The following is a 288,358-nucleotide window of genomic DNA, read 5'->3' on the forward strand; positions in this document are numbered from 1 at the left end:
GAGAGATTTTACCTTGTAAAGGAATCTAGCTCAAGCTGGATCTCAGCTGCTAATGTCCTTGTCCCCTTCTATTGGGATTCATGGCTTAAAAAGCAAAATAGCCAGAATGAAATGTTTTTTCTTGCCTGGAATGCCAAGGGCCATTGGGGTCTCTTGACCCCATGACTTGCTACCTCATACTACCTCCTTCCCCTTTCCTCCTCTTTTCATGGGTCTCTTAGTTTGGAAACCTACTGTGCTCTGCACTCATGGAACATCCACCAGAGTGGCAAGTTTGCTACCCTGATATCTCAGTTAAAGATGCTTTATTACGCAATGAATGGCTTTGATATATTTCAGGAATTGACATCTCCTTCTACAGTACATTCCATACGTATCATCTCTCTACCTACCTTGTATTACCTCTCACCTGATTTATTTTAGTAACTTTTTCATTGATCTCACTGCTTCAGATGTCTCTCTTCTCCAATCCATTCTGCCAAATTCTGCCAAACTGACATTGCTAAAGCACAGGATTCCACTCTTCCTGGATACTCCTCCTGGGATAAACCCAAACACTCCTCTCTGGCCTTTAAACCTCTTTACAATGTGTCTCTATCCTAGTCTTCCACATTACTCTCCTTTACAAACTCAACATTCTGGTCACACTGGCTTGCTTTCTAGCTCCTCTTTCTATGCCTCTGTACAGATTGGCCCCATGCTTGGAAGTGTACTCCTTCCCTCCCTCCCTCCCTCCCTCTAGCGTCCTTCAAATTTCAATTCAAACACCACTTCCTATACAAGACACCTTCCCTACTCCCCAGTTGCAAATGCCCCTCTGGAAATTATTTTGTATATATTTTCATATTTAATTTTCTATATATGTGTTGGTTTTTCTCAATAGAATATAAGTCCCTTGAGCATGGAGGCTGCCATTTTTGCTTTTGTATTGTCAATGCCTACTGCCTTTGCCTGGCATATAGTAGGTGCTTTAAAAAGCTTATTGCTGGGTGTGTAGGGGGAGAGAGGGTATTGTTAGGGGACCAGAATGAACTATGTGCCAGCCACTGGCACATATGGGATACAAATAGGAAAAGGAAAGATAATCCCTGTCCTTAAGGAGCTCACACTCTAATCGTGGAGGACACCTCACAAAAGGAAGCAAAAAAGTGGGAGTGGGAGGGTGTAGGAAAGGTAATGGGCCCAGGGAGCATAATGGAGATGTCCAAAGAGTGCACCCAAGTGGGAAATGAAGAATGGGGAAGAACACATGAGCACAGAATAAATGGTAATGGGGCCAAGCTCATGTATTCAGGTACATATGGGCCAGCTGGCTTTCCTCAGTTCAACAGTCACACACTGGAGCCCTAATCCCAGACATCTTCCAAATGTTTACCATTATATTGATCTTTTGCATGATCCAAGAGATTGTGGCTAGTTCAGAACAAACCCATCATCATTCATCTATACCCAATAAAAAACTGAATGTAGATGGGTTCATAGGGATTAGAACAAGAAGGGACCTTTGAGAGTATCTAATGCAATAATCTAATTATTCAATAATCTAACCATTTAGTTAATACTGTGCCCTTTTTTGTTGTTCAGTCATTTTTCAGTCTGTCTGACTCTTCATGACCCCATTTGGGGTTTTCTTGGCAAAGATACTGGAGTGGTTTGCTATTTCCTTCTCCAGCTCATTTTGCAGATGAAGAAACTGAGGCAAACAGGGTTAAATGACTTGCCCAGGGTCACACAGCTAATGTCCAAAGCAAATTTGAACTCAGGAAGACAAGTCTTCCTGACTCCAGGCTCAGCACTCTATCCGCTGTGCCACACAGTTGCCTAACACACTTTATAGAGCTAGAACTAATATGGTGACATGGAACTCCTCTGGAATCTGCCTTCCCCATAACCTGAATAAGGATAAAGTCTACCCCTTCTGGGGGATGGAGCGTACCTTTCTAATATGACTTCACCTGAAGTGGAACTATTCTCTGCACTATAGTGAATGCTTCCAAGCCCTACACCCCCTCTCCCATACATACATACATACATACATACATACTCTCTACTGCTCAATAGAATTTAGATCAGTTATAGCTATGGGTAATTATGTTTCTGCCTTTCATTAGATAATGTAGATCTGTGCTTGAGCCAGTTTATGCCAGCTCACCTTGAGAGAGCCTATTATTAAATTTTTGGTATTAACATTTACACCTTGGAAGTTGGCTAATGCTACGAATTGGGACTTGATTTCTTCTTTTGTTGATTATCTAGACTTAAAGTGATAAAGAAAATGTTAAAAATATAGATTGAACTTAAAAGTTCCTGTGTACATTCCTACTCCCCCACCAGAGAACTGGTTGTTAAACATTTACCACAGCATTGCTGTCCAACTCATAAATGAGATAATATAAATGTCTGCTATTGTCATCATTATTTTTCCAGTTGGGGAAACTGAGACTCAGGGAGAGTGAGTGACCTGCCCAAAATCATACAAAAGATAAGTAGCAAAGCCAGGATTTCAACCCCATTTGGAGAAATGGATTGGACAGGTGACAAAGAATCTAGTTCTCCCATGCTGTGATCCATTTGTTTCCTATATGGAATCGAGTTTAGAGAATTCAAGTTTATTATTTTTCTATGCTAGGGCAGCACCAACACCCAGCATAATGCCTTGGGCATAGTAAGCACTTTCTATTGAATTGAATTGAATTCTGCTGCCAAACCCTATCTTCTCCTTCAGTGGTATGACAGCCCCATGGAAGCCTTCCACTACACCACTTGCTTGCACGTGCTTTACTGATCTTAGTGGGCAACTAGTGTCACCTTTCTTTAAGGAGAGTTCAGCTTTGTTAGGGATCCATAAAGCGTGAAAGTGCATTAGATACACTTTGTTCTCTAAGCCCTTTATTATCTGAGGACGTCTTACTCAGTAGTTACACAGATAATGCTACTCTTGACAACCACATAAAATCTGAATGACAGACATAGTCATTGCAGAAAACTCAGCTTTTTGTCAGGCACAGAAAAATCATCTCTGCTTACACATTGTACCCTATGCTTTCTGCTGATGGCCTTGCAGAGCCAGTATGTCAGAGACATTATTAACCTTGTCTGCTAGCATTCTTCTGATTAAACAGCACAGGACAGTCAGTATACAAAATTACCACATTATACTTCATTATTTCACACACACCTCCTTTTTTTCTTTTTTTTTTTTTTTTTTGATAAGCAGTGTTGCCTGATCCACTAAGCCCCATTGTCTTTTGACAGACTGAGTGGACAGGCCACAAAGAACCCAAATTAATTCTTCCATGTAATTGTTTCCTATAACAGAAGAGAGTGAAGACAGTAAAGTTTATTATTTCTTTTGCCCTTGGTGGAAAGAAACAATTGCTATAAAATTAAACTGCAGTGCTCATGTAAAAGACACATTTCACAAGACTCCAAATAAAGTCTTTACTTTCATTTTAAGGTAGTTGTATCCCACTAGGGGAAAAATCAGTGAATATTTAAAATACTTCATTGACTCTTTGGCCGAAATAGACCATAGTTCCCTTACCTATAGTGTCATCTCTCTTTTCATTTTCCTTTAAGTTGAACTCAAATATTATCTCCTCCTCCATGAAAGCTTCCTTGATTTTCAGCCTTCTTGTCCCAAGCAGTATTCACCTTCTCTTTCACATTACTTATAGCACTTTACTTAGTACCCTAATGTACTTATAATTTTTAAAAATTACTTATAAAACAGTTAATATTGAACAATAGAACTAACTATACTTGCCAAGTAACTATTCATATTTAAATCAATTAATTTCAATGTGCAAAATAACCTAAGAACTCTTCTGTGGGTCTACTCTATGTCTCTACCAGGAGACATTATTTATCTATTATTCCCTATTTATTTTCCTTTTTTTTCCATTGTTTGTAGTTAGGGTGTGTATTCTTCTGGTTTTGCCTCTTTTTTTTCAGCTTGCATTATTTCATATGCTCTTAGTTGTCGATCTTAATTACCCATTAGTATTGTGTTGCATTTTTAATGCACTTCTCACGTAATGTTTTATACATTAGTTATCTGTATGTATTTTTACACCAGACTCTGAGCACCCTGAGGGCACAGATTATTTCTTATTTGGACCAATGTTTTATACAAGGTAGCCATTTACATGTTGTTGAATAAATGAATGAAATACATTAATATATAAAATTATTGGTTCCTTTTATCTTTTATTTGAATTTTTAAATGTCATTCTGATATTTAAAAGAAAGATGAGAAATATTTAATTCTTGCATATTTTTTCTTAGGTTGAGGAGCAAGAAAAGGTTGTCTCAATTGAAAGGTAAAAGTGTAAAAAGGGATTTCTGGCTCTCAAGATCGAAACCTGTGCCTATGCCATGCCATGCCATGCCATCTTATCCTTTTTTTTCCTGGCTGCTTACAATATTTTTAATTTGACCTGGGAACTTTGGGTTTTGTCATGAAGTTCTTGGGAGTTTTCATTTTAGGTTTCTTCCAGGAGGTTCCTGGGGGATTCTTTCTAATCTTTACTTTGCCCCCTGATTCTAGTAGATCTGGACAATTTTCCCTCATAGTTTCTTGAAATATGATAGCCAGGCTCTTTTTGGGATGGTAGAGGGTAGCTCATGGCTTTCAGGTAGACCAGTGATTCTAAAATTATCTTTCCTTAATCCATTTTCTAAGTCGTTTGTTGGTGTTGGGTTTTTGTTTTTGCTTTTTTGTTATTGATGTAAACCCACGCACCATAGCACTCCAGGCCCTTCTATCCTCCACTATCTCTTGAAGTCTGTCCAAGCTCATGTTCATTGTTCCCATGACATTATCCATCTCACCCTCTGCCACCCCCTTCTCCTTTTGCCTTCAATCTTTCCCAATATCAGGGTCTTTCCCAGTGAGTCACATCTTCTCATTATGTGGCCAAAGTATTTCAGCTTCAGTTTCAGTTATTTGACTTTCCATAGAATAGTCTGAATTAATTTGATTATCGATAGATATGATCTTATTGTCCAAGGAACTCTCAAAAGTCTTCTCTAGCACCACAATTTGAGAGTGAAAATTCTGTGGTGCTCAGTTTTCCTTATAGTCAACTCTCACAGCTATATGTTGCTACTGGTAAACCATAGCTTTGACTAAAAAGACCTTTGTTGGCAAAGTGATCATGCCATCTTATCTTTAAATTTTTACTGACCTCTAGGCCAAAGGTGATAACAGATCCTGAGGGAGAGTGGAGAATCTAGACACACTCTGAGATAGAACTGTACATACACTGGAATACAGAGCTGGGATCCTTTTCCTTCTATTACCCTGCTTGCCGTACGGAGAATTGAGACTGGATAGCTGTTGGAGACCAGCCTGCACAGGCATTAAGATTCTGGAACAGAGGAAGGGGCCAGAGTAGAGGTCAGGAAGCCAGTTTGTATTTAAACTGCTTAGTACTTCTTCTTGAAGTCCTGCCTCAAGGCAGTGCAGGGGAATAGCCTAGAGGTTGCCGACTGAGCACCCTCTGGTGACAAAAGAGAATAACGAAGCTTTTGGTGGAAGAAGTCTCAATCATGTGCTAGACAGGACTAATTTCAGAATCCGTGCGTTCGAATTGTGGTGCTGAAAGTCCTTTGGACAGCAAAGAGGTCAAATCAATCAACACTTAAAGAAATTAATTTAGACTATCCATTGGAAGGACAAATACTGAGGCTGAATCTTAAATACATTGGCCACATAATGAGAAGACAGGGCTCATTGGAAAAGACCCTGACTTTGGGGAAAATTGAAGGGAAAAAGAAAAGGGGATGGCAGAGGGTGAGATGGATAGATAGTGTTATGGAAGCAATGTCCCAGTCATGGAGCTTGGACAGACTTTGAGAAATAGTTGAGGACAGAAAGGCCTGGCTTGCTATGATCCACAGGGTCATGAAAAGTTGGACAGACTGAAAAATCTCTCAAAGAGTACACCTCCTTGTGGATAATTCAGATATTACACTGTTTTGCTGGATAATTAATGAAGGCAACAGCAAGCTGATTTGGACCTTGCCACCAGCACCAGTCTTAGGTGTCATGTGGAAAACACACAGGAGTCACAGGATGTTTGGAAACATGGCTTCTTTTATAATAAGCACTTAATTCACTTTAGTACCCTTTCTCTTATGTAAATATTGTATCTTTCCCACTCAAATTTACTCCTCTCAGTTATTCTTTTCATATTAAAGAGGGCATATTGATTTCTTTAGTTATAAAACATCAATATGTTTGTATTTTTTGTTAATGAGAGGCCGTTTACTATATTTACAGCAGAGCACAACCTTAAAAAGAGGTTTGGAAAATCAATTACCTTTCCCCCAAATATTCTCCAAACTTCAGAATTTTCAAAAGCTTCCCCCAGTACTCCCTGATTCCAAAGTGAGAATGCAGTTGTACACAGTAACAGCCACGTTGTTCCATGACTAACTTTGATAGACTTAGCTCTTCTCAGCAATGCAAAGATACAAAAACATCTCTAAAAGTCTCATGACGGAAAATGTTATCCACATCCAGAGAAAGAACTATGGAGTTTGTGAGGTTTTTATGCCCTAGTACATGGTCAATTTTTGTGTATATGCCATGTACTGCCGAGAAAAAAAAGTATATTCCTTTCTATCCCCATTCAGTTTTCTCCAGAGGTCTATCATACCTAACTTTTCTAATGTTCTATTCACCTCCTTAACTTCTTTCTTGTTTATTTTGTGGTTAGACTTATCTAGTGCTGAGAGGGGGAGGTTCAGGTCCCCCACTAGTATAGTTTTGCTGTCTATTTCTTCCTGTAACTCCCTGAACTTCTCCTGTAAGAATTTGGATGCTATACCATTTGGTGCATATATGTTTAGTAATGATATTACTTCATTGTCTATGGTGCCTTTTAGCAGGATGTAGTTTCCTTCCTTACCTCTTTTGATTAGATCTATTTTTGCTTTTGCTTTGTCTGAGATCAGGATTGCTACCCCTGCTTTTTTCACTTCAGCTGACACATAATGTATTCTGCTCCAGCCTTTTACCTTTACCCTGTATGTGTCACTCTTTTTCAAATGTGTTTCCTGTAAACAACATATTGTAGGATTATGGTTTTTAATCCATTCTGCAATCCGTTTCTGTTTTATGGGAGAGTTCAAGAACTATGGAGTTAGAATGCAGATGGAAGCCTACTATTTGCTCTTTTTTTTCTTGTTTTGTTTTTTCTTTCTTGTGGTTCCTCCTTTTGGTTCTAATTCTTCTTTACAACATGACTAATGTGAAAATAAGTTCAATAGGAACATATATGTAGAGCCTATATCAGATTGCATGCCTTCTTGGGGAGGGAGGTGGAGAAAATTTAAAACTCAAAAAGCTTATAGAAGAGATTGTTGAAAAACAAAAATGTATTTATTCAGAAAAAAAAAGAAAAAAAGATGGGACGAAATAAATCTTTTCAGGAAGACATTAAGAAAGAAAGATACTCGATAAAGAAAACTCCCTTCTCATCCTTTTCTGCCTGAGATTCTAGGGTCCCACTCACTTCTTAGCACTCCCTAGGCATCTCTGGCAAGTAAAAAATGTTACGCACAGCAACTGCAATTCTACAGAAATACAAAATCTCCTTAGAAAGCCCCTGAAACTGTCCACATAAACAAGATGAGGAACCCCAAGGTAGCTTTTCTAAGACAGTAGGGGAGTGAGTATCCACAACAGAAGTTTCCTAAGCTAAAGAAATCACAGGTCTGACCCGTCTTCTCTCCTCCACCCCCCCTACCCCACTCCTCCCCCAAAGATGAAGAGAGGAAGGAAAATAAGAAATAAGAAGCAATCATTTTTCTGCATTCATCACTGGACTTCGCTAAAGTCACTATTTTCCCTTTCCATTCTTCCAAAGAAAAGTCACTGAGGCTCCCAAACCAAGCCGCTTAGCAGGGGGCACGCATGGCACGCAAGATGCTTGAAGTCATCCTGGTATAGGGCAAGAATGTGGTTGAAAGAACTTGAGCTTGAAGGCTGCCTCTGGCGGCTTCATTTTCCCCCTCGGTAAAAATGAGAGGGATAGACTGAATAATCTTGAAATCGTCTTCTAGTTTTAAACCGCGTGCGCGCGCGCTGTGTGTGTGTCCTTTTGAGACACTAGCGTCCACCAAGAGAAAGATGTGTAAAGAACAGAGAAGTTAGAGAGGGATGGGCTGGGGAGGGGAGGGCTGGAGAACAAACAGAGGGTGGGCTGGAGGGAGGAGGAGGGGAGGGGAGGGGAAGAAGGGAAAGGGGGAGGGGTAGAGAGACTTGTTAATTGTGGAATGGAGTGGTCAGCCTATAAAAAGAGCGCTCAGAGCAAAGAGAAGGCAGGGACAGGTAGCCAGAGAAAGCGGGCTGACCGACGGACTCAGCGCAGCCCTGCCAGAAGGTCAGGCGACCCAGAGGAAGGGAGGACTGACGGCCAGAGGTGGTTCTAGCCGAGAGGACCAGGAGGCAGGATACGGCTGGGAGCTTGCCACCGGACAGCGCGGAGATGCTACTGAGTCTGATCTTTTCCCACCTGTTGGGAGCTTGGCTGCTGCTGAGTTTCTACCCCGGGGAGCTCAGAGCCCAGTATATCGACGACGTCCCGAGGAAGCTATGCGGCCGCCAGTTTGTCCGGGAGGTGATCAAAGTCTGCGGAACCACTGGGTGGAGAAGTGCCATCATAGCGAGACATATACGGCAGGAGCCGGGACAGATGTTTGTCTCCCTTGAAAATGGTGAGTGCCCAGTCTTGGGTTCCGGGGATTTAGAGCTGGAAGGGAACTTAGGGAGAGTGATCCCTATCCTGCTCTCTTAATCACCCTTCATTTTAGGGAGATCATAGATCTAGACTGGAATTGACTGCAACGGCCATTTAGTCTATCTCCCTCATTTTACAGATGAGGAAACTGAGACCCAGAAAATCTAAGTGACAGGTAGAAAGTGTTCAGAGGTGGGATTTGAAGGCAAATCCCCTGAGTTCAAATTCAGTGTTTCATCCTCTGTACCATATTGGGAAGAGAATCATCCAAGTTCACAATGTATGTAGCAGAGCTGGGATTCCAACCACTGGGGTTTTTTTTGTTTGTTTTTTTGTTTGTTTGTTTGTTTGTTTTGACTTAGGGGACTTCTTAAGGGAAAGCTGAAATAACTTCTCCCCGAGCCTGCCTCCTTATTTTCTCTTCACATAGGTTAGTAGGACAAATACTATGTTAGCGGGACTATGGAGTATAGTTACCATTAATACCTGGTCTCCAGCTAAATCTCTTCTCTAATTTACAGAGCGGGAAGCAGTTACCTTCCCTAAATTCACTGTACCCAAACTGCCTATGTGGCCATGCAAAGTTATTAAACAGAGAGACCCCACTGGAGAGTAAGAAATAGCATGGTAGAGGCTGTTCCTGGTTCTCTCAATTTGACATTTCTCTTCAATTCCTTCAAAGCTGTCTAACACCTGTGCTTGAGTTTAGACTCAAACTGGAAAACAACTGTAGAGGCCATCTAGTGCAGGGCTTCTTAAACTTTTTCCACTCTGTGACCCCTATCAGTGCTTCTTAAACTGTGGGTCTCTGATTCTTAACCTTTTTTTGAGTCTTGGGCAGCTTTGTCTGTCTGGTGAAACCAATGGGCCACTTCTCAGACTAATGGTTTTAAACATAGGATTACAAAGGAAACCATTACATGTGTATAGATAATCATATGTATATGTAATAATATGAGTATACACACACACTAGTAAAATAGTACAATATAACTGCACTAGACAGATGCAAAACAAAAAAAAACTTTGGGGGTGGGGAGAAGGCTTGGAAAAGTGCATTTTAGTTTTTCTACAACTTTTCTCTTAAAATTGGCATCATGGGGGAAATAATACTTTCAGTTTACAATTAATTTGGTTGGAACTCATCCTTTCTGACTATCAAGGGATAGGGATAGGGACAGGACTGGACTTATGATGTCATTGGTATGAAGGGATAGCTGTACAGTCTCTCTATCTCTATTTCTTTCTGGTGCTCTGTCTCTGTCTCTCTGTGTCTCCCTCTGTCTCTGTCTCTGCCTCTGTCTCTCTTTGTCTCTTTATCTCTCCCTACCCTCACTCTTAGTGTGTCAGCAGTCTATAAACTGGAAGGAGAGACCTGAAAAGATGCACTACAGTAGGACCCTTATAGCTGTGCTTAGCCCCTTCTAACTTCAGGAAGAGCCCCTTAATAAGGGCAGGAGTTTGAGGAATGACTAGGTCTTTGTATGGGGAGAGCCTTGTGGTGAGGGGATGAGACTTTCTAACTCAGACAAACTTGTAGAAAGTTTTTCTTCCTCAATTTACCAGTATTACCATGACAGCTTTCCCACAGTGTAGAAGAGAGGATGCAACTTTAAAAAAGCTTACATTTTGAGATGAATGAAAAGTCTGAGAGATAGTTTCTGGGTTATTAATAATCAATTTATTAATTAGGCCAGCTGATAATCAATAAATGGATAGTCAGTGGTTTGTCTCAGTAACCAAAGACATCCAATGGAGATAATGAATGCCTTAGTCTACTTTTGGAAAAGGGGGTGCCCATGACAGGTGAAAATCAACCCTGATTGGTGAACAGTTAATGAGGGGGTAGATTTTCAAATGAGGAGGTGAGCTGAAAGTTCTCAGCCCCTCCTACTGAGAATGTGGTTTGATCTTGAGACTCAGTCACCTCTAGAAATCTGGATAAAGAAATCTATCTCTACCCAGACACTCCTGCTGGTTTTCTCTTTCATGAGTGGGGTCACCCTAAACTCCAGTGGGGATGAGGGGAGGCTGGTGCACAAGGGCATAGATTTACTGTCTTAGGGCAGGAATGTGCCTACATTAGATTGTTTAGCCTCTAAAGTGTTCTCAGAGGATTTGGGCAATCTCATCTATCAACAATGTCCTTCAGAGGTTGATGGACTTACAAGGCCTGTTCCATAAGTGAGGAAATAGAAGGAAAAAGCCTTAATCCTAATTTAATAATTGGTTATTAATATAATAGGAAATAATAACTTCTCTCACTTTCATCATTTTGAAATTATCTCACTTGATCTTCACAATCATCCTGCGATGTAGGTGGTATTCCCCATTTTACAGACGAGAAAACTGAGAGAGTGACCTTTTAGAGTCAGTGTTTGAGGCAAGATTTGAACTCAGATTTTCCTGACTCCAGGTCCAGCACTCTATCCATTGTGCCACCTAGCTGCTCCTGTAATTCCTGTCCTAAGATACTTAAAAGAATCCATCAGCTTTTAAAGATAATTGTAATTCCTGAAATTTTGAAGAAGCCTGTGTAATTATATAAAAACAGGAAAAGGAGGGAACGTGGAAACAAACTCCTGTTAGCTTTACTTCCATATGCAATTGATGTTAATCATAAAAGTAAATTTTCTAATGCTTAGAAGACACTGTAATTGGAAGGAAGCAATACACACAGCACAAAACTTTGGAAGAACATCTTTACAGATTAATATTAATATATGCAAATTAATATAATATGAACAGAATATTTAAGTACCAAGTAGATAAACACAATTCATTTTTGGAAGATTTTCTAAGGAGATAAATTTTGAGCCAGGTTTTGAAAAAATGAGATTTTGAATCAATGGATCAGCAAAAGAACAAGGGGAGGGGAACAAGCATTTAAATGCCTACTATGTACCAGATCCTGTTAAGCACTGGGCAGTGAAAAAAAAAGTGAAGCAGTCCTTGCATATGTGAATATATGCTTAAAATAATCGGAGGTAATTTTGGAAGTGCATGTGCTAGCAACTGTGGGGAGGGGCAGGGGAGGGGAAGTAGCTGGAAAAAAGCCAGGCTGATAAAGCCAGAAAAGTTTTTACCTATACATATGTATACAATAAACTCAAGCTAAATCTTGAAGGAAAATAGGGAGCCCAAGAAGCAGAAGTGAGATAGAAGTGCATTTCAGGAATGAGGGACAGAATGAGGCATGGAGATTGGACGTGAAACATTATATCTGAAGAACAGCAAATAAGCCAGTAGGGCTGAATCTCAGAGTGTGTGGAGGGAAGTAGTACGTTAAAAAGATTGCAATAGTAGTAGGTTGTAGTTGTAGGTCAGGTTGTGAAGAGATTTAAATGCTAAACAGGAGTTTCTATTTGATCCCATAAGTACATAGAGAGCCAAAGGAGTTTATTGAGTGAGGGGGGTGGTGATAAAGTCAGACCTGTACTGTCAGAAATTCATTTTGGTGGCTTTGTGGAAGATATTTTGGATTGGGGACAGGCCTGAGTTAGGGAGACCAAATAGGAACCTATGGCTATAGTCTGGGTGAGAGGGAATGGGCACCTGAACCAAAGTGGTGACCGTGTGGATGGTGAGGAGGGAAGGTATGTGAGACGTTAATGGAGGTAGAATTGACAAGATTTGGCAACTGATCGGAAATGTTGGGTGAATAATGAGGAAGAATTGGAGATGATGGGCCATTTTGAAAAGAGGTAAGATGCATGAATTAACTGAAAGGGTAGGAGAGAGCTTTTTCAAGTAGAGGGGATGGTAGAAGCAAAAGCATCGAGGTGGGAGTAAGCAAATTTGCAAAAGAGATTTGCTCAGCTGGAGGATGAGATAGGTAGATATAAGTTATTGAAGACCCTTAAATGTTGGACTGCAGAGTTATGGTTTGAAATGATAGGTGATAAGTGGTAAGTTCTGGAGAAGGGGAATGCCACAATGAAAATGGAGTAGGAGAAAGATGAAATATAGAAAATGTGTAGGATAGATTAGCAGGGAATATATTGCAGGCAGGGACATGAGCTAGGAAGGCATTGGGGGCAAACTAGGCAGTGGCATCACCAATCCAATGCCCGTCGACGTATACCTAGCCCAGAGATCAGTGGTGTGAGGCGCTGCTCTGCCTCTCAGGGCCCCCGATGTTTGAACATGATCAAGTAAGGAACTAAAGGATTTTTTTTAACCAGAGGAGTAATGTGCAGACTTTTGCATAAATAATATTTGGCATGTAGGTCTAGGAAAGATAGTTTGAAAGGGAGAGAGAATGGTGGCAGGAAGATCTTTTATGAGCCTCGGGCAATATCCAGGCAAATTGTAATGGGGGCCTGTACTAGGTTGGACACTTTGAAAAGAGATGTGGGAAAGATGCAAGAGATGTAGAAACAGAGTCATTAGGACTTGGTTAACTGATGGGCCTTAATTTCTGGGATCATTGAAGAAACTTTGTAATTTCCCCCAAAGGCAATCCAGCCTGCTACCTTCCACTTCTTTAATTCTGTGTCCCAACTTTTGTATTTGCAACATTTCACTGCTGCGGCCTAGGGGTGCTGGGAACCCCAAAATTCAAGGGCAGAAGATGCAGGTCCTGCCTTGAAAGAATTTGACTCCAGCCTTCTTTCAGTCAGAGAGAGGGTTTATTAAAACACTGATTGAGGTGGGCAAGATTTTAAGAAACTGCCCTTTGGTAGATGAGACCAACTCTTTTTACAGGAAAAAAAGATTTGTGGGAAGATCTGGATGTGATTCAAGGAGTGGCCGATAACTTGAAGTGACTGGGAGGTTACAGAGAAGGGGACTAGAAGGAATTAAGGGTGGGAAGTGGTCTGGAGCAGTCCAGGCAACGAAGAGCTGGGCTAGTTTCAGGATATCTTCAGAGAATTTTACCTCTGTCTCCTGCAATCCCACAATTTGAACTTACTACTTCCCAACTTCTAACACTACCAATTTTGTCTTCCTAGTAAGCAAATCAAATACCTTTCCACTATAAATTTCAAAAAAAGGTTGCATATACTTGAAGTTCTAACTTCTTATAGTTTGGTTTCTTTAGCATTAAAAAGACATCTCAAGCTGCTAGCGCATATATCCCTTTAGATTAGAACAATCCTGGTCCTTTCCTGAAAAGTCATCACCCATATTGTGAGTTTTTCCACTGCGTGTTTGACCATAAGCAAAAAGTGTGGCCATTCTGCCTTTCAAATATGGTTTCTACTAATGGTCTAGAAATGGTTTATAAACCATTTCTTTAGGAGCTGAGTCATTGAAGGCATAATCAAAAGGAAATGTTTCATTTTCTAGGTACCTTGTTAAGTCCACTTTTTGGTTTTGATTCATGGACCATCACAACATCTCTATTAGGGATTGTGATCACATCAAAGTATTTCATTACTGTTTCTTTTTAATTGAGTGGTCATTATGCAAACACATATCCTGAATTCATCAGTAGGATCTGCTGTTGTAAGTGGTCTATAAGACAAGCTTCCTCTAAAATCTCTGATCACACACATGATTTCCTAATTTGAGTTTGTAGCATCAGCAACTCTGGGCTCTTTTTTTCTGTAAGTTCTTGTTGCTGTGGCCTCCATTTCTCACATTTTTCTTGCGATTTCTCTACTTCCTTCACATCATTGGATTTTCTAAGTGCATTCCCTTGTGTAGAGAAAGACTGTTCAGGCAATTGACAAGGCAGTGAATGCTGAGAACCAACCACCCTATTGTCTCTTGCAGGGGGTCATTCTTAATAGGGGCCACAATCCTAAGATTCTTCACAATTTTTTTTTTTACTTTGGCTGAAGGCATAGGAGGTAGAGGTATTTCTGGGCTAGGTTCAATTTCTTCATCAGGTGCAAGGTCAGGGTTAAGTGAAAAGATGTTCTCCAAGTTGATCTCTTTGCCTTTTGGATTTTCTACCCATTCAACAGTTACACTTAATCATTATCTCCATTTCATGGAGATTTAATGATGTATTAGACCTCGCTCTTTTCTCTGTATCCTTAGTGCCTACCTAGCATACATAAGGCGCTTAATAAAGGCATGTAGCTGATTTCACATCAAAGCCAACAGACACTCTCTCTGTCTCTGTCTCTGTGTCTCTGTCTTTTTGTCTGACTGTCTGTCTTTGTCTCTCTTTGTCTCCGTCTCCCTCTGTCTCTCTGTCTCTGTCTGTCTCTGACTCTCTGTCTCTCTCTCTCTCTGTCTCTCTGTCTCTCTGTCTGTCTCTGACTCTCTGTCTCTCTCTGTCTGTCTGTCTCTCTGTTTCTGTCTCTGTCTCCCACTGTCTCTCTGTCTGTCTCTGACTCTCTGTCTCTCTCTGTCTCTGTCTCCCTCTGTCTCTCTGTCTCTCTCTCTGTCTCTCTCTCTCTCTCTCTCTGTCTGTCTGTCTCTCCCTCTCTGTCTCTCTCTCTCTCTGTCTCTCCCCCCCCCCTTACATTGCTGCGCTTGCTCTCCACATAAATCACGATGGCTCTTACTAAAGTTGGCAGTTACCATCACGGCGTCAGGAGAAGAGGCCGAGGTTAGGGCTGCTGGAGCTGGGCGGGGGAGGAGGAGAGAGGAAGTATGGGGAGCAGGGATCCCGAGGGACAGCGAAGGAGATGGCCCAAGCAGAACCCGGGGGGCCCGGGGGGCCGCGGCGGGTAGGTGATGGGGAGGGGCCGAGCTGCCAGCCTCTTCTGGGATGAAACGGTTATTAAGTTTTAATAAAAATTAGAGAAAGAAAGTATGCTCAAATGTGAGTGAGGGCCAGCAGCTAGTGTGGGAGAAGCAGGTTAGAAATTTAAGGCAAATATAGATTTCCTGGTGGCCTTAGGGAGGGTAGGATCTGTACTGGGATAGAGGCTGTACTCAGATAAGTACACAAAGCTATTCAGACCCAAAGTACTTGCAAGTGAGGCTTATGTCCTACAGGCTAAAAAAGAAAGCTACTCAGTGTACCTGAATTTCTTACCTGTGCAGAGTTTACAGAGATAAGGGCCAGACCTGTGATTTCATTGGTGTAAGGAATTCCCAGAGGAGGAAGCTCTTTCTACCAGGTGCAAATCTGCACCTTCTGTGCAATTTATAGTCTTAGAGAGTTGTCTAGAGCCCTGGTCATAACGTTGATATGTCGGAGGTGGAACTTGAACCCAAATTTTCCTAGCTTCCGGGCATATCTGCTACAATACTCTGCACCTCTTCTGGTTTATTTTATGCCTTCATAAATCCTTGCTACTTGTAAGGAAGTACGGTTTTGTACTCAACAGAATTCACCTGAGATTGTGTTGCTATCAAGACCTTACTCAAGGAGGGATAGGAGAGATGGTATGTCTTTGTTCCTCCAACTATAGCAAAAGGCAAAGATCCCTAGACATGAGTTTGATAGTAATATAATAAATAATATCAATAATTTATTAACTAATCTTTGTTTATAATTAATATATTGGTTTTAAAATTACAATAAATAATAATAAAATGTAATAAAAGCTGAATTATTACAAAGCTATTGCATTAGACATTTGAGGGAAACCTTTCTTTGCTGCTACCCTCACACAGAGTACAAAAAAATCCCTAGTTGCATTACTAAGTTAAAACCTTCAAGGAGCATATATTCTAATTGGAGCAACTAGTAACTTTAAGACAGAGTGATTGTATATTGAAGGGAGAAATAAGCATATGGAATATAATTGTGTAAATATATAGTACAAGTATACAGGAGATTGGGGGCAGAGAGGGTACAGATGGGGTATGTCCACTCTATGTTGGCTCCTTTTAAGAGGCAGAGGCAAGGTTAAAAGCACTACTGAAGATGTAATCTTTGCCAAGGCCACCAGATGGCACTCAGAGCTTGCGCAGCTCCAGCAGGATTTAACCCCACAAAAACGCCAAGTCCTTGTGCACAGTCAAGGATGGCCCCTGATGGGGCTTTTCCTGTTAGTGCCATGGCCTGGGTTTCTCCCTAGTCTAAGGGTATGAATACATGCCAGACTGTAATCTATAACTTCTCTGCTTCCTGCTCAGCTTTTGTGTTATTGAGATTCATATCTTCTTCCCAATTTATAGGTGCGTGTATGCAAAAGATAGAAGGACCCCCAGAAACTATCTAGTTCAAGTCTTTTGTTTTACAGAGAAGAAAATTGAGGACCAGGGAGATTAAGTGGTTCACCCTAGGTCACAAAGGTAGAAAGAGCCAGAACTAGGATTTGAACCCAGATCCTTTGACTCCTGTATTCTTTACACTACCATGATACCTCTGCCCTTGTGTTTCTTTGATGGTCAATTAAAAATGAAAGGGAAAGTAAAAAGTTACCATAATTAGGTGTTACAGTAGGATTTTAAACTTGAAACGTGAATAGATGGATTCAATAAAGCTTCTCTAATTCAAAGCAATTGGGGAAGAAAAGCCTAGTCTGCATTAGTAAAATGTCTGAAATTATAAATTATAAAGCATTACAAATATAGTTTCAGTAAGTTAAAGGACAGTTAAGCTAGTCTAATAAAATGTTGCCTAGAGAAGCCCCTTAAGGGGCTAACTTTAATGACTAGATAAAAATGTTTCTAATTAGCACAACTTTAAAAGTGCTTTAAAACAGCTTTTCTTAAGTAGTTTGTATGCATTTACATTTTTAATTTGTGGGAGTTGGGGGGGACTTTTTAAAATAGAAAGTAGAGGTTCAAATGGGCAGCTAGGTGGCATGGAATGTCCTCCATGAGCACCTTCTTCTTCTTCTTTCCCAACCAAAATCCAAAGGCAAATCCAAAGGTTATTGTTATTAGGGCCTCATTGGAATTTGCCTCTAGGCAAGTCACTTAACTCTGTTTGCCTCAGTTTCCTCATCCATAAAAATGAGCTGGAGAAGGAAATGGAAAAACCACTACAGTATCTTTGCCAAGAAAACCCCAAATGGGGCCATGAAGAGTTGGATATGACTGATCAAAGAGGTACTAGTTACTGAGTCTTGCACATTCCAAATTAGTGGACCAGAAATGGATGTGGTTTTGTGGTAAAAATATTTTTTAAAAATTTTTATGAGATTATCCTTTGAATTCATGACTAGATAGAATCCCACTGGAATATGTTGTTCTCTTGCAGAAACCAGAATTTCTGTGGGATGTTCTTGGAGTGGGCTCAGAAGAAAACAATGGATATGATGAAAGAGTGGGACAAGAAAGCCTACAAGTAAAAGCTTCAGAAATTAAAATCATTTGACTTGGAGCAAAGTTGTATGAGAGGTTATTCAATTAGCTTTAAGTATATTGTGAAGGGTGGAAGATGGTTACATTTAGTCTTTGTTAGGTGGGAACCAGAGATAATGAGTTAAAGCTACAGTATGACAGATGCAGGTTAGATTTAAGGAAGAATTTTATGACAATGAAGTTGAACATTAGAATGGGTTACTGAGAAAAACTGGGAAATCTTTCTTTAGAGGGCTAATAAAAATCAGGATAGATTTGCATTGATCAGGGATGGTTTAAGATCTGGGGTTTGAGGCAGCACACTAAGGCATTTCTCAACCCTAAAAACCCCATCCTATATGCCTGACCATCAGCTACTTTGGATTTTGGTTGGGGAAGAAGAAGGTGCTCATGGAGGGCAGACCAGGAATCTTGCCATAAAACTCCTTGGAAACTGGACCAGCCACCATGCTGTCTGTGTGGCAGAGAGCCTTCTAAGCCCATGTCAAGCCCACAAGGGTTTGTTTATCAAGCATTTACTATTCTCCAAGCAATGGGGATACAAAAAAAAAAAGGCAAAACCAATCCCTGCCCTCAAGAGACTTGCAGTTTAATGGCAGAGGCAACCTACAAACAACGGTGTTTTATATATATTTATGTAAAATTTGAAGTGACTATCACATAGTAGCAATTACATGACAAGAGATTTAAAGGAAATAGGACTGTTCCCTGTCTGAATGAACTTCCTGTGTGGAGTCATAGTAACCTGAGGTAGTATTCAGAATCCAAATTGAGTTTAGAAGGAAAACCCAGTTCAGCTACTTCAATTACCTATTGGGGCATCATTCAATATGTGGATCAACTGTCATCCATATTATCATTTTTTTCTCTTGGAAATTTCTCTCTGACTGCCAAGCAAATTTAGCACCTTCCATGGCTCCATAGATACTCTGTGATCAGCACATGAGAACACGCTTAGAAAATAAAAATAATTGGGAAGAAAAGGGAGCAGAAGAGAGAAGAGTAAGGAGGAGAGGAAACAAAAGATGGTGATGGACCTTACAGCTTTGCTCTTCCCATCATTTCACTCGATCCTACTCCTAATATTCTCCCAGTCGTGGTTTTAATGAATAGTAAAAGAAAGGAAAATTAAAGGAAAAGAAGTGAAAACCTTTTCTGCTACTCTTCATGTGGCTTCCCAGTCCCTCCTTCACCAAAGCAAGGACTCTTGTCTCCTTTTTTACAAATTTCTTATTGCCTCTCTTTTCCCAGACACTGGTCTAGAAAGGTATCCCTAGCATCTAGTTGTGAGGATAAAATAAGAATATATGTGTATATATGTATATATATTCACACACACAATAGATATATGCATATGTATACATGAATGTATATATATATATATATATATATATTTGACCTTGCAAATCTAAAAACACCATATGAATGTAAATTATCATCATCATCATAATTTTTATTGTTATTAGGGCCTCATTGGAGACCCTGTCCTCAATCCTCACTCAGCTCCTAATCTATCAGAATACCTGCCACAAGGCAATAAGCTACCTCCAGCTGCCTGGAAGAGGGAGAGAAATCCTCCCTACTACTGGCTGGGAGAAGGGAAGGAATGAGAGGAAGGAGAAATTCTTGTGTCTGCTGCCAGGATTGAGGGAATAGAGGATGGGGGAGGGCAATAGTGGTGTTGAGATATGTTCCTGGCTTCCCAAGTGGGAACTTTTGTTTTGTTTTGTTTTTTTAATTTTTAGGCAATTGGGTTTCAGTGACTTGCCCAAGGTCACACAGCTAGTAAGTGTCAAGTGTTTGGTCTGAGGCCACATTTGAACTCAGGTCCTCCTGACTTCAGGGCTGGTGCTCTATCCACTGTGCCACCTAGCTGACCCATCCCAAGTTGGAACTTTGAATTAATTTTTTTTTCATGAAGACATTGTTATACATGATGGTTAGACTATATGTTCCTATTAGTACTTTATTTCATCTACATTACAGATTAAATAGGCTTTTGGGGGCTAGCCTAGCACTTTAACCACCATGTACAGTGTTGTTTCTATGAGAAACTGTATTCCAAGTTCCAAACAACCAACTTACAAATGAATTTTTGTAATACAACTCGTTTGTAAGTTGGAACTTCCAAATCATGGCTTATATCTTTTTTAAAAAGTCTTATTATATATTTTTTTCTCAATTGCATGTAAAACATTTTTAACATTTGTTTTTTAAAAGTTGGGTTCCAAGTTTTTTCTTTCCCTCCCTCCTCTACCCTCTCCTTGAAAAGGCAAAGGGGGCAGCTAGGTGGTGCAGTGGATAGAGTCTGGCCTTGGGGTCAGGAGGACCTGCTTTCAAATCCAGCCTCAGACACTTGACACTTACTAGCTGTGTGACCCTGGGTCAGTCATTTAACCCCGATTGCCTCACCAAAAAGCAAAAAAAAAAAAAGAAGGCAAGCAATTTGACATAGATTACACATGAGAAGTCATTAAAACATATTTGCATATTATCCATATTGCAAAAAACAGACAAAAAAATAAGAAAAATAAAGAAAGTTTAAAAAGTAAAAAATAGAAATAAAAATAAAAACCAAACCCAAGGTAGACTATGACTTATGAAGGTAAAACTGGAACAAAATGTGAGGCTTTTGAGGACAGAGACTACTCCTTACAGATTTCTGTGTCTTTCACAGAACCTAATATAATGCCTAAACCAGAGATCACCAAACTGTGATCCATGGTGCCCTCACAGGGGCATGGTTGGATATTTAAAATTCTCAACCTAACTAGTTGATAAAGAGACTCTTAGGATCTAAAGGGATCATGAAAAGAATTACTGAGACACTAAGTGCACCTCGAGTGGAGAAAGTAGTTGGCCTAGACAATAGGAGATGCCCAACAAATGTTTGCCAAATGATTCAATTGAATAAATATCAAAATGTGTAATCCATTTCAAAAATATAAAGAATTTGGGTACCAATATTGCATAGTATCTTCACCGTCAATACCTCCATCAACATGGATAATGGAATTATGTACAAATTCCTAGGATGCACCTTGTGTTATTATTTCTCCTTAAAAAAAAAAAGACCAATTTTGTACAGGCTGTTCCTGACTTTTAAAAAGCACTCATTTAGAAGGCCAAATAAAACATAGCATGAGGCAACTGGGAGGGTTAAGGGGGAGGCAGGAGGAGATGGAAAAGGAGATGAATTGTACCAAGGGTATGGTTATTTACAGTATCTTAAGGTGCCTGACTTAAAATGGGACAAAATGTTGTTCATCTTGTTTTACTGTTTTGTTATTCTGTCTAACAAAAATGCTTCCCTGCCCCCTCCCCCTCTTGACCCCATGTAGGTTTTAAAAACTTTGACTTATTTGCTGTTCAGTTGTTTTTCACTTGTGTCTGACTCTGTCATTTGGGACTTTCCTGGAGGAGATACTGGAGTGGTTTGTCATTTCCTTTTCCAGCTCCTTTTACAGATGAGGAACTGAGGCAAACTGTTAAGTGACTTGTCCAAGGTCACAGAGCTAGTAAGTGTTTGAATCCAGATTTGAACTTTTGAAGATGAGTCTTTCTGGTTCCAAGTCTAGCTCTCTACTCACTGTACCACCTAAGCTGCCCCTTGACTGATTTAGGTTGTTGTAAAAATGTTTCCCACTTCATGACTTTTTTCTCTCTAACGTAACAGAATCTTTCTCATTCTTTATTCACACAGATGTGGACAATGGAAAGCTAGATGCAGAGGTCATTTCTGGTTGGAAGGAGGGGCAGATTCCTCTGTTGAAAGGAGGCCAGGATTTGAAGAATGTACTTAATTTATATGGTCACACTGAAGACTCCATCCCCACAATGGAAGAGTTCATGATAGGTCCTGATGAATTCAAGGAAGCTATTGAAAAAAACAAAAATGAAATCAAAGTCATCAGTCCTTTGAGACAATATGACTTCATGAGGGGGACACATCCCCGGATAAGGAGAGGCAAGTCCGATTTATTATCAATTAAGTGTTGTCAAAGGTCTTGTACCAGAGGAGAGCTTAGAAGACTGTGCTAAGAGGAAGAAATTGAATATCTCTACTTTAGATATGTATTCTCAGTGTCAAGCTCACTGGTGCTTCAGGGAGGCACAACATGTTGGATTGACATGAAAAATCACTTTATTTACTTTACCTTTTTTCCCCTGTGATCTCCAAGACTATGGTAGTTTGTATGATTAGGCATTTCTTAAAAATTGCTGGTTGTTATTCTCTTAAAGTAAACTATCTTCTCTCTTTTGCTACCAATACAGCTACATGAATTGCCTTTTCATTTTGTTGCTGATATTTTGTTGTAGTAAATAAAGCATTCATTACGTCAACCAAGCTTGTTAATTTATGCCACATAGAACCTAATCTCATGCCATAAACAATAAATGGTTTTTAATGTCATAATCCTCTTGGGTCGTATCTAGATAGAATAAGTAAACCTGAGATTTTTTTTCAGTCCATTCCGCCTTTTTGATTGCATTATTAAATATTTGTGGGCAGTCCATCTGATGGAGATGATCCAATTTAAACATTATATAGCCCCAAACACAAGTTCAGTTTCTCAGATAAAGGTCTCATATCTCAAATATATTAAGAACTTTGTCAAATCTATAAGTATATGAGTCATTCCCCAATTGATAAGTGGTCAAAGATATGAACAGGAAGTTTTCCAATGAAGAAATTTGTAGTTATATGAAAAAAATGCTCTAAACCATTATTAATTAGAAAAATGCAAATTAAAACAACCTTGAGATATCATTTTACACCTACCAGATTGGTTAAAATGATTGAAGGGGAAAGTGACAGATGTTGGAAGAGATGTGTAAAAATTTGGACACATTCATTGTTAGTACAGCAATTTTTCAAACCTGTGTCCTTCATCATATAAGATCAGGAACATACAAATGAGGGGGAAGGGAAACTATACACAGACTTGATCAAGCAGGAGCAGCGACTAGTACCGTAGCAACTGTGTAAGCATGTGAATTTAATACAGCCAAACCAGAACTCACTATCTTTCTCTCTAAATCTATACAAACTTCTCTATTTTTGTATAGGGCACCATCATCCTTCCATTCCTTCTGGTTCACAACTTTGGACTCAACCTCCATTTTTCACTCTCTCCCTCAACACCCCTCTTCCACCCTTCCATGTCCAATCAGTAACCATCTCTTATCTGTGCTCATGTTCAATCAATAGCCATGTCTTATCTGTGTTCATTTCCCTCCCTCCAATCATTTGATCACCGTCCTAGCTCAGGCTTTCATGATCTTTCACTTGGATTATTGTGATTCTCTCCAAATTGAATTCCTTTCTCTCATCCATTCTTCATCAAGTTGCCAAAATAGTCTTCCTAAAACACAAGTCCAACTATGTCACTCCCCTGTTCCTGAACTTTCAAGTGTTCCTTATTACCTCTAGGATAAAATAGAAACTGCTCAGCTTGGTATTTAAAACCAATTATAATCTGGCTCCAAGCTCTCCTTTCAGGACAATTTCTTTTAACTCTGTTTCATTCACTCTGTTCCCCAAACTCAGCATGACCTCTCCTACCTTTCCCCAGGCTATCCCGCATGCCTCGAGTATATTTCTATCTCCTCCAACTGGTACCCTGGAGGACACACATATACTAGTTATTGGAAAAGAGAAGCACCCTTGGTAGGTGATATCCTCTCATCTTCTTTGACTCTGTCTGGAAAATGGGTTCAGTTCTGAGTGACACATCTTAGGATGGATATTGGTAATTTATAGTTTATCTGGAGGAGGGCAATGAAGATGGTGAGGAGCCTTGGGTTTATGTCATACAAGGATTAATTGAAGGGACCAGGTATATTTGGAAGGCGAGGAGAGAATTTAGCTTGCAGAATAGCTTTATGAAGCCTTCTTATATATTTGATGTATCTACAAGTAATGGATGGTAGCTTCAAAGAAGCAAATTTCTATTTGGTGCAGGAGAAAACTTCCTAACAATTTGAGCTGTCCAAATGTGGACTGAGAGGCTTTGAGAGGTATGCTACCCTTCCTCAGAGATCTACAAATAAAGGCTGAATGACCATTTGTCAAATATGTTGACAAGGGAAGAGTTGAACTAGAAAGCTGGCACTGAGGTGCCTTCCAAATCTGGGACCCTATGAATTATAAAGTTGTGTCTCTCTATAAGAAAACCCAGCTCCCCAAAAAAAGTTATTACAGAGCTAAGAAATGGCTCCTTGCTTTTCCAACTGACAGTGCAGAATTAATTTAAATAGAAAGCTAGTTGTGCTGAAAGATTATTTGATTAATATAATTTGATTAATATAAGCATGATTTATAGCCAACTTTTCTGGAAAGTATCAGTTGGTGAAATGAGATTTTCTTTTCTTTTTTCCTGGGCCTGTGATTTCTTTTGTGTGGAGGGTGGTCCTAGGAAGAACTCCTCTACCTGATTAGTACCTTCTCTGCATTTAGAGTCTTAAGGAGTTGCTTGGGCTCAGAGAGGTTAAAGAACTTGTTCAGGTCACATAGCCAGCATGTGTTTGAGATGAGAGTCTGACCCCTTCCTCTTCCAGGCTCCAAGGCCATATCTCTCTGCAGGGTCTCTGTCACTCTGCAGGTAATTCTTATAACTATCCTATGAAATGAGCAAACTTCCATAGAATTATAGACCCAGAAGTGATTTCAGAGATCAGCTAGCCCAGCTCATGACTGAGCAAGAATTTTGCCCACAATTATCCTCAAGTATTCATCTAATCACACACTTTTGACTTGAGAACCTCTAGTCACAAGTTATCCACAGCCTTCAAAGGCAGCAGGCCATTTCCCTTTCCAACAGCTAGTAAGAGGCTTTTCCTTAAACCTAGCTGAATTTGGTATCTTTACAATTACCACTCCTTGTTCCTAATTCTGCTCTTTGGGTCCAAGCAAAACCAATCCTTTCTACCAGAGGGGGAAATTTTTGAAGTCTGACGTTTATAGTTTAGTTCAGTTTTGTTCACCTGAAAAATTCACTGATAGTACTGAATATTCCAGCTCCATATCCCTCCCAGTTTTCAATCAATCAACAAACATTTATTAAGCACCTATTATATTCCAGGCATTGTATAAGTCAATTCAATTGTTAAAAAGAAGGCAGGATGGTATATTGGGATGAGGATTTGGAGGAAGAGGACCTGATTTGGAGTCAGAGGACCTGAGCTTTAATCTTGGCTCTGCTATTAGAGGGCAAGGAGGTCAAATTGGTCAATGCTATTCTCTGGAAGGTCAAATACTAACGTTGAAGCTGAAATACTTTGGCCACATAATGAGAAGATGGGATTCATTAGAAAAGACCCTGATGTTGGGAAAGATTGAAGGCAAAAGGAGAAGGGGATGTCAGAGGGTGAGATGGATCAATAGTGTCATGGAAACAATGAAAATGAATTTGGACAGACATTGAGAGATAGTGGAGGATAGAAGGGCCTGGAGTGCCACGGTTGATGGGGTTAAGAAAAATGAGACAGCAACTGCTATCTACTACTTGTATGACCTTGGGTAAGTCCTAACACCTTTGGGCCTCAATTTCCTCACCTATAAAATGAGGACATTGAATTAGATGATCTTCTAAGGATCCTTCTAGCTTTAAGTCTAGGATTTTCTGATCCCTCTAATTGTTAGTGCTTTTTTTTGTGGGCAGTTAGGTTTTCCTTCTGTCTTTATACCCTTAGGAGCTACTACAATGATTACACATTTGTTTTTCAGTCTCAACCCATTAGTTCATTGGTGTTACTGTTCTCCAATGGCAAGTAAGCAATTTACAGTCTTAGAGAGTCACCATAGGGCACTAAGGGGTTAAATGACTTGCCCAGGATCACAGTACAAGGCCAGCTCTACCCACTACTATTATTGCTGCCTCCATATGGTAGGTCTTTAACAAATAGTCATAAGATTGAATTGGAATTTAGTGACTAAATACTACATTAAAATTTTATATCCAAAGGCCTAAGCGCATACTGTAGGTTGGTAAGAGACTGAGGTAGGACAAGGCATTTGTGCCCTTTGGCCAAAGTTTAAAAATTGGGCCTCCCCCACCCCCTAACTTTAAAACAATTACCTGTGCTGCTCCTTACACTTTGGTCATTTGCTCCAGTGACCACTAAGCAAACGACTGTAGTATAATCTTATCATTATGGATTTACAATAGAAAAATACTTCATTCAATGGCTTTATTTCCTTCATTGGAAATATGAGGGTCATTCTCTCAAGTAGGGGATAAATCTATAAACAATGCATAGGGTTATCAAATAGCATGGAGAACCCTAGAATGAGAGTTGAACAATTTGCAACTTTTGGTCTTCTCCTTGAATGTTAAATTGAATTAGTCTATTGTTTTGTTTTTCAATCTGAAAAGAAGAGTATACAGGGAAGCCAAATTAACCAACTGTCAGACCTTAGAGGCAGAATGGTGTATCAGACCATATTTATTGAGTTGGCAAAAGGGAATCCCTTAGTCTCTTGATTACCCATCATTCTCATGTGGAATAATATCATCGTCTCAAATTTGTTTGTCTCAGCTATAAAATGAGGACATCGACATTAAGTGCCTACAAGATAGAGAGGCATAAGCAGCATAGTGGAAGAAATCTTTCAGTATGACCCTGGACAAGATATTTCATGCAACTTGATTGGCTTGGATATTTTCTTTAAAGTTTATAAACTCTGATAAGCATAGATATCCTGTTGTGATTGATTTCACTTGTAGAAATCTTTTGTGAATTATAAAATGATTAATAAGACACAACCTCCCTAACCAGAACCAGGACTAGGGCTTGGCAAGTTACATAACCTTCTACAATACATGTGTGTGCATTTGTGTGTGTGTGTGAGAGAGAGAAAGAGAGAGAGAAAGAGAGAGAGAGAGGCACTTTCCAACTCCTCAATTTTCCTTCCCTCCCTTCCATTCCCCCCCGCATATATAATCAAGAAAAACAAATATAAAAATATCTCCAATATAAATGTAGGAAACAAGAAAATATAACAAATACAAAAATGTCTCAACTTGTACCCTGTTTCTATTACCTCTTTTATCAGGAGGTGAGTAGCATGTTTCATCAAGAGTCTATAGAATTGTGGTTGGTCATTGTATTGATTAGAATTCTTAAGTCTTTCAGAGTTTTTCTTTTCCTAATGTTGTTATTGTGTAAATTATTCTCCTGATTCTGCTCACTTCTTTCTGCATCTGTTCATGCTAGTCTTTGCAGGTTTCTTTGAAACCTTCCCCTTCACCATTTCTTGCAGCATAATAATATTCCATCACATTCATTTACCATAACTTGTTAGCCCATTCCCCAGCTCATAGGTACCCACTCAATTTCCAGTTCTTTGCCACTGCAGAAGAGTTGCTATTAATGTTTTTGTACAAAACTCTTTCTTTGGTCTCTTTGTGGTATGTTCTATATCTATTTTTTTTCCCCCAGATTGCATTCTCTCCAGTTTACCCAGGAGTTTTTTTTTAATCACATAGTCCTTCCTTGGAGGGGAGGGGGAAAGCTAAATTTTGGATATATTGTGAGATATAGGTGATATATTGATTAATTTTGCTAAATTGTTTCCTGTTTCATTAGTATTTATTATATTATGTAATATATGTATATGTTATATATATTTATTATATGTTATTATTTAAATGGGATGACTCACTACGTAAATGAGTGGGGAGTGACATCAAAGTCAAAAATCATAGTGATATAAAAAAGACATCACTAAAAATTTCTAAAGTCAAAAAAGAAACAAATCATCAAATTTTAATACCTTTATTTTACAATTGAGGAAATTGAAATCTGGAGTTAACTGGCTTGCACAAGATCATGCAGGTAATAATAAATAGCACAGCTGGAATTCAAATCCAGCTCCTCAAATTCCAAGCTCTATGCTCCTTTTCACTATACAATGCTACCTGTAGTAAGCATTAAAAATATTTTAAATGATTTTTTAAAACACAGTTAACAATATGACCAAGTTACAGAGTTGAGTTTTTTCTCCCTCACTTACCACAGCCCCTCACCCCATAGTTAATGGGAATGATGGTAGAGAAATAAATCTTATACTTACACTACCATAGTAATCCTTCTGTGTTCCCTCTACTTGTACGGGTGAAATAGTTTTTTTTTTCCCATCTAACCCTATCTCTAGTGGAAATGGCTTTCTGCTGGAAAGCAGTCACAGGATCGTGAGATTTAGGGGTGAAAGTGACCTTAGAGTCAACTCATCCAATCCCCTCCTTCTGCAGAAAAAGAAAATGATGCTTAGACTGAAGAGGTGACTTCTCAGTGTCAGTGGAACTGAAATTTGAACCGAAGTTTTATGAATCTGAATGGTGAGGATTTTGTTACCACCAAGTGAGTGGGGAGCTATGTTGTATTACCATAAGACTGAAAAAAAGAGAAACCCTCCAGAGAACTCCCTTAATTCTAGGACCTTCTGACTTTTGTTTATTTCCAATTTATTCAGTGTGTTTGTAAGTAATTGATTGCATGTTTTCTCCCTCCTTAGATTGTAAGTTCCTGGAGAACAGGGACAATCTTTTGCCTCTATTTGTATTCCCAAAACTTAGCACAGTACCTGGAACATAGTAGTCACTTAATAAATGCTTACCGACTGACTGGCAGAGATATGGTCAGCAGTAGTAATAATAAAAGCTCACATTCATGTAGCACTTGAAGGATTGCAAAGTGCTTTATATACATTATCTCATTCAATCTTCACAACAACCTGGGAGGCAGGTGCTATCATTAGCCTCATTTCACAGATGAGGAAATAAAATGAGGCTCAGAGAAGTTGATTTGGGTCCTGTCAGACACACAGTATCTCAAACAGGATCTGAACCCAGGTCCTTTTTACCCCAAGCCCAGGGCTCTCTGCACTAAACTCTCTGCTCTGCTTTGAGCAGTTGAGAAATTATTATAAAGTTTCTCGGTACAAGCTTTCATAAAATATGAAATTATATGTCCCCAAACACCAACAATCCTATTTCAGTCAGATTTTATTAGGTCTGTAACATATTTCAATTTATTGCATGGTACCTTTTGAAATCTTCAAAAATGAAATCAGAGGGTGTTTTGGTTTTAAAATGTAACTCTGGTTTCACTGACCCCAGCAGTTAACAGGGTGGTTGTGGGTGCCCACTGCCTACCACTGAATGGTAAGTAAGAATCTAAGCCCAGAGGGACCATTAGAACAGAGTGGCTTTCATCAGTGACTTTATAATGCCTCCTAATCCTTGCAAGGCATTAGGTTTTATAAGGCAATGAAAGTTAGCTATGGGAAAGTCAATTCTTTCGTTTTCCCCATAGCTAACTTTAATTGGCTCATAAAGTCAAATGTCTTGCTGAGATTAGGAGGCAATATAAGGTTACTGAGAGATTCTCATTCCACTGTCAAGAGTTTGTGGTCACTGTGAACTGAGAAACTGTTTTTTAAAAAATATTTAATATTTTGTTTTTTCTACAAGTACATGTAAAAACAATTTTTAACATTTGTTTTTTAAAATTTTGAGTTCCAAATTCTCTCCCTCCTTCTCCTTCCCCTCATTGAGAAGGCAAGCAATTTAATATAGTTTATACAGGTGCAGTCATACATGACATTTCCATGCTAGTCATGTTGTGAAAGAAATCACAGACCAGGAAAAAAAAACCCAAGAAAAATAAAGTTTAAAAAAAAATGCTTCCACCTGCGTTCAGACTCCACGAGTTCTTTCTCTGGGGAAGGATAGCATTTTTCATCATAAGTCCTTCAGAACTGTCTTGGATCATTGTTTTGCTGAGAAGAGCAAAGTCATTCATAACTGATTATTGTACAATATTGCTGTTGCTGTGTGTAGTGTTCTCCTGGTTCTGCTCATTTCACTTTTCAGCAGTTCCTGTAAGTCTTTCCAGGTTTTTCCGAGAGCATCCCGCTTGTCATTTCTTAGAGTATAACAGTATTCCATCACAATCATATACCACAACTTTTTCAGCCACTCCTTAATTGATGGGCATCCCCACAATTTCCAATTCTTTGCCACCAGAAAAGAGCTGCTATAAATATTTCTGTACATACAGTTCCTTTTCCTTTGCGTTTTTTATCTCTTTGGCATACAGACCTAGAAGTGGCATTGTTGAGTCAAAAGAGTATGCATGGTTTTATACCCTGTTAGGCATTGTTCCAAATTGCTCTCCAGAATTGTTGAATCGGTTCACAGCTCCACCAACAGTATATTAGTGTCTCAGTTTTCCCATATCCCCTCCAACATTTGCCACTTTCCTTCTCTATCATATTAACTAATCTGATAGGTGTGAGGTAGTACCTCAGAATTGTTTTAATTTGCATTTCTTTAATCAATAGTGATTTAGAGCATTTTTTCACATGCTATAAATAGCTTTGATTATTTTGTCTGAACTGAGAAACTCTTAAAGTGCAACAAAGAGGTAGGGATGAGCAGACCTGAATGAGGATAAGTGACTATGTGAGAGGAGAGAAGGGGATAAGAGATAATCCTGCAACACAGCGGCCAGCGAGGTCTAGTGGAAGGAATGTAATACAACACACTATAAACAAGGAATTCCAAAGGAAAAGTTGGATGGTGGACTATCACCAAAGGAATGTATGTTTTAAAAAAGAACAATGGTGATCACATGGTAAGAGTAAAGGCTAATGGAAAGACAGCCTCCATCCTCCATTAGGAATGGAAAGAACTCAAGAAAGACCCCATCACATGGAGTGGACACCTGTGGGGAACATATGCAAGGACATGCCCAAGAGTCAGCAGGATAGGCAGCCACCAGGGGATTGAGAGGATCTGCAACATTGGAGAGAAGATCACATTTTATTGGAACCTTTTTTGTGTTTGGTCAATGTTCCTTTCCTGAAAATCCAGTGTCTTTTGAGGCTTTCTGGGGGTGTTGCTTCTTGCTAGTTCTGAAAGGAACTTCTCTCTCTCTCCTATCTTCCCAGAAGTCTTCCATTTAGTTTTTTCAAAATTTATTTCTCTTTTAAAATTTATTCCAGCTCCAAATGGGCACCAAATCATTTATTTCCTCACCATCCCTTTGGCTCAAAGGAGAATGGAAGCTTTTCCACCACCCTTTCAGAGAGATAAGCACACATCAGTGTTATCTAGTCACTGGCCTGCTGTCCTTATGCTGTAGAGTGCCATTCTATCCATCACTTTATAGGATGATAATAGATTCAAGGACCAATTGCCTCTTTTTACAGATGAGGAAACAGAGAGTTAAGAGTTTAGAGATGTTTAAGAGACTTGCTTAAGGTCACACAGGTAGTAATTAGCAGAACCTGACCCAGGGCCTTTGATTCCACATCCAATGTGCTTTCCAGCATACTTTACTATCTCTACTTTGAAAACTAATGCATCTTTGCCTACCTCTTGAAGGAGATTCATGAGACCAGGCTAGAGGAAAGTGGCTAGAATAGCAAGCATGGAGTCAAGAAGACCTGATTTCAAATCTGGCTTCAGACACGTATTAGCTGTGTGACCTTGCCAAGTTCCTTAACCTCTGTTTGCCTCAGTTTGCCTATCTGGAAAATGGGAATAATAATAGCACCTACCTCCCAGGATTTTTGCGAGGATCAAAAGAGATAATAATTATAAAACACTTAGCACAATGTCTGGCACTTAGTATGTGTAATATAAATGTGAGCTATTATCATTATTATTATTACCCTCATTTTTATTCAATCTGTCTTTCATCATGTTATCACTAAGGTTACTGGCACCTTAGTTCAGAAAATAATTTTTCACAGATGGACTGTAATGCCTACTTTTCTTTACTCTTCTTCTAAGTTCTATTGATGTATTTTATTTCCTTATTACAAACATTTACAGATTATCACCATCCCATGAGAACTCTCTTGTAACAAAGGAAAATGATTAAGCAAAACCAACGATACACTGATTTCACCTGAAAATACTAGCAATAGTCCACACCTGTAGTCTCCCATCTTTATTTTTTAGAGTTTAAAAGGAGCATGAATCTCTCTTCTACCCCTACCTCACTGAAATAAAGGAGAAAAGAAAAACAAATTTCTTGTAATGTGACATGCACAGTCAAATAAAACAAAACTTCTGGAAAAGAATTTGGAATTATACAGATAGCAAAAGGCTTCCTGTTGATGATGGCAGCTGAGTTGAGTTTTGAAGAAAAATAGGGATTCAAGGAGGTAGAGATGAGGAGGCTATGCACTCCAGGCAGGGGAGGTGGCCTGTGAAAGGATAAGGAGATGAGAGATGGAGTACTATGGATGAGGAACAGCAAGAATGATCTGCCTGGATGGGTATAGCGCATGTGAAGGGAATCAATGAACAACAAAGCTGGTGAGAGAAGTGATTACTTTTCTATTATGTTAATAACCAGTTATTAAATTAGGACTAAGCGTTTTCCCCCTTCATTTCCTCATTTAGGGACCAGCTCTTGTAGACCAGTCAGTCAGTCTCTGAAGGGCATTGCTGATAGATGAGATTGCCCCACATCCTCTGGGAACATGCTCTCTAATCTTGGGCAGGATCCCACCCAGCTAGGAGACCTTACAAACAGAATCTAATCTAGGTGAATTCTTGCCCTTAGGAAACAAGCCCATGCCATTGTACCCCTCCAGAGTTTAGGGTAAACCAGCTCATGAAGGAGAAAACCAACCAGAGTGGTCTGGGTAGAAATGGATTCCTCTGGTCAGACTGCTGGACCAGGTGGCTGAGTCTCATGATCAGGCAACATTCTCTGCAGGAGGAGCTGAAGACTTTTAGCCCACTTCCTCATTAATGTGTCCACCCCCTCACTAATTGTTCACCGATCAGGGTTGATTTTCATCTGTCAGGGGCACCATCTTTTCCTAAGGTATTTAAGCATTGAGGGATCTCCATGGTTTTATCTTTGGTTACTGAGAGAAACCACTGACCATCAATTTATTGATTATCAGCTAGCCTAATTAATAAATTGATTATTAATTTCCCAGAAATTCTGTTTCTTGGCCTTTTCATTTGTCTCACTGGAAAGGAAGTTTGGGGCCAGATTGTGAAAGGTTTTCAGAGAAATTTATATCTGATCCTACAGATAAGAGGGAGGCATTGGAGTTTATGGAGTAGGGGAGTGACATGTTTAGAACTGTGCTTTAGGAAAACCAATTAGGCAATCTTGTGGAGGATGGATTGGAGTGGTGAAACCAATTAGGAGGCTAAGTGTTCTAGGCAAGAGGACTTGAGGATAGAAGCTTTCTAAGCAGAATGGATGCAATCATGTAACCCAGAATGGTTAAGAGTGGAAAGAATTAGGAATTAGGAGACATTTGGATTCAAATCCCACCCCCTTAAATTTGCTTGCTCTATGTCTCTGAACCTTATCTGAAAAATGGGGATAATGATACCTAGATCCCCACCCCCAACTACCATAGTGTAGTTTTGAAGACAAAGTGAAAATGGATGTAAAACCATGGCATATCTTTAAGTACTATACAAATGTTCATTTTGATTATTCTTTCCAAAGACCTTTTCTTTTTTCCTCCCATGTTGGATTGTGCATATACTGTTCTACTTCCCCTCTCCCTGCATACAGCTTTTCCTCCTTCACAGAATGTCCAGTCATTCTATCTCAAGTGATCTCTTTCTTTCTTTCTTTCTTTCTTTCTTTCTTTCTTTCTTTCTTTCTTTCTGTCTGTCTGTCTGTCTGTCTGTCTTTCTTTCTTTCTTTCTTTCTTTCTTTCTTTCTTTCTTTCTTTCTTTCTTTCTTTCTTTCTTTCTTCCTTCCTTCCTTCCTTCCTTCCTTCCTTCCTTTCTTTCTTTGGAGATCAGGGGTAAGTGACTTGCCCAGGGTCACACAGCTACTAAGTAACAAGTGTCTGAGGCTGATTTGAACTCAGGTCCTCCTGACTCCAAGGCCAGAGCTCTATTCACTGTACCATCTAGCTGCCCCACGTGATTTCTTTCTTATAAATGTAAAAAAAAATTCTTCCTAACCTTATTCCTCTTTTTTCTTTATCAGTTAACTCTTATCTTGTTTGGGAAAGGAAAAGAACTTATTTGCTTGCCCCTTCTCTTTCACTTATGAACCACAAAATGACCCAAACTATGGCTGATTAGAATGTTAAGGACATATCCATGTAGAGAAAGAGTGTCACACATTTTTAAATCAAGTTCAAGCATAATCAAAGGAAGTTCAATGACATAATCCAGAACCAGTAGCAGTTCTAGGGACATCTAGGTGATTCAGTAGATAGACTAGTGGCCTGAATTCAAATCCAGCCTTAGACACTTACTAGCAGTGTGATCTTGGGCAAGTCACTTAACTTCTGTCTCAGTTTCCTCAATTGTAAAATGGGGATGATGGCATATCTCCCAGGATTGTTGTAAGGATAAAATGAGAAAATATTTGTAAAGTACTCCATAAACTTCAAAGCACTTTATAAACGCTATTAACTAAGTGCCAGTCTTTGGGCTAAGCATTGGGAATACAAAGAAATGTTAAAACACACACACACACACACACACACACACACACACACACACACAAAATCTCTGACTCCAGGGAGCTCACAAGTGAATGTATTATTAATCTCAAAAGCCCCTTTCAGCCTTCCTTTCCAAGTATCTATTTGCCTTATCCATCTCTAATTAAGTCTACTTCCCCCTCAATCTCCAGTTTAAGAAATCAGAAAAAGATTAGAATCATTTTTGTTTTATTGAACTATTATTGTTTACTTGTGTCCAACTCTTTGTGACCCCATTTGGGGTTTTCTTGGCAAAGATACTGGAGTGGTTTGCCATTTCCTATTCCAGCTTATTTTACAGATAAGGAAATTGAGGCAAACAGAGTTAAGTGACTTTCCCACAGACAAACAGCTATTAAGTGTGTGAGGCTGGATTTGACCTCAGGTCTTCCCGACTCCTGACCTATTTGTCCTTTTATTAATTATTAGTGTTGTACTAATTATTTTCTATTATTTTTTTCCTGCAGAGATACTGTTATTTTGGTTACAATATGAATTAAATAGACTTTAATGGGCTGGTCTGAGGAACTTGTCATTTATAAAATTGTTTCTATGGCTCTGTACTTCAAGAATAACTAACATCTTAGAATCTTCCTACCATTCCCCCACCTCCACCCCCTTCACCTTTCTAATTCCGTATATTTCTCTTTATAGCTGGTTCTCTCCCTCCCCTTTTTCTCTCTCCATTTCCTCCTTTTTCTTCCTTGACTTCTCTCCTTTCTATATTCTATAATATAGAATTGAAGAATATTTTAAGCATTTATTTAATTACAGCTAATAAGGAGAATTTGGCATTTTTGATCATCTAGAATTTCAAGTAAGCTTAACAAAGAAGTGTGGAGAAAGTCAAGGAAGAAAGGTCAAGAAGACAATTATTGGAAAAAAGCCTAACCTATTTTTCCTCTAGTGGAAGCAGTTGGGAAGTGCAAGGCCAGCAGGCAAGTATTGATGGGATACTTGCAGTGGGGATGGAGTAGAGTCTCATACTGCCAGCTGGGACCCCCAGGTGACATAGGCAAGACAGCAGGAGTCTGGAGTCGAGAAGCCTGATTCTGCCCCAACCAGGCTCCTAATAGTGCCCCCCAAGCAGCCAGAAGAGCACCTGGGCAGACCTGGGGGTGGGGGCCCTTACAGACTAGCTGCCTCAGCTCTCCCTTAATGCAGACAAGGAAAATGAGTCCTAGAGATCGGAGAGAGTTGCCTGGGGTCACTGAGGGAGGAAGTAGCCCTATGTGGATTCTGATCCCAGGTCTTTCACTATGTGGACTTCTAGATACCTTCTCTGGACATTTAAACCAGTCCTCTTTAGTCAAACCAAAAGAAAAATTATATGATTTAGGCCAGTTACATCTCCAGGGAAATGATTAGCTGTTCATGTTAATTTTACCATTTACAAAGTTATGTACATATGACAGTAGTTCCATAAATACAACAACAATTTAATCTTTAAACATTCTTTAAAATCTTTCCCTATGTGATGATTGGGTTAAGCAAACATCAAAGTTAGGATTTTTAAAAATTACAGAGCTTTTTTTTTTTTGGAGGGGGAGGAATAAAATCCAAAACCTATGTAATCCCACAGGTCTAGAAATATGATAATCAGGCCTAGATATATGAACTTATAATGTAATGTTAAAATTATGGTTTTCTAAGTTGCAGAGCCATGGTGGCAAAGTCCAGAGAATAAAAGATAGCTGGTTTGGGCCCTCCTTCAATCATTCACGGATTTCTTTAACTTCTGTGATGACCGTGAGTATTATGATTCCATAAAAAAAGGATTAAGGCAGTATGTATATGAGACCCCAGAAGAGAATCAGAAGAATCAGGGTGAAATAGAAGCCAGCAGTCATTAGGAGTTGTCACGGACACCTGCGTCCACAACTATGTTTATTTTCCGGTGGAGTATGAGAGACAGAAAGACATGGGCCAGGTGGGAGGTGTAGAGAACAGACTCCACTTACTGATCTTAGAGTTAGGATTTTCATACCCCATTCGTGGGAACAGAACCCAGAGTAGCAAAGGCAAAAGTATCAACAATAATTTTTCTCATGGGAATGGTAACTGGGGGGAGTCCCCCCTGAAACATCTCCTCACTTTCCGGTTATCTTTCAAGGTCCTTCTGCTCTCAAGAGAGAGACAGAGCCAGGGAGGGGTTGGAGAGCCTATGTCCTGACTTAGGCAGCCCTTGGACAAAAGGACAGGCTGCAGGTAAAACCTGGCCTGGCCCACATCCTCAAACTCATCAGTGTAAGCCCTCTACAATCTCCCCCCTTTTACTGTTTAACTTGAAAAGATGAAGGGATGTAAAAATCTCACCTGAAGTATGGTGAATGTACTTTAAAAAATAGGGAAGGAGGAAACACAAAATCAATAGAAAACATAGTCATGGTAAAAAATGCAATAACAAATTTAATACATTCTTAAAAGGATTAAGTTGATCAATCCAATCTAACAATTTGTTTGCAAAATCTTGAGGATCAATACCATCAATATAAGAATCAGCCATTTCATGTTGTATTTTGGATAATTGGTTAATTTTCTATGTAATATTTTCAGAGTGGCGTGCATCCTGGAGCTTCTTTAATATTAGTTCAATGGTTACATTAGCATTAGTGAAATTTGAATACACATATGGGGTCACACTAATAGAAGAAAAACGATAATTACATTTCAAATCGAAGTACATTGTTAATTGTTCTATTTGTCTTCCTAAAGCCATCACTGACTGCTCTGAAACATCCAATTCTTGTTGCATCATAGTATCTATTTAAATTTGATGTTGTAAAATCGCAGACCAATTTTTAGCATACTGAGCAGTTCAAAATTGGCAGTAATATCATGAAGGATATTAATATTGAGAGTAATATTAGAATTGTGCCATGCCCTCAATAGGCGGTCAAGTCTCTTGTCTCATGTGGCATTAGGATCTGAAGCATCATAGGGTAGCATGGTAATGTAAATAATCTATAATCACATTGCAATAGCAACCTTGTTTTCAAGGGTTCTAACTTATCTCCTAAATACAATACTGATTGCTCTAATAAATTGACTTTATACAATATGTGAATAGCTTCTTATGCTTTAAGTACTGAACATTGCTCAGTAATATGCAAATTCTGCAGTTTAAATTTCAGATTGTAGCACAATAGATAAAACAGTAGTAGATACAATAAAAGAAACAACAATGATTAAACCAATAATGAGACTAATAAATTGTTTTGATTGACTTAAAGAGGAAATAATAATTCAAGGAGCACGTTTACCAGAGTTCTGGAATTATTCATGTGAAATACGAGTAGGGAAAATAACAAATGATTATTGTTCTACCAAAAGTACAATATCGTCATTATTATCAATACATTGTTTAAGAGTACAATTAACCCAAGTAACACTGTATTCAAAAATAGTATTAGATTGAATAAAATTTACATATCCAATAGACAAACTGGTATTAACAAATGATGTAACAAGGAAAAGACATGATTCAATATCATTGCTAAATTTTTGAAAACCATATAGGTGTCCTGGATGCTAGAGATCTTCTTGTCTTCTGAATATTCAGGTGTTATTAGTATATAGATAGTCCCAATTCGTCCATATTTGTGATAGGTTGCAACCAGGGTGGAAAAGGAAAAATAAGTCCAGTGCTGAGCATTCTGTATATTACACACTTGAGCAGAAAGTAAAGCTACTACTGCTAAAAATATAAGTTCAGGAGTCTTCTATCGCTCGATGAGAGGGAGCTTTCACTTGACCCTTATGTGGGAAGGTGACTTGTCACTGTAGATTGGCTCCTTCTGTGCTTTCCCCAAATTCTCATACTCTGCATTCGAGGTTGGACATTTTTTCTCCGCTATCTGGAGAGGATTATCAAAGTTTTCTGAAAAAATATAAGCACACCCTCATTCCCTTGTTAGTAATGGATCCAGTAATGGATCCGTGCCTCTGGATGTTTATTTTTCTCAAGATGTTTTTCGGCTGGAGGGTACCAATCTTTGTTAATATTTAGAAAATTAATAGCTAATTGTAAAAAGTATAACCAATTATCAAAAATTAATAGCCAATTGTCGATGAGAGGTAATAGCCTAGATTCCCCCCTTTTGTTTAAAAATAATAATTTTAATATTTTTGTTTTTAATTATATAAAATGCTTGTGATTAGAGAAATGTTTTAAAAAGAATAAATGGAAGAAAATGTTTTGTTAATATACGTAGAAGTAATATCTGTTTTAATTTGTTTAAGTACAGTCTAAACTGTGAAGGTTTTAAAATATGATTGATCACAGGTTTAATTGTTCCACTTGTTTGTGAAGTGGCAAAAATGAAAGAAGAAAAAATATCAATTATAACATGAATATAAGAAAACTTTTCAAAAGAAGGCATGTAAGTTACATCCAATTGGCAAATATGTTTGGGAGAAAAGCCTCTTGATACATTTGAAACAGGCTGTTGATTAAAAAAAAAAGTCATTATTCTTTATACTATGTTTCTAATACTGTAGGAGTTAATTTATTTAAAAATAGTCACGAAATATCTTCTTTTCTACGGTTAAAGTGGTTGTATTAGTAGAATATAGTTAATAAAAAGCTTAATAAAAACTTAACAAAAAGTTAATTATTAACATCTTGGGGAAACTGGAAATGAGAATTAATAGCTTGTTGTATGGTAGGGGTTAAAAGTGTTGGGTAGAATTGTAGTTAAGAATCAATAATGGCAGTACTTTCAGTAAGAAGTCCGGACAAATTAAAATGTACTTGTATGGGGGTAACATAGATAAGGCAACAACGCGAACGAAGTGAGGTTTGAAGTTGTTGAAAAAGAAATACCTAAGAATAATTAGTAAAAAAGTTAATACCCTAAGAGATGGTAAGTGATTATCAATATGACCAGAAAAAATAGTAATAGCATTTTGCCAATCTTCTAAAGAGGAAACAAGAGTGTTTATTTGTTTTTTATTAAAAGGTTGAAGAATAACTGAAAGTAAATTTACTGTACGTTGAAAATTGTAGGGGACACTGGAGTACCAAGAGTAGCACCTTGAAAATCAGCCCATTGTTCTGTAGTAATCATTAAAATTAACTGCTTCTAAAGAATTAAGGGGTAAGTGTACTTTTTGTGACTTCACTGTTGTTTTGGTGACAATATGACCTAGGTAGGAGAATAGAGTTTTTTCTGAAACTTTTTCTGGGCTATAATAAATCTATATTTCCTATAAAGCTAATTAAAGCTGAGCTTTTTAGTTTCTTGTAATGGAATAGTAAAAAAGCAGTCTTTTAAATCAATAACTATCAAAGGCTAGGAGGTCATGAAGCATCATCAATTTTTTGACTTCTTTTTAATAATAAAAACAGGTAAATTTTAAGGAACTCAAATAGGTGTATTAGATTTCTATTGTATTTCATGAGCTTTATGGATAGGAGAAGCACAAACAGTAGGCAGGAGAAAATAATAGCTCCCATTAGATGTAAAATATTGTGCCACCACAAATTAAGGGAAATTAATTGAGTTTCAACTATCTTTTATTCTACTAGCTTAAATTTATCTTAAAATAACTGATTGGTGGTGATCTATTAGGCAGGCTAAAGCTAATCAATATCTTTAAAAAGTCTTTTGAAAATTATTAAAAGTTTTTAAGGAATGTTGACTAATTTGTAATATTTTGGGGGTCTAATTGTAGATTGTAAAACAATATGCCTAAAGTAAGCAAAGGGTGATTTCTTTTGTACCTTTTTAGGGGCAGTTATAACTCTATGAGACTGAAGGGCTTGTTAAAGCTCAGGCATTAATAAGGAGAGTTTGCTAATAGTAGAACAACTGCAAAGTTTATCATCCATATAATAAATTATTTTTGTCTGGGAATATTTCTGCCTAACAGGTTTAATAGTGTTATGAACAAAATTTTGACACATGGTGGGAAACATTCCTTCTTAAAGGAACATAATAAGAAAACTTCAAATACTGATTTAATGGAGACAACTATACCTAAATTCAAACTCAAAACAAAATTAGTTATAGTCCTAAGAGTCTTTTACCTTAAGCAGTAGGTTTCACTAATCATGACTTAAAGCCAGATACAGTTAATTTTATTCTCATGGAGTTGAGAGTTGTAATAAGTAATAAAGATTTACTAGGACTCACATATATAAGAGATTTTAATTAACATCCTTTCTTTCTCAAACTTAAACTTATTTTGCTGAAAAAGCCAATTATTAGAAATCATTTTATAAAGTTGCAACTTCTCAGTAAGCTAAATTAATTATTTAGGAACTGCATAATACTTACAAGCTCTTCTCTCAGGGCAGATGACCTTGCTCACACAGCTGGTTATTAGGAGTTTTGGCAAGTTTACAAAGTAAAGGGAATTTCCTTGTGCTCCTCCTTTTCACTCATAAGTAATTAAAAATTCTAGGTTTTAACTTTAAAACAGTAACTTCAAATAACTTAGTTAACAATTTGGTAATTTTCACAAGTGATAGTTAAATTGTTTCAGCTATAAGCTGTTCTTTAATTACGGGTAAAGATGGAAATACCTGATTTTCTAATGGACAGTTATAAAACATTGTAAAACAAGATTAACAGGGCTTGATAAAATAATTTAGCTGGTTTTACACAGTTTTCTCACTATCTTTCAGTCTCTTTTAGTTCACATTTTAATAACATCCAAATTATTAAAAATTGCTTGACATAACATATAACAATATGGAAGTTTACCAATTTGCAACAATACCAGATTTTTAAAATTTGAAACAAACATATTACTAATTTGAATGAACTAAATTATCTTTTGGTTGGGTTCCAATACATAAAAACTTTTCTTTTTTATCTGAGGAGGAAAACTCACCCTCCTTTCTTTTTTTCATTCTCTCTCCCCACCCCAACTTAAACATATTACTAATTTGAATGAACTAAATTATCTTTTGGTTGGGTTCCAATACATAAAAACTTTTCTTTTTTATCTGAGGAGGAAAACTCACCCTCCTTTCTTTTTCTCATTCTCTCTCCCCCACCCCAACTTGACTAAGGTTGGAATGTGAGAGAAAGGAAGAGAATATTTTCCAACAACTTATCTTTGAAAACCTTTCAATTTTACATCCAAAGCTTTGGCCAGAGCTTTAGAATGCAAAAAGAAAGAATTTCTTCGTATCAATTCTCCAAAATTTTCCAAATCTTTTACTCTCAAATCGTCTGTTCCTGCTATTCATGGAAACAGATTATGCTATTCTTTCTACCCATACTTTTCTTATTCCTGCATGCTTAAATTTTCTTGCCTTTTACCAATTATATAACCTAAATAATAAAATATTTTCATTCTCTCACCCATCCACCGGCTCCCAGGAAGGTGGCTGGTATTAGGGAGGGGGAAGGGAAGGAAGAAAAATGACATTTCAGAGTCCAGCTCTGGCTGCAAAGGTTTCAGATTACACACATTATACACAGACAATTACAGACAATCATTCATACAGACAAACACAGAACAAAATGACAGGAAGAATACAAAACTCAGAGAGACTTGTCAGAAATCCCCTGAACAAATCAAATAATACTGTTTTTATTTTATTTTATCTTTTCTTTTCATGGTATTCCAGATGTTATGGAAACCAGGCAAAATCTTTCTTAAGGTTTTGGTTTTTATAGTAGGCAAAGCAATCTGTAGTTCTACAGGGACCTCTTCTCCTGCCGCTTGAGCCTGTCTTACAATTTAGGGCATGGAGAGTGTGGAGGGGGTGGGGTTGAAACTTCAACTACTTTATTACTTACTTCATCCTTAATTTCTGTTTTGGTTAACATTTCTGCAACTTCTTTCTCCTCTGTAGTACCACAAGAAACTTCTACCTTAATTACTTTTGTGACTGAAGGCACCTCTTCTGGTTTGGGGAGACATATTTTAAGTATATTCCAAATTGTGAAGGTGGACACTGGAAAAGCACCAGGTCCATATTCTTGATAACAGTAGTCACTTAATTGTTTACCTACTATTTCTCATTTTTCTATATCTATCGTCCCTTCCTTGGGAAGCCAAGGACAGCGTTGTTCCATTGTATTTAAAAATTCAACCAGCTGTCCAAAAGTGATTAATAATCCCCTGTCTTTTACTAATGATTTTAATACTTCTAAATAATATTCTTTGTCTCTTTTTTCTGCTGATGAGGTTTGCCCCATCTCAAATGCTTATTTTTTTTTATATTCTCAACTGCTCATATTTTCTTATATTCTCAACCGATTATCTTTTCTAATGCTCTCAGTCAGCCTGTGTAACTTCACCTTCACTGTAAACTGAATACAACAAGGTACTTCAATTCAAAGTGAAAAAATAAAACACACACACTGATCTGTTTCTCTAATCCTGCTAACCTGGGGAACTGAAACCACATGAGAAGAAATTATCGCCCTTACCTTAGTCGTTGTCTTCTGCTTCTGTGCAACGACCGGAGTATTCCTTTTCAGGGCTGATGGCCAGACAGCCCACCTTGTTCCAGGGCTACTTGCCAGGGGAAACCACCTTTTCAGGCTCCCTGCCCCTGATAGGATCCTGGTTCCAGATTCTCGTTAGAGTCCCTGTTCTGGCTCCACCTGTTTCGGACTCCTGCGTCCACAACTGTGTTTATTTTCTGGTGGAGTATGAGAGAGAGAAAGACACAGGCCAGGTGGAAGGTGTAGAGAACAGACTCCATTTATTGATCTGAGGGTTAGGGTTTTTATACCCCATTCGTGGGAACAGAACCCAGAGTAGCAAAGGCAAAAGTATCAACAATAATTTTTCCAATGGGAATGGTAACTGGGGGGAGGCCCCCCTGAAACGTCTCCTTGCTTCCCGGTTATCTTTTAAGGTCTTTCTGTTCTCAAGAGAGAGACAGAGCCAGGGAGGGGTTGGAGAGCCTATGCTCTGACTTAGGCAGCCCTGGGACAAAGGACAGGTAGCAGGTAAAGCCCGGCCTGGCCTACATCCTCAAACTCACCAGTGTAAGCCCTCTACAGGGAGTTGAACACCTTGACCTGGGTGAAGTACAACAGAGGAATACTGAAAAAATGGAATGACTTTATTGGCTCAGTGTTGTACAACAGCATGTACCAGTGCAGAGCTCTCAATGTTGTGACTAGTTTTTTAAAAAAATTCTTCATCATTGCGATGCTTACTCCCATGAAGTGAAAAATAACAGAAACTTTTAAACCACTATTTCTTTCCTTAAGGTATGAAATTCGGATCTTTGCATTCACTTGCTTTGGCTATAGTATCTTTACTAATAAGCAGCGAGTGGAAAAAACCCTAGGGTGAAATTCCTCTTTATGGGCCTGCATTACTGAATTCCCTAGAAGTAAATTAAATTTTCAGTTGCTGAGTTTGAAAACATTAATGAAAAGTTAATGAAAACATTAGAGAGTTGTTTGGATATTCTGGAAAAATAGTATGTCTTATTCAAGTATTTTTATAACAAATATAGCTTTTATTTGGCACTACCTGTTAATTACTTTCCTTTATTCAGTTTGAATATGGGGTTGATTTTTAAATAACTGTGTAGCAACATGATTTGCCTTTTAAAAGAGTTTGAATACTGAAAAGGATTTTCCTATTATACCCTTATGACCAAAACCAAAAAAATACACAATATATTAAATATCATTAAAATGCTTTATATTGAAATAACTGGTGTTCTTTTGAAAGGAGGTGATTAAAGCCTTATGAGTACTTATTGATTATCAGAAATAATGATATTTAGCCTATTATGAAAACTGGTAAAAACACAAAAATAATGATGCATCTCAATTTTTAAAAATCTGTTTCTCCCACTAAAAAGACACATTCAATTGTACCAAGATTCACTTGATGTTCAAAAGATTTTGTGGTTCATCCAATCATTTTTAGCATTCAAATCTACTACTTAGAGTTCTTGTTGAAAAACATTGTATTACACTGGGAAAGGCATTTTTGTTCTTGTTCAGTTGTTTTAGTCATGTCCAATGCTTTGTGACCCTGTTTTTCAGGTTTTCTTGGCAGAGATACTGGAGTGCTTCACCATTTCCTTCTCTATTTTATAGATAAGGAAACTGAGGCAAACAGGGTTAAGTGACTTGTTCAGGGTCACATAGCTAGTATATGTCTGAGACTGGATTTGAACTTGAGTCTTCTTTACTACAGGCCCAGCACTCTAATCCACTGTGCCACCTACCTGCCTTTGGGAAAGGTATTTACCCTTTAAAAACTATTTGATTTCTGGGTCAGGGATCTGGTTGTTCTGTGATGATTTCGGCATAGCCTAGATACTAATAAAACAATATCAGAATCAAATTTATTTTCTAAGGGTCCTTCATGTTGGGGAGTGTCTATGACCACACCAATAAGATTGAATGGTACAGCAAATATTCTAGCCTCAGTTCTCCAGAGGCAGATTAGCCATATTTCCCTTTCAGGGATCTGGGTATGTGTGTGTAATCCTGAGGGGTTGGGATGACTCTTCTGTTATGTTAACAGTTTATAACTTCATTCCAGTGTGGTACCTCCCATCTCACTTTCACTTAACCAGTGAACATCAATTATCTTTTATAAAGAGATAGGTGCTTCAAAGACATAGTTGAACAGAAATATAAGTGTTACCTCCATACGTTGGGGGCACACTCTCCTTTATACCCTTCCCTACCCAACTACTATTCCCCTTGGGGAGAACAGACTCAGACTTAATGGAGTTTTACATATCATTGGTCCTTTCAAGTTAATGTCTAAATGTATCATTGATACTTTGATGAGCCCTGTTCTCAGCTAAAGCTGGGCTTGGTCTTAAAGTTGTTGCATGCTCCTTAAGGCCTGAAAGCTGGGCTGGCTAGGGGCAGCTAGGTGGCACAGTGGATAGAGCACCAGCCTGGAAGTCAGGAGGGCCTGAGTTCAAATCTGGCCTCAGAGGAAACACTTGACACTTACTAGCTGTGTGACCCTGGGCAAGTCAGTTAACCCCAATTGCCTAAAAAAAAAAAAAGCTGGGCTGGCTAGAAAATCCAGCATAGACTTTACTCCTGGACCTCACTGTGGCTCTCTCTCCTGACTTAATGGTTGTAGACTCAAATCTCTTTCACCTAAAAATAAAGAAAAAGTGCTGAAACAAAGAACCAAGGCTTGTATTTACGGGCCACATGTTGGCCTCTCCCCTTACAGCACTGTCTCTTTTTAGAATGGTGCCACTTTGGAAGAAGTCAAACCAAGAGCAAAGATGACATTGACTAGCAAATGTGCCTCCAGTCCCAGTTACTTAACTGCAGTTAAACAAAGAAACAACTATTCCCCATGTGGTTAGCCTATCAGAACCAGTTATAGAATGTCTATGCATGCTCCAAAGTCCATTTGGGAATTCTATCAGCTGAGCACTCTGCATATACTTGTAAGGATAGGATTCATTGGTCATTAAACTACAAATACTGTAATTGGTATTCATATCCCTGTCTGGGACTGTTGCAATCAATCAATCCTTCAATCAACAAACATTTATTAGGCCCTTGCTATGTGCCAGGCACTGTGCTAAGTGAGGCTACAAAGAAAAAGCAACTAGTCAGAGTGGAGCCAAGATGGTGGAATAGAGAAAGAATTCAGCTGAGCTATCCCAAAATTCTTTTCCAAACGACTTTAGATAATGCCTTGAATTGAATTTTGGAGTGGAAGAGCCAACAAAAGGTCTGATGAGACATTCTTCCAGCCCTAGGCAACAGAGTTCAGAGAGATCTGTGACATAGGGGAGGAGGCTGGCCTGGAGCCCAAGTAGATAAAACACCTGTAGCAGGACTAGGTGGTGGAGATCTAAGCAGCATCAGCTTCAGGATCTTTCAGGCCAGAAAGGGTAAGGGCATGTGGCAACTGATCAGAAAGAGATTACACGGTACTCCTGTGTTAGCACTAGAAGCAGAACCAGATGCTGTTTGGCTATTCCACTGCCTATGTCCACTTCTGGGTTATAGCTCAAGAGCAGAGAGGAGCATTTTTGGTCAAGAAGGAATGGAAGAAGGGAGCAGCTCGGTGGTGCAGTGGATAGAGCACCAGCCCTGGAATCCGGAGGATCTGAGTTCAAATCCAGCTTTAGACACTTGACACTTACTAGCTGTGTGATGCTGGGCAAGTCACTTAACCCCACTGCCTAACCAAAAACAAACAAACAAATAAACAAAGAAGGAGTGGAAGGAGTGCCCCTGAGGAGGTAATATTACGTCCAGCCCAAAGGCTCCTGAGGAACGGTACTGTTTCTGGTCCCAAGGGAGGAAGGGAGCATCACTGATTTCAGTCCCAAGGAATCAGATGCCTTTCCTGGTTAAGGACAAGAATGCAGACCAAGAGAGCAGTGACCAGACCTTTCCCCAGATCATACCACCTTGGAAGCACTGAAAACTTCCAAACCCTCAGAACTAGCTCTGGAAACAACAATGCAAAATAGTATGAAGCCTAAGACAGAGCCCCACACCACCCCCATTCCAGGAACAGAGACCAATATTAACATCAAGTTTGAAATCAAGAAATAAGGTGGAAAAATGAGCAAATGACCAAAAAAATAAAAGAAAGAAAGAAAGAAAAAAAGAATCTGACCTGAAAAAGGTACTATGGTGACAGGGAAGATTAAGACAAACTCAAAAGAAAACAATGAAGTCAAAATAGCTATAAGCAAAGCTTAAAGAGGAAAAAAAGTGAATTAGGCATAAGTCCAACAAGAATTACTAGAAGAGCTAAAAAATTTTTTTGAAATCAAATAAAAGTGGTAGAGGAAAAATTAGGTCAAGAAATGAAAGCAAAGGAGGAAAATTATGAAAAGACAATTAACAGCTTGGTAAAAGAGGCACAAAAATTCACTGGTGAAAACAACTTCTTAAAAAGCAGAATTAGCCAAATGGGAAATGAGTAATAAAGGCTCACTGACGAAAATAATTCCTTAAAAATTAGAATTGGGCCAGTGGAGGTTAATGACCCAATGAAACATCAAGAAATAATAAAACAAAGTCAAAAGAATGAAAAGATTGGAGAAAATGTGAACTATCCTATTGGAAAAACAACAAACATAGAAAATAGATTGAGGAGAGATCATCTAAGAATTATTGGACTACTTAAAGGCCATTACCAAAGAAAGAGCGTGGACATCGTATTTCAAGAAATAATCAAGGAAAACTGCCCTGATATCCTAGATTTGGAAGGTAAAATTGAAATGGAAAGAATCCACTGATAATCACCTGAAAGAGATCCTAAAATGAAAACTCTCAGGACTTTTATAGCAAATTCCAGAGTTCCCAAGTCAAAGAGAAAATGCTTCAACCAGCAAGTAAGAAACCATTCAAATACCATGGAACCACAGGCAAGATCACACAAGATTTAGCAGCTACTACATTAAAGGAGCAGAGGGCTTGTAATATGATAGTCTGGAAGACAAAAGAACTGGGATTACAACCAAAAATAATGTACCTCGCACAGGTGAGTATAATCCTTCAGGGGAAAAAATGGACCTTCAGTGAAAGTGAGGACTTTCAAACATTCCTGATAAAATGTCCAGAACTGAATAGAAAATCTGACTTTCAAAGAGAAGCATAAAAAGGTAAATATGAAAGAGAAATCTTAAGGAATCAACAAAGCTAAACTGTTTACCTTTCTATATGGGAAGATGATAGGTATATCTTCTAACAATTGTCATTATTAGAGCAATTAGAAGGATTCTACATACAACCAAAATCATATGATTAAAACAATAGATGCAGAAAAAGCCTTTGACAAAATACAACACTTATTCCTATTAAAAATACTAGAAAGCATAGAAGCACTGGAGTCTTTCTTTTTTCCCTTTTTGGCTAGGCAATGGGGTTAAGTGACTTGCCCAGGGTCACACAGCTAGTAAGTGTCAACTGTCTTGCACCACCTAGCTGCCCTTTTTATAAAGATGTTTTGTTTTGTTTTGTTTTTGCTTTTTGGATAGGCAATGAGGTTAAGTGACTTGCTCAGGGTCACACAGCTAGGAAATGTCAAGTGTCTGAGTCTGGATTTGAACTCAGGTCCTCCTGACTCTAGGGCCGGTGCACCATCCACTGCACCACCTAGCTGCTCCTGGAGTCTTTCTTAAAATGATAAGCAATATCTATTTAAAATTAAGAGCAAACATCTGTTATGGGGATAAACTTGAAGCCTTCCCAATAAAATCAGGAGTGAAGCAAGGATGTCCATTATTACCATTAATATTCAACATTTTACTAGAAATGCTATCTATAACAATAAGAAAAGAAAAAGAAATTGAAGGAATAAAAATAGGCAATGAGGAAACAAAACTATCACTCTTTGCAAATGATATGATGGTATAGAAAGCCCTACAGAATCAACTAAATCCTAGTTGAAACAATGAATAATTTTAGCTAAGTTGTAGGATATAAAATAAACTCAAATAAATCATCAGTATTTGTATACATTACCAACAAACCCTAGAATGAAGAGAAAGAAAGTGAAATTCCATTCAAAATAACTGTAGACAATATAAAATACTTGGGAGTCTGCCTACCAAAACAAACCCAGGGACTCTATGAGCACAATTACAAAACACTTCATACAAATTAAAACAGATCTAAACAATTGGAGAAATATTAATTGGTCATGGGTAGACCAAGTCAATATAATAAAAAAAGACAATTCCACCTAAATTAATTTATTTATTCAGTGCCATACCAATCAAACTAGCAATTAATTATTTTATAGAGCTAGAAAAAAATAATAACAAAATTTATCTGGAAGGTCAAAGATCAAGAATATCAAGGGAATCAATAAAAAAAAATGGTAAGGAAGGAGGCCTAGTAGTTCCAGATTTCAAACTATATTACAAAGTGATGATCATCAAAACAATCTGGTATTGGCTAAGAAATAGAATGGTGGATCAGTGGAATAGATTAAGTACACAATGCACAGTAGTAGTAGATGACCATAATAATCTAGTGTTTGACAAATCCAAAGATCCAAGCTTTTGGGATAAGAACTCAACAGTTGACAAAAACTGCTGGGAAAACTGGATAGCAATTTGGCAGAAACTAGGGATAGATCAGTGTCTCACACCATAAGCCAAGATAAGGTCAAAATGGATGAATGATTTAGACATAAAGAATGATATAAGTAAATTAGGGGGAGCGTGGAGAAATGTGTCTGTCAGATCTATGGATAAGGGAAGAATTTATGACCAAATAACACATAAAGAGGATTATGGGACCTAAAAGATAATTTTGATTACATGAAATTAAAAAGCTTTTGCACAAACAAAACTAATGTAGCCAAAATTAGAAGGAAAACAGGAAACTGGGAAAATTTTTGCAGCAAGTTTCTCTCATAAAGGACTCATTTCTCAAATATTTAAGGAATTGAGCCAGATTTGTAAAATTAAGAGCCATTCCTCAATTGATAAGTGGTCAAAAGGATATGAACAAGCAGTTTTCAGAAGAAATCCATGTTATCAGTAGTCATATGAAAAAATGCTCTAAAATCACTGATTAGAGAAATGCAAATTAAGACAACAATGAGATACCACCTTACACCTATCAGATTGCATGCACACCCTTTGACCAAGCAATACCACTACTATATCTGTACCCCAAAGAGATCAAAGAAAAGGGAAAAGGTCCTATTTGTATAAAAATATTTATAGCATCTTTTATTTTGTGGTGGCAAAGAACGGGAAATTGAGGGGATGGCCCATCGATTGGGGAATGTCTGAACAAGTTGTGCCATATGATTGTGATGGAATACTATTGTGCTATAAGTAACATTGACGGGGATGGTTTCAGAAAATCCTGGGAAAATTTATATGAACTGATGCAAAGTGAAGTGAGCAGAAGCAGGAGAACATTGTATACAGTAGGGGCAATATTATAAGGATGATCAGCTGTGAAAGATTTAGTTACTCTGATCGATAACGTGATCCAAGACAAGTCCAAATGAAAGATGATACCCACCTCCTGAGAATAAACTGATGGTGTACAAAGGCAGGCTAATGCATACTTATTTCTACTGTCTTTATTTTTTATTGTTTTATTTTGTTTGTGTTTCCTTTTGCAACATAGCTAATATGGAAATGTTTTGTATGACCTCACATGCAAAATCAAAATCAAATTGTGTGCCATCTCAGGAAGGGTGGAAGGGAAGGAGAGAGAATTTGGAACCCAAAATTATTTTAAGATGATTGTTAAAATTTTTTTACATGTAATCAGGAAATTTCTATAGAAATATATATACATATATATATTTGTAAAAAGCCACCTCTCTTGGGGCAGCTAAGTAGCGCAGTGGATAGAGCACCAGCCCTGGATTCAGGAGGACCTGAGTTCAAGTCTGGCCTTAGACACATAACACTCACTAGCTGTGTGACTGGGCAAGTCACTTAACCCCATTGCCTACCCCCCCCCCCAAAAAAAGGTATGCTAAAAAAAAAGCCACCTCTCCATGACCTCAAGGAACTTACATTCTAATGGAAGACAAAACATCTATAAATCAGAACATACAAGATAAATACAGAACAGATGCAAGATAACTTTAGAAGGCATGGCAGTAGTACCCGAGGGGGGGGCATCTTAATGGAAGCAAGGGATTTTAAGTCGGGTGGGGAGAGAGGCATACACACACACACACACACACACACAGAAACACAGAAAGGGAGACAGACAAAGAGAGAGAGACAGAGACAGATAGAGAGACTAAGAGAGACAGATGGAGACAGACACAGACAGAGAGACATTGACTGCAAACATCTCAGCCATGGCCAGTAACCAGTGCAAAGCATGGATATTGGAGAAGAATTCATTTTATGAAGAATAGCAAGTAGTACAGTGCAGCTAGGTCACAGTATGAATGGAGAGGCATAGGATGCAAAAAGATTGGAAATTTAGTTAGAGACCAGATTACAAATTTATAAACTCCTTTCCACTAGCGAGTTTATATTTGATTCCCTAGGTAATAGAGCCACTGGGCTTTATTGTGTAGGAGAATGACATAGGAGAATGACTTTAGGAGAATATCTTGGCAGCTTAATTGGGGGATAGATTGGATTGGGGAGGGCCTGGAGGCAAGGAGATCATTTAGAAGGCTATTGCAGAAGTCTTGGTGGGTGGTGATGAGAGTTTGAACTAGGCCAGCATGAGAAGCAAAAAGGAGACACATAGAAGACATTGCTAAGGTAGAAATTATAAAATAGGCAATAGATTGGATATGTGAGACGTATGAGTGAAGGTTTGAGTATATCACTGAGATTGTGAACCTGGGTGAGTGGAGGATGGTGGTGCCCTTGATAATAGTAATGAAATTTGAAAGAAAGGCTTGAGAAAAAAAATGATGAATTCTGTCTTGGATATGTGGAATTGGAGATAGCTGTGGGACATCTAGTTAGAAATGTCTAACAAGGGGGCAGGTAGGTGACACAGTGGATAGAGCACTGGCCCTAGAGTTAAGATCTGAGTTCAAATCTGGCCTCAAACACATAACACTCACTAGCTGTGTGACTCTGGGCAAGTCCCAATTGCCTCATTCCCCTCCCCCAAAAGTCTAAAGAACAGTAGATATATAATTAGATCTGAAAAGTATCTGCAAAAAAAAAAAATGAAAAAAAAGAAAAAGATGATAATCAAGCTCATTGAAGTTGATGAGATCATAAAGTGAGAGAGTATAAAGGGAAAAGAGAAGAGGGACTAGGGCAGATCTTTGGGGTCACGATATGGATGACGAACCAGCAAAGGAGCCCAAGGAGTGGACAGACAGGCAGAAGAACAAAGAAAGTGTAGAGTCATTAAAAACTCAGAGAGAGTAGGAAAAGGTGGTGATAAATTGGGATTTAATGAACTTAATGGCAGGTGATGGTGCTGGGTGAAGGAGGTAAAAGGAGAGTCTAGAAATGGTAATGGGGAGCAAGGAGTATTCCAACTCCACCATGATCAAGAGTCAGGGGTATGAATGAAAATGCAACCAGTACTAAAGAGTGGTAAGGAAAGCAATATCTTCAGGGAAAAGACAGGTGTTAGCATCAAATGAAGGAAGGAGGAAGGAGGAGATTTAAGATGATAAATTAATTATGGAGTAGATGTTCTAGAGGGCACAGTAAAAGAGATGAGACATTTGGCACGGGACATGGGCGGGGCTGGTAAAGTTGAGACAAATAGGAATGAGTGGATAGCTCAGCTTGGGGATGGGAGCTATTTGGTAGCCAGTAGCAGGAGAGTGTGATAACCACTGGTAAATGAATCCAGGCAGAGAAACAGGAGGTCTGATGATAAATGGTTCAAGGTCTGTGGGTTATCAGTGCAGCCTTCAACTTCTGTTCCTATGCAGTAGAGCAAGTCTGGTCGTGTCATGGCCCCATTTCTGGTTGGGATGTCTATCGAGGAGAGACACTGGAAAGCGGTTTGTCCGAGTCTGGACCCCAGCATTCTTCTCCCTCCCCAGCCCAGCTGTGTCTCAGTCTGGAAGCCCTCAGGGAGTAGGACCTGGCTGAGTAGTGGTTATTTTCCAGTTCAGAAGTCTTGTCTGCCTTTCCCACCCAAGGGTAAGGGAACAGGGTTGGGAGTGGTTCAGAACTGAAGATTTTTTTTCTTTCCTTTATTTCCTCAGTTTTCAAAATTTTTTATTTTAACTTATGAAATAAAACAAGCATTTCTATAACATGGTAGAATAAAAAATGGTTGCACATGGAACTGCAAATCTATTATGTACAACTTGCTATTCTTTTTAACTACATATAACGAAGTTATCAAGTTAATTTTCTCTGTTTCCTTCCCTTGCACCATAGAAATGGCTATCATCAGACACACACACGTGTGTGTGTATATATATATGTGTGTGTAAAATCATTCTATATGCACTTTTATTTATCAGTTCTTTTTCTGGATACAGACATCTTCCTTTGTATATTCTCTGTAGTTAATTTGGGTAGTTGTAATAGTCAAAATGATTTTGTTGCTCAAAGTTTTTCTTAAAACAATATTGCTGTTACTGCATGCAAAGTTCTCTAGGTTCCCATCATTATTTCACACAAGTGTATCCATGTTTTTCTAAAATCAATGAGCCCATCATTTCTTAAAGCACAGCAGTATTCCACCATGATCACATACCACAGCTTATTCAGCCATTCCCCAATTAACAGGCATCCCTACAATTTCCAGTTCTTTGCCACAACAAGGAGAACTGCTATAAATATTTTAGAACAGATAGGTTCTTTTCCTTCTTCTCTAATCATCTTTGAAAATAGACCTAGGAGTGGCATTGCTGGGTCAAAGGGCATAGGCAGTTTAATGACTCTTTGAGCATAATCCCAGATTGCTCTCCAAAATAGCTGGATTAGTTCAGTTCTAACAGTGAATGTGTCCCAATTTTTCCACATCCTCTCCAACATTTGTTACTTTCCCCTTCAATCATTTTAGCCAGATAGGTGCAAAATGATATCTCAAGGTTGGTTTAGTTTCCATTTCTCTAATGAATGATTTAGAACATTTTTTTCGGATGGTTACAAATTGTTTCGATTTCTTCATCAGAAATTTTATCATTGCCTAAGTTATCATACCATTAGAATCTGCTCCCTTGGTGCTTACAGAGGCTATCTAGGATATTTTTGTTTCCAAGTTGCTAAGATTCAACGGATTCTGCTGGCTTATGTTCTGTATACTTGAACTTGAGAACAGCATGTCAAGCCTTGCCAAGGTATAGTGGGAAGTAGCTGCTTTGGTGCTGCTACTTCCAGTTCCCCAATGCATTAGCAAAGAAATGTGCCTTTGGCTGCAATTTCAGTATTAAGAGAATTGCAGGTGTAGATTGAAGGAATTAGACGTGGATAAAGAAAAGTTGCATTAAAATGTTTTTTCTATAACTACGAACTCCCTCTTACCTCAAATTAGGATATATGTTCATTCAACTTTTTCTTGTAGCCATAATTGCATGCAGTTTTTACCACATTGTAGGACCATAAATATAGGCTACCCACGAAAATAGGATGTACTCCTAAAATAGTTTATCCTTTGTTTTGGAAGAGGACCAATGACATCACCAGGTGATGTCTTATGAGTGAATTGGATTTAAGTGAGGCAGAGTTGCACAAAGTTGTTAGCCTCATTCTCTCTTTCAGAGTTATCTAAATCCAGCGACAAGACAAAAGTCAGGATGACTGGTGATGGCCCGGAATGCAGTGGATGTCTTTGGCATTTTGATGTCTGACCAAGCTGTAAGGGCAAATGACTGCTTCAGCCACCTTCATGGATGAAACAAATTGTTCTCATTCTCCCATTCTCCCGGAGGAAGTCTTCATAGGCTTGGAGTAGACATAAACCCAATTCACCAACAACTTTGAGGCTGTTGGTTACCCTCAACCTGGTTTAGCACATCTGCTGAGATGGTTTACTGGGGCATGGCTTCTGTGAATGCTACAATTTCTCGTAACCATGGCTGAGAGAGCTGGGTGACTAGGACACCAAAAGTGGATAAGCATCCCTGAAGAGGGTTTGGCAAGCTACCACAGGTACTAGTCCTGCCTTAACACCCCATATGCCCACTCCTAAAATGATCTCTTTAAAGGATACACACACACACACACACACACACACACACACACGTACATGCACACACATACACATATTTATGTATATACACATACATGCATATACATGAAAAAGATTTGGAGTCTTTTAGGGAGAACTTTGGTTTGAACCTTAATTCTGCCTCTTATTACACACATACCCACGTATCACTGAAAAGTAATTAATCTTCATCACTTACCCCATTTTAGTGACAGAAAATACTGGATCCTAAAACTCTTCAGGTTGACAAAGCTAGCATAGACCTACAGAACGCTCACTGGCCCTCTGTCCCAATACCCTCTTTTCTCCCTCCAATCCTGAAGTTGCCCCTTACTCAGTTGCACAGCTTGGAAACTTCCATGGAATCCACACTGCTTTGCTAATGGGCTGACTTTTGTTTTCTGTCATGTTGAACTTCATGAAGCTATCTATGTAGCTCTAAGCTGCCATCATCTATCTAAAAGGGAAGGGAGAATCAAAATGGAAGCGTGTGGTAAACATCAGGATAACCTTTTTTTTCCTCTCCAGACTTGAGGAGGCAAGGCATACAGGGAGGGTTAATTGGCTTTGCAGTGAACAGTTTATTAATGACAGAACTCAAACAAAAGGGTTCTAGAGGGTACCAGCTGTGTGACTCTGGGCAAATTTGCCTTAGTTTCCTCATCTGTAAAATGGAGATAGCACCTCCCTTTCAGGGTTGTTGTTTCAGATCATATTATTTGCAAAGTACATAGCACAGTGACTGGCATATAGTGTTACATAAACATCAGCTGCTATAATTATAATTGGTATTACTATAGAAGGTAGGGACTAAGGAAGGTAAGAAATGAATTCTGAAGGGATAAGAGTGTAAAAAGTGGAAAGGGGACTTGTCTTGTCTCTGAAGACAACAGCTGGTCATTTTAGCTAACTGTGACCATGGGTATGCTGCTATCATCTAACTCTCTTCCTTTTATATATATACTCTAATACAAAGCAATATTTACAGGATCATAGAATTTTAGAGTTTGAAAGGGAAAACAGAGCAGGAGCTCTTCACCTTTTAAAATCATAATTGAAGGCAATGCCAAATTTCAGGTAGAGGTGAGTGAAAATAAAGATTTAATTTTTTTTTCCCATCCAAGTTATGGATTCTCTGAGTCGTACTTGTGGAGTCTTGTGGACGTCAGGTCAAGTTATCCTGTTTTAGAGCCTCCAATCCATTTCCCTCATTAAAAAAAAATAGATTTGTTGCAATAATGCTCAAAATTGAATTTTCTAACACTTTGCTCTGATAGGCCTTTTAACATAAGAATACACTGTTAACAATGCTCACAATTTTAGTGAAGGCCTTTGGAGTCTTCTAGAGCATTTTCATTTGAACTTCAGCTCTGACACTTTCTACCTAGGTGACATCTGATGAGACATTTAACCTTTCTAGCCCTGAGTTTCCTCATCTGTAAAATGGGAGTGTTAAATGAAATGATCTTTAAGGTCCCTTTGAGTTCAAAACCTGTTTATCCTAATCAAGGTTATTCAGTGACTAAAAAAGAAGAAATCATAGTTTAAAAATTATTCCTAGACACAGAGTGCCATCTGGTATAAACTCAGTAACTAATAAGCTTAATTACTTTAGAAAGGATAATGGCAAATATGGATCAGAAGACCATAGATTTGGAGCAGAAGCAGACCTTAGAGATTACGTAATTCAACCCTCTCCTTTTATAAGTGTACAAAACAAGGTCTAGAGAGATTAAAGTGAACTGATGAAGGTCACCCAGGTCGCAAGTGGCAGAGCTCACCTTTGAATGCAGTTTTTGGACACCAGATCCAGAGTTCTTTGTGAAATTAGAAACATGGGTGTAAACACAGACACACATTTTAAAACTTAACACCTGACTTTCCATATTTATTGTACATAAACATATTTATTTGGCAAAGGATATTCCAACACAATGAACTAAGGGTAATATGAGAGTTGTATAAACCTACCCTGAAAAACAAGAGGAAGCCTTCATTTTAAAAAATCATTTTAATAGTTTGGACTAGGTTGGGTACAGCAATGCTCAGGAGGACAGAACAGTGATTGGCATCAGAGAGCTACGGAAGCATTTCATAGATATTGTGAACTATCTATACCTAAACCAGCAGGTGAGTTTCCCTTATTAATGAGTATGATTTGCCAACACCTAAATCAACAAGTGAGTTTCCCCACTTCCATGCAGTGGAAACTTACATCTACATCACTAACTACATGAATGATGGTCACAACTTTGGGGAATGTGTGGAAGATTAATTTTTTGAGAAAACAAATTGCACCAATAAATAGACCTCAAAATGGTACTTTATGGGGGAGACACAAACGTGCAATTATAGGATTTTGTAATGAACAATGTGTTATGAAAATGACTTGTTTAAATAATTTTGAAGCATTAGAAAATCTGTAGCTATGATAAAAGTTTCACGTAACTTCATAGCAGCTGGTCATGTATGTGGAGGGAAATTATACTTTTCCATAGCACTTTTGGTAGCATATATAATAACACAGAAAAAGCAATTTTCCCAAAGTAAATGACTACTAAGGAAAGAAACTGGTTTCTCCATTAATGCAAAGAGTGTAAAAAATAAAGAAGGAAATTGGAGTATTTACAGCAATGTTGAAAATCCTAACAAGACGTCTAACCTTCCTTCTGAAGCGCCTTCATTTGAGGAGATTATGTTTGGCATCAACTAAAGCAGTGGTCACTTACCTGTTTCTTGTGTAAACCACAGAACAGTTAAATGTTTTGGAAAGTTATAATTTCTATGCATGGTCAGAATAAAAAAAAATCACCACAATACAAATCCTCAAAAATAATAAAAAAAAACTTGGAGTTTTTCAGTAGGTTGGTTAATTATCTGTTCTAATACAATGAAGGACATTTGTTTGCATTGTGCTCCTTTATCTAATACTTAAAATTTAAACATTATAAAAGTTAAAAAAAAACTAGCTAATAACCCTTTAAAAAAAAAAACAAAAGCATAAAACAAAATGTTATAGCACTCCAGAATCATCATCTCCTTTTGTACTTGAGTTTTAGTACCAGGTACAAAAACAAGCATACTGTATTAAAAGAAATAAGGGCTTACCTTTCACTTGAAAACTAGCAGCATGGAAGATCTCATAATTGCATTATGATACAGACATCCCTGAGTTTTTTTTTAAATAAACAGAAATTATATTCAGCTTTCTCTAAAATATACACTATAAATCTTATTACAAATGTAATACTCTGTTCTTTTATATTACTTCTGCATTCAATAGTCTACCAAAACTTTTTTTGAAGCTATGATGGTACTGTGTAATTAAAAAAATAAAATAAAATGGATAGGAAAAAAACTGTATAGGCTACTTCCTGTATAAAAGAAAAAAATTTTTTTTAACACCAGTTAAGTTTCCGATTTAAGTCATCTCCAAAGCAGTATTTAGAAAATGATAATGGGACTTGGTTTGAAGAAAGGTGCATGGCTTTAAAAAAAAACAACTTGTTCTAGTAAGAATGTGCTATTATTTTGAGGCAAGATACGTGCTTTAAACTTCGTGCAAATGAGCCCAAAATATTATTAAATGTAATTATCTAGAGTGCAGTGACACTAAAAATTTCATTTAACTTTCAATACTCTAAGTAGAGCAAGACATATGAACTATATTTTGAAATGCTTCATATTCAGTGTATCACAATGAAAATATATATTCCTAATGTTCCTTGAATTCTGTATTGTTACTTTAAAAATTAGGAACTGTAATCACCTGCTTTCATCATTTTCAATTTGCTCTTAAATTGGGTAAGATGAAATCTCTAACAGATAGGAAATCATCTTGGATTCCAGAAAAAGAAATTTTGCTACCCCTTAAATATATTCTTCAAGAAATACAAATATATTTAGGAAATAAAAGGTCGACCAAGAATTAAACTTTTCTCTTCCTAACCCATCCCACAACCTATGAGTAGGTTTATACAGTTTCAGAAATAGAAAGCTATTTATGTCTTTGTTTCCTTCACTCACTCAATTTAAGTGTGTCATGGTTCCAAGGAGTGAGGAAAGATACTGAATTGAAGGAAAACAATAATTGAGGGGATGAAAATTGTTAATATTCTTATTTCCAAAAAAAGTCTTAAAATAAGACTACTATTCAGTGTGAAGAAGCTTCAAGTATACCTGTTTGTTCTTATCTTACCAAAAAGTACATGTAAAGGGAATTCTACTTAATAAATGTTTCTACCACAAACGCTACAAGAAAACCAAGTAGAAAATACATTGTGCTATATCTTTGTATGCTTGTTCCATTTCAAAATGTATTTTTTTTGTGTGTGTGAGGAAATCAGGATTAAGTGACTTGCCCAGGGTCAAACAGCTAGTAAGTGTCAAGTATCTTAGGCTGGATTTGAACTCAGGTCCTCCTGACTCCAGGGCCCCCATTGCTCTATCCACTGCACTACCTAGCTGCCTCTTGAAATATATTTTTAAGGGGGTAGGATGGGAGCGGAGTTATCCTGTAAAAGTAAAACTATACGATTGTTCCCTTTGTCTTGAAAAACATTTACAGTACACGAAACAACCTGCTAAAAGTGTACACCTGTTGATGATGAGGATGGCCAATGACAGAGCTGAACACGCACACAGAAAGTTGCTTATTAAGAAGTCTAAACATCTTATCTTGGTTCTAATGTTCATGAAGCTAATATGTGTGGATCAACACTGGAAAGATTAGAAAACAATACCAATGACTATGAACTTTTGCGCAAAACACTACACAAGAGGCCCAGTTCTTTATACATTCACTGTGGAAAAGACTGTACAAATATATTCTCTGCATCTTTAACTCTGCGGGAAAAAAAAAGAATTAAATGATTTCACCTCTCAAAAATTTAACTGAGTCAGAAAAGAAGTCTTTCTCTTTTTTTTCCTCCTTTTCTTTTTTGCTTTGCCAAGTAAGGCAAATAATGGTGACACTGACTGACCACACACAGGAACACTTTCACCATCTCGATACAAAAAAATTCCCTATTAATAGGTTTCATTGGCATGTTCTCTTGGGAGCAAATACATCCTAGTGGAGAAAACAAACACGTGATGGAGTCTGCAAGTTTTGATGAGAGATTTGCATCTGTAAGTTCTGAAGAGATATTTGCATTTCTGTTCTGTTCACCACCACAACATGTGAGAATAGTCCTGAAGGCCAAAATTTAATTCTGTAGCATTAAGATGAAGTTCAATTTTTTCATCCACCCATGTCATCTCTTATCTGATCCACTCGAAGAGCAAGGTCTCTAAAGGCAGGGCGTAAGCTTACATTATTGTTCCAACACTCAGTCATGATAGCATAAATCTGGAGAAGAGAGAAGAAATCAGAGATCTACATAGACACAGAAAAATCCATCATTTAATTAGAACAAGAACGTAGGGAACTGAAGATATGCATTATTTATCGTTGCTTTGCCCTGGCTCCATGTTATATAAGTAGTCATGCCAACTTTTATCTAAAAGTCCAACTAATTAAAATTTATAGTTGGGAAAAAGGACATATGGAGATGTAGATTTTTATTATAAACTAATGATAACAGATAAAATATTGATAATTTAATTACCTCATCAGGACAGCCATCTGGTCTTGGCAACCTTCCATTATTCTTCAAAAGTTCTATCAGATGGAATACAATCATCTGCCCTTGTTTGTCATTACCAATCATACGCATAAATTCCTGAAATGAAATGCCAATTTCAATGATATAACTGAAATTGCTTTCCAGAGCTAATTTTACGTAAAATTACTAGTTAATTTTACATATAGTTCTTTGGGACCATGACATCTTAGAGAACAAGCAATGAACAAACAAGATAGACACCTGTGTGCAATGAGTATGCCATGATACATTTTGTTAATGATCAAAATTATCTATACACTAAAAAAAATGTTTCCAATAGAACTGCCAAATCCCTATAACATTTCTATATTTCCACAATGCTAACTGCCTGCAAAAATAACGAAGTAACTTCCCAATCAGCCAACAGCAAAAAGTTTTGCTTTATGCAACATTTCCTACATGAAATGAGCCTTCTAAATGTGATACTCATAAAGAATAAAACCAATGCTGTATGAACTTGTTTTACTGCTATTTTAAAAAAATAAGTATAATAGGACCAAAGAATTTAAAGCCATTTTGGGGATTCTCCAAAGGAGAATATTGGACATTATGGAAATTAAATCAACTAATTATTTTCATTATAACTTTTTAGTTGACTCTTTAGACAAAACATGGTAAAATGAATATCATACTAACCGCAGGTGGGCTTTTGCTTTTCTCAATATATGTGAAAAGTTCATATAGAACTACTCCAAAACTCCACACATCTGAGGCTACAGAAAACTTGCTCTCCGTGAGTGATTCTGGAGCATACCTAAATCACATAATAAATCAGTTAAGACCAGAGATTAAGAGAGTTTATATGTTAACTCTTGACTATCCATGTCAATGGCTGGCCAAAGTCAGCATAACATAATTGCAATCCACATATAATTCAATGAAAACCTATGTTGATCTGTTGCTCTAACTTCCTTCCTTACATGCAATTACCACATGTAAAGCTGGCTGGCATAATCATATTCTTAAAATTCTGGTCCTCTTCTTCCCCCCCACACCCACACCCAGTTGTGTGTATCAGTCCTGTTTATAAGGTAGATTTACTGTTTAAAATCTAATATATGTATACACACATACATATCCATTAAGAATCCAATGGCATTTATACTCATTTGAACCAAAGTTTGCCTTTTATAATGGTAAACAGTTTAGATAATGCCTAACAGCAAATATATATGCAGAGAGTTCACATGAATTTCATGATACCTTATGGAACAAGCAAGGAAATATTTAGGAAAAAAGAAATAAGAACTTCCATGTTCTCTGTGACAGAAGGATATTTTCCAAAGTTACAGCACCTTTATACAGGTTAAAAACCAAACCAAAACAAAAACAGTTCAATACAGAATAATTTAAATACAGGGATATTTTATTAAGAAAAAGTCAGGAAGAAATAGTTTAGCATAACTATACTAGCAAAGGTAATACTTGCTCTTTAATACAAGGAAACTGAGAACTGCTAGAGAATTCCAATGGGGAGAAGTAGCAGGATCCCAGATTTGTGATTGCAGGGGTCTCCCAGTGAGACCACCTCTCCACCACTGTGAACAGGAGCTCCTTTTGGAGGGCCTTGGAGAGCTGCTAGGGGCACTGAGAGGCACTGCCATTGTTACAGAACCAGGATGTGGGTGCCTGAAATAGGACTTAAGCTTCCTGATTTTGAGACCGCTGTTTCTCAGACTTCTGTATAATTAGTGCTTCTGTGGAACTGGAATCAGAAATAATGGTCTTGAATTTTGGCTCTGCTTCTTATTCACAGTGTGACTCTGGACACTTCTCTCTGTGCTTAAGTTTCTTCAGCTATAAAACGAAGGACTTGGCTTGATCTCTAAAGTTCTAAGGTGTCTTTCAGCTTTAATATTCTATAATTCTGTTCATATAACCTTGAGACCTTCCAAAACAAGTGAATGACCACACCTAGGTATGTCCTGATTTCTTGATTTCTTCACAGTATAAATGAACATATATGAAAATAATGCTAGTAAGTCACTATTTTGAATAGTTTTCCATTAGTATAAACCAACTTTCATAACCTGACACTTTTTTTTTTACTTTACTTTATAACCAACAAAATTCAAATGGCCGGAATTAGATATAGGATTTAAGACCATGAAACAAAGACGGTAACTTGCAGATCTGGTGAGGAAACACAGCACTTGGAAGCTCCGTTATCATCATGCTATTACCAATTGAACAGTGTGTAGGATCATTTTTTATTCTATAAAGAATCTCAGAATATTTCACAAATTTGTGATAAATAGTGAAAGCCATGCTGTTTAGGCATAGGATTTTGTACCTTCTAGGCCAGATGCAAAACCAGGTTAAAAGACTCAAACTAATTTTGAAAATTAAAATCAAGCTTTTATTCTTAAACCAACAATTAAACTAAAGAAAATAAAAACTTAAAAAAAATAAATTTAAGAAGGTATAACTCTTGTGATGTGATATAAATGAATGAATGGGGAAGAATTAAAATATATTTGAGAAGTATCTAAAAGTATAGAATTATTACCTTTCTCTGTCAACAAATGGATGCACAAGAATAATACTCTGTCATGGCACAGTACAGTAGGAAAAAACCCCAACAACAGAAAACATTAAGAGTGCCTGGTTTGGTTTTGAATGCTCTTTAAGCCTTAGAGCCTCAGGAATGGCAGTGGGCCTCAGACCACTAGCCATGCTTTGGGCATGGCCCCTGCCAGTCATTATCCAGAGGAGTAGCACCTGTAGGAAACCCCCAACCCCTACCTGCCACTGATGGGTCAGGCTAGTCATCTAGTTAAAGGAGAAGTTCCCTGAAGGAGAAAAAGGAGGCAGCATGTGCCAAGTGGGTCAAACCACTTCCAATACCGTCTTTCCCAAGATGCTGGTGGAGACACCCAAGGTCGTTGAGGCCAACAATTCCAGGAATAACAGCACCCCCTAGATTACAGGTCTTGTTTTCAGCTTGAATCTCATAGCCACTATTGAGGTGGGAGTAACTTTTGTGGAGAATAGGTGTGATATCTCTGCTACCCTGAATACTAACCATCAACTGCAGACTATCAACTAAGGACAGATAAGCCCAAGAGCCCTAGTTCTTCTCAGACCACCAGGTTGGCTTCCATCCTGACCCATACAGTCATCATCCAAGGACAAAACCCTTATGAAGATACAACCCAGAAACCCCCTGAAGATGTTGTTGTCCTAGACTCCTCAGCAGACATAGCTGCTAAGGACTGGGGGGAAAAAGTACAGAATGAATTCACTCCCTTCTCTTTGGTTAGCTTCACAACCTCTTTGAAGACTTTCTCACCTAGCTATCCTCATCATAGACAAAGCCATGGGGCTTTGTTCTCTCCTCTCTTATCCCTCTATTGAATCCTTTATTGTAAAAAGAAAAACATGAAAGCAAAACCAATTAAAACAGGAACTCTATCAGACAATGCACACACTACATGGCACTTAATTTATCACCCCTCCCCCCCAATTCTCTACAGAGAGGACAGAACTCACATAATTATTTCTTAAAGGAAAAATATTTTTGCTTCAGAATGTGTTGAAATGTAAAATGTTTTACAAATAATTGAAATGACAAATTCTCAAAAGATGGACGTTTGTACTCTCAAACATTAACTGTTCTGAAAAATATAACTTACCAGAATATGGGGCTTTCACCAGGTTCTTTCACTTTGTAGTATTCTTTATCTTGCGGCAGGACTTTAGTCAATCCAAAATCTCCAATTTTAACTCTATTCTCATTTTCCACTAAAATATTTCTTGTGGCCAGATCTCTATGGATATATCTTTTTGTACCAAGATACTCCATTCCCTTTGAATAAAGAACATATGGTTCACTTAGCTAATTTAATGAAATGCAAACAAATCCTCTATTAATGATTTTGCCTCCTAAATCTTCCCTGTCTCAGGTGTCAAGAGTACTTAGGAAGTACATCAATAGTACAATTTTACCATTGACAAATAAGCTGTTGCAGTTAGTATAAAGAGCAGCTAGGTGGCGCAGTGGATAGGGCAGTGGCATGGAGTCAGAGACCTGAGTTCAAATATGGCCTCAGACACTACCTATGCTTACCCTGGGGGCAAGTCACTTAACCTCGTTTACCTCAGTTTCCTTATCTGTAAAATGAGCTCGAGAAGGAAGTAGCAAATCACTCCAGTATCTTTGCCAAAAAATCCCCCAAAAAACAAAAAAGAAAACAAAAACATTAAATGGGCTCAAGAAGAGTTGGACATGACTAAAATGACTGAATGACAACAAAGTTAATATGTGGTCATCTTCACTCTAGCTACCTCCATTACATTCCAAACCTATTAATATGGGATTGGTAGTGTGGTATAATACAATGAATGCTGGGTTTAAAATGAGGTAAACAGGGTTCAAATCCTTGCTTTGCTACCTCTCTTAGCCTGTTCCTTCAACTAAAATGGAGATAATATTTATATTACCTTATCTTGTAATGAAAGTACTTCGTAAATCTTCAAACTACTACTATGAGTCGTTGTTACAATATACAGGGGCAATGGGGGCCTGGTTCATGCACAGAATTCCTGGGACTGTGTATCATCTTGAGGGAAGATTATTTCTGGAAGAGTCATGATGATGTGGAAGTAAAGTACATTGGAGAAACTGTGAAAGATATGCAGATATTTTATAACTTGTTCTGGTAAGCTAATCATGTGGTGAATGGGAAGCTCTCTGATTGGCTGAGGAGCCATTCAGAAGGTCTTAGTTAGCTTCCACCATCTCTCTTGTCTCAGTCCCTCTCAGCTCTGTTTTCTCTCATGGGATCCAGTGAGACACAACACTGTTAGGGGAGAGGCCTTGGGGCTTTTCTCCCCATCAAGGCCATGTGGTCCCAAGTAATAATTCTTGGTTCCTGGCCTCTGTGTTTATTTTCTACAGCCAGGAAACCATTGATGTTCTATGGAGCAAGGAGACCTTTTTAAGTCTCAGGACAGTGGAATCTGACAGTCCTCACCTGGCACTCAGGAAATACATGGATGTGAATTTGGTGGAACCAATGTTATGGGAGGGACTAAACTAAGACTGTATCTTCAAGGTGTTGGGGAAATCATGTTTTTTCTTGTTAAATTTTTAAAGTAAATATCCCTTTGTAAAAGCTAATTGATGTTAATGGTTAAAAGGAACTGAGATACTACTCACCTTGGGTACCTACTAGAGTAAGGGGAACAAAGCTAGTAGGCGCTCATACTGATGGCAGTAGAGAGACACCCCCAAACCCACCAGAGTATACTAGCATACTTGTTATTTGAGCACTTTTGCTGTGCACATAGGAGTAAATTTCAAGATTCCTACTTCTATCAAAGAAATGTCATAAGGGATCATTTATAGTTATTTAAATAATCTTTTTCAGATTTGCAAAGCATTTTATATAAATTATTTAATTTGATCCTCAGAACCACCCTGGAAGGTAGGTGCTATTATTATCTACGTATTACAGATGATGAAACTGAGGCTGCAAGAAGTCACATTGCTTGACTAGTTACGTAAGGTAAGGAAGCTACTAAGTGTTATATCTGAACTTAGGCCCAGCACTGTATGTACTATATACCACTTAGTTGCCTCACTTTGAGAAAAAAAAGGCTGAAAAAGCTATAGGTTTTTTTGGACAAGGACATTTACATTAATAGATCAATATTTGAAAAAAAATGAATAATGCTATATTCAGATATGGTGAATGTATTAAAATAGTGACCAGGATGTTACCTTGCAGATCTGAGATGTGTACTGCAGAAGTTTCTTATGATCCAGCCTTTCCTTATGTTTTTGGAGATAGTCACGTAAACTTCCATAGGGTAAATATTCCATAATTAATCTCAGGTTACGACGGCCTTGTAATTTACAAATGAAAAATTAAGGTTTTCATTATTTTGATTAAAATTTTTTGGAAGGAAACCCCAACAACTCTTCCCCACCCCAATTTGGGGTCAAATACATAAATCTGAGACAAATTATAAAACAATTATAAATAATATTAACCACTGAGGATCTTCCATCTAATTGAATATTTCAAGTCCCAATTTTATTTGAAAATCTGAGAGTGTTGACTCCAATTTCTGTGCTATAAATATCTAAACCACACATCCCAGCAGCAGGAATAACTGCAGTAAGTCCTAAGTAGACATACCGACTGTCTCTCTCTCTCTCTCTTTCTATCCACCCATATCACTAGATCTCTTATTTCATTGGTATAAGGGACTCCTGTTGCAAAAATTCCCTCTACCAATGCAAAGTGGCACATTCTCTGTAACTCATGGTCTCAGAGTACTGAAAGGTTAAGTACCCTACCCAGAGACACACAGCCCATACGTGTTAGAAGTAGCCTCAGTCCAGGGGTGGCTTTCTATTCTCTACACCAAGCTACATTTTATATAAAGAGCTTATTTCTTTTTTTATACCTTCTATAAAAAAGGAAGAATACTTAGCCAACATAAAAATCATTTCAGTAGTTAAATGGAGTACATAAGACACTCAGAATTACAAAAGACAGGGTTCAGATTTCTCTACAGGTGCCCAAAATAAAGATGGGAAGGGAGGTGTTGTGAGGAACCAATTATGTAAGAGAAGGAATGTGACCTACGCCGGTTTATCTCCTCTTTCTCTTCTTACCTCCTTCTCAAAATGGAAGTTCCAATCACCATAGCTAATCTAGACTACATATTGAACAGATTGATAAAAACTACAAATGGTCCTAGAAAGCTTAATCCTTTCAGAGGAGTACTGGCATTCCCAAAGAGGAGCTTATCAACTCACAAAATATTGGTAGAATAAATATGGAAGAAATGTTTGAACCTTCTGGTGCTCCTCATCTACTCCAAATGGCTCTCCCCTCCCACATCACAACTAGCTGTTACGTAGTGAGCATTTATTAATAGCACTTATTACATCCTATGCAATGTGCTAAGGTATTGGGGATACAAAAATGAAAGTGAAACTGTTCCTGTCCTCAAGGAGTTTACATTCTATTGGAGGATACATGCATGTAACCAAGCCTAGTAGTCTGCCAGGAAAAAAACTACAGAGAACCACAAGTGTGCAATAGTATGTAGGTTTACACCATCTAATGGCTTTGCCTCACTTTTGTCACTATATATGGCTCCACAGGGCTTAGTCAAAACAAAGAATTATCACTAGTACAGAGAATGTTTCAAACTTCAGTGGAGAATACTTAAATGCTGAGAGTCCCCCCTGCACTGTATTCAATTTATCTTCATTTAATCTTTTGTCAAACAAGAAATTAGTTTTATTCTGAATTTAAGCAACACCAAAGAAAATGGGTATGGGAATACAGAGCAGAACAGAAAAGTCTATCTCTTTCACATTCTCTTAACCATCTCTGGTGCTTACTTACAAACTTATATTAATTAATACCTTTCACTGATGGATTATCCAAGAATAGACAGAGCAAAACCAGTGGATTATAGGTGCAGACTATAATTCCTGCTACTTGGAAGGCAGAGGCTGCTTGAGCTTGGGAGCTGAGCTCCAGCAGGGCTAAGGCTGATTAAATATCGTACTAAGCCTGGCACCAATGTGGAAAGCCCCCTAGAAGGCTGAAGAAGAAGCAGGAACCAGTTTAGCTTAGAAAGAAGGCGGATCAATGATCTAAGACAATTCCAAAAGACTCATGATGGAAAATGCTATCCACATCCAAAGAAAGAACTATCGTGTTTGAATGCAGATTGAAACATACTATTTTCTCTTTTTTTGGTTGCTTTTTGTGTTTTTCTTTCTCATGGTTTTCCCCTTTTGTTCTGATTCTTCTTTCACAACATGACTAATGTGGAAATGTGTTTAATATAATCAGATTGCATGTTGTCTTCAGAAAGGGAGAGCGGGGGGAAAATTTAGAACTCAAAATCTTATAAGAGTGAATGTTGAAAACTAAAAATAAATTAATAAGAAAGAAAGAAAGAAAGAAAGGAAGGAAGGAAGGAAGGAAGGAAGGAAGGAAGGAAGGAAGAGGGCAGGTCATAATTATTGTGCTAATCAGTAGTGGGATCGCACCCATGAGTGGTCACTGAACTTCCAGAATGGATGGGATAGGGAGACCCAATCTCAAGGGAAAAAACAAAGAACTGGGCAAAGACTTCGTATAGCTACCATACATAATCTCAACTGTACACATACACTCTTTCTTCCAGGTAATTCCTGCAGTTCATTCAGATCTGCTGCAGGTTTACTGAAGATATCAATCTACTCTTGGAGCTATTGAAGACATACTTGATTAGAAAATAAGTTTCCACATGCCCCATACCAGCACTGTAGCACACTCCCTTGTATTTAACAATGTTGTCATGTTGCAAAGATTTAAGAATTTCAATTTCTCTTTCAAAGTCTCTCAGGTGCTCCTCAGTGCTGTGCTGTAACTTCTTCACAGCCACCACTTCACCAGTGTTGTCTTGTAGAGGGTCATATCGGCACATTTCCACACTCCCAAAATTACCCTAAACAATAAATAAAAGTGTTTTCATTAATATGCAACTTTTTTTTTCAGTTTTTCTTCAGGTCATTATAACATAAATAAATAATACTTGGCTAGTTTTTAATTGTATAGGGAATCTTAGAAAGGAACCATTGGGGTTTAAAAATGAGAACTTTATTCCAATAAAAAAAGTACTTCACATAAAAAGAAAGTTAATTTATGGGTATTACCCCACAGGTATTATGGTTGAAAATTAAAAAAAATTTTTTTTACAATTTTTATTTAATTAAAATTTAAAAGTTATTTTAAAAAAATCTTTAAAAACATTTTGAGATGACAAAAGATTTTGGGATGACAAAACCACTCAGACTAGGGAAAAGGCCAGGAGAATAAATTACTGAACTTTTGAGACTGACTTCAAAGACAACCCATGCATTTCTACAACAAGTTGCTGAGAGAATTCGGGGGCCAGATCACAAGTCTCATCTAATTAGTTTATTTTTAAGTGACAGAATATAAATTTTTAACTGGTGAAAATATTTTTTCTTTCCCTAAGCCCAAGACAACTTCAGAGAACGGATTCCTCTTTTTAAATCAAGAATCCCCATATATATAACATTAGCAAGTTGGTATGTATTACATTTTCAACAAAATTTTGAGTTTTACTCATCATCGGCACTCTATCCACTACGGCACCTCACTGCCCCTTTATTGCATTCTTTAAGACAAACAGTACTTAAGTGACACAAATTTAAACGCAAAAATTTTTAACTGTATTTAAATTTTTTTTGGTGAACTTCAAAGAGTAAAAACAAACCAACCAATTCAGCTTACATAACAATCAATTTTTTAAAAAGACCCTTGATATGAAGATAATTTAAAAAATTTATCAGTCACTCCCTTCATGTCTTTTTTCACCATCATTATTTTTCCAGCCTTTCATTCATTTGACAAATATTTATTAAGCACTTACTACGTATAGGCACTGTGGCAGGTGCTACAGATACAGAGACAAACTATAAATAAAAAACTAACTGAAAAAGTTTAAATTATATGGGGAAGAAAAAAAAACATGAACACATATAAATATGAAAGATATACAAAGTTAATACAGAGTAACCTGGGGGTGGAGGAAAGTACCAGGAATGGGGGATGATCAGTAAAGGCCTTGTATATGAGGTAGCACATGAGCTGGGCTTTGAAGTTAGGGAATCTAAGAGGCAGAGGTAGGGAAGGATTTCATTCCAGGAACCCAAGATAGTATAATAATAATAACAATAATAATAATTTACATTACTACATGCCATGTGCTAATCATTTTACAATGATTATTTCATCAAATCTTCATGCCTACACAAAGACATGAAGACTAGATAAAGATGTGAAACAGCAGTAGGCCATTTTGGCATGTAAAGTGTGTGAAGGGGAACCACATGTAATAAACCTTGCAAAGGTCTGGATCCAGACTGTGAGGAGCTACAGGAGCCACGCAGAGGAGTTTGTATGCTATGATTTTGGCAGCTGTGTAGACTATGGATAGGAGAGAGGAGAGATGAGGTAGGCAGACCAAGCTGTTACAATGGTCCTATCAAGAGACAACAAATATTGCTGCGGCCTTCTAAATGGAGAGAAGCGGCAAGATTCAAATGATGCTGTGAAGGTAAAAGTGACACAATCTGGCAAATGACTAGATACAGCAGCTGAGAGAGAGGGAAGAGTTTAAGATCGTTTGGAGGTACAAACATGGACAATTTGATAGAGACAGGAAGAGAATTGGGTTGGTGCAAAGGAACAATAATGAGCTGTTTTAGACAAATTAGGTTTGAGATGTCTATGGGACATCTGATTGGAAATGTCCAACAGATAGATGGTCGGTGGTGTAGAATTAGAGCTCAAGAGAGAAAGCCTAGAGTTGGATAGATAGCTCCGGGAGTCATCTGCATTGGGATGATCATTGAACCCATGGGATCTAATGAGATCATTAAGAAAAGGTAGTGAGGAAAAAGAAGAGGGTCCATAACAGAATGTTAAGGAACACCTATGATTTGGGAGATAATGATTCAGCAAAGGAGGTATAGAAATAGTGGCCAGATGAGCAAGAGGGAGACCAAGAGGGATCAATATCGCTAAAATCAAGAAAAGAGAGTACCTAACAGGAGGAGGTGGTCAACAGTGCAAAATGCTATAGAGGGGACAAGAAGGATAATGTCTGAAAAAGTAAGATTTAGCAATAAAAGATCATTAGGAATTTTGGAAAGAGCAGTGTTAGCTGAGTGAAGAGTTCAGAAGCCAGCCTGCAATAGGTCGGGATGCTTTAGCTATATAACACATCTTCCTTTGATAGAGTCATAGTCAATATCTGTTTTCTTCACTTAGCTTTATTTCATAAAATTATTTTCATATTGTTTTGTATATCTGTTCCTGTTATTCTTTAATCTCAATGTTTTATTAAAGAATAACATTTCAATATGTCAGTACTTCAAAATGTGATTTTGTCAGTGAAGACTAAGCTCTTTTTCTGATACAAATTGTAATCGTACTGTAATTTGGTAGACAGTCTTCCAGAATTGCTGTGGCTAAAAAATTTTTCATAGTGTAGACAACACTGGAATGAAACTCTCAACACCTTGGATGAGAGACACAATTCACATAGGTGGGCCATATAAATGAAAGCCTTATTTTTCAACTGGCCTAATCTATGAGAACTCTGGGTCATCTCCATGCCATGATGGACATCAGAATAAGGATTTAGGGGAGGAACTGTTGTTATAAATTGCATTATAACATATAATTGTGTGTTTGAAGTGAATTTCGGAAATTTTCAAATGCTGGGAAGTCCTCTACTGGATATAAATCCTTCATCTAATTCTCTATATGCTAAATGATACCCTTTAAAAGAGTCAGATACCATAGGAGGCATCATGACATTTGTAATGTGGTGCTTTCAACATGATTTTTTGCCCAAAGCCATGCAATTTCTTGCCTTTTGCTTTTATTTCACTGATTCTCAAGGGCAGGGACTGCCTAATTTTTGGACTTGCCTCCCGAGGAGCTAGCACAGTTACTGGCACACAACAGTACTTTAATAAATGCTTTTTCATTCATTCATTTATCCTCACAACATCTCTTTTTAGACATGAAGATAGAGCAGAATGGTATAGAAGTTGGAATTAGGGTTAATCATTTATTAATCCTGGGAAAATCATTTAACTTCTTTTAATTTTTTAAAATGAGGAAATCAAAATAAATGATCTTTAAAATTCCTTCCAGATTTAAAACTAAATTATAATTCTTCACAGATAAGCAAAACTGAGGCACAATCTTGACTAGTTTAGAAACTTAAGGCAGAGAGAGCTTAGATTATAATTCAAGATCCTTTTCCTACTCCATATACTACCTCACTTTTAATATCTATTGTGTGGGAAGCAAGGGCACTCATTGTGAAGCAGCACAGTGTAGTGCAAAGAGCATTGGATTTAGAGTCGGGAGTCCTGAGTTCAAATCATGACTCTAACATTTATGAGCTATATAACCACTTAATCTCTGTGAGCATCATTTTCCCTAGTCCGTAAAATTGGGATAAAAATGCTTAATTACAGAAAAACAGTGGAGCAGTAGAATGAGCACTGAATTTAGAGTCAGAAATAAAGGGATGAATCCTTAGCTGCATGACCATGGGCATCACTTCATCTCTCTAGATCTCAGTTTCTTCATCTGAATGACCTCCATCATTCCTCACTGCTCTAAATCCTACAACTCTGGTTTTATCCCCTTTTGTTCTGGAAATATATGTGTGTGTGTGTGTGTGTGTGTGTGTGTGTGTGTGTGTGTGTGTGTGTGTGTGTGTGTGTGTGTGTGTGTGTGTGTATATATATATATATATATATAAAAATTTTTTTCTTGCTTTTTGGTGAGTCAATCGGGGGTTAAGTGACTTGCCCAGGGTCACACAACTAATAAGTGTTAAGTATCTGAGGCCAGATTTTAACTCAGGTCCTCCTGACTACAAGGCTGGAGCTCTACCCACTGTGCCACTAGTTACCCCCTATAGAAAATATTCTTTGTTAACTTATGATCACTTTGTAAAGTGGTTTCTTTTAAATCTTTTTAAAAATTCAAGCAAATAATGCAGATTATCAGCAACAATGTGAAAATGTTAAAATAATTTTTATTAAAAAATTATTTTATTAAAATATTAAAATTACTTTTTGTTGAGGAAATAAATGAAAAACATTTTATATATAAAAAGTTCTCTAGACTAATTTCACTACTGAACTAACTGAAAGGAGTAACAGTAAGTCAGTCAATATTTATTACCCATGACCTATGAACTCATCATTGGGGATACAAAGAAAATTAAATAAATCTCTATAGCTATAAATAACTACATACATACAATATAAATTGAGAAAATAAACTGGAAGATAATCTCAAAGTTTAGACATCAGCAATTGGTGGGGATAGAGAAAGGCCATCTGCAGAAAGTGGGATATTGACCTGAGTCTTGAAGGAGGCCAGTAAAATTCAGAAGCAGACATGGTAATGGAGAGCAACCCAGGCATGGGGGAGAGCCAGTACAGGGGCACAGAAACAAGGAACAGGAAGAAGGTCAGCGAAGATGAACTGGAGAGTTTAAAACCTACATTATGAAGGCGAATCCACCAGTTCCTTTGTGAAATGCAATGAAGCAGCAAGATAATGGAGACGGGTATTTAATTACATATGCAATTACATTTTCCAAGGGTAACATCCCAGGAAAACAACAAAAATAAGCAGATTAGACAAAGAGGACAGCCTTTGTCTTCAAGCATGAAGAATGATAATTCAACTGGACATTTCCACATTTAAGGAAGTCTAATTGTTATTACAAAAATAAAGCCACTCCATTTGTAATGCTTTGTTTTCTATCTTCTATAAACCAATTTATAAAAACCATATTTAATTGTAAACATATTTAGAAAATGCTGTCCTTGTAGTCTTCCCAATTTCCTTAGAATCTACATTTTACATTCAAAATTTAGATGATCAGTCAAATGCAAAAAAATAAGATTCCCCCATTGCACCTCACTCCAAAGGAGAATTACTGAATAAATAGTAAAGAAAATGGAACAATGTGAATGACATGACAAAGGGGTCTCCTTGAATTAACCGTAGAGGATGATTTCAGCTGAAACTAGCAGCGGAGGACCTCTTATAAGAAGTAGTGATGGCTTAAAGAAATTTGGACTCTATCTTTCAGTCCCCTGGTTCTGATGGGAGCACTTTTGTCCTTCTCTTGTCAGGGCCCAGCCTAGTCCATGCCACTTCCCGCTATCTTCATAACATGCCCCTTATGCTCCAACCACTCTCACTCTACCAGAACCCTAGACTTCACCCCTAGATCCCCTTGGCTCTAACAGGCGAACTTCCACCTTAACTTTCAGGGGCCCAAGACTCAATGCCCCCTAATTTTAGTTTTCCTCACCATATTTTCCCCATGGGTTCCCTTCCCATCCCCTTTCCATACCCATTTATGTGCTGTCTTCCCCCATTAGAATGTAAGCTCATTGAGAACAGGAATTCTCTTGTTTGCTTTTATCTGTATCCCCAGTGTTTAGCACATAATACTTAATCAATTTTCTCTTTTTACCTCCCACATTTGCCTTTCCCCTCTAATCACTCTTCCCTTTTTCCTTTTGCCCTCTCTGGGAATCCCATGGCAGCAGCGCTAAGGAAGCTGTGGGTGCAACTAATAGAAATAATTTCTGTTACTAAGGCTCTGGTATATAACTCTTGCCTTCACAGAGCTGGATTATTCTAGATGCTACTGGAATATTTTATTGGTGTTTTGGGAAAGGAACTTTCATTTTTGTGAAGAGTTTTGAGTTGGTGATGAAACAACAGCATTTGAGGTCCAATTTTATCTGTACCACAACCTGTCCCTGAAAGAATTATCCAATAGTTTGCTATCATAGGAATTTGCTATAAACATTGGATTGAGGCAGTCTAAACTTGCCTACTAAAATACAACAACAAGCAAAAAAATCAGGTCATATTTTTGTTGTTGTTGTTGTTTTTAGCAATTGGGGTTAAATGACTTGCCCAGGGTTACACTCTTACTAGCTGTGTCTGAGGCCGGATTTAAACTCAGGTCCTCCTGACTTAAGGGCCGGTTCTCTATCCACTGTGCCACCTAGCTGCCCCTGGTCATATGTTTTTAAACCCCAAATCCATTTTAATTTTTAAAGATGCTGGCTAAGTCTCAAAATCTTTCTCAAGTCTTTTCTGCTGGAATATAAACAGAGTGCCATGGGTTTCATAGGGTTTGAGAGACTTTGTTCATTTACTTAGAGGAAAGCTCTTTGAAATACAGTACTATGCATAAGAATCAACATGTGTCCCAAAGTGTGAAAGGAAATTAAGTAGTAAGACTTAAGTAACACGGAACACTTGAGTACTTAGTTACCCTGTGGTAGGCAGGGTATAGAGAGAGATAAAAGAAATTAAGTTAAGGACATGGTTAATCTGCCTTTAAGATGTATATGAATTGAAGACAATGCTTAACACAATAGGAAACAACCAGTAAGTAATTCAAGTGTATGTAATTAAGTGCTATATTATGTAGTACTTCTATTATACTGGAAAACCTGTTTATACTCTATGCCTCCACTTCCTTTCCTCTCTTTTCCTAAACCCTCTGCAACCTGGCTTCCTGCATCACTATTCAACTGAAACTACTCTCTCCAAAACTACCAGTGATCTCTCTCTCTCTCTCTCTCTCTCTCTCTCTTTTTTTTTTTTTTTTACTTTTTAGGCAATTGAGTTTAAGTGACTTCCCAGGGTCACACAGCTAGTAAGTGTCAAGTGTTTGGTCTGAGCAATGATCTCCTAATCATCCAATCTAATAGACTCTTTCTGATCCTCCTTCTTGACAAGTTTGAAAGATATATTGTTGACCGATTCTCCTCCTGGATATTCTCTCCTCATTGCTCTATCTTGGTTTTCCTCATGCCTGTCTCACCTTTCCTTCTCAAGTCTCCTTTGCTGGTTTTGCATCGACAACACATCTACTAACCCCCAAAACTCTCTTCTCCCACTTAGGGATCATATCAGCTCCCATGGGCTTGGCTATAATCTCTATGTAGATGTTTCCCAGTCCTAGTCTTTCTTCTGAGTTCTGGTCATGCACCAACAATCATCTATTGCACATGTTTAACTGGATGTTCATGGGCAGCTCAAACTCCACAAGTCAAAAAGAGAACTCATTATCTGTTCCCCCAAACCCTCCCCTCTTTCAAATTCCCTCTCACTGTTAAGGGCCTTGACACCTTTCCACTCAGTCACATTCACAATCTCAGGCACCTTCAGCTCCTCCACTCTATCTATCCAATATGTCATCCCATAATGACATCTGTGCCATCTCTTTTCTTCTGTCACATTGTCATCACCTGAGTTCAAGCTCCTGTCTAGACAACTGCAACAATTTTCTAATTGTGATCTCTGCCTTCAGTCATTCCCCTTTCCAACACACTCTCCACGGAGCTGCCAAAGTGGTTTTCCTAACGCGTAGGCCTAACCACGTCATGCCTCTCTTCAATAAAGTCCAGTGATTCTCTATTACTATTATTCAAATAAAGTCCTTTTTTGGCATATAAAGTTTTTTACCCAGACCCCGTCCTGTCTTTCCAGTCTTTTTGTTCTTTACTTTGCCCTCCATCAACTCTTTGATCTATCTACACTGATCTACGTGATGTGCTCACACAAAGCACTCACTCTCCTGCTTCCCTCTTTTAACTAGCTGTCTTCCGTGTCTGGAATGCTCTCTCTCCTAAGAGTCTTCACCTTTTAGGATGTTTGGTTTCCTCCAAGGAACGGCTCCAGTGCCACTTTCTTCAGTAGGCCTTTCCTGATTCCCCTAGCAGGTAGCACCTTCCCCTTTAAGGATGTTTTTCATGTATTCTGTACCTATTTTGTATATGCTGATTCATCTATATGTGGTTTCCTCTACTGCAGTGTAAGGCAGGGATTGCTTTTTTTCCCTTTCTTTGCATTCTTTAGTGCTCAGCACAATGCCTGGCACATAGAAAGTACTTCACCATATAGTTGTTCTTAAACTAGCTGTAGTACAGAAAATAAGAGCTTTAGATATTTTTTTTAAAAGGGGATCAGAGAGGGCTAGAGTAATCAAATAAGTCTTCATTATGAGGGTGGGCTGGACCTTTAAAGACAAGTATTATTTAGGTAAGTGGAAGAGAAATAGGAGAGCTTCCAAGACTCAGCAAATGCCAGTGGCAGGTGTTAGATTGATGCATTACTGAAGCTATGAGGAGACTGCTCTGGTCAGAGTAGGAGGTGCATTTTGGGGAATCGGGGGAAATAAGATTACAGAGGCACCATCAGGAACAAATACATCTGCACCGTGTCTTGTTGGAACAATCAACAGAAACAAAAGCAATAAAAGGTTACAAATGCAAAGACAGAAGCCAGAATGTAAAAAAAACAAATAAGATATAGTCTATCAAATCAAATACAGTTAGGCACAGTGTGAAAAATACAGTTAGGGATCAGAAGAATTCTGGGCCTGTTACTAAGCAGCCACCTAATGTTAGCTAAGTCACTTAATTTGGGGGGGACTTCAGTTTGTCCATCTGCAAACTATGATGAGGGTGTTGGACTGGATAAATACTAAGATCTCTTTCTAGTTCTAAAATTTTATGACTTTATGGAAAAACTTCTCCACTTACCTTTCCAAGTTGCTGTAGGAATTTAAGATGTCTCTCTTCAAACTGTGTGGGATCTCTGTCTTCAAAAGCACCAGAAAATCCTAGGGCACCAATTCTCATATTTGGCAACATGTCATTTTCTGTTAGTAGTTCATAGTCTGAGGAAATAAAGAATTTGGTAGAATTTCACCACCAGGATTACTGGCATTTCCCCAATTAACAAATAATAGAAATATAATCATGACCTGGAAGACAAGATTAAGCTGCAAATAGTAAACAAGATTGTGGAAGCTGCAAAATTAGCTGAAAAAGTTTAACAAAAGTGAGCATTTTCAATTTTTCCACACAAAGAATGGTAAAATCTTTCGTTTAAACAAATTCTGGAGTTAACAAATACTTTTCTGGCACTGCGTAGTTTGGCACTCCTTAGGAAGGCTTTTATATTAAATTTGGTCATGGGTAGTGACTACAAACCGGTACAGGAAATATCTGTTGCTAAATCATATGCAAGTGATCCTAGCACCGAGCACAGTAGTGGTCAAAGAGTAAAAATAAATGCTTTTTCATTCATTTATTCACCAATCACATTACAACTCATTTCAGCACTCTAAAAGAGAAAGGAAAAACAAAGAAGTCTCTTACTTTAAGTAAAGGGTACAATAACAAAATGTCATCATTAGTCAGGAAACAATGGAAATACAGGCTAAATGTGTACCACAAAGCAAAAAGATTAAAAACCTTCAAAACCCTTTATATGACTACCTAGAAAAGAAGATAATGTAGGAAAAAAAATTTTTAAGCTTTTTAATAGGAAGACTATGTAATCTAGACGAATATGGAAGCCCACAAAAAGAGGCAGGTAAATTACACATTAGAAACTGGGCTGGCCAAAAAGAAATAAAAAGTCCCTTTTTTAGAGACCTCAAAGTCAATAAGAAGTTCATTAAAACGTTACTATCAGCGCTAATCTAGAGAAATAATGAGAGCACCTGGCTATTACCATACCTGGAGTGAGTAAGCTGTTAAGGTCTCGTATGATAGCTCGGAAAGAAGGCCTGAAGTCTGGCTCATAATCCATACAATTATTGATAAGATTTGCTAACTCTGTCCACTTTGGTGCAGGGAGCTGGTGTCTATCTTCATATAATAGTTTCTGTAATTAATGAACCAAACATTAAAGATGAATCATTGTGTGATGCCATAAAACTCTTATTAACAAGACAAAATGAAATAATGTTAAAAATAAGCTACATTAAAAAAATGCAAAGAGTCACAGATGAACTTTAATTTATGACTTATATAATTACTCTTTGAGAATTAATGCACTCAGGGTTTGTCTCCTCATGCAGATTTCCCACAAGTGGTACCAAAACTCCACTTATCTGCTGCAAACTTAGGTTCTTAGGATTGTCAATACATTCAGGTGGAACACGGTATCCTCTGAAGAATGTTATCATATAAAAATATGGTGATAAGGCAAAAGAACTTTTCACTTAATTTGCTCTGATATGCAAGTTAATTTATCAGAATCACAATTTTTTAGAGCTAAGAAGAGCCTAGAATTTTTTTATAATACACACCATTCTCCACTATTTACTAGAACTAGAAGGGGAGGGAAGGGACAAGAATAGGCACTGGGTTAAGCACTTTTACAAATACCTCATTTGTTCTACACAAGCACCCTTTCAAGGTAGGTGCTATTATTATCATCTCTGTTTTACAGCTGAGGAAACTGAGGCAACATAAGTGACTTGCTCAGGGTCATACAGCTAATAAGTGTCTGAGGCTAGATTTGATCTCAGGTCTTCCTGACTTTAGGCACAGTACTCTATTTACTGCACCACCTAGTTGCCTCTAAAGTATCTCCTGCATCAAAAAAACAAAAACAAAAACCACACATACAAAAAAAAAACCCCCGAACATTTTCTAAGCAATTAGACCCAAATATCTTCATACATTTCTTTGCTTTTGTCATATTATTGATTGAGCTGTTCCAATGGCTCAATATCAGTGTCAATTCTTTTTTTCATGTTAACAGTACATACATTAGAGAGACAAGCTGCACAAAGAAGACTATGTTAGTCCTAGAGCTTTGGAATACCATGGAAGTGTTCCTAATACAGTTTGTTGTTTTCTCCCATCAATACTTTCTAGGTTAAGGTCCTGAGGCCTGTAGTGCCACCAGAATTGTGCTAAGTAAGAAGGAGGCTACAGGATTTTGTATTCTCCCACATATACCCTGTTAGAATATAAACTCCTTGAAGACAAGGAATGTCTCATTTTTATCTTAGTATTTCCAATACCTAGTACAGTATCTGGAATATAGTAGATGCTTAAAAAACATTTAATAGAATTGAACTGAATTTGCTGACTTCTGGTTAGAACATTCAAAATTCTTAAATGCAGGAAGAACATAGCATTTTACATAGAGTATAAAAAAACCTTTTCATGAAGTGGTAAGATGGTATCTCAGCTTTTGGCTGCAGCCTTATATTAATGGTTTAAAGTAGGAATAAAATGGTTCCTCTGCTATAGACCAGATAATTACATATCTTAGCCTTTTCTCCTCATCTTCGAGGGTCAGGTCCCACAAAGCATTTCCTGTCCTGTTTGCTTGCCCAATTTAAGTACTACTGATAGTCACAAAAACCACCAAGTTTAAGGACCCAAGGGTTTTATCTGTAAAAGTTCCAAAATGGTAATTAATTTAGATAATCAAAACATTCAATTTAATTAAAGTAAAAACAACATAAAAAATATTCAGGAGAATTATTTGGGTCAGGTGGATAAAAAATAATACTTATCTGATATTTTTACATCTCAATTACTTGTGTTATATAGAAATTGCTTATTCTTTCAGTAGGCAAGAGATGAAAAAGTGAGGAAAAAACCCTAGAATCACATGAAGAGACAACTGAAGACTGGTCAAGGCCTCAGAGGATTAATATCCTCTTAAATTTTTAATGAAAACAGAAAAAATATCTGAAACACCCTTGTCTAACCATAAGCATATTGAGGAATCATTAATTAAACAAAAAATGAATATGACTCTGTTGCTTATTATTGTAAAAATTGTTATAGTATATAAAAGTCCTAAGAAAACCTGTATGTAATTTTCCTTAATTCATATTTTACTATAAACATGTTATAAATTTAATCTAGATTTTACTACTAATCAAGATCACAATAATACAGTGAACAGTATTTTTTTAAACCAACAGGCTACTTCAAGCTATCTCAAAACGAAACATATAGAAACATATAGAAAGCTAAATTAGAACAATGGAAAACTTACTGTCTTTTGGCAAAACTGTAATACTAATGCCAGGATCACTGAGCTTGATGAAAGGAGGATTCCCTGTCTTTCTGTCCTCTTCTCTGATTAGTAAAATGTTCTTAGTACATACATTACCATGAGTGAGGCTTTTTTCTTCCTATTAAAGGAGCACACACATACATTAGTATTAATTTGCCAATATTTTGACTGTGTATGATATATGAAGCACTATTAGATTTAACTGAGAAACATATATGATAAATATTTATTTGTAAAGGAAATATAAGATACTATATATGTATCTCTGTTCCCCAAACTGTTACATAAAAATAAAATTTTAATAATTATTTATTAATCCTCCTTAAATCTGAATTAGCTGTCTCTAATGCAAAGAATGGGTAAAATGATACTCTGTCCTTTAAAGATTTGAGAAGGTGATTTTTCAGTAGAAATAATGCATTTTTAGCCTGGTGGCTCTTTTTTTTTTTCCTTTCTGAAAATGGTGAGTTTTACATTGTCCTCCTACCTGCTCTTGAATATTGTAGATTGTTGATATTGTGAGAAATCACAGGATGTTTATTCTGTGTTTTTCCATTTTCATCTTTGCTATTAACTGGGAGAGCAATGCACTGGCCTTGAAGAGTTGAATTTTCTAGTCTTTTTCGATGCAAATGCAGATTTTGATTCTTGATTCTTTTTTCCATCTTTCTTTCCTATTGTAGACTCTAATGGTCTTTGTTTTCTCCACTGAATTTCTACTTTGGGCTTCCAGGCCTTGTGTTTTAATTCTTGTTTTCCCCAAAATTGTGGCTGATCCCTCCTCAGACAGTAGGCCTGAGGTTGCTTTTTTCTTAAGCACGTGTAGAAAAGTGCCTCTGTACTGTAAGGAGTCTAATTTCTGAGATTGGAGTTTGAGCTTCACCCAAGTGTTCCAGCCCTCTAGATCTCTTTAGTTCTGTCCCTCCTGTTTGGATTCTGATTTTTGCCAAAGGAGAGATCACCCCTGACTTTATCTTGTGTTTTATCAGTAATATCCTTTCAAGTTCTTTTGCTGCCTAGAGACTTTTCATCAAGCTTCAAAGTATTGAGCAAGGAACCTAAGTTCACAAATTCAGTGTAACCAAAACCTTTCAACCAATCTGGATTACTTAGTTCACATGATAAATGCTTTGTACTTGGAGCAATCTGGAAAAAAAAATCTTTGATGGAACCCTGTCATGCCTTAGGGCAAACTGCCTAGAAAAGCAGCATAGTGCAGCAACTTGGGAAGACACGTTTGGTTAAACTTGGGTTCCAGAGCAGCCCATGAAGTCAACAAGTAGGATGGAGTCATGCTATACCTATTGATACCTCTACTGTGCTAAGTGACCATCACCAGATCATCTGTCATATTAGTCCAACTAATTGGTCTGGAGACAGAAGTATTTCCTTCACCATCATCCTCACAGCAGCAAAAAAGTGAGGATATTCCTTTTCTTAATCATCTTTTTAATTGATGCTGACACATTGAAAAAACATTATGGTTTGCTTGAATGAGAATCGTGCCTAGTCTTGCTGTCTGAACTAACAGTACTCTGTAATGGGTCATGTGCTCTACTGGAACTTGCTTGTTTTCTAATAATCAAACTATTTTTCCTTCTACCTGCCTCAAGACATTGTGAAAAGCTTTTGTAATCACCAATTATTATAGTAATGAAATCTGGTTAGTTAATTTATGCTTAAAACCTGTAAAATGAAACAAATACACAAGCTAGATATGGGACCTTGGATAAATCTCTTCCTCTCTTTAAGCCCAGTCTTCATCTCCAAATGAAAAATTTAAACTAGACAATGTCAAAAGTGCTTCCCCATTCTAAAGTTTTAAGAAAAATGAATAAGAAAAGGGTGGCAAAATTCTATTGCTGTAAATATCTGCATTTCTGGATAAGACATACTTTAAATCTGCCTATTAATGACAGAAGGTCTGTCTGATGAGTACTTTAACAATGACTTTTTTTTAGCCTATAAAAATGCATGAATATCCCCATAAATGTGCCTAGAAGGAATACTTCTATCCTCTCTCAAGGTCTCTTTTGGATTCTGTGTCACACATTCACAATTTTCTTGTCTCCTCTTTCTAGGCAAAGATACATCTACTGTGCTGTAAGACAAAAGGGGATTTTACTTGTTTACTTACAAGAAAATGCATGGCCCATGCCAACTGCTTGGCCACTTCAAGCTTCCATAATATGTTAATAGAATTTTTGTTCTTTTTCAGGTATGTGTCTAATGATCCAAATTTCACAAACTCTTGAACTAGAATATCTAAGAAGCAAAAGCATACATGTGTACTTGAAAAAAATTCCATTTAAACATTTACAGATCATACCATACATGAGTATTATACATAAAATTAAGACATAATTAAGTAACATAAGGGAAAAAAAGATTAAACATGATCAATTTTTAAAATTTGTTTTATTTTACCACAGCTGTGCAAGAAAGCCTAAGTTATGACATATGCAATATACTTATTTTATTATATAACAATTCTTAGTGTTATTTATTGAAAAACTGCTATATATTCACTTCTGGTTGAAAATTTTTCACAATAGTTTAGTCTCCCTTTTTAATAGGATGAGCAGCTGAAGACACAAAAAAAATTATGTAAATATATACATCTTTCTACAAGAAGTTCAAGTGTTTCAATTAATCATTTGTAGCTTCTATATAAAAACACATTGCCAGGAAATTAAAATATTAAGAGTAATTCCTTGTTCATTGATTCTTTCAGTCAAGCTATCAAATCTTTTGTCAGAACAAAACATGTTTTCTTTCAAAAAGAGCCACAGGCTTGCCTTGAGAAGTGAAGTTCATCTAAGCAATATTAGTTACCAAGGTCAAAGGTTCACAAGGCCGTGGTTGTTTCTAAATCAACTTGTCATTAAACCTTATGGTTGCTACCTGGATCCAGGACTGGATTTCAAGTTTTTGTGTGATTGTAACACCTCTTGAATGTGCCCCCTTCTCTCTTCTGATACTTCCATCACTCTGGTACAGGCCCTCATTTCCTCACACACAGGCTATTGCAGTAGGCTTCTAGCTAGTCTGTCTGCCACAAATCTCTCCCCACTCTAGTCCTTCCTTTATGCAGCTGCAGAAGTGATTTTCCTATAGCAGATACCTTACCATTTATCCCTTCCTCAGCAAACTCCATTGGCCCCTATCACCTTCAGGATCAAACACAAAAGTCTCACTTTGGCATCCATAGCCTTTGATGGCCTAGATCCCACTCCTTCCACCTTTCTATTCTTCTTAAACCGTATGCCACCCCCTACCACATACTCTCTGATGCAGTGACACTGTCCTCCTCGAGGTTCCTCTGAACAAGACACTCCTCTTGGCTCCAGGTATGTTCTCTAGTTATCCTTCATGCTCAGAATGCTCTCCTTTCCTCATCTCTACCCCTTGGCTTCACTGGCTTCCTTCAGGTCCCAGATAAAATCTCTCCTTCTCTAAGAGGCCTTTTCCAATCCCTCTTAATTTTAGTGCCTTCCCCTCTGTTACTATTTATCCTGTATATAACTTGTTAATGTTGTCTCTCCCATCAGACTGTGAGCTCCTCAAGGGCAGGAACTGTCTTTTGCCTATTTTGTATCCCCTGCACTTAGCACTGTGCCTGGCACATACTAGGAATGTAATAAATGCTTTACTGATTGTCACAATAGGCCCTAACTAAATTATGACACTGCCTACCATATATTACATCTGCTAGATGAAATTTTTTGGTCTCAGGACTCCTTTACATATAAAAAAATTACTGAAGACCTCTTAAACAGCTTTTGTTTATGTGGGTTATATCCATCTATATTTATGGCATTAGAATATAAAACATCTTAGACCCCTGAAAAGGATTCTAGAGACCTCTCTGAGAGCTTGAAAACTACTGTACTAGATTACAAACTCCTTGAGAGCTAGAATCATGTCTTATATTTATTTATTATATTATTTATATTCGACTTTTGCAGACTCAGTCTATAATTATGTTTTGATTATCCTAATACTAAAAGTATTTAGCATGTACTGAGCATATATTGTCAGCAAAGGAAGGAAAATTAAAAGCAAGGTGGATGAAAACAAAAACAAACTTCAGGTTTAAAAGTTGCACATAGTCCATATGCAGATAACAGAGAGCAGAGTATATGAAGCTCCATTTGTACTTTACTTTAGCTAGTCTAAATGTCAAGTAAAAAGATGTAACAATTAGGGTAGACACAAGCTACAAAAAAATAAGCAATATATTACTATTTTTAAGAATGAACATAATACTTGAATACATAAATAGTACCAATGAATGAAGAAATCAGGAATTATACTTCCATAATATTCACTACTTTCCAAATCTCTATGAGAGTTTAATGCTATCCCCAGTAAAGGGCTCTGTCAATTAATTGAGATAAGGAAAATGTAAAGCTATGGGCCCTATGTAATTGCTATGATATGTGACCTAGGAATCCTGAAAAATGTAATGAATAAAGGCTTTAAGTATGTAAAGAAACATTTTGCAGGTGGTAGAATCAACCATTTTCCACATCCACTGAAAAAATGAGCTTAAATTTTAATATTAAGGGCTTACGCTACACATAAGACTTCCTGAATGTAAGGCTTATAAGACTGAAATGTATTATTAAGGATATTGTGGAATTCCTTTTCTGGGTCATGTGCTTTATAAATTGTATCATTTTAAGGTCTAGATGAGTAAGACACCAAAGTATCATATTTAGTTTTGTTAAAATATAATCACTTTAATGTTTTTTCTACTCAACCCAAAGAACTGGTGATTGAACTAATTTTTTTTTAAACTGAAATGACCAGATGCTAACATCTGAACAACTGTAATCACAAGCAACAGTTGACAGTTTTGAACCCTATGGTTCAGGCATTTTTAATGGGCTGCAAGAACAATTTTATGTAAATCTCTACAGAAACTTTGATTTTCCATTTGAAAGGCTGTGCTGAAAATTTCTACATGTGCTGGGTTTTGATAAATTACAATTTCTATGTTTTAGCTATGCTTCTGAAAAAGACCTTCCTGTGTCAGCAGAATGGACCTCTCTAATGGGAAGCACATGAAATTAACACAAAATGACCAAACATCTTACTCACTCTCTTCTCCACAGACACAGACTCCATAATTTAAAACCAGATGCTTGTAAGAAAGCTGGCTCATCATGCTTGCCGCTTCAAAAAAAGACTAAAAGGAATAAAAAAATATAGTAAGAGAAGGTAGGTTACTACATAATAAATGTGTGTTGTGATGTCATATACAATTTGATGTCTACAGGATTTATAGGCCAGACGTTCTGACTGGGTTGGGGGATCAATAGCTGTGACTACCAAGAATAATAACAACACTACCAAGAGTAATAACAACAATCTACTGCTATTGTCAGAAGATCAAATAAGTCAGTCAGTCAGCTGACAAGTTTTACTATGGTCCAGGCATTCTGAAGATACACAGAAAGGCAAAAACGATCCCTGCCTTCAAACAGCTCACATTTTAATGGAGGAGACAACAGGTAAATAAAAATATTTTATATTTTACGCACACTTAGTATTGTGTATATATGTACATGTACACACGTGTATATATGTATATATTATGCACACACAAGATATTTACATAGCAGATGGAAGGTAATCTCAGAAGAGAGATTCTAGCAACAAGAGACACTAGGAAAAGTCTCCTGCAGAAGGTGGGATTTGAGCCCAGTCTTAAGGAAGCCAGGATGATAAACAGACAGAAGAGAAAATGGAGAACATTCTAGGAATGGGGCCAGGAGATGGCAAGTTGTGTGTAAGCAGGCTAATAGCAGGCTAGTGTAGCTCAATTAGAGTTCCAAGGAGAGGGCCAAGTGTCCAAAGCCTGAAAAGATATGAAGGGGTCAGGTCATGAAGGGCTTTAAAGGAAAACACAAAACTGTTATTTGATCCTAGACAGAACAGGGAGCCACTGGAGTTTAGTGAATGGGGCAGGGGTGGGAGGTGGGGAGAAGGGGGTGTGACATAATCAAACCTACATTTAGGAAAATCACTTTGGTAGCTGAATGGAGTATGGCTTGAAGCAGAAAGACTTGGGTAAGGGAGACCAACTAATTCAAAGGCTGTTGGAGTAGTCCAGGTAATAGGTGATGAGGGCCTGAACTAGGGTGGTGACTGTGTGACTGTAGAAAACAGGGCAAATATTAGAGATCATGAGGAGGCAGAAATGGCAAAATCTGAAAACAGACCAGATATGTGGGGACAAGTGATGAGTCAAGGGTAACAATAAGGTTTTGAGCTGGTAAAAGAATGGTGGTCACCTCAACAATAATATGAAAGTTCAAAAGACGGGAGGGTTTGAGGAGCAAGATGAGCTCTGTTTTGAACATGTCGAGTTTTAGATGCCTGAAGGGCATCTAGTTCAATATGTCCTAGAGATGGGTAATTAGATCATGCTAATCCAGGGAGATAATAATCAAATCTATGGGAGCTGATGAGATCACTGAGAGAACATAGAGGGAAAAGAGAAGGTCCAGGACAGAGTTTTGGAGCACACACACAGTCAGTGGATGACATGGATGAAGATCTGAGAATCATTTGCAAAAGGATGATAGTTGAACCCATGGAAGCTGATGAGATCACCAAACAAGATGGAATGGAGCAAGAGTTCCTAACCTTTTTAAAATAATGAGCAAACTCTCTTGGCAATCAGGTAAATTTTTTGAACTTGCTCAGAATCAGGTTTTTAAATACATAAAAGATTTAATTTTATAATATTATAAAGGAATTTGTAAATAATGTTATAATTACTTATTAACTATAAAGGAAACCAATTACAGTGAAATAGTTATCAAAACATTAAAAACAAGTTCATGGACTCCAAGTTAAGAACCCAGGAGAAGGAGGGAGAAGGCGGCCCAGGACAGAGTATGGGGGATGCCTATGGTTAGCAAGTAATTTATTAGGTTTTAGGTTTTGCCCCTTCTCCTGCTTTATGAAATAAAGCCATAGATGAGCTTACCCTTAAGGAGAAGTTTTATTTTGGAGAAACTCCAAGGTAAGTCTGAGTTGAAGAGATGGCAGCAAGGGAGGAAGGTGAGGATAGGAGGACCCCATTAGTGATAATAGTAAACATGAAAGATTTATTCTGATACAACTGAAATTTTGGTATGCCACTACCTTGGGTAGGGAAAGATGGCCGTACCTTCCTGCTCCTGAACCCTCTTGGGTTCCTGGTATTCTAATACTTGCCTGGCCTAGCAGCTCTGGACCATAGAGGTCATTTGAAGTGTTACAATACTCAGGAGAAAAGGCTAACATTAATTAACTTGAAAAAAATTTATTTTATGAAGCACAGCTTTACTTCAATCTGATTATAAAAATGATGAGAAAGAGTTGTTGCTTTAGGGATTTTTTTTTTAATTAAAGAATAGAGGGGTACTGTTTGATGGAAAAAAGGTCTCCACGTGAGCATACTTTAATCACTACCCATTAAGAGGACCAGTGATGAACAATGCTACCCACCTCCAGGCAGTGAGGCAACAGATCAATCTACAGAATGAAACACATTTTTGGATATGGCTAATTTGGGAACCTGTTTTACTTGACTGTATATTTGGGCAACTAGGTGACACAGTGGGTGGACAGAGTGCCAGGGCTAGTGTCAGGAAGACTCATCTACCTGAGTTCAAATCTGACCTCTGACACTTACTAGCTATGTGTGATCTTGGGCAAATCACTCAACCCTGTCTGTCTCAGTTTCCTCATTTGTAAAATGAGCTGGAGAAGGAAATGGCAAACCACTCCAGTATCTTTGCCAAGAAAATCCTAACTGGGGTCAGAGTTGGACATGACTGAAGAATACGTATATTCATTGTAAGAGCTTTGATTTTCTTTGTTTTTTGAACAGAGGAGTGGGAGAGGAAAAAAAATGTTTGAAAACTGAAAAAAATTTGTCAGGAAACAGCTGTAAATAAAAGATCATAATTATTACATAATTCCACAACAACAACAAAGTCAAATGAGTTAAAAAAAATTACCCTTTCTACCATATTAACTACTCAACTAGGATACAAACCTCTGAGTAATTTCTATGTGCTTTATCCAGAACTTTTAAAAGGACTTCTGTTTCATGGAGCTGGCCATAGTCTCCTATTTCTCTTCTTACACCTTTAAAAATCTTGGTAAAAGTGCCTTGCCCAAGGCTTTCATTCTTGAAAAAAAAAAAAAGAAAGTTGAAATGTGCAAAGAAAAATGTTGGAAAGCAATAAAAAAGTCGATCAAATATGAAAGCAAGATATCCATACTTGCCAGCTAAACTGGGATTTAGGGGTCTATCAAGTGATTCTTGCATTCCATTAAATAATAATATAAGACTGAAAACAAGGGCAATAATAGCACATGTGATACAGACAAAAATACTTCAATATTCTATAGTCCAGGGAATTTATAATGGTCTCAACAGTTCAATATAGTAATATACTAAATTATACTAATATAATTAATTTAATATGTTGTTTCCAATTAATTTAATATGACATTTATTACAATTATACAAAAACATAAGTTCCCAAGGTATTGGTAGTTTCATTTTGAAAATAACTAAGGAGGAATGTTCATTAGTTTCATTTAAAGTTAACCAATTGCTTTTAATTTGTGTGTCTGAATTCCACTACTTAAAAGTAAGAAAGACAGCTTATGTCAGGTATGTTAGTTTATATGACCATTCTTTTTATCAACTTGTAAGTCAAGTTTTTAACTATGGGAGCTTTATCTACTTTTGCTTTCTCAGGCTGCCTAACTTTTTCTCATATTTAGAAATAATAATATCACGTATAATTTTTTTTCATTTCTAGATTGAGACTTATTGCAAAATGTGGGGATGAACTCTATATTCCACCCTCTGAAAAGGTTTTGAAAGTTTGAACAGAAAACCTGCCTGCTATAATTTAGCTTAGTTTTCTATTCCATGATCTTCAATGGTCAAAGACCATGATCACAGGAAAGGCCCTTTTTATGGCAACTAGTAGGCTGTTGCTTAGGGGGCAGGGAAAGGAGGGATAATAGTATGCTGACTACGCAGGAGTACACTGTAGCAGCAGCTAGGTGGTACGGTGGATAGAGCACCAGCCCTGGAGTCAGGAGGACCTGAGTTCAAATGCGGCCTCAGACCAAACACTTGACACTTACTAGCTATGTGACCCTAAGGCAAGTCCCTTAACCCCAACTGCCTCACAAAAAGAAAAAAAAAAGAGTACACTGTAATTAGCAGAATAACTATTAAGTTACTTTATATCTAGATTAGTCAAGTTTCAGCTGATGTACAAAACTTAGAGTGAACTGGTAGATGAGTGATACGAGGCCTAGTTGGCCCTAGATTCCTACATGCAGTAAAAAACCAAAGGTAATTGTTTTAAGAAGGCTTTGCCAAGAAGTAAGCTGATTCAGCATAAGGAAAACACGTGTTATGGCAGCGTGAACCAAAATTTGGAGAGGCCCTGGGACTAGTCTTATTGCTCCAGAGTCCTAGGAAAGCCAAAACCTCTTGGAACCACTTCAATAAAGAACCCATCTTGCAGGCAATCTTCTTCAGGTTAATCTTGAGCTCACTGAACCTAATGGAACCAGACTAACCCTGAAAGCAACACAACGACATCTGACAGTACATCAATAAACCAACATTTATAAAATACCTATTGTGCTAAGTGACGCGGACACACAAAAAAGCAAAAGACATTCCCTGCCTTCAAGGAGCTTACAGTATAATGACACTTCTGTGAGTCTCTAGGCAATGATATATCTTGATTACAAAACAGGGGAAAGAAGAGCAAGGAGCACTTCAAGTCGTTATAAATTATAGGGAAAGAAAGGTCTCTTGGGGTGGGAGACTTCTTGCATGTTGTTCTGGATAGATCACATCTAGGGTATTGTGTTTAATTCTGGGTGCCACAATTCATGGACACCGACGCAGTGGAGAAGGCACAGAGGAAGGTAATTAGGATGTCCAAGGACCTTAAGTGAAACAGCAAAGTAGAAGGAGACACAGCACAATAGTTTAAGGAGATGGCAAGATCATGAAAGTCCATTCCATAATGGCATTTGAAAGAACTGTTGCTATTATTCAGCCTGGAGAAGACTAAGGGCATGCTGGATGACCACTTATCAAGGAATGTGTTAGTGGGGATTCCTTCTGGGGTGGGTTAGACAGATGGTGATTGAGATTCTTTTCAAATCTAAGTATCTGTAATTTTGTGAAATATGCAACATAATCAAGGTATGTTTGAGGAAGAAGGAATCTTTGACTTTATCTAGTCCAAACCCCTTGTAATTTATAGAAAATTGAGCCGAGATCCACAGAAGTGGCTACCTAGCTTACATAAGGAGTGGCAGTGATGAGATCAACCCAATCTGGTGTTCTTTCCACTACCCTATGATGCCTAGTATACAGGAGTAGATTATTTCATTGTAGAAGGGATTAAGAGGCTCCTTTTCAGGTCTGAAAGGGAATCTAATAACTTATACTTATTCATTTTTTAATGATTTCCCCAGTAAAACCTTAGTTTAATATCACAGTACATTATTAAAACTCCTAGTATATTTTCTCATTCCTAATCCAAGTTTAATATTATACTTGCTTCCACATCTCTTCGATAACAGGAATAAAACAAATGATGAAGCAAGTTGAAAGAAGACATTGTTTCAAAGTGCTACATCCACATTTAAAAGATTTAAATAGAAAATTATCTGCATTGAATGACTTACAAATATTAAATCTTCATTTCTGATTTTATGAAACACCATTTGGTTCACATTATTATGCCTCTGCAAGGTCGGTGATGTGGAAGCATCAGAAATACCATTACTCCTGAAGACTAAGAGATTCGATTTATCTAGAGAACAGAGAGTCAAAAGGGAAAAGAACGTGAATTTGTCAGCAATGTAAATTAACTAGTAATCTAGCACAGTGCCTAATAAATAATCAAAGCAAATTATTGATAATTTTAAAGAACACAATACATATAGTCACTCAGAATGATTACTGATCCCTTATTGATCTTTCTTTAAAATACTATTATGGCTGAAGTTTATTCATTAAATTTGATCCTCAGATATTTGAACTGAAGATATATTCCCAGGGAAATGAATAAAGCATGATTAAATAATGAATCAAAATAGTTTCATCCAGAATATAAACAGATACCATTTTTTCAATGCAATCACCGCCTATCTCTCAAAACATTTACTTCAGCAAATAACAATCTTTCTTATTCCTTCAGAAGGAAAAAACAGGTAAATCTTGAATGTTTGCAATTATTCCTAAAGTTGTAACTGACTAGTGCATCTTTAGTGCTGGAAACATGTTAAGAATCAGGAGGTGGCAAGATCAGCTCTATAAGGGAGATGTGGAAAGGCTTCAAATTTTGATTCTCTGGTGCAATCCGATGTTGCTTTGGTAATATGGGAGTGAATGCTGTTCTATGGCAGAATAACTTCTATTTTTAGGGCACTTCCTTTTTTTTTTTTAAACGATATGGAACATTGTGAAATCCATAAAGTGCAGTCAGTAACACTTATCACTGTGTTGTTGCCCTTAATGACAATGCTATACAATAGGTCTTACCAGTTTTGATACCTAGTCATTATTATCTAGGGCAGCTATGTGGTGCAGTGCAAGGAGTGCAAGGCCTGAAGTCAAGATACATCTTCATGATTCAAATCTAGCCTTAGACTAGACTTACTAGCTGTATGACCCTGGCAAGTCACTTAAACCTGTTTGCCCCAGTTTCCTCATTTGTAAAATGAGCTGGAGAAGGAAATGGCAAACCACTCCAGTATCTTTGCCAAGAAAACCCCAAAGGCGTTCACGAAGAGCAGACATGACTGAAAAATGACTGAACACACGGAACACACATTATTATCTTCCCAGCAGTGCCTAGGATTAAATTTCCTTTCTTGTGGGAGCATTTACTTACTTCTACTGTTTACCTTGCTTTTGCTTTGGGAAACATAATAATGTACCTACATTTCAGAAACAATTCACATGATCTGAATACATAGTTTGATGATCAATGGTTTCATAATTCCCAAATTGTAGACACTTTCTGTTACAAGTTTCACTTGCTTTGACCCTTCTGACAGCAAAAACTAGATGACACTTTACTGTTCAACTTTAGTGGAATCTGCAAGAGGAGCCATCATTTTGAAAACTGTCAGTGACAATAAATCCATCTTAATTAATGACTTCCTTTCCCTCATCTCTCTCTCTCTCCTCCACGAGGCTCACTGATCTTTATTACATTTATCTTCATTTCCTTGATTAATGGAGTTTTTATGCATGTTTGTTTTGGGCAGACATATTCATATTTTTTCTCATTTCAGAGCTACAGAAAGTGAGGCACTAAAAAATTAAATACAAATATCTTTACTTTTACTTACGTACAAGTGTCTAGCAGTACTTCTCACCAGCTCAGTATATAGATATCTGACCTATTACAACTTATGCTTTACAATGAAATATAGTATACTAACAACACTACCATTCTAGAAGTTCACTGTATTAGAGACAAATAAAAAAATATAAAAAATAACCTGGCCTTGTTCCAAAGTGAGGATGGCTGCTCGTCAATACGAGAACAAGTCAATCTGTTACTCTTCTGATACCTTTTTTTTTTAAATATGCATATGATATCCGTGTAACAGCAAAGGAAAAATGACTAGAAAGTCTCCTTACCTTTGGGCTTTGGGGGGCAACACTTGGTAAACTGGAAAATGATGCTATCTGAGCGGACAGTTTCCATTTGATAGCAATTCAAGAGGTCTTTAAGGTTAGTGAAGCTCTTCTTAGTCCCATTGAGGTTGAACTCCCCATTCTCATTTTTTGTAATCAAACAGTGCTTATAATCACTGACATTTTCCCGCTGTATGAGTTTAATCATGAAGAGAGAAAAAAAATCCTAATGACTGTCACAATGATTAAATTGGTAAGAGGGATTTTATGAAAAAAAAAAAACCCAAACCCCAAAACCCCTCAAAACAAAGCAACCCAGAAAAGCCTATTTGGAAATTTAAACTCTGATATCGAAAGCACTGCCATTACGTAAGTGGCCTTCTTGCCAAAAGGAACCCTGTAAAATATCACAGTAGTGCCTTAGAAATGAATCCCAACGATAAATAACACAATGATAATCATTTTTAAAAACTGAAGCTGCCCATTAAATAAAATAACTATGAAAAGTATCAAAGAGTTTACAGGTTCTCTTCCAACTTTTCTGTTTCCACTTTCTTTACCTGTTCTCTAATAAGCAGTTTAAGAGGATAAAATATGGGAAATTCTGTCTCAGCCTGCTCTTTTCTGTATATACTCTCTCAGCGAGCAAATCAAACTTTCATAGCTATCACCCCTATGTAATAATAGCTAAATAGTGCTTTAAGATTTGCAAAGCACTTCACATGTCATCTCAGCAGGGCAACACAGTGTAGCATTTTATTGCATCTTACCTTATAATATTATCTTACTGTTTCATGTGCTTAATCCTTGATTTCCCTAAAATATTTTAAGTTTCTTGAGGTTTAGAGACTGTATCATAATTCTTTTGTAACCTTCAAAGCAACTAGGCACTGTGCTAGGTATACAGTAGAAGCATTCCATAAATACTAGCTGGATTTGATAGAACTGAAACATATGTATGATTATTTTGGTAAAATGTCACTAATGTGCTAAGAAAAAAATTAAGACCTACTCATTATTCCATATGTATCAATTTGTTGCTTGAGAAATGCTCACATGCTCTTGGATTACCCATCTCAGAATGCTCAAAGAAGCAGCATGATTTTGACCAAATTTTAACCCCAAATGCTAAAATGAAAATGGTCAGATTTGTAATGAAATTTTCTCATTTCATTTAGGAATCAAAGATGTTTTTAAAGTTATAATCATAAAAAGCAAATTTTATTCTATTATTTTATCAACTACATCTAAGCCACTGTAAATATTTGCCCTAAATAAAAGCATAGTTGACAGATGGAAAGGTAGTGTAATGGATGAAGTACCGATCTCACAGTGAAAAAGCCCTGAGTTCAAACCCACCTCTGACACATGGCAGTGTGATCCTGAGCAAGTCACTGAACTCTCTCAGGGACCCACAAGTAACTTACAAAGACTATAAATTGCAGAGAAGATGCCTATTTGCATTGGAGGAAGTACCACACCAGAAGCTATGAAATCATAGGGCCAATTTTTTAAAAAAGTTGACAAATCACTTTCTCATCTCACTTAAACCATACGAGGTAAGCTAGACAAGTATTATTATTCTTGTTTCACGAATGAGAAAATAGAAATGTAAAGTTAATTACCTAAAGCTAAAACATGGCTGGGGGGACTATAACCCAGTTCTGTTGGTTCCCATTCCAGTCCTTGATTCTCAATGTGCTATTTCTTTAACAGTGAGTACCAGATATCTACTTTCAGAATCTATGGAACTACTTGTTAGGCACTATCACCTTATTAGGTACTTCTATACTAACTCCTCTCTTAGACAGGGTCCAACACCAATCTATTTTATACCAAAATCTTCACTGTATTGAAGTTTTAGCACAGTTTTATGCTTTAAAAGGGGAAGACTGTACTTCACCTGAGCACCAAGTTTAAAGGCTCAAAATTATTCCTTAAAAAGAGATTACACTGTTTAAAGACTATGAGAGGCAAGGTTATGTGGTGGAAAGAGGATAAGGCTTAAAGACAGGGCACACCTAGGTTCAAGCACATCTCATACACTAAAAGTTGTTACAATGGCTTAATTTCGCTGAGCTTCAGTTTCTCCATCTGTAAAATGGGGATAATAACACCTGTAGTATTTAATTCATAAGCGTCAAATGAGATCAAAGTTTACAAAGGGCACTTTGCAAACCTTAAAACTATGAAAATGTTAGCTATTATTATACTGCTTTTATTTCCTTATGATTTTCTTATTTTTCTTTATACCTTTATAAATTTTAATAACGAATTAAATTGTTTATAAGCTATTTTGTTCTTCCTTCTTTGGTAAAGTTCTACAAGTAAAATTAAATCTTAAAGCACTCAAAGGCTGAACTGGATTGGGTAAGATACTGTGACTGGTGAGATGATGAAAATAGACAAATCTCAAAGTGAGATGATAAAAGAAATTTACTGTAATTTATTTATATAATTTTTTTCATTAATTATCCAAATAATGTGATGACTCATTATGGCATACTAATAAAATCAATGCCAGAAGATGGCAAATTATGGAGTATCTTATTAAATGGAAAAGTTTTGAATACGGGGCCAACAATGGATGGAATATATGTCCGTTGTTCAAGGAATGGCCTAGCCAAGACTGGAGAGGTTCATCAGCAGAGGGCTGACCACAAAAATGATGAATTTTTTCAGTGCTATCAAATAACAAAGGCTACTAACTAAAGCACCAAATGGTCTGAGAGCTACAATAGGAGAATAAGTACTCACATGGACAAAATCACAGATCTTTTAGGTGTTTCAAGTAAGACATAAAAGGAATCTTGGAAGAATAAAAATGTTTCCATTTCCTGCAGACTAAAAGTGGGAGTCCATGCAATAATATGCAAATTATTATACTGAAAGGATGGCTGCAATTTTGACTACAGACTGAGGAATAAAGTTAAATGTGCAAAAATATTTGGAAAAGATAAGCTGTTTCTTGTTCTGATAAGAACACTATAGTTCATCAACACAGTCTACTCACCTCAACAACAAAAGTGAGGAAATATGTATTAAAGTCCTTAGGGCTACATCGAAGGACATAGAGGCCAGTCTGATTACCTCCTTTCTTCAATTTACTTATGGCAAAATCCATCCTGAAGATAAAGAAGTTATCTATTTACCAGGAAAATAACAATACGAGTATAATTAACTCTGCCAACAATGATCACCACTACTATTACTACTATATATGTGTATTGTATAAATATATACATTATATATGTTCACATTTCAAAACCAGATTTTTCCTTTGTTACATTTATATACACAATAAAAGCTTCAAATAGAGGAATCACTATGGACAGTAGAACCAAAATATTTATCATGAAAAAATTAAAAATTAGACTGAAGGTTCTTGAAAAAATTGAGGGTCTTTATTGTTATGGTTGTGGGTAATTTTTCTAAGGGAAAAAAGTATTAACTATTCACACTGAGTTCAAACCAATGTTGGAGATGCTCCTATTGCTTTGGAAACACACAAAAGGACATTGATGACTTTTGTGTCAGAAACTACAGAAATGACTTTATTTTCTTAAAGTCTTCTGGTCATAACTCTATATTTAAAATGAGTATTCTCTTTCATAATACCACATATATTTTTGATTACTTCTCAAATCAAGATGGCATAAAATTTTTTGTGCAACTGATTTTAAGGCATGTACTAATGTAATAATATATATGACACATAACTGTAGCAATTTAAATAGTATCAAAGTGTTAAGAAAGACCATTTTCATATTGTCACTGACAATTTGAAGTAAGTTAAAACAAAAACAATTTGTTTTCAAAATTTACTTGCATATGACATATAGATTGGGTATCTTTAAGGATATTTAGACAGTTAACAAATTTTATAAGCATACTGACTGGGGTTGATAGTCATTATTTCTGCTGTACAAAGTATTCTGGTGGGCCTTCCCTCCCTCCCCCATTTTAAAAGTGTGCATTACTTACGAAATTGGGCCATGACAGTTGCTTTGGATATTTTCAAGAACTGTTGGGGGTGCTACTTCTTTACAGAGGTAATGATGTGCATCTGCAGTTAATCTATAGTATCCATCAATTAATGATACAAAAGACAGAGCTTCTCTCAATGACTGAAATTCAATTTCCTGAAGGCAATGAGGTATAAAAGAAAATGAATATCTCCCAATATCGTTTAAGAACCACCTAATAAATGCCAACGATGTACTACATATTTTACACAGAGACAATATGTCCTAAAAATAATACAAGTTTCTTAAGTTGTGCACATTTAGAGTCATTATATCATGAAATGTTAATAGAAGGCAAAGACACTTCAAAAAGTTACATGCTTCTTAATACATAGTATTACTTATATTCCATTATGTCATATGTAACATTCTAGAAATATATTTCAAAGAAGATGCTAAAGTTTACTATGATAATTAACTATTGTTCTTTTCTTCCATTCATTATGTCACTTCCTACAAAGTGGATCCTCCATATGGCTTAGCAAGACATTAAAAGTTTTTCTTTAACACTAATAATGGGAAGCATCACTGAGTATGACTTTCTCATATTACAAACACTTTTACCCTCTGTCCACTTTCAATTCTTTGGCTTTATGCATTCCTTGTAGACAAAGCACATTCTTCCACACATCTCTAACATACTTATCAGGTATTATTTCCTCTTTCATAGTTAATAATTTGTACATATTTTATTTCCCCCCTACTCAAAGTAAATTCCATGAAAGTAAGGACTTTATTTTATCTAAATTTTGCTTTTTGCTATAACCTAGCACAAAGTAGGTATTTGATAAATGTCCATTAAGATTAAGAACCTAAAACATTTTGGATCATTATGCACTTGCAATTAATGATCCTTTTCTAAAACATACTGGCTGGATGACTTTGGGCAAGTGACTTGTTCTCTTAATACCACTAGGAAACTCTCTAAAGCTAAGGTACAAAGAAGTGTCCATCTTTATTGGTAAGCTTCATAAGCTCTTCACTGAGAGTTCACTAGGCCAATGAAATAGTTGCGGCAGATAAATGAACATTTTAAAAATGTGTGTGTGTGTGTATAAAACTGACAGCCATGGAGGATCATGTTTCACTTACAACGAATGATAGGGAAAAGATTTGATTATTAAAAGTAAAAAAAAATCACACAAATGTTATAAATAGAAATCACTGAAAACAAAAATTGCAAAACTGATAGTGGTAAATTACTTATGTGGTTAAATCAGTAAATATTCTGAGGGCAGCTGGTACCACAGTAGAATTATCAGTGTTGTTATGAGGATCAAAAGGGATAAAAATGGCAAAGCACTTAGTACAGTGCCTGGGCACATAGTAAGTGCTACACAATTTTATACACGCAGGCACACACACTCACACACACACACACATGCATATACACAAATATATAAATGTTAGCTTTTATTATTAAAAGAATCATGAAGAGTGTTCAATCTCTAAATTTTTAAATAGAAATAACCATAATAAAGCAAAGAATCTCACAGCTCACAAATACTTGGGAAATCTTGTAATTTTTCATTTTGAAATTCTCAGATGAAAAATGCTCCTCAAGCGTGGCAGTAAATACTCTTACTTGCCAGAAGGCCTTTGTTACAGTGTGTTTTAAAAGAAAAATATTTCTACTTCATTTCTCATTACTCCCCAATGCATTTCACTTGCTCTGGTCGAGCTAATCTGCTTACTATCACTTGTTCATAATTTGCTTATTTTATTTACATAAAGTTCTCTCCTAGAAGGTCTTCCCCTTTCCTCCCCTCAAGCCATGTCCTCTGTCTCCTTTAAAAACTATCAACCTAAAAAAAATTGACCCCACCAGACTCTGACCATCCCTCTTCTCTCCACTCTTTAGACACTTACTCACTTCAGACATGTATATTATCACCAGAATTTAATTTTATGCTTCATAAGACAGTATTTGCTATTTCTTTTGTAGGTCTGTTATTTACAGGGCTCTAATCTACTGATTCTGTGAAGTTATTGTTTTATAAATGCGTGAATGAGTAGGAAAAAAAATTATTGAGACATAAATGACCAAATCCCAAAGGTTTTTTTACAGATTGCACATAATAGCATTTCTGACTCACATCTACCTACTACACTGGGGAAATCCCTTCAAGCTTCTAGTTTTGTGAGAAGTACTAACTACAATAGGTTCCTGACCATTTCAGGCCATCATGATAGTCACATTAACTATAAAAAGCCTAGTACAAGAGCATAGTTATGGATAATGTACCAGAGAAGAAAATGCACGTTGTGATTTCAGTTAAAACTTTAGTATTTGAGTGCTCTGTGTGTGTGTGTGCGTGCGTGTGTGTATGTGTAGACAGAGAGCAAAATATTAGGTATTCTCAAGATACAAAACAAACTGAAGGGCCAATTACTGCCCTCAAGAAAATTACAATTTAGTTGGGGAGAGAAAACATTTTTTAAGTGATGTTGGTAAAGAGCTCCTACTTCTAAAGTGTTGTCCCTGCTATGTTCTCTAATGAGGATAGAGAAGTCCTCGTTTGAATGTCATTATGCTACTATGTCATAAAAAGTAAAAACTATTTTCAAACTTTGTCGTCACAGCTGTATTTATGAAATTGAAAACACATTTTCATATGTCAGTGCTTGATATCAGACTCTAAATAAATGATTATTGATTGATTAATTTTATCACATTTGACTCCAAGAAAACGACTAAGTGTACTTTGTAAAGAGAAGCAGAAATTTCTGAGGCTTTAGGCAATTTGTATTTTAAAAGTATAACTTCTTTTTAGTCTGGTCATTTATATATGGCATCATCATCATGAGAATTTCCTAAATGTCTAAGAATACTTTCATATAAAGAAATCTAAGCCAATGATAACTTGAAAGATATTCATTAAACAGATTAAATAATCTAATTCACATATACACACATATGTTATAACAGGCTCTTGAAAGAGTTCTAAGAAGATCTACATATACTGACTGATTCATTTTCTACACTGAGTTTCAGTCGCATATCACCTATTACCTATTAGACACTTTGAACTGGATATCCCAGAGACATCTTAAACTCAACATGTCAAAAACTGAACTTATCATCTTTCCACCTAAATCCTCCCCTCTTCTAAGCTTCCCCATTTCTGATGAAAGCATTACCATCCTTCCAGTGCCTCAGGTTTGTAATCCTGGCATGATTCTCAATTTCTCTCTCTCATCCTATATAGCCAACCAGTTGCTAAATTGTGCTTTCTACCCTCACAACATCTCCTGTATCAGAACCTTTTTCTTCGCCCACCCAAGGTAACATTTCAGTTTAAGCCCTCATCACCTCTTACCTAGATTATCATAATAGCCTCCTAATTGGTCTCCATGCTTCAAGTATCTCTAGTCCTCTCTAGTCCACCTCATACTCTGGTGCCCAAGTGATTTTCCTTAAGTACAGGTCTATGAGATTCCCTTATTTAACCAGCTACAGAGGCTTCCTATTTCCTGTAGAATAAAATATAAATTCCTCTGTTTGGCTTTTAAATCCCTACATAACCTGGCCCCAACCCAGTCTCATTAGACATTATGCTTCCTCCCCACTCAGTAATCCAGCCAAACCAATCTTTCTGTTTCTCACTTAGAGTACTCTATCTCCCATCTCAGTGTCTTAGCATTGGTGGTCTTCCAGACCTGCAATGTAATTCTTCCCTACCTCCATGTCACTGAGCTCTCTCCTCCTCTAAGATGTAGCTTAGGAACCACCTCCTGCAGGAAGCCTTCTCTGATTCCCTGAAACAGCTAGTGCCCTAGCTCAAACACCACCTACTGAACTACTTTCAGAGTGTGTCTGTATGTATTCATTAATTTTATATATATGCTGTATATATTTTTATATGCACTTGCTGTCTCCCTCATTAGAATGCAATCTCAGTGCAAGCAGGGATTATTTCACTCTTTGTACTTGTATCCCTGGGGTATAGCACAGTGCCTGGCATATAACAGGTACTTAATACTTTTTTTTTTCAGTAATTCCATAAATCCTTTAGTTACCCATACTGTGATTTTCTTTTTAAACAATTTAGTTATCTAGAATCTTATAGATGTTTCCAACGGCAAGATACTTCTTACTTCTGTTTCAAAGAAAGGCATTATTTCTTCCAGGTACATGGGCTGGAAGGAAGTTTTTATAAAATTTTATGCAGGGGACTGGAATTTCAAGTTAATGCCACTAGCTTCAACCAAGTAAAAAAAAAAGAATTCTATGAGCTCCAGGTAAAGATAAAATTCAACTTTCCTTTCTCAAGATACTGTAGTACTGTAGAAGTTGAGAATTATTTGGCATACGATTGTTGGCTGAATGAAAGACACACACACTCTTTCTCTCTTACACACGTAAACTTCCCTTTATGTGTTGTCTTCTTTCATTAGAATGTAAACTCCTTGAGGGCACAGATTATCTGGCTTGCTTGTAATGTATTTGTATTTTCAGTGCTTAACACAGTGAGTGGGCCCACAGTAAGAGCTTAATAAATGCTTTATCCCTCAATCTACCCAAAATAACCTACTATCTTCATTTTGTTAAGCACAGCAAAAGAAGTGAATGCCAAAAAAATAATTTAATCAGTCAACAAGCAATTAAGCTTTTATGAGCAAGGCACTGTGTTAAGCACTGAGGATATAAAGGCAAAATACAGTTCCTGTTTTTTTCTAATACTACTTATTTTTTCTTAATTAAACGTAAAAACAATTTAACATTTTTTAAAGTTTTGAGTTCCAAATTCGATTTCTTCCTCTCTCCCCTCCCCTCTTCCTGAGACAGTAAGCAATCTGATATAAATTATACATGTGCAATCATGTAAAACATTCCTATTTTTTCCTAATGTGATGTGTAAATATTATGTCAAGGAGATGAATTCTTATAACAAACATATTTATGCACATTTCTTCTAGAAAATAACCTCAGTTAACTACACATTAATATCAAAGACATGGCTATTCCTGAAATTTTTTTTTGTATATTTTACAGTGGAAAAATCTATGTCATCTTTTCAAGGTAGACTTGCCTTTCATAAAAGTAGATGACAAAGTTGGATGATTCCATTTTGGAATGAAAACTCATTTCATAGAAAGCACACCATGAGTTAAAGGACAATCATACCAGAGAAGCCAAATAATGGTTCAAGTTCCACATTTTTACATCAGGGAAAAGTCTCAAATATTTCAGACTTCATTATCCAAAGCTTGGAAAATAACGACACTAATGTAAAAGGAACAAATCAACAGTGTCTTTCTTATTTTGACATTGAGGCTTTCTTCTACCTTCGGGAAGTATTAGAGTTTTTCCATTACAGAGTGTGACACTTTGTTTTTGAGTCATACTGGAAGCTCTATATTTCATCACTCATTAGCATTTTCCTCTAAAACATTTTAGTTTGTCAAGTTTTTCTTGAAAGAGTAGCATGTGTCATCTTTTTGATTTCTTATTCATCACACACAATGTTCATCACATAAAATGTGTGGTACAATCTTTACGGAAACTTTCCTCTCATTCAAATTTTCTTTCAGAATGAGTATATTTCCCTTCATCTAAATTTAAGTGGTTAGCCACTATTCTTAAAATCAGTCACACACATAAACAAAATTTCTGACCTCAATATTTTAACCAGTCACAACTACTTCATGCTCATCTTGATGTACAACTTTCCTTTCTACCCTACACTAAGGTGTTTTTTTTTTATCACGTTAAGCCTCTCACCTGCAGATTTACTTCATATAAAATTGGTCAACTTTTTTTTCTAAATGAGAGCTACTTATTTTTATACCCACATGCTTCTATTCACTGGAGCTGCCATTAGCATAATGTTGACTATCCACATTTAAAAGTGACACTGCTTTAAACTGAAATATGTTGTAACAGTTCCTTCATTTCTTTTTTGGATAAAAGTAGATCATCAGACTTTCCATTATACCTTCCAAAGGCAAAAGGAGTAAAGAAAAATGACAGTGTTTACCAAATTGGGGAAAATAGTAAAAATGAAATGAATTTATTCAAAGTAGCTTACAATAGCAAATACCTACAGTAAATTCAATTGTGCTCAGAGGAAGAGAAGAAGTAAAAAAAATTAATTCTCAATAACAAAGAAAGGGAACTTTAAAACCACTTATTGTTCGCTGCCAAATCGGCTACACCCATTCATCTCAATCTAGCCTTTCTAAATTTAGAAAGAGATTGGGCAGAATGTATGCTTTTCAAAAAGGAAAACATTTATTTAAGAGGAATCAATTAAATCTTATGAAATACTTTTTTCTAAAAGCTGTAGCTATTTTGCTCAGGAAGGAAGAGCTGCTTTAATTATATGACTACAATCCTCTGCTATTTGAGCATGACCTATCACTAATTTCACAGGAAAGTGTTAGAAAAAGGAAATCTGAAATTCTACAGATCAGTAATGAGGGGGAAAACATCACCCACTAATGATTAAATCATCGGTTATGTTTTGTTGTCTTTCTAAACAGTTCAGGAAATCAATGGTAGCTATGCAGTTATACTCACAAAATATTTCCAACTTTCACACGCATATGAAATTTGTTTACAACTACAAATTATACGTAATTTATTTCATAGAATCACAGAATTTTAAGTAAAAAATCCTTAACTTCCTTCAAGATTCAGTTCAGATGCCACATCCTCATGAAGCCTACCCTTATACTCCTTAATACTTAATTGGGAGAAAGGAAAATACAGAGAAGAATGAGACACAATCTCTCTCCACAAAGAGCGTATAATAGAAAAAGACACTGAAGTATACGAATATAGCTGGCATGGTACCCGCAAAATTTTAGGACAAAAGGTAAGACTTGGGCAGGAGCTGGAGGAGGCCTTGTTGAGGTCTGGTTCATCATGTATTGTGGGAACATTTGGGTACATGTCGCATTCCCACAGTACAATATGAGTTCTGTGACGGCATGGATTACTTCCTTTTGTCTTTGTCTCCCCAGTGCCTTGTATGTACGTAGTAAATCCTTTATAAATAGCTGCTGAATGTAGTTGAATTGTAATGTGTTTTAGAGAGACCATCATGCTAAATCCCTTAGTTTTTGAGATAAGGAAACTCAGAGATATTTATTGTCATTATTATTAATAATTGGCATTTACATAGTACTTTCAAGTTTGCAAAGGGCTTTGTAAGTGTTTGAAAGTCAGCCCTGCCACCCATAGCCCATACAAGTCTAAGTAAGTCCCCTCAACTCACTAAGCCTCAATTCCTCAACTCAAAAACAACTTTTCCAAAAGCAGAAAATTGGGAAAGAATTTTTACAACCAGTGTCTCTGATAAAGGCCTCATTTCTAAAATATATAGAGAACTGAGTCAAATTTATAAGAATACAAGTCATTCCCCAATTGATAAATGGTCCAAGGATATGAAGGCAGTTCTAAAATGAAGAAATTAAAGCTATCTATAGTCACATGAAAAAATGCTCTAAATCACTAGATTAGAGAAATGCAAATCAAAACAACTCTGAGGTACCGCATCACATCTATCAGATTGGCCAACATGACAAAACAGGAATATGGTAAGTGCTAGAGAAGATGTAGGAAAATTGGAACACTAATTAATGCATTGTTAGTGGAGTTGGGAACTGATTCAACCATTCTGGAGAGCAACCTGTAACTATGTCCAAAGGGCTATACAACTGTGCATACGCACACCCTCTAACCCAGCAATACCATTTCTAGGTCTGTATCCCAAAGACCATAAAAACAGGAAAAGGACCCACAAGTACAAGAATACTGTTAGAAGCTCTTTTTTGTGGTGGCCAAGAATTGGAAATTGAAGGGATGCCCAACAGTTGGGGAATGGCTGAACAAGCCGTGGTACATGAATGTAATGGAATACTACTGTGCTACAACAAATGATGAGCAGGCAGACTTCAGAAAAACCTGGAAAGACTTATATGAACAGATGCTGAGTGAAGTGAGTAGAACCAGAACATTGCACACAATAACAGCCACATTGTGTGATGACTAACTTTGATACACTTATCTCTTCTTAGCAGCAATGCAAAAGTCTCATGATGGAAAATACTGCCCACAACCAGAAAAAGAACTATAGAGTCTGAATGCTGATTGAAGCATATTATTTGCTTTCTCTCTCTTTATTTATTTTTTTGTTTCTTCTTTCTCCTGGTTTCTCCCATTGGTTCTAATTCCTCTTTACAACACGACTAATGTGAAAATAGGTTTAATATAAATGTATATGTTGAGCTTATATCAATTTACATGCAGTCTTGGGGTGAAGGGAGGGGAGAGATGGGGAGAAAATCTGGAACTCAAAACCTTACAGAAGTGAAGGTTGAAAACTAAAAATTAATAATTTACTAAAAAAAATAATAAAATCAAGAAAAAAAATGACTTTCTCAAATATTTTATCCATTCCCAGAAACTTGCCAAATTTTATAAATTCTTTCAGCACAGTACTCTCCAAAACCTTTTTCAATCTCATACCCTTATCAGAAAAAATAAATTGAGTATGCACCTTCTCTATATGTATATTTATTTATAAGCTATATATGTGGATTATGACACTTAAATACATAATAAGACATAGACAAAGTGGACATTTTTAATGAAATGAACCATATTTTAAATGAATACATTTTGTTTATTAATGGTAAATAAAAATTTTTGCATTCACTGAGAACAATGTGATTGAATTTGTGAGATGATCTCTTGAGACCCCAAACTTTCTAATTCTAAAACCCTATAATGTTAGGTTACACAAATAATTTCTAGTAGACCATGGACTAGAAACTATATCTCCTCTTGCCCAAGTCCAAGTGTTTTTTTTGTCCTAAAATTTAGTGAATACTATGCAAGTTATATTCATATGCTTCAATGTCTTTTTCTCTTATAAGCTCTTTCTGGGGAGAGATCATGTCTCATTATCCTCTGTATTCCCTTTTCTGCCAAGCATAGAGGCAAAGTACTAAAAATGAGTGCCAAATAAATGGATGCACAGAATTTAATCAAGAAACAAGTAGTATTTTTTTTTAGAGGGGGGAGAGAAATGAAAGGAGATAGATATTGCTAGCTAGATAAATACAACAGGAATAGGTACTGACATAATTTCAATTTCATAACTTCTGGGGGCAGCTAGGTTGCACAATGGATAGTGTACTAGGCTTCCAACGAGGAAGATTCATCTTCCTGAGTTCAAATCCAGCTTCAGACACTTACTAGCTACATGACCCTGGTTAAGTCACTTAATCTTATCTGCCTCAGTTCCTCATTTATAAAATGAGCTGGAGAAGGAAATGGCAAACCACTCCAGTGTCTTTGCCAGGAAAATCCCAAATGAGGTCACAAATAGTCGAACATGACTAAAATGACTGAACAATAAATGTCTGGAATTAAGGTAAGCCCTTTCCCAAGCTTCTGATGAGATCAATACAAAGTACTGTTTACAGACAAAAACAATCAGTAATAACACCAATCATGGGGAGATAGTTGGGGGCACAGGGGACAGAGCACTAAACCTGGAGTCAAGAGGACCTGAGTTCAAATCCAGCCTCACACACGTAACACTTACTAGCTGTGCGACTTTGGGCAAGTCACTTAACCCCAATCGCCTTGCAAAATTAAAATTTTTTTTTTATATTAGGGGCAATTAGGTAATGCAGTGGATAGACCATTGGCCCTGGAGTCAGGAGGATCTGAGTTCAAATTTGGCCTCAGACACACAAGGTTCACTATTTGTGTGACACTTAACCCCAAATGTCTCATCAAAAAAAAAAAAAACCTCTTAAGCTCCATGATGTGAAATGTTTTGTTTTGTTTTGTTTTTGCAAGGCAATTGAGGTTAAGTGATTTGCCCAGGGTCACACAGCTACTAAGTATCAAGTTGTCTGGTCTGAGGCAGCATTTGAACTCAAGTTCTCCTGACTCCAGGGCTGGTGCTCTATTTACTGCGCCACCTAGCTGCTCCTATAATGTATTTTGTGTAGACTATGTATCTCCCTTATCATCTAGCAAAAGGCCTTGCACACAAAAGGTACTTAATAAATGTTTACTGCATTGAATGGCAGCTATGTGAAGGTAATAATAATAAATACTAATAAAAGTTAACATTTATAGCACTTACTGTAACAAGAATTGTGCTAAGTGCTTCACTATTATCTCATTTGACTCTCATAAAAACCCTGGGAAACAATATCCCCATTTTACAGAATAGGGAAACTGAGGCAAACCAGAATTAAGTTACTTACACTGGGTCACACAGTAGTAAGTGTTGGAAACTGGATTTAAACTTAGGTCTTCCTGTCTCCAGGCCTTGTGCTCTACCAAGGTACACTACTGAGCTGCCCCACAAAGCTGCTCCATATTTAGGAGTTTCTATATTACACTGGATTTATGTCACTGATTTAGGCATTCCCTCCACTGGCAGAGCTCTTCCTACCTTCTGTATTAATGAAAGTCATACATGCCCCTCACGTTTTGTGTGACTTTTGCCTAAATTCTGTCATAGAAGATATACCTAATGTGTTAAGGGGCCTTCCTCTAAGTCTCCTTGCATTTTGAGGGTACTGGTGCATCATTTTGGTTATTACTATCTGTTATTCCTAGCTTTCACCACACAACTAACTCACAGCTTTTCTGACCTTACATTTCTATGATAACCTATCTCTTATGCCACTCACTGTATAAAGGTATTGACTGGAAATAAACTATAGCCTATTTTGTTCTCGTCATGTACCTCTCCATTTCCCAGCAGATCACCTGAATAAAAGAAGGAAATAAATAGGTAGCCTGGTATAGTAGAGAGTTTGCTGGGCTTAGTGTCTGGAAGACCTAGGTTCAAACCTCATGTCTGACACTTGGTAGCTATGTGACTCTAGGCAAGTCAACTTAATTCTTATGTGCTTCTCGAAAGCAGTAAGAAATTATGCAAAAAAAGTGACTAAAATACTCTCTGACCCAGAGATTCCACTTCTAGGTAAAACCTCGAAGGAGAAAAAAAAGAAAGAATCCACATATACCAAAATATTTATATTAGCACCTTCTGTGGTAGCAATAAGATGGAACCAAAGAGGATGTCCAATGTTTAGGGAATAGCTAGCAAATTGTGGCATGTAAATGAAATGAAATATTACTGTAGTGTAAGAAATAAACATGATGAATAGGGAGAAGAATGGAAAGACTTGTATGTACTAATATAAAGTTAAGTAAGCAGAGCCAGGCAAACAATATGCATAATTGCAACAATGCTGATGGGCAAGAAAACCAAAACTAACATTATGAATGGTCAAGCTAAATGTTGCAAAAGATAAAGCTTGGTCTCAAAGAAGAGATATAAAAATACATCTTTAAGCTATTCCCTTGTAGGCATGGGAGTCTACCTGTATGGAACATCAAATATAATGTTAATGTTAAATTTTTTTCAGTATGCTCAGTTTTGTTGATCATTATTTTCATATAGCATGGCTTAAACTCTATGGGCAAGAGTGTACTCCTTATCATTTTACCAAAGAAAAGGGAAAGGATGCCATTATTAGACATAATTGCTGACATTTACATAGCAATTTATGACTTGCATAGAACTTTACAAATATTATCTCAGTCTATCTTCAAAACAACCTTGGGAGGCAGGAGATATTATTATCCTCACTTTACAAATGAGGAAACTCAGGCAAACAGAGTTTGTTAAGTGACTTACCCAGGGTCACAGAGCCAGTAAGTGTCTGAATTCACATTTGAACTCAGCTCTTCCTGACTCTAGGTCCAGCTTAGCTGCCTCATTCCTAATCTATTGACAAGCATTATTTAAGTACCTCCTATGTGCAATTAAACTCAGTTTTAAATATAATCATTTTCCTTAATGAACATTTATGAAGCTGCTACCATGTGTAGTGTTAGATAATGGATATACAAAGAGGCATCCCCAATGCCACTGTCTTATGGGAGTTTACAATCTAGTTTCAGTGACTTAGTAAATATAATATGCAAAAAAGTAAATAATAACACAAAGAACCATATTCTAAGTGTCAGAGGGATTTATCCAGTTCCTTACAGGCAGTTAATGGTAATAAAAAAAAATAGCTACTTAAGGAATTCAGGGGAGGCAGCAATCAACTAAGGCAGAAGGAGAAAGCTGTTCAGGTAGCAAGGAATACAGGAATTTGGTTGGAGCAGAGGGTTCATAAAGAGGAGTAGTGGGAAACAAACTGAAGGATTTTGAACAAAAGGAATGACAAAGCAATGTTTTGGGATAATAAAGCTGACACTTATAAGAAACACTGAATCAAGGAGGGACAGAGATAAGGAGACCAGTTAGGAGACTACTTGGATGGTCCAACTGTGAAGCAGGGAAGCCCTGGATTATGGTCTTGCCAGTGAAAATGAAAAAGACAGGGACATATAAAGATATTGCCAAGAATCAACAGTACTTAAGTACCTGACTGAATGCAGTGAAGAGTAAAGAAATGAATGGAGAATGGCAGCACCACTGACATAAACAAAGACATTTCTAAGGGAGCTAGTCTGGCGAAAAACATTAAAGTTCCCCTTCAGAGGTTTCTGAAGTCTGAAGTTCAGGATGTTCAGGTGGAGCTGTCCAGCAAGTATGGAGAGACTTAGGATTAAAGCACAAAGCATGTCAGTTTTAGTTTTAACAAATCAAAATACATGGCAACCTTATTAAGGAGTAAGAGAAAGACTATGTATAATATTAATACTGTTCTATGAGAATACTATGTACTCCTGGATGATCACTCTGTGCATCAGTCAGGAAAAAAAAAGTGGCATAGGTCACAAAAAGGACAGGTAAGAAGGTATAGATCAGATTTGTCAAATTCTCCTGGAATTGGCCCATAAAGCCATTTTCATGACAAGCACACTCATGACTAGCATATTTGTGACAAGCAAATGCACACTTTATTACTACCTTGTTAAATGTATATACACTTAGAAAACACTATCAGAAGTTCATAGTTTCACATATGATCCTCTTTTCTTTGTATATTAAAAGGCCTATTTGTCTGGGCCTAAACTAGATGCCACAGAAACTGTTTGTCCTTTGTGTTCATATAACATGTGTAATGTTTTGTATTTCCATAAAATAAGTATTTCCAAGCTAGATACATCTTAGATTAAACCAGATCACAAAGCTATATTTCAAGAGAGCCTTAAATAATTTTGTTTGGTTGTTTTTAGAATGTTAAGTGAATCAATTACACAATTAACAAATAATTCTAAGTTATCAAAATAATACTTACCAAATTCTTGCTGTCTTGCTTATGAATAGTCACCACTCTGTTCTCATTTGAACCTTCTTGATTTGCTTGCTTAATACTGACATCAATAATATCAGGAAAGTCACAGTACATCTGTAAATCCTGCAGTTAATATTGATATTTTAAAAATTAAGTAAACTTTATTGAACTAGTTCAAAAATAAAACTTAGGAAGGCGATTAAATTCTAAACTTTCATTTTTTATTACACAGAAGATGTTAAATGAAATAACCTCAACATCAACTGAAATATTTTCTCTATCCTTAGCAATCTCAAAATAACAATGGACTTTTTTGTTTAAGGAAAAAAAATGTTTCTGACTTTATAGTGCCAGAAATATAACATTCTGAATGCAAGCCACCATTACAGGTAGAACCAACAGAGATCAATAGTTAGAAATTTAATTCCCAAAGCATTAAGATAAGAAATTAAAGTATTTTCTCTTTTCTAACACCCTATAATCCTCTAACAACAAACAGCAGCCAAAATATGAACTAAGGATTTACAAGGAAGACTAATTTATTGCTCCTAGCTGTTAAGCAAGTAACCCTTTCTATAAAACTAATTAAAAATAAAAATTGTCTGGTTTCATTTACTCTTTTTCTTTATTCTATTTTGTTTAACTCTTGTCCCTTCTGGCATCAATAAGGAAAGATGAAAGAGAGACAAAGAAAGCAACTAGCTTATGCCTTTTGGATTTAAGGTTTTAATCAATCCTAATATAATTAGGTTTTTTTCTCAAAGTAATCATAACAAAGTTATTATAGCAAATATGTACTTTGAAATACACACCTAATTACAAACTATCCAGTAACAAGGAAAAAACCAAAACAAAAACCAGACCCTGCTGTTGTAGGTTTACTACAGCAAAACTTCCACTGGTCTCAATCGGAGTTTACCAGGGTGAGAAATGCAGAAGCCTAAAATATCACAATTACTTTTTTGCCCATTGTCATTTGATATAAAATAATAAAGAATGAGAACATATCATTAAGGATTACCTGTTCTGTCAGGGTCTCACTGTCTTTATGTTTCCCTCGTGACCACTGAATTCCACCGTTTCCAGTTATTATAATGGTTGCAAAAATCTCCTCACCTGAAGGACCTCTGCCAGGTTCTTTTACTTCAAATTGCTCTGAGTAGAAGGCAGACTGAAGAGTTTCCAGATTTATAAGATATTTAAGTTTCAAGTTTCTGGCAGTAGCTTTGCATTGGCTGAACTGCTGAATAAATCTGCGGAATCTGTACCTTATTCGCTTTCGTGTCAAAATATGATAATCTTGGATCTTTGCTCGAACACATTTTGGTAAGAAGGTCTTGTAGCTAGTGATACAAGAACACAAAAAAAATTTAATTAGGATTTGTAAATCTAAATTGAAATAAAAAGCCACATATCAAACCATATACCAAGATAAACTCCAAATGGTTGATTTAGACATAGAAGGCAACATCATAAAGAAACTGGAAGGTCAAGAAAGAAAGTACCTTTCAGATTTATGGACAGGGAAAGATTTCACTCATGACTAAACTAAGAATAGAGAGGATAAGAGAAGATAAAACTGTCAAATTTGATTACATAAAACTTGAAAGTTTTTGCACAAACAAATAAAGTGTAGCTAAGATTAGAAAAGAAAAATTAACTGGGCAATTACTTTTACACTAAGTTTTTCTGATAAAGGATTGGTTTCCAAGACATATAAAAATCTGTTTCAAATTTATAAGAATTAGAATTATTCCTCAGTGGACAAATGGTTGAAGGAAAGGATAGAAAAGCATGCAGTTTTCAAAGGAAGAAATCCAAGCTACTAACAACCATATCAAAAAGTATTCCAAATCACTAATAATTGGAAAAATGCAAATTAAGGTAACTGTGAAATTCCACCTTATACCTGTCAGATTGTAAACAATGGTTAAAAGGAAAATGACAATTGTTGGAAGGGTTTCAGGAAAACAGGCACACTAATATACTGTTGGTGGACATGTTTATTAGTCTACCTGGGGTGGAGAGGAAGACTGTAAGCCAAGCACTGTACTTTAGAAAGGAGGGAGACTGCTCTGAGTATTAGATACCAAGACCTAGATTGTATGAAAAATATGGATGTAATAGATATAATTAAAATGAGGGCTCTCCAAACCAGAAGCATGAGTTCCCTTAATATGATAAATTAAAGTTCAAGAGAAGAGTGGAGAGATTTCTTTTTTCCAAACCCAAACATTCATTTGTCTGTCTTATGTTCTTAGTGCATTAGTTCATTGTACAAACCTTCTTCTGCCACTTGCTACTTATGTGACTAGTCATTTAACTTTCCCGGACCTCAATTTTCTCATTTGTAAAATGAGAGGGTTGGAGTAGATGGTGCCTCAGTTTCTTATAGGTCGAAATCTATGATCATGGGTCTAATCACCTTCATACAATTTCACCCCTATAACTCTTTAATCACCTAAGAAATATTTGTAATTAACATATAACAGAATTATAGAACAAAAAAGTAATACTTCTGGAAAAAACTCGAAGAGAAAATCTAGCCTATAACATTTAGCTATGTCAAAATATAGGTGAAGATGCCTTCGCTTGGGCTTTTATTTCACTCTCCTTTTCTTGTTTCTCATGTTCAACACAAAATTTACATAATAATGCTTCCAGTTTGAACCTTAACTTAAACTAAACTAAAAAAACAAAACAAAAAATAAAATAAACTCTCACGTATGCTGAGAAAAGGTATGTTTAATTATCCAAGAAGGAATAACTGAATAAGAAGTTTTGCTTGTTCAGTAGGTTTAGTCCCAAAAAGGCAGTTTTAAACTTGGGGATATGATTTTAAAAGCCGCTTTTATAGTAGAGAAGTTAGGATTATAATGATAGTCCAGACCTCTGCCATGTTTGGGAGAAGAGTGAAGCTTGCCTTAAAGGAATTAGCATTTTAAATAATGAAGGAAAGGGGAAAAAAGTCTGTTAAGTCCTGTGGCTTACTACTGCTTTCCTACCCAACAACTGTTCTAAGCAGTCTGGAAAATGACATCCATCAAAATTTGTCTCCAATCTGCTTAAAAAAAAAAAGAGCCCAGGAAAACAATGGTGCCTAGTCATATTACCCATATTTATCTAACCTCAGTCAAATGGAATTTTCTAAAAATATTCTTGGTTTTAATACATATAAAATTACCTGATTCCTTAACTACTTCAAGCACATTAATGATTTTTAAATTCCTATTTCTCAGAATTTCTCAGAATTTATTCAACTCTTATTTCTAAAAACATTATATTTTCCCTTCTTATACTAGGTGCATTAATTTTGTCTATGCAGAAGTTTTTCAGTTTCAAGTTAATCAAAGTTACCTATTTTAAATTTGTAATTGCCTCTATCGCTTGTTTGATTAAGAATACACCTCATATCCACAGCTATGAGAGGTACGTAATCTGTTTCTCTCAAAATTTTTATATCATCCTGAATATTCAAGTCACAAATCTATGTAGTATGGATTGTGAAATATGGTACATGGCGTTCATCTAAGCCTAACTTCTGCCAGACTGCTTTCCAGTTTTCCCAGAAGTTTTTATCAAATAAGGAGTTTTCTCCTAGGTTATTTATGTTTTCTACCGTATCAAACATCAGGCTATTGATTTCCACTGTTTCTGATTCTCCCTTGTTGGATCTGTTCCACAGATCTCTATTTTTTTTTAAACTAGTACCAGGTGGTTTTGATGACTGCTGCTTTATCATATAGTCTGAGGTCTGGAAATGCTATTCCTACTTTGTCCCTACTTCATTTCATTATTTCCCTTGATACTGTAGATCTTTAGTTTTTCCAAATGAATTCTGTTACTATTCTATCAAGTTCTATAAAATATCCCCTAGGAAAATTTGATTGGTATAGCATTAAAAGCATAATCAATTCTGATATTATTGTCATTTTTGTTAGATTGGCATGATCTAGTCATAAGCACCAAACATTTACATTATTTAAGTTGTTCATTATTGCTTTAAGAAGCACTTTGTAATTAAATCTGTAAAAGTCTTTAGTATGCTTTGGTAGCTCAATCTTCAGATATTTTACACATTTTGTAATTATTTGGAATGGGATTTCTTTCTATTATTTCTTGCATTTTATTATATAGAAATGCTGTTGATTTTTGAGGATATATTTTGTAGCTTACAACTTTGCTAAAGCTATTAACTGTCTCAATTAGTATCTTTGTTGATTCCTTCAGATTTTCCAAGTAAACCACTGTATCATCTGTAAATAGGGATAGTTTTATCTCCTCTTTACCTATTATGCTTTTAATTTCCTTCTCTCTTTTTTTAACTTAGTACTTTACTTTTCCCCAGTTACATGTAAAAAACATTTAAACATTTTTTAAAAACTCCTTTTTAAAATGTTAACTTCCAAATTCTCTCCCTTTCTCCATCCCCACACCTCTCCCCTACAAAGAAGGCAAACAATTTGACATAGGTTATACATGCATAGTCATGCAAAACATTTCCATAATAGTCATGTTGTGAAAGAAAACAGGCAAGTAAAAAAAATAGTAAAAAAAAAAAGTATGCTTCAATCTGTATTTAAACACAACCAGTTCTTTCTCTGGGGAAGGATAGCATTTTTCATCATAAGTCCTTCAGAGTTATTTTAGATCACTGTATTGCTGAGAATAGCTAAGTCATTCACATTTGATTATCTTACAGTACTGCTGTTACTTTGTACCAAGTACATTTCACTTTGCATCAGCCCATGCAATTCTTTCTAGGTTTTTCTGAGAGCATCCTGCTCATCATTTCTTACAGTACAATAGCATTCCATCACAATCACTTACCACAACTTATTCAGCCATTCCCCAATCGATGGTCATCCCTCAATTTCCAATTCTTTACCTCCAGAAAAGATCTGCTATAAATAATTTTGTACATATAGGTCCTTTTCCTTTTTGTTTTTTATCTCTTTTGGGATACAGACCTAGTAGTGGTATTACTATGTCAAAGTGCATGGTTTTATAGCCCTTTGGGCATAGTTCCAAATTGCTCTATAGAATGGTTTAATCAGGGGCAACTAGGTGGTGCAGTGGACAGAGCACCGGCCCTCAGGAGGACTTCAGTTCAGATCTGGCCTCAGACACATAACACTTACTAGCTGTGTGACCCTGGGCAAGTCACTTAACCCCATTGCCCAGCCAAAAAAAAAAAAAAAGAAGGGTTTAATCAATTCACAACTCTGACAACAGTACATTAATGTCTCATTTTTACCACATCCCTTCCAACATTTATCGTTTACTTTTTCTTTCCTATTATCTAATCTAATAGGTATGAGGTAGTACCTCAGAATTGTCTCAACTTGCATTTCTCCAATCAATAGTGAGTTAGAATATTTTTTCATATGGCTTTAGATAGCTTTAATTACTTCATCTGAAAACTGATTATACCTTTTGATCATTTATCAATTAAGGAATGGTTCTTATTTTTATAAATTTGACTAAGTTCTCTATATAGTTGAGAAATGAGGCTTTTATCACAGAAACTTGCTTCAAAATTTTTTTCACAGTTACTATTGTTAACTATATTTCCCTACATCCTATCCCCCACTCTGTTTATTCTATTCTCTCTACCTTGTCTCTCCTCAAGTGTTTTGCTTCTGACTACCCGCTCCCCTAATATGCCCTCCCTTCTATCACTGCCTCCCCAATTTTTCTTATCCCCTTCCTCTCCTACTTTTCTGTAGGGTAAGAAAGATTTTTATATCCAATTGAGTGCATATGTTATTCCCTCTCTGAGCCAATTCTGATGAGAGTAAGATTCACTTACTCCCCCTCCCCTCCCCTCCATTATAAAAGCTTTTTCTTGCCTCTTTCATATGAGATAATTAATCCCATTCTACCTCTCCCTTTCTCTTTCTTCCTAACACATTCCTCTCTCACCTCTTAATTTTATTTTTTAGATATCATCCCTTCATATTCAACTTACACTGTGCCCTTTGTCTATATATACTCCTAACTAGCCTAATAATGAGAAAGGTCTTATGAGTTACAAATATCATCTTCCCATGTAGGAATGTAAAAAGTTTAACATTATTAAGTCCCTTATGATTTCCCTTTCCTGTTTTTTTTTTATGCTTCTCTTGAGTCTTGTATTTGAAACTCAAATTTTTTTGCTCAGCTTTGGTCTTTTCATCAAGAATGCCTGCAAGTCACCTATCTCACTGAATTTCCATTTTTCCTCTGAAGGATTACATTAAGGTTTGCTGGGAAGGTAATTCTTGGTTGTAATTCTAGTTCCTTTGCCTTTTGGAATATCATAATCCAAGACTTCTGATCCTTTAATGTAGAAACTGCTAAATCTTGTGTTATCTTGACTGTGGCTCCACAATACTTGAATTGTTTCTTTCTGGCTACTTGCAATATTTTCTCCTTGACCTAGGAACTCTGGAATTTGGCTATAATATTCCTGGCAGTTTACATTTTGGGATGTTTTTCAGGAGGTAATCAGTAGATTCTTTCAATTTCTATTTTACCCTGAGGTTCTAGAATATCAGGACAGTTTTCCTTGATAATTTCTTGAAAGATGATATCTAGCTCTTTTTTTGATCATGGCTTGCAGGTAGTCCAATAATTTTTAAATTCACTCTCCTAGATCTATTTTCCAGGTCAGTTGTTTTTCCAATAAGATATTTCACATTGTCTTCTATTTTTTCATTCTTTTTGTTTTGTTTTGTTTGTTGATTTCTCATAAAGTCATTGGCTTCCATTTGCATCAGTCTCATTTTTAAGGAATTATTTTCTTCAGTGAGCTTTTGGACCTTCTTTTCCATTTGGCCAAATTCTGCTTTTTAAGGCATTCTTTTCCTTATTGGCTTTTTGGACCTCTTTTACCATTTGGCCTACTCTGTTTTTTAAGGTGTTATTTTCTTCAGTTTTCTTTTTTTTTTGGCGGGGGTCTCCTTTAGCAAGCTATTGACTTGTTTTTCATGATTTTCTTGCATCACCCTCATTTCTCTACATGATTTTTCCTCTACCTCTCTTACTTGATTTTCAAAATCCTTTTTGAGTTCTTCCATGGCCTGGGACCAATTCATATTTTTCTTGAAGGCTTTGGATGTAGGAGCTTTGACTTTGTTGTCTTCTTCTGAGTGTTTAGATCTTCCTTGTCACCACTGTAACTTTCATTAGTCAGGTTTTTTTTTTCTGTTGTTTGCTCATTTCTTCAACCTATTAGTTGACTTTTAATTGTTAAAGCAGGGTTCTGCTTCCAGGGTGGAGGACAGCTTCAGCGGTTTTGTGCAGCTGTTTCCAGGGATTCTTCTAGGGACCTGTAAGTTTTTCCAAGGTGTTATGATCTAAGGAGAAATGTTTACTACTCTCCTGGCCTGTTCTCTGGTCTATGAGTGACCACAAGCACTCTTTTCTGCCCTGGCACTGTGAGGAAGGTCCCCTCTCCACTGTAGCTGCAAACTCTGCTATGCTACTGCTCCTCCCTGCCCTGGCACTGCCACCTAGGAGTGCAACCTGGATCTGAGTATAGGCAAAGCAACAAGTCCTGCCCAGTTGTTCAACTCTCTTACTGTCTGTGGGCTGAGAACTCCAGAAGCAGCTGCTGATGATGACTCAGTCACTCTCAAGGCCTGCTCCTGGTTTCCTGGGGCTGGGGCTAGGGCTGTGCTGGTGCAGTCTGCACTGGGCAGCTCTCCACTTTCATCCGGTACAATAGCCCCTTCCAAGCTGTCTTTGGCATTTGTGGGCTGAGAGGTCTGGAAACCACCACTGCTGCCACTGATCCGGTTTCCCAAGGCCTGCTCCCAGTTTGCTAGGGCCCGGGTCTGTATTGGCTCAGCTGAGGTAGACCACATTCCTCTCTCACCCTGGTGCAATGGACTTTTCCTGCTGACCTTGCAAGTTGTCTTGGGCTGAAAATTTTTTTCACTCCATCTTTTTGTAGGTACTGCTGTCCGGGATTTTGTTTAGTCACTTTTAAAAAGTATTTGGAAGGGTTTAGGGGACAGCTCAGGTAAGTCCCTGTCTTTACTCTGCCTTCTTGGCACTGCCTCTCTTCTTTTATTGCTATTGCTTTTCCAGAACTATATCAAGTAGATAGAAGGGAGAGTGTGCATCCTTGTTTCACTCTCATATTTAGTGGAAAAAGTTCTGCAATTACTGTATAGAATGCTTGCCTTTGGTTGTAGACAGATGGATTTTATGACATTAAAATTAAGTCCTTCTATGCTTATCCTTTGTAGGGTTTTTAGCATGAAAGAATGATACGCTTGATCAAAGGCTCTTTCTGCATCTATTAACATACCCATGTGGTTTGGGATGTTTTGATTTTTAAGATGATTAATTCTGTTGTCTTCCTAATGTTGAACTATCTTTACATCCCTTGTCTAAATCCTACTTGGTCATAATGAATTTCTTGGATAAATTGCTGTAATCTGTTTGACAGGATTTTGTTTAAAATTTTCAAGTCAAGGTTCATTAATGATATTGGCCTATAGTTTTCTTTCTGTGTTAAATATCCTTCCCTGATTCAAGTATCAGGACTACATTTGGTTCATAAAAGATTCTGATATGGTTTTTTTTTTCAATTTTTGAGAATAATTTGTAAAGTATGGAGACCAACAGTTTTCTGAAAGTATTCCTCTATTTCTTTTGTATTTTCAAATTTGTTAGCATACAACTGCATATAATATGTTGTGATTATTTTTATTTTTTGTGATTTCACCTTGCTCTTTTGCTATTTTATTGATTTGATTTTTTTGCTCTCTTCTGTTTAATCAGATTATCTAAGGAATTATCAATTTCAATAGTCTTTACAAAGAACTAGCTTTTAGTATTATCATTTCTGTGTTTTTTCATTTCTAATTTATCTACTCTAATTTGTAATATCTTCTCTTTTGTACTTATTTTTAGGTTGGTTTATTTGTTAATTTTCTAATTTTTTAAAATGCATATTCGGTTCATTAATATTTTTTCCATTTTGTTAACGTATGACTGTAATTATAAGGTTATGATTATTCCCCTGAGGAATGCCTTAGCTGCATCTCAGAAATTTTGGTATGTTGTTTGATCACTATAATTTTCTTTTACATAGTTGTTAATTGCTTCTATGATTTGTTCTTTGACCTACTTATTATTTAGGATTTCATTAATAAGTCTTCATTTAGGTCTGTATCTTTTGTTTGTGGTCTCTGAATCAATTACTATTTTCATTGCATTGAGGTCCATATTAGCCCCAAAATTAATATAATTAATATTCTATCATATAATATAATGATAATATAATATAAACTATAATTCCAAATATAATATAAATCCTCACTCCCAGAACAATGCCAATTATTTTAGGTGTCAGAAAGGATACCACCCAATGGTAGGGTCTCTCCCCAACTCCATCCCTAATTACACAGCCCACCACTGATCTATACTCTCCTCTAGTTAACCCCCCCCAATTCTCTCAAAATCATCTCCTTGGGTCCATGTTCTCTCACTCCTCCAGGTGCCAATTGCCCCCACAAGTTCCAACTCCCCTCTATCAAGACAAGATGAGTAGACTTTTCAAGCACCAAATCTCCCAGGCCATATCCAGCACAAGGTCCCCATCTCCCTAAACAGACTATCTCTTTTCACCCAAAGGAATTCTTATCTGTGGAATTCCCTCTTACCACCAAAGTAAGGTCTCTTTACTTTCCTCTCTTTTTCAATCCTCTTCCCCCTCCCCATTCCTCACTCACTCCCCTATATGTTCTTTTCTCTTCCTGAGATTACAGGGGTCACCTCTGCCTCATTGTTAGCCCTTGATTTGAACTCAGCACATCACATATTCCTCTCTATCACTCTCCACTCTCCTCCTATCATGCTGAAATGCAGTATCACAAAAACAATCATCTGTAGGCAGGGTATTGCCAGGTCCTATCCATACCATCCTAGGCCTGTCTCTTTATTGTTACTTCCACTGGATTTCCACCACACACATGGGTGAGGGCTTGCAACAAAATCCACCCCCACACTCTGGTCCTCACTTCCTCTTTCTATCGCTCTTTTTTTTTTCTGGAGGTGATCTGTGAATTCCTTCAATTGATATTTCACGTTCTTAGTCCAGAAGTTCTGGGAAGTTCTCTTCTACTATTTCTTGCATTATATTGTTAAAGTTTTTTGTCCTCTGATGTTCTTCTGGGAGCTCTGTAATCCTTAGGTTGTCTCTACTCATTCTATCTTCAAGATCAGTATGTTTGCTTGCTTAATGAGTATATTGTCTTTTAATATTATTGCTTTTTGCTTCTCTTCTACATTGTCCTTTACATCGCTATATTACATTCCCAATCTATTGTTCTCTTTCGTTTCTTTGGTGAAATTTGCCATCAAAGATTCCAGTTTTTCTATTCTGCTCATTGTTTTTGCTGTACAGAACATAAAATCTGCTCTAATAATTCTCATTTCTCTTTTCAACCACTTAGAAACAGCATGTTGTGATTCTATGTTCTCACATTCCACAGGGACCTCTGTCTCAACAAATAGTGGATTATTTTCCTTTGTTTTGCAGTATTTATTCATGGATACATTATCTTGTTTACTAAATCTGGAAGGCATATTTCCTTTTGTATTTAGTATTTTCCTTGTTGATTTTCTGCTTATGGTCGAGGTCTTTGAGTTTTCTTCCTCTTAAAATCTTTGTTAATTTGTCTTCCCCACCTACCCAGATTTCCCCCTATTTACTTTCTCACACTGCCTCCTCTGAAGGTAGGTTCCTTTGGGACTGGATCTTAAAGCACCTCAGCATTCTCTTATACTGGGCAATAGATCGTTCACCAACCTAGGTCTCTGTCCAACTGACTTTTGGGTGGTCAGAATTGGCCCCAGCTGGATGCTGTGTTCTTTTTCTCAGGCTTGATGAAATGCTGCATGGCCCTTTCCCCTCCCCTCAACACACACATGGTGTCCTGTCCTCTCTTGTAATTCAAACAAACTACTGCAACTTGTAGATGGGGGTCTCCATGGCAACGGAAAGAGGGAGTGAGGACCAGAGTGTGGGGGTAGATTTTGTTGCAAGCCCTCACCCATGTGTGAGGTCCTTGGGTCTGCTGGCCTTGCTGCCAATAGCACAGGAAGTAGGAGAGGAGTGCTGAGTCACCTCAGGGTTAATGAGCATTAGTTACTGGGTTTTTTAAATTTTCTTTTAGATTCTGGATATCCTAGACCATAGAGACAGGTGAAGTTGCTTTGTCCCTGGCACAAAATTTATGTTTTGGAGAGGATTGAGAGGTCATGGGGAGCAGAGAAAATGTTTAGTACTCCATCTTGTTACTCTTATGACCTCTACCTTTACTTCTAAACCTTTTCCCTACTACATTCCTTTCGTCGCTTTCTAGGCCTGTATTTCTTGGTCATGCTCTCTGTCCCTGTCTCCCAAATATAATATTCACACTAAGATAAAAATTACTGACAAGTACTTACTCCACCTCTGGAGTAATGGCATTTTAATAGAGAGCAAAGCCATAAACTACTAGACATATGAAGTCTCATGAGATGATTTTTTTTAAAGAAAAAGAGGATTTCTAGTCTTCCCAAACTAAAACTGTACATATCAAAAAGGCCTAGGAAAAAAATGGACAGAGAGTAAACTATGAATATAAAGACATGGTGGAAAGATGCTACTGAAGGAATGGCAGTTACTGAGTCAAATATTCAGGGAATAAAATGAATTTTATTCATTTGTATATGTTGGTTTTTCTGCGCTTTGACAGATGTGAGGGCAAGTATAATGGGAGTGTCATTCAGTTTACTTTGGTCTCTAAACTTGAAAGAGGTTGCATAAATAAAAATAAGATTAGGGTCCCAACAGTCATTCATTCATTCATACCTCAGGTTTTAGTAAACAGATTGCTTCAAAGTTTATTTATGTAGACAATATCATACTTATATAGGCCATTTAAACTCTCATCTTGAGAAATTCTCTCTTCATGTTCTTCCTGGCTTGATAGGAAAATGTGGCTGCTTTGCTATGAATTTTTAACAAATATCCATTGAGCACATGAAATGCTCTGAAGCAAAGCATTTATTATTTTGATAATCTAATAAAGATTTTTTCACTAAAGTCCTGTTCCCATTTGAGGTATGGAGGTAGCACTGATTTCTTGAAGAATATAACAGAATGTAAGCTGTGGTTGCTCCTACCAAAGTGGGAAGGTTTCAAGTATGGATTGAATGCCTGTAGTTAGAGAACCAGTGTAGTCAAGTCTGGGGAGAGGCTCAACACCAAGTTCCAAAGGGTACATAATTTTTTAATTAAAGCAAACCTTTAAAAGTATACATGGGCTGTCAACTGTTTTGATGGAGTAATTATACTGATTAAATTACAAAGATTTAAAGAACTAAACCAGTTAAGCTAAAAAAAAATTTAAGAGTTTTTTTCATAATTTCCCTAAGGATATCCTATGTTACACATGATACTAAAATTTGGTATTGGGTACAGACCCAAAACTTGTTAAGATGTTTTTAAAAACAGGAAATGAAATATTAAAATTTTTACTATTTTTATTTACATATGGCATTAAAGAGCTAAAAAAAAAAAGTTACCTGGTAGAGTTATACACTGCCAGTGGGGTCTGATCCTTTTCTTTAGCTATTCTCATTATATCTAGGACAGCCATTCCAAGACATTCTTCCTGCGTTTCATGAGTCACAGGTACTTTAATCCATCCATGAACAAAATCATCCCGCCACTGAAGGTGAATAAGAAGGTAGGAAAAAATGTTTTCAGTAGTTCCACTATCACACTGTTAGCTAAAATGCATTCTCTAAGAACATATATATCTGTGAGGGAATAGTCACTACCAATGCTTTTTAAATACCCTGCCATAAAACTATAGTGATGTGTCTTTCATTTCAGCAGTAGAACATCTGATTTTAAATAGGTCTTCAAAAAAGATACAGAAACAGCTTATTTAGGTCTATATACTTGTGATATAGAAATGGCATTCATTTCCTAAATACTGACTAGATACCTAATATACAAGGCACTACTGTAATTAGTTTTGCTCTTTCCATATATTTTCCCATTTTATCCTCAAAACCTATGTGGTAACTGCTATGATTATGCTGAGTTTATAAATCAGGTTAAGAGAGGTGATCACTTGTCCAGGGCCATAGCTCGCAAATGCCTAGAGGCAGTATTTGAACACAGGCCTTCTGGTACTCTATCAGTTTCCTCCGCCATGCTGCCTCCCAACAAAGTGTACCAAAGTAAAACACTCAGTTCTTACTTTCAAAGAACTTACTGGTTAATTAGGAAGATAAGATGTTCACACTCATCACCCCAAGACATAGCAGGACACATTGCACAGTAATAGTATACATTTCTTTACTATGTTAAGGTTTATGTACCTCAGTCCTCAAGACAATATTATAAGGTAAAGAAGTACTATCAAATTCCTTTTAAAACACAAATATGATTTTTGTTACCTGAGCCAGGGAGATCAAAAACAGAGAGAGAAAATGATAGGCCTATTTCACTAAAGACTATCGATGGAAAAATTTTAAGTAAAATATTAGCAACAAAATGGAGTAATATATCAAAGATCATATCAATCCCTAGGTGAAATTTATACCAAGAATGTAGGACTGGTTCAATAACAGGAAAACAATCAGCACAACTGACCGTATCAATAACAAAACAACAAATATCTTGTGATTATCTCAACAGATATAGAAAAGGCCTTTGACAAAACACAACACTTATTACTATTAAAAACACTAGAAAGTATAGAAATATACTTTATTAAAATGATAAATTAGTATCTATCTAAAACCAAGAGCAAGTATTATTTGTTATACGGATAAGCTAGAAGCATTCCCAATACAATCAGGATAAAGCAAGAATGCCCATTATCACCACTATTATTCAATATTGTATTGAAAATGCTAGCTACAAACATGACAAAACAGGAAAATGATAAATGTTGGAGAAGATGTGGGAAAATTGGAACACTAATGCATTGTTGGTGGAGTTGTGAAATGATCCAACCATTTTAGAAAGCAATTTGGAATTATACCAAAAGGGCTATAAAAATGTGCATACCTTTGACCCAGCAATACCACTTCTAGGGCTGTATACCAAAGAGATCATAAAAATGTACATGTACAAAATGTTTACAGCAGCTCTTTCTGGGGTGGCAAAAAATTATAAATTGAGGGGATGTTCATCAGTTGGCGAATGGCTGAACAAGTTGTGGTATATGAATGTAATGGAATACGATTGTGCTATAAGAAATGATGAGCAAGGAGACTTCAGAAAAACCTGGAAAGACTTGTGTGGACTGATGCTGAGTGAAGTGAGCAGAACCAGGAGAACACTATATACAGTAACAGCCACATTTTAGGATGACTAACTTTGATAGACTTAGCTCTTCTCAGCAACGCAATGATCTAAAACATCTCCAAAAGTCTCATGATGGAAAATGCTATCCACCCCCAGAGAAAGAACTATGGAGTCTGAATGCATATCAAAGCATACTTTTTTGCTCTTTTTTTCCCTTCTTTTTTCTTTTGTTTCTACTTTCTTGTGGTTCCTCCTTTTGGTTCTAATTCTTTTTTACAACATGACTAATGTGAAAATATGTTTAAAAGGAATGTGTATGTACAGCCTATATCAGACTGCATGCTGTCTTGCGGAAGGATGAGGGGGAAGAAAATTTAAAACTCAAAGGTTATGGAAGTGAACATTGAAAACTAAAAATAAATTGATTATTTAAAAAAAGGAAATACTAGCTATGGCAATAAGAAAAGAAAAAATTAAGTGAAGGAATAAAAATAGACACTAAGGAAAGAAAACTATCACTTTTTGCAGATGATATGATAGTAGATTTAGAGAACCCTAGAGAATCAACCAAAAAACTGTTGAAACAATGAACAACTTCAGCAAAATTTCAGGATATAAAATGAACTCATGCAAATCATAAACATTTCTATGTATTGCTAACAAAAACCAGCAGGAAAAGATAGACAATTCCACTGAAAATAACTGCAAACAATATAAATTTGGAGTCTACCTGCCAAGATAAACCCAGGGACTCTATGAACACAATAACAACATGCTTTTAACACAAACAAAGATTTAAATAATTGGTGAAATATTCACTGGTCATGGGTAGACCCAGCCAATGTAATAAAAATGACAACTCTACCTAAATTAATTTACTTATTCAGTGCCATACTAATCAAAGTACCAAAAATTATTTTACATAGTTAGAAAAAATTACAAAATTAATCTGGAAGACCTAAAGGTCAAGAATATTGGAACAGATTAAAAAAAAAAGGTGAAGGAAGGTGGCCTAGCAATACCAGATTTCAAACTGTATTGCAAAGCAGTAATCATCAAAACAATCTGGTACTGGCTAAGAAATAGAGTGGTGGATCAGTGGATTAGATTAGGTACACAATACACAATAGTAAATGACCACAGTATCTAGAGTTTGGTAAATCCGAAGATCCAAACTTTGGGGACAAGAACTTCTCATTTGACAAAAATTGCTAGAAAACCAGACAGCACTTTAGCAGAAACTAGGCAGAGGCCAACATCAGACAAGTGATAGCTCACTTAAGAAAAGACAAGACAGGCCAGACAACAAAGGAAACTACTTGGAACAGTGTTGGGCCTAGAGTCAGGAAGACTCATCTTCCTGACTTAAAATTTGTTTCTTCTTTCTTGTGGCTCCTCCAATTAGTTCTAACTCTTCTTTACATCATCACTGATGTGAAAATATATTTAATATGAATGTATAAGTAGAACCTATATCAGATTGCATGCCATCTTGGGGAGCAAGAGGCAGAGGAAGGCACAGAAAATTTAAAACCCAAAATCTTATGGAAGTGAACGTTGAGAACTAAAAAAATAATTTTTAAAAAAGAAATAAAAATGAAAAAAATTCAATTTTAAATCTAGCAAATAAGTAAACTTGAGCCATGGTCACAAAATCATGTATGAAATTCAACTGAGGGGGAACATGGAGTAAATGTCAGATATTTTTTGCAGCATAAAAGTGAGAAAGAATGGAAAATTTTTTACTTCCCAATGGCCATTAACTTGCTAAGCCATCCTGTACATTTGATGAAGGGAGAAATAGGTCCCTTGAAGAAGTCGAGCAGAATTATATCCTGAGAAAAGATGAGGTCATTTGTGGCTACTACTTTACTTTCCCAAACTTGGTTTCCTAAAGAAAACCTGAAAATGTCTGACAAAACTGAAAGTGCATTTGTTTTTATGTACTCTGAGGAAAATACCACACAATGAAAAACTCTCTGGTCTTTGGGTTTTTGAATTATTCAAAGATGTTTAGTTAGCCCTTCAGTGATTCCACTAAGGCAGCCTAGTCTGTAGTACTTGCTTCAGGCTGTGGGCATTGATGCAATTTGAGGATGACTGGATTATCTTATTTCTTTTATAAAGCAAATAATAAGAGGAAAGTCATAAACGCCATCAACAACCAGGAAATATGTACAAGGCTATTCAAAGACTCACTTTGGAGTTTTCACTATGAAGTTACAATGCCAAGTTATATTCAGTTCCTCCCCCAAACTGATGACCTCTGCCATGGTTTCTTAGATAAAAGCGGGTAGTGGAAAGGGCTCTAACTCGGCACTAAGAATAGACATCTGGGCTCCACTCCCATTTCTAGGATTTACTACTTCATGGCAGACCATGTAGCCTCTGTGAGCCTCAGTTTCGTCATTTGTCAAACTGGGATTAACAACAGTATTATTGTGAGAATCAAATGAATAAAGAATGTATAGAACACTGTAACCTTGGAGCACTAAATGCCAAATGTTATTATTGAATAGTAAACATTTCAACTTTCATAAGTGCCTAATATAGCCTGACAATTACAGCTGGAGACATAGCGGAGAGAAGTCCTGGGCCTCGTATCAAGAAGACCTGGGTTCAAATCCAGTTTCAGACACTTCCTCTCTGTGGGACACTGGGCAAGTCACCCGACCACTGTTTGCCCATTTTCTTCAACTGTAAAATGGGGATAATAACTGCATTTACCCCACAGGGTTGTTTTAATACTAGGCCTTCTAAAAATGCTCATTCCCTTTCCTTCTCTCTCTCCCTTAGCTTTCCAGTAACTGCCAGCTAAAAAGCTGTGAATGCCACAACAGCAGGAAAAGAACCATGAAGAACAATGACTCTGCTATAGGCCATTACCAGAGACTAAAACAAAGATGTCCAGTGGGACTAAGGAGAGGAGTATGAATCTTTGTTAACTCCTTGGTTTTCTACCAGTGCCCCTTGGTGACCTGCCTGAAAAGTACTATTATCCCTAAGTTACTCTCATAATTTTTCTTAGTCTATTTAACTAGTTCATCAGGTATCAGAAAAAATAAATTTAAGCTATCAATGGAAAAACATTTGAATTAGTTTTTTAAATTCAAGACAGTAGATAGGAAAATACAAATGTTAAAAGTACTAAGTAGATAGTGCCATAGAATAAACACTGGTCCTGGAGTCAGAGGACCTGGGCTAAAATCCCATTTCTAACACCGAGAGTGGGACTTCTGAAATCCCACTTCTACTTGAGTGACCTTAGTTATGTCAACTAATCTCTATGGATTCTCAATTTCCTCATCTGTAAAATGAGGACCTTAAGCTAAATGGCCTCTGAGCACCCCTTATGCTCTAGAGCTATGTTCCTAGTAATGACCCTCATTTACACACACACATATATATATATATATATATATATATATATATATATATATATATATATATATATATATATATATATAATACTTTATTAATAAATGTGGTAGGCACAACTTTCAGAAAGTCTGAACTAGCCGTTCATGAATTTTCACACAATTCATAATTTTATGTGACTTACATTTTACTATCCATCCTTTAAAATGTCTGACAAGCATAAGGGATTATCTTGGTGGAAAAACAAAGCTCCTAAAATGTTTCACTGCCTTATTTTCAACCATTTGGAAAATAATTATGTGACTCCTCTATATGAGTCTGAAGACAGATTGCTGTAAAATCAAGATCACCTTTTTTGGGACCCTTCTTAAGAGTCTCTTATGTGTTAAAAGAAGTGGAGCAAAAAAGGAAAGAAATCAGAAAATTACATGCAGAACCAATTCAATGAGTCTTAGTAGACTTTGTGAAAATGTATTCTATTATCTACAACTTTCAGGCAAAAAATAAAGCTAATAATGTACTACTCTGCATCTGCTGACTAAGGCAGGGGCCAATTTTGCTTCTCCATGAAGTTGGCTCTGATTAAAGAACACACAAAAGAAAAAAGTTTATGAAATCATAAAAAAACACAGAGACAATGGGGGGAAAAAAGCATACCTGAGCAAAAAGGTATGACATGACAAAGTTATCAAGAAGAGGGGCCTCTGCACCTCGAGATATTCCATACCGATATGTTCTATTACTTCCATTACAATACCAATGAGGAAAGTAAAACCTAGGAAAAAGACAATTAAGAGCAGTGAGTTCACTTTCAACTGATATGAACACAGTTAATATCTCAGTGTTTTGAAGAATGAGATCTTTTTTTAAATGGATGTACCAGCACAAGTAGATATGAATAATTACATATTATGAACAATAATGATAATTTTAACCATAGTTTTTAACGCTGTACCTTTTAAGAGGATATCTGAGAGGAAGAAGGGTGGATGAGAAAATGTCAATCTAGTTAGAAAACCTGAAGAACATTTATGAGCATAAGTATTACCAGGACTTTACTAAACTTAAGAGCTGGAAAAGACCTTAGAGATTATCTTGGCCTTAAGGCCACCTGTAAGTCCTCAAGTGTGGCCCTTTGACTGAATTCAAACTTCAGTGAACAAATCCCCTTAAGGGACCTAGAGGGCCACATGTGGTCTCAAGGCTACCCTGACTAGTCCAACCCCTTCATGTGAGGAAACTGAGGGAGGCTAAGACCAAAATCACACAGGAAGTAAAAGGTAAAGGAGGAATTTGAACTCAGGTCCCACTACCTAAACTACAAGTTCAGGACTCCAACAATTTTTCTCCTACAAATTTTGTGAATAAGTTAAAAAAATTCTGCTATTTACAACATAGATAACTATATGAATGGCTACCTTTTTGCTCTTTGCCAGACATGCTGTAATATTTCTAAATGTACAATGTTAAAAGCAATGGCCAGAAGACCAAGGTGCAAGACCTAACGTATGTGAATACAAATGTCAAAGGAGACTGAGACATTTCTAGCAAGGCCTGACAACCCTTGAAATCTCCTCCCCTCTCTGCTTCCTGCTACCTGCAATTCCACACATAACAATCTCTTTAGTTTAAAATTTTGATCACAATTGATAAATGAGCATTTTTGAGATATATAACACTAGAAAATATTGTCATTCCAAGGGAATGAAGGACTTGGGAGTAAACTGGAACAGGGAAAGAAAGGATGAAAGGAATTAAGAGAGAGAGAAAGAAAACATGGGAGAGAAAGATAAAGAAGAAAATACTGTCTTAGAGTACTGAAAACTTCCATCCTCTGTCTATGTGTTCCCTGATGTCTGGAAAGCAATGCTTCTTTATTTTTCCCTCTCAAAATCCTTTTCCTTTTGGGTTTAGCTCAAGAGCCACCTCCTCTCTACAGCCTTCTCTGATTCTGGCTCTTAACTCCACATCAGCTTCTTGGTGCTTTCTTTGTCTGGCTCCAGAGGCAGAATTAGAAGCAAGGAGAGTAAGCAAATTTAAGTCTGATACAAGAAGAAAACTCCCTAAGAATTAACCATGCACAAATGGAGCCGGCTGCCTCACAAGGTAGTATATTAGCCTCCCCCTCAAGCAAAGATTGGATGTCTGCTTCTCTGGTACTTGTAGAAGGGATTCTTTAGCAGGTATGGCTCACAGCAACACAGTTAGAGATAAAAATAGACATTCAAAGTTATCTAGTTCAAGTCCCTCATTTCACTGTTGAGGAACTAGATAGCCAAGAGGGCCTTTCTGCTCTGAGGTTTGGTGACTACTCAAATTACCTGATATTACAATTATTTACATGTATTTCTCCAGTAGAATGTTAGCTCCTTAAGGGGAAGAGCCCTTTTGTATATTTGTATGCTCAGTATCTTGTACCCAGTAGCCACTTATTAAATGTTGTTTACTGAATTGAACTGAGAGAACAAAAAGGGAATGGAAGCAAACACGCTTTGTTTAAGGCTGGACCTATGAAACTGTTACCACCTATGAGATCTTAGGTAAGTAATTTAACTTCTCTGGGTTTGTTTCCAATGGTAAAATGAAACATTTGGACCAAATTTGAAGTCCCATCCAACTTTAAATCTACAATTCTGTTAAAAAAAAAGTGGTCACTATTATTGTTATAAGTTGTTCTTGTGCATGCTAAATTAACATTTTGCAGATTTTTTAAAAATGATGAGCTGATTTATTCAAAGAACATAAAAACTACTGTTTGCTAAAGAAGCTGCAGAATTCTAACCTTACACCATTAACATTTTTGATAGAAAGCATTTAGTAGCTACTTGCAAATGTTGTGACTACAGAAGCTTCTTTCAATAGTTTTGTTGTTGTTCTGTTGTTTCCAGTCATGTCAGACTCTGTGAACCCATCTGGGGTTTTCCTGGCAAAGATACTGGAGTGGTTTGCTATTTCCTTCTCTACTTCATGTACAGATGAGGAAACTGAGGCAAAAGGGTTCAGTGACTTGTCCAGAGTCACATAACTAGAAAGTGTCTGAGGCCAGATTGGAACTCAGGAAGATGAGTCTTCTTGACTCTAGGCCCAGCACTCTATCTACTGCGCCACCCAACTGCCCAATAATAGAAGTCTGTATTCCACAAAATAAAAACACCAAAACAAAAACTTGTTTTCAGTCATTTTCATATTGAAATTTTATTTTAGAATTCTAGCCTTGAAATGGTCTCCCTTTTTTTACTAAACACAAATAATATCAATAGCATGAAAAGAAATACAAACTCCCTCAATAATTGTCATTTTATAAACAGCATAAGTCATAGAAGCTCCAAGACACAAATCTACGTTATCTTATAGGTGCATGTATGTGTGTGTGTTGAACACATATGGGTGCTTGTTGGATTGTGTATATGTGTATATACGCATGTACATATTTCTGTTTATAAACACATACATACTTCATGCATTCAGTAATTATCTGCTAAGTGCCAAACACTGTGCATACAAAGACAGAAACAAGATAGCCTCTGCTCTATTAAATATGAGCAGTAAAACAGACATAAACAATTTCCATGGGAAGGCAGGAGCAACTGTCAGGATAAAGAAGCTAGGATCGATCCTCTGAGATGAAGCAAACGAATTTCAGGAATGGGGGTGGGGAGGGAGGATATAGCCTATGTAGGCACAGAGACTTTCTGACCTCTCATTTGATGGCTGACATGCCTGACCCCCTCATCCCTGCTAGACATTCTCTAGTTTATTATGTCTCCCTGCTCCATGAGAGCCTGAGTTGTTTAATTTTTGTCTTTGCGTCCCCAGGATCTAGCTAGATTCCTGGATGGCAAGTGCTTATGAATGGAGGGATTGATTGATTACATGTTCGTCCTCTCACTCCCAGTAGAAAGTAAGCTAGATGAAGTTAGCAACTGTCTCTTTAAAAATTCTGAATCCCCAGCTGCTAGCACAGCTTCTGGTGCAGAGTGGGCATAAATAAGTGCTTGCTGAATTCAGCTTGGATGTCTAAAAGACAACTGCTTGGAGAGGTCCACTAGAAAGTTGTTGACTTGGTTTGTAAGATGAGGACAGAAACTACGGCTGAATATGCAGATCTCAGAGTTGTAGATACATGATGTCATATTTTGCTAAATAGCATGTAATAAATGCTACTTGAATTTAAAACAGCCAAAAATTCATCTTTTCCTCGTGAATTACTTGTTCTGAAAAGGGAGGGTCCATGTGGAACTTTATTTTATAACTCAAAGCACCTGTTTTTATGGAAGATGTTCTCTATCCTGTGAACTTTCAGCACTGTTACCTGCCTTACCAGGTTATGTTTCCACAACTATAGTCATAAATGTTGAACCCTCAGTCACCTCCAAAATGCAATTAGCCACAAAATTTGATTCCTAGACAATTCTAATTAACCAATTTTTACTGTTTTACACAAAAGGATTAAGATCTGATTTGTTTTCTATTGTTTAGTACCTTAATTTTTGTAATTAATTTGAAAATTTGTCATCCCTCTCCCCATCACATAAAACATTTCACTATCTTATTTGGAGAAGTACCTTATTCGGTAGAGTACATTGAACCTGGTTGCCTCATCTACATGAAAGACATGGTTCAGAGGATGCCAGATCCTGTCAGTTTCACTCATTAAAGCAAACATATTATGATAGACAGGTGTGATACCTAGGAAAACAGAAAAATTATTATAGCTATTGTTCAATATAAATAGGAAATAAAAAATATATATGTTTTAAATTTCTAATTTGCAGTGATGAGATGTGCATACATTAAAGTATTTAAAAGACCAAATATTCATCATTCTGGAAACTAGCATGGCAGTCAATGGCAGCTCAAATTGTCTCAAATACCATTAATTTTCTGCATTCTATTGTATATAGGAAAACACGGAATGGGAAGCAAAGTTTAACCTGTGGTTGCAGTTAAAATTGGATAAAAGAATATCTGATTTTTCAAGTAATAATTGTTTTTGATACACAATAAAAAAAACTCTAGGAAGAAGGATATATTGCTTGATAAGAAGAGAGATGAGAGGCAAGAAAACATACTTTTACAATTGATTAAAGCATTAACAAATTGCAATAACCATAATATGACAAAAGCATGAATTATATTGTTTCATTTTAAAAAGATTAATCACAATCTGCTTAATATATTCATAAATGAAATAGTCATTTTAAATTCTGTTTAAACCTATAACTGATACAATAGATTCAAGGACAATTCATTAAATATAAATATGAAATCACAGAATTACAATCAAGGCAGATATCACTGTAGTATAGATTTAAGAATAAAATTTAAATATTGTACAGAAAAACATTTTTGCTTGTTATTAATGTACATTAAGGTTACTTTGTATATAGGTAGTCAAATTATTTTAAATATGTATTGTCAATATAATGAGCTTTTCCAACAAGGTTCCAAAGAGTGATAATATATCTTAAGATGAGAGTATATAATTTATGTAACTGACAAAACAGAGCCTGTTCTAAATACAAATACAAATGATGGGGGTTGAGTGGGGCGGGGAGGTGCATATATCTCTTTAAATTACTATATGATAGACAACTCAACATAATACTACTAATAACCACCACCACCACATACTTGTTGATAGCTTTAAGGACTGCAAAACATTTTTCTTCCAGAAATCCTTTATGGTAGTAGAAGTTTGATTATTCTCATCTACTACAGGAGAAACCTGGTTTCTAAGAAGTTAAGTGACTTGCCCATGGTCAGAGAGATCTAGTGTCTAAGGAAAGACAGAGAAGTCTCTGGGGTAACAAAGGTTATGACAGTGGACTACAAATCTGGCATATTCTAAAAAGTCTTTGAATAAGATTCAAACAGCAGAATACTTTTTTGTAAGGACCAGCCCAGGCAAGTGCAGAGAAGTTTCTTATTAGAAGGCTGAACATGAGGTTATCAACTTTTTGGTCATATTAAATGGCCCTCAGTCCTGTGTGACTCTTCTTCTGGAAATGGCTGTGAAATGGTATTTAAAAAAGCACAAAAAACTCTCGGAACCACAAATTTAACATCTACAAATCTTAATGTATTTGCTGGTACTCAACACAACTTCTTTGCCTAATGAGCACACTACTTAAGGAAATAAATCATATCTATGCTGATATTCTTGTTAAAAATAAAACCTGTAACATATGCAAGTTGTTGGTAAATGGAAGGATAGCTCTGCTTCTCCTTATATGGGGGGAAAAAGGTGTTGGTTTCATCTTGTATCCAAAGGCAACAAGAAATATAACTTCATGGGACACAGTCTCTCCTTGCAGCAATCCTCATGAGAATAAGCGGACCAAAAAGATAACTGTGGCTCACATGTAAATATCCATGCCTGTACTCATTCCAGACTTCTTCTCTTCTTCCTCATCCTCCTTTCTTTTCTGCCCCCTCCCCACTTTCCAGCTCTCCTATTATCTTGTCTTCTCCATTAGAATGTTGTTCTTCCTTCATTTTTAAAGATCAATGACATCATGAATAACTGATGTCTTGACTTGCATGCGAATTGGATTTAAGTGAAGCAGAGTGACACAGAGTGTCAGTCTCACTCTCTTCTTCAGTCATCAGTGTTCAGTGACAAGACAAAAGATAGGACAAATAGTGACAGCCTAGGATGCAGTGGATGACCTTGGTATTTTCAGTGTCTTACCAACTCTAAGCACTCCACAGTACTTGCTTCAAGGCCACTGGAATAAATTGTTTTCATCTGCCCACTCAATTGGGAAAAGTCTTCATATGCTTGGCATAGGCATCCCTCTAACTCAACAGCAAGTTTAAAGCCTGTCAACTACCCTTCATTAGAATATAAACTCCTTGATGGTAGGGATTATTTTGTTTACTTCTATTTGAATCTTCAGAGCTCAACTGAGTCAAGTCAATAAGCATTTAGTAAGCCTTTACTGTGTGCCTGTTTTTACCTTTGTGTGGGAATATAAAGAAAGACAAAAACAGTTTCTGCCCTCAAGGAGTAAGGTAGTAGTGCCTGGTATATAGTAAATGATTACTCTATCTATTATATAATTAAAAAGAAAAGCACATGGTAGATAGGAGAGAACTACAGTTTCATGTATGTCCTTTTTCTTTTCTACAATGCATATGAAAATGGCTGTTTTATTTTGTACTGTTAAAAACAGAACAAATTTTTAAAAAAAAGAAAAAAGGAACACCTGCTATATTTGTCCAGAAGATGCTCCTCTGTATTTTCTGCTTCTTAAAATTCAGTTTCTTTGGGCAGTTTTCAAAACTAGAAATCAAAGCTTTATTTCCAACTGAAAGAGCACTTAGGAGAATAGTGTGCTTTGCTGGGGGAAGGGGAGAAGGTATTTACAACTTCAGAAGTGTCTGCTAGGGCTTTTCCTTAAAAGAAAGCTTTTAATGCATACAAGGGTGCCTTACACTTACCTGAATTAATCCTCAATTTTTTTTTTTTTGGTTTTAAATAACAGTCTGCAAATTCAGGCTATCAACTGAAAAATTTTAATTTGTACTTCATTAGATTTAAGATAATTTGATAAGGGAATGGTTTTACTAAGCAAAATGATGATGCAATGGACATTCTAAGATAAATTATTAACTACATACATTGGCAATGTCATTACTATTCATCAAAGTGAGTTTAACTGGTTATTTTGTAAGTAGGGAGAAAAGTGTATGAAAATTGTCAAGGTAAAAGGAGACAAGGTTGTGAAGGACTTTAAGTACTAAACAGAGGATTTTATATTTGACCCTGGAGGTAACAGGCAGCCACTGAAGTTTATTGAGCAGGGGGAAGAGAGTGTTTTAAGAAGATCACTTTGCCAGCTGAGCACAGGATAGGTTAAAAAGGGGAAAGATGAGGCAGGGAGACAAACTAGAAGGGTAGTTCAATAGTCTAGACAAAAAGTGATGAGAACCAGTGCCAGGGTGTCAGTTGTGTGAAAGGAAAAGAGGGGATATAAAGAGATGTTGTTGTGAAGATGGAAATGATAAGACCTGATAACAGACTGTCTATGTGGGGTGAGTGGAGGAGAGGAGATGAATATGACATTGAGGTAATAAGCGTGGGTGAGTGGGAGGATGGTGATACCTTTAACAGTAAGAGGGAAGTTCAATAGAGAAGAGGGTTTGGGGTCAAAGATAATGAGTGCCAAAGTCTATGGCAGGGAACAAATGAAGAGAGAAACTACAAAAAAGAATTTGCAAATTAAATCAACTTTGATATTCAGTGACTTTAATACAAAGTGGGCAAAGAGGCTCAAGCTCAAAAAATGGAAAAAGCTAAATGTTTACACTACACAGAAGTCTGCACTTAAAGAGCATAAATATTTTTTATTTTGAAGCAAATTTTTATTGATAAACTTTTGTTTATACATCACCTGTATCTCTCCCCTTACTTCATCTCAGAATTCTATTTTTTTTTTAAAAAGTCAAAGGGAAGAGAATAAAAATCCACAAAATTGATCAATACATAAGAAAAAAATCTGAAACACTTCTACAAAGGGATGAGGGGAGATGTTTTCCATGAACAGTTTCTTTTTAGATGAGAGGTGATACATGTTAGACATGGTGAATACCAATTGAGGGGTGGGCAAAGAGATATCAGACCTACAACACAGTTGGCATACAGAATTCTAATAAAGAAATTCCGTGGAGAAATGCAAACTGCCATCAACTCTGTAATTCAGTCTAAGAGAAGTTAAATGATTTTCTCAGGGTCACACAGCCATTATACATAAGAGGTAGCGCTTGGTGGACTTTGAGGACAATTCTCCACCACTCTCCCTAAGCTTCTCCTAAACACCAAATTATATCATAGAAAATGAAAACTAATGTATCTTGGCCAGGAAAAGAATGGTTCTAGATGCAGGTGTTACTTTTGAATAATCTGTATATAATACAGATTATAGACCAAACAAAGAGTCAGAACAAAGAGCAAAATCAGCACTAAATTAGAAGATAAAAATGGAGGATATGAAGAGTGATCAAAGCAGCTGTCTATCTTGACCTATTTTTAAAAACAGCTGCCAAAGAGGCAGCCAAAAAAGCCTAGAAACTCACTTCAGTCAGCAAACTCTTGATCTTCTTGTTAAACAGAGAAATATAGTAGCTGAGAGCAACACAGATTTAGATTATAAAGTCATTTGTAAAAAATATTAAGTAGCATCACTTCCAATAGGAAGAATGGTAATAAGGAAAATTAACTTTATAGAAAGTTTAGTATGAGATTCAAATAAGTCAAACTATCTTAGTCCCATCTAAAGATGAAACTGGAATGGGAGAAATGGTTGAAAATGGAAATATTGTTATTTCAATAACTACTGCATTTCAACAACAGTAGAACTACTACATATCAGCTCCCAATGTGTTGTATGAGGAAGTACTAAAGAAAACCAAAACGACTAAAATAGTCATACTGAGTACGCAGAGAAGGGTCTGTGCTAGAGGCAACATGAATTTAAGGGCACTGATTTTAAGGACAGATATCTACATATATGAAAGAAAGGAAAACACTAAATGACTGGGGGAAATGACAGATGTTATTTATACTAAAAAAGGTGATTGTGAGGATACTAACAAATTTAACCCATAAGCCTACTTTCATATTGTTATAAAATCTCCATGAGAAAATATTATCAAGCCCTGCAGAACTGCAGAAATCTACATGACTCAAAAGAGCAAAAGCCTAAATAACAACATAAGAAAAATCAAGTGGCTGAAGAATGTCTATTGTGTGTCCAGAATATGCTACACATAGTTGAATGGACCATTTATTGAAGGTGGTTCCCCCATTAGACTATAAGCTCCTTGAAGACAGGGACTGTCTTTTGCCATTTTTTGTGTCCCAAGAGCTTACCACAGTGCTTAGCACATAACACGAGCTTAATAAATTTCACTGAATTGAAATGGAGTTGGTCCTCATATAGAAATGGGCAACTCCTTGCCTTATAGTGTTGTCCCTGTCCTTGTGGCTTTACTTGAAAGCCTGAAATACTCTGAAATCCTGCCCATTCTTCAAGATCCAGATCAAATCACATCTGTCAGAAAATTTCCACTATTCCCCTACCTCATACCTCAATCTCAGTTGAAAATTATCTTTCTCTCCTTAGACTTCGTATAACGTAAGCCTATACTGTATTATATTATTATATAAGGTTATGAGGAACAAACGAGATAACACGAAAAGTGCTTTGCAAATCTTAATGAACAACATCAATGTCAATGATTATCACCATTATTTTCTATTCAGTATTGTACTAGTATATTTACTATCCAGTTATCTAATAATATGTCTATATTTATTGCCTTCCCTCTATCCTGAACTAACAGCTCTGTGAGAGCAAAGATGTGTTTTAATCCATTCCAGTGATCACTTACTTAATCTATATTGTATCTATCTTGGCATACAGTCATTTAATACAAAGCTGTTGAATGTTTAATAAATATCCCTACTTCTTACTGTTATCAACGTAGCCATCTCTAACAGTCCCTGTCTCTCACACCTCCAAATCTGCGGTAAGCAAGCTTGTTTTCAATAAAGTGAAACTATGGCCCCTAGGGATTAAGTGACTTGGTCCAATGTCACACAGTTAGTAAAGAGAACAGCAGGGATTTGAATTGAAGACCTCCAAATCCTATACTCTATATTAACACACTTAAAGTGACTATCTATTAATTGCCTCTTTTATACTTACCACAAGCTTTACAAGCAGCAACACAAATTTCCTCAGCAATATATTCCCCAACTGGAAAGTGTAAATAATCTCCTTCAGCCTTCCCAAGAGAGTGGTAAAGATAGACCTGAAGAACTGGCTCTATCTGCTTCAAAGTATCATCATTCCCAGGAATATCTCCATTTTGGTGGGTAGAAGATGTGCCCGATCCCTCCATTTCTGTCATGGTGAGGCAAGCCATTCCAGTGCTGAATTTTCTTTAGTGTATTTATGCCTTTAAGAAAAAATAAACAAAATCACAAATGAAACCAATAAGGCTAATGCCATCGTTGAACACAAACTCCTTGAAGACAGTCTAGCGTCATAATCAAATCATTAACTTTTAGTCAGTTACTAAAGAACAATTAGGCTTTATCTTTAACCTGCCCTCAAGGGGCTCACCTACCAGGTGGAGAGAATAAACATGTAAAATGGGGAGGGCGAGTTTTGAATAATAAATAAGACAGCAACAGAAGAAATGTCACAAAGACAGGTTGTGACTGTCATATACAGACAATGACTGTCAATGGTTAGAGGAGGAAGAGAACTTTATGCTGAGGTCTTTTCCTTTGTGAGCAAACAGTTTCAAAGAGTACAAGGTATTTGGGAACATTCATATAAAGTCAATCTTTTCTCCTAACCTAAAAAGCATGAAAGCGGAAAGAAGGATACCCCCCAAAAAAAAGAAAGTGAAGATGAATTAGATGTTGCTAGAACAGGAAAAAAAACTGAATTAGCAATAAACTTTGAAATTGTACTTGGAAAGTTATATGCTAAATAGAAAGAATATAATTGCATTTAAAAGTGATCATAAAAGATAAAATTGCCAATTTGGCTTAAATAAAATTAAAAGGGCTTTGCACAAATAAATGCAGACAAGACAGGAAGAGAAATTTTCAGTTGGATAAAAATCTTTACACTAAATATGATTAAAATACAGTATTCAAAATATATAAGGCATTGGCATAAACTTACAAGACCAGATCCTTTCCCCAACAGAACAAAGGATGTGATCAGAGAGTTTTCAGAAGAAATGCAAATGATCAAAACCACATGTTTTAAATCAAATATAAGACATATGAATTAAAATAATTCTGATTTTTAATCTCATACCCATCAAAATTAGCAAAAAATAAAATAAATAGCCATAATCACTGATGGACTGGCTTGAGAAGACAGATATACCAATATATTCTTGGTGGAATGAAAAATTAATTCAAACATTCTAGAAGAAAATGTGGAACTATACTAGAAAAGAGATTAAACATTTCAGACCCTCTGACCCAATATTTCCAAGCACTTAACCTAAGGAAGTCAAAGACAGAGGGAATGTAAACAGAAATATTTTCATTAGCACTTTTTTTGTGGTAACAAGAAACTAGAAATAAAATGAATACTTGTTTGTCTCAATAGATGAGTATATAAATGTAACCAAACGTTCTTATGTCATAAGAAATTATACATATGAAGATTAAAGAAACTTGGAAAAACAGATACAAAGTGATTCAGAATAAAGTAAGCAAAAGTAAAAGAACAATTTAAACAATAAACACAATAATGTTGCAAACAAAAATGACACTAAAAGATATCAGAATTCTGATTGATGTACTGATCTATCTTGACTTGAGAGGACAAATGAAGAAACTTTTCTCCCCCTGGTAAAACTGTTATAGATTATCCATCTGAGACTATAATCAAATGAGTTAAGTTTCTTCAATGGCACCTCTTCAATAGCATGGTCATCTAGAGATCTGTGTTGTTTCTTTGTTAAAAAAGAAAAGGAGTAGGGTGGAGGTTGGGAAATAACAGTGATAACTTTTTAATGTATCAGTAAAATATTAGACAAGACAAAAAGACCTTGGACTTGAGTCAGATGACCTAGATCCAAATCCCAGCTATTCCACTCAATATAGCTGGGTGACCTTAAGTTAATTAACTTCTCAGAGCTTCAATTTGCTGATCTGTATAATGAGGGGATTGGACTAGATGGTTTCCAAGGTCTATTCTAGCTTTACATTTTGTGACTCTATAATTGTTTTCTGTTTTCATTAGAGGAAAAAAAAATAATTCCATGGGGGCAGCTAGATGGCACAGTGGATAGAGCACCGGCCCTGTAGTCAGGAGGACCTGAGTTCAAATCCAATCTCAAACCAAACACTTGATACTTACTAGCTGTGTGACCCTGGGCAAGTCACTTAACCCCAATTGTCTAAAAATTAAAAAAAATTAAAAAATCAATTCCTAATGAAAATATATAATTTATTGACAATTCCACATTTGCTGATGACACACATGATAACGTACTTTAAAAATCTTGCAGAATCAGCAAAAAAAAATGAGACAATTTCAGTAAAGTAGCAGAAATCAAAATAAAGCCACAAAAATCAAATACATTTCTCTATAGTAATTTTAAAGTCTAGGAGGAAATAAGACATAAGCAAGTCTCATTCAAAATAACCAAGAAATGTGTGAAATCTTGGACTCAATCTACCAAGACACACGAAGGACCTGCATAGGTACAGTTACAAAATGCTCTTTAAAGAAATAAAGAACGACTCAAACAACTGCTGGAATATTCAGGGCTCATGGTTGGACTGTGTCAATATAATAAAAATAACAATACTACCTAAATCAATTTCTAGATTTAGTAATATGTCAATGCAACTACTAAGGGGTATTTTATCATGTTAGACAACATAAGTATTTGGAGGAATAAAAGATATAAAATATTAAATGAAATAATGAAAAAAGTAGGAATGCCAGAGTAACAGCACTTCCAGATTTCATATTATATTGTAAAGCAGAAATAATCAAAACTATTTGGTACCAGTTTAAAAAATAGAAAAGTCGTGCAAATGGAAACCTACAAGATAAAGAAGAATCAGAAATAACTGAACTCAACACTCTAGCATTCAATAAACTCAAGAACATATATTACTTAGGGAAGAACTTTTCTGACAAAATTTGTTGAGAAAATTAGAAAGTGGTTTGACAGAAATTAGATTAAGAGCAGAAGCTCTTAACCCTAATACATGAATTTTAAAAAATGACAACTATATTTCAGTATAATTCACCTCCTTTGTAAAAATACTTAGCATTTTAAAATACTCTTCTGAGGAGTCCATAGGCTTCATTAGACTGCCAAAGGAGCCCATGACACAAAAGGTAAGATTTTCTGCTTTAGACAAACCTATTACATCATATACCACAATAAGTTTAAATTATACATGTGACTTGAATATTAAAAGTCACACTATAAAAAATAGAAAACAAACATATTGTGTACTTTTAAAAACTATGGATGACTGAGTGAATTTTTAATCAAGCAAGGAATTGGGCAATCACAAAAAAAGATAATTTTGTCAAATTAAAATTTAAAAACTTTTATAAGGATAAAATTCACATAACTAGGAAAGGAAGAAAAGTGGTTGAGTTGGAAAAAAAATTTGTGTCAAATTTTTTTGAGGGTCTAATATCCAAAATATATGGGGAACTAACACAAATATACAACACCAAAAGTCATTTTATAGACAAAAAAGTTTTAAGTTTGCAGTTTCTAAAAATTGTAAACCATCAATGACTATAAGCAACATTGCTTCAAATCCCCCCAAAATAAGAAAAATAGAAATTAAAAGAACTCTTTTGAGCTTTCACCTCATACTAGGCAAAGATGAAAAAATATAGGAATATAGGTAAGTTGTTCAAATAATTAATCCTTTAGAGTGGCTGAATACTTGCATTGGCCTTATTCAAAGTTATAATTATGTAAAATATGGTAATTGGTTCCACACCCAATGGAAATGTGGATACAAATTTGAATAATGCTATGACCACTTCATGGGTCCCATAATCTGTGAAATGGTCCAACCATTCTGGAATGTTATTTGGAATTATGTGAAAAAAAGAAATAAAAACGTGTATAACTTTTGACATACAGATATCAATGCTAGGCATATAACCCAAAGAAGTCAGTGACAGAAAAACAGGCCCGTATAAAATCAAGCTATTTAGAGTCATACTTTTTTTTTTGGTAGCAAAGAACTGGAAACATAGTAGATGTCCATTAACTCAAGACTGCATAAACAAATGTTGTGGTATATATACAGTTGAATATAACTATACTGTAAAAAAAAATCATGAAGAAAAACACTTACATGAACTGGAGCAGAGCAAAGCAAGTAAATCTAGGAAACCAATATATACAATGACTACAATAATATAAATGGAAAGAACAATAACAAAAAATCAAAATTGAATGCGATGGGATTATAATGACTAAACTTGGCTCCAAAGAAGAGATGACGAGGTCCTTCCATTTCCCTTCTTTGCAAAGGTCAAGAACTTTGGATGTGGAGCACTATATAAAATGTCAGACTTTGCTGATGTGTTTTGTTGAACTGTTTTTTTTTCTCTTTTTTTTTTAATCCTTTTACAAAGGATGGCTCTATGGGAGGCAGAAAACAGAGGGAAATATTGGCAAATGTAGGTGATGTAAAAACAAAGGATCATTTTTTTTTAATTTTAAAAAAGAAAATGAAGTTCATTTTCTCCAAATAAAACAACAGCTCATCAGAAATCATAGCAAAACACAAGCTTATAAAGGCACCCAGTCCTTCCTCTTTCCTGCAGTTGAGAGGCACACTAATTTAGAAGAAATAGCACTGTTTTTCCTCAAACTTTTTATTAATTCCATCAAACAAAAGATCAGACTTTATAATAAAATGATCTTTTGTCTTATAAACAAAAGATTCAGAAGAAGAAAACAACTAGGTAAAAAACAATCAGGTAATTATTACGACTTCTCATTTTCCTGTCCTTTAAAGACTCGTCAAAAGCTAATACCATGCATATTATTTGCCAGGAAATCACAAACCACATTTTAACTATCCAGATTACCAGAAGTGGTAGTAAATCCATAACAAGAGCTCCTGGGTTTAACACAGCCAACCTATTTTTCTCCAAAGGACAATAGCAAAAACTTTTGACCTAAGCTATATTATCATTATGTAACACTTACTGAAGAAGTACAGAACGTTCTTTACAGAACATCTCCGAAGATCATAAACCCTTTATTCCTCAAAAATTCATCAAGCATTTTTTGAGATCACATTTTACACAAAACTGTGCTGGATCTTAGGAGGTATTTTACTGTTGAGTCTGAAGTTGCTCTTGAAACTGGCAAGTCAGGCTACTGGATATATCAGAGATGCAGACAACTAATCTGCTCTCTACAGACTCCAGGAAATGGAGGTTAAACAAAAAAGTTATTCAAATTTGTAATCATGTTTCAAAATTCTATTCCTATTTGGAGGGGGGTGGAAACAGGTAGGTGGGATAGTGGATAGAGTGCCAGCCTGGAGTTGGGAAGACTCATTTTCCTGAGTTCAAATCTGGCCTCAGACACTTACTAACTTAATCCTGGACAAGTCATTTAACCCTGTTTGCCTCAGTTTCCTTCTCTGTAAAATGAGCTGGAAAATGAAATGGCAAACCACCCCAGTAACTCTGCCAAGAAAACCCTAAATGAGGTCGTGAAGAATTGGACAAGACTCAAACAACAAAAATTCCTATTAAAAAAAAACCCAATTAGTTTGCTGTAGCAAAACACAATCTGTGGACGTGTATGTTAAAAATATCTATTGAAGTTACCTTTCAGGTATTACCTGCCAAGAGGGTATCTATGGACAATAACTAGAAAAATAAGAATTCAAGTCGATTCAACAAACCCTTAAACACCTAATAAGCAATATGCTATAAATCACAGAGGGATACAAAGATGAGTAAGACACTATCTCTATTTAAAATACAGGCAGTGGGGGCGGGAGGGGGGGAGAGGAAAGAAGCCAAGAAGGAGAGGCATAAGAAAAATATCCAGGTAAACAGTGAATATAAAATCCAGTATAGTTCTACCATCATAATAGGTTTTCAAAGCATTCAATACTTGAAAAAGTAGAAAGGTAGTAAAAGAACTCTTAAGTGTCAGTAATTCCAAGATTGTTGGGTCAGGTTGTATTTCACTGTAAAGATCCAAAGTCCAACAGTATTAAAATTTATTATTTTTTATTGTACTATATTTAGCCTTCTTTGGCACATACATACCACTCCAATCTTCAGTATTCAGCTATAAATGCAACAACTAGTATATATGTACACAGATATTTACAGTATACTGGTGAAGGATATAGGCACACCAAGGAGATCAAAGATCTTTTGAAGTACAGTACCATACAGTACCAGGTTCTTCTAAACAGAGGCCAAAATGTCCCCCATATATAAAACCTATATGTTGCTTATACTTAGTGTTATTGTTCTGTGTACACTTAGATAGTTTTTTCCTTTTTATATCATTTTAGGAATGCAGCATATATCAGAGGGTGGCTTATGTTGAAATGAAAATGGCATAATTGTATTGAAGATATATTATTCACACTTTTATATATTTGCAAATTCCCAAGATATAAAAATTATACAATTTTATTTTTATACATAAAATTAACTTCAAAAAGTTTATGATGGTCTATGAACAATTTCTGTTATTCCCTTTGTCCTATGAGATTAAAGCTAACTTTTTGAAACTGTCAAAATTTCAACTTTTGGTGTAACTTTAAATAAATATTTATTTCCTAGACAACATGGAATATTTTTCATTTGACAAAGTAGGTAATTTGAAAATACTCTGGAACAAAAGATTTTTTTTAATTGTCAACAAAATTGTCAGCACTTATAAGCAATACTATTAAAACAGCTGCATAAAATTTATTTGGAAAAGATTTAAAAAGGAGCCATTTGACCTTGCAACACCTTTTGAAAAGTCATATTAAAACCAATATAATCTGCTTAACTCTATGAATGTCAAAATAAATAAGGTGACATTATACAACTAAGTACAGTCACTGGGGTGTAGGTTTATTTTGCTTTCTTGTCTCTACAATGGCCTATAAGAATCGCTCTGGTTCCCTATCTGAAGCACCAAGATGCAAACTGAGACCACAATATGTGAAACAAAGATCATTTTATCTCTATGAACACAACTCTTAAGAAAAACAGAATCCTACAGAAACATGTCTGAGCTACACAAAAATAAACTAACGCTTGAAAGAAAACTTAACTATTTGTACCTTATTTTATAAAAAGCAAAAAAAAGTAAATTTGATGGTTCCATTATTTCTAGAGATATAAGGAAGAAGTTAAATGCATTTAAAATCCACATTACCAAAAAATTTCCAAGAAAGAATCAAGCCACTATAAAAACAAAAATAACTGTAAATAATTTTGATGGACAAAAAGATATTCTTATAAATTACTATTCTTAAATGATTCTAAGCTTATGATTCAAATATTATAAAAGCTATAACTCAAAGTAACAAACATAATTGTTATCAAATAAAATATGCATATTCTATATATATTCTGCAGAAATTATTTCTAAAACCACAGCACCATAATTTTTCAAAAATTTACTAAGATAATTTAATTTAGCTGTAAATGAAAAATTACAAAGAATGATAAATGGTCTTCATGTCTTACTTTTAAAATCTAAGTCATAAAGTGAAACATCAATCATCCTGTACAGACAGATTATTTTAATTTTTAAAATGTACAATTTTTCAAGCTACAAATATAGTGCAGTAATTTTTTGTTGTAGGACAGATAGGAGCAAAGGAGTATATTTGGTAAATGCCAACCACAAATCAGCTTCCACCTACACTTTATTTACATTTTTAAATAGTTCTATTAAATTGCAATAACATATACTCATGTTTATATGATACTTTAAGAATGGCAAAGCACTTTCCTCAATTATTTAGAATTGTGCTAAGAAAATGGCTAAAACGTTCATGCCCTTTGACTACAAGATACTATTAGTTGGTATATACCCCTAGGAAGTCAAAAACATAAAGAAAAGTCCCACATACATCAAAATGCTTACTGTGAGATCAGCTTGTGATTAAGGAAAAAAAAAAAGAACTGGCAAGTAGTTGTTCACTGACTTGGAAATAGCTTAAGAGAAGCATAGGAAATTTTACAGGAACAAAGTGAATTCAGTAGAACAAGTACACCATATGCACAATAACAACAATGCAAATGTAATGAATAACAAAATTAAAAATGAACACTGTGGTGATTATAATGACTAAGTTTGACACTAAAGAAAAGACACAGAATGTACTTCCCTGTAACACAGGCAGGGCACTATGAGTGTGAACACTACATATAATGTTGGACTTTAGCAATGGGCTGATTAGTTTTTCTGAGCTATTCCCCCTCCCCCTTTATTCTTTGTTTTAAGAGATGGTTCTTGGGTGGAGGGTAAAGGGGTAGGAATATTTGGGGAGTAAGGTTAATATAAAAAATGCATTAATAACTTTTAAGTGCTTTCCTAACAAACAACTCTATGAAGGAGGCAGTAACTCCCAATTTATAGATGAGGAAATCAAGACTTAAGGAAGTCTACACCACAATGTTTTAACAGTAATAATATAGTAATAACAACAGTTTCAAAGCCCAATCTATTATCTATGTTGTGTGGGAGAGGAAGGGGGGGGCATGACAAAAGGGGTGATAAGAAGAGATTGACAAATTAAGAGAATATGAAAAAGAGTGACTCTATGCACCCTGAGACCACTGTAATAGTTGTGAAGGCCTAGCAAGAACAATGAAATGGCAGCCAATTGGACTCTACTGCTATCATTGACTGGGTTAGCACAACAGTGTTACGTAACTGCTATAAATAGGCAGGATTACATAGGGTTGCAGATTGGCCCAACTCAGAAGCATCTTGTGATCAACCTGAACTGGAAGGCAGTAGACTGGCACACATCCATAGTATGATACCACAAAAACCCAAATTTGATGGTTTCATTATTTCTAGAGAAATATGAAGTAACTAAATGCATTTAAAATCCAAGTCACCGAAAAATTTCCAAGAAAGAATCAAGCCAATATAAAAATGAAAACAACTGGCTTCAAACACGAGCTGTGTGACCCAGATCAAGTCATTTAACCTATATGCCTCAGTTTCCTCATCTGTAAAATGGAAATAATGGGGTTGTTATAAGGATCAAATGAGATAATAATTGTAAAGTCTTTGGCATAGTGCCTGGCACACAGTAAACACTACATAACTGGTTGCTGTTATTAGCAATTAGCTAGTAAATATCAATGACATTATCGAAAAAATACTGCCAAAGAGGCTAAAGCAATATATTTAAAGATTATACACTATGATTATATTAGATTTTTATATTATATATACACATACATACATATCAGAAATGTAGAATTGATTTAATGTTAAGAAAATCAGATAAGCTCAGTCAAACATGAAAAAGAACCTATCATTTTAAGAATGAAATGATGGTCTATTTAAGAAACCCTAGAAATTAACAAAAATCAACTGAAACAATAACATCAACAAAGTTGCAGGATTTAAAAAAATCACACAAATCACCATCTTTTCTCTATATTGTCAATCAAACCCATTAGAAAGAGAAATAAATATAACAAGAAACATGATTACACAGAGATGCATGAAAAGCTTTCAACAAGGGGCAGCGAGGTGGTGCAGTGGATAGAGCACCAACCCTGGATTCAGGAGGACCTAAGTTCAAATCCAGCCTCAGACACATAACACTTACTAGCTGTGTGACCCTGGGCAAATCACTTAACCCCATGGCCTAGCAAAAAAAAAAAAAAGAAAGAAAGAAAGAAAAGAAAAAGAAAAGAAAAGCTTTCAACAAAACACCTATTTCTGTTAGGAACACTAAAAAGTACAACAATAAAATGGACTATTCCTTAATATGGTAAATAGTAATCCTTCTGAAACCAAGAGCCAGCATTAGATTTATATGTAATAGAGAAATACTACAGCCTTTCTAGTATGATTATACACACACACACACACACACACACACACACACACACACACACACACACACACACTCTTATAATAATACTGCAATTTAGCAAACACTTTTCAGATTCCTGCATATGCCCTGGACAAAGGCTTCACACACAGAATACCCACAGTTAATATTTACAGGGAATCTTAAAATGGTAATTCTTAGTAACATCTACACTCTTCATACCCATTCCACCATCACTGTGGAGTCAGGATGGAAAAAAACACAGGGCAATTTTTAATTCTTTTCTTTGTTTCTTTTTCTTTGCATCATGGATTGTCATGGACAAATAATCTGTCATCTAATAGTCAAACCACTGGTGATGGGGAAAGACATGATCAAAAAAAGAAAGTGTACTGGTCAGTAGCAAGAACAAGGGATAACAGAGAGCTTGAATACCTGCAAATGGGGGGGAGGGGCAGGAAGAGCTAAAAGGCCTCCTAAACACTGCTTTGTGCTACTGATCACTTATTTCGCTGTCATAAATGATTATACAACCATTGAATTTAGTTTTCCTATCATTAATAACCACAATGACAATAAGCTAATATTAATTGATAAGGTAATTAAAATTTGGACAGACATACTAATAGAATTGCATGACCCCTGAACCTACCGAAATCTGGATAACTTTCCAGTGGGGCAACTCCTTTACTTTTGTCTTCTAAGAGTATATTACCAGCGGGAAAGTAGGAGGGTGGGAAAGGGGGTATCACAGTAATCCCTATGAATTACTGAAAGACCTCCCCCCAAAATCTTAAGAACAGTTATTACAATCACATTGTAACTTTCTCCATTTTTTGATATACAAATGACTTGACCATTCTACCTACGTTTTATAGTTGTTCATCTATACAACTTTATTTCTCAATATTCTCTAATATGAAATCCCTCATTCCAATCTGCCAGGGTCTACACTGTTCTCAATGCATGCTTGTTAACATCTCTGTAGATATCTATTTGTTGCTTTCTACCTCCCCTCCCACTCTATCCTTCAAAGCTCAAGTAAAGGTTACTTTTCTATAAAACTTCTCTCCCCAACCCAGTTAACACTTCTCCCTTCTCTGATTTCTTATACCATCTAGTGTTTGTACTACAACCAACTTTTGTTATTAAGCCTTTTAGTATCACTTAATTATGTATAATCTATTGTTGTTGAGTCATTTCAGTCATGTCCGACTCTTCTTCGTGACCCCATTTGGGTTTTCTAGGCAAAGATACTGGAATGATTTGTCATTTTCTTCTCTAGCTCACTTTAACGATGAGGAACTGAGGCACACAGGGTTAAGTGACGTGCCAGGGTCATGCATTTGAACTCAGATCCTCCTACGCCAGGTCCAGTGCTCTATCCACTGTGCCACCTAGCTGCCCTATGTATTATCTATACTACCTAGTATTTCCATAAGCTTTTTTTAAAAAATATTTTCCCCAATTACACATAAAAATAATTTTAACATTCTTTTTTTCCTTCAAATTCTGAGTTCCAAATTCCCTCCCTGCTCCCCTTATTGAGAAGGCAGGCAATCTGACATAGGTTATATGTGTATAGTCATGCAAAACACATTTCCAAGGGGCAGCTAGGTGGCGCAGTGGATAGAGCACCAGCCCTGGATTCAGAAGGACCTGAGTTCAAATTTGACCTCAGACATATGACACTTACTAGCTGTGTGACCCTGGGCAAGTCACTTAACCTCACTGCCTAGTCAAAAAAAAAAAAGCAAAACACATTTCCACATGAGTCATTCTATGAAAGGAAACAGACAAAAACAAACAAGAAAGATAAAGTAAAGAAAAAGTATCTTTGATCTGCATTCAGGCTCTACAGTTCTCTGGAGATGGACAGTACCTTTCATTGTTAAGCCCTACAGAAATGTCTTGGGTCATTATACTTCAGAGAATAGCTAAGTTATTCATAGTAAATCACCATACAATATTGGTGTTACTGTGTACAATGTTCTCCTGGTTCTGTTCACTTCACTTTGCATCAGTTCATGTAAGTCTTTCCTGGTTTTTCTTAGAGCATCCCGCTCATCATTTATTAAAGCATAATAGTATTCCATCAGCATTATATACAACAACTTGTTCAGCCATTCCCCAACTGATAGACATTCCTTAAATTTCTAACTTTTTGCCACCACTCAAAGAGCTGCTATAAATATTTTTGTACACATAGGTCCTTTTCTTTTTTTTTTTAATCTCTTTGATATACAGACCTAGTAATGGTGTTGCTTGGTCAAAGGATATGAATGGTTTTATAGCCCTTTTGGCATAGTTCCAAATTGCTCTCCAGAATGGTTGAATCAGTATACAACTTCACCAACAGTACACTAGTGTTTTAGTTTTCCCATATCCCCTCCAACATTTGTCATTTTCCTTTTCTGTCATATTAGCCAGTCTGACAGGTGTGAGGTAATAGCTCAAAGTTGTTTTAATTTGTATTTCTCTAATCAATAGTGATTTAAAGTATTTTTTTAATATGACTTATAGGTAGCTTTGATTATTTTGAAAAGTGCCTGTTCATATCTATCTTTGACCATTTATCAATTGGGGAATGACTCTTATTTTTATAAATTTAACTCAGTTTTCTATATGTTTGAGAAATGAAGTCTTTATTAGAGAAACTCACTGCAAAAATTTTTTTCAACAGTAATGTTTTTGTCCTGTTTATCTCTCTCTTTTTCTCCTTTTACCCTGTCCATTCTCAGAAATGCTTTGCTTCTGACTATTATCTCCCCCAAACTGCCTCACCTTCTATTACCTCTTCTCCCCTTCTTTTCTACTCCTCCTACTTTTCCTACATAGTAAGCAGATTTCTACACCCAACTGGGTGTGTATATTATTCCTCTTTGAGCCAATTCTGATGAAGGTAAAGTTCATACACACTTCCCTCCCCCCTTCTCCTATATCCCCCTTCACTATCTCTTCCAGGCCTCTTTTATGTTAGATAATTTATCCCATTCTACCTCTCCTTTTCCCCTTCTCTCAGTGTATTATTCTTTCTCATCCCTTAATTTTATTTTTTTAGATAATCATACCATCCATTCAACTTACACCTCTGCTTTCTGCCTATGTATACGTCTTCTAACTAATAATGAGAAAGTTCTTAAGAGTTATAAATATCATTTTCCTAGGCAGGACTATAAACAGTTTAATCTTATTGAATCCCTTATGATTTCTCTTTCCATTTACCTTTTTATGCTTCTTTTGCATCTTGTATTTGAAGGTCAAATTTTCTATTCAGCTCTGGTCTTTCCATCAGGAATGCTTGAAAATCTTCTATTTCACTGAATGTCCATTTTTCCCAAAGGATTATACTTAGTTTTGCTGGCTAGGTGATCCTTGGTTTGCCCTCTGGAATGTTACATTCCAAGCCCTCTGATCCTTTAATGTAGATGCTGCTAAGTTTTGCGTTATCCTGACTATAGATCCAGGATATTTAAATTATTTCTTTTAGTTGCTTGCAGTATTTCCTCCTTGATCTGGGAGGTCTGGAATTTGGCTATAATATTCCTGGGAGTTTTCATTTTGGGATGTCTTTCAAGAGGTGATTAGTGGATCTTTTTCAATTTCTATTTTATTCACTGGTTCTAGAATATGAGGGCATTTTTCCTTGATAATTTCTTAAAAGATGATGTCCAGGCATTTCTTTTTTTAATCAAGATTTTCAGGTAGTCCAAAAATTCTCAAATTATTTCTTCTAGATCTATTTTCCAGGCCAATTGTTTTCTGAATGAGATATTTCACACTGTCTTCTGTTTTCTTCATCCTTTTGATTTTGTTTGTTTCTTGATGTCTCATACAGTCATTAGCTTCCACTTGTCTTCAGTGAGCTTTTGTACCCCCTTTTCCAATTGGCCAACTCTACTTTTTAAGAGTAGCTCTCTTCAGTGAATTTTTGTATATCCTTTTTCCAATTGGCCAATTCTGCTTTTTAAGGCATTCTTCTCTACACTGGATTTTCTGTGCCTCTTTTACCATTCAGCCAATTCTGTTTTTTAAGGTGTTATTTTCCTCAGTATTTTTTGTGCCTCCTTTACCAAGCTGTCGACTCATTTTTTCATGATTTTCTTGCATCACTCTCATTTCCCTTCCCGTTTTTCCTCTTGATTTTTGAAATCCTTTTTGAGCTCTTCCATGGCCTGAGACCAGGCCATATTTTTCTTGGAGGCTTTGGATGCAGGACTTTTGATTTTGCTGTCTTCTTCTGAGTGTATGTTTTGATCGCCCTTGTCACCATAGTAACTTTCTATGGTCAGACTTTTTCCTATTGTTTGCTCTTTTTACAGCCTATTTCTTGACTTTTAACTCTATGCTGAAGTGGGGCTCTACTTCCCAAGTGGAGGGAGCATTGTCTCAAGTTTCAGATTTTTTGTATGCAGTTGTTTTCAGAGATAATTCTGGGGACCTCTAAGGTGGTAGACCTAAGGAGAGGTGTTTACTACTCTCCTGTATTATGCACTGGTTTGTGCATGACCACAAGCACTCTTTTCAACCCTGAAACTGTGACCAGGGTCCCTGCTCCTCTGCAGCCACAAGCTGTGATGTGCTACTGCTCCTCCTAACACTAGGACTAAGATCTAGGAGTCAAACTCAGTTCCAAGCATAGGCAATGCAACAAAGTCTTGCCCTTGAGGCAACAAAGGACCCCCGTAAATCTCCTTCTAACCCACTATCCAATCCTCTTATTATCTGTGGGCTGAGAGGTCTGGAAAATGACACTGCTGCCACTGATTCAGATGCCCTGAGGTTTGCTCCTGGTTTGCTGGGACCAGGTCTGTGCTGGCATGGCCTGTGCTACACTGGGCTCCACTCTTACCCTGGTGCAACAGATCTTTCCTGTCAACCTTCTAAGTTGTCTTTGGCTGGAAAACTGTTTCATTGAATCTTTTTATGGGTTTTGCCACTCTAGAATTTGTTTAGAGTCATTATTTAAAGATATTTGGAGGAGTTTGGGAGAGAGTTCAGGTGAGTCCCTCCCTTTACTTTGCCATCTTGACTCCAACTCCCCCATAAACTCTAACTTTAATGCATACAGGGAGAAGCTGGGGAATAATGTAGGCTACAGCTGATATTTTTTATTGGAAATTATCCAGCAAATTAAATCAAATTTCAATTTTTAATGCCAGTGGTAGTCAAAGTGTCACAAATAGTCCATCATAGCAGATAATCTGAAAGGCACTTGTTTTTAGCTTTGGAATAGATCACATTATTAAAAACAATTTAAGGGGGGTGGAGCCAAGATGGCAGAGTGAAAGCAGTGACTTACTTGAAGTCTCCCCCAAATTCCTCCAAATACCTATAAAAAATGGCTCTAAACACATTCTAAAGCAGCAGAACCTACAAAAAGACACAGAATGAAACAAATTTCCAGCCCAAGACAACTTGGATGCTTGATCAGAAAGGTATATCGCGCCAGGCTGGTAAAGAAGTACAGTTCGGCGTGGACATGCAGGCCGCAGTGAACCTGGAGCAGGCCTCAGGGGACGGAATCACAGGCAGCTGTGGTGGTTTCCAGACTTCTCAACCCACAAACACCAAAGACAACTTAGAAGGTTAGTGGGAAAAGTCTGTTTCTGCAGTAAGAGAGCTAGGTCTCAGTTCCAAGTTCCTGAGTGTGGCCCAGGGCGGTGGCTGCCTCCTGAGCATCTGGCCCATAGACTGAGGGGAAATTGAGTGGCTGATCAGAGGGGGATTGCAAGGATCTCTTTGCCAGTTCTGAGGCAGGAATGTTTTGCTTTGCCTGTGCTTGGATCTGGGTCACAGTTCTGAAGGGCAGTTGTGGGGTGAGGAGGAGTGCTGGCATGGTGGAGCTTGTAATGATGGTGAAGAAAAAATCCTCCTCACAGTTCCAAGGCAGAGAAGAGTGCTTGTGGTCACTCACCGACCAGGACACAGGCCAGAAAAGGAGTAAATACCTCACCCCTTATTATACCACCTTGGAAGAACCTAAAATTTACAGGTCCCTAGTATCTCTGAAAACAGCTGTACAAACCCCTGAAGCTTGGGACAGTACATTCTCCACATTAGAAGCAGACCTCTACCTTAATAAAGGTTTATAACTCAAGAAATTGTCTGGGATCATAAGCAAACCTCGCAAGAAGCGTCAGACCATAGCATCTTTTTTTGGTAACAAAGAACATCAAAACACACAACCAGAAGACAACAAAGTCAAAGCTCCTACATCCAAAGCCTCCAAGAGAAATATGAATCAGTCCCAGGCCTTGGAAGAGCTCAAAACGGATTTTGAGAAGGTAGTAAGAGAAGTAGAGGAAAAACTGGGAAGAGAACTGTGAATGATGCAAGAAAATCATGAAAAACAAGTCAACAGCTTGCTAAAGGAGACACAAAAAAATACTGAAGAAAATAACACCTTAAAAAATAGCCTAACCCAAATGGCAAAAGAGGTCCAAAAAGTCAATGAGAAAGAATGCTCTAAAAAGCAAAATTGGCCAAAAGGAAAAGGAAGTCCAAAAGCTCACTGAAGATAATACTTCCCTAAAAATTAGAATAAAGCAATTGGAAGTTAGTGACTTCATGAGAAATCAAGACACTGTAAAACAAATCCAAAAGAATGAAAAATTAGAAAACAATGTGAAACATCTCATTGGAAAAACAACTGACCTGGAAAATAGATCCGGAGAGAGAATTTAAAAATTACTGGACTATCTGAAAGCCATAATCAAAAAAAGAGCCTAGACATCATCTTTCAAGAAATTATCAAAGAAAACTGCCCCTGATATTTTAGAACCAGAGGGCAAAGTAAAAATTGAAAGACTCCACGATCTCCTCCTGAAAGAGATCACCAAAGGAAAACTCCTAAGAATATTATTAAAGCCAAATTCCAGAATTCCCAGGTCAAGGAGAAAATATTATAAGCAGCCAGAAAGAAACAATTCAAGTATTGTGGAAACACAATCATGATAACACAAGATTTAGCAGCTTCTACATTAAGGGACTGGAGGGCATGGAACATAACATTCTGGAGGGCAAAGGAGACAGGATTACAATCAAGAATCACCTACCCAGCAAAACTGAGCATAATCCTTCAGGGGAAAAAATAGTCATTCAGTGAAACAGGGGACTTTCAAGCATTCTTGATGAAAAGACCAGAGCTGAATAGAAAATTTGACTTTCAAATACAAGACTCAAGTGGAACATGAAGAGGTAAACAGGAAAGAGAAATCATAAGAGACTTAATTAAAGTTGAACTGTTTATATTCCTGCATGGACAGATGATATTTATAACTCATGAGACCTTTGTCAGTATTAGGGCAGTTGGAGGGGAAAATTATATACATAGATGGAGAGTGAGTTGAAGATGAAGGGGTCATATCTGGAGAATAAAATTAAGGGATGAGAGGATTATACTGGGAGAAGGAGAAAGGGAGAGGTAGAATGGGGTAAATTATCTCACAAAAAACAGAAAAGAAAAGGCTCTTACAGTGGAGGGGAAACAGGAGAAGGTGAGAGGGAATGAGTTAATCTTATTCTCATAGGATTTGACTTAAGGAGGGAATAACATACACACTCAACTGGGTATGGAAATCTGTCTTACCCTACAAGAAAATAGGGCGAGAAGGGGACAAGAGAGCAGGGTGATGATAGAGAGGAAGGCAGATTGGGAAAGGAGGTAATCAGAAGCAAACACTTCTGAGGAGGGACAGGGTCAAAAGAAAGAATAGAATAAATGGGGGGGAAGGGCTAGATAGGATTAAGGGAAATAAGAGTTAGTTTTTCACATGACTACTATGGAAGTGTTTTGCGTAACTGCACATGTATAAAGTATATTGAGTTGCTTGCCTTTTCAATGAGGGTGGGTGGGTATGGAAGAAGGGAGAAAATTTGGAACCCAAAGTTTTAAAAACATATGCTTAAAAAAATGTTTTTACATGCAACTAGGAAATAAGAAATACAGGAAATGGGGTACAGAAATCTATCCTGTCCTACAGGAAAATAGAAGGCGAAGGGGATAAGAGAAGGAGGGGAGAGATAGAAGGAGGGCAGACTAGGGGAAGGGATATTCAGAAAGCATGCCATCTTGGGGTGGGGGGAGGGGCAAGATGGGGTGAAAATTTGGAACTCAAAATTGTGGAAGTAAATGTTGAAAACGAAAAATAAATAAATAATGGGGGGGGAAAACCAATTTAAACAGTTTACATTAACACTGTGTTTTACCCGGCTATGTTTTGCTTAGAGTAATATTAAAATTAGTTTGTATTCTGTATTGTATTTGCTGGCTAGTTGGCACAGTGCTGGGCTTGGAGTCAGGATGATAACCTGAGTTAGAAGGCTACTGTGGATACTTCCTAGTTGTATGACCCCAGGCAAGTCACTTGATCTCTCTCAGATGAAGTTTCCTAATCTGTAAAATGGAGATAATAAAAGCATTTACCCAACAAGGTTGTTGTGATGATCAAACAAAGTGCTTTGCAAACTTTAGAAGCTACAGAAGTGTTATTAAATATTATTATTATTATTATTATTAAATACATGCTGGCTGAATCACTGAGGGAGCAAAGAAGACTATATGATAGACTATCTGGACAATAATAATAATAATAATAGCTAACAGTGATATAATGTTTACTATATACCACACATTATGCTAAGAGCTTTACAATTATTATCTCATTTGATCCTCAAAGAACCCTGGGAGGTAGGTGCTATTATGTTTACAAGGTGTGCCACCTAGCAACCTAGACAACAAAAGAAAAGACAGTAAGTCAATCTACATCATAAAATCTGAGTCCCCCACCAAGATACCACAAGGTACCACAAATGATTTTTTAAAAATCAGTAAGGGGAAAACGGCCCCCAAAATTTAAACTAAGTTTGCCTTCATCTGATCCTCTGGGACTCACAGTTAAAGTACAGGGAAGAAAACCATTAGCAAAACAGCTGAGAGGTCCAGGATATCAGAGAAGAAAGACACAAACCACAAAAAGACCAATGAATGGGATCAAGAAGAGGTCAATGGTTATCTTAAAGACACTAGCTTCAGAGCATGGTGAGCACAACGATTTATGATATGTCAGACTACAAAGACAACAGATAAAAGTCTGGGAAAAATTAAATGAGTAAGATTTCTAGGCACTTGTAGCATGGACCTGGTTTTAGGAAATTAATAGTAATTTCTTGTATTTGGCAAATGTAGACAGTCAAAAAGTAGGAAATTAATCCCTCCACTGATTAAAAAGAGGAAAGCTGCTATGACATCCTATACACCTTAAGAAAGTTAAGTCCATAGTATTCCTATAGACTTACTTTAAATGGAATTATGCTACCAAAATGAAGCCAATACTTTACCTTTGCCCAAAGTACTGCATTTTGAGAACCTCAGTTCTTCAATTTCCATTTAATAACAACTAAAACTTAGGTAGAGCTTTGGAGTTAGCACAGTGATATTCACTCTCTCATCTGATCTTCAAAACAACCTGTGGGACAGGCACGCCAGATGTTCTTATTTTCATTTTATAGACAAATAAACTGAGGCTGAGAGAGGTTAAATGATTTGCCCATTATCACACATGGTAGACAGCATCAGGGTAACACTACATAAAAGGCTAATCCATATACCTGGAGAAGAAAGCAATTGTCACACATAGCTGAGAGAGACAGACAGACAGAGATTGTGTATGTGTGTGTACAGCATGTATTTTAGTGTGAAGAACATACTGTCTCCCCTGACAGAATGTTAACTCCTTGAGGACAGAGACTTTTCTTTTTTGTCTTTGAATCTCTCAAGGTTGGAATAGCCCCTAGAAGAAGATCAATGTTTTTAATAAATGCTTCTATACTGATTCTTTGAAATGTTGATTCATGGAGACTTTCATTTAGTATTTCTCATGAATTCTAAGTGAATGAAAAATTGTAACAATTCTGTGAATGGTGTCAATCCAATATACTTTTCTCAGTCTTCACAATTTGATACTATTGACCACTCCCTTCCTCTGCAGTGTCATGGAAATGCAGAGGTTATTCATGTACAGATACAGGTTGGACCAGATGGCTTCTGAGATCCCTTCCGATGGTTAGAGTCTGTGGTTCTGTTTCAACCAGAGGTTCAGATGAACAAACATTTTTTTAAGTTCACTTTTGGCCAATTATATTTGAACTAGTTCTATTGCAATACTTTCCAGCACAAAAATCAAACACTCTAGAATGGAGGGCAGCCAAGAAAAATTACATAACATGAATTGCACAAGGCCACAGACAGTCCAATTTGAGCTTCTTGTTACTGGGAGAGTCAGGAAAACACTGTCTCTAATGGAATCCATTAGTGTGGATGGATTTGGATCTGTTTTTCAACACATTTTTTAAAAAACTCTTTATAAAGGATAATTTCAAAATGTGATAATTTAATGAATCTTGAATGTGAGATCTGGCATATTAGAGTTTAGACTTAGTGGTAGTCTTTATGTATTCCTATATACATACCTGAAAGGCAAAGCTGCTCCTGGAGAAAATGGCAGCCAGAAAATAGACAACAGATTTTATTTATTATTTCTTCTAAGTCTACTAGCTTTAGAAATTGCAAATATATTACATCACATTAAAACAACTCCTCTGTCTCCGGATTTTTTTCCTTTAGGCTTGGCTTGCTTCCAGAGAAACCTCATTCTATGAGTCTAATTATTCTAACTTCACATATACACACATATATATATGCTTTTACATTTCTTTGCAAAAGTCAGTAATCATCAAGGTCCTTATCTACCAAGTGAAAGAGTTTGTGAACCAGGAAAGACTGGTTAAATCTTTAAACTAGCTAGAAAGTAATGAAATTACAAAAGAGAGGCAACTATGAATTTTCCCCTCACATTAGACCTGAAATTTATCAGTTTACTTCCGAAAATATTTCTCTAGTTTGACAGCAGGCCAAAGTATTGCTTAACCATCAAGTCAACCCTAAAACAAGCTTTTTGCAACATTCTAACAAAGTTTTCCTTCTCTACCACTGGACTTAGCTATAGCGCCTTAGATATAGATTCCCTTTCTTTCTCTTCTCTTATCATTATAAAAAAAATAGCAAGATGTGTTGCTATAGTAATAGCTATTTTTTTAAATAACTCAGATAAAGCTAGTATTAACTCATTATAAAAGTGTGGGCCCAACTGAACAACAATATTATTATAATCAGTTGTTGGCATAGAAACTTCCTGATGATATAGCATTTATCTAAAAATACTGCTTTCTGAATTGGTGCCAAAACCCCAGTTCTATAAGATGTCCAACTAGCATACATGAAGTCCGTCTAGTTGTCAAATTCAGACCACAGTTACTTGCATAATTTCCCCTTCTTTGTCACATATTTTATCACTCCAAATGAGGGTGGTAAAAAGAGAATGCTCTCAAACATACAGCTGCTTTACTTTTATTCTCCTTAGATTTCACATTTCTTTTGGAGCTCCCTTCTGAGCTAAACATGTATTTATTCTTTTTATGTAGATTTGCATATTCTTTCTAACAAACAAGTTATTTTTAAAAATCCACTATATTTTTAGTTTTATCAAATGGGATAGATACTCAGCATCATGGACTAGGATTTGTTGGCTTATTATCCTGATACAAGTTATTATTTTCTAAAAAAAAGTCTCACGTTTTTAATTTAAATACAAAGTCATTAATCTATTTTTCAGAAAGTAACTTAATTAAATCTTGTATTTTTATCATCATATCCTAACTTTACATAACCATTTGCTTGTAACAAGTCACATTTCCCCTCTTATTTCAATAAAGACTGGTAAAGACAGCTGACTCTTTCAAGCTGGGCCTCAGAGTTAACATACCTCTGTGAAACTATCATAGTTAAAGGGTATGAACTTTAGTCTTGCAAATTCAGAAACTCACTTTAACCAAATTCACAAGAAACTGATTTATAAACCAATTAGCTAGGTGACCCATTTGATAGAGAGGTGGGCCTGGAGTCAGGAATGCCTGAGTTCCAATCCAGCCTCAGACACTTACTAGTTGTGTAGCTTTGGGCAAGTTACTTAATCTGTTTGCCTCAGTTTCCTCAACTGTAAAATGGGGATAATAGCACCTATTTCCCAGGGTTGTTGTTAGGAACAAATAAAAAAATATTTGCAATGCACTTAACATAGTACCTGGCACATAGCAAGTGCTATATAAATGTTAACTAACATTAGTATAAGCCAAAATAGCCCTTTATTAACTTATAATGGGAAACAGTACCTGCCCCCAAAACAGGATTAATCATTTGCACATTTATATATTTCCTGATAGGCATGTCCATCAAGGAAATAGAAATATCTATCCAGGAGACAGCTTCAGGAGCAGACAGAGTAAGATGAACTATACATTTAAAGGGATATTTCTATAGAGCTTTGAGTGATAAATTCAAAATACCCTATAGTTTTTTGGAATTAGCTTATATTATGGCAGTGCTGCCTCTAGTCCAAGAAACACATCTATAAAAGACCAGAACATCTTTTGGAAACATCTATTCCCTCCCTGAAAATTTTCATGACCTATAATTACCAACCAAGCCCTAGTACCTATTGTGTATACCATAACACTAAAAAATCAATATTCTTAAGGGGAAAAAATAAAAATAAAAACATATATCCTTCTTAAATGCCACGGTTTTCAAACACCAGTCAGCTGCCTTGGTATAGAAGTGATGAAGGACTTAAATGTCCTATCCACTGACTAGGAGTGACAAGAAATTGGTATAACCCAAGGGTACCAATTTTGAAGTCAGCCTCAAAATCTTAATCTTGTTCTTTCTTGTGACTCATACTCAAGACCTAGTTCCTGAGAACTGATTATACTCTTCCTTCTCCAATGACTGGGACCCTGGGATATCTTTTGCCCTGAACCCCTCTTAATTTGTTCCCCCATGACTAAGCATCTCATGTTATGCCTCAAGCTTTCCTTCCTATGAGTTAAAATGCATTGTTTAAAAAAAAAGTCCATTGTTTTAAGCATTTATAGACTCATCTAGCAAATCTTCCCTCCCTAAGATCCAAGAAAGCTGAAATGAACTGAACAGCATGACAGAGATAAACTGACTCATAGAATATTTGTCTAAAGAACCAATTCTATGCAAGAAAAATAACAAAATTGTTCATACTATTTGATACAGAAATCCTAATACTAAGCATATATGCCACGGAGATCAAAAACAAAAAGCCTGATCTATAACAAAATATTCACACCACTTTTTGTAATAGCAAGGAAATGCAAACAAGGTGGTTGCCTATCAACTGTAGAAGGGTTGAACAAATTGCGATCTATGAATGTAATAGAATACTACTGCTCTGTAAGGAATGATGAATATGAAGAATTCAGAGAAACAAAGGACAATTTTACAAACTGATACAGGCAAGTAATTAGGCACAATGAGGAAACTGATATGCACAATAACAATGATGTAAACAAAGATAACAATAAAGCAAATTTAAACACTATATATGATTAGAATGATCAGCCTTGCCTCTTCTTTGGAAAGGTGGAGAATTATGTTCACTCCGTCAATCACTAAGTAGATTAGTTCTGTTCAATCATTTTTCTTCATTTCAAGGGAAGATAATTATCTAGAAATAACTGTTATAATTTTAAAAAACCATCAACTGATTTTAAACAACCATTTCCTATCATCAAGAATCATAACACTGTCTATACCCTAGATAGTTCTAGAGAAATGAGTTATTACTCTGTAGAACCTATACAGACCATCCATTCACCATTCTGCTGGTTAAATGTCATTATAGCACACCCTTCCCTATTTCAACATACTCAAATGACATGTTATAATTTCCAAGATTACAGTTCGTTACATTGATTATATTCTGATGATAAAGTCATCACTGTCTCAACAATAAACTGCCTCCAAATCACAATGCAGAATAAGCTACCTCTGGGAAGAATTCCTTATAAGTAGTAATTAATCCCAGTCAGGAAATGCATAACCCTGCAAGCTTTCACAAAGTTGGTCCTTTCTCAGACTCAAAGAATTTTAGAGCTGAAAGGAACATTCAGAGGTCAACTAATTAATCTCATTTCATTTTTACAAAAGAGTGCACTTCTCAAGGCCACACAATTAATTAGTGTTAAAATTATATCCCTCTCATGTGCCCCAGAATTAACTTTCTATGCAAACTGTATCCTTCAAACAGTATTTGTTTATTCAAGTCTAGTTGGGTTTTTTGGGGTTTTTTGTTGTTGTTGATGTTGGGGGACGGGGTGTGATCTCATAGACTGTAGGTAGGAAGTTCTCTGCCCAACAAGGAAGGCTTTCTACCAGTGCAAACTGATCATTTCTACAAGGGAAAGTCTTAGAAGGCAGCCCGGGGCTCTGAGAGGTTATTGCCCAAGGCCAAACTGCCACTTTGTGGGGCTTTAATATAAATTGTGCTGATTCTAAGGCTAGACCTCTGTCTTCCATGCCATGCAGTCTCTTAAAAACCATTCCACTCTCTTCCGAATTAGACACAAAGAACTATGAATGAACAGACTGGTGTTTACCCACAAAGGCACCATCCTCCCCTCTTGTCTCTACTCTTTCTCCTGGAGTCCATCAACCCCCTGGAATCATTAATATCTCTATGCAGATCTCTTAAATATCCTTGATTTCCTGAGCTCTGATTCATCTGTGCCTTACTGATATCACCAAGACAATGTCCCATAAGCATCTCAAATTCAACACGTTTAAAGCAAAATTCCTATTTCTCTCTACTCCTGCCCCCTCCTAACTTCCCTACTTCTTTGGAGGATACCACTGTTCTCCTAATTCCTCTAGTTCAAAACCTAGAAACCATTCTCCATATCCAATCAGTGGCCAAGTCTTGCCAATTCTAACCTGTCAATATCTCCTTTATCTGAAGTCCCCTTCCCTTACACAAACAGCTACCTAACCTTAATTCAGGCCCTCATCACCTTTCACCCACTGTTTTCCCTGAATCCAGCTTCTCTCTGTCCAATTATCCTTCACACAGCTGCCAAATTAAATATGTCTAAAGCACACATTTGACTGTGTCACTCCCCTGCTCAAGAGGCTTCAGAGGTTCCCCTTTGCCTCCAGCATAAAGTACAAGCTCCTCTGTTTATATGTCCTTATAGCACTGCCTTTCCTCATTTCAACATATTCTCATGACATGTTACATTCTCCAAGATTACAGTTTATGTTTCCTTGATTACATTCTGATGACCTAGAAAGAGTTATTATAGTCTCAAGAGTAAACTGCCCCCAAATCATAATGTAGGATGAGCTACTTCTGGAGAGGGTATTTAAAGCCCTTTACAACTGGCTACAGCCTGTCCTTCCAAGCTGATTTGCACATTATTTCACCTCATCTGCTATATGCACTGCCAGACTGGCCTACCTGCTATTAGCCACATAGCATTTCCCCTCCACAAGCTCTTGCCCCTGCCTGGAAGGCTCCTCCTCCTCCTCCTCACTTGGTTCTTGGAATTCCTAGCAGCCTTCAAGGTTCAGCTTGTGTGCCATCTCCTCAACAGGCCTTTCCTGATTCTCTTAGTTGTTAGTGACTCCAATCACTCTATATTTATTTTTGTGGATAGCCTATGCCTGTGCTTGTGTCCTGTATATATTACTTATAACTTAACATGTATCTCAATCAACAATCAATAAATGTAGTATCCTCCCTATAGAACACAGAAACTCATTGATAGGGACCAACACACTCTTGTGTATCTAGCACATAAAAAGCATTTAATAAATGCTTGCTGATTAAATGAGAAATAAAGCAACTATGATTAACATGTCTGTTCTGATCTTATTCTTAGATTGGGAGGTGGAGCAGCATATATCTTACTTTAGGGTCCTGTGCTGAATGTCTCTTTTGTATATATTCATCCCTTTCTGTTTCTATTACTCTTTCAAACATGCTTTGAGTTCCTTTATCTTTAAAATAAGAACAAAATCTGCTGCTTTTGCAAGAACATTGTGCATTTTAATGAAACTGTTTATTCAAAGAATTTTATGTGATACTAGACAAAGAAAAATGGTTTATTTTTTAAATTCCATTTAATATTTTTTTTGTTCTGCTAGCCACTCAGACTGATAACTGCTCTTTTTAAAATGCTAACATTCTGTATGGATCATACGCAAAGTACAATGGACAGCATGTTTAATGTCAGTGTATAAAACATGAGGTTCTTAAGTTGGGGCTAGGGAGGGAAGAAGTATAGGAAATCAAAGATAACCACTAAGTGTTTTGGCTAAATATTATCATTTAATATTATTATGTTACATTAAGTATTATTTAAATATCATTATAAAAATAAATATTATTATTATTATAAGTCTTATTAAGGAAGGAGTCATAGAATCTCAGAGATGGAAGAGACCTTGGAAGCCAGAGTCTCTAACTTGTATTTGTTCAAGAATTCTCCCTATAACATTCCTGTGAAGTTGATGAGGATGGGATCTGGACCCCAAAAAGGAAAAACCCTGGACTTTCCCACAATAGCCTGAGGCTATAATCCTATCAACTGGCCTTTCATTATCACCTACACCAAATCTACCTCCAGTTGCCACCCCCCCACTTCCCACCTTTAATCCTATCCTAGACTCCATTCTCCCTAGGCCACATTCTGTTCACCCCAGCTTACTGGCCCCTCCCATCCAGATCTTCCTTAGACCCCTCCTCCAGGCACCACAAACTACTTGGCCACTCCTAGATCCCTCCCACAGTATTTCTGTATAAAAGGTCCAGCTTGTCTCTATTAAGATGCTCACCTTCTCAGAATCTGGCCCGCTTGCATTAGTGATACAAATGCTTAGATTCCTTAAGAGTATGCCCAATATGATGATATTCTAATAAACCTTATCTTTAGCTGAAAGAAGGTTTGGGTCGAATTCATTCAGGAAGGACCTGTGTGTTGTGATTTTGAGATCCCAGCACCCCTAAACCTCAACAAAGAAGACATCCAGCCATTGTTCCAAAACCTAGAGTGAGGCAGAACTCATTACTTCCCAAGGCTGCCCATCTACTTCTGAAGACCAAATTATTATGAAGTTTTTCTTAGGGTGGAATAGAATTCTGCCATCCTACAACTCTTCCCACTCCATTTCTCTCTGTTCTGACCTCTAGGACTCAGGAAGTTTACTGAAAGCCTTAAAACACTTGAAGACAACTACTTCATTCAAAATCCCTACCCCATTCCTCTCTTACCTAGAACAAGTAACCTCCTTTCCTTCAATATCTAACATCTTCATTTCACAGAGGAAGGAAAGCCCTAAAAAGGTCAGAGATGTGCTGAGGCCCACAAACAGAATCACAAGAGAGTTAGAAAGGGCCCTTAGAGCCTAGGCCCAAAGTACTAATTTCACAGGCAAGGAAAAGGCTCACTAGAGAGTAAATAATAAACTATTCACATTTATATAGTACCTTATAGTTTATGAGCATTTTTTTAATAGGCAGTTTAGGTTGTACAGCAACCTAATACTGGACCTGGAGTTAGGAAGACTTGAGTTTAAATGTGGCCTCAGACATGTCCCAGATGTGTGACACTTCCTACCAACTACTACAACTGCTGCTACTACTGCTGCTGCTGCTGCTGCTACTATTGCTGCTACTACTACTACTACTACTGACAACAACTCTATGAGGTAAGTGTAAACAAAGTGGTTTTTAAAAAAATTTTTGAGTTGGCCTGTGTTTCCATCCGAATAATTTGATTAAGGTGATGAGAACATTATGGTTTTTGTACTTCTTTGTTTTTCTTGGAAGGGGTTAGAGGAATGAATTATTTTGATTTTTTTAAGTGATGGGAACAGTGTGATATTTGCATTCTCTTTGGGAGAGGAGGGAAAAGGAGAGGAAAGGGAAATTAGACAAAAATCTATTGCCTCTAGGAACCCACTATGCAATCAGGCCACTACCTAAATGGCTGAAAGTCTGGGACTGTATTCAGGTGGGAGAATATAAAAATCAGCTGAGGGAGTTCTGGTTCAGAAGATGTCAGTCCTACACAGAAGTCACAAAGAAGGCTGGGGAAGAATGCGGACAGAACAGTCAAGACCTGGGGAACAATCCAAGTGAAGTGACTAGGCACTATGATGAACACTGTGATTATAAAGACAAAAAGCCACAATTGTTCCAAACCTCAAAGAACTTGAATGTAATTTCTATTGGGGGAATACAGCATTCACAAAGACAAGTAAATACAGAATAATATGAGGAGGGAAAGAATACTGATAACTGGGAAATCCCAAATCTGTACATGGAATGGAAAGGAGAACTATTTATTAAGTATTCACTATGTGCCATGCAAAGTGCTAAGCTCTGGGGACACACAAAGAAAAATGAAAGTTCCTATTTTCCTGGAGCTCATCCTCTAACCAGAGGAGATAAGTCTTTAAAGAGATAATAGAAGCTCTATCAGCCAAGGGCAGGCTAGTTCAGCTTAATCTTTGAGATAACTACATGTATCTGGAACTGATGAGTTAAACAAAAAAAGAAAAAAATCAAGGCTGATGCTCTGGAAAAAGAAACAATTTAAAAAAGCAGTTTAAAAGATATCAGAAGCAAGAGAGAAGAAGCTAAGGGAGGAGAAAGTGTGCTGGAACAGGGGGTTGTACAAAATGTCAAAAAGCTGCAAAGATGTTAAAAAGGATGAGGATTATGAAAATGAAATTAATCTTAGCAATAAGAAAAATCTGGTAACATCTTGGAGGTTTTTTCCCAATTTAATTTTTATTTTTTCCCCCAATTACATGTAAATAAAAATTTTTTTACATTTTTTTTTTTAATTTTTTGTTCCAAATTCCCTCCTTCCTCTTCCCCTTCCTTGAGTAAATAAACAATTTGATATAGATTAGGCATGTGTAGTGATGCAAAACATTTCCATATTAACCATGTTGCAAAAGAAAACCAGACCAATAAAAACCCCCCAAGAATAATAAAATAAAAAGTATACTTCAATCTATATTCACATACCATCAATTCTTTCTCTGTAGGTAGAGCATTTTCTATCATATATCCTTCAGATTTTTTGAATCACTGTATTGCTGAGGATAGCTAAGTCATTCACAGTTGATCATTGTACAATATTGTTGTTACTGTGTACAATACTCTCCTGGTTCTGCTCACTTCACTTTGCATCAGTTCATGTAAGTCTTCCCAGGTATTTCTGAAAGCATCCTGTCCATCATTTCTTATAGCACAATAGTATGCCATCACAATCATACACCACAACTTGTTCAGCCATCCCTAACTGATGGGCATCCCCTCAATTTCCAATTCTTTGCCACCACCAAAAGAGCTGCTATAAATATTTTTGTTAAAATAGGTCCTTCTCCTTTTTCTTTGACCTCATTGGGGTGTAAGACCTAGTAGTGGTATTGCTGAGTTAAAGGGTATGCATATTTTATAGCCCATTAGGCACAGTTCCAAATTGTTCTCTAGAATAATTGGACCAGTTCATAATGCCACCAACAGTGTATTAGTGTCCCTATTTTTCCACATCCCCTCCAACATTTGTCATTTTCCTTTTCTGTCATATTTGTCAATCTAGATAGGCATAAGGTGATTCCTCAGAGTTGTTTTAATTTGCATTTCTCAGATCAATAGTGGGGCAGCTAGCTAAGTGGAAACATGGTTTGAGTGCCAGGCCTGGAGTCAGGAAGACTTGAATTCCAATTCAGCCTCAGACACTTACTAGCTATATGACCCTTGGCAAGTCACTTAACCCTGTCTGCCTCAGTTTCGTCATCTGTAAAATGAGCTGAAGAAGGAAATGGCAAACCACTCCAGTATCTTTGCCAAGAAAACCCCAAATGGGGTCACAAAGCCAGACATGCTGGAACAAATGGACAAAAACAAATCAATAGTGAGTGGTTTTTTTTATATGAATTTGGATAGTTTTGATTTCTTTTTCTGAAAATTATTCATATCTTTTGACCATTTATCAATTGGAGAATGACTTGTATTCTTATAAATTTGAAACAGTTATCTATGTATTTCAGAAATGAGGCCTTCATCAGAGAAAATTGATGTAATTTTTACTCCCATTTGCTGCTTCCCTTCTAATCTTGGCTATATTGGTTTTGTTTGTGCAAAAACTTTCAAATTTAATATAATCAAAATTATACATTTTGCAACTTGTAATCCTCTCATCTTTTTTTCTGGTGAGAAAGTAGTTTCATTGAAGTGGTGAGTTCAGAAGTCAGATTATGAGGAATTGAGGAACAAGTGAGAGGTTGGGGGGATGCAACAAGAGTAGAAAACTCTTCTAGAGGTTTGACAAGGAAAGGAAGAGGAGAAAAAAGATGATAGCTTGAAGGAATGGCAATGTCACTTTTTTTTTTAAAGAAAGAAGTCCTGGCAGAGCCAAGAAGGCAGATTAGAGGGCAGCAACCCAGCTGAACTCTCTCAACATTCCCCTCCAATAACTTTAACATAATGTTTCAAATCAAATTTTGGAGCAGCAGAGTCAATAAAAGGCCAGAGTGAGATATTTTTCTGACCTAAAAAAAACTTAGGAGGTTCGCAAAAGAGGTCTGTGATACTGGGGAAGATGCCTACACAGAGAGCATGCATATAGTGGTAGCAGCTTCAGGAGCTCTCAGCCCAGAGACAGTAAGAAAGTCAAACAAGCAGTCACTAAGAGATTAAAGGGGACACTCTGCTGGCACTGATGGCAACTCTACTGCCCATAAGCAGTTCTGGGTTGCAGTTCTAGGGCGGAGAGGGAATGTTGTTGCTGTTCATCATTCCTTTTCAAAGAGGACCAATGACATCATGATGTTAAGGTAAAATAATGGATTATGGATAACATCTTGAATGGTGCATGAACTGGACTTAAGTGAAGCATAGCTGCATAAAATCATCAAACTTATTCTCTCTTTCAGAGTCAATGAAGTCTAGTGGCAGAACAAAAGTCTAGATGACTTGCAACAGCCTTGGATACAGTGGATGTCCTTGGTGCCTTAGACATTTGAACAAGATCTAAGAGCTCCACAGAACCTGCTTTCAGCTATCTTCATGGCCATTGGAGCAAACTGTCCTTATCCTCCCATTCCACCAAGGGAAGTCTTCACATACTTAGAATAAACATCCCCCTAATTCACAGATAGGTTTAAGGCCTGTCAGTTACCCTAGTTTAGCCTATCTGTCAAGATAGTTTTACCACCTTTAAAAACAGAATTAGCTGAATGGTAAAAGAGGCACAAAAATCCACTGAGGACAACTGCTTAAAAAGCAGAATTGGCCACATAGGAAATGTTGTACAAAAATTCATTGAATAAAAGAACTCCTTAAAAAGGAGAATGGGCCAAATGGAAAAGGAGGTTAAAAAAAAAACTCACTGGAGAAAAACATTCCTTAATGGAATAGAAGTGAGCAAGTGGAAGCTAATGACTTGATGAGACATTAAGAAATAATAAGAGGAAGTCAAAAAATGGAACGAAATGTGAAATATTTCCTTGGAGAAACAACTGACCTGGAAAAATAGATCAAGGAGAGATAAGGACTACCTGAAAGCCATGATCAAGGAAAACTGCCCCAGTATCTTAGATCCAGAGAGTAAATAGAAATTGAAAGAATCCACTGATCACCTCCTGAAAAACATCCCAAAATGAAAAGAAGAAAATACTTCAAGCAGCCAGAAAGAAACAATCCAAATATTGTGGAGCCACAGTCAGAATCACACAAGATTTACTGGCTTCCACATTACAGGAATAGAGGGCTTGGATATAACAGTGAGCATAGGAGCTATGATTACAACCAAGAATTACCTGCCTAGCAAAACAAAATGTAACCCTAAAGGGGAAAAAATAAACATTCAATGAAATAAAGAACTTTCAAGCATTCCTGATTAAAAGACCAGAGCTGAAGAGAAAATTTGACTTTAAAAAATAAGACTCAAGAAAAGTATAAAAAGGTAAACAGGAAAGAGAAATCTTAAGGGATTCAATAAGATTAAACTATTTACATTTCTGCATGGGAAAATGATACCTATAACAGAAATTCTAAGAACTTTCTCATTATTAGGTTAGTTAGAAGCATACCTAGGCAAAGGACAAAAATTTGAGTTGAACATGATGGGATAATATCTAAAAAAATAAAATTGAGAGGTGAGAAAGAAGAATGCAATGGGAGAAGGCGGAAATGGGAGGTAGAACAGGGTAAAAAATATCTCACATAAAAGAGATGTGAAAAAGTTTTAACAGTAGAGAAGATGAGGGAGGTGGGAAGAACACCTGAACCTTACTCTCATTAGAACTGGTGCAAAGAGGGAATAAAATACACACTCAGTTGGGTATAGAACTCTGTCTCAACCTACAGAAAAGTAGGAGGGGGAATGGTATAAAAGAAGGAGGAACTAATAGAAGGAAAGGCATATTGGGGGGAGGCAGAACAGAAAAACACTTTTGAGGATGGACAGGGTGAAATGAGAAAGTAGGATAAATGAGGGAAATAGGATGAAAGGAAAGAGACAATAATCATAACTGTGAAAAAAAGTTTACAGAAAGTTTCTCTGATAACAAGGCCTCATTTCTCAAATATACAGAGAATTGAGTCAAGAACATCAGAAGAATACCAGACATTCTCCAACTGATAAATGGCCAAAGAATATGAACAGGAAATTTTCAAAGTAATCAAAGCCATCTATAGTCATATGAAAAAATACTCTAAATTACTACGATTAAAGAAATGCAAAGTAAAACAACCCTGAGGTACCACCCCACACCCATCAGACTGGCAAATATGATGAGAGAGGAAAATGACAAAGGTTGGAGGGGATGTGGGAAAATTGAAACAATAATGCACTACTGGTGGAGTTGTGAACTGATTCAACCATCCTGGAGAGCATTTAATGACTGAAGAAACAAAAGTATGATCTTCTGAACAGGTCGATTTAAAAAGAAATACATGCCAACTGAGCAACAAATCGAGGCCAAACTTCTTCAGTGTAGACCTGGACCCTGAATACAGGGAGAGACAGGCTTTAATACATTAAAAATAATTAATCAAACATGGTCAATTAATTAAAAGTAACAACATAACATTAGGTAATCTGATATCTAAGTAGATGAAGATTAGGAACTTTACAAGTTGGGAGAGGGAGAGCAAGCAGGTGAAATTCCATGGATTCAGAAAGAGTTGTCCGATTCCCTTCCCTCTAAGTATCTCTAAACAATCAAAGGAACATGGAAACAATCACTGACTAATCAGTATGGGACCAGTTTTCATATAAGACATATGGGTTACCTAAGATGTACAATTCAGTGAAAAAATTCACTGCCTCAGTCTTTGGGTCTCACTGGGTTTCCAGTCAGCATAACCTAGATCCTTAACTGAAGGTCTCTACACAGCAGGTAGAAGGGTTCCAGCTTCCCAGCCATTTAAGGGTGGTTTCAAGCAATATAATAAGGTTTTCTCCCAATTGCCACAACTGAATAAAGTTTTCTCCCAAGGCAGAATTTGGACTAGGCCCATAACTGAATAGAAAGGGAACTGAGCTAGCTCCAGAACTGAGTCACAAGATTGGAGTCATGTGGTTTACTCAATTCCCACAATTAACTAAATGCTATCCTAATCCCTCCATTCCTTCAGAACTATGCCCAAAGGACTATAAAACCCTTTAACTCAGTTAACACCACTATTGGTCTGTACCCCAAAAAGAGAGGAAAGAAAAGGAAAAATATCTATATGCACATATTTAGAGTAGCTCTTTTGGTGGTGTCAAAGAATTAGAAATTGAGGGACTGTTCATCAGTTGGGGAATGACTGAACAAGTTGTGGTATATGTTCTAATGGAATACTATTGTGCTATAAGAAATGACGAGCAGGATGCTCTCAGAAAAACCTGGAAAGACTTACATGAACTGATGCAAAGTGAAATGAGTATACAGTACACTGTATACAGTAACTACTGTATCAGGATCAACTGTGAATGACTTACCTGCTTTTAGCAATACAATGACTCAAGTTAATTCTGATGGACTTATGATGAAAATGCTATCCACCTCCACAGAAAGAAGTGAAGTCTAAATACAGATCAAAGCATATTTTTTCTTTTGTTGTTTTGTGTTTTCTTTCACAACATGACTAATATGTAATATGTTTTACATGACTGCACATAACTTTATCAAACTTCATGTCTTCTCAATGGAACAGGGGTGTGGGAGGAAGGGAAAGAAAGTGGAACATAAAACTTTAAAAAATGAATGTTAAAAATTGTTTTTACATGTAACTGGGGAAAATAAAACATCAAATTTTTTTTTAAAAAGTTTCTCAGTTCAGAGTGACCATAAACTCTTGAAAGTCCTCTATTTCATTTTTTCCCTTGAAGGAATATATTCATTTTTGCTGTGTAGGTTATTCTTGGTTGTAATTTTAACTCCTTTGCCTTCTAGAATATCATATTCCAAGCCCTCCATTCCTTTAATGTGGAAAACACTGTATCTTTTGTGATCCTGACTGTGGCTCTACAATATTTAAATTGTTTTTTTCTGGCTGCTTAAAGTATTTTCTCCTTGAACTATGAGCTCAGGAATTTGGCTATAACATTTCTGGAAGTTTTCATTTTGGGTCTTTCAAGAGGTGATCAGTGGATTCTTTCAATTTCTATTTTACCCTCTGAATCTAAGACACTGGGGCAGTTTTCTTTGACAATTTCTTGAAAGATAATGTGTAGGTTCTTTTTTTGATCATGGCTTTGGGGTAGTTCAGTAATTCTTAAGTTATCTCTTTCCAGGTTAGTTGTTTTTCCAAGGAAATATTTCACATTTTCTTCCACTTTTTTATTTTTTTGCCCAAAGGACTTTGAAACTATGCATATCCTTTGACCCTGCAATACCACTACTGGGTCTGTATTCACAAAGAGATCCTATGTGTACCAAAATATTTATAGCAGCTCTTTTTGCAGCCACAAAGAATTGGAAATTGAGGGGATGCCCATCAATTGAACTTTTTTTTTTTAGTAAAGCAGAAGAGAAGGCTGTCTGCTAAGGAGATACATAAAGGGTTCTGTAGGAGAAAAGGTTTGGAGTAGTCACTAGAAAAATCGATGAGTTGAGGGAAGCATAAATGACTTATCATGAAACAATGAAGACTCAGTTGAGATCTGTAGTGGACTAAGTCACTAAGTTCACACGACTTTCTCTAGCAGTGTTTAGAATCAAAGGAGTAGGAGTGGAGGTACAGACAACCTAAAGTTTTAATTTGGCAAGGTGTGAATGGCAACAGGATAAAGAAGCAAGAGATTCAAGAACAAGGGACAGAACTGCAAATAGATGAACTGATCAACTACTGGAACAAAACTGAAAGAAAAAGTGTCACAGTAGGGTTGAAAGACTGGGAGAACAGACACAGGTGAGTTGAAAAAAAACCCCCAACATATTTAAGAGGAGCTGGGCACAGAGAAAGGCAGAAGAATAAGAGGTTATAATCACTGGTGACGATCTGAGAACTCAACATCACAAGCTTAGCACAGTTATGGATGTTGATAAGATCAAAGGTGTGCCTATCCCTATGGGTGGTTGAAATTAATTGAAAATAAGTCATGGGAGGTATGGATGTTGATGAACTGAGAGGCCAAGGTGTCTGAGAGGAGATCAATATCTATGATGTAGTCTGCAAGTATAAGGACAGGGCTCGGGATGGAAAGGAAAATGGCAAGTCAAGTAACTGAACTTCATTCTAAAGATGACCTAGACACCCATCAATTATTTCTACAAGGATCTTCTAGACAGTGAGAGAGAAGGATGGAGTGACATTCAAGGGGGTTGAGGAGTGGGTTCATTGAGTATTGCTGGAGAAAACTCATTTGTGATTCCAGGCTGCCATCTTGACCGCATTCTCAAATATCAAGGGAAGGGTGATCCACTGAAAACCACTGAACGTAGAACTTTATGCACTCAGTTCCTGATACACTGGTCCTGCAATACCTATGGAATGTGAGGCTTGGAATCCGGGGTTGATATGAGTCCTCCTGCCATCAGTTCCTCTACTGTCTCTGTCCCCTGAGGATCAGAATCGAAATTTGTGAAGGATGAGTCCCCCTTGCTTTACAATTCTAACAGTAGCAAATGACTATTGTGTTGACTGGGTCCCTAGGTGCCAAGTCAAATAGCATTTGTTAAGTGCCTACTATTTGCCAGACACTGTTTTAGGGCTATTTCAGGGCTTGGCTCATAGCCTCAACTCAGGACATAAAGAGAATAAGAGCACACACCCGGAAGGCATCCAGAATGTGGAGGAAGCATTCAATTTTCAATTTCTGTGTCCCCAGGAGCATGTCACCTATTATCCTTGGCACCCTAAGTCTCCTGATGGATATGAGTCCCTTTCCAAGCTACATAGCTAGAGATAAAGTAACTTAGGAAGTTTAAGGGCTACCTAGATTAAGAGGGTAGATTTCTTGTACTTGCACTTCTAATTACCTTTCCCTGACTATTACCACTGAATTTCTCTTTACTTTGTAAATAAACACTAGAAAATGCAATCTTCCTGCGATCTAAACTAAACTTGTTATCTAAAGTAGGGAACAGGCACAACCTTAAGGCAAGGCCTTGAGGCCACATGTGGCCTTTTAGGTCTTCAGGCCACCTTTTGACCGAGTTCAAGTTTTACAGAACAAATCCTTTTATTAAGGGGATTTGTTCTGAGAAGTTTGGATGTAGGCAAAAGGCTGAACTTGAGGACCTGGAGGGTCACATGTGACCTCAAGGCGGAAAGTTCCCCAACCCTGTCCCAAGGGATATAAAATCAATGGATGAGAAGGTAAGAAAACAAAGGACATCCCATTCTCTTGAAATGGCCAATCATGGGGCTAATCTTCATCACAACCACAGCTAACCTTCACCCAATAACCTCCCCTTTCAAAGTTCCTCCATTCTACCTCCTCCCAAAGCTCTTTTGCTTAACTATGCATATTTGTTGCAAGGGTGTGTGTGTGTGTGTGTGTGTGTGTGTGTGTGTGTGTGTATCTCTGTGGGGGTAGGAAGGAGAGAAAATAAATGCCTATTCATTTAAAAAAAACTAATCTAAAAAAAACCCAAGCCCTTCACAATCAGGGCCAATTTACCTTTCCAATCTTATTATATGTAATTCTCCCTCTTTTTCCTGAACTCCACAGTCTAAGCAAACTGGCTTTCTCGCTGTTTCTCATATTTACACTGAAGGAATTGAGGGGATTAGGACAGCAGTTAGTTAATTGTGGGAATTGAGACAACCACACTGATTCCATCTTGTGACTCAATTCTGGAGCTAGCTCATTTTCCTTTCTATTCAATTATGGGTCTTCTGAGAAAACTTTACTCAACTGTGAGAACTGAGAGTAAACCTTATTGCATTGTTTGAAGACCTGCAATGCTGGAAAACTTGATCCCCTCTACCTGCTGCTTAGAAACCCTTAACTGAGAATTTACATTATGCTGACCAGAAACCCAGCCAGAATCAAAGATTGAGGTAAGCTCTCTCACAACTGTACATCTCACCCAACCCCTAATGTCTTACCTGAAAACTGGCCACATACTGAGCAGTCAGTTATTGTTTCCCTGTTCCTTAGATTGTTTACGAACACTTGAGGGAGACAGGAATGGGACAACTCTTTCTGAATCCAGGGAACTACACCTGTTTGTTCTCCCCCTCCCCACCTGGAAAGTTCCTTATCTTTCCTCTAATTAGAAATCAGATTGCCTAATGTTGTATTGTTTCCTTTTAATTAACTGGCCTTATTTGATTGTTTTTAATGTATAAAAGTCTCTCTCCCTGTATCTGGGGTCCAGTCCTAAGCTAAGGAAGGGCCCAGGTCCCAATTTGTTGGGCAACTGGCATGTATTGTTTAATAAATCAATATCTTTGGAAGATCAAACCTGTTTCCTCAGTCATTTCATCTTTCATCCACCATAACATAAAAATATAACTGAAATATCCAAACAGGAATAGGAAATTAAGGTAAGATGTCATTGGTTTAGCAGAATCACATAAAACGGAACAGATTGATCAAAGGTTTTTATTCTTTTTATTAACTCCTTTCTGCCTGCCCCTCCAAACTTCTCAATTTTGTTAAGGTACCATTTTCCTCCCAGTCACCCAGGTACTCAATGTTTGAATCACCCACGACTCTCCCTTCTCCTTTCCTAACTTATCCATTCAGCTTCCAAGTCTTATCATTGTTATTTCCATGCCATCACTCACACTTATCCCCTTCTTTCTACTAACACAGCTACCACCTATTTCATGGCTTCATCACTTTTCATCTGTACTAGGTAGCCTCCAATTTGGTCACCATTTCCCTTCTCTCCTCTCCAATCCATCTTATACTCAGTTACCAAAATAATCTTCAAAGAATATAGGTCTGACCATGTCACTCATCTGCTCACCTTCAGTGGGTTCCCAATGCCTATAGTAGAAAATACAAAAATTTTTAGCCTGGCATTTAAGGCACCATACACTCTGTGTCCCATCTATTGACCTAGCCAGCCTTGTTTACTTTGTTTCATATCACTCCCCTTAGCATACTATACATGCCAATCAAACTGGACACTCCATTTCCCACCTCCACATATTCACACAGGCCATCCCCTACCTATGCTTGGATTTAAATTCCCTTCTAATCATTTCCACCTTTCAGAATACTTATCTTTTTTCTAGGCCCAGTTCAGGTGCCACCTCCACCACGAAGGCTTTCCAAATACCCCATTTGTTAATGTTCTTTCCCATCTCCATTTAGCTTTAAGCAGACTTATTTGTGCATGTGTTATATCAGCTTGGGCAGGGACTATTTCATTTTTATCAGCCTAAGCACCTAGCAGAATGCCTTGCACATAATAGGCACTTAATGGATACTGAATTTGATCTCCAACCTTCTTCTCAGTATGTTCTCTCCTCTGGCCTACATGCTCCCAGCCTCACCAATTCCCTTGACCTTTCTAGGAAAATCATTATTTCTAATGCCAAAACACAATGCATGGAGGGACTGTGGAAGGAAAGCAAATAGTCCCTTATCCTTCACCAAGATCATCATCACAAACACTTAGAAACCTCAAGTTGCCTCAGAAGTCCTTGCAGCATGGCAGGAGCCTTTTACTCCAACCAGGTACAGCTCAATTACTATCTGTTCCCAATACCATTCCTCAGTCTACTAAATTGGGTCTAGCCCAGGCCTTACGTCCCACTCATACCTCTGCTGCAGAGTCTTACTTTTAATATTTCACAGTATGGCAGTCCCTATCTACTGCCTCATTTAGTACAGAGTTTGAGACTGGAGTCGTTTTTAGATTTGAACACATCACTATCCCACTCAATCGACTCCAGGGACTATTTCTCTAGGATCAAGTATAAACTCCTCTACCTTTTAAAGCCATTCACAACCAGATCTCAACCTACCTTTCCAACATCATTGGGCATTACTACTTTCTCTTCTACACTCCGAGATCCAACCAAACTGGCCTTCTCTCTACTCCTCACACTCAACATTCCATCTCCTTTGCTTTGGCAAAGCCCCCATGTCTATAATGCACTCCCTCCTCATTGCCACCTCAGACGATTCCTCCTCTCTTTCAAGATGTAACTCAAGCACGATCTTTTATATGAAGCCTTTCATGATCCCTCAACTGTTAATGCCTCTCCTCCCAAACTATCTTGTATATACCTAATCTGTATTTATCCTCTATTTAGTCTGCATATATTTCTTCATATACTTGTATTCCTCCATGAGAATATAAGCTCTTTCCAAGAACGGGACTGTTTCAGTCATTGTATCTTTAGCACCAGCAGAGTGTCTGATGGATACTAAGTACTCCACAACTGCTTGCTGATTGATGACTTAGCACCATCCTCTACAAAGCACAAAACAAGGAGACTGCATGCTTTGCTAAAGGTACTTGCCACTATAATGAAAGAGATCTGGTATAAAGTTAAAACTCAAGGACTCCCTATAAATGGTGAGATCTTCTATATGCTCTATTTTGCAAATGATAATGTGCTGATTGTATTAAGCCTCAGAAAACTGCAGAGTCTCCTGGAAAAGATTTATAATTATTCAAAAAAGTTTGCCTGGACCATCAGGACAAGAAATACCAAGTAGATGAAGAATATCCACTGTATAGATTTCAACAAGCATTTGGATATCGTTATAGAACAACCTGCAGAGCTTATCCATCAATATGTATATGTGGAAGAAAACACAGAGGGAAAATGAGTTGGAATCAGACTAAAACAGGAAGAGGAAAGTTTTTTGGATTGCCTTCAGGAACCTGCCGAGCCCTTTAAATAGCCCCTAGCTTCCAATGGAAGCAAAGGCCCATCTTTTTAATACCAACATTCTACCACTGTTGCTATATGACAGCAAGACACAGGATACAAACTCCAAAAATAAGAGTAAAAGATATCATGCAGCAACTACAAGGCAGAAAAAGAAAACAGGCTAGTCATATATTGAGAGCAAGGGATGGCAAATATATAGCCAGAGGATTCCACGTCACTCTCCTAATACCAAAAGGTAAAAAAGACTTCTGGTAGATTGGATGGACTCCCTGTGGCAAACCAATAGGAAGACATGAACAAAAGTCAAATAGGATGAACAGCTGTGGATAGGCTGTAATTTGTGTGACTGGAGGGAAATCTTGAATCAGTGAGATCACAGATTTGAGTATTCTATAAGACTAACTACGTGCAGTATCCTCTAAGAGGCAGACATAGATGAGACTAAAAAATACCTAATCTGTGAGAATTCTAGTACTTGTCATAATTTCTTCTACTGTCTACACTTTTAGCCTTTTTCTTTATTCATTCAGCTATGCCCTAATAGGTCTCAATTTAACACAATGGAATTTAACTTTTATTTTAACATTTAGAGAAAAGTAATTTGTGTAAGTACTAAAAGGCCATGCACTGTTATATATACAGAAATAGCTGAAAATCCTGAGATCACCAATCCATAAAATCTACTCACAATTCTAATGATAAATGACTTTAAACTTCTATTTTCTCACGACATAAAAGTCAATGCATCTCTTCTAAATCAAAATCATAATTCTGGAACAAAAATTGTCCCTTCCCTGATATTCATACCAACCTATGACTATCATACTTCAATTTAAAAGCTTTGTTTGATTATGATACAAGGGCAAGAGTGCTAAACTTAAGGTTAGGGGATCTGGGCTTGATTCCTAGCTCCAACATTTAATAACTGTGTGACCAGGATAAATCACTTCACTTGCCTTCACTTCAGTTTTATCAACAATAAAATGAGGGTGATGCTTTCTGGCACTTACCACTCTCATACAAGATTGCTGTGAGGAAAATATTTTGTACGCCTTAAAGCACCTTCTAAATATTTTTTTCAAATTACATGTATAAAGGGGCAGCTAGGTGGCGCAGTGAATATAGCACTGGTCCTGGAGTCAGGAGGACCTGAATTCAAATCTGACCTCAGACACTTAACACTTATTAGCTGTGTGACTCTGGGCAAGTCACTTAACCCTACTGCCTAGCAAAACACACATACACACACACACCCCAACAAATTACACGTATAAATTTTTAACATTCTTTTTTTAAAGATTTTGAGTTCTTTAATTCTCTCCCTCCCTCACCACCCCTTTCCTTGAGAAGGCAATTTGATTTAGGTGTTTTATATATATATATATATATATATATGCAATCATGTTAAACATACTTCCAAATTAGTCATATTGTAAAACAGAGGGGAAAAAAATAAAAGAAAAAAATTTTAAAGTATGCTTTGATCTGCCTTCAGACTCCATCAGTTCTTTCTCTGGGGCGGATAGCACTTTTCATCATGTGTCCCGCAGAACTGTCTTAGTTTGCTGTATTGCTGGGAATAGCTAAGTCACAGTTGATCAATGTACTATATTGCTGTTACTGTGTACAATGTTTTCCAGGTTCTGCTCACTTCACTTTTCATCAGTTCACATAAGTATTTCCAGGTGTTTCTGAAAGCATCTTGCACTTTTTTCTTATAGCACAACAGTATTCCATCACAATCATATGCCATATTGTTCAGCCATTCCCCAATTGATGGGCACCCCTTCTTTGCCATTACAAGAAGAGCTGCTATAAATATTTTTGTACATATAGGTCCTTTTCCTTCCCCTCCCCCCCCCCGCTTTGGAACACAGATGTAGTAATGGTAATTGCTGGGTCAAAGGGTATGCACAGTTTTATATCTTTTTGGGCATAGTTCAAAACTGCTCTCCATAATGGCTGGAACAGCCTTAAAGCACCTTAAAAGTATGAGTTATTTATATCTGAGGCTCGATTATTTTATCTTATGGCTAAGGATTCCTTCCAACACTATGAAATGTAACCTATGTAAAAATGAAAATTGATGCCTCATTTTATTTTGTATTACTTTAATAAGGCTTAGTCAATTTATTATGGTTCTTTTTATCTTATCATGTATTAATGATCAATCTACAATACTGGCTACCTCATTATGTGCCTAAGCCTATAACTTCAGTTGCCCATTGTGAAACTTGAAAACTGATATTCCATGATTAATTATTGAGAATTGTATCTAATCAGTACATCTAATCAGAATCAATATTTGTGAATCAAATTCAGACTTAACTGTATTGGCCCTATTATTAGTAAGATTTGTAAGAATTTAACTTCTCCTTTCCTATGGGCTAACATCCAACCACAAAAATTCTAATCTGTGAGCTTTTGCTGACCCTGAGGATAGATGAGTCAATCCGATAATATGATGTTTACCCACCATGGGACTTTCCAGAGGGTGTTAGTCATAGGATACCATCACCAACCAATCAGCAGTGAAATATGTCTGTATAGTCACTGTATAAATGCTATAAAAGAGTTGCTCTGTCAGATGTATCCTTGACTACTGAGGGGTCTTGGATCCAATTTTCTAGTATTTGCTAGCCATACTAATAAACTGATCATGCTCAGAACTTTGTGCCTAAATTTCTCTTTATCACAGATTTGTATTGCAATAGCTATAGATGCCTTTTTTGTTCTATGTGGCTTTTGTCCATGTTCTCTCACAAATTTTCCATAAGGATCCATAAAATGTGTTGGGAGGCCTCCTCTAGATCTGCTGACTTCATATTGATGCCAATGACTCATGAAAGCTATTTATCAATTATCTCTCACTCTTGGTACATAGCTTCCCTTCCTTTTTTAGTAATCCATCTTTCTGATGACCTCTGATGACATTCTTGATTCTTGATCTGTGAAACTCCTTAACAGCACATCAAAATGTATAAACGGCATTTCAAAAGAGTTTTATTCCAGAGGTTTTAAAGATGGTTAGTTTTAAAGATGGTTAGTTAAATCATATTTAAATGCATGCTATTAATATATAAATACTAACTCCAACAAAAAAAAAAAAAAGAAAAATTTGGCTTGAAGTAGAATGGTTTGTAACTATGTCAAAACTACTCAATATTTTTGAGACTTTTTTCCTAAGGAAGCTCTCCTTAATGTATAATGGTGCTTACAGTCTTATAAGAAAGTAAATAAAATATTTGAATCTTTAGAAAAAATAATCATGCAAATATTAAATCTTACAGAGTAAATGTTCATCTAGTTAAGTTCTCTCATTTTAAAAAGAGGAAACTAAGGCCAAGAAAGTCTAAATGACTTACTGCACTTAGCATAGTATCTGGCATAGTAGGTACTTAATATAAGCTTGTTAACTGATTTGCCATTATTCAGACAATAAGTGGCAGAGCTGGGATTATCATTTTCTGTCTTAGATAGTTGCCCCTTTCTTCTGTCAACCAGACTCCATGATACATGAAGGTAAGGGTAGCAACTATTCATCCTTGAATCCTTGTCTATAAATATTTGTTAAATCAAAATTACATTTTGATTAGTTTTTAGAAGGGAAGAAATGTATCTTTTAAAGTGATTTTATATATTCTCATTGGTTCAGCACTTAAAATACCCCTTTCCATGCTCATTTCACATTACTTCCCTTCTAGTAACCTGCATTAAATCAGAATGATTGAGGAAAACAGTCTTCTGATTTCACTAGTTGGGAAAATCTAATAATTTACCAAAAGAAGAAAATATATAATTCAATTCAATGAATTTATTAAGTACTTACTACGTATAAGACACTGTGCTGGGGAAACAGCTGTAAATTTTCAAACATATTATTCTAAATATAACTAATATGCATATAGTATTTTAAGATTCAGAGTACTTACAGATATTATCTCATTTGAGCAACACAACAATCCTGTGAGGTAAGGACTGTCTAGCAAATGCTTAATAATCCTTTATTCATTCATCTAAAACAGAAAAACTGAGAAATATCCTTTTTTAATCTTGAAGAATTCTACTGCAGAAAAGGAACATATCTATGTTCTCCCTTAAGATATATTATGCATGGTACAGTAGAAAGAACTAGAAAATCAAGATAATCAGGTTTTAATTCTGACTGCTGTTGACTAGATGCATAATGTTGGGTAAGTCCATCACATGTTAGCTTCCTCATATGGAATATGAAGGGGTTTGATCATATAATCATTCTAAGTTCTTATTCGGTTCTAAAATATCTGACAATTCTAAGTTCATATTCTAGTTTTTACCTCTCTCAGGGACCTTCTCCTAGACCATGCAAACACCTGACAGATTCATCCTCAAATCCTACCTTCCATTGGTCCCAATTCTAAAAAAGACTTAAAAAGTGGTAAGTTTCTCTTTTCTTCATTTGAAAAACGAAGAGGTTGAAATAAATAACCTCTACTCAAGGGTATGCTTAAGCCAGCTCTAACTGACTTTAGAGAGACAATTGTTAAATTTTCAGTACAAACATTTAAATGGGCAAATGCTATAGATCAGCCTTGATATATTAAGAAAGAAAGTGTTAAACTTAAAAGTGTGTCTTGCTTGGTACCTTTTTTTTTAGGGGGAAGGAGGGGCTGGTTGTTAGACATTTGTCAGCACACTCCTGCTTCTAATGTTTCTTTTAGCTTTAAGATTGTCTTACGGAGAAATAAAATGATTATTACATAAAAAAAAAGAACAACTCGGTGTAAAACTAAAATGCTATATTAGGGAATCAGAGGCTGAATAAAAAGCTAGGGAAATGAAGAAAAAATTAAGTTTACTATTAAAAGAAATTAACATTCTACTTTCTGTATGAGAAATGTAAGATGAATTTTATATAGACAAAGATTGGAAAAATAAACTATAAAAATAAGGAAAAGTTTAGCACAGCACTGATTGGGAAGCCTTCAGTTTTTATTTATTTGCTCATTAACAAAATACATAATTCTTTAATTTTGTGATGAAAATCAGCATAAAAAGAGAAAAGTCCTAAAAATTAAACTGCAAGTGGGAGTAAAAATCAGCAAACAATATATAGTAAATGGAGTCAATACTAGGGAACTGTACACACCTAAAAGCATCTAAAAGGGGGTCCTCAAATGTGAAAGGAAAAGTGAGAGAGTTAAAAGCTTTTTTTTTTCATTTTCCCCTTAAAGCAATTCCTACATATAATTGCAGGAATCTCTTTAACCAATAAAACAAATACTAAATTAATGACTCTTCTATATTCTTAAAGAAGGAAATTTTTAAACTCCAATAAAAAAAGCAAAATTGAAGGTTACAATTTCAACTCAAACGTGCATATGTGTTCTAAAAAGAAAAAACAGAAATAATATGATCCTAAAAAGTTAAACAAAGCAAATTTAAAAGGTTTTACAGGATTCTATTGAAAGTATTGAGACTAGGGACTGCAGAACCATCTGCACTGGTACGAGTTTCCTCAACTGTGATTTCATTAGTATAAGAAATTCCCGGATGAGGAAACCTCTACCAATGCAGTTCAGTATTTTCTCTGTCATTTAGTCTTGAAAAAGTTATAGGACTGATAGGTTAAGTAACTTGCCTAGGGTCACACAGGTCAATATGTGTCAGAAGCAGGACTTCAACCCAGGTCTTCCTAGTGCTCTGTCCACTATACCACCCTGCCTTCTCCTGAAAGTGCAAAGAATGAAAATTAGGTTCTATCTAAAAGAAGCCAAGCTATAGGTAAGAAAGCCAAAACAACAATCCAGAGAATAGAAACTATAGGTATTTACTGCCATCAGTTATATCAATATTCTGGCACTGCTAAATGTAGGCAGGCCTGGTAAGAGTTTAACAGGCTGCATGTTTGGAGTTTTTTTTTTTCCCCATTTGAAATAATGCCAGTGCACAAGAAATTAGGTGCTACCTAAATGTACCACAAAGTTCCAATCCAACAGGTACTTACTAACAGTATTTCATGTAAGCAATGCACTGTGCTAGGCACAGGGAACACAAAGACAAAACCAAAAATAGTCTACTCTCAAGGAGCTTACATTCTACTGGAGTGGTACAACTGTGTGTATATGAGAACAGAGACATGCCTAATGAAACTGTGTGGAGGATGGATTGGAAAGTCAACACTGGAAGCCTAGAAAGTAGTTAGGAGGCACTGTCAAAGTTCAAGCAAGAGGTGTTGAAAGGCTAAACTAGAGTGGTGACCATTTGCTAGAAGAGAAGAGAATAGATAAAAGATATACTATATGGAGGTAGATTCAACCAGATTCAACTTGAACAATTAGTTAGAGGATTAGGGAGAATGAAAGAATGGAGGACGATAACAAGAGAAAAAAACCTGGGCAACTAGTGATATTGCCCTCACTAAATAAAGGGAAGTTTGGCAAAGGTATAGGCTTGAGGGAATGGGAAGGAGGGGCAGGGACAGGGGCGGTCAACAGTATCAAATGCTGAAGACATCAAGAAGGATAAGGGCCATAAGGTCATCATATTTAACAACTAAGAGATCATTCATAACCTCAGAAACAGCAGCTTCAAGTAAGTGGTGATATCTGTAGTTGAAATGCAAAAGGTTAAAAATAAATGAAGGTAACAAATATTGGCAACTTTTTCTAGGAATCAGGCTTACAAAAAACATTTTTTTACAAAACTAATATTTTAAATACTCCAGGAAAGCTTGCTATTGAGATAAAATACCCCAATTTATTTTTTAAAAATCACCTTCCAATTTATTTGCTTATAAAAGTAATTTTAATAATATTAAGTTTCCAAATACACCTGTTATCAGGACTTTAAGGCAATAAGCTCTACTCCTGTAATTTGTCCATTAATTTGGAATGAAAAAGCTAAACAACTAGAACAAATATCTAACTACAAGTTTTGGGTTTTTTGCTGAGTTTAAAAATCATATATGGAGGCAGCCATTATTAAAAAAAAAAGTCCTTGCCTTAGATTGAGAAGAATTGGATTATAATCTCAGAACAGTTACTAATGAACTATGTAACCTTGATCTTTAAGGTCACTTCAAATTCTAAAATTCTGTTATTCTAAAATTAAACCAAGATAGAATATTACTTACTGAGATAGGGTTATCATGAGGATAAAAATCAGAATAGATAGAAAGGTCTTTGAAATATTAAGATAGTATACAAATAAGGCATTATTATTAAATGCAATTCTGTTCCTTTAGACAGAAACACTTCTTCATACAGACAACGCAATAGTTATTTTTAACATGATCTCATATTTTCAACTAAAAAGTAACAAAATACAAAAACATTAAAATAAATTTCACTTTATCACTTAATATTTAGATGGATAATGGAAACACAGCATCATGGATAGTGTGCCAGCCTCATCTGTTAGGAAGACCCAGATTCCAGTTCTACCTCCAATATATACTGGTTATATGACATTGAGGTTCCAGCAGGTTTTGGCCTTCACTGGTAGAAGGAATTTCCTCAATGGGAGTTCCCCATACCAATGAAATCACACGTTATTTTTGTTGTTAGCTCTTCCAAGGAAACTTGAATGAGCTTGATATTTGGATGGGAGACACCTAGTTGTAAGAGTCCACAAAGCAGCATTTTGTTCTACCACATCAAATGCTTCTTTATAAATCAACAAACAAGAAGCACAATAGAACGTTAAATCCATTATATCTTTCAGGCAATTATGAGATGGTAAAGACGTGGTTGAACATTATCTGCAAAAACCTGCTTGTTCCCTACTAATACTCTTGTGGAGGGTGCCTCTATTCACATATAGATGACATTTTTTGTCTAGATAGGAAAGTAGACATATAGGTCTATAGTTGATGTTTTCTCAGCCGCCTTATTTTGGTATCGATAAGAGTTGAGAGTTTTTCCATGCCTTTGGTTTCTTCTCTCCCTTCAGATACTCTGTCAATCAGTCTCAATGCCTTGCCTCCACAAAGATCTATCTGATCCAATTCAGCTGCTTTTCCTCTTTGGTGCCATTTTTGCTTTGAGGCACTGTTATACTCTATAGGGTACAAGTGTGGTGATTCCACTATTTTGGATATTTGTTGTAAATCTTTTCCATTTTTCTTCTCTGTGGAGTAATCTCTCCATTTTCATCACTGAATACCCTTGGTATGATTTTGCTTAGCTGTATATCTTACAAAGCATTTTGTAGCCTTTTTAATCTTCTGCTTCCTTCCAGTTTATGAGATTATATTGCTCATAATCATCCATTATCATTTGTTGTGAGATTTTACTGACAGGCTTACAGTCTAACCAAGTATTGTCTCTGGTAGCCATGTCTCTCCATCTGGTAAGCTGAATGTTTACTGATAAGGTGCATTCTAGGCTCTTTTGGTCTCCTTGTTATAATAATTAATTTATACTGTCTTAACATTTAGATAAATTATTACATCAATTCAGTTGTCCATTTCCAATTTTTATTTTCAATATTTTGTTTAAATAATTCAGGGTTAAATCTTAATTGTATATCATATTTTTTCCCAATTCTTTATTCTTCTTTATTACAAATTCCAATCCTAGCTCTGATGAGTTGATGTGATAACTTCCATGTCTATTATGAGACTTTTCCTGTCTGTTGAAATATGGTCAATTTCATTCTTTACATGTCATTTGGTGCTAATCACGCACAGCACCTGCCAATTATTTTTTCAAAGTATTCGAGAGATAGAGGTCTCAAGCTTCTGTATAATATACAAGTCTTTAGTCTCTCTCATTTCTTTCTCTTGAACCATATTTTTCCATATATTTCTTTCCTTCCTCACTTTTCCCCACCTTTATACTGAAGTCACCAAGTTACTGGAATGCATGTTGACTTGATTTTGAGAGCCTTATCAAATTCTTCATACAATTTCTCTACCATTTTGTCCTTAGCAACCAATATTGGTGCATAAACTGCAATTATTTTCATAGTGTTAGTACTACTATGTTAAATTTAATGTATACTTTTAAAAACAAACTTTAAGGTCACAGAGATTCCTGGCTTCATATATCATCTTCTGTTTCCTGTACTTCTTTTTATATGGAAATGTCCATGTTTATTACCATTTGTCAAGCTTACAATAAAAAGTAAAATTTGGGGAAAAAAAGCAAAGTATTAAAACAAAGTCTCCAGCGATCATTTAGTTCAACTCTGTGTTTCACATTGAGAAAACAGAGGCCCAGGAGTGGAATAACATGCCTATAGTCAAACAGCAAGTTAGTAGCAGAATCTGCACTGGGTTCCTGGTTTTCTGACTCCTAGTTTAATGCTTCTCCCACTATGTCATGTTGCTTCTACTTATTTGGTTAAGTATTACCTGATGACTTCATATTTTCTATTATGAGACTATATTACCTAAAATACTTTATAATCAGTCATAAGTGCTCTAATCTCAAAGATTTATAGCAAAAGAGTAACTAAAAGGATGCACTTGGGTAAAAATAACAAGCAAGCAAAAGAAATAGTAGGTAGACATTTCACTGAATCACATTCTTTCCTGGTTGTTAATAGACCATAGGCTTCAGGAAAAAAAAAGAGTGCATTTCATCTTTTCCATATCTCCAGAGCCACAAACCTATAGACCACTCACTCTGCTTCTGGTTTACATCAAAGTGGCCTACCACATGGTCACCTTTGCCTTTTAACAACTAAGACTTAATAATTTTCTTCAGATTTCTCCTGTGAGACAAACACTCAAAACTCTATGCTGCTGAGTTGCTGTCATCTAAACACATAACATACACATGCACAATGCCAGTAAGTATAGTAAGTAGGATGCGGTATGATTTTAGGGTGATTAAATGATTAAAAACACAAAAATAAATAATCTGGATTAAAAATATCTCACTTTCATTCTGCCTGAAATTTTCAACATCAATAACCCTGAGCAGAAAGCCCTGAACATAGGTTACCAATAACTTATTCTTAGTTTTCCTTTTCTTTAGCCTCTCTCATAACATGACACTATTAATTTTTCTTTTCTTCCTTGATTTCCCTGACATCACACTGTCCTGGCTTTCTGCTAAGCAGCTACCTCTCTCCTTCTCTTGCACATCTTCCTCCATCTACTCCTTCAGCATAAACATTTACTATGGCTCAGTTCTCTGTAGCAAAATGAAATCTGGACTGGATGGTCTCTAAGGTACTCTCGATATTTAAAACGAATCTTTGATCTCATTGATTTGGGAGATCCCTGAAAACAATGTACACTGTAACCCATCGATCCATGCCAACAGCTCTGTGAGGCAAATTATGCAACTCTCATCCATGTCCTCCCAAAATTTCACTACAGGAGATCCTCTAATGTGCTGGGGGCTTTCTTAGATTTTTCCTGATATCACAAGAGTTATCATCTGGACACTCCAGCCATCCATGTGTCATTGCTTGTTCTTACCACATGATAGAATTATCTTCTTAAATACATATTTAAGTACAACAGTATAAATAAGGTGCTGTGCTAGGGGCTATGGCTCCCAGAGTCAAAACCTTAGTTTCAACCACTGATACCTCTTCTTCATCTTATATTCTTCCTTTGCAATTATCTCTCAGATTGTTCCATTTTTTTCATTCCCATTGCCAACATCCTGATCTGACCCCCTCATTACCTAAATAAATGTCTCCATATCACTCCTCCTTGCAATCTTACCTGGTACCTAACACCAGCATAAGATCAGTCTTGTTAAAACATATTTTTTATCATGTTCCCCTGCTACAAAGCTTTCAATTGTTTCCCACGGCTTACAGGATAAAGTTCCAATTACTAAGCCTGCAATCCAAGGTCCTCCACAATTTAGTCTTAACCTGCCTTCACAGTTCTTCCTGATCTGGAAGAGGCACTTTGGGTCAATCAGTAGAACAATTTGACTAAAAAGGAGAACTTGTATAGAAAAATAGCAGAAGATAAGGTTGTGATGGTAGACTGATGTGAACCATCACATCATAAAGGCACAAGCCTGGGTGGCTAAAAGAAGCAATAATCATGGAAGACAATACTAATAACTTGTATTTATGTAGTACTTTTGCTTTTATATACATTAATCAATTTGAGTAGGGCTTCTAAGTTCTAAAAATAAACTTTACTATTCTACTCAATTACACAACCACTCAGGCATTCTGGTATAGTGGATAGAAAGTTAATCTCAGGGTCAAGAAAATCTGGGTCCAAGTTTCACCTTTGACACATATTGGCTGTGTGACCTTGGACAAGTCACAATCTCTCTGTGTCCCAGGCAATTCACTAAGACTGTAAGTTGCAGAGCAAGTAGAGGAAGTTTCTATATGTGGAGTTCCTTACATCACAGAGATCACATTCTAGTTTTTAAAACGTATTTATTAAAACTCCTCAAAAAGTTGAAAGCCTAAAAGTCTCTTTCCCTTCCTGTCCCAGAGAAAAAGAAATGTGCAGTGGCACATCATCTTATATTATTCAATGGGTCTCTCTTACATCCCCCAGTATGCACATCCCACCCTTCAACACCACCAGAGAAGAACACAACTAAAATAAATTATAAAGAGAATTAGGCAATATATGATCGGACCCCTTCTCCCCAAACTGTGCATATCACTATAACAAGGAATCATACTACCTACTGCCCTGCAAAAAGATATTTTGTTCTACTATAAAGACAAATATATATACTGAAGAGAATGCTGAACACACTCTTCCAATGTTAAGTAGGCCTACAAACTGAAGATCTGTGATATGACTTCACAAAAGTATATGTACAACCAAGTTTAAATTTTAGAGGGGTGGAACTGGAAGAAAAGGGAATTATTCAAACCACAAAACCTGCAGGGTGTCACATCAGAAAACTTACTGGCCGCCCAACCAACTTGTCTATACAGAACAGTTATGAAACCAAAAGTAATCCTCATGAATAGCTCTTCTCCCCACCCCACTTCCAACCTCCTTTTTCCACATTCTATCTCTTCAACAAAACCTACCCTCCCCACTTGTGGCTCTTCTCTCAGTCAGAAAATAAATGAAGTCTATCAGCCTGACAGTTTAGTAACCACCTAGCACATGTAAGAAAAAGAACAGAAGGGTAAATCTACCTCAGCTTAAAAAAAAAGTGGGGGCATTAAAAAAAACACATCAGAAAGCCTTCTAACATGGTATTAAAAACTCAACAACAGCAAGATGAACATGTTTGCAAATATCTATCTTTCCTTTCTTGAAAACATTCCACACGGGAAGATAAACCCTGCAACTTTATAAAGCCTCAGAGCTTGGGTGGGAAAGATAGGAGAAAACATTCACTTTTCTCTCCAAGCCTGTAATACTTGTAAAAACCAGCAGCAAATGTTTCAAAGGGGCTTCAAAGGCTATAATAAAGGTCTAACCAAAATAATTTAAGGCCAAGAGCAAAAGTACAATGTTTTGCAGGAGAGGAAGCAACTGTTGCTTCTATTATCTTCCCACACAATTATTCTGGGTACACTTTTAACATTTGCTGTTAATTCAAAGGGGAGACACGGCTAAATTCATACATACCGTCTGGTGCAAGAGAGAGAAGGGCCTCCTCTGCCCGAAAGCAACAGGTCACATCTCCTTCTCTCTACTTCTGAAACTTAAACAAAGAAGCAACAGTTACTACAGATGAACACTGGAGAGGATAACTGACAATTTCTCAACTGTTTCCATATTTTAAAAACGATATCTGCTCTTACTCCACCCCCAAAAAAGAAAGAAAAGAAAAAAGCAAGCATGGGAGGGAGAAGCCGGATGCAAATATAATGCAAATAAGTAAAAGAAAGGAAATAAAGAGTACCCTAAGTTTTCACCTAGATAATGAGGGTTTTTCTTCTGGGTCAGAAGTTAACAGTTCTCACAAAGAGAGGAAGGTGGGGATTAGAAAAAGAGGGTAATAAAAACTCTTCTCCTACCCAGTCACTGGGAAATCAGCCCCAGAATAAAGTCATTAAGACTTCAAGAGGATTGGGGGTTGGGGGGAGACAAACAAGGGTGTGCGGTTCCCCGGAAGGAGGCCGCTTACTCACCCGCTGGCTCCAGTTGGCTGCCCGTTTCCGTATGTCCGCCTGTCACTCGGTCCTCAGCCTCGAAAAAGAGAGGAAGGAGAAGGACCTAGGGGAGAGGAGCTGAGGGAGGAGGGGAGGGACGGACCGACCCCTCCCCCCCTTGAGGGCTTGGCAGAAGGGGGTTCCTGGGGCTGGTGCAGCTGTGGCGGGGTTCGCCTCTGACTCTCTCAGCTGGCCCCGGTCACATCCCCGGAGTTGCGGGGGGAAGAACGCACGGGTTCTGTCCCGCTCCAGAGACAGCAGCTACAGCCCAGCGCCGTCCACCCCGCCTCCCCCGGGCCTGTTCCCAGCTTGGGTCTGCGTTCCCAGGCTGGCAGAACCCAACGCCTGGGCGGAGGAGGCCGGGGCGGACGGGGAGGGGGGAAGGGAGGAGAGACGGACGCGCCTCCCGAGCCTGGCGCCCACCGGCCCACGGCGGCCAGGCGCCGTTAGCCGCGGCCGCTCCCCGTTGGCTCCTCGCTCCTCCTCAGAGCCGGCCGCCTCCTTCTTTTGAGCTCCGTCTCAGGCGAGCACAGCAGGAAGAAGGGAGCCTATCGCCGTCATCACTCCCCCCTCTTCGGTCTCTTCCTCTTCCCCTTCCTCCTCGTCCTCGTCCTCGTCCTCCTCGTCCTCGTCCTCCTCGTCCTCGTCCTCCTCTGCCCCTAGCTTCTCCAGCGCCGCACTAAGAACTCTGCCTCCCCCTCCAGGAGCGAGGAGCGATAGAGAAACGAGAGAGAGAGAAGGGGAGAGCGCGCGCGCGCGCGCGCCTCCCCCGCCCTCCTCGGCCGGGCTCGCTCCCGCACAAGTCCGCGCGTGCGTGTCCGGGGACAGCGAATTGGCGAGCTCGCCTGCGCCCCAGGATCCGGCCTTGCTCTAGGTGGGGTGGCTGCGACGGCAGGGGGTTGGGGAGGGGGAGGGGAGAGGAGGGCTGCGGGAAGAGAGGAAGGGGGGGAGGAGCGCGCGTTAGAGACAGACAGACAGCCTGACCGGCTGAGAGAGACCGAGAAGTGCCAGCATGGATTCCCAGGCCCGCACCCTAGGAAACAGAAGTAGCGAGAGCAGCTCTCTCTGGCCTTAGAAGCTGAAGGGTGGGGGGGGGGGGGGGGGGGAGGAAGGGCTAGAAGGAAGAGCAGTTTCCAACCACCCCCAGTTGGCAGCAGAACGCTAGGGGGAGGAGGGGGAAGGAGGAAATTGGGCCTGGATTAGGGGTATGTTGTGGTAGACATTCATTTGCACCCCTCTAGCTGGGTTTCCACCCTCACCCCGCGACAGAGAGGAAGAGCAAGGCGACGAGCAGGCTGGGGAGGCGTGGGGCGTCACCTGGCACAGGAGGAGATCCAGCTGCGACTACAGGGAGAGACTTCCTCCCTTTTCCCTCCCACTTGTTTCTTTAGGTCCTGCTGCTTTCACTTCCACGTTGTGCCAGCAGCCCCCTCCCTTGCGCTTCCCCACCCCAGGCATCTTGGCATTGAGAAAAGCAGAGGGCATCTCATATTTTCCTGCCAGGTTGCAGGGAGAGCTCTTCACATCGTTTAGCCACCTTCAGGCTTGCCCCAGGAGGTGGGCGTTGGTAGGGGCAGGGAGAAGGAGGGACAATGAAAGACTGGAAAATAATGAAGGTAGATTCTGCCCTCCCCAGTGGTGAGGCGTTGTGCATTGCACAATAGCAAGTCTGATGATACAGCTTCCTAACCAACAACGAAATAGGCTCTTCTTGTAGAAGCAGGGTCAGTCAACAAGCATTTATTAAGCACTTACTAAACTATAGGGATGCACACTGACGCAGCAAGCTGGGATGCAGGTTAGGTTTCCACTGCAGTTAATGCTTGTTTTGTCAAACAAACAAGTTAAATTTAGATTTGAGTCCCAGCTCTGCTACTGTCAACCTCTGAGTCAGTTTCTCTATCTTCGGGATTTAATATAATTTAATGTAATGATGGGCAGCTAGGTGGCGCACTGGAGTCAGAGCTAGGAACCCAGGACTTGGGTGGGTCAGGAGAATCTGAGTTCAAATCCATTATCAAACATGGGCAGGTCACTTAACCTTTCAGAGTCTCAATTCCATCTTCTGTAAAATGGGGTGATAATAGCACCTAAGTCACAGTTGCTGTGAAGATTAAGCAAAGTGCTTTGTACACTTAAAAGTGTTATATAACTACTACATTATTATTAATATAATAATATTAATCTCTGATATCTTTTCTAGTTCTAAATCCCATGACTTTCTTCTAGCCAACCCTTAAACTGAAGATCTCTTAATTACCAAACCCAGTGGCATTTTTTAGTCCTCATAATTCTGCTTCATTTCGTGCTGCTGATGGACTTCTCCTTCCTATGTTTTTGTGACACTGCTGCCTCTTGATTCTCCTCCTACTTTTCTGGACTTTCCTTCTCAGGTTCCTTTGTTGGGTCATCATCCTCTCCCTGGTCACTAATCCTGAGGGTTTCTTTTCACTACCTTTCCCTCTCCCATCCCAACCCAGTCTCTGTTCTTGGCCCTCATATACATACTCAGGAGTGTATACACACACACACACACACACACACACACACACACACACACACTCTTACACTTTTAGTGAGTATACACTCTCAAGAATCCCATTAGCTCATATGGATACACGTGCATGTAGATCTAGTCTATATTGAGATAAAATCCCACATCATCAACTGCCACTGGATGTCCTCTTTGCATCTTTTTTTTTTTAAAGGCAATTGGGATTAAGTGACTTGCCTAGGGTTACACAGCTAGTAAGTGTCTAGTGTTTGGTCTGAGGCTGGATTTGAACTCAGGTCCTCCTGACTTCAGGGCTGGTGCTCTGTCACTGTGCCACCTAGCTGCCCCTATGCATCTCAAATTCAACATATCTTTCCCCCCAAACCTACCCATCTTCCTGATTCCCATATGTATGTCAAAGGCACCATTATCCTTCCAGTAACCCAGGTTCCCAACTTCAGAATCTTCTCTGACTCCTTGCTCTTCATCACTCTTCATATACAATCAGTTGTCAAGTTTTAGCAATCCTACCTCCATGACATCTCTAACACCCATCCTCTTCTTTCTACTCACATGGCCACCACCCTAGTTTAGGTCCTTATCACTTCTCACCAAGCCTATTTTAATAACCTTCTAATTGGGCTTCTTGTCTCCAGTCTCTTTCCTCTCCAATCCATCTGCCACACAACTGCCAAAGTGATATTCCTCAAGCGCAGATCTGACCATGAAAGTCTTCTACTCAAGAAACTCTGATGGCTCACTCTTGCCATTACAATAACATTGAAGCTCTTCTGTTTGACTTTTCAAGGTCTCCACAACTGTTCAGGTTTATTATACAATAATTCTTTGTTCATTCATTTTACATTCCAGCCAAACTGGCTTATTTACCGTTCTCTGCATGTGAGAACCTAGGACAGAGTCCTCTCTCCTCCCCTTCCATGTGTGGAATGCATTCCCTCCTCACCTCTTTCTCCTAAATCTATAACATTCAGCTCAAGTAGTGTTTCCCCCATGGGGTCTTTTCTGATTCCCCTAGAAGATAGTGTCATTCCCTCCAATAAACATTGTATTTGTAAAGCCTACATCAGATTGCGTGCCGTCTTGGGGAGGGTGAGGGGGGAGGAAAGGGGAGAAAAATTTTCGACTCAAAAGCATATGTAAGTGATTGTTGATAAATCAAAATAAATTAATTTAAAAAACCCATTATATGTACTTATATGTAGATATTGTGTCCCCTAGCAAAATGTGAGCTCCTTGAGAGCAAAAGATGTTTCATTTCTGTCTCTGTATTTTCAGCATTTGAGCACAGTTCTTAGAACATACATGGTAGGTGCCTTGTAAATGCTTTTATTGTTTTAAGTGATTGATTGGACCTTTCTCTTTATATAAGATATAATACAGACTCTCCACAACTGGATAGAAAAAATGGGAAATGACCTACAATTGTTTTAAAGTAAAAGAGGGCACAAGGACTTTCTTGATCCCTATTTCTAATTTCTTATTAATAAAGTATGTTGGAAAGAGCTTATAAGAATGAAAAATAAATTGATGTTACTGAAGAGGTTTTCCGTGGATGACAGATGCAGTCAGTGGTAAAGATTAGAAGCAGAATATCCCAAAGCATATGAACATAGTAGAACAGTGGTAGGTAAACTCCAGCTACTGGGAGAAAGACTCTGTTCAACAAAAATTTGTGGGAAAACTGGAGATCAAACTGACAGAAAATGGGTTTGGAAAATCATCTCTTGAATGGGCTCCAAATGGATGCATGATGCAGCTCAAGTGCCAAGGCCTCTACAAGAGGCCTCTGATTTTCCTTGTGTTTATGCTCCACCACCTGCTCCCTAGAATTACTTTGTTTTGTGTGTGCTTTTGGATTTATGTAGGTATAGTCCCTATCCCTACCTCTATTCATATATGTGTGTCTGTGTGTGTATGTACACATTATATATGTATATAACATATATGCATACACATATGTGTATATGTGTGTGTATATGCATATACACACACACACATATATATAAATTGTTTCACCTGCAAGAGAATATAACCTCCTTGAGGGCAAAAACTAATTTGTTTTTGTCTTTGTAGCCTTAGTACCTAATAAAGTGTTTATGATACAGTAGGCATTTAATGAAAGCTTGTTGGATTTAATTAAACGAATGGATCCTTGTATGATGCAAACTCAAAGCCTTTTATCATTCTGGTGACCCACCATTTCCAGATTAACAATGTCCTTCCTAAACTGTGCTGCCAAGAACTAAATACAGTACTCAAGATATGGTATGAACAGGGCAAAGTACAATGAGTCTATCACCACCTTATTCCTTGAAGGGATGCCTCTCTTATTGCAACCCAATGGAGAGTTAGCTTTTTTGCCTAACACGTCATATTGTACTTACTGATCATCAAAATCCCTACTACCACCACCTCAATCTTTTTTCTGACAAACTGCTATCTAGCCATGGTTTCCCCATCTTGTAAAGTGGTGTTTTTATCCCAATATAAGATTTCATATTTATCCATGTTAAATTTCATCTCATTAGATGTGACCCAATTTTCTAGTGTGTCCAAATCTTTTTAGATCCTAATACTATCACCTGTCATGCTCAGCTTTCTATGCCCTGCAAATTTGATAAGGAGGCTATATATGTCTTTGTCTAAGTGATTGATGAAAGGGTTAGACTGTATAGCATCAAGTAAAAATCACTGGGACATTTCCCTGGAGACCACCTTCCAACTTTACATTAACTGTTTTTAAAAATTATAATATTTTATTTTCCCCCCATTATATGTTAAAACAATTTTTAACCTTTTTTTAAAAAAAGTTTTGAGTTCCAAATTCCGTCTCTTCCTTGCTTCCGTTCCCTCCTCCCTCCTTGAGAAGGTAAGCAATCTGATACAGGTTATACATGTGCGATCATGTAAAACGTTTCCATATTAGTCAGTTTATACAAGAAGACTAAAATAAAAAAATAAAGGAAGAGAAAGAGAGAGAGAGAGAGAGAGAGAGAGAGAAAGGAAAGAAGGAAGGAAGGAAGGAAGGAAGGAAGGAAGGAAGGAAGGAAGGAAGGAAGGAAGGAAGGAAGGAAGAGGAGGGAGGGAAGAAAGAAAAAAAGGAAGGAAGAGGAAGAAAGAGAGCATGCTTTAGTCTGTGTTTGGACAGGATCATTTCTTTCCCTGGAGGTAGATAGCATGCTTCATCATGAGTCCTTTGGGATTGTCTTGGATCATTGTATTGCTGAGAATATCTAAGTCATTCACAATTCTTCATTGTACAATATTGGTATTATTGTGCACAATGTTCTGGTTCTGCTCATTTCAATTTGCATCAGTTCATGTTACATTAGCTATAAATGAGTAGTCTTTGAGGCCTGCCATTCAACCAGCTCCAAACACATCTATCATCTAACCCATTTCTCTCCATTTTCCCCACAAGAATAGAATGAGATAGCTTATTGAGTGTTTTTCTAAAATCTAGATGAGCCATACTGTATTTACAGAATTCTCCTAACCTACCAGTTTAATAACCCTACCAAAAAAGGAAATTAGGTTAATCTGACATGAATTGCTCTTATTCTGAATCTTTGTGATTGCCACTTCCTTCCCTATATGTTCATTAACCATCTCTTAAATATACATTCTCAAATTTTACAAGGAATTAAAGACAAGCTCACTGAAGTTTGCAGATTCCATTCTTTTCCCTTCTTTGGAAATCAGGACATTTGTCCTTCTGCAGTAATGTAATACTTCCTTTGTTCTCCATGTTGTTTCAAGAATCACTGACAGTCAGTATTCACATCTTCCAGTTTTTTAGCACTCTAAGATATAGTCATCTGGCCCTCCTTCTAGCACAGTGCCTAGGTCACAGTAGGCACTGAATAAATACTAGATGACTAACTGACCAAGCCAGGTTACTTAAATTATCCAAGGGCAACTAAGTGCTCCCTTCTTAGTTTCTTACTTATCATGGTGTCAAATACCTATTGGGTATTTTTGTTTTGTCTTTTCCAGTCCAAAAGTCGTTCTCCTTGGCAGAGAAAACAGAAGGAAAAAGAAAATCACAGAATTTGAAAGTTGGAAGAGATATCTACAGCCATCTAGTCCAGCCTTTACTTGAAGTAATCCCCACTATAACAAACCCAACAATTGACTGTCCAGCCTCTGCCTGAAGACCTCCAAAAAGGGAGAACTCACCACCTCTTGAGGCAAGCCATTCATTCTATTTTTAAATATTTCTATTGTTGGGCAGTTTTTCCTGATATCAAGCCTAAACTGGCCTCCTTTCAATTTCTACCCATTTCTCTGAATTCACCCATCAGGGACTGAACAGAACAAGTATAATCCCTCCTCCACATCGGCTCTTCAAACACTTGAAGACGACTGCCATGTTCTCCCTGAATCTTCTTCAGGTTAAATGTGCCCTCTTCCTTCATATGGTGCTCCTATGAAATAGACTCAAATCTCTTCACCGTCCTGGTTGCCTACCACTGGACACTCTTCAGCTTCTCAATGTCCTGAAATGTTGGTTCCCTGAACTAAAGATAATACTCCAGATGAGGTCTGACAAGGGCAGAAGGTAGTGGCATTATCATCTTCCTATTCCTTTAAGTGATGCTTCTCCTAATATAGCCTAAGAACTCATCAGCTTTTTGGCTGCCACATCACAATGACGACTCATCCTGAACTTGCTGTTGTTGTTGTTGTTGAGTCATTTTTCAGTTGTGTCTGACTCTTTGTGACCCCATTTTTGGGATTTTTCTTGGCAGAGATACTGGAGTGGTTTTCCATTTCCTTCTCTAGCTCACTTTACAGATGAGGAATTGAGCAAGCAAGATTGAGTGACTTGTCTGCAGTCACACAGCTAATAAGTATTGGAGGTCAGATTTGAACTCATGAAGACAAGTCTTCCTGATTTCAAGGTCTACTAAAACTCCTAGATCCTTTTCAGAATAACTGCTGTCTATCCATCTCTCCACCAATTTCTGTTGATTTTTTTTCCTACCCATGTGTAAGACTCTGCATTTTTTCCTATTCAGTGTCATGTTAGATTCAGCTCAATGCTCTAGACTGTCAAGTTGATTTTGCATCTTGGCTCTTTCATCCACTGTGTTGATTATCCTTCTGAGCTTTGTGTCATTTGCAAATTGGATGAGATTACCATGTAAGCCTTTTTCCAAGTCCCTGATAAAAACAGTACACTGCCAAGTACAGGACCAAGTAGCTCTGAGTCTGTCTTCTTTCAGTTATAAGTGAGCATTTTCCTATCTAGCCTATCCCTTCTTTGGTACTCCTCTTTCCCCAAGATAGCTTTAAAAACCCCCACAAATGGTTTTGTGATCCTTAGTTGCCTTTACCAGCTTTAACTCATTATGAATTTTAGCCTTCCTGACATTATTCTCCACCCAGTGTCATGTTTTTTGTGATTGAGTTTTATTACCTGATCTTGCTTCCATCTTCACTATATACCTTTTAAAAATCTAATGTGGTTGATGAGTACTGTGCACATCAACCTAAGTCTCTTCAAGTAACTCTTGCTTTTCCACATCATCAGAATTGTTTCTCTTTGTGTCTTAAAGAATTTCATTCTTGAGAATTCTTAATCCACCTGGGCTGACTTCTGTAGAATTTTAGTTCATGTGACTAAACTCTTTCCTCTGTACCCTTTTAAATTCTACTTTCTCAGCATCTAGGTCTATGTTAACCCACTGGTACTCAAAATGTTGTCCATGGATAAGCTAGAAGCATTTCCAATAAGATTGGGGGTGAAACAAAGATGTCCATTATCACCACTGTTGTTCAATATGGTACTGGAAACATTAGCTCTAGCAATAAGAGAAGAAAAAGAAATTGAAAGTGTTGTCCATAGACTCCTGGTTGTCCCTGAAACCCCTTCAGGGGGTGCATGAAGTCAATGTTGTTTTTTATAATAATATTAATATATTATTTGCCTGTTAAAATATTGCTCTCTTTTCTAGCTACATATCTATAGAAGTTTTTTTAATTGTTGTTTTTCATTTCATTTCAGTTGTATCTGAATCTTTGTGACCCTATTTGGGATTTTTTGGGGGGGATTTTCTTGACAAAGATACTGGAGTGGTTTGCCATTTCCTTCTCAAACTAATTTTATAGGTGAAGAAACTGAGACAAACAAGGTTAAGTGACTTGCCCAGTGTTACACAGCTAGTAAGTGTCTGAGGTCAGATATGAACTCAGGAATGTGAGTCGTCCTGACTCCAGGTCTGGCACTCTATCCATTGTGCCACCTAGTTGCCTTATAGGAAGCTAGATTTTCTTTAAATACTTCAGCCAAAAAAAAAAACCCAACATATCACAACAGATTGAAAGTTCCTTTCATATCCATACCAGTCAGCAGTCAGTTCCTTCCTGTTGGTGAGAGTGAAATCCGGAATAGAATTTTGCCGTGTGAGTTTCTCCACCTTTTGGAGGATGGAGGACCCTTAAGCCAAATCAAGAAGGCATTAGCTGCTCTGTTTTTAGCAGAAAGAGGAAACTCAGGAGATGTCTGGATAATCAAAGGTCCTTCATCATAATACAGTATTGTGGTCTTCTGTCCAGGTGGTCTGTCAAAGACATCACACTTCTGTTTTTCCTTTCCTCAGTGATCTCCCAAATGCTTTCCCATTTTGGTTCCTGAATTTCTTCGCATGAATATAGCTTCTATAAATATACAGTGCTATTCTCTCTACCCTTTTACTTATCATGTTTCTTTTGAATAAGCTAAAACCCTCCACACTCAAATTCTTGTCATGGGTTTCAATCCACCAAGTCTCCATAATAGCTGTGAGAAGCCAGTTTATCTAAGCTGCCCAATTTTGACATTTGGATCTAGATCTCTGAGGGCAGGGGTTTTACTTACTGACTCCTTTCTTGTATTTTTGTCTCCTGTGAATTTCTGCCTACAGCAGTAGTTATTTCTCCTTCATTTTAGCTATTGTCTATGATAGCTAGATTGGTTGCTATACAGAGGCAGTTTTCTCCCTTCCCTGTCTTTTTCACTTTAAAGTCTTTTTGATTTTATTTGCAAGACACCAGACAAATACATTAATAAACAGAGGGATAGATACGCAGATGAGCAAATAAGACAGCTCCTGCCCTCAATGCATTTATGTTCTAATAAGAGAATGACAACATATAAAGGGGAATTGAACTGGGTGGGGGGCAGAGAAGAAGCAAGGCTTCTGGTCTGGAGGTGAAATTTAAAGAGTTCATGGAGGCAAGAGTGAAGCGAGCATTTCTGGGACCCCTCATGGCATCCCTAACAAAGAGCCAAGCACTCCTATATTTTATATCATGATTCAGAAAGCACTAAGTTGTTAGTGCTATCTTCTGACTTCAATTGTTATGTATATACTTACTTAGGGCATCTAGGTGCCACAGTGGATAGAGTGTCAGACCTGAAGTCAGGAAGACGCATCTTCCTGAGTCCAAATTAGGTATGTAACCCTAGGCAAGTCACATAACCCTGTTTGCGTTGTTTCTCATCTATGAAACGAGCTGCAGAAGGAAATGATAAACCATTTCAGTATCTTTGCCAAGAAAACCCCAAATGTGGTCATGAAGAATGGGACATACCTGAACAACAGCAAAAACACTTTCTTTTCTGTTGACATATTGTATTCTCTCAGTAAAGTCACAAACTATTTTTCATTTTGTCTTTGTAATCCTCAAACTAGCATTGTACTATGGATATAGTAAGAGCTTAATAAATGCTTGTAGATTAGTCGGATAGGAAATCTTTTAACATAAACAGGGCTCATAGAAAGGATGTAGATTCTGGAGTCAGAGGAATTGGATTCAAATCCCTTTTACAGTATTTGTTATCTGTGTGGCCCCAGACAAATCATTTAACATTTCTGAGCTTTGGTTTCCTCATTGGTAAAATAAGGAGATTGGATTAGATATATTCTGAAGTTCTTCTTAGTTCTAGATCTAAGATGCTATGATTTTGTAATAGATTCATCCCTAGAGAAGTTTGGCTTCTCAATAGAGGAAGTAGACTTACTTATAGGTCTTACATTGATTGGCTTATCACCCCCAGTCCTGGGATAATTTTATTTTCGGCTTTAGCCTAGATAGTCTAGTCAAGAGTTTCACAAAAAGAGGAATCAGTCTTTTTTTTAAAAAAGGCTCACAATGTACAAACATGAATTGGATATGGATCATGTTTATTCCTACTCATAATAGGTAATACTAAGCATAAAGGAATTAGCACTTATTTCAGAATGATTAGAACAAAATTCAGTTACTTATGACTAGTAGTATAATCAGTTGATAGGCTTCTATTCAAGCTTCATTGAGACATAAACTGTTTTTTGCAATGTTATTAATTAGTCATTTTACATTTCACCTCTACTGAGCACAGTCTGATCCAAAATTAAGTGTGATCTAATCACGATCTATTGTAGTGGCACTTCTCTCTCTCTGATGCTGCCTCTTTCCCTGGCACCAGCCAATTCTTGCTTCTGTTGCTGCGCCACAGTAACTACAAATGAGTGCTCTGATGGACATGGCAGCTGCTGCCTCACTGGTCTTCTAAGACCTCATAACCTTTTGAAACTCACAAGGTCACCTGGATTCATCTATCTCAACATGGCTGCTCAGTCACCTATTTGAGGGAGGAAATACAAGAAGAAAAGAGGTGGCTCTATCCCAGCCACAAGCTTGCCTTGGTAAGACATATGCTCACATCTTTGTGAGACCAGGGGAGATAAGACTTTTACCCTTCTCCCCCATCTTACTATCCCAGACACAGCTACAAATAGTCCTCATGCTTCAAAGCTAGAAAAGAAGAGAAGCACTGGGTCGCCCCTTTGGTACATCCATGGAGTTTTGGCTCAGCAACAAATGGGACGCAACCCAATCATACATAGCCAATAGCAAATATTAACTTGGCCACCAGGAGTGCTGATTGGATGGGCAAGCAGAAATGGGATGTTCCAAAAGGAAGAGGGGAGGAAGAAGGACAGCTGCTAAAATATAAAGAAATTCTTGTGTTTTGGTTTATTTTTCATCTACCTGAAAATTCCAAACCTGAACTTGAATCTATGTAAAAACTTAAAGACACAAAGAAAAAATACATAGAAGAATAGTTTTATTTGGGAACAAAATTCTGTTTTAAAAATCCTATTTAAACATGTCAGGGGGAAAAAAAAGCTCTTTCCTGAATTGGCCAGATATGTATTATTCTTTCTTTTATGGTGACTTTTCTCTCTTAGTTAGATTGAAATATGTAGTCCATCATGTTATAGCTATAAACAGAGTATAATTATATAGTATGTTAATTCAATCCACCCTATGAAATTTAACAAAATTCCTGGGTTTGGAATTGTGGCTATAAAATACTTAAAGCTTGCCTAAGTCTGGGAAAAGCTATGGGTGTATTTATTTTATTACTTTTATTGATTCCATGGCAAAAATATGTCTTATAAACCATATTCTCTGTGTGTGTGTATATGTTTGTGATCATTTTAGGAGGAGGAGGGCAGAGTGCCATTTTTGCTTGGATGTGTGACTAGAGCTCTGTGAAATATAGCAGATTGAAGGAGGAAGTTTCCCAGCAAGATGGAGGTTCAGAGCTATTTTGATTGGGTAAATCCCCGCTAGCCACATTCCCGAAACTAAGGATTACAGCACCACTCTCTGAGAGAAATGAAACTTGAGAACATAAGGTTGCCCACCCTTTGAGAATTATGAAGAGCTTGGCAACTGTCCCATACTTCCTTATAATGTTGGATGAAGTACATAAATAACTACCAGTGTTTGTGGTGGGGCTTCCCAGTGCAGGGATATTTTGGTAAATAGGATCAGGTAAGTAGATAGCATTTTCACTTGAAATTAAATACACATACATGTACACATGCATATATAATATATAATTATATATGTTGATGTATATATGTGTGTGTATATATATGTATGTATGTGTGTGTGTGTGTATATATATATACATATATATACATATATATACGTGTATATATATATGTATATATATACATATATATACGTGTATATATATATGTATATATATACATATATATATATGTATATATATACATATATATATATGTATATATATATATATATATAAAGGAAATCTGGGACAGATGGAAGCTCAAGGAAGAAGGAAAGAAATAGGCAGGAAGAGAAACAATAGCTTCCATTATATTATTGACCAAATTAAATTAAAAATGGAACTACTATGATGGTCATAGGATTCAGGGCCGGGAGAGACCTTAGAGATTATTCATTCCAATCTCTTCATCTTATAGATGAGGAAACTGGGACACAGAGAGGCTAAGTGACTTGCCTAATATGACACAGGTAATGAGTAAGAGTCAGGAATCAAACAATGATCCTTTGACCCTGAATCCAGTTCTCTTTCCACCATACCATGCTGTCTTTCCAGATCCTCTGATGGATTAAATAGTTAACTCTGAGTGGCAGCCAATGTCTCCATCATCTGGTTCTTTGAAGTCTCTTCCCATTCCCTTTGAAATCTAGTCTTAGGTTACAGAAAGACTATGACTAAGTTGTGTGTGTGTGTTTTTATATACTAAGGGCTTATAAAATATCACTTTTGCAAAGATGCTGGCAACAATTGATTCACAGTTTTCCCAAGAGTTCAGCATTTTAATTCTTGTTTTGCAATTGAGGAAGTGAATTATAAGTACCTGGAGGGAAGGTACTTCTCTTTTCTTTCTTTCTTTCTTTCTTTCTTTCTTTCTTTCTTTCTTTCTTTCTTTCTTTCTTTCTTTCTTTCTTTCTTTTCTTTCTTTCTTTTTTCTTTCTTCTTTTTCCTTTTTCTTCTTCCTTCTTCTTCCTTCTTCCTTTTCTTCTTCTTCCTCTTCTTCCTCTTCTTCTTCTTCTTCTTCTTCTTCTTCTTCTTCTTCTTCTTCTTCTTCTTCTTCTTCTTCTTCTTCTCTTCTTCTTCTTCTTCTTCTTCTTCTTCTTCTTCTTCTTCTTCTTCTTCTTCTTCTTCTTCTTCTTCTACCATAGTAACTAATGTCAGTAGGTAATGCATAAATGTTTGCTAAGAATTTATCTGAATTAGCTTTCCAGAATCACAGAACTAGAATTTCATTGGCCTTTAATCTATCTGTTTTAAATTTAAAATATGCTCCTTTAATGTGTCAATATTATCCAACTGATTTTTTGTTGAAATCAATCTAGGACCTATCCCTCCTTCTTATAAAAATAAATTAATGTGTGGCTCTTTAAGTTTGGATTTAAACATTGTGCTCGATTTTGAGTTATTTCCTTCAGAATTTTTTTGTGCTCAATGATTGAAGTGAAGTATTTTATATTCATCCCCATTCTAAGACATTAAATAAAAGGTAAAGTTAATCAGTAAATAAAAGGCAACTAAAACAATTAGTATTTCTTTTTTTTAATAATAATAATAGCTAACATTTATATAGTCCTTTAAGTTTTTCAAAGTACTTCACAAATGTTATGTCTTTTGATGCTCACAAAAATCTGGAGATGTGGGTGCTATTTTTATCCCCATAATACAAATGAAGAACCTGAGGCACACTGAATTAAATTACTTATCCAGAGTCATACAGCTAATAAGTGTCTGAAATCAGATTTGAACTCTGATCTTTTTGACTCCAGGTCCATTACTCTATGCACTGTGTTATCTAGTTAAGACCCAATTTTTTTCTAAAGTAAAAATAGAATACAAAATAGACCTAGCACAAATAATAAGTTCTTATAGGCCTGGAAGCATCTGATTTAATTAGGGAAAAATTACATACCATGATTGTTATTTTTGAGGAAGAACTATAATGCATTTCTAACAGCAGTCTCTGACATTTAGATTACCAGTCTTGTACACCTCGAAAATTATCTTTTACAATCAGAATTTTGAGACTGATAACATTCCCTACTTAAGAAGGCATAATCAAGGGGAGTACGAGTCCCTTATATTTCAAGAATTGGCAATATCCACTGCACTTCTGTATCCCTTTCCTGACGTTTGATGCTATCAAGATTTGTGGCAGTCTATACTTAACATTTTCAGCCTTATTTTCTATTTCCTTACGTACTTCAAATTCTAGCCACACTAAACTACCGGCTGTTCCCTGCCCTTACCATGCCGTCAATTCCCACCGTGCATTTCAGTGATCTTAAAGGGATGCTTTGGAAGGCCCTCATCCTGTCTTCCTTCAAGGCCTAGTTCAGTGTCACCTCCTCCATGAAAGATTCCTTAGCTGACCCCACTAAAAGGGACTTTTCTCTCCTCAGATTTTCCTAAAACATGTGTCTTGGTCTCTCCTTTGTTCCCATCACACTCCACTTTGTATTATACTTATTTTTGTACATATTGTGTATTCCCTAGTATTCCCTTGCTCCTTGAGGCAAGAGACTGTGCAATTTTAAAAAAAATATATTTTTAGTGCCTAGCACAGCGCTTTACACATAGTAGGTACTTTACAAATCTTCACCCAATGAAATTTTGAAAGCTTTGAAATCATAAAGAAGATAATATTTCTTGCCCCAAATGTCTGCCGAAGCATGAAGCTGTAGAGGGGTTTCATCAGGAAGTTTATGTAGACATATGTGAACTATGCAAGTACAGGTTGCCAGGGGTATGCTAGAGACAGCTCGAACTAGTTTATGAGAGCCAATTGTTAAACTTTCAAGTAAGTATTTATACCTTAGAAATCTGCAAATACTACATATGAGGGTTTGATTTATTGTTTTGTTGATTTTCTAGACTTAAGAACGTTAGAGAAAATGTTAAAAATGATGATTAAACTTAAAAGTATACAATGTACACTTCCCCCCCCCATAGATCCATTGTTAAACACTTACCAGCACACCCTTGTGTCCATCTCATAGGTCACAGTGGAATTGAGATTGTGTAAAGCATTAGCAAGAAAGAAAATACTGAGCTATAAAAGTATGTGTTGCCCATATAAGTTATCTGTGTGTCCACGTGGATCTGTTAAATGCAGTTCACGGTATAAGTATTTCTGGAATCTTAACTACTCCTCTCCAAGGGAGACTTTGATTCCTGCCTAGAGGGGAAAAGGAGATTGGAGCCAAGAGACTAGCCCATTTTTCTCAGAAAGGGTATACCAGACTAAAATTATTTCTATCTGCCCCCTTAAATAATGCTAGTCTAGATAAAATAAAATTTTAGTTTCAAGTCACTTTTCCTGGTTTTCCTTTTTCCTTTCCTTTAGCTAAGAAGTATCCAAGAAAAATCTGAGGACTTGACTCCTTTCCCACCAAATGCCAGTTACACAAAAACCATCACAAATACTGAATAGTGAATAAACCAATTTATCCAATCTAATAACAAACAAAAGTCAATGAAGTTAGACTGATTAGAATATACCACAAAATACACAGAGCTCTCTCAGTAGGAGTGATATATGAGACAGAGACAGGAGAGAGAGGGAGAGAGAGAGAGAGAGAGAGAGAGAGAGAGAGAGAGAGAGAGAGAGAGAGAGAGAGAGAGAGAGAACCCAATATGACCCTAGGGAAAATTTCCTGAAATCTCTGGTGTGGTAAACTGGAAATATGGACTTACTCAAAGTGATGGCTCCTTTATATATTGACTTCTTCTTCCCAGAATCTTTCTCTCCTTCCAGAGATTTCTCCCTGGAGAAAGCTTGGAATCATATGTATCTTCTGTTGAAGCCAGTAGTCAGAAAAACAGGACTTCCCTTCTAAGTTCTAGACAACTCACACAGGCATGGAATCATTCCCTCCAATAATGAGGAGTTGTGCGGTCTATTCAATCGTATCATCATGACTCCATTTGGGGTTTTCTTATCAAAGGTACTGGAATGGTTTGCCAATTCCTTCTCCAACTCATTTTACAGATGAGGAAACTGAGGCAAACAGGGTGAAATGACTTGCCCAGAGTCATACAGCTAGTTTGTGTCTGAGGCCAAAATTGAATTCAGGAAGTACTCCAGGCCTCGTGCCCTACCCACTGCGCTATCTAGCTACCTCAGCCAATGACAAAAGTTTTCTGCAAATGCTTGAGCTTGAGTCCCAGGTTACAACTAAACTATTCATCAAGGATAGAGGTTTTTTTTTTAAGTTTAATGTTTAAGATTGTCGTTGGAAAAGGAGATTGATTCTAGTGAAAATGAGAGATGGCCTGCCCAAGGGGAATATTATCACCCTTAAGCAAAGCCCTTACCAATAATTTTAGGGGAAAGCTTCAGAAAATATGTCTGGTTCAAGCAGGAGGCTTGTTCTCAATAGACCCTCAAATCAACTTTTTACAATAAAGTGAGCTGAGAGGGATGTTAGGGAAATAAATCAGAATATCTAGCCCTGAGAGGGAGGTAGAGATACTGGAACACCAATCCCCATGCATGAAGACCGAGGAATACTGCTAAGGAGGCTGATTTGGGTGGAGAATAGGAAATAGGATCAGACCACAAAGGAATTGAGGTATGATCACCAAGGTCTTCTGTTAGCTGCCTGTTTTAATTAATTATTCTTGATAGCTAGACACTTTGCGGCTTAAGAAGAATAATTATTGTTGGTGCCCCATAAAATTTAATGCTCTGAAGCAAAGTACTGATTGCCTGTCCTGGTTGTGGCTCAGCCCTCAAGATATGAAAAGAATAAGTGGAAAGTCTCCAGCTCATTAGGTGAATTCTCTCTAGGGGATTTATGAGAAGACAAGCAATAATTATGCAGGTAAAGAAAATGCATACAGGTTGGAGCCTGTTCATGTGGTAGTACTCACACTGTTGAAATTTTGATTTTATTCTATCAAAATGCCAAAATAGTAAAGACAGTGACAAAATAAAAATGATTCATTCTATGAACATTCTTATATTGTTAATCAATGATATCCACATGAAAAGTCATCTGCATTTGATAGGTGAGTATCAGAAATACATTTTCACTGATCAGTTTCTGGGATACCAAGCACAATGAGGGTTCATGGAGCCTAGATTAGCAGTGTTCTCAACGAATTCAAAGGCGATCAACGAATAAAGTTGGAAAAATCTTTGGACAATAAAGATCATCTTTATTAATTCAATCCATAGAACATTCTCAAATGATAATGCCTAATAAATCTTATTTCCATTAATGCATATTTGTTGAAGGTTCAGTAGTCAGAAGAATAAGAGTTAATTGTGTAATTCATATTTTGTTTTCTTTTGTTTTTTGGAAGGAGGCAACTACACAACCTATTTTGAATGGGACTGCCCTCCTCAGGGAACAAGAGTCATAATTTGGTACCTATTGTTTAAAAAATACATATTTTATTTTGACACAACAGATTCCCAACAAAAACCCAATGTGCACATGTGTACACACACACACACACACACACACACACACACACACACACACACCCTACAAACGCATGAAAAATCGTTATCAGTTGTTAGCAGAAAGGCAGGATATGTCCTGTGACTTTGCTGGTGTTTAACATTGCTTACTGCCCTTCTAGGCAATGAGATAAACACTGAAATTAGGACTATTCCAAAAACCTTACTGGGTGATTGACTAAGTACCTCAAACTAAAACTAAAATTTCTGACACACTAACTCCTTGATTCTACTGCCTTAGGAGAGAAGTAGAAATTAGCTTCAAAGAGAAAGCAGACAGGACCTCAGTGGCTTAAAAATCAAATCTAAAAACAGCAGTGACAACTGAGACAGCATCAGAAGAGTAAGAGTAATAGATTAGGAGCCATGGAGTTGAGTCTGAATGCTGTCATGTACTACCTCTGTGATATTAGGCTAGTTACTTGACCTTTCTTGAATTCAGCTTTCTCAACTGTAAAATCACAGAGTGGTACTAGACTCCTAAGATCCCTTCCAACTCCAGTTCTATGAGGCTATAATTCCAGCTTCTTCTGAAGTCATCCTTGCTACCTCTTCAGGGGCAGTTTCCTTCTTTCCTAGGGTTTTGAATAAGTCTTTTCAATCTAAATCTAGCCACCTAACCAACCTAAACTTTAACTCTGTTCTCTGCTTTTGTTTTTAGAGCTTGAACAAAGATTTTCTAGATTTTGCTAAGGATGATGTTTAAGTGTAATTTTTTGTTGTTTATTAAGAAAAATGTAAAGTAGGCACCAATAAAATCTTTCAGTTAAGGAACTGTGGCCCTGATAGTGGCCTTGTCACCTTTTTTTTCCTTTCTAGATATGGTTAGAAAAACCACAAGGAACTTCCTTTATTGAGTCACCTTTTGTTACTAAATAGTTTTAGAATGATTCTTGCAAAATAATTTCCCCTTAGATGACTTTTTCCAACCTAGACACAAATTCCTAAAAATGTCTGCTTTTGGATAGAATTGTTGACTGTCACTTAAGAAGAAAGGGTGAAATTACTGCAGACAATAAAAAGTACTTGGAAGTCTACCTGCCAAGACAAAGACAGGAACTATATGAACACAGTTGCAAAACACTGTTCACACAAATAAAGTCAAGTCTAAACAACTGGAGAAATATTAATTGCTCATAGGCAGGCCAAGCCAGTTAAATAAAAATGACAATTCTACCTAAATTAATTTACTTATTCAGCACCATACCAATCAAACTACAAAAACTATTTTATAGTGTTAGAAAAAATAACAAAATTCACCTGGAAGAACAAAAGTCAAGAATATCAAAGGAGTCATTGAAAAAAACGTAAAGGAAAGTAGCCTAATGGTACTAGATCTCAAACTATATTACAAAGCAGTAATCACCAAAACAGGCTGGTACTAAGAGAGAGAAAGAGAGTGGTGGATCAGTGGCATAGATTAAGTACATAAAACACAGTAGCAAATGACCATAGTAATCCAGTGTTTGGTAAACCCAAAGATCCAAGCTTTTGGGACAAGAACTCACTATTTGACAAAAATTGCTGGGAAAACTGCAGAGCAGTTCAGCAAAAACTAGGTATGGACTGACATTTGATACCATATACCAAGATAAGGTCAAAATAGGTGCATGATTGACGCAAAAAGGGTGATATCATAAGCAAATTAGGGGAACGTGGACAATTTTACCTGTCGTATCTATGGATAAGGGAAGAATTTATAACCAAATAAGAGATAGAGAGCATTACAGGATGTAAAATGGATAGCTTTGATTACATTAAATTAAAAAGGTTTTGCAAACCATTGCAGCCAAGATTAGAAGGAAAGCAGGAAACTAGGGTGGGGAGGGGTAGGTTTACAGCAAGTTTCTCTGATAAAGGCCTTATTTCTCAAATAAGAAGAAATGAGAGAAGTGAGTCAAATTTATAAGAATATGAGTCATCCCTCAATTGGAAAATGGTTAACGGATATCAAGAGACACTTTTCAGAGGAAGAAATCAACGCTATCTATAGTCATATAAGAATGTTCCATGTCACTATTGATTAGAGAAATGCAAATCAAAACAGCTCTGAGGTATCACCTTATACCTATCAGATTAACTAATGAGACAGAATAGAAAAATGACAAATGTTGGAGGGTATGTGGAAAAATTGGGAACCAATTCACTGTTGGTGGAGTTGTGAACTGATCCAACCATTCTGGAGAGCAATTTGGAATTGTGCCCAAAAGGCAATCAAATGGTGCCTACCCTTGGGGCAGCTAGGTGGCACAGTGGATAGAGCACTGGCCCTGAAGTCAGGAGGACCTGAGTTCAAATGTGGCCTTAGACCAAACACTTACTAGCTGTGTGACCCTGGGCAAGTCATTTAACCCCAATTGCCTAAAAAAAAAAATGGTGCATACCCTTTGACCTAAATATACCACTACTAGTTCTGTACCCCAAGAAGATCAACGGAAAGGGACCTAAATGTACATAAAAATTTATAGCCGCTCTTTTAGTGGTGGCAAAGAATTGGAAATTGAGGTATGCTTATCAATAGGAGACTGGATGAACAAGTAATGGTACATGATTGTGACAGAATACTATGATTCTATAAGAAATGACAAGCGGATAGTTTTAGAAAAAACCTGGGAAGACTTATATGAACTTATGCAAAGTGAAGTGAACAGAACCAGGAAACATTGTATACAGTAACAACAATACTGTATGATCAACTGTGAATGACTTAGCTATTCTCAGCAATACAATGATCCAAGAGAATTCTGAAGGACTATGATAAAAAATGCTACCCATCCCCAGAGAAAGAACTGATGGAGTCTGAAGATAAAAGTATACTTTTTTTTGCTTTTTTTTTTCTGGTTTTTTTGTCTGTTTTGCAACATGGCTAATACGGAAATGTATTTTGTATGACTTCACATGTATAATCTATATCAAATTACTTGCCTTCTCAAGGAGGAGGGAGGGAAGGGAGGAAGGGAGAAAATTTGGAACTCAAAATTAAAAAAAATATTTAAAAAATTTTAAACCTATCGGTAATAGTGTAATAATAATAGTGGTAATGATAATGAGGAGGAAGAGGAAGAGGTAGGGAAGGAGGAGGAGGAGGAAGATGATGATGAGGAGGAGAAGGAGGAGGAGGGGGAGGAGAAGAAAGAGAGAAGCTCAAATTATTTCTATATCCATTAAGTGATCTAGGACACAGTTCTAGGGTTTTAGAGTTGGAAGGGGCGTTAGAGATAATTTAGTCCAACCAGTTAATTTTATAAATGAGGAAACTAAGATGCAGAGAGTTTAAGTGAATTGCTTAAAGTTATCCAGTAAGTAGCAGAGCTGGTATTCCAAACCAGGTCTTCTGATTCTAAATCCAATTCACCATACTGCCTACGAGTTTATAATGAGGGACTAGTTAATTGGTACGTTGTCCTTGCAGCATGCCTGCTGGCAATTGAATGGAAGTATGATGTGCTGATTTCTGGAAATGCATGCAAAGGATGCATCGGTAGTATATTTGATGATCTTTTCCTATCTGCTTACTGCGTACTGATGAAAAAGCCTTTTAATTAGCTGGTGATCAAGAACTGAGTGGGTATACAAAACACACAAAAAGAAGAAAACTTTCTTTCCCTAGCGGCATTTGAGTATGAACTAAAATGGGCCTTTTTGTGGGGAAAGAGCCTCAGGTTTTCTGTCTCCCAGGTGCCTTTGCTTGTAGGGCACAGTGTCTCCGGGGGCAGGGAGATTCACTGGGGGACTAGGTCAAGCAGATAGCTGCCCAAGGTTGATTCCTCACAAGGCTCAGCTGCTGGCAAGTTCCTGGACGTCCGTTGGGTCTCCGGGCCTTTCAAAGCTCCACTTACTACATTGTAGCCTAATCTGTTCACTCATCTAAGAGCTGAGAAAAATAAGAGACAGAAAAACATCAGAGCTATGCTTTTGGAACTTCATGGTACTTAGGTGAGAAAAAGACCCTAAGGCTCCTCCCTTTCCCAGGAGTCTACAACAAATAATCCTCCTCAGTTGAAGGTCACCAGGGAAAGAGAGTTTCCTTATTGTTTGCACCTTTTATATACATGTGACTTTTGCCTAGGATGGATTGCTACATGGATGTAGACCAGCCAGCTCTCTCCAGCAAAGGCCTAAAGTTTGTAGCACATTGAATAATGATCAGAAACAGAATTAAAAAGTATAATAAGTGCCTTTACCACTGTAGAATTACAAAATATCAGCCAAAAGCCCATGGGCAAAAGGAAAGAGGCTTGCCAGCAAAGCCAGAGCCAGGTAAGCAAACCAGTAGCCTCCGAACACAACCAGAGATGTGCCAGTGACACCGGTAGATAAGGAGAAGGTAAGAGAGTGAGCCTTTGTACAGTGCTTAGTTTGTGCCATGTGCTGTGCTGGGTGCTTTTGACAAATTTTACCTCATCTGATCCTCAAAACAACTCTGGGAAGTAAATGTTATTATTATCCCTATTTTTACAGTTGAAGAAACGGAGGCAAACAGATTAAGTGACTTACTTAGGGTCACAGATGTAGTAGGTGTCTGAATTTGAACTCACATCTTCCTGAGTCCAGGACCACGGTTCCTACCACTGCACCACCAGTTGCATCACATGTAGCATGAAAAGCTCCATGTTTGAGGGCATGGAAAGTGGAGAAATCCCTTGAGAAAAACCCCTAGATATCAGAAAGTCCCAGCGTGATCAGAAAGCTACAAGGAGGAGACCTTGGAAACCGAGGGAAACAATATTTGCCAGAGTGGTACAGTAGCACCAGGACCAGGACAGTCCAGGTGCTCAAGACATCAGAGGTCCCATTATTCTGTCTTGAGATAGAATAGAAGGCCCTTAAGGTTCAGGGTTCAGAACCTCAAAGGCTCAGGGTGGTGGGGCTGATCCCAGGAGGCCCAAGTTAGCGAAAGAACCTAAATGATCCAGGATGGGACTACACAGTGACAACTGACCACCCCACCCCAAAGTGCAGCAGGGAAGAGAAACTTGGCTCTAGCAGAAAGCCTCAATTCAGCAACTGAGGAAAAAAACTGGAAAAATGAGTAAATCAAAGAAAACACAGACTATTTAAAAATCATGGTAGATCTAGAAATCCCTTTTGTATTTTGTACTCAGTTCCAGCTCACTAGCCAATTAAAAGGCTTTTCATTATCACACCAGAGTTACCAAATGTCTGCACATGCTGAATCAGAGGCAGGGACCCTCCATAATACACCATCTCCTATTTCTGGAAGCTGGCTCCCCAAGCCTCCTCTTGGGTTGCCACCAGACAGAGTACATTGCACATGCTACGAGGATAAGACCCTTTCCTACTGTTTAGTCCCCCATTGCTGTTGTAGTTTAGAAGTATCTGACTCTTTGTGACCCCATTTGGAGTTTTCTTGGCAATGATGCTAGTGTGGTTCGCCATTTCCTTCTCCAGATCATTTTACAGATGAGGAAACTGAGGTAAACAGGGTTAAGTGACTTGCCCAGGGTCACACAGCTGGAAGCGTCTGAGGCCAGATTTGAATTCAGGAAGGTGAGGCCTGGCACTCTATCCACTGCACTAATTAACTGCCCCAGTCCCCCATTACAAGCTATTAATTTGTATTAGGTTTTGTATGAGCATAAGTAGTATTTTTAAAAAATAGGAGACTAACTTTTGCACATGGCAATGACTTCCAGAATGGGATACAAATCAGGAAAAACTATCACTTGGATAGAATTAATGTGAAGCTCTCTACAACATTTTTCAGGGGACTCCAACATTATAGTTATATTCCTGTTGGTCAAGGTTATGATGCAATCCTAGATCATGAAACAGAATAGCCAAGTGGCTTATATGGTAAATCCAACTTCTTTGGCATTCAAGAGCCTTCACAGTCTGGCATCTTCTTATTCTTCTAGCCACATCTCAGGTTTCTTCTCCCCATGCTTTTACCAAAATGATCTCTTTCCCTTAAATGTAAAGTTTACCCTCCAATTTTCATGTTTTTGCTCACCCAGTTCCCTCTACTTAGATTATTCCTCCCTCCTCTTTATCTTTTGAATTTCTCGGTTGCCTCTGCTGTTGCCCCTGGCCAAAACTAACATGCCCCCCACCCAGGCAATGACTTCTTAGGGAGATTAGTAGAACTCCCTCTTGCTACTTGCTAGAATCTCAATCTTTCCAATAAGTTGGGCTCCAAAATAATCTTTTTTTATAGAAGACCTACAAGCCATGAATTTCCTCAGACAATTCAAACACTCTACTTGTCAATATCATTCTATTGCATCCAAGGCACAAACCCTGAAGAGAACAGGCAGAAAAACATCTGTAAGCAAAGCCTCAAAGAAAAATACAGTTTGGCCATAAGATAAACTAGAATGACCTGAAGAAATGAAGTAAGATTGAAAATAAAACCTTAAATGAGATGAAAAAATTGGAAAATAAATGAGGAAACTAGAAAATTTTTTAAATCAATAGTCAGTAAACATTTATTAAATGTCTATTCTGTAACAGGCACCATGATTAAGTACTAGGGATACAAAGAAAGGCAAAAGATGGCCTTTGCCCTTGTGGAGCTCACGATCTAATAGAGTCAACAACAAGCAAACAAATATGTACAAAAAAGCTATGTACAGGATAAATAGGAAATAACTTACAGTGAAGGCACTGGAATTAAGAGGAATTAGAAAAAGTCTTCTGTAGAAGAGATTTTAGCTGGGATTTGAAGGAAGTCAGGGTAGCCAGGAGGAGGAAATAAGGAGGGAGAGCATTCTAGGTATGAGAGACATGGTGGATGGAGGATGGCCTGGACTAGGAAGAGAGTTGTGGCTGGTAGACTAACCAGCAGGTTATTGTAGTAGTCCAGGAGCGAGACATGAAGGCTTTCAGCAGAATGGCAGCAGTATGAAAGGAGAGAAGAAGGCTTATCAAGAGATATTACAAAGGTGAAGTTGATAGGCTTTGGAAACAGATTGGGTATAGGGAGTGAGAGATATTGAGAAATCTAGGATGACACTTAGGTTGGGAGCCTGGGAGCCTGAGGGAATGGTGGTGTCCTCAGCAGTAATTGTTTCATATATGTTGTATTCACTTGTCTGTGTCCATGTTTTATTGTCCTAATAAAATGGGAGCTCCCTGAAGGCAGAAATTGTCTTGGTTTTGTATTTGTACCTGCAGCCTATTATGGATTAGACATTTAACAAATGCTTCTCAATTCATTGGTGGATTGAAAAAATGAACTGCACCAGAAGTGAGTTTTCTTTTTCTTTTTTTTTTTTGCAGATGAAGTGTATAATAGAGGTTACTTCCTTTACACAAATTGAAAATCCAAATAAATAATAGAACAGTGATGCTACTGATTACTCTAGCAACTATTTACTGCAGCAGTTTTCCTAAATGAAGTTTGACTACAATAGTCATTTTGTTGTCCTGTACTGAAAAATACCAAAATTAAAACTATCCTAGCCAAAGCAAATGAGAAGGTAGTTGTTTTTGTTGCTGGGTTTTGTTATTGTTATTTGTCTGTTTTTTTCTGACAGCAATAGCTTTGCTGATCATGATATCTTTATCTTCACACACAAAGCTCAGAATTTGGCAATTTCTTATCAGTACTTCAAACTGATGGGGTTTAATTATGTAACTGTCATTTTTATAGCTATGCTTCAAGATCGTTTGATTATAAGATAGTCTTATCTTAATGAGAGGGAAGAATTGCCAGATAAATCCTCTCAAACTGGCACATTTCCTTATTTTGAAATGCATTTTCTCCTTTGAGGTCATTGTCATAAAAATTCCTGGTCCATATTAAATTGAAAAGTAAGAGGTAAGGACCCAACACTAAATCTGAGTCTTTTATACCAATTACCTTAGCTCTGTTCAGGGACAAGGGCAGTTAGGTGGTACAGTGGACAGAAAGTGGGGCCTGGAGTTCAAATCTGACCTCAGACCACTTAGGCCTGTTTGCCTCAGTTTCCACCACGTAAAATAAGCTGGAGAAGGAAATGGCAAATGACTTTAAGTATCTTTGCCAAGAAAACCCCAAATGAGGTCATGAGAAGTTGGACAGTCCTGAAAAACGAACAAATTCGGGGCCAACCTTTCAGGGAGACAGAATAGGCAGATGAAGAAGTCAACTAAGAAAAGCCAATCTGAGGCCTATGACACCATGGTCCTTTTATACCAGACCTGAAATTCAGTCACTCTTTTGTACTAGGCTGGGACACTACTTCTAGAATAATCCCTTTTATCCCTAAATCCCGTGATACTCAAAGCTACTCTTAGGAAAGGTTTTAATGATCTTGTTCGCACTGATGTACAATTGAATTAAAATTATCTGACTCAGAATTACAAAATGCTAGAGCCAAAAGGGTAATTAGATGTCATATAGTCTAACCTTCTAATATTACAGATCAGAAAACGGAAGGACAGTGACTTGTCCAAGGTCACACAGGTGGTAAGTACCAAAGGCAGGGCTGAAGTGAAATCTTTTAACTGCAGTGACCTTTCTAGTATGTCAAGCAGCCACTCATCGAAAGAATGAAGTTTAAGTTGAGAAATTTCTGGCACCAGAAGGCTGAGAGTTAGGGGAAGGTGGGCATCAGTGCCTCTAAAATCACATCCATTAAGTAGCTGCTTCCTCCACCTCCTCAAGAATGGTATAGACAGGTATCAGGGTTTGGGACAATGACAAAGCCTGAGTGGTCTGGAAGAGAAGAGAAAGAGAAGGCAGGGGAAGATAGGTCTGGTTTGGAGCCTAGTGAGGGTCCTGATGAGCTAGCATGCATCATAACTGTATGCACCATGTACATCCGGTCCCTTGTTACCTTGGACAATTTTGGAATAGACAATAAGAGAGAGGGTAAAAAGAGGAGCTCAAGAGAAACTTTACTTTCTCCATATTTGTCTTTTTTCCAAGATAGAGACTGGGGATGGCTAACACCAGTCCTCCTGACCTATGCCTTGTCTCTGGACTCCAAATACCTCTGGAGGAGTGAGTGAGGCTGATGACTTTGCACAGCCCTGTCTCACTTAAATCCAATTCACTTGCAAGTCAAGACATCACTCTTCTGATGTCACTGGTCTTCTTCAAGAATAAAGGATGAACAACAATAACATTTTCAGAATGGACAAGTATAGCAGGAGAGTATACCCCTCCTAAAATTTTTTGATAGGAATCTATCAGTGAGACCCAAGAAAACGGGGAAAGTAAGAAAACCCAGATCCCCAATTTCCCGGTCTTTGCCCTTGAAGAGACTTCCAGCCCCAAGCTTTACAATCCACGAAGGAAATAGCTGACGTGGCAAAGGTGGGGGTAGATGTTGAATCCTGCACCAAAAACCCCTGCTGGCACAGAGAATGGTTAGCCATTACATTCAGATTGACACTTCTAGTATGACCGCCACTGCAGCACTTGCTAGAGTCTTTACCTGTGGTATTTAGGGATGGAGGCAGTGCCAGTGAGAACTGAGGCCTATACCTACAGTAGAGATGCAAGCTACCTAATAGGAGTCAACACTATGGGGCAAGTCAGGTCTAGAGATAAAATGGCTTCTGAGGCATTTGAAAACCACATCCCTTGCTGAGACAGATGAATGACTAACTCTCTTACCACAAAGGATCCTTGCTTCCAGTTGATATAGTCCCCTGACTTGTGACAAGAAGATTCCATGAAGATAACTCTTCCCCCTCATCCTTCCACCATCTTGGAAAAGTGGGAAGAGCAGCTAAAGGAAGACTCTATTTTCATATACTGTTGGAAAACATTCTTCTGTCTATTTTGTCTTGTACAATAAAATTTGTGTAATGTCTAGGCATAAGGCATATATATATATATATATATGTATATATATATATATGTATATATATATATATATATATACACACATATATATATATGTTGTTATCTATTTATTGTTATTGCTCAGTTTTCCAGAAATTCCAGCAGCTTTTTAGCCTGTCTTTCATAAATTTTCTTGACTACAGTCATGTCCATGTCAGATTAGTATAAAGTTGAGCAAGCATCCTTTTCAAAAAGATTTATGGCTTTGTCTTCACAAGCTGTGGGGCTGAGAAAGAGTTGCCTTCTTCACTTGTGCATTGGAAGGAATGAGTTGATTTCCAAATTATTCATATATTCACATGGGTTTGGCTAAATGCAGCTTGTAGGGAGGCATGAATAAATATCTTTGGAAACTTTCCCACTCGTCTCCAAGGGAGATTTTGTCTGGGAGGCATTCTCCTAAGAGATCTCTCCCTAAAGAAATCCTAGAACTGGAGTGGGGAACCTGTGGCTTCAAGGCTGCATCCATGAGGTTCATTCCTGTGACCTAAAACTTTGCATGTCTTCTCTGAAGATGAACAATTCTCCACTCCCAAGATCTCACCAACTCCACCTCTCTTGCAGTCATGGAGTGTTGAGAAATCATTCTCTCCACCAATGAGGAGAGTCTCACGCAAATATACCAGGTTTGAATTCCAGTTTGCAAAAATTTTAATATTACTTATGAATGAGAAGAGATATGCCCAAAGTGGGCAATTCAAGAGCCAAATTGGTAATTATTTTATGTTGGTATTATTTTATGCCAGGTCTTGAAACTCCAAACCTTCTTCTCACCCAATCCGCCCAAGTCCTAGGTTTTGCAAGATTGAGCAGCTTGCAGACAGGTATAAAGAAAATCTGTGTTACTGTTCAATTAATTAATTAGTATGACTGTTTTCTGTAGGCTTATAGAAAGTAGGGACACAAACTAGGTAGGTTGGTGTTACTTCTGCAGCACCTCAAGTGTCATCTGAGAAACTCACCAAGTATATGCTCTGCTTGCACCCACACATCAACAACAAAAAGAAAAGGCAGTGGCGGGTGTGCAAGGAAAAGAATGACAAGCTTAAAGTAAAAAGTTTGTAGTATAACTAGTAGCCTTTTGCAATTCTGTGGAATTCTATGGAAACCACAAACTCAATTCAAAATGAGCATTTTTGTTGTTGCAATTATCCAAAAACCTGAGGGAAAGGAAAGAATTCAGCCTTTGCAGAAAATGAACTTGGCTTTTAAGTTACACAGCTTGGCTCTTTTTCTGTTTCATTTCTCAGAAATAAAGATTATCTGTTTCAACTATTCCCACTTTCCAAACGACATTATGAATCATTTCTGGCTCATTACCTTCTATCCTGTATTGACTGCACCCCATTATTTATTTATTTAGCAAACATCAGGTTAAAGGATTCATCCTTCCTTTGCTGTTTCAAACCCTTTAAAAAGAAAAAAGAATAGCTAGATCCTGATCAGTGCAAATAATGAATCTCCTGAAGTGGTCCCATGTATTCTAATTCACACTATTTGAAGTTATAACTATGTAAAATATGGTAATTGATTCCAGCCCAATGGAAATATGCAGTGTAAATTTGAATAATGCAACCACTTCAGAGGATTCATTATTTGTGCTAATCATGTTATTTTAATGCGATCTACTAACAATATCATGACATTACCACTTCCATCTTAACATCCATGGGTCATTAGATCTATGATCTCATAAGTGGGCATATTTTCTCCCATCTCTAGCTGCTGACTGTCTTCAATGCCTGCAACGTATTCCGTCTTCACCTCCACATCTAAGAGGCTCTGGTGTCCCTCCAGACTCAACTCAAGCAAGTACCACTTTCTATCTGACCCTTTTCCTGATCCCCTCCCAACAGCTGCCTGTGCCTCCCTCCCTAAAATTATATTAGCTATTTTATGTATATTTTGTATATATCCATTTATGTGTATGTTGTCTCCTCTAGAAAGATTATAAAATCTTCAAAGACAGCAACAATTTCATTTTTGTCATTGTAATCCCAGCAGTATCTGGAACATGGTATGTTTTAAATAAATGCTTATTGGTTACTTGGTTACTCATTAAGATGAAAAACTTAAAAAAAAAAGATGAAAAACTTACAGTGGTATTCATTGTGTATATATTCCCATTTTTTGGATGTGGAAACTGAGGTTAAGAGACTTGTCTAGGGTCACACAGCTACTAAGTATCTGAGGCTGGATTGAACTCAGGTCTTCCTGACTCTAGGCCCAGCTGTCTATCCACTGTGCCATCTAGCTGCTTTGTAGCATGCAAAGAGCTATATACATATAAGATCTAAACATGGTAAATGGGAGGTATATGAACAATTTGGTTGTTAAAATGTTCAAAAAAAGATTATGTATGAAAATCTGATAAAATCCGCTTGTGAAGAAAGAGTTTTACAGATAAAATGTGAAGGGAAAAAACTAACTATTCAGAGAATGGGAAAAGAATTTACTGAAGCATCATGGCATTGTAATTTACCAGATCATTTGCACGTAACTGTTTTTAGAGTTCTAGAGGTGAAAACTGACAAGATTGCAAATGAAATAACTGAAGAGTATGGGAAGATTAAATAAGGACTATTAAATTCCTATCTTATTTTTTTAAAAGGTAAATTTTTGTGAGTTTTACCTCACAAGGAAAAGATGAGTCATTGACCACCATGAGGCTCTGATCTGAGGTTTCGAGAGTACTGAAAAAACCAGCTGTGAAGGAGAGCAGTGTGAAGAAGCCAGCAGTAAAGTTTAAGCTGTTATGCTGGGAGCCTGAGGATTGAAAGAGATATATGGTTTTGATGATTGCCTGGGGTAGGGGGAGGGGAAGGAGGGAAGGCTGGAGCCTTTTCTGGAAAGTTCGTTAGAAAAGAGCTAAATTTTCCTGATATTTGAATTTATTGCCCTCCAGCACCATCTGCAGTTTGAGAGCCTTTAAAACTCTGGAAAGTACTTAGTTGCTGTCTACTGCCCTCACTGGATTGAGAAGAAGAAATAGAGGGGAAAAGAAAGGCTTCCTATCTGCTTTACTTTAAGAAGTGTGGGGTATGCAGAGTGTTCACACCTCTGGTGTGAGGGCTTGCTGAGACCTTTTCAGGATAGTTCATCCATCTTTGGTGTTCACCTATGACCCAACTCTCACCTCTGTCTCTAAGAAGCTATAGCATGTGTGGCAGCCACACGCTCTGGTAAAACCACCCAGACAGACAGGCTAAACCAGGTTGAGGGTGACTGATAGGCCTCAGACCCTGGGTGAGTTGGGAGATGTCTATTCCAAGCAGGTGAAGATTTCCCCCAGCAAAATAGGTAGATGAGAACAATTTGTTCCAACAGCCATGAAGGTGACTGAAGTAGGTACTGTGAGGGCTTAGAGCTTGATCAGACACAGAAGATGCCGTGGTCATCCACTGCCTTGACTTTTGTCTTGCCACTGGACTTCAATGACTCTGGAAGAGAGAATGAGGTTGACAACTTTGTGCAACTCTGCCTTGCTTAAATCCAATTCATGAGTATGTCAAGACATCACCCTTGTGATGTCATTGGTCATCTTCGAAACAAAGGGAAAACAACACTTTTAAAAGAGGTTTGGAACCAACTGGACAAAGCAGAATCCTATTGAGCAAAGAACTGGCTGGCTTTATCTGCATTTCCTAAAGAGCCAACCTGAGGAGTGTTGTGGTTCTCTGGATTAAGTCATTAACATAGCATGACACCTTTTTCACACCCTTTTAAGGGAGGAGGATGTTAGCTTAAAAACCTTGTCATTCCTTCAGATTGTCTTGAGAGAAGAAGGAAAGAAGGAGGCAAACTAGATACACCTAACAGCAGAATGGTTAGGACCAGAAAGGGAGCAGCTAGTAGAAAAATTGCTTTTTGTGGTGCAGATTGTTGCTGAAAGCACTAAGGCCTTGCCATCCAGAGTTGTGAATTGTCCTAAGCACATGGATTTTTACTGCTCACATGCTTCCCTACTCAGTTTCTCTAAAGGGTGTACTCAGTCTCTTCTACAGACACTGGGTAGTTGAGGGGAGAGTATGACCAGGGTTGTGCTATAGACAGTTCATACTGACTCACAAAAGCTGATTGTTAAAATTTTCAGTGTGAGCCCTTATACCTTGGAAATTGGCAAATGCTACAAATAGGAGCATCACTTATTATTATTTTTTTTTATCGTCTAGACTTGAGAAAGTGATGGAGGAAATGTTAATAGTTCAGATTAAATTTAAAAGTGTATCATGCATGTGGAGAGTAGATAGTTAAACATTTATAAGCATACCCTTTTATACTTTTACTTTTATATACTATATTATATACTTTTAACTTGGGTTTATAGGTGGACCATGATGTTTTGGTTACTTCTGCATCTGCTTTATACTGAGTAATTATGATATTAAGATTATTCTTGCTTTTGCCTATTGTTAAGTAAATGTATTTAAGAGTTAATGGTGTCATGATGACAGATTTTGTGTAAATTTGAAGCACAATGACGTCAACTCAAGAGCTACAATGTCAAATAGTAGGAGTATTTTCTCTCCCTTTCCCCATCCACAACAGGTACCCTTTAGCATAATTCCTTAGTGCTTTCCAGAATGGGTAGACCAATTCACAGCTACACTACCATGTTTGAGGCATTTTGAGTCATAGTAATAATTCCTCCTTGGGAGTCCCAGACCTACCAGTGTGAGGTGAAGCTGGGATAAACAAACCAGCTCCGAGAGATCTGTGATATTTGTTGCGTCAAGACAAAATTTATCAATAATTAAGTCAAAGAGAAATACTTGGTGTAATTAAAGGAATGTTAGATTTGGAATCAGAAGACCTGGGTGTGAGTCCCAGTTCTAATGTGGTTTTTTTTGCTTGTTTTTGTTTTAAATTTTGGCTATCTCATGTTTACGTCACCTTCATTTTTAAAAACATGTCCCTCCCTTCTTCTCTACCTAGTAAGCTAATAAAAGTAAATAAAAGTTAAAAAAATGGAAAAGAAAGTAGTTCAGTAAAACTAACCAACTCATGCACCAATTCTGACGTTATATGCAATGTTGCCTATTTTCTGTGAAGAAAGGAAGGAAATTTTCTCATCTTTTCTTCAGAGTCAGGCTTGTTCAATATTATTACCCTGAATTTAGTTTCTTTTAAAAAAATTTTCTATTAATATTCTATACATTATTTTCCTGGCATTCAGTATCAATTCATAAAAGTCATCCCATGCTTCTCTGAATTCTTCTATTCAGTTTTTTAGAACAGTAGAATTCCATTATGCTCATGTGCCATAATTTGTATAGTTAGTCCATAATTAAGGAGCATTTACATTGTTTTTGGTTCTTTGGTGCCACAAAAAGTGCTGCTACAAATATCTTGGTAAATATGGGATCTTTCAGTCTCTGATCTCTCTTGGGGTATGCTCTTAGTAAAAGGATCTCTGGATCAAATAGTATGGACATTTTAGTAAATTTTTTTATAGTATAATTCTTTAGTGCTTTCCAGAATGGTTACATTAGACCAAATCACAGCTATACTGATAATACACTACTATGTTTGTCTTTCTAGAGCCTCTCTCAAAATGGCTACTTACCTTTTTTGTCAGCTTTACCAATTTATTGGGTGAGAAGTGAAACCTCAGAGTTGTTTCCATTTGTACTTCTCTTATTATTAGAGTTGGGAAATCTTTCATATGATTGTTATTAGTTTGCAATTCTTCAAGAAGTTTTCATATTTTACACTTTCTCATTGTATAACTGTAGGTAAGTCACTGCTTTCTCTATGCCTCAGTTTCCTCAACTATAAAATGAGAGTGTTGAACAAAATTATCTTAAAGACCCCTTCTAGCTCTAATCTTGTTTTCTACGATCTTGATCTTTTACCTTATCTTCAAAAGACTATGAATCAGAAAAACAAGTTCAGACTTTCGATAATAACAACCAAATTGTCATGGAACAAAGTTGTCTCTGTTGTTTCATTTTTAAAGGAATATTAACTGATTTTGATATGCATAGTAGATACCTTGTTGAAGGAGATATTTGCTTTACTGAATCAAAAAAAAATTAAAAAATAACCAACAAACAAAAGAAAAGTGGATCTTGTATTCCCTATAATCTTTCACTCAATTGTCATCTAGACAGTCACATGGCATACTGGATAGAACACTGGACTTATGGTCAGGAAGACCAGAGTTAGAATGCTGTCTCAAATGCTTTCTAGTTGTGTGACACTGGGCAAGCTATTTAATCTCTCTCAGACTCAGTTTTCTTCCCTGTAATATGGAGATAACAATAATACCTACAACACAGGACTTTCAAAGGAGATGTGTACAAGGCAATTTGTAATTCTTAAATTACTATGTAAATGCTATTATAAAACTGTATGAATGTAAAGACACGGTCTACTGTTGAATGAATATTGTTTGGAAAAGCCTGCTTGTTTCCTTCTTGTAACTTCATTAAGAATGTCTTGTGAAGGTATGGTTTATTTTTTTAAAAGATTATGTAAAGGTGGGAAAGTAGGTTTTTGGGTTGATGATACTTAATAGTCTCTTGCTTACCTTTTTTATAACAGTAAGGTCTGGGTTTTTTTTCTAAGCCTTTGGTTTTAGATATCTTGAAAATCCATCTTTCAACATCGCTAAAATTATGTGGTCTCTCATGTGCACCTTCCGTATACTCTCTAATCCACCTTCTTGGTTTGGTTTTGTTCAATGTGAACTCTAGTCAGATTGCTTTTGGGAAATCACATAGAGTTTTTAACGATCCCAAGCTTTTCTCTGAAAAAAAAAAAAGGCCCGTATTTAAATGCCAAAATTATACCAGTGAGGACCAGTAAGAAAGAGAAGATAATTACTGCTTTACAACACAGTTTGTGAGCTAGTAACCAATCCCCATTATTTTAATAGATGTTTTGGAATTTCTGTTCTTCCGTGTGAATTTTGTTTTTATTATGACTGATGCTATGATGTATCGCCTTGGTAATCTGATTTGTGTGATGGTGAATATGTAAATTAATGTATATAATGTCAACTTTGCTATTTTGCATGACCTAGTCATGAACATTGAATCTCTCTTCACTTATTTAGGTCTTCTTTTATTTCCATAAAAATTTTTCTTGTAGGGGTGTTTCATAGGATCTTAAATCTAGATCTTGAAGGGACCTCAGAGACCATCTAGTCTGATCTTCACATTTTACAAATAAGGAAGCTGAGGACCAAGGAGAGAAGTGACTTGCCCAAGGTCTCACTGGTGAGTAAGCATCAGAGGCAGGATTTGAACAGAGGCCCTCTAATTACAAAGTCATTGTATTTTCAACTGTACTACACACAGTCTTGTGTATTTGATAGGTTAATTAAATTCAATGCTTCTTGTCATTTTATACCACAAAAATACTATGCCATTATTTTAAATTGTATTTCTCTTGTTATCTTTTCCTAGACTTCTCTCCCTCCTCATCTTGCCTTCTGGCTTACCTGGATTCTTTCAAAGTCCCAGTTAAAATCTTAATTTCTATAAAAATCCTTTTCCAGTACCCCTTATACTAGTGCCTTCCCTCTGTTGATTATCTTTAATTTATCCTGTATTTCTAGCACTTAGCACAGTGCCTGATACATAATAGGTGCTTAATATATGCTTGTTGGCTAACTGACTGATTCATGGCTTTTATTAGTAACACAGAAATGCTGATTTTTCAAAATGTGTGTTTATTTTATATCCTACTACTTCACTAAAGTTCTTAACTTGATTAGTTTTTCTCTGATTCTCTAAGGTTTTCTAAGAATACCGTCATGTTATGATAAAAAAAGACAGAAATTTTCCTCTGCTTTGATAAAGCTCATCCTTTAATTTGTCTTGTTTTATTGTTGTAGCTCACATTTCTAGTACTACATCAAATAACATATGTGATATTGGGGAATTTTGCTCTACTAGCTATGCTGTTCTCAAAGTATTCTCAAATACTTCCAAAATTTCTCCATTATGAATGTAACCCATCTTTATTCTGCCCACAGTCTTTGTCATGGAAATATAGTGATAGAAATATATATCTGTAGGCTTGGTAGACTGCACCAAAGTTCATGAGATCCCTATGTTCTTGTTCTTGACCTTAAATGAACTTCTTGGAAAAAAAAACAATACAGTGGCTACAGAGAAAGAAGTCTTTAGGAGCTAATGGAGAGACAAGATGGGGCATTCCTGGGGCTCCATTCTGGGTCTTTCATGCAGGGAGAAGAGCAATGGCCTGGAGTAAAGTTCATTGGAGGCTATTGGATTAGGAACTGGGGATATTTAGTCCTGACTTTTTGACCAGATGAAGAATGCAACACAAGCCTAGGAGCTAGTGAGGATCATCAGTGCAGTCAATACCTTTCTTTTTCTTCATTAAGGCAATCCCATCACATTCTGCTTTCCCCAATGTCACTTCTTGATTACTAAACCAAGCAACAAACATTGGGTACTTTTGGTTCCCCTAACTGTTCAATTTCATGTCTATGGCATTTGAACTATTGTTATTAAACTTGTTGACTATCAAACGTGGGCCACTTTAATTGATTTCTGAAGGCAAAGAGCAAGATGGGAAGTGGAGGAGTGACCAGTGGAGATCTTCCTTGCCTCATGTCTCACTGATATTTCTCTTATAAGGAAAAAAAAGAAAATAGTCTAGGTACATCAATACATGTAATATTCCATGCCAGCTCTTGGATTTAGATAAATAATTTTGATCATGTTAGGAAAATTTCTTAAATTCCTATACCTTTCAGTATTCTTTTCTTTTTTAAAATTAACTTTTTTTATTCTGAACTTAAACACTAATAAGAGAGAGCATTTCTATATACACAGAAGAACATAGAGAGGATTTTATGTGAAATCACGAATTTCCCATTTCACAACACTGATTTTTAAAATATTACACACACACACACACACACACACACACACACACACACACACACATACAGACAGTGTAAACTCTATACATTACTTTAAAAACTGTCCAGCTTCTCTGTACTTCCTTCTCCTTTTTTCTGCACATTTTCACAAAGTGTTGTTATAGTTCTCTTTGTCTCTGTCTCTCTCTCTTTCAGTATCAATATTCTCTCAGTATCAGTATTACTAACCCCTCTAGTAGAGGTCGGAAACAATCACTGGGAGCTTAAGTGATAGCGTCAGATAAGAGACACCCCAACTATTCAGGGTACCCATAAAACTCTAAGGTAGAAGTGTTGATCTGAGATAAGGAGTCCAGAAAATTTTCATTACACATTTTATATACACTGGTTGGTTCATCTATCCCCTAATTATCTGAGAGATAATCTAAAGTAACCTCTTTATGTTCTAGTTCTTTTTTCACACACCCTCCCCTCCTGTTAAGCCCCCCTTCAGGATCCAGAAGTTTGTTTTGCCTATGACTATTCCTGGTTCGTTGTTACCCTGTCTCTAACACACCTCTCTCTGTTTCTGATTGTTTTGCTGTTGAATCTGATATGTTGCTACAACAAATTCCTTTGACTATTTCAGATGACTGAGTTTCATCTGATGCCCACTACTCCCTCCATGTTTATATACATTTCACCTCATGCACACCAATTATAAGAAACAGGAAGTTCCACCACCTTCTTTCTCTTTGCTATTCTATTGTATTTAACCTTTTATCCTCTTTCCCCATTCCCCTTAGAATAGAACCAGTTTACCCTCAGGACCTCCATTTTTCTTATTTAACTTCCTTAATACCCTTTGAAAATATTCGGAAGGAATACTTGGATCCTCTCCCCCCATTAACATTATTATATTATCATCATACAGGTGTTTCTAATTACTCAAATAAATTTAACTTTCTAGGTTTATATGTACTCGTGCTTATATTTCTTTTTTTTTCTTTTTTAGGCAATTGAGGTTAAGTGACTTGCCCAGGGTCACACAGCTAGTAAGTGTCAAATGTTTGGTCTGAGGTCGGATTTGAACTCAGGTTCTCCTGACTTCAGGGCCAATGCACTATCCACTGTGTAACCTAGCTGCCACCTTGTGTTTATATTTCAAAGTTCTTACTTAGCTCTGGTCTTTCCATCAGAAATGCTTGAGGATCTCTTATTTTAATAAAAGTCCAATTTTTACTCAGTAGGATTATACTCAGCTTTACAGAGTAAGTTGCTTTTGGTTGTAAGCTTATGCTTTTAGCCTTTGGGAATATTGTTTTCCAAGCTCTCCTCTGCTTTAAAATAGAAGCTGAAAAGTCTTGTGTGATCCTGACTATATAGTTCCTTGGTATTTAAACCCCTTTTTTTTCTGGCTATTTTGTAGACTGTTTTTACTTTGAAGAAGCTTTGGGTTTTGAATATACCATTCTTGACACATTTATTTTGGGGTTTCTTTTCAGGAGGGATTCTTTCTATCTTTGCCCTGTGGTTCTAATTGATCTAGGCAGTTTTCACCTATGATTTTTAAAATAGCATCCAGGCTTGTTTTTTTTTCTTAAATCATGGTTTTCAGGGATTTCAATGATTTTTAAATTCTCTATCTCTGATCTGTTTTTCCAAGCCAGTTGTTCTTGATATCAGATTTCTTATGTTTTGTTCTATTTTTTTAATCTTTTGGTTTTGTTCTAGTATTTCCTGTTGTCTCATAGAATCACTGATTTCTGTTGGGTCATTTCTAGCTTTCAGAAGACCGTTAGGTTGGTAAGGTTTACCACTTTCTCTGCTAAGCTATTTATTCTCCTTCTAATTCTTTTTTCAAGATTTTTTATTTCATTGTTCAGCTCTTGCTTCATTTCTTCCAGGTATTCATATGGTCCTTGTATAAAAAGTCCTTTTCTGCCTTTGAATTTCTGCTTGTAGTTGCTATATAAGTTTGCAATAATTTTTTGATACTAACTAGTTTTTTCTTTGTTTATATCTCCAGCTTTAGTGCCTCAATTAGAGCTTTGTGTTAGGCTCCACCCTCTGCTGCACTTTCAGATGACATGGTCAGCCCTCTTTGGTGAAACACTGGGACCCTAGTTGTTCTCCACCTCCTGAGGTTTAGCCCTCCAGGATCATTGTGATTCTGAGTGCTGGATCTTAGGAGCCTGGCTATCAGGGTTTAGAGTACAGCTGCACTGTGCTGTGCTGCACAATTGAGTTCTCCTCCTTGGGACTTTCTGACTTCTCCTGGGCTTTCTCATGGAAACCCTGGGCTCTCAAAAAAAAAAAAAAGAAGATGGGGGAAGGGCCCAGATGACTTTTTCTGTGTTTCTGGGGTTGAAGAAGTAATTTCTATTATTTTTCATTATATTTCTTGATCATTATTCAGTCTGGTGTGAACTTCAGGGTTTTGTTTGAGTAGGTATGAAAACAGGCAGCTCCTATTCAGATCTTGGCAGGAAGTCAGTGTTTTTGTTTTTAACACAAGTGCTGTATTTTATCTTCCTTTTCTTCAAAACAACTGTATTTTTTTTTATGCCTTTTGCATTTGCATTATAGTTATTTCCACACTTCTCTTCCAGATTCAATCTTCCTTTGTAACAAAGGAAAACAATTTTAAAAAATAAACAATATAGAACCCATGTCTGACACTGGATACAATTTTCTGTCCTATTAGTACTCCACCTCTCTGCCATGAGAGAGGAAGTATACTTTGTTATTTCTTCTCTGGATCTTCGCTGGTTTTTCTATTGCTCAAAGTACAACTTCCTTTTAGTAATCTTTTCATTTATATTCTTATTGTTATTGTGTATTTCACTAATAGTAATGTATTTTATCAATCACTTTTTCTACACTTATTGACATAACCATTTGCTTTTTGTTGTTGTTGTTCCTGACATTAATATAATTATGGTTTTCCAATGCTAAATCATTCTTGTATTTCTAGTGTAAATCCAACTTGGTCATAATGGTTTTTTAAAAATATTTGCTATAATCTCTTTTCCAGTATGTTATTGATATCATTTGAATCAATAATTATTTGTGATACTTGTCTATAATTCTCTTTCTGCACTCTATCCTTCGTGGTGTGGGGATAACAATCATATTTGTCTCATAGAGAAAGCTTAGTGTATGCCTAATTTCTCTGTATTTAAAAAATGCATGCAGCAGAGAATTTCATTCTTTAAATGTTTGATAAAAATATAATTCATTCATAAATCTGTCTAGACTTGGATTTTTTAATCAGATTTATCTATGGCTCACCCAATTTTACATTCTGAAATTATGTTATTTAGTTTATCTATTTTCTGTTACTTTAATTTTAGCATGTTATAATTTTGTAGATCTGCATTTAATTTAGATTTTAATTTTTATTGCCATGTAATTTTTAAAATTTTATTTATTTATGTTTAGTTTTCAATATTCACTTCTATAAGATTTTGAGCTCTAAATTTTCTCTCCCTGTCTTCCCTCCTCTCTCCCTAAGAAGGCATGCAATCTGATATAGTCTGTATATATATATTCATATTAAATATATTTTCACATTAGTCATGTTGTAAAGAAGAATTAGAACCAATGGGAGAAACCACAAGAAAGAAGAAACAAAAAGAGAGAGAGAAAGAGAAAGAGAGAGAGAGAGAGAGAGAGAGAGAGAGAGAGAGAGAGAGAGAGAGAGAGAGAGAGAGAGAGAGAGAGAGAGAGAGAGCGCAAATGGTATGCTTTGATCTGCATTCAGACTCCATAGTTCTTTTTCTGGATGTGGATAGCATTTTCTACCATGAGTCTTTTGGAGTTGTCTTAGATCCTTGTATTGCTGAGAAGAGCTAAGTCTATCAAAGTTAGTTTTCACACAATGTTGCTTTACTATGTACGATGTTCTCTTGGTTCTGCTCACTTCACTCAGCATCAATTCATGTAAGTCTTTCCAGGTTTTTCTGAAGTCCACCTGCTCATCATTTTTTATAGCACAATGGTATTTCATTATATTCATATACCACAACTTGTTCAGCCATTCCCTAATTGATGGGCATCAGTTTGGGATAGTTTCTGATAATTTTCTTTATTTCCTTTCCATTTGTTGTAAATTATCCCTTTCTTATTTTTCATTCTTTTTGTTTGGGTTACTTTCTCATTTTTTAAAATCAATTTTTAAAAATCAAACTACAATTTATTGATTTTGTTGCTATTTTAAAAGCAGCTCTTTATTGTACTCTTAATTTTTCATTCTGCTTATTCCACCTTTATACTTAAGTTTTTTCTCTTTTATGATATTTTGAGATCAATTTGTTGGTTTTCTAGGGTCTTTTTAAATTATGCACTCAATTCATTAGTGTTCTCCTTTTCTCTTTTGTTAATCTTACAGATTCTCTCCTCTCTCCTTGGAGCATGTGCAAATATACTCTGCTTTCAACTCTATATGACTCATTAATGTATTGAATCTTCCTGAAAGGTCGCTGAACAAGAAATGTCAATGGTGCAGGGTACTACACCCAGAAAAGAAAAATTTGGCTCTTGCCTGACAGGTCTCTGGAAGATAGCTTTTGAGAATATGAGATGTGATGCCAATCAGAGTTGGAAGAAGGAAGGGGCTTTCCTCTCCTTGGCATAAAGGGGAGACAGAGACCATTGAACCACCGCTCCTGATATGAAGCATGGACTCAGTTAGCTGGGCTTGGATCAGAGGTTCCCAGATATTTTGCTTCTTCTTTTGTTACTCCTTTGCTCTAGCATTGACCTTGTAAAGATAGAATGATCTGGACCCATTTAGCACTAACAGGTTTGGGTTTGTGATAAGGAAAGCATTGGCATAAGAAGTGTTGGCATTAGAGCAGGAGGCTGTCCAAAAGAAAATGCCACTTGGCTGTTTGACCAGACAATTCCAGTGCAGAGGTGAAATCTAAAAGTGCTACTTAATAGCCTTGGAAATACTACTATGTTTAAATGAGTCTTAAGTATTCACCTCTGAACTGAAGGTACTAGTAATAATAAGTTGGTGTATTCTCTTTTAACAAATCTATGATGCTTTATTTAGCTAAGATTTCCTTTTCTGGGTGGGAACAAACTGCCTATCCATACTTCAATCATGTTTGTACTTTTGGTACCATTTTTACTCTCCTCTCCTCCTTGCTAGAGAAAACCTTAGCATGTGAGGCCATAACCACAACAACTTCATAGCCAACAACCTTCCCTAGAGTTGCCAGGTTTGAGTGAATGTGAAATTGGAGTCTTCTTCCCCTGTAGAAAAGTCAGGCAACCCCAGAGCAGTGAGTGCAATACACAATTGCAAGGCTGGGTATAGAGCTTTAAAGTATCCTTAATCCCTATGAGTCCTAGTAGTGATTACCTCTATCCTCTAAGTTAGATTAATACAAATGTTTTGAGATATTAATTTTCCTGTGAGACCACTTTAGCCTTGTCCCACATGTTTTGGTATGTTAATTCATTGTTATAATTTCCTCTAATACAATTTTAAGTTTATTGTTTCTATGATTTTTTTTGATCAGTTCATTATTTAGGATATCATTGTTTAGTCTACATGTTAGTCTGCACTTTTGGTTCTTATTTCTTTTATTAATTATTATTTTTAATACACTATAGTCTATAAAGAGACAGCTTTCTCCATTTGTGCATGTGTTCATATGTTTTTGTTCCTTAGCATGTAGTCAATTAACAGGTCTAAATTATACTAATCTAATTTGGGGTTTTTCAGTTCCAACGTAGTCTCTACTGGACATGTGAAACTGAAGATAAATAGAGTTCAATGAAGTTTTTGAATTTTTAAATAAGTAGTCATATTTCATTTTATCAGGTTTTGAGATCTTTATTTCTAATGTAATTTGATTTCAAAATGCCTAAAACTTTGAATCTCTGTGGAGATTATTTCTCAAGTTTAAATATGAATTAAAGCTGTCAGCATCCAGCAGAAGGAATTTTTTACTAACATTTTAATTATTAAGTCATTCATCTTTAACCCTTGGACACTAGAGACTTGGAAGGGACTTGTCTCTGATATGTGTGTAGATGCAGAGGAGGGGAGTGGGGAGAAAAGGAAGAAAGGAAGCATCAGTAGGGGGGAAAAAAAAGCAAAGATTGAGGATAAGGAATCAACTCTCAAGCTCAGAATTAGAATCCAGTGTTTGCACTAACATCGGAGATTCTCAGCCTTCCCTACCCAAAACAGACTCAGTTCTTAGTGGGAAATAACTAAGGGAAAGTACAACCAAACTGTGCATTCCTAAGGGTGCACAGATATTAATTTCTGCAATTGGATTACTTCCAAGATATACTATAACATGAATGTCTTCCATATAGTTTATTTTAGGACTTATGGCTAAGATCACTGCTTGAATAGTGACAGGAAGACCACTTTCCAAATACCTACTGCAGAAAAAACTAAAAACATCAGAACGAATAATGATCAAGGAATCCAATGAGAAACTCTAGCAAATTATTTCAGCTGTCTCAGAATTATGCAAAAAGTCATCCACAAGACTATAAGCAATAGGAAAGGAGACTTAGCCAAGTATAGCAGACAAGATGGTAGCTTCTTAGAATGAGCAGAGACAGGCCTGAAACTCTCACAGCCTGCAAGGTTCTATATTCAGAAGCTACAAATGTGGATCAGGGTGGTCAGACACCAATAATATCCATCTTGGGAATAACAAACAACACTCGGGCTGGGACACCCGAGGCCCAGAAACTGAGATCTACCTACAGCACTCTATCCAGAGGAACCCCAGAGAGCCCTGAAGAACCAGAACTCTGAACCACCAAAATCAAGGTGAGGTGGGTTACAATTACCAGTGCTCTTAGCATAAACACACCACAGGAGTTGGAAGACCCCAGGCAACCCAGGTGGAGACCAGGCAGGGTTAACCACCCCACCCAAAGTTCACTAGAAAGTAGAACCTGACCCAGACATGAAGCTCCAATTCAGGAACTAGAGCTGGACATATGAGTAAACAGAAGAATACACTGCCTACTATAAAGAATTATTATAGATGCTGAGAGAGCCAAATATCCAACCAAGAGGAGAGTAATTATAACAATGCAGGCAAAGAGTCAAAGGAAACAATTATTTTCCACAAATACTACTTTAATACCTGGAAGATATGTTACAAAATATAAAAAATGAAATAAAAGCTTTGAAGGTAATAATTATAAGGAAAATACCTTAGAACAGGAATTGCATGTGATTATAGAATGATTGATTTAGAGCTAGAAGAGACGTTGTGTTGTTGTTTTCAGTTGTTTCAATTGTGTCCCACTCTTTGTAACCCCATTTGGGGTTTTCTTGGCAAAGATACTAGAATGGTTTGTCATTTCCTTCTCCAGCTGATTTTACAGATGAGGAAACTGAGGCAAACAGGGTTAAGTGACTTGCCCAGGATCACACAACTAGTAAGCATCTGAAGCCAGATTTGAACTCAGGAAGAAGAGCCTTCCTGACTCCAGGCCTGACATTCTATTCATTGTACCACCTAGATGTCCCTCCTTGATCATTTTTTTTCTTTCTTTCTTTCTTTCTTTCTTTCTTCCTTTCTTTCTTTCTTTCTTTCTTTCTTTCTTTCTTTCTTTCTTTCTTTTTCTTTCTTTCTTTCTTTCTTTCTTTCTTTTTGGTGAGGCGATTGTGATTAAGTAACTTGCCCAGAGTCACATAGATAGTGAATGTTATGTGTCTGAGGACGGATTTGAACTCAGGTCCTCCTGACTCCAGGGCTGGTGCTCTATCCATTGTACCACATAGCTGTGCCCTTGATCATCTTTATATGGTTCCTTATAAGGGTATCGAGATGCTGAAGCTTCTCTTCTAGAGAACTGAGCTGAGTAATTGTAATCTCTCTCCTCCTTCTCCTCCAGTGTCTTTCAGCTTTCTGAATGTTTATCTCCATTTTAAAGACCAAATCCAAATGTGTAACCCAAGACCATGAACTGGCTTTATGGGTCTGGGTGTATCACAGCACCTTCAGTCACAAAAAAAAAAAAGTTTCATCCTTTGACCTCGCTAACCTGGTTAACAAAGAGTTAACCTTGACCAAGGTCCTCCTGGGCACACTCCCTATATTTCTAGTTGCACAAAACTTGAAACAGTATGTGTATCCAATGACTGGAGAATGAGTGAATTGTGGTTCAGTCTACAATTTCATTCCAGGGGGTGGGAGAGTCCTAAACTTCAAAGAAAGTAGTCTTTTTTTTTCCCCTTAAGCATTCTGATTCATTATGTCCCAACCCTGGAGTCTGAAGGAAATCTGTTAAAGCTTAGGTTGGAATCATGTCTAGGTTTTCACTTAAAGGAATTAACAGGTTCCCTACCAGGAAAGTTATGCAATGTAAGAAAGTAATAGATGTCAGACATACATTATAAGAACTATTTATTTTCTCTGCTACAAAGGAAATGCTTAAAATATGAAAGGCTCAAATAAAAAATTGACAAATACTTAAATTATAAAACAGTTACTTATCATTCCTACTATATAGCACTCTTCTGGGAGGTAAAGACTCCTGGGAGACCTGTGTGAGTACTGAACAGATATTTTATTTTTATCTCAGACCTTTGAGGTCTGTGTAGATCATAAGTTGGAATCTCCTAGGCAGCTATGTGGCCTAGTAGATCAAGTGCTGGGTCTGGAGTCAGGAAGATGGGAGTTTAAATTTGACTTTGTACACTTATTAGCTATGTGACCCTGGGCAAGTCACTTAACCTCTGTCTGCCTCAGTTTCATCATCTGTAAAATGGGGATAATAACAGTACCTATCTTCCAGGGTTGTTGTGAGGATCAATTGAGATAACATTTGTGAAGTGCTTAGCAGAGTGCCTGGCATATAGTAGGTAGTTAATGAATATTTCCTTCCTTCCTCCTGGCAAGGCAATTCATGGCTCAGTCTTTTTAAGTCTTATCATCTCAGTCCTAGTATCATTCTGGTGGTGTTCATCTCCTCCAAGAAAGTTGTTGCAGAGATCATCTCCTGAAGAGCAATTGGCACCTGGGTCCAAGGGCTCTTGACCTGTTGTTCTCACAAGATTGCCATCTAGGAAAGAAATACTCATCATAGGATTGTAATATGGTTACCTCGGCTCAGGAAAAGAAATGCAAAGAAGAGGCAGCAGCAGAAGTTGTTTTGCCTTTGAAGCCTACTGGGTGAATAATTCCTCCTGGTTCTTTGACCAATTGCCTTTGGTACAATCCTCCCTCTTCCTATCAGTCATAGGGTCCAAGGACCAGCCAGGAACCTCTGTTTATGCTTGTTCTGCAGCAAGAAGTCAGAGCATGTATGTATCATCAGAACTGGTGAATTCTTAGCTCTCTCTCTACCCACCCACCCCCATCACAGGGATCCAGAAACCAGTTGAGATCCTCTGGTCACTCATGACCCTTAGCCAGAGGCCAAAGCACCTACATCTGTCATCAGAAGTAGCCTAGAAACTTGCTTAGTCTCATAACCCCTCTCACATGAGCAGAGGACAGTAACCAGAGTCATGAAGGGCCTTGTGTTCATGGGTTAAGGATTGGTTGAAGGATAATGTTGTTAATATTAGAACAGGTTGTTTGTACTTCATTTTCAAAAGGGACTATGACATCACTGGGTGATGTCTTGACTTCTGCATGAATGAGATTTAAGTGAGTCATACATGTGCAAAGTCATCAGCTTCACTCTTTCTTCCTGAGTCATCAAAGTCCAGAGGCAGGACAAAAGTCAAGATAACTGGCAATGGCCCAGGATGTAGCAGGTGACCTTGGCATCTTCTATGTCTGACCAAGCTAAGCACTCCACAGCACCCGCTTCAGCCACCTTTATGGCTGTTGGAACAAATTGTTCTTGTCTGCCCATTCTGCTGAAGGAAGTCTTCACATGCTTGGAGTAGACACTCCATTAACTTGCTGACGGATCTGAGGCCTACTGGTTATCATAAACCCCTTTTCGCCTGTCAGCCAAGATGGTTTTACCCAGGTGTGGCTGCTGTGCATGCTATGGCTACTTGGAGCCACAGGTAAGCGTTGGGTAACAAGTAGACACCAAAGGTGGATAAGCACCACTGAGAAGGCTCAGCAAGCTCTCACACCAGACCTGCTTAGTCCTTCTTGAATACCCTATACGCCCCAGACATTAGGTACTTGGAATACAAAGGCAGACATGAGATAGTCACTTCCCTGAAGTAGCTCATGGGAGTAAGACATGCAAACAAATACATGAATATAAGTGTGGCTCTGGTTTCCAAGCTTAAGCTATTTTGCATGTCCTAATTCTCCTAAAGAGAATGCTGACATCTTGCTATGTGGTTGTATGAAGGCTAAGTTGGTTAAGTTGCTTGGAAGAGAGACACATGTAACTCTAGACTTTCACCACGGGCAGCTCCAGAGAGGAAGGGTAAAGATTTTGGAAGCTGCAGATATGTGGAAGCTAACTCATCAACATGTACCTGATTTCTAACCTGTCTCCCTAGAAGCTTTGGAGACTTTTCCTTTGGAAAAGATTGAGGCGTCTCTCTTGGTTTGAACAATATTTTGGGGAGGTAGATAGAAATAATTCTATTCTGCTACCCCTCTCAAGATTAAAGAAAAGAAGTCCCAGCTTATAGGACTCCTGGGACCTGCCTGACTCTTCCCAGCATGCAGGAAGGAATACAGGCACTACTCCCAGACTCTCCTCTTCTCCTCATGGGAGTTTTGACCTCAGATCATATCTATCCATATCTCCTGAGAGCCATGCTTCTATATATCGAGATAATCCATATGGACATGCATAGCCTACATAGGTATTACACACTTTACTATATATAATAAACAAATTATATATGTATACATATGTGCAAAATTATATATATATATATATACATATATATATGTATATATATGTATATATATATATATATAATGATAGTTAAGGATGATGGTATTCTTCTTTTACATTTTTTTTTGATGAGCAATCAGGGTTAAGTGACTTGCCCAGGGTCACATTAAGTATCAAGTGTCTGAGGCCAAATTTGAACTCAGGTCCTCCTGATTCCAAGGCCAGAGCTCTATCCACTGTGCCACCTAGCTGCCCCTCTCCTTTTAAATTTAAATAGAAATAGGAAAGCTTAGTAAAGGAGTGGTTTTAGGGGAAATACAATGAGATCTCTTATGGATGTGTTGAATTTGAGCTGTCTATGGAACCTCCAGATGGAGAGATCCAGTAGGCAGTTGATGGTTAGGACTAAAGATCAAGAGATAGGAGAGGGTTGGATATATAGTGATAGGAGTTATCAACATAGAGATGATAGTTTAACCCATGGGAACCATTATATTACTGAGAGAGAATGTATGGACAGAAAAGAAGATCCAGTAGAGAGTCATGACCCACACCCAGTCTGAGTTTATCATAATCTTGATGCTAGAATAATGGGTTGAATCTAGAAATGTGACTATGGAATATAGAAAAGATAAGTAAGTCTAACACTTGGCTTCAAAGAATCAGTTGCACTGGAATGGGAAGGACCACAATCCACGTGAAAAAGATTTTAGTGCTATATTAACCCAATATGACTGAAATGTAACAAAACAACCAAAAAAAACTAATATGATCTTAAACCTCATTGAGAAAGATACAATGTCCGGAATGAGATTATAGTATTCTGCCCTAGTCATGGTTAAGCTCAGGGCTCTACATATTAGGATAAAATGGTGTCTATCCCAAAGAAGATGACCAGAGAGTTGAAGGGACTGGAAAGCATGTCATTCAAGAACTGATTCAATGAATTTGGGATGTTTAGCATGAGAAGAGAAACCTTAGAAGAGACATAATGATAGCTCTTCAAATAACTGAAGATCTATGGATTGGACTTGTTTAGATTACGGTTTAGACTTGTTTTGTATTCTAAGACACAAAGATTTAATGAACAACTCCACATCCACCATGGTTGTGCTCTTCAAGACTTTATAAGCTTTATCCTTTTAACTTAAACTTCATCTTGCCAGCCTTTTAAAATAAAGATTCTTGTAGTAGAATTTTTGGAAGCTACACTAATTGAAATAGTAGAAGAGAATTTCTTCCCAAAGAGGAAATGTGACAGGGACACAAGAAACTAGGGGTACCTTCGTAAATGTTTACAACCAGCTTTCTATAAATGCCTGACACATCTTAAAGTTTAGTCTGCATGATTAACATTTTTTCCATCACTTTTAGTCTAGACCAGGGATGGAGAACCTGGGGCCTTAAGGCCACATGTGGCCTTCTAGGTCCTTGGGTGTGGCCTTTTGACTGATATCTTTTTATTAAGGGGATTTGTTCTGTGAAGTTTGGATTCAGTCAATGGGCTATACTTGCGGGCCTCAAGGCCACAGGTGCCCCACCCCCAGTCTAGACAATTAACAAAACAAGAAACCAAGCACTGATTTGTAGTATTTGCTAATTTCCAGGGTGTATTTACTTGATGTTGAAAAATGTAATAATTAGCTCTTGGGAATCAGTATGAACAGGCCCTAGCACACCCCTGCAAGAGACCCTGGTAATGTAGTTCTCCTAGGCTATTTGGTATGGGAGAAAAACACTGTGTTTTGGAGTCAGGGGACTTGGGTTTGAATTCTGACTACTTTCTGTCCTCTGTCACTTTCCTGACGCCTGGAGTTTGTCCAGAATTCCCATGTGTCTCAAGGTACTCTTCTCTATGAGCAGAGCCAAAGATCGATTACATATAAAATGAGGTGGCTGGACTGGTTAATCTCCTAGGTCCCTTCCAGCTCTAAATGGGATGATCTGAAGCTAATAGTTGTAAAAAAAGCCTCTCTGTACATCCATGTATTTTACCCTAGTTCATCTGCCATTGTCTTCCTTTAAAACATGAAATATCTTAATACTTTTTAAAAATTCTGATTTCCTAGCAAAGAAAAGCATTCTGGATAAGACTGAGGGGGGAGTGTATATGGGTGGGAGGAGTGTAGAGTTGATCCCTTGAGTAAGAAGAAACCTTCCTTCAAGGACATAATCATATGGGAACATTTGGTGGGTCATTGACCTATATGGGGACCCCCCTGACCCTGACCGAAAGTTAGTTCCACCTAGTTATTTACAAGGTAGAGAGGAGACAGCATTTATGAAGCAATATCTTCTGACTGCTGCCTCTAGGGAGGGAAGGGGACTCATTTTCTACTGAGGGGAGACAGAAGTCCTTAGATATTCCTGCATTCCTCTATCGTGGCTGACTGAGCTGTCAGCTCGTATCAGTCTAGCCAGCAATCTCATATAACAACATTGAGGGTCAAAAGGGAACACTCTCTGAAATGTTAGAGAATTTGAAAAGGTCTTAGCTTTTGTGATCCATCCATCTCCTTCTACTGCTCCCTACTCTTTTGTTACCCTGGTTTTGTTTGCTGATTTGTGCTTGGGTGGGTTTAATTCAGGGGAAGATTCTTGATGATTTCTGTCTCAGAGGGAAGAGGGTAAATCTGTGTTACCTTGGATCAGCCTGGCCATGCATTAACTCCTGAAATTACCAAGCTTTGGGAGATGGAGAATCTGTACTGAGCTGCTGAAACAGTCAAAGAATAAGTAAAATTGAGGAAAGATTTTATTAGAGTAGGTAGTTAAAAATTAGAGTTGTTAATTATAGGTTATTGTTTGGAATTACGTAATTTAGTAACTGAATTGTATGAACCTCCACTATTTAGCAATATATGCTTGTATTTATATAATTGTAGCATTGCATGTAGAAAGAAAATTTAATTTAGAGTCAGAAGGGGAGGGAGGAGGGATAAAGAATTTATTAAGCACTTACTATGTGCCAGGCACTGTGCTAAGTGCTTTATAAACATCATCTCACTTGATTCTCACAACTCTGTGAGGTGCTGTTACTATTCCCATTTTACAGTTGAGGAAACTGAGGCAGATAGAGGTTAAATGACTTGTCTATGGTCATGCAGCTAGTAAGTATCTGAGCATGGATTTGAACTCAAGTTCCTGACTCAGTCCCAGCAGTCTAGCCACCTTCTAGGTTCTAATCCCAGCTCTGCTGACATATGAAATATAGCATAGGAAATATATGACATGGGAAAATTCATAGCATCTAGGCAGATGTTACTTTATTATATCTGTCTCTAATTAACTTCTAGCCTCTTTATGGTTGAGGCAAAATTCACTTTACTGGAAACATTTGGGTAACAAATTAGTTCATTATATTACAATTTCTGTACTGGATGGATGAATAGGTATAGAAAGAGGAAGTTGAGGACAAAGTTTATTTTTTGGTGGGACTTCCAATAGCCTGGGTCCTGTGTTCCAAAATGCCTGTAGAGCCAATGACTTTTTGATATCATCCTCTGTCACAGCTCAATCCTCCCTATGCTCCTCAAAAGCATGCTAGAAATGTCATTCTTACTCTAACCTCTAAAATGCAGACGCTCAGAATTTCATCTCCCAATTTTGAGATAGCTTCTTCCTTTTATACAAATTGCTTGGAGTGTGACTCAGTCTTTCACACAATGGATTTGATTGATTCAAAAAGAGTGCTATGTCCTATTGACACGTAGTTCTAACTGTATGATTCAATCAAAAAGTGTTCTCACCTAGTCAAGTCACCAGTCAAAATAGGTTTGTTTCAACCTAGTTCTTCAAACATGTTTCCTTTGTAATAGGGAAAAGAGCATTTGCTAGCCCAACAAAATTGCTAACAGCAACCAGTAGTAACAGTAGCAATATCCTTTCATTTCTAGTATTTCTGGTGAGAATCCAAAGTTTCTCTGAGTTTCAGGGTAATTTGCCATGGTACTGGTGAGAGATAGGGATCTGGGGATGAACAGTAGGAAAGACAAATGGGAATATGGAGTGTTTTCCCCAGCCTGAAAATGACTCAATGGGAAGTACTGGGCTCCTGCTACTACTAGAAAATCCTATTATACTTTGCTTATCAACTCTCCACAGGGGCTCTTCCAAACCTTTTCATCCCTCCTCCAACTTCTCATGGCTCCCTCTCCCCACACTCTCTCAGATGAGAACCTTGCCTCATATTTTACAGAAACAAATTGAGGCCATTCACTGTGAACTCCCTCTTCTCTCCTCTTTCTTATCTCCTATCACTCACGTGCCTTCTGACACTCTCCTCCTTCACCCCTGTCTCACATGATAAAGTGGCCTTACGCCTTACCAAGGCTAACCCTTCTACTTGTTCAAGTGATCCTATTCTATCCCATCTCCTGCAACAGATCATCCCCTCTGTAATCCCCACTCTTTCACTTATTTTTGATCTCTCCCTCCCACCAGTTCATTTCCTATTGCCCACAAACATGTCTCCTCCATCCTGAAAAAACACTCACTTGGACTTTCCATCCTTGCTAGCTCTCATCCAATATCTCTTCAACCCTTTGCAAGCTAAACTCCTCTAACCCATTACAATCTGGATTCCTCATCTTTCCACTCAAACTGCCCTCTCCAAAGCTACTGATGATCTTTAGTTGCTAAATCCAGTGGCCTTTTCTCAATCCTCATTCTCCTTGACTTCTCTACAGCCTTTGACACTGTTGATCATTCTCTCCTCCTTGATACTCTCTTCTCTCTAGGTTTTGGGTATATTGCTATCTTCTGGTTTTCTCCCTACCTGACTGCTCCTTCTCTATCTCTTTTGTTGGATCTTCCTCCAAATCATACTCACTAATCATGGGAGTCCCTCAGGGGTCTGTCCTGGGCCCTCTTCTCTTTTCCTTCTATACTACTTCACTTGGTGATCTTATCAGCTCCCATGGGTTTAATTACCATCTTTATGCTGATGACCCTCAAATTTACCTTTCCTAACTCAGTTGTTCTACTGACCTCCAAACTTACATCTCCAAATGCCTTCCAGATATCTCAAACTGGATAACCAGTAGACATCTTAATATGTTCTAAATAGAATTCATTATCTTTTGCCCCAATTTCCCACCCCTGCCCTACCTTCCTTTTTATTGTAGATGGCAACACTATCCTCAGGTTTGCAACCTTGGAGTCATCCAGGATTCTTCATTATCCCTCGCCTTTCTTATCCAAGCTGTTGCCAAGGAAGTTTTGTGGATTTACATTTGCAACAGCATCTCTAGAATATGCCCCCTTCTCTCCTCTGACACTGCCATCACTGCAATGTGGGTCCTCATCACTTCAAGCCTGGATTGCTGCAATAGCCTAATGGTGTCTGCTTGCCAATTCCAATCCATTCTCCATTGAGCCATTAAAATGGTTTTTCCAAAATGCAGTTCTGACCATGTTCTCAATAAACTCCAGTGGCTTCCTCTTGCCTCCAGGAGCAAATACAAAATGCTCTATTTGTCATTCAAAGTCCTTCATAACCTAGTCTTCTCCTACTGGTCCAGTTTTCTCATACCTTACTTCCCCTCATTTACTAGTCAATCCAGTGGCATTGGCCTCCTGGCTGTTTCATGAACAAGACACCTTATTTCTTGGCTCTAGGCATTCTCTCTGACTATACCCTATGCCTGGAATCTTCTCTCCTCAATTCTGCCTATTGACTTCCCTGGCTTCCTTAAATCCCAACTAAAATTCCACCTTCTACAGGAAGCCTTCCCTCACCCCTCTTAATTCCAGTGCTTTTCCTCTTTTAATTATTTCCTATTTATCCTATACATAGCTTGCTTTATAAATATTTGTTTGCCTGTTGACTCCCCCTTTAGATGGTAAGCTCCTTGAGGACAGGTACTTTTGCCTCTTTTTGTATCCCCTATATGTGCCTGGTACATAGTAAGTGCTTAATAAATGCTGATTAATTGATTGATTGATTATGGGACATACCTGAGCTCTGAGGCAAGGAAGAAGTCAACAAGCCACCCTAAATCAGTTAGGTATGAGAACCAGGGACCTCTGATTGAGATGGGTGAGTCATTAGGCCTACAAAGCTGCCTTGAAGGCCTTTTAGGTACTATCCTGTTAAAGTCACTGATCTAACTAACAAAGAAGTAGACATATCCTGAACAGCCTCATTCTAAAAGGCTTGTAGCAGTCTGCCAAAACAAGGGAGAAAGGTCTCAACTATGAGAGGGAAAAATCAGGCAATGCTAAATTTCAGGCTAGGAAGAGAGAGCTCTTTAGGTAGAAGAGGGGGACAAACTCAGTCTTTTCTGACACTGAGTCACCTGGACATAAAGGGCTGAGGGGAAGACTTTGACTCCTCTTTCCAGTCCTAGGTAGGGTAGTATGAGTCTAGTTAATTCAGAATTGTGCAGAGGCTTTTGTATTAGTAGCAAACACACACATACATACACACACACACACACACACACACACACACACACACACACACACACACACAAACCCATGCAGGGCTTACCTCTAACGTCAGGCTTACTGAACTTTCAGAGCCCCCAAGTAAATCTCTAAGACTATAAGTGATAGAGAAAGTTCTGATCTGCTTGGAAGAGGGAGTTCCTCTCCATCACCTCTCTATACCAATGAAGTCATAGGCTGTAGGTCTCTAGTCAAAAACAATATGGGAGCCATCTCTTAATTACCTATAGCCATGAGCTATATCAAGGTATTAGGAAGGATAGGTTCAAAAACGACCTGAGTGGTCTGGAATGGACTATCCAAAAAGTCTGGGCCCTTACAAAAAAAACCTTGTTATATTTGAGGACATTGAGGAGATTCAGTGCATAGCACTGGGAGAGTCAATGAAGAACTATGGGTAGGGTGCAGGCCTGGAGTCAGGAAGACTTATCTTCCTGAGTTCAAATCTGGCCTCAGATACTTACTAGCTGTGTAATCCTCGGCAAGTGATGTCACCCTGTTTGCCTCAGTTTCCTCATCTGTAAAATGAATTGGAGAAGGAAATGGCAAACCATTCTAGGATCTCATCAAGAAAGACCCCAAATGGGATCATAGTCATACATGATTGAAAAATGACCTAACAGCAAGATCAGACCTTACATAACATTTTGTTTTGTACTTCTCTAATACAAAATAGCATATTAACATTATCTGTATATGCATCTTATCCACCAATCAAATTGTAAATGTCAGAGGCAGAGATCAAGTTAACTAAAGTGCATCTCTCACCCTTTCTAGTAAGGTGACCCGCACTCAAGAAGCATGATACTGTTTGTTGAATGGACACCTCACAAAGTTACAGAAACCAAACGCTTCCTTCCTTGTTTAAAATGTGAAGGAGAGTTGTATATTTTGGGGATCTCCCTCTCACTGTTTATTTCATCTTCTTTTATTCCCTCTGGCTAAACTGGAAAGTCAACATGCTTTCTCCCCATACCTCACCTCCATTAACTAGTTTGTTGATTTTTCTCTTGCTATCTAGTTTTAACCAAGCCTGGGCCCAATAAATTACAAGGCGTACAAGTTCTACTATGATTCACCAACGGCATTTTAAAGATTTGACTCACACCATGAAAAGTTCCCTATGTCTTAGAAATGAAGAGGCAAATGGACCTTAAAAAAAAAAAAGCAAAATTCAGTGTCAAGAACTCTGAGCTGTGAATCATGAGACAAAACTTCCCTGACTTCCATCAAGTCTCAACTAGTGTTCCACCTTCTGCAAGAAGTCTTTCCCAATCCCTTTAATACTACTGCCTTCCCTCTATGCATCATTTCCTATTTATCCTGTATATACCTTGTTTTTACAGAGCTGTTCGCATGTTTTCTCCTTGCTTAGACCACAAGCTCTTGGTGACCAAGGGCTATCTTGCTATCCAATGAGATAATATTTGTAAATCCCTTTGCTAATCTTTTTTTTTTTAGGCAATTGGGGTTAAGTGACTTGCCCAGGGTCACACAGCTAGTAAGTGTCAAGTGTTCAGTCTGAGGTCAAATTTGAACTCAGGTCCTCCTGACTTCAGGGCTGGTGCTCTATCCACTGTACCACCTAGCTGCCCTCACTTTGCTAATCTTGAAGGGCTATATGAATACTAGCTGTTATCATTGTTTTTGTTGTTATTATTATTTTGTTTCTCTAAGTGGTTATCATGGTTTCTGGAACATAGAAGGTGCTTAATAAATGCTATTTATTCTGGTGCTACCACTAACTTAGTATGTGGCTTTGGGCATGTAGTTTTCCCTGCCTGGGCCTTAGGTTCTTCTATGAAGTAAGGGAATAGGTTTAGATCATTGCTAAGGTTCCTTCCAGCTCTAGTGTTCTATGATTCTCTTGCCTGGTTAGGCTCCATGATTCATACTCAAAATCTGGGGCCTGAAAATCCCATGAATAGTTTTCTGATGCATAGACAGAAAGAACTCTCCTAAGAACCTCAGGAAAGAAAAATGTGAAGAGGGAAAGAGAAATGGTGCATCAAAAGGGGGGCTGGATGAGACTTATAAAAATTAGGTAGCTATAGTTTTTACTCTCTGTGTCTCTCCCTAGAAAAATTAAGCTATGAATTTAAATTTTTAAAAAATACCAGCCCTGCAGGATTCTGCTTGCTGGATGATTATTTGTTCTTTGATTTGTGACTATGATTCAGTTTTTTCCCTTCTTTTCTCCTCCTTCTGTTGTATTCAGATAGCCCAGCATGAGACTGAGTCATGGTTTCAGAGTCTCTTGAGCTTTATTACTCCACAAGATGCAGTGAATGATAGGGAGCCTGGGGGTTCCATTGTGCCACAAAAGCACTGGTCTTGATTCTGATCCCAGGATCCTTTCCTCCCATTTGGGGTGGTGCCCCTAGGACCTCAGTTTACTTCTGCAAGACTTCCAGGCTCATACTGCCCTTGGCATTTCTTTGCTAAGAATTCTTCCCCTCTCTTCTTTTCTGCCTCCCACTGAAGCAGATCAGAGCCCTCAGAGCACAAAGGCTAAAGAGTCAGGGGTAATAATGCTTCATCTATTAACTTCTCACTTTACTTTCATGTAATTAATCATCAACTCACCAACACCCACCATCAGGTATTTAAACAAGTCAGGTCCCCCTACTGAACCTCAGTTCTTTCATCTATAAAGTGAGGTCGCTGGACTAAAGAATCTTTAAGGTCCATAGGAGCTCTAAATGGCTGTCTGTCTCACCCCAACCTGCTTATTAGAAGAGGCTTCAGATTGCTCCAAGAGCAATAGTTTAGGGCTACCCCAGCATAGTGATGTCATTTTGGTCCTCTTCAAGAAGGAAAGACAACAACCAACCAGCTTGGGGAAAGAAAGTGATATTTTGGCATAGGGTCTTGCACAGAGGAAGTACTTAATAATCTGAGAGCACTTATTAAGTGCCTACTATGTGCCTATTCTAAGAATAGAAGATAGAAAGACAAAAGCAAAACAAACCCTGACCTCAAAGAGTTTACATTCTACTGAATGGAAGATCAAGTCCCTCTCATTCAAATTTGTGTCTGCCTTCTGAAAACATTAAAGGATTGATAGATATTTGGTATTTCTTTTATTTTAGACCAAATCTGCTGCAATTCTTAATTTGTAGGTTAATTATGATAAGATTTCTGTTTTTATTTTCCTTAGTGGTGAGTTTTACTGGCATATTCTTGGTATATTAAATACCACTACAAATAAACACAATGTGCTATAGTGGAAATGCCCTTCCCTGGCTTTGGAGTCAGAAAACATGTGTTTGAATCTTGGATCTACTTCTTACTGTCTGTGTCATCTTAGGTAACTCACTCCTCCTCTCTAGGCCTAGTTTCTTCATCTGAAAAATGAGATGAGTCAATGAAGAGGAATAGAAGGTCAAAATGACCATAACTCCTAAATTAACCAAACATTCCACCCGAGTGCTGGGGAACGGGGGACAGACAAAATTGATACTTAAACAATAAGCATTTATTAAGCATAGTATATGCTTAGGTAAAGAAATTGACTTTCCCAAATTCTAACTGCTTTTTAGGGGAGAGAAGGAACTAGGATCCAGGCCTCCTGTTTCCTGGCCCAGGGTACCATATTATTCTAAGGTGAAGTCTCAAGCTTTATCTCTCTAATGGTCAGGTATCTTTAATGGCTTTTGATATCTTCCCCAGATCTTTTCTGACTTATATCGTCTTCCTGTAAAAACTACAAAAGGCTTCCTGTCATCCCTTTTTTTTTTCAAAACTCAGATTCCTCCTGGAATACCCACAAAATTCCTGGCTTTGTTTGAGGGATCCCTCTGGTTTTTAGCTCATTTGCTGAGCAAAGATAATCAGTTTACCATTCCTTCCCAATTTCCTTGAGGTTCCGTCTGATGACTCATTTTTCAGGTACTCCCAAGAGAAGGATGCTACTCTTCCCAAGTCCCCTTAATTCTTATAGTTAAAACATTGGTGAGTAAGGTGAGGCAAATTCTGTCCACAAGGGCAAATATAATAATTGTTAGCATTTACAAAGCTATTTAACTCTTGAAAAGTTCTTCCAAGCATTATCTCACCTGATCTCCACAACAACTGTGTGAGGTAGGTGATATTATCATTCCCATTTTACAGATGAGGAAACTGAGGCTTAGAGTGGTTAAGTGACTTGCTTAGGTTGCCAAGCTAACAAGTATTTAAGGCAGAATTTGTGCTTAGATTTCCTGATGCAAATCTAATATTCTTACTCACTATGCTACCAAGAGGCCTTTATTCAGTAAATTTCTTCCCATACCAAGAATTCAATTCAGTTCAGCAAAGGGTCCCTATCAAGTGGCTATTCTGTGCAAAGCTCTGGGCTAAGTGCAACACACCATTTATTAAAGACTCAGCCCTTGCCATTACCTCATTTACACATGCAGTATGGTACAAGGCAATGGGAAAGCCGTAGTACAAAGTTATCTCTCTCTTCTTTCATGGATTCTTCTATGATGATGTATATGTAGGAGACACCTTGCTGGAGAGTCTTGCTTTACTGAATCAACTGCTCCCTAAAAATAACCAACAAACAATAACGGTGGTAGGATCTTGCATCCTCTATATCATGCAGTAAGCTATTGCCTAGGCAACTATTGCACTGGACCTGTAGTCAGGAAGACTTGAGTTCAAATGTGACCTCTGACACTTGCTTAAGTATGTGACCCTGGCCAAGGCACTTAACTTCTCTCTGCCTCAGTTTCCTCACCCATAAAATGGGGAAAATAACAACACCTACCTTGTAGCATTGTTGTGAGGATCAAATGAGATAATATGTGTAATGTGCTCTGTAAAATTTAAAGCCTTATATAAATGTCATTATTATTATTATTATTATTATTATTATTATTATTATTATTATTACCTCAGTTTCCTCACCTATAAAATGGGAAAAATAATAGCCCTTATATTGCAGTGGTTTTTTGTGAGGACCAAATGAGATAATATGTTTAAAATACTTTATACTATTGCTGTTATTATTATTATTATTATTATCTCTGAGCTTCTGTTTTCTTCTCTATAAAATAACAGCTGTAGCATTAACCTAACAGGGTAGTTTTGAAAATCAGATGAGATAAGATATGCCAAGCAGTTCACAAACCTTAGACTATGATGCAGATGCTAGTCATTATTACTACCTAGTAATAATAGGCAGATTTGCCTGCCATCAGGCAGATCAGGGAAGCTTCATGGAGGAGAAGACATTTGGGTTGAGCTCAAAGGATGGGTAGGAATTGGACAGGTGGAGACAGGGAAGGAAGACATTTCAGGCACAGGGAATACACTGAACAAAAGGTACTGAAGTGAGAGAGGGCAAAGTGTGGTCCAGTTTAGCAATACCTTGAGATTTGTGATAACAGAACATCATAAGATATGTCTGGAAAGGTAGGAGATCAAGAGTGTAGAGGGCCTTGAATGCCAGGACCTTTGAACTTAACTCTAGAGGTAACAGGGGATGATTGAAGCTGACTATATCTGGGCATAAATATTAGTCTGGCAACAATGATGCTTTGGAGGGGAGAGAGAGAGAGAGAGAGAGAGAGAGACAGAGTAGGAATGGGGGAAGAGAAGTAGCAGAGAAACTAGAGAAGAGGACAATGATACTCTCCTGGGTCTTCTTTTGCCCATATAAATGCTAGCCCTTTTCAAGGCTACTCATCCCCTTTGGTGTCCACCTTCACCCAACTTTCACCTGTGGTTGCAAGAAGCTATAGCATGTGCAACAGCCACACCCTAGTAAAACCATCTTGGCAGATAGGCCAAGTTGAGGGTAAATGATAGGTCTCAAAACTGTCAGTGAGTTAGTGGATATCTACCCTAAGCATGTGAAGACTTCCCCTGGCAGAAGGGGCAGATGAGAATAGCCATGAAGGTGGCTAAAGCAGGTGTTGTTGTAGACCACTTAGAGTTTGGTCAAACATCAAAGATGCCAAGGGCATCTATTACATCCCAAGCCATTGCCAGTCGTCCTGACTTTTGTCTTCCCACTGGATTTTGATGACCCTGGAAGAGTAGGTGAGGCTGATGACTTTGTACAACCCTGCCTCACTTAAATCCAACTTATGAGTAAGTCAAGACATCACCCAGTGATGTCACTGGTCTTCTTCAAAAACAAAGGACAAATAACATTATCTAACATTAACAACGTTATCCTTCAACCAATCCTCAACTCATGAACACAAGGCCATTCGTTGACCTTGTTGCCCTCCTCTGGACACTCTGCAGCTTATCCCTGTTCTTCTTAAACTTTAGTGCCTAGAACTAAACACAAAAACAGAGCACAGTGGGATTATTGCCCACCTGTTCTTGGAAACTGGAAACCATCCTAATGCAGCCCAAGATTTCATTAGCTTTTTGGGCTGCCTTTCTGTGTATACCCAACACTTAGCACAATGCCTAGCGCATAGAAGATGCTTAATAAATGCTTATTGATGGACTGACTTCCACATCACACTGCTGAGCTTGTAGTCTATTAAAACTCCCAGATACATTTCAGAACTGTGGTCTATCCATGTCTCTCCCCACGTTATATTTGTGAAGTCAATTTTTTGTACTTGTGGGCAGGATTTTACACTTATCCTTATTGAATTTCATCTTCTTAGATTTCATCCAATGCTCTAGCCTATCAAGATCCTTTAGAATCCTGACTTTGTCACTGTGTTAACTATTTCCCCCAGAATTGTGTCATTTGCAAATGTAATGATCATATGTACATTTGTCCAAGCCATTGATAAAAATGTTAAACAACACAAGGCCAAGTACACATCTCCAAGGCCCTCTACTGGAGATCTCCTGCTTGTTGACACTAGAAGACAAGCAACTTCTAGTTGAGTCCTTCCATTCAAAAAATTTTGAATCTATCTGATTGAATTATCATCTAATCCACACCTATCGTTTCTGTGAAAATTAGGTGTGATACTTTATCAAAAGCTTTGCCAAAAACATAGGAATACTATACCCACAGAATTCTCCTCAGTTATTATTTATTTATTCTCCTCATTTATTGGTTTAGTAATCCTGTTCCAAAAGGAAATGAGGTTAGTGTGGCATGGCCTGATTTTGAGAAAGCCATGCTGACTTTCTGTAATCACCACTTCCTTTTTTCCTGGTTATTTGCCAATCACGTCTGTAACAATCTGATGCGGAATTTTAAATCAAAATTGAGCTCACTGGCTCTTCTCTAATCTTGGAATGCCTCTCCCTTTTTCCATGACCTTTCAAATATTCTAACATTAGTGGGGAAGGAAGGGAATGAGCATTTATCAGGACCCAATGATGTGGTTCATCTATAGCTAGGTGACTTGAATTCACTAAGGGAAGCAGGTGCTTTTTTATGATCTCTACCCATCCAATGTATCAACTCCCTGTTGGTCATTGTTGTTCAGTTCCAGGGTAAAGATTATTCTCCTTTGTAGAGAAAATAAGAACAAATTAAGATTTGAGCAATTCTATTTCTCTCTGTTGTTAGTTATCATCATCCCATCCACCCCAAGCAAATTTGCTTCTTTGATTTTCCTTTTTCTCCCAATAAAACTAAAAAAACCTTTTCTGTCATCTTTAACCTTCTTCACCAGCCTCAGTTCATTCATAGCTTGAGCATTCCTGACACTCTTTTTTTTTTACAGTATTGTATGATGCCCTCATATTCTTCTTCTGTTACCTGTCATTGTTTCCACTTTCTGTACATTCCTTTTTAAATTTAAATTAGTTGGTGAATTCTACAAATTGCATTTTCCTCCTCATTGTAATTGTTTTCCTTTGTGTTTTCGGAATTTCATTCTTAAGTATCCCCTATTCCTCTTGGGGTGACTTCTCATTCTTTGAATCAGTTTATTAGTTTATTAGTCAAACCAATCTTTCCCCTCATCCTGCTGAAATCTACTAGATTTCTATATTTTGAAAGATTTTCTTGTAGTTTGTCACTCATGCTTGCTATTTCCAGTTTGAGAGAGGCAGGAAATAAATATTTATTAAGTATCTATTACATGCCAGAAACTTTGCTAAGGATTTTAATGAATATCTTATTTGATCCTCACAATAGCCCTGTGAGATAGGTACTATTATCATCCACATTTTACAGTTGATGAACCCGAAGCAGACCTATGTTCAGGCCTAATTGTTAAGTGACTTAACCACGGTCATCCATTTCCTCAATGTTTGGTCATTTCAGTTGTGTCTGACTCCTCATGAGGCCATGTGGGGTTTTCTTGGCAAAGATACTGGAGTGGTTTGCCATTTCCTTTTCCAGCTCATTTTACAGATGAGGAAACAGAGGGAAACAGGGGGAAGTGACTTGCCCGGGGTCACAAAACTAGTAAATGTCTTAGGCCAGATTTGAACTGAGGAAGATGAGTCTTTCTGACTCCAGATCCTGCACTCTGGGGACTGGTATCGTCAGACACCAGGTTATGTCTTGTTGGGTATTCAATAGGTACAGAATTTTATAGCTTGCAGGTGCATAATTTCTAGTTTCCTTGCATAATTTTCATCGATTTCTATCTGTGCTCCTTTAGGATAACTTTTGTAATAACTAATAGAGATGACTTGAATTGGCATAGATAAACCTCTCCGTATCTGAAAAAAACCCCACAAAATCTCTGTGATCAGTCATTTGTTTTTCACTTCTTTATCAGCATATCTAGATTTATGGAGATGTTACCATGGAAAGCCTTTTGAAACCACTCTTGGATCTTAGGCTCCATCTGGAGGTAAATTTTTCCTTATGTTAGACAAATCCAATGGTATGTGACTATTGTCAGCATTTACTATAATTTGGTAAAATGATATTAGCTTGCTCCAATATTATGATTATGATTATTCTTTATTATAGATTATTATCATCTGATTTATCTGAGAGGGGAGAGAAAGATAATTCCTAGGGGAGGAACAAAAGAGAGAATATAGAGTGGTGATATCAGAGATGGAAATGGTGAAGTAAGAGGGAGAGATATTTTTTATGGAAAAGCTAATAAACTGATCTTCATAAAGTCCCTTCTGCAAAGAACCTTGATGAGTTCTGGTCACCAGCCCAGATGAACTACATCCTAGAGTTCCAAAAGAATGAAGAGATATGATTACTGATCTGTCTGTGATCTCTGAAAGACTGTGGAAAACAGAAGAGGGATGGTAGGTAGCCCTGGAGAAGGCAAATGTCTTGATCAAAAGGAAACATCATTAGTCTGTTACTGTTTTACCGTCCCCTGCCCTGATCAGACCACATCTGGCACATTGTTCTCAGCTCTGTATCCACCTTTTGACAGATGTGGATAAATGAGAAAGTGTCCAGAAGAGATTAACCAAGGTGGTAGAAGGCCTCAAGATTATGATAAATAACATTTATGAAGTATCTGGTGAGTTTCAGCTTGGAGAAGAAAATATTTTAGGGGGACAGGGTAGGTCACTTTCAGTTTTTGAAGGGTTGTGAGTTAGTCCAACTCTGGATCCCAAAGAATGGGAACACAGTCATGCCCACCTCCAACTAGGTCATTTATTAATAGCATACAACCAGTGGAATATTCAATTGTAAGTTCATAGACTCAGAGATGTGGTGCTGGTGGGACCCCAGAGGCCATTTTGTCCAACCCTCTTATTTTTCAGATGAGGAATCTGAGAGCCGTTGAAGTAAAGATATTTAGGTAATGAATATCAGAGGCATTCGAACCTTTTCCATTGTACCATGCAGGCATGTGTTTCTGTTCTATCACTGCCCTTGGGTCCCAGTCTTGGTCTTGCTTCTGGAAAGTGAAACTGAACATATACCTACAGCCAATTAATCATCTCTGTCTAGACTATAGATTGATTCAGGGTGGCTTGAGACAGTTAAGGATTATAAGATTTTATACTCAATTGAAGGTAGTTGGAGACTTGGACAAGTGCACTAATTTAGGGTAAAGCAAACTTCAGTTACTTTAGATGCTGGGGCTGTAAGTGTAGATTCTACCTGTTTCTATGAACTTTCCTTTATCTTCTTGAGGAAAGTAGTTGAATCTAATCAGCATGAATAATGGGCTTACCTCTAGCCTTACCTTAAGGATAGAAGACTTAAAGCAGAGACTGGCTGACCACTTTTCAGTGTTGCAAAGGGATTTGTTTGGTGTGGGGTGGATACAAATGGACAATAGGGTTCCATCCAACCTTGATATCTGTGAATTTGTAAAATAAGAAAAAATGTGTATGGTAGAGCATATTGAGTAGAATTGTGTATTTTCCTTGATTTCTTTTTGCCAAACTATTAGGAAGATGGAGTTGTTCCAAGGGGAACAGTGGAGAAAACACACGTAATACACAAAGCGGACTGATGGCAAAACTACCTTTTAAATCTATTGCTCTTACAGTAGAATAAATGATCCTTCTTTCTGGGAAACATCTTGATGCAAGAAAAGATTAATAGGGGCATGGAAAGTAAGATGCTGTCATCTTAACCCTACAAAGAGTTTTGTCCTGCATTGTCGCTGTTAACTATTCACATCCATAAGTATACATCTCACCATACTTAGTCCTCTACTTTAGAGACAGAGCCCAGGGCCTGGAGTTGGGGAGGCCTGAGTTCAGATCCATCCTCCCACACTTCACTTACAAGCTATGTGATTCTGGGCAAGTCCCTTAAACTCTTTCTCCTCAGTTTCTCCTCCTACAGTTTCTCAATTGTAAGATGGGAATAATAGTAGGAAATAGTAGATGGGAATAATAGTAGGAAATAGTAGATGGTAATAATAACAAGGTTGTTATGAGGATCAGATGAGATTTTGTAAAGTGCTGAAAACAGTGCCTGGGATGTAGGGGGCTCTAACTAAATGCTTGTTTCCTCTTCTTTAGTGGAGAGGGCTTTGAAATGGCCCCAGCTCCATCATTAATTAGGTGTGTAACCTTGTGCAAGTCCCATTATTTCTCTGGCTCTCCAGGGACCAGTTTGGTAAAGGAGGGAGTTTTCATACTTCTGTTTATACTATATCTTCTCAGTAAATACCCCTTTGTAAAAGCTAATCAATATTAATTGGTTATATTGACAGTAGGGTACTAACCACTAGTATTAATGATATTGAGGAGATATTAACTGGCACTGGTAATTGCTATGAGGGAGGAGGGACACTCCAGAATGGTGGTTTGAAAAACATCCCATAAACACTAATGCATTGTTGGGGCAGCTAGGTAGCACAGTGGATAGAGCTCTGGCCTTGGAGTCAGGAGGACCTGAGTTCATATATGGCCTCAGACACTTGACACTCACTAGCTGTGTGACCCTAGGCAAGTCACTTAACCCTGATTGCCTCACCAAAAAAAAGAAAAACAAAAAACCCCCCACTAATGCATTGTTGGTGGAGTTGTGAACTGATCCAACCATTCTGGAGAGCAATTTGGAACTATGCCCAAAGAGCTATATAACTGTGCATACCCTTTGATCCAGCAATAGCACTACTAGGTCTGTATCCCAAAGAGATCATAAAAATGAGAAAAGGACCTACAAGTACAAAAATATCTATAGCAGCTCTTCTTGTGGTGGCAAAGAATTAGAAATTGGGGGAATGACCATCAATTGGGGAATGGCTGAACAAGTTGCGGTATAGGTATGCGATGGAATACTATGGTTACATAAGAAATGATGAGCAGGCAGATTTCAGAAAAACCTGGAAAGACTTACATGAACTGATGCTGAGTGAAGCGAGCAGAACCAGGAGAACATTGTACACAGTGACAGCAACATTGTATGATGATCAACTATGACTGACTTAGCTTTTCTCAGCAATTCAGTCATCCAGGACAATTCCAAAAGACTCATGATGGAAAATGCTATCCACATCCAGAGAAAGAACTATGGAGTCTGAATGCAGATCAAAGCATACTATTTTTACTTTTTTTGTTTTTTATTTTTTGTGGTTTTTTTCCCTTTTGTTCTGATTCTTCTTTCACAGTGTGACTTATGTGGAAATATGTTTAACATGATTGTACATGTATAACCTATATCAGATTGCTTGGTGTCTTGGGGAGGGGGGAGGGAGAAAAAATTGGAACTCAAAATCTTACAAAAATGTATGTTGAAAACTATCTTTACATGTAATTGGAAAAAAATTAAATACTATTAAGTGAAAAATAAAGAAAGAGAAATATCCCATTGCCTTCCAGGAATACCCCATGAATCTTTATTGGGAGATATAGCCAGCCAAGCTCTGGAAACTCAACCTGCTAGTATATGTGGGTTGGGATAAAGACCCCCCAAAGCTTAGAATTGCTACAAATACAAAATGCTTCGTAAACTTGAAATCACTACATACAAATTAGTTATTCTCATTATCGTCCTCATCTTGATAAGGATCTAAGAGTCTGGGCTATTCGTATAGAGTCACATAACTAGTAACTATCAAAATCAGAACTTTAACCTAGAACTGACTATAAAGCCAGTGTTCTTTTGATCACACCTTATTTACAATGAGATAGTAAAGGCCTTTGATCACTTTACATTCTAGTCTGTTCTATAGCAAGAAGGCTGCTGGGAACCAAGCCAGAATGCTGAACCCAGGAGCCCTTGGACTTTCCTGTGGTTTCCAGTCAAAAGAGAAATCTCTCAGGAGAGCCAAGATGTAACTTCATTCTTAGGGGAAATCCAAAGGATTGGACATCTGGATGAGAAGCAGACTTTATTGGTGAAATAAATTTTAAGAAAATCCAAAGATGGAAGATATTCCAAAAGTTGATAAAAGAAGCACTCTCCCTAAATTTCCTTTCCCAAGACCAACATGTCAGTTGAAAGGCCCAGTTTCAGTTCAAGAAGAATGAAATAAAACAAAAATATTGAAGGTGGCTTTGAAGCCTAGAGATTTTAAGAGGTATCGTAACAGTTGACTATGAGTACAACCCAATGTAAGGTCCCATCTTCCTGAGGGCAAGGACTTTTTCCTTCATCTCTCTAGTGCCTAACATGGTGTCATACCTTTTTATATTATTTGGTCCAGACTTCTCATTTCATTATTGAAGGTAATTCCCATCAGCTGATAAAGATGAGAGAGAGCTCATCTGTAACTTATGGTCATGTAGAACATTGCCTGAGGCTCTGAGAAGTTGTTACTTGCCCATAGTCACACAGTTAGTATATGCCAGAGGCAAGACTTCAACACAAATTTTCCTGATGCAACACCCCATTGGGCCATCTCTTTCAAAAATAGCACTGGGCTGCAAGCTATGTGCTACCTGAGTGGTGAGAAATGTGATTCCTAATGGCAGAAGGAATTCTGAATACTATAGTCTATATAACCAACACCTGGGTTAGGAACTTACTGAATTGGTTCTCAACATTCTTTAGGAGAGACAAATAGAGAAAGAAGTTCCAGGGATGCAGCAGAGAAATAAAGTCTTTGGAATAGCAGACATAAATGGGAAGCCATCCCTGTCATGGCCCTGACTGGACTTGCTGGAAATTCTAGAAACTGCTGAGAATGCAAATACTCTGAATGAGATCACTCCTTCTCTCCTTGGTTGAGCTGATATCTTATCTCATGAGCTGAATGAACTGAAGATCTCACTCACTCATGAACTCTTTGGTATATTCTAACCTATATAACTTCTCTGATTTCTGTTTGCCTTATTGCTTAGATAAATGGGCTTTATTCTATTCATTATTTGTGATGATCTTTTGTGTAATTAGTGTTTGATGGGAAGGAGCTAAGCTGGTGAGTGTAAGGTAAGAGCTGCCCCCTACCCTTTAAGAATAATTGGAGATCATGCCTGTTTTGTTCTGAACTTCCTTTCACCTAAACAAGGTGGATGTTTGAGGTAAAGCGGATAAATGTAATTCTAGCCCAATACCCCACTTGGAATAAGGCAAGGAAAGGAGTAAATGCCTAGCAACAACCCTTCTTCTCTTTCATATGGACTAGCTTCTGGAGATATGTATCCATGCCACATGCAAGCCAGACATATTATATACATGTATGCATATACATGCCTACTTATGTGTTTAAATGTATACCCATCTATACATCTATATATTTATGTGTTGATGCATGCATGTATATGCATGTACATGTATTGTGGAGTATTATTTATGTGTGTATGTATATTAGACATCCCACATATAAATCTATCTTATCCGGACTCCAAAGCCTGCCTGTTTTTTGGACCATGACTATAACTTTGTTAATATAGAGAACTTCCAATGAGGAATTTCCTTCTACCAGTGCAGATCAGTAGCTGCTCTGCAATGTAGAGTCTTTTAAGAGTTGCCTGAAGCACTGAGAGATAAAGTTATTTGGCCAGGGTCACACAGCCTAGACATGCGGATGTGAATCCAGGTCTCTCTAGCCTGGAGGCCCATCTTCTCTATCTTCTACATCTTGCTGTGTCATATAAAATATACTTAGTAAATATTTGAGTTGAGTTAAATCTACACTTATTTAAAATCTAGTCAACCATAAAGCCAAGAAATACCTTTCCAAAGCAACAGGATTAGGGTAGCTCTGGGGCTGTTACTTAAAACTCTCCTCACACAATGATGACAATTCCACTCAATTTATTGCCTCTTTGTTCTAGAGCAAGTTCTTCCTATTGGGACTCACATTAAAAAGGAAACCCTCCTGACAATCCATATTGTTTAATCCAATGACAGTCTGCACTGATAGAGAAAGTCTCCTCAGCCTCCCCTTGATGGGGCCATCTGCCATTTCTCAAATATCTCTGCTGCCTATCTTAATAGGAATAGTTCATGTTTACACTGCAAGCAAGTTTTGCAAAGTGTTTTTCTCATAACAGCACATGAGGTAAATAAAATGAGCATTATCTCTGTGTTACAGTGAAGGAAATTGAAGCTTAGCAAGAATTAGTTAAGTTAGTAAGAGTCAGAGCCAGGATGGAACCTAGATTTTCTGACTCCAAGTTTTTTGTCCACTCCATTCTGTTCCACTGTTTTTCTGATGATTTGGCCAAGCCAGTAACTTTGGGATAGTTGGGATGTCTGGCCTAATTCATACCTATCCCCAATACTGTTTACCTTAGACCAGTGAGAAAATCCCTCAAACAACCAAAAAAGTATTATTGTTTTTCCTTGAGTTGAAAGTTGAGCACTAGCCTTCAAGATTTCTCAGGCATTTACATGATATATTTTAAAACTGAAGATACTAAACCAACACAAACCCAATGGTTCCTACAACACCTGCTCACCCATGCCTGAAGCTTCTTTGTATTTGCTGAGTACATTATTTCTTTGATTCAAAAATACAAGTCTTACACAGGAAACCCCCAAACTATCCATTCAAAAATTCCTTTCCAGTAATCTAAATAAGTCATGCTATTATTTACTTTTTCCTCTTTCTTTGTTAAAAATAAGTTTTTATTGATGTCTTTTGATTTTTTTCATCACCAAAATTTCCCTAAGTATTCCCTCTCCTTTCCCCAGACAGCCATCCTATAAAACAAATATTTAAAAGGAAAAAAATTCAGTAAAACTGATTTATATATCAAAAAATCCAAAAATGCATATACTTATTACATATATATATATATATATATATATATATATATATGTATGTATGTATGTATGTATTGTTTGCCTTTAAAAATAATGATCATTACCTTGGTGCAGAACTTTGTCCAATTATCAGCAATTTTTCTACTACTATATTGAAATTACTACATATCACTACTTTATCAAAACTGCTCTCTCAGAGGTCATTAAAATGAAGAACACAAATTACTGGGATTAGGACCTGCTATTAGATAATACCTAATGAGAAAAATGGAAAGTTTTTTTAGGCAGAAATTAGAGTCAGACCAGTATCTTACACTAGATGCCACAATGAGCACCAAAAGAATACTTGGTCTAAGCATAAAAAGCTATATCATAAAAGATTCAGAGAGCAAACCAATGCACTTTTCATAGTTATGACTGGGGAAAGTTCTTTTTCTTTCTTTCTTTCTTTCTTTTTTTTTTGGTGAGGCAATCGGGGTTAAGTGACTTGCTCAGGGTCACACAGCTAGTAAATGTCAAGTGTCTGAGGTCACATTTGAACTCAGGTCCTCCTGACTCCAAGGCTTTGTCCACTGCGCCACCTAGCTGTCCCTGGGGAAGGTTCTTAACCATACAAGACAGAGGCAATAGCAAAAGATTATATAGATAATTTCCATTACATCCAATTAAAAGGTTTTGCAAAAAGAAGAGAAGGAAGAAAGGAAGGAAAGGAGGGAGGGAACAAAGGAGGAAGTGAGGAAGGAAGGAAGAAAGGAAGGAAGGAAGGAAGGAAGGAAGGAAGGAAGGAAGGAAAGAAGAGATGGAGGGATGGATGGAGGGAGGGAGGAAGTCAAAGAGGGAGGGAGGAAAGAAGAAAGGAAGGAAGGAAAGAAACACTTGTTAAGTGCTCATGCCAGCTACTGTGCTAAGCCCTTTACAAATATTACATCATTTGATCCTCACAACAACCTTGGGAGGTTGATGTTATTATTACTCCTATTTTATAGCTGGAGAAACTGAGACAGACAGAGGTTAAGTGACTTGCCCAGGGTCACACACCTAGTAAGTGTATAAGGCCAGATTTTAATTCAGGACTCCTTGGCTCCAAAACCAACCTCTAGCCATCGTACCATCTAATTGCCTTTTAAAACCATGTAGGTGGTGCAGTAGATAGAGCTCCAGCTTTGGAGTCAGGAAGACCTGAGTTCAAATCCAGCCTCAGACACTTGACACTTAATAGCTGTGGGACCCTGGGCAAGTCACTTAACCCCATTGCCTCACCAAAAACAAAAACAAAACATATGCAGAAAAGAGGAGGATAAAAGAAGGAATGGGATCACTCATTGGGACAGATAAGGCAATGGTAATGGCCTAGGGGTATTAGTAAAGCATTTGATAAAATGTTTCATGATATTCTTATTATGGAAATGGGATAATGACATAATTAAATGATTTAGGAGCTTGTTGAATGTTAGGGCTCAGCAAAGTTATTAATTGTTAGATAACGCACTTGAACCCAGTCTCTAGTAGAATGTCTCAAGGGTCTGGGCTTAACCCTGTACTATTTAACATTTTTATCAATTACTTTGATAAAATAATTACTTTGATGTTTTCTTTAATCAGTCACTTTGATGTAGGTATAAATGGCATGCTTATCAAATCTATAGATGCAATAAAGTTAGGAGGGATGGCTAACTAGAATGAGAGAGAGGCAGGATTCAGACAGACCATAACCAACTGGAACACTGAGCCAAATCTAATAAGATGAAATGTATTAATTGACAAAGAAATCAATAAACACTTACTAACTTTGTACTATGAGCTAGGTTCTAAGCACTGGGGATACAAAGAAAAAGCAAAACTGTATTTAAAAAAACCCTACCACACCTTTAAATGTAAAGTATTACCACCGGGTTTATTAAAAATTAATTCCACAGGGGGCGGAGCCAAGGTGGGGGCGTGAAAGCAGTGACTTGATTGAGCTCTCCCCCAAACCCCTCCAAATACCTGTAAAAAAAAAAGGCTCTAAACAAATTCTAAAGCAGCAGAACCCACAAAAAGACAGAATAAAACAAATTTCCAACCCAAGACAGCCTGGATGGTTGATCGGAAAGGCATATCTCACGGGGCAGGTAGAGGAGCACAGTTTGGCATGGACGCACAGGCTGCAATGAACCTGAAGCAGGCCTCAGAGGAATGAATCATAGGCAGCTGTGGCAGTTTCCAGACTCCTCAATCCACAAACGCCAAAGACAACTCAGAAGGTCAGTAGGAAAAGTATGTTTCTGCGGTGCTGAGAGAGGAGCTAGGTCAGAGCCAGCCCCAGAGCGCAGAGCACAGAGCATGGGCGCCAGGGCATTGGCTGCTTTCTGAGCTTCTGGTCCACAGACTGAGGGGGAATCAAGTGGCTGATCAGAGGGGGACTGCAGGGATCTCTTTGCCAATGCTGAGGAAGGAATCTCTTGCTTTGCCCGTACTTGGATCTGGATCACAGTTCTGGGTGTTGGTCCTGGGGTGAGAAGGAGCACTGATGAGGTAGAGCTTGTAGTCGGGGTGAAGAGGAAACCCTCCTCACAATTCAAGAGAGAAAAGACTGCTTGTGGCCAGTCACTCAAAGACCAGAGCACAGGCCAGGAAAAGAATAAACACCTCGACCCTTATCATACCACTTTGGAAGAACTAAAAATTTACAGGTCCCTAGAAGTATCTCTAAAAACAGCTGTACAAACCCCCGAAACTTGGGACAGTACAGTCTCCACATTGGAAGCAGACTCTTACCTTAACAAAGAGTTTAAAACTCAAGTAGTTGGCTGGGATCATAAGCAAACCTTGCAAAAAGAGTCAGACTATATTATCTTACTTTGGTGACAAAGAAGATGAAAACATACAACCAGAAGAAGACAACAAAGTCAAAGCTCCCACATCCAAAGCCTCCAAGAAAAATATGAATCCATTCCAGGCCTTGGAAGAGCTCAAAAGGGATTTTGAGAAGCAAGTAAGAGAAGTAGAGGAAAAACTGGGAAGAGAAATGAAAGTGATGCAAGAAAATCATGAAAAACAAGTCAACAGCTTGCTAAAGGAGACCCAAAAAAATACTGAAGAAAATAACACCTTAAAAAATAGCCTAACCCAAATGGCAAAAGAGGTCCAAAAAGCCAATGAGGAGAAGAATGCCCTAAAAAGCAAAATTGGCCAAATGGAAAAGGAAGTCCAAAAGCTTGCTGAAGAAAATACTTCCTTAAAAATTAGAATACAGCAATTGGAAGATAGTGACTTTATGAGAAATCAAAACACAGTAGAACAAATCCAAAAGAATGAAAAATTAGAAAACAATGTGAAATATCTCATTGGAAAAACAACTGACCTGGAAAATAGATCCAGGAGAGAGAATTTAAAAATTATTGGACTATCTGAAAGCCATGATCAAAAAAAGAGCCTAGACATCATCTTTCAAGAAATTATCAAGGAAAACTGCCCTGATATTTTAGAACCAGAGGGCAAAATAGAAATTGAAAGAATCCACCGATCTCCCCCTGAAAGAGATCCCAAAGGAAAACTCCTAGGAATATTGTAGCCAAATTCCAGAGTTCCCAGGTCAAGGAGAAAATATTACAAGCAGCCAGAAAGAAACAATTCAAGTATTGTGGAAACACAATCAGGATAACACAAGATTTAGCAGCTTCTACATTAAGGGACCACAGGGCATGGAATATAATATTCCGGAGGGCAAAGGAGATAGGATTACAACCAAGAATCACCTACCCAGCAAAACTGAGTATAATCCTTCAGGGGAAAAAATGGTCATTCAGTGAAATAGAGGACTTTCAAGCATTCTTGATGAAAAGACCAGAGCTGAATAGAAAATTTGACTTTCAAATACAAGACTCAAGTGGAACATGAAGAGGTAAACAGGAAAGAGAAATCATAAGAGACTTATTAAGGCTGAACTGTTTACATTCCTGCATGGAAAGATGATATTTATAACTCATGAGACCTTTGTCAGTATTAGGGTAGTGGGAGGGAAAAAATCATATGTATGTATGTATAGATAGATAGATAGATAGATAGATAGATAGATAGATAGATAGAGGGCACAGGGTGAGTTGAAGATAAGGGGTGATATCTGGAGAATAAAATTAAGGGGTGAGAGAGGATTATACTAGGAGAAGGAGAAAGGGAGAGGTAGAATGGGGTACATTATCTTGCACAAAACAGACAAGAAAAGGTTCTTACAGTGGAGGGGAAACAGGGGAAGGTGAGAGGAAATGAGGGAATCTTATTCTCATAGGATTTGGCTTAAGGAGAGAATAACATACACACTCAATTGGGTATGGAAATCTGTCTTACCTTACAGGAAAATAGGGGAGGAAGGGGACAAGAGAGCAGGGGGATGACAGAGAGAAGGGCAGATTGGGAAAGGGGTAATCAGAAGGAAGTACTTCTGAGGAAGGACAGGGTCAAAAGAAAGAATAGAATAATGGGGGGCAGGATAGGATTAAGGGAAATAGAGTTAGTTTTTCACAACATGTCTACTATGGAGTGTTTTGCATAACTGCACATGTATGGCCTGTATTGAGTTGCTTGCCTTTTCATGAGGTGGGTGGGGTGGGAGGAAGGGAGAAATTTGGAACCCAAAGTTTTAAACACATGTTTAAAAAAAAGTTTCCACATGCATCTGGGAAATAAGAAATACAGGAAATGAGGCACAGAAATCTATCCTGCCCTGTAGGACAGTGGAAGGGGAAGGGAATAAGAGAAGAGGGAGGGGAGAGATAGAAGGGAGGGCAGACTGGGGGAAGGGGTATTCAGAATGCATGCCATCTTAGGGTGGGGGAGGGGCACGATGTGGTGAAAATTTGGAATTCAAAATCTTGTGGAAGTAAATGCTGAAAACTAAAAATAAATAAATTTATATAGAAAAAAAGAAGTACAAAAAATTAAAAAATAAAGTTTCTTGACAATGAAAAAAAAATTAATTTCACAAGCCCAAGGAAATGTGGCCAAAAGATGTTGTGGATTTATTGAACCATAAGCTCATTATGATTCAGCAGTGTGATTTGGCAACTCAGAAAGTTAATACAGTTTTAGCTTCCCCTCCTGGATCATTGCCTTGTTGTGGCAGACAGGCTTGTATAGCTGAATGAAACCATTACAGGGTTACTCAAGACAGATAGATTATAGTGGAGAATTCTGGCACAAGGTGATCCACTGGAGAAGGAAATAAGAAACCACTCCAGGTCAAGAAAATGCCAGGGATGACATTAAAATGATAAAAGATATGACACCAGAAGATGAGCCTCTCATATTGAAAGGTATCTAATGTGCTAGTGGGGAAGAGCAAACGCCAACTGCAGGTAACTCCAGTACTAATGAAACAGCTGGGCAAAAGCTAAAAGAAAGCTCAGCTGCAGATGCACCAGATAACAGAAAGAAAGCCCAAAGCTATAAAGATCAATATTGCATAAGAACCTGGAATGTAAGCTCTATTAACCAAGGTAAGCTGGATGTGGTCAAACAGGAGATGGAAAGATTAAACCTCAACAGACAGAGGTTATTGTCAGTTAATGGATGTCAGTGAAATTAAATGGATGGGAATGGGTGAATTTAATTCAGGTAATCATTACACATAATACTGTGGGCAAGAATCCCTTAAAAGAAATGGAGTAGCCCTCATAGTCAATAAAAGAGGGAGAAAAGTAGCACTGGAGTATAATTTCAAAAATGACAAAGTGATATCTGTTCAAATCCAAGGCAAAGCTTTCAACATCACAGTCATACAAGTCTATGCTCCAACCACGGATGCCGAAGAAGCCAAAATTGATCATTTCTATGAAGACTTACAACATCTTCCAGAAATAACACCAAAAAATATGCTGTGTTTATCATAGGGGATTAGAATGCTAAAGTAGAAAACAAAAGGTAATTGGAGTAACAGTAGCCACTTAATTGAAAAAGATCAGCTTACTGTTCCAATCCTAAAGAAGGGTAATGTCAAAGAATGTTCAAATTACCAAACAATTGCACTCATTTTACATGCTAGCAAGTTATGCTTAAGATTTTGAAAGCTAGGGTTCAGCAATATGTGAATTGAGAATCACTAGAAGAGCAGGCTGGTTTTTGAAGAGGCAGAGGAACTGAAGACCAAATTGCCAACATTTGCTGGATCCTGAAGAAAGCTAGGTAGTTTCAGAAAAACATCTACTTCTACTTCATTGACTACACTAAAGCCTTTGACTGCGTGAATCACAACAAAATGTGGCAGGTCCTCAAAGAGATGAGGAACCTGTATTCAGGCCAAGAATCAACAGTTAGAATCAAACATGGAACAATTAATTGGTTTAAGATTGGAAAAGGAGTACAACAGGGTTGTTATATTGTCACCTTATTTATTTAACTTATACGCAGAGTGCAACATGCAAAATGCCTAGCTGGATGAATCAAAAGCCAAATTAAGGTTGCTAGGAGAAATATCAACTATCTGAGCTATGCAAATGATGTCACTCTGATGGCAAAAAATGAAGAATTAAGAAGCTTCTTGATGAAGGTGAAAGAGGAGAGTGTAAAAGCTGGCTTGAAACTTAACATCCAAAAAACTAAGATCAGGGCCGTTAGGTGGCTCAGTAGGTAGAGTTCCAGCCTTGGAGTCAGAAGGACCTGGGTTCAAATCTGACCTCAAACACTTGAAACTTACTAGCTGCATGACCCTGGGCAAGTTACTTAATCCTGGTTGCCTCACCAAAAAAAACAAAACAAAAAACTAAGATCATGGCAACTGGTCCCATCACTTCCTGGCAAACAGAGGGAGAAGAAATGGAAGCAGTGTAAGATTTTATATTTTGGGGCTCAAAGGTCACCGCAAACAGCAACCCCAGCCATGAAATTAAAAGACGCTTATTCCTTGGAGGGAAAGCTATGGCAAATATGGACAGCAAAAAGCAGAGACATCACCTTGCTGACAATGGTCCATATAGCCAAAGCTATATTTTTTCCAGTAGCAGTATATGGCTGTGACAGTTGGACCATAAGGAAAGCTGAGCGCCACAGAATCACTGCTTTTGAAAAGCTTTTGGAAAAGACTTTTGAGAGTCCCTTGGACAACAAGGAGATCAAATCAGTAAATTCTTAAAGAAATTAATTCAGACTATTCACTGGAAAGTCAAATACTGAAACTGAAGCTTTAATACTTTGGTCACATAATGAGAAGATGGGACTCATTGGAAAAGCCTTGTGTTGTGAAAGATTGAAGGCAAAAGGAAAAGGGATGGTAGAGAATGAAATGGATAGTGTCACAGGAGCAATTCACATGAGCTTGGACAGATTTCGGGAGATAGTGGAAGACAGGCAAGCCTGGCGTGCTACGGTCCTTGTGATCATAAAGAGTCAGACATAACTGAATGACACAACAACAATAACAACAAAGTTTTAGACAACTTCAGGCTGAAGAGCTACAGCTAGAGAGATAAGAGTATTGCTGTACTCTGTACTAGTCAGGCCACATCTGGAGAATGAATACAACATTGATGAACATTGGTTTTTGTGTACAATTACCCCTCCTCCCCCAAAACAAAATAAAACAAAATCCAGTACCTTCCCAGTTCTCATTAACTGATCACACTTAAGTGTTAAGTAATTATCTGATTGGAAGTTCAAAAGAAAACACAATCTAAACAGTTTGGGAAATTACACAATTTTTTTTTAAAGATTCAAGTAGTATGCAATGAACATTGATGGTTTCATCAATCAATCAACATTTATCAAACACTTACTGTGTTCCAGGCACTCTGCTAATCACTGGGGACACTAAAAGAGGCAAAAGACAGTTCTTGCTCTATAGGAGCTTACAATCTAACAGGGAGACAGCATGCAAACACATATATACAAAGCAAGCTATATACAAGATAAATAAGAAATAATTAAGAGAAGGTACTAGAATTAAGAGGGGTTGGAGGAGATATTTCAGAAAAGGTCTTTCCTGTGCCTTCCTTATCCTGCTTTGTCCTACTTAACCTCAGTTTCCTCATCTGTAAAATGGGGATGATAATAGCACCTAACCTCCTAGAGTTGCTGTGAGCATCAAAGTAGATTACACACACACATACATATATTGCAAACCTTAAAGTGCTATATAAAAGTTAGCTTTTATTTTTATTGCTTTCCCTCTTTTACATCCTAAGCACTGGAACAGAATCCAGCACTTGTCTTTTGACATAACACTTCTGAAAGTGGACAAAGTCCAAATCTAATCACAGACATCCTCAATCTATTCCTAACTTATCTTTACTAATTTAATGTTAAAATGTCATTAGCTTTCTCAAAATCACTTCATGGAAATGATAACTTCTTTTGCTGTCAGGGGAGGTCAAAATCAGAAACATGGAAATTTAGAGCCAAAAGAGAGACTAGAAATTATCTAGCCCAACCCTCTCATTTCAGAGATTAGGAAACTGAAGCCTACAAAGATGAACTAACTTGAAATTATTTTTCTTCTTTCAAAGACAAAAGATACGAATATGGCCTTAGGATAGCATCTGATGCCTACTCGTACAACAGTAAAAATGATAAAAATCCAACATTAGCAGAACTGTGGGAAACCAGGTATTCTAATGGTACCACCTACCAGTGCAAGCATTTTGGAGAGTTATTTGAAAGTTTGCAGAGACACAAAACCAATCACAACCTTCAACCTAGTGATTCTGTTGGAAGGATTTTATTACCAAAAAAATTATAAAGAAGAAAAAAAGTCTCTGTGCAAAAGTATTTCATGGTTATCTTTTATTTATTTTTAACATTCATTTTCCCCCTTAATAGTATTTTACCTTTTTCCAAGTACATATAAAGATAGTTTTTCAATGTTCATTTTTGTAAAATTTTGAGTTCCAAATTTTTCTCCTTCCCTCCTTTCCCTCCCCCCTAAGACAGCAACCAATCTGATATAGTTTATACATGTATAGTAATTTAACATTAATTTTTAAAAATTTTGAGCTTCAAATTCTCTCCCTCCCTCCAGCCCTTCCCTACCACTAGGAAGGCAAGCAATATTATATCAATTATACATGTGAACTCTTGCAAAATATATTTTCATATTAGCCATGTTGTGGGGGGAAAAAAACAAGAAAAATAAAGAAAGTTTAAAAAAAAACGCTATGCTTTAATTTGCACTCAGAGTTTATCAGTTCTCCCTTTGGAAGTGGACAGCATTATTCATCATGAGACCTTTGGAATTGACTTGGAGCATTGTCTTGATCAGAGTAGCTAAGTCTTTTATAGTTGACCGTCATTACAATATTGCTGTTACTATGTACAAAGTTCTCCTGGTTCTGCTCATTTCAGTTATGCAAAAATATTCTTAACTGTTATTCGTAGTAGGAAAAAAATGAAAATAACCTACAAGTCCCAAAATTGGAAAATGACAATAAATTCTGGTGGGAATATTTGAGTAGAGATATGTATATATCTATAGTGATATTCATTCTCCCAGAGCCAAGCCTACGACATCTGCCCCATCGGGGTTCTAGGGTACCCTGAGAGCTTTGTGGTTATCTTTCTCTACTGCCATTGGCTTGAGCCCCTACCTGCTATATTTATATTCCCCACATTTTTGGGCCACCAAATAACTAGCCCCAGTTCTACTTAACCACTTAACATCAATTGACTCCTACAAAGGGATATTTACTTTGAAGCAATAGCAAGAACAAAGACACAAACATTTCCCACACATCCCTAAGGCCTCTGGAACACACTCTTAGCTCAATTCCTACATAAATTAGTCCCAGCAAGTTCATAGCCAGAGGCAGCTTGTTTACCCAATGGATCATTATCTCAGCTATCCTAGGGTGGGTCCTAAAGACCATCCCCAAAGATCACTCCTTGTTTCTCAGCATTCATTGGTGCTTCATTGTAAAATTCAGGTTTTGGATGTCAGCATGCTAGGGTACCCTACTGACCTTTTGAAACTTAGAAGATCAGGATACTCCAGCAACTTCAAATAGAATGGAAAAGAAGAAACCAGGTTGATTTCTCAGAGCCACATGGCCTCAGCAGGGAGAAGGCACCAAGGCCTTTCTCCTTAGGACATAATCTCTTACTGGACCCTATCAGCAAAGGAATCAAATCACCAGAACCAGTAGAAAATAATATGGAACGCATCAAAGTTGAGGCAGGCCTTTTGGAAGATAACCCCAAGTTCAGCTCTGCAGCCAATAGAAAAAGACTTCTTCTAGTCTCATGGTTACCAGAGCAGAACCAGTTACAAAATGTCTACACATGTTCTATGATCTCTCCATTGTACTTCCATGACATGTAATCATGACTGTCCTGGAACAAAACTCCTAGAGTTTCTACATTGGGAGACACTATCAGAGGCATTCTATGTATGCACCAAACACCATTTCATATCTATATGTCCCAATCTATTTTTCATCCCAGCATGGAAATTCTCTCCAACAATACCTGATTAGTAATTTGCAGTCTTAGAGAGTTGCCTGGGGCATTGAAAGGTCAAATGATTGACAAAAGGTCAATAGAGTGGTAATAGAGCCAGTATTTGTCAAAGGTCACACTTAAACCCAAGTCTTCCTAATTCCTCTCTCCACTATGTTCTCATGCTGTATCTGAGGCCATCTCCAATCATCCTGATCTATATCTTGCCACTGGACTAAGATGGTTCTGAAGGAGAAAGTGAAGCTGGTGACTTTGACCAGCCCTCCCTCACTGTAATCCAATTCACTTGCAAATCATGGCATCATCTTCCTGATGTCATGATCCTCTTCAAGAACAAAGGACAAAAGGAGGCAGCTAGGTGGTGCAGTGGATAGAGCACCAGCCCTGAAGTCAGGAGGACCTGAGTTCAAATCTGGTCTCAGACCAAACACTTGACACTTACTAGCTGTGTGACCCTGGGCAAGACACTTAACCCCAATTGCCTGGAAAAAAAAAAAGGACAGACCAAATGACACCCACTATGCCTCTGTATAGTGCACTAATGGAACAGAGTATCATGGTGCTATTAAAGTACCAACAACAAATTATAAATATAAATGACCCAAAAATATGGAAATATTTAAGTGATATGAATCATAGTAAAATAAGCAGAACCAGAACTGTACAAACATTTGCTGCTGTTGTTCAGTCGTTTTAGTCATGACTCTTCCTGACCCCGTTTGGGGTTTCCTTAACAAAGGCACTGCAATGGTTCCCTGTTTCCTTCTCCAGCTCATTTTTACAGATAAGGAAACTGAGGCAAACAGGATTAAGTGAATTGCTTAGGGTTACACAGCTAGTAAGTTTTCGAGGCCAGATCTGAACTCAGAAAGATGAGTCTTCTCAACTCCAGATCTGACAATCCATCTGCTGTGCTGTCTAGCTGCTCTGTACAAACACAAACTACGATTGTGTTTTTAAAACTAAATTAAAAAAGGAGACCTGGGCTAACAACTAACTACAATATGGTACAGATTTAAAGGTGGCACAGAGTAAGAGTCTTTTCTTTGTTTGTCTATTGACGTGTTGAGTTCTGCCTTGCTAAGGGCCTTGTGTAAGATTGTCTATTTTTTTGCATGTTTGATTGATTGATTGTAAGTTTATAACTCTGTTGTATTTTCCCCCACATTCAAATATATACTATTAGTAAAAATACACAGATATACATTTACATATAAACACATAAATATATGTATGCATATGCATATATATAATTACATATGTACAATCTTCAACTTCTGTGACAGTCCTAGAAAATAGTGCTAAAGTGAAAAATGGGAATGTTGACAGATCAAATATAGAAGAAATAGGGGATTCACTTCCCACTACCACCCAAAACTGTAATCTTTCACTAGAAATTTCTGAAAATAAACTTTTCTGCATACAATTCTTTATAATAAAACATTAATTCGGATGGTATGTACTTTTCCTAACACAGCAAACAGGAAATAACCCATAAAATGCAGCACACAAAATAAAATTGGTAACATACAAAACATTTTTCCCTCTAGTAAAGTAATTCCCTAGAATTCTGTGACTTTTTGTGTTACTATCTTTTTTTTTCTTATGAGGCAGTTGGGGTTTAGTGACTTGCCTAGAGTCACACAGCCAGTGAGTGTTATGTGTCTGAGGCTGGACCTGGACTCAGGTCCTTCTTAATCCAGGGCCGGTGCCCTATCCCCTGGGCCACCTAGCTGCCCCATTTGTGTTAACACCTTAATGAAAAAAAATTGATTTCAGACAATACCCACTTCTCATGACACATGAAATCTATGGTACCATAAATACTATCCAGCAAATAAAACTCTTAAATATGAAACATTTTTTTTATCCTGAATTTTACCTTCCACTGTGTCAGATGGTGGTATGAGAGCTTGGTACTTTGCACTGAATACCATAATGATGGTATTCTACCTTGGCCACCCTTTGAAAACTAAGGGAGAAGTTGCTGGAACTTTATCTGCTGCTGTAAGAAGATATCAATTTCACCTCCTACCCTCTGTCCTTCACAGCTGGTAGATGGCTCCCTATTTGTGAAGGTCACACCAGCCTGACATAATCCATCAGCAGTGGCTGTTTCCTGGGCCATTTGAGATCCTTAAGGGCTTCAGAGAATAAGAGCATAGCAGAGGCAAGATGACATTAAATCGATCATGGGATTGTCAACCTTGATGTCTTCTAGCCAGCTGGTCATTAGGCCAACAGCAGCTGCAGACATTCTGGCATGAAGTTTATCTAACACCTTTGTTTTCTCACTAAGTTGCCTAGCTGACTTTGCACATTTGGGCTTAGAGCCCAAAGGATTTATACTACACTTTTGGGGCATGACTGCAATATAAGACTTGAGTTTTAAAGGCAAACAATGAAAATACGCAACAAATACACAGGGGATTCTTTATAATGTTAGGGTGAATAAGACCAGCGAAACACCTAGTAGGATATCAGTTGCTCCAAAAACATACCCATCACCTTTCATTTTTTTTATTTACCGCACATGTGTGTGGTTACCAATGTGAAAATGAAAATGAAGTAATGAAGTTCCTAGTAAAATCACAGAAATGCTTAAAGTCATGAAAGTTAAATGTGTGAATGATGAAGATTGATTGTAACTGTCATATTTTAAATATATCTATATATGTATATGTGCATATACACACACATCTATGATATATATATACATGTATATATATATATATATATATATATATATATATATATATATGTTTTTTAAGAAATAGATAAAAAAAAAGTAGATGGCCAGGCCACACCGTCTCCTTTCTCTTGTCTGCCTGTACAGGACGCTCGTGGAAAGATGGAGTTGATAAAACAGCTAAGGCAGACAATCTTGGCAATTGGTACAGAATCTGAGGCTCATTTTCTAGAAATTGATGACACACTGTCACACCATGTTATTGCAAAACTTTCTGTATTCTGTGACATGTCTCAGAGAACTCTTTTCCAAGGTCAGTGAGCTCTCTAAGACCCCTCCCTTCTCTGTCATCTGCATGCAAGTCCTTTACTTGAATGGTTAGTTGGGGGATAATGACACATAGGAACTAAAGGGACATACTGCCCATCGTCCATTGTCTAGTCAAAAATGAAACCATCTGTCTCTCATTCTCACTCACCCTATGTATCTGATCAGTTGCTGTATCTTGTCATTTTTATCTCCACAGCATCTTGTGTCTGACTCTTCTCTATTCACACAGCGACCACCCTGGTTCAGGCTCCTATCATTTTTCCCCTGGACAATAGCAATGCATTCTTAATTCAGTTCCCTTACTCAAGTGTTTCCCCACATCCTCCACACAGCTGCCAAAGGGATATTCCTTAAGCAGAGATCTTACCATGTCATGCCCCTTCTCAGTAAATTCCAATGGCTTCCTAATTCCTCTAGGATAATATACAAATTCCTTTGACATTTAAAGCCTATCACAACCTGAATAAAGCCTGCTTTCCCAGCTTTATTATAAAGCACTCCTCTTCCTGCACTCTAAAGTTCTGCCAAATTATCCTTTTGTTTTTTATATGAAATATTGCATCTCCCACCATAATGCTTTCCCACTTGCCATCCCCATGTCTACAATACACTCACTCCTAACTACCTCAGAGCATCTCTTGCTTCCTGCAAGATATAGCTTAAACATCACCTTCTATAGGAATCTTTTTCCTAATCTTCCAAACTATTACTGCCCTTCCTACTTAACTCTCTAGTATTCAGTTACTTCATATTGACTTTGGTTTTGTGCTGCATATGCTTAAAGATGTTCATGGTTTTTTTTTTCTCCCATTGAATGTCAGCTCCTTCAGAGGAGAGAGTGTTTCATTTTTTGTCTTTGCATTCCCAGTTCCTGGTACATAGTAGGCACTTAATAAATGCTTATTGATTCATTGGCTCTGTTGTACCTTATCTCTATGGAAAACTTGGATTTTTTTAGGGTTGCTATAGGTTCAGATGTGATGAAATGAAAAAAGCAGGAAAGCTTAGGGGAGCTGACCTACCTTTGCAGCCCCTGCCCCAGAACATCCCCCACCTACCTTTGTTCTATGGCCTGGAATTATACCAATTAAAGATTCATTTTTTTTCTAGTGAGGGCAATTGGGGTTAAGTGATTTGTCCAGAGTCACACAGCCAGTGAATGTTGTGTGTCTGAGGCCAGATTTGAATTCGGATCCTCCTGACTCCAGGGCCGGTGCTCTATCCATTGTGCCACCTAGCTCTGCCTCAAAGATTCTGGATATCCTCTTTTTAATGTTCAGTTTGGTTTGTTTGGTTTTTTTTACATTTTTATTTAAAATTTGAGTTCTAAATTCTATCCCTTCCTCCATCTCCTCCCCACTCCCTGGGACAGTAAGCAATCATATAGGTTATACATGTGTAATTATGTATAACATTTCCATATTAGTCATTCTGTATAAGAACACTCAAATAAAAGAAAAAGAGAAAATGAAACCTGACATGCTTCAATCTGTATTCAAACAATATCAATTCTTTCTCTGGAGGCAGATAGAATGAGTCATCATTAGTCCTTTGGGATTGTCTTGGATCATTGTATTGCTGAGAAGAGCTATTCTTAGTCCTTCATTGAACAATATTGCTCTTACTGTGTACAATGTTCTCCTGGTTTTGCTCACTATATATCAGTTCTTATAAGTCTTTCCAGGTTTTTCTGAAATCATCCTGTTTGTTCTTTCTTATGGCACAACAATACTCCATTACAATCATATACCACAGCTTGTTTAGCTATTTCCCAATTGATAGGCATCCCTTTGACTTCCAATTCTTAGCTACCACAAAAAGAGCTACTATAAATATTTTTGTACAAATAGGTTCTTTTCCCTTTTTTGGGATGTCGTTGGGATACAGAACTAGCAGTGGTACTGCTAGATCAAAGGGTATGCACAATTTTACAGCCCCTTGGGCATAGTTCCAAATTGCTCTCCAGAATGGTTGCACCCTCTTCTTAAAATGTAGAACGTTCCTATTTCAGAGAGGGTAAAGAGGCTATCAATCATTTAAATGTCTGTGTGAATAAATTAGTTCAATCAAGACTTCCCTTCTCTCATGACCATATTACCTTCTGCCCCTATTCAATCAACTTCAGTGGCTCCCTATTCCCCCAAGAATCAAATATAAAATTATCTGTTTGACTTCTAGAGCTCTTAACAATTAGTGTCTTCTTACCTTTCCAGTATTCTTACACCTTACCTGGTCCCCAGTGCATTCTGTGATCCATTGATGCTGGCCTCTTAGAATTCTTCCAATAAGACACTCCACCTGCTTCTGACTTCTGGCATTTTTACTGCCTGTCTCCCATGCTTGGAATTGTCTTCCTCCTCATCTATTCCCTCCTGGTTTCCCTGACTTCCTTCAAGACTGAGCTTAATCTCACCTTCTGCAAGAAACCTTTCCCGATCCTCCTTAATCTTAGTGCCTTCCCTCTAAGACTATCCCCAAATTATCCTATTTATCTTATTTATTGTTTCCCCCATTAGACTATGAATGCCTTGAGAACAGAGATTGTCTTTTGTCTTGTTTTGTATCCCAAGAATTTAGCACAATGATTGGTAGGTACACCTAGTAGAAATTTAACAAACGTTAGTTGACTCTCATTTAGCTAGGATCTGCAGCACAGAGGAGAACAAGTTTTGATTATGGTGGAAGGGGCAGGTAATTTGGGAGGCCAGAGGGCTATGGGGGATGAGGTGTACATGTATGAAGTATATAGTGGGCTTAGGGAAACATAAGGACACTGGAAGCCTGAATAAACAGAACTTAAGAGGTGGCAGAGCAGTGCAGAAAGATTTCACTGAAGGTAATGTCATTTTAAAAAGTTTTTGATATTTTCTGTTTCTTACATCACCGTAGTAGCCCATGTATTCTTCTCCCTCCACTTCCTCAAGAACCATCTCATTTGAGAAATGGTATTTTTTTAAAAGAAAGGGGAAAAGTCAGCACAACTGATCAATATATTGAGAAAGCCCGAGGACATGTGCAAAGCGTAACACCTGTGGACCTCCCACCTTCACAAAGGGATAAATTATCTCTTCATTAGAGTGCTGTTTGATCTTTATCATTTTGTTACATTTACTGTTGGGTTTGGATGTATCATTGTTCTGTCCATTTACATTGTGGCAGTTTCTTGGTCCTGTTTACGTCACTGCATCAGTTCATGTAGATCTTCCCATGCTTCTCTATATTCATCACACACATTATTTCTTATAGCACAGTGATATTCCATTACATTCGTGTACCACAATTTGTTTAGCTATTGCCCAATTAATGGGCATCTACTTTGTTTCCAATTCTTAGCTATCACAACAATGTAGCTACAAATATTTTTGAGTATATGATAACATTTTTCTTATCAATGGCTTCCTTGGGATGGGTAAGCTTAGTAATGGAGTCTCTGATTCAAAGAGTATGGACATCTTAGTCACTTTATTTGTATAATTCCAAATTGTTTTCCAAAATGGTTGTACCATTTCACAGCTCCACCAACAATGTATTCATGTGCTTTTCTTTCCACAACCTTTCCAACATTGACTGTTGCCATTTTTTTTTAGGCAATTGGGGTTAAGTGACTTGCCCAGGGTCACACAGCTAGTAAGTGTCAAGTGTTTGGTCTGAGGCCAGATTTGAACTCAGGCACTCCTGACTTCAGGGCTGGTGTTCTATCCACCGTGCCACCTAGCTACCCCCGACTGTTGCCATTTTTTTGGTGATCTTTTGCCAATTTTTAGTGTGTGTGGTAAAACCTTGAGGTTGTTTTGATTCTGAATCCTTTGCAGTTTGTCATTTGAAAACTATTTGTTCATATCCTTTGACCATTTACCTATTGAGGAAAGGCTATAATGTGTGTGTATATACATATATACATATATATATATATGTACACACACACTTTGGTTATATAGCATAGATATCATAGATATATCTCTTATCAAGAAATCTAATATAAAGATTTCCTCCATTCAACCACTTCCCAAAGTATTAAGTTTGTCTGGGCAGAAGCTTTTCAGATTCAAACAATCAAAGTTAACTATTTCATCTTTTATAATTGCCTCTGTCTCTTCTTTGATTAAGAATACGTCTTCTACCCATAACTGTGAGAATATATTTTTATTCTCTTCTAATTTTTTTATATTATGATCTTTAATATTAAGGTAGTATTATCCATTTAGAATGCGTTGTAGGTAAAATCATTTTTAAAATCTTTTGCCTCCGTCTGTTCTTATACCAGAAAAATGGAAGGCAACTAAATTTCTCCTTAGTTCTTGCTCCCAGAATATAGAAGTCAAGCTGGTAGAATTAGTACCATTATTCAACTATACCTGGGGTCTTTTTGTGGGCTGGTCTGAGAACCAAAACAGCATTTGTAATAGTTAACATGGAAAAGTGCTTCTTAGTTCCAAATAACTGATTTACAAATGAACTCAGAGCATAAATAAAGGTATTTCCACATCAGTCATGCTGTGAAAGAAGAATCAGAACAAAAAGGAAAAACCACAAGAAAGAAAACATTTTTAAAAAGTGGAAATAGTATGCTTCAATCAGCATTCAGACTCCATAGTTCTTTTTCTGGATGTGGATAGCATTTTCCATCATGAGTCTTTTGGAATTATGTTGAATCTCCGTATTGCTGAGAACAGCCAAGTCTATCATAGTTGATCATCACACAATGTTGCTGTTACTGTGTACAGTGTGCTCCTAGTTTTACTTACTTCACTCAGCATCAGTTAACGTAAATCAAATATGTGAAATTTTTAACAGAAATTCTAGGAAGACTGAGACCATTAGGTAATTTAGAAATTTCTAAATAAAGAGAACTAACAAAGATTTTACATCAACACTTATTCAGTATGTATTTATTAAGTGTTTCATGCATGCTCATACTTAAGCCCATGTGCTAAATCCTGGGGCTACAAAGACAACAAAAAGAAAGTTCCTGCCCAAGGAGCTTATAGTCTACCGGGAAAATAATTCAAAGTATTGTGGAGAGGGGCCACTAACAACTAGAAGAGGTGAAAATCTCTCCCAGGAATAGAAGGCCTTGTAGAGGAGATGGCATTTGGGCTGAGGCTAGAAAGAAGCCAGAAATTCTAAGAGAGAGGAGGAAAAGCAGTTCAGGCATAGGGAACAGATTCCCCAGAGGCTTGGAGACAGGACACGGGGTGTCTCCAGTGCAATTCAAATCTATAAAACCATTTGAAATGTCAAATTGGGTTGCACCCAGCAAGGTCTGTGTGTTTTGGATCCTTGGTTCTGACAGTGGAACCAAGTATAGTAGGGTGTCAGCAAAAATTGTATCATCTGAAAATTCAGGCTGAAAAATGTGGAATTTTTATATTTTTCCTGCACTTAACAGTATTTTTTTAAAATTACATGTAAAGATAGTTTTCAACATTCACTTTTATGAGATTTTGAGTTCCCAATTTTTCTCCCTTCCTCCCTTCCCTCCCCCTCCCAAAGGCAGCAAGCAATCTGATATAGGTTATACATGTACAATCATATTGATCATATTTCCACATTAGTCGTGTTGTGAAAGAAGAATCAGAACAAAAGGGGAAAACGCAAGAAAGGAAAAAAAAGTGAAAACAGTATGCTTTGACCTGTATTCAGACTCCATAGTACTTTCTCTTGATGTGGATAGCATTTTTCATCATGAGTCTGTTGGAACTGTCTTGGATCTTTGCATTGCTAAGAAAAGTCAAATCTATCATAGCTGATCGTTGCACAATGTTGCTGTTACTGTGTACAGTGTTATTCTGGTTCTGCTTACTTCACTCAGCATCAGTTCATGTAAGTCATGTGAAACTTTTAACAGAAATTCTAGGAAGACTGAGACCATTAGGTAATTTAGTAATTTCTAGGAAGACTTTCATGTCTTTCCGGACAAAGGTTGATTCTCTAATGAAGTCACAAAGTTAACTGGTGATGGGACCATTACAGTTCCTTGAGCTGGCCTTTTCCCATTACTTAATAAAGTATTAACAGGACTGCTCTCCCCAGGGCCATCAAGAATTGTTCCCAGAGAAGTGATGGGTTTCCATTACTCAATTAGAATCTTTCTAGGAACTAATATCTTCTGTACTGGTGTGCTTTCTCCTGGTGTTCATATTTTCTCTTGGTGTGCTCCCAGAGGAATTATTCCCTTATCTGGCACTTCTTACATATTCTGCTAGGTTCTGTAGCGGTTAAAATGTTGTGCTTGAAGTTCAGGAAGAACTTAGTTCAGATCTTGTCTCAGAAATTTACAAACTGTGTGACCCTGTATGAGTCACTAAACCTCTTCCAGACTCAGTTTCATCATCCATTAAATGGAATAATGATTCTGATGGCACAGTGGAGAGAGCACGGAGCCTGGAGTCAGGAAGACCTGAGTTCAAATTAGGCCTCAGACACTTATTAGCTGTGTGCCCCTGGGCAAGTCACTTAGCCCCTGTTTGCCTCAGTTTCCTCATCTGTAAAATGAGCTGGAGAAAGAAATGGCAAACCACCACAGTATCTTTGCCAAGAAACCCCAAAATGGCATCATAAAGATTTGGACACAATTGAAATGATTGAACAACAACAACACCATGGTGTCGCTATGAGGATCAAATGAGATAACTTATGTAAAGTGCTTTACAGACCCTAAAATGCTATATAAATGCTAGCTGTTACTATGAAGTTGCTACCAAGGAGACTAATGGCTGAGCTTTAGGTAATCATAAGCTATTTGTGCTTAAATGGCATTGTTTTCTTTGGATATCTACTTATATTTTGCATAGTGGCCATCTATCAGAAGCACATCCACTTCCATAGTGAGTTGACCCCATTTTTTGGATTTAGAACTTTGCATTTCAGACTCTCTCAGCCCATCTGTACAGTGGAAACATACAGGGCCTTCCCTTTAAGAAATGCTCTGTGGGGCAGTGGCCTGTGTGTTGGAGGACTAGAGATTTGGCCTTGCCTCTGCCTCTCATTCATTCTGTGGCTTTGAGAAATTCAGTAACAAATGATCTTGCAGATGGGGAAACTGAGGCAAGAATGGTTAAGTGACTTGCCCAGGGTCATACAGCTGGTAAACTTCTGAGGCCAGATTTGAATTCAGGAAGATGAATCTTCAAGGCTGACAACCTATCCATTGTGCCATCTAACTGCCCTGTACAAACATAAAGTACAATTATATAAAAATTTCAAATTAAAAAGGAGGGAAACCCAGGCTATAGCTGACTCTAATTTGGTGCAAGTATAGCAAATAAGACAGAATAAGAGTCTTTTCTTTGCTTGTCTGTTAACTTTTTTGGTTCTGCCTTGCTAAGTGCCTTGTGTAAGATTGTCTATTTTTTTTGTATGTTTGTTTGATTGACTGATCGCTTTTGTTGCCAGATTGTAACTCTGTTATGTTTTACCCCACATTCAAATATGTATTATTAGTGAAAATGCACAGGTATATATACGTATATATAAACACACAAATATATGTGTGCACATGTATGTGTCTATTTATATTTATTTTTTATATTGTGTGTACGTATGTATGCATGTGCGTGTGTGTCTCTCTCTATATATATGTATGTATGCGATCCTAGAAAATAGTACTAAAGTCAAAAACAGGAATGTTGATATATCAAACCTAGAGGAAATAGGAGTTAGCTTCCTGCTACCACCCAAAACTATAATCTTTCACTAGAAATTACTGAAAATAAACTTTTCTGCATACAATTCTTTATAACAAAACATTAATTCTGATGATATGTGCTTTTCCTAACACAGTAAACAGGAAATAACCCATAAAATTTAGTACACAAAATAAAATTGGTAACATGCAAAACATTTTTTCCTCTAGTAAAGTAATTCCCTAGAATTTTGCGACCTTTTGTGTTAATACGTTAACAAAAAAATTGATTTCAAACAATACCCACTTTTCGTGACACTTAAAATCTGGTACCATAAATACTATACAGCAAATAAAACTCTTAAAACTAAAACATTTTTTGTCCTGATTTTTACCCTCCACTGTGTCAGATGTTGGTATGAGAGCTTGGTACTTTGCACTGAATACCATACTGATGTAAATCTCTCTATCTTAGCCACCCTTTGAAACCTAAGTGAGAGGTTGCTGGGACTTTATTTGCTGCTGTCAGAAGATGCCAACACTGGAGAGGTTTCAATTTCACCTCCTACGCTCTGTCCTTCACAGCTGGTAGATGGCATTGAAGATTGTGAAGGTCACACCAGCCTGACATAATCCATCAGCAGTGGCTGTTTCCTGGGCCATTTGAGATCCTTAAGGGCTTCAGAGAATAAGAGCATAGCAGAGGCAAGATGACATTAAATCGATCATGGGATTGTCAACCTTGATGTCTTCTAGCCAGCTGGTCATTAGGCCAACAGCAGCTGCAGACATTCTGGCATGAAGTTTATCTAACACCTTTGTTTTCTCACTAAGTTGCCTAGCTGACTTTGCACATTTGGGCTTAGAGCCCAAAGGATTTATACTACACTTTTGGGGCATGACTGCAATATAAGACTTGAGTTTTAAAGGCAAACAATTAAAATATGCAACAAACGCACAGGGGACTCTTTATAATGTTAGGGTGAATAAGACCAGCGAAACACCTAGTAGTATACCAGTTGCTCCAAAAACATACCCATCACCTTTCATTTTTTTTCTCTCTACTGCACATGTGTGTGGTTACCAATGTGAAAGTGAAAATGAAGTTCCTAGTAAAATCACAGAAATGCTTAAAGTCATGAAAGTTAAATGTGTGAATGTTGAAGACTGACTGTAACTGTTGTGTTTTATATCTCTCTCTCTATGTGTGTATATACATGCATCTATGTTTTATACATACATGTGCATATATATATATGCATATATATATATATATATATATATATATATATATATATATATATATATATATATACATTTACATATGTTTAAAGAAGTAGATGGCCAGGCCACACTGTCTCCTTTCTCTTGTCTGCCTGTACAGGATGCTCATGGAAGGATGGAGGTGATAAAACAGCTAAGGCAGACAATCTTGGCAATTGGTACAGAATCTGAGGCTCATTTTCTAGAAATTGATGACACACTGTCATGCCATGTTATTGCAAAACTCTCTGTGTTCTGTGACATGTCTCAGAGAACTCTTTTCCAAGGTCAGTGAGCTCTCTAAGACCCCTCCCTTCTCTGTCATCTACATGCAAGTCCTTTACTTGAATGGTTAGTTGGGGGATAATGACACATAGGAACTAAAGGGACATACTGCCCATCGTCCATTGTCTAGTCAACAATGAAACGAGTTGTCTCTCATTCTCACTCACCCTACATATCTGATCACTTGTCAAATCTTGTGATTTTTATCTCCACATCATCTTGTGTCTGCCTCCTCTCTATTCATGCAGCTACCACCCTGGTTCAGGCTCCTATCATTTTCTCCCTGGACAATATCAATGAATTCTTTTTATTATTATTATTATTTATTAATTTTAAATAGTATTTTTTTCCAATTACATGTAAAGAAAGTTTTCAACATCCACTGTATAAGATTTTGAGTTCCAAACTTTTTCTTCCTTCCCTTCTCTCTTAAGATCAATGATATAGGTTATATATGTACAACCAAATTAAACGTATTTCCACATTATTCATGAATAGCAATACATTCTTAATTCGGTTCCCATCCTCAAGTGTTTCCCCACATCCTCCACACAGCTGCCAAAGGGATATTCCTTAAGCAGAGATCATGCCCCTTCTCAGTAAATTCCAATGGCTTCCTAATTCCTCTAGGATAATACAAACTCCTCTGACATTTAATGCCTGTCACAACCTGAATAAAGCCTGCTTTCCCAGCTTTATTATAGAGCACTCCTCTTCCTGCAATCTAAAGTTCTGCCAAATTATCCTTTTGTTTTTTATATGAAATATTGCATCTCCCACCATAATACTTTCCCACTTGCCATCCCCATGCCTAGAATGCGCTCACTCCTCACTACCTCAGAGCATCTCTTGCTTCCTCCAAGATGTACCTTAAACATCACCTTCTATAGGAATCTTTTTCCTAATCTTCCAAACTATTAGTGCCCTCCCTCCTTAACTCTCTAGTATTCAGTTACTTCATATTGACTTTGGTTTTGTGCTGCATATGCTTAACGATGTTCATGGGGTTTTTTTTTTCTCCCCATTGAATGTCAGCTCCTTCAGAGGAGGGAATGTTTCATTTTTTGTCTTTGCATTCCCAGTTCCTGATACATAGTAGGCACTTAATAAATGCTTATTGATTCATTGGCTCTGTTGTACCTTATCTCTATGGAAAACTTGGATTTTTTTAGGGTTGCTGTGGGTTCAGATGTGAGGAAATGAAAAAAGCAGGAAAGCTTAGGGGAGCTGACTTACCTTGTAGCCCCTGCCCCAGAACATCCCTTACCTAACTTTGTTCTAGAGAAGGGGTGGAGAACCTTTGGCTTCAAGGCCACATATGGCCTTCTAGGTCCTTGGATATGGCCTTTTGACTGAGTTTTATAAACCAAATTTCATAAATCCAAGTTTTATAAAACAAGTCCTTTTATTAAGGGGATTTGTTCTATGAAGTTTGGATTCAGTCAAAGGGCTGCACTTGAGGACTTAGAGGGCCATATGTGGCCTGGAGGCCACAGGTTCCCCACCCCTGTTCTGGACCCTGGAATTACAACAATTTAAGATTCATTTAGATTACTGGGTACCCTCTTTTTTATATTAAATTTTTTTCTTTTTTTTTTTACATTTTCATTTAAAGTTTTCAGTTCCAAATTCTATCCTTCTCTCCCTCCTTCCCCCCCCAAAATGGTAACCAATCAGTTATAAGTTATACATGTGTAATTATGTGTAACATTTCCATATTAGTCATTCTGTATAAGAACACTCGAATAAAAGAAAAAAGATGCAAGAAAGTGAAACATGACATGTTTCAATCTGTATTTAAACAATATCAGTTCTTTCTCTGGAGACAGACACTATGAGTCGTCACTAGTCCCAAAGGACTAGCTAAGAATAGCTAAGTCATTCACAGTCCTTCACTGAACAATATTGCTCTTACTGTGTACAATGTTATCCTGGTTCTGTTCACTTCACTATACCTCAATTCAAGTAAGTCCAGGATTTTCTGAAATCATCCTGCTTGTCATTTCTTATGGCACAATAATATTCCATTACAATCATACGCCACAGCTTGTTTAGCCGTTCCCCAATTGATGGGCATCCCTTTGACTTTCAATTCTTAGCCACCACAAAAAGAGCTGCCATAAATATTTTTGTACAAATAGGTGTTTTTATCTTTTTTAGGATGTCCTTGGGATATAGAACTAGCATGGTATTGCTGAATCAAAAGACAGGCACAATTTTATAGGCCTTTGGGCGTAGTTACGAATTGTTCTCCAGAATGGTTCTACCTTCTTCTTCAAATGTAGAATGTTGGGGTAGCTAGGTGGTGCAGTAGATAGAGCAATGGCCCTGGAGTCAGGAGGATCTGAGTTCAAATCCAGCCTAAGACCAGACACATGACACTTACTAGCTGGGTGACGCTAGACAATTCACTTAACCCCAATTGCCTCACCAAAAGGCACCAAAAGTAGAATGTTCCTGCTTCAGAGAGGGTGAAGAGGCTATCAGTCATTTAAATGTTTGTGTAAATAAATTAGTTCTATCAAGGCTTCCCTCCTATCAGGTCTGACCATATCACCTTCCGCATGTAAAGATAGTTTTCAACATTCACTTTTATAAGATTTTGAGTTCCAAATTTGTCTCCCTCCATCCATCCCTCCCCCTTCCCCAAGGCAGCAAGCAACCTGATATAGATTATACATGTACAATCACATTAATTATATTCCCACATTAGTCATGTTGTGAAAGAAGAATCAGAACAAAAGGGAAAAAGCATGAGAAAGAAAAAAAAAAGGTGAAAATAGTATGCTTTGACCTGCATTCAGACTCTATAGTACTTTCTCTCAATGTGGATAGCATTTTTCATCATGAGTCTGTTGGAACTGTCTTGGATCTTTGCATTGCTAAGAAAAGTCAAATCTATCATAGTTGATCGTTGCAAAATGTTGCTGTTACTGTGTACAGTGTTCTCCTGGTTTTGCTTACTTCACTCAGCATCAGTTCATGTAAGTCAGAAATGTGGAATTTTTGACAGAAATTCTAGGAAGACTGAGACCATTAGGTAATTTAGTAATTTCTAGGAAGACTTTCATGTCTTTCTGGACAAAGGTTGATTCTCTAATGAAGTCACAAAGTTAACTGATGATGGGACCATTACAATTCCTTGAGCTGGCCTTTTCCCATTACTTAATAAAGTATTAACAGGACTGCTCTCCCCAGGGCCATCAAGAACTGTTCCCAGAGAAGTGATGGGTTTCCATTACTCAATTAGAATCTTTCTAGGAACTAATATCTTCTGTACTGGTGTGCTTTCTCCTGGTGTTCATATTTTCTCTTGGTGTGCTCCCAGAGGAATTATTCCCTTATCTGGCACTTCTTACATATTCTGCTAGGTTCTGTAGCGGTTAAAATGTTGTGCTTGAAGTTCAGGAAGAACTTAGTTCAGATCTTGTCTCAGAAATTTACAAACTGTGTGACCCTGTATGAGTCACTAAACCTCTTCCAGACTCAGTTTCATCATCCATTAAATGGAATAATGATTCTGATGGCACAGTGGAGAGAGCACGGAGCCTGGAGTCAGGAAGACCTGAGTTCAAATTAGGCCTCAGACACTTATTAGCTGTGTGCCCCTGGGCAAGTCACTTAGCCCCTGTTTGCCTCAGTTTCCTCATCTGTAAAATGAGCTGGAGAAAGAAATGGCAAACCACCAAGAAACCCCAAAATGGCATCATAAAGATTTGGACACAATTGAAATGATTGAACAACAACAACACCATGGTGTCGCTATGAGGATCAAATGAGATAACTTATGTAAAGTGCTTTACAGACCCTAAAATGCTATATAAATGCTAGCTGTTACTATGAAGCTGCTACCAAGGAGCCTAATGGCTAAGCCTTAAGTAATCATAAGCTATTCGTGCTTAAATGGCATTGTTTT

General features: G+C 37.3%; 2 protein-coding genes, 1 long non-coding RNA gene and 1 pseudogene across 3 annotated transcripts; 2 read left to right on the top strand and 2 right to left on the bottom strand.

Annotated features, from left to right (window-relative positions):
- Positions 1–8,368: 8,368 nt before the first annotated feature.
- Positions 8,369–21,956, top strand: LOC110221650 (prorelaxin-like). Its single transcript, XM_021006350.2, has 2 exons — positions 8,369–8,727; positions 21,619–21,956. The coding sequence occupies exons 1-2, from the start codon at positions 8,499–8,501 to the stop codon at positions 21,954–21,956; spliced, it is 567 nt and encodes a 188-aa protein (XP_020862009.1). The 5' UTR covers positions 8,369–8,498.
- Positions 13,452–16,662, bottom strand: LOC110221631 (kinesin-like protein KIF2A pseudogene; annotated as a pseudogene).
- A 34,977-nt stretch (positions 21,957–56,933) lies between the features above and the next one.
- JAK2 (Janus kinase 2) lies at positions 56,934–193,492 on the bottom strand. Its single transcript, XM_078151699.1, has 24 exons — positions 192,596–193,492; positions 192,090–192,165; positions 139,447–139,699; positions 133,297–133,420; positions 129,389–129,506; positions 123,613–123,758; positions 112,064–112,385; positions 111,046–111,165; positions 97,763–97,920; positions 96,792–96,903; positions 93,782–93,968; positions 91,813–91,940; positions 89,129–89,263; positions 86,176–86,263; positions 83,207–83,334; positions 81,035–81,187; positions 78,759–78,906; positions 77,775–77,911; positions 68,884–69,073; positions 66,333–66,457; positions 64,243–64,415; positions 61,244–61,361; positions 60,551–60,664; positions 56,934–60,291 (listed from the first exon to the last, which is right to left on the bottom strand). Exons 3-24 carry the CDS (start codon positions 139,664–139,666, stop codon positions 60,184–60,186), a joined length of 3,252 nt encoding a protein of 1,083 aa, XP_078007825.1. The 5' UTR covers positions 139,667–139,699; positions 192,090–192,165; positions 192,596–193,492; the 3' UTR covers positions 56,934–60,183.
- Positions 193,493–226,926: 33,434 nt separating this feature from the next.
- LOC110221621 (uncharacterized) lies at positions 226,927–235,071 on the top strand. The gene is made up of 2 exons (XR_002328186.2): positions 226,927–227,473; positions 233,486–235,071. It is a non-coding gene; the product is annotated as an uncharacterized LOC110221621 (long non-coding RNA).
- The last annotated feature ends 53,287 nt before the right edge of the window (positions 235,072–288,358 follow it).

The sequence above is a fragment of the Phascolarctos cinereus genome, unplaced genomic scaffold (assembly GCF_003287225.1).
Source record: "Phascolarctos cinereus isolate Bilbo 61053 unplaced genomic scaffold, phaCin_HiC Scaffold_4;HRSCAF=312, whole genome shotgun sequence".
Lineage (NCBI taxonomy): Eukaryota > Metazoa > Chordata > Mammalia > Diprotodontia > Phascolarctidae > Phascolarctos > Phascolarctos cinereus.

Coding starts and splice junctions, on each gene's coding strand:
- LOC110221650 (XM_021006350.2), top strand. CDS start 8,499: ATGCTACTGAGTCTGATCTTTTCCCACCTGTTGGGAGCTTGGCTGCTG. Junction 8,728..21,618: donor GTTTGTCTCCCTTGAAAATG/GTGAGTGCCCAG, acceptor TTATTCACACAG/ATGTGGACAATGGAAAGCTA.
- JAK2 (XM_078151699.1), bottom strand. CDS start 139,666: ATGGCTTGCCTCACCATGACAGAAATGGAGGGATCGGGCACATCTTCT. Junction 129,507..133,296: donor AATGTACTCTACCGAATAAG/GTACTTCTCCAA, acceptor TCTTTTTCCTAG/GTTTTACTTTCCTCATTGGT. Junction 66,458..68,883: donor GGGAGTGTGCTACAGTGCTG/GTATGGGGCATG, acceptor GTAAATTACAAG/GCCGTCGTAACCTGAGATTA.